Consider the following 288358-nt stretch of genomic DNA (forward strand, 5'->3'; position numbering starts at 1 on the left):
TACATCTTTAATGTTTTGAAAAACTACTCGTAAAGGCGATTTTCAAAGCTGAAAAATGAGGTTAAAAATTTTGAGCTTGTCGCATGTCGAAATTCCCTAATTTTAAAGCCTTTCCCATTTTAAAGGCTTATTAAGGATTTAATTATTTCACATATAGAATTTTCGATGTCTTCCAATTCATGGCTAATCGATTTTTATTAATTAAAAGATATAAATGTATAAAATATATTGATTTTTTCTGAATATTAATTTCGTATCTGATTTCCTTTGTAAATAAATTTTTGTATTGTATATTGTTAATAATGTAATACAAACCCCCCAAATCCCCCTTTCTCTAGCAGTTACTAATATTGCCTACTAAACATCTAGTTACTTAAGTTGATTATAACGTAACTATAAAAAAAAGTGTGTTAAAAATTTTCAGGTTAACTTCAACTAGTGTTTTGTGAAATATTCTAGAAAAAACAAGTGAAAACAAACAATCGACTGAGTTAATTGTTGAAATACCATGCATAATCAGTGTTGATTTATTTATCACATAACACATACATACATGTGAAACATAGATAACTGATATTCAAGTATATTACATACTAGAAAATGTCCGCCTTATTGGCGCCCTCACTGGTAAACAGTGATGTTTACGAAAAAATGTTTCAAACAAAAGTTGTTTATTTTTTTATAAGGAATATTTTTTACTTAACTGTTGTTCTATCTCTAACTGTTTACAAGATGGGTCCTACGGACCCAAGACCCAATTGACCTATGATGCTCATTTACGAACTTGACCTCACTTTTTACGTCCTGAGTACGCTGTAAAAATTTCAGCTCGATATCTTTTTCGTTTTTGAGTTATCGTGTCCACGGATGGACGGACGGACGGACAATGGGAAATGGACTAATTAGGTGATTTTATGAACACCTATGACAAAATTTTTTTCATAGCATCATTATTTTTAAGCGTTACAAACTTGGGACTAAACTTAATATACTATGTATATTTTATATATACATGGTATAACAAGCGAAAACAAACAATTGCCTGAGTTAATTGTTGAAATACCATGTATAGACAGACAGTGCTGATTACTCTGTCGCATTACACATACATTCATGTCACACATGCATAATTGATATTCCCATATAATATATACTATACAATTCCTAATTTGCGCCCTCACAGGTATACAGTGATATTTACGAAAAAATGTTTCAAACAAAAGTTGTTTATTTTTTGATAAGGAACATTTTTTACATTTAAACTTTGTTCTATCTCTAACGGTTTAAAACATGGCTCCTATGGACCCAAGACCCAATTGACCTATGCTGCTCATTTACGAACTCAACCTTACTTTTACACCCTGAGCACGCTATAAAAAGCAGCTTGATATGTTTCTTCGTACTAAACTTAGTATACCTTGTATACATATATACATGGTATAAAAAGGTATTATTGACTCCCCTGCTCGCTTTCTCACCTTTATTAAAATTAGCCACTTGAAAAAATTTATCGAATTCTTTATCAAAATTCGGTAGATTTATTTAACTAAATAATATATAATTAATTCTAATTGTTTCTCTATTTCAATTGTTACAGATGTCTACCCAACAATTCAACAACAACCAACATTATTACGTCAATAACGATTACCAACATAAAAATTATTAAATTAAATTATTATATTTGTGGAGAGGAATCTCGACACATTTCTTGTTTTGAGAGGTGAGTTTTCTCAATCTTGTGTATCAAATATTGTTTACTTAAAATATAGGGTGTCCTAAAAAGTCTCTACAATGCTCGGCCAGTAACAAATTTAAGGGGGGGGGATCAAATCATATTGTAAGGTCCTTCGACGCTTGTACGCAACTTTACGTAAATTTATGTCAAAATGAATTTATATTCAAAAATGTAGGCTTCAGTTTTGATGGTAGTTTTAATCTTCATTTTATTGGACTATATTGTACATGCACAGAAAATTGGATGTCACTTTTCATACCTAAAATATGAATATGAACATAGTGTCGTCCACAAGATGAAAGAAAAATGAAATAAGATTAAAAAAAATCTTATATTCAATGTTATTGAATTTTTAAGAAAAGTCATTTCACGATAGGGTATTCCACTATTTTTGAAAAAGTACTTCAAAATGTTGATTTTGCCAATAAAAAGCCACCAAAAATTTATTTCGGAAAAATACACACGCTTTCTTGCCATAAACTTAAATTAAATTTTAAACCTTTTTTAAACTGTAAAAAACGCGGGCATCCAATTTGATGGCGTAATATGGGTATCACTATACGAAATAACACAAATAAGTTTGACAGATATATTCATAGACATCTGATTATAATGAAAATAAAAACTTACTATCTATGTACATATTATACCCAACTGTCTACACTGAACTAACTGATGGTCTATGACTCATACCGCTATGACATCACAGCAGTGCTTACCACGTTTTAGGTCATGTGATATACAGTTTAAAAATTACGATTTTTAATTTTAATATTTTAAAAGAAAAATGTGCTTTTATGACTCGAAATCAGAATATTTAAGTATATTTTTACATAAATTTTAACTTTTTTCTAATTTAATGATTTATTTTTGACTTACGATAATACCCTATTCAACTGCCTTAATCAATATTATTGTTTCAATATACCCTTCAGACAATCAATGTATTGTTCAATATCGATATTGTCTCAATAATATTGAACGTGTGAGACTAACCTTATACAGTGTGTCCCATTTAAGATGAAAACACCTTCATATTTTCGTTATTTTTATAAAAAATAAACTATTAGTCAAAGTTGCTTAGAATATTTTTGTATACCCATCTACCGATTTTCATGACAAAATTCGTATTTTTAATTTTTTCATTATTTTGGTCCACAGTCATAATTATTTCAAGTTTATTGAAATATATATCTGAATACTAAAAATATCTTAACACTACTAAATTACCAATTTGTCCAGTTTTTTCATTCCATAGCCACAATAGTTATAAAATTAAAAAATTAACTTTTATAACTAGTTTTCTATGGAATGTAAAAACTGGACAAATGGATAATTAAGTAGGGTTAAGTTTTAAATATTTCAATAAACTGTAATAATAGTGAGTGTGAACCAAAATAATGAAAAATTAAAAAGGAGATGATTGTTGTCCTGAAAATCGGTATTTGGGTATAAAAAAAATTTCTAGGCAACTTTTTCTAATTTTTTTTTTCTTCGATATCTACAACTCTTTGACGCTAGGCAAAATCTTAAGAATGGATCCTACTTGTCAATTTGTGGTAGGCTGATTTTAAACTTCAGATTTCGGTTAAATATCTTAAAAAATGTGACCCATCACCCTGTATGACTGTGCCACATTTCAAATCGACATTCCTATAAATAAAGAAAATATGAGGGTGTCTTCATCTTAAATGCGACACACTGTATTACTTTTAAAATTATTATCAACAATAGTTCATATTTCTCAGTAATATAAAAGTTTCATTATCTCTTACCTTATTCCATTATTTCAAAATTAATTGATAAAAGCACTTATATAGATTTTTTTTTCTTCACATTTCTACGGTTTCTTCCTCACTTTTCAAGTACAAAATTTATTTATTTTAGAGAGAGCTTACTTTTATTATTTAATTTGTAATAATATTTTCTAATACACTGGTATTTTGTTATTAATTATTTTTTAGGATTGATACAATAATATTTGATCTAAGACCATTTTAGGATTTATTAACTTATCTTGAGCATTGTGTATTAATTTTGAAACAATATTTATTAATAATAATCAATGAGACCTGTTGAAAAACTAAATGTATAATTTTAGTAATAGGTTTATGGCTAAACAATGTTGTTTACAATCTTAAAAAAAATTCGTAGCGCAAAAGCTGCGTTAGCTAAGCGAATTCCCTCAGAGATTGGAAAAATAACACATTTTCCATAAAATCGAATATTAATTTTTTAAGAATTTTTATTTCGAAAACTAAGCGCCTTGCCTAAAACTGATCAAAAAATACAAAAATATTTTTTATTTTGAAAAAATTCAAAATTTTGTAGTTTGCGCCATAATGTCTCTAAAATTAACCCTAAAAGAGCTGTATTTTGTTTAGAAATTTGATTCTTCAAGCTAAGTAAAAATCATTTGATTTAAGATCAAATGGCAATTTTAAAAAATAAACAGTGTGTCCAAAAGTATGTTAATCCCTGAAAATATCTTGCCTCATAGTTTTTTTTTTGAAATCAAGTCTTTGACCATGGATCTAAGTAATATTTGGACGTAAAGTATTCTGCTCTTTCCAAATCCGCAATTAGAAATAGAGATTCTCATTTGAAAAAACCGATTTTTGGTTTGTTGTAGCTTTAAGGTTATGTTATAGGTCAAATCCAAAGTCACCATTTGATTTCCCTTAATGCATGTTCCCTTATTGATGTACGAGTTAGTTCCCAAAACTGCTACATCGCAACGCCTCTGGTATCGAATCCAAACCACTCTCATATTATTATTAATATTTTTTTATTAATAATTCTTTTTTATTTTAACAAATATTATTTTCAATTTATTAAAATTATTTATTAATTTATATAAAATTAAAACTTTATTTTCAATTTTCTACCAATACCGCTATTTGGATTCGACATATGTGGCGCTACCTAGTGTTTAATAATGCAACTAAAACATTTTCATTAAGAGACCCATGGTTTTGTCAAAATTTAAATGACTTGTAAATATTATATGACTGTTCACTATGAAGTATTACCTTAATACTGTGTCCAAATTATTGTATTGTATTGCCATCAATACTTCATAGTGAACTCTGTGATCGGTGGCTTGTTCAAAATATTTTGCAGCGTGCCATCAATACTTCATAGTGAAATTTGTTATCGATGGCGTGCCCAAAATATTGTGTCACAAAAGTATTGAACGTAAAATTCTGTATTTAATTCGAGACGCTTTGGGTATTGGGCTTCGGGGTATGAACGTACATGATATTATGAATATTTATAATCATCAATAATAAAACCTGGTTTAATCATTGAACTTGATTACTTAGAAATTAATTATAGATAATTTGGTTTTTATAAAGATCTGTATACACCTGTAGTCAGGTTTTACAGGATGTCCCAGTTAGGTACACACGTACTACACGAATTTATGTCCAAAATTTCCTTTGTAGTTTTTTGATTAAATACTAACGAGATATGACTTCGTTAATTATAATTTTGATAATTTCTTGATTAATATTACTCAAGTCAATTGTTTACCATATCATTTTGTTATTTTAGTGAATTTTTCGAAGGAAATGGAGCTATTGCTTTTGTACTGACAATGGAATTTTCAAAAAATTTCTTCAAATGTTCATCGACCCTAGCTAATAGATGTCAAAAATGACCATCGTTAAAATTTATTTAAAAAAAAAGATAAACAGGGGGGAGGGGGTGGTTTAATTCAAATTTTGAATTTTTTCAAAATAAAAAATTATGTTTGTATTTTTTGATCAGTTTTTAGCAAAAAAGTAAGTGATTTTTCTCTAGACGCTTTCAAAATAATAAAAATTCTTGAAAAATTAAAAATGCAATATTCGCTTTCCTGCGCTACAATTTTCATTCTATAAGGACGCACAACGAGCTCATGGCCGAAGACCGCATGATCTTGCAAGGGAATGAGAGTAAAGTTGATGTTTAGGAGGCGGGCTACGCGAGGGCAAGCGGGTTGAAGGATAGCATATAGGTCTTCAAGGTTTGCATTGGCTATGTTCTAAAAATGAATCAATGATTCACTACATGAATCATTTATGGAATACGTTAAGTTGCCTGATGTAGAATTTGCCATATTACCCATAAAAATGTATAACACTTGATACCGTTACAAAATTTGAAAGTGAAATTAAAATTAATTAAAAAACGAAGAAGTTATAAGCATTCAAAGATTGTTGCCCATCTCCTTTTAGCAAAATAAAGTTTAATATGTATTTTAAATGTATGCCTATGTTCATATCGAACAATGACGTCACTATAACCTATATCTTCCTCTTTGTTTAATTAAGAATTTTAAACGTTCATATTTTGCGTACTACTAAAGATTTTCAAAAACCAACTTCACTTTTCTGCCCGTGCAGTGAAAATTTTTCACCTGAAGTGATAAAAAAATTTTGTCATGAAGCCTCTCCATTGAAATGAATCATTTTCAAGAGCGGAGCCGTGGGCAAAAGCTAAACTATGGTAAAAAAAGTTTTACCATAAACATTGCTGGTTAGTGTTAACATACCTTTATAAATAATATGGCGTATGTTACTTTATTCCTGATAATTGATAAACAAATAAATTTTATTGATTATTACTGAAAATGATGATAAAATTTTCATCAACCATTTTTCATTACGATTTCAATTTTAATTCGAATCATACTACTCAAACTAAAGTAACCAATTTATTTTAATTTCAATTGAAAAATTTATAAAAGTGTAACAAGGAAAATTTGTGGGGTTTTTCCTATTTTTGTTTGTGGGTCATAATGTGTTTAGTGGTGGGTATGACAATTAAACAGAATTGTAATTTGTCATACGTGATACAATTTCGTCATTGGACTTAACGCTTAGACATAATGTTTGGCCTTCGTTATATTATCACTAGTGAGGGTCGTAAATATTTAGGACGGTATTTGTTTCGTACCATTGATAAACCACAAAATTTTAACAACGAGGAACGTCGTAATTCAACATTTATAGATTCGTATCGTCCTCGTTCACAATCGTTTGCCTGTGTGCGTGAATATAAACATGGTGTTTTATATCAATTGTTATCGAATGTAAGTAGTCGAGTTTTTTTTTTAATATTTAATCCGTTGTTAATTTTAATTACAGAAGAGTGGATGCGAAGACTTTTCAGTTGAATATGTGAAATAATTAATTTAAGGCTAATTGGACAGTACAGTCAAATTTATATACCCTGTATATATGAAATATATATCAGAGTATATTAAATTTAGTCTCAAATTTGTAACACTCAGAAATATTGATTTCAGTCAAATTTTTTTATAAGCATCTTTTTTACCCGCGAGTGTGCAAATTAGGACCCAACTTTGGTTTCCATTTTCTCTAAAACTATAAAACGAGTTGAAAATTTGCAAGTAGCTTGAACTAGTGGTCTTGTGAAACATTAATATTTCAACAATTAACTCAGTCAATTGTTTGTTTTTGTTTTTTCGACTTTTCCAAATAGCCGCCATACCGCTATAAATATTCCGTCTTGACGATGGTATGATGGCAATTTCGAACTGTTAGAAAAGTGTGATACGATGATTTTTGTGATTGAAGGGAGGAAAATGAATAGTTAACAAAAATTGGCCAGTAGCAAATTAATATCGCCTGTTTCTTCAGTCACCACACTGTAATTAGTCGCCATACAATAACAAAATGATTTGAAATCTTCTAACAGTGCTTCCAAGTCTAGGAAAAACATTTTCATATCTCCTCAAATTTTGGGTTTGAACGTTTCGAAGTATGTAGATTTTGAACGTAAAAAACATTTCCTGTCGGTGTACGCAAAAAAGTTTAATAACCAGAAGTTTTTTAAATAGTTAAAATGAAAAAAAAAGGAAAGCTTGTCGAAATGTTTTTTGAAATGTACGTGGTATAGCTATTTTAGTCGAAACCCAAAATCTGGGATAGAAATTTGTTTCTAATCATTTGAAGTGTTTTAAAAATAATACTCTTCGATTATTCTACACAAAATATCGAAAATTATATCTTGAAAAAATTGAAGTACTTTTTTAATCTAAACAATGCCTTCTTAATCCCCAAATTTCCCAATTATATATTTTTTATTTTATTCATTATTTTTTGACGTCATTTAAATCTGAGTTAAATCAGCGCTTGTGTGCTTAATATATTGTTTTAGGCTGATCCGTTAATTCTGTTTTTATACCATGCATATATGTAATATGCAAAGTATACTAAGTTTAGTCCCAAGTTTGTATCGCTTAAAAATATTGATGCTACGCACAAAATTTTGGTATAGGTGTTCTTAAAATAACTTAATTAGTCCATTTCCGGTTGCCCGTCCGTCCGCTCGTCTGTGGACACGATAACTCAAAAACGAAAAAAGATATCAAGCTAAAATTTTTACAGCGTATTCAGGACGTAAAAAGTGAGGTCGAGTTCGTAAATGAGCAGCATGGGTCAATTGGACCTTGAGTCCGTAGGACCCAACTTGTAAACCGTTAGAGATAGAACAAAAGTTTAAATGTAAACATCACTGTTTACCCGTGAGGGCGCAAATTAGGCATAAATTGTATATTATGGATTATATGGGAATATCAGTTATGTATGTGCGACATGTATGTATGTGTAATATGATAAAGTAATCAACACTGCTCATGCATGGTATTTCAACAGTTAACTCAGTCAACTGTTTGTTTTCCCTTGTTATTTTATGGGATTGTATTATTTTAACACGATTTTATCATACATTTTTCAATTTGTTTCATCTAGAATATATAAACAAAATTAACATTTTTTTAATATATTCTTTTTTTAAACTTTGAACGGTTATATAAGCTATTGTCATTAAATTTCTCAACTTTTTTTAAATATTAATTTTGGGTAAATTTAGTTATAATTAGTGTTAAAAAATTTATAATTTAATTATTAATATATTTTACCAAATTATGGACGATATTCAAATACAAGTATTTAACATAATAATTTAAACATTCTCTTTTTTTTTTGTCAAAATATAGGGTGATTGCAAAAAGAACTAATGTTAATTTACGGTAACTTATTTTCTGGAAAACTATAATATAATTGAGCTCAACTAATAATTTTTGGGCTATCTTATTAAAAATTTGATTGCAACTTGTTTAAGAACAATTTCTCAAAACTTTAAGTTAATGATTTTTTCTTTAGCGCCTTATAACCGCCTTAATCAAATGAATTCCCACGGTATAAAAATTTTTGCTATTTTTGACTAATTATTTTACACTTTATAAAAACATATAATAATTAGTAAGATAAGAAAAATTTCGTTCACAATGTATAAATCAAAATGATAATAATTGATAGAGGACATCCGGTACTTTTAGCTATGGTGTAATATAAAAACAATTAATTAAAGCACTAATTAAGAATGTTAATTATTCAAAACTAACATTATGAATTACAGAATATTACTGTTTATTTTTATTTGAAATAAACAACAAAAAAGTACTTCTTATTATTTTGAATTCACAAAATGAATTCTTTGTGTAGAATTTTTATTTTGGTCCGTTACTTTAAATCAAGAACCACAATTGGAGACATTTTAAGGAAGATAGAAATTCTAGTGTAAGATCCCTAGGATCTTAGGCTTTTGGATAATCCTATAATAATAAATTATATTAATGTCAGAACTACTTTTCCAAATTACCCTGATTATGAAGAGTTATTTAAAAAAAACTCAAAAGTTTCCCAGAAGAATCGTTTCCCAGCAGCTGAGTGATTTTTCATTTCGTTAACAATTTATTTATCGAAATTATTAACGTGGGTATAAAAAACTATTATATAAAAAAAAAACTTTTGCTGGGTTGGGTTTCGAACGCAGTTTTATTGGATGACAGTCTAGCAGCGATACCACTAATCCACCAGCAAGGTTTAATTCAGATTGCTTATTTAGCGGTTAGTTTCGTGATGATAGCGTGATGGTCACGAGAGTACAGTGCTTTTTCTCCATCACTAAAGAATTTTTCACTTTAAAAATCGAAATAAACCTACCTATGTTGCTAAAATTTAAATTAAATTCAGAAATTATAAGGTACTCCGAGAAAAAATTTTGTATTCAAAATTAAATGTCTACTTTTTTTTTAAAGTGAGGTTAATGGCTTTAAGTTGTGATGTTATCCCCAAAGAGTTACGCCAGGGCCCAAAATTTGCGATATGCGAAGTGAGAAGGGCCGCCAGTGAGTTCCTCTGTGTCCTTGTCCATTACACACTATGGTATTATCTTTACGTGTTATCCACTCTTAACTATGATTGTAACTAAGATGAACGGCTATGTTTTGCCACAGAAAAGCATTGGCATGTATTTATTACGGAAGCCTAAAAAATATAATGCTTTAATTGTTGATGTTTTTCTTTTGCACCTGCACATTTCTAATTTCTAACCTTTAAAAGTATTATTAAATTTTTATTATGACATTATAATTAGAAATCTGCGCATGACAAAATATCGACATCTTCAAAAAGGTTTGTTTCCATAATACCACAAGTTGTTACTTGTTGAAAGTGAACTAGTGGCTTTTAAATAGTTGGTTTTATACTTTTGGGTAGTACACATTTAAAAAAAGTGAAGCTAGTGTAGCGCCACTTTCTCATAAATTGATTGTGAGCCATTCAGGCTTCCGTAATTTATGCTTTAACACCAACACTCATAAATGCTTTCCTGTGGATTTTGCTCACCGTGTTCTCCGTAATCCTTTACAACATCATAGTTGCACACTTTGGTATAAAATATTTTTAATATGAAGAATCATAGTACACTCACAAAGTACAAAAAAAATAAAAAACTCTCATCATAATTACTATTCAAGCATGATAAACAAGCAAAGTTAGCATCCATAACGCGTTCAAAGATTCTTTTATGAATATTTTTTTTATAAAAAACTAACTAAACGGACTTGAATGACTAGCTAGCTGCTAGAGCTTCTAGCAACAAGTGTTATCTTTTGTTTATTTATATCAAAATGAAAATTGTGTATGGAAAATTGTTTATTTAGTAAATATTGTGTAGGTTTTCTAACCGTTTTAGTAAGTAATGTGTTAAGAGACTCACTCACTGACTGACTGACTATGTTTTTAGACCTTCTGGTGAATGTTTTGTTGTTATTACCTTGCTAAAAAGAGCATAAATTGTGTCTTTTGAGAGTAATATAATTTAAGTGTTTTGTGTATTACATAACTGTTTAACGTGTATGTGTTCAATTTTCTTGTCATGTTTTTCATTAATTGTGGGTGATTGTTTTACGTGCTAGGTATAATAATATTTTGTATTATTTTTAACATTTCCAACATTTTCCATTTCCTGATCATTCTTCACAAATATATCAACGGAGATTTTTGAAAATAAGACTATTTCTTCGACTGAGATTATTTTTGAAGGTTCTGTAGATCCGATGATAAACGAAATTCCTCTTAAACTTAACTCATTTGTTTTTTTAGTTAAAAAACCATTGACTGGCTGTTTCCTTTATTTTTATAGCATGTATATATGAAATATATCAAGGTATACTAAATTTAATCCCAAATTTGTAACGTTTAAAAATATTGATGTTACGAAAAAATTTTTGGTATAGGTGTTCATAAAATCACCAAATTAGTCTATTTCCGGTTGTCTGTCTGTCTGATTGTATGTTTGTCTGTCCGTATGCCTGTAAACACGATAATTCAAAAAACGTAAAAAGATATCAATCTGAAAGTTTTATCGCGTGGCCAGGATGAAAAAAGTGAGGTCAGGTTCGTAAATGCCATTACAGATAGAACAAAAGTTCACCTGCTTACCCTCGAGGACGCAGATTTGATTAGACCATTATATAGTATCTTATTACTTTGTGTGTAAGAGTGGCTCTCTATATTTTCTTAAATGACGCAAGAAACAAACGATTGTGTAATCAACACTGTTTATACATGGTATTTTAACAATTAACTCACTTGTCTTAAGTTCAATTTAGATCACTCGTTGAAAGATTGTATGCTTCTTGCAACAGCAAAAAATATCATAATATAGTTCTTATAACATCACAACTAACTTTTAAGAACCCAAATCAATAACCATAGCTCGTAGTTCCCTTACGAATTCTAATATAGTTCGTAGATTATTTTCGTTGTAAAATTTGCAAAATATACAAATATTTTTAGGATACTATGAGTTAAAAAATCTATCCTCTGTTATACTCGTTAAAAGTCTTGAACGGTGTTGATTTTCTTAAGAACCTTAGCTACGCTATTCGTAAAAGACTTAAATTGGTAAAACAAAACCATCGTGATCCAAGTACCCTTCTTTTTAAAATAAAGATTTTGGCATTTGGGCATAAAAAACGTAGTCCATACTTTACTCATCCATCCGTGCCATTTGCGATCATTTTTCTTGAGAAATTCCAACCACTCACTTCAAAAGAATTGATTTTTAATGTATAAAAATGAATATTATTTTTATAAAAATAATTTAATATAATTTTTACTCCAATCATATCCCTTACAATAAAAACAACATTTGCTATATTTTCTCACAAAAAAAAAATTAATGTTGCTTGGATCACTATGGTTATACCGTCCCAAAATTTATTTTTGTTTTTTACACCAAAAAATATCCACAAACCGTATCCGAATGTATAATTTCCATATTTTTAAGAAAAAAATTTTCTTTGTCATTTTAAGTTTTGGGGACGTATTTAAGCTGAATTGAGTTCAATCGACTAATTTCAAGTTATGAAACATAAATTTGTATAAATTATATAATTCTAACTTTGAAAAATGGAGCGTGGAATTAGCAATAATAAATAACATTTGTAATTCATTGAAAATCAATTTAAAATGTCTCTTATAATATTTATTCAACACGATAAACTTGTCAACAATCTTTAAACTAACAAATTTTTTTAATTATCGTTATACGTAAACTTTGTTTAAGTTCGTAGCAGGATTTGAAAAAATACGATATTGATAATAAATGTCGGATATTTATCGATTCTTGATTTATGGAAAGGTTAAAAAATTGATTAAGTTAGAACGTTGGTTAGCTTAATTGTACATGTTAATAAAAGAAAAATGATTAAGGTTGAGAGTTTAATAACAAAATCTGTACCTACAAAGCTGTTATTGATCACCGTGTGTTGTATATGGTCTCTTGGTTACTAAGGGACTTTTTCCTACGAGATCAACAATATAATAATTACATTATTATTTTCATAATTCCTGATAAAAATTTGATCGATTAGTTTTAATTTTTAATCGTAGAATTATTCATTGATATTTATCACTTAATATTTGTTGAGGTAGAAAAATCATGATATAATTATCGAAATTATTATCATTGATAATTATTATCGAACTCCGATTCGTAGCCAAATTGAGTAAATGAAAATTTGCTAACGTTTTGTCCATGATGTAAGTCTTGTTTTTATTTTTATTCTTTTAATTTGACCTCTGTGAAAAGGTTGTCGAAATAATAGTTCCCGTCTAGTAAAAATATATTCTATATGTTTAAAAAAACGTACTTCAAAACTTTTAAATGTCTCATTACACACTGTCAAAATCATTTAGACCTTCGCGATAAATTTACTTATTATATATTTAAAACGACTCACACATCAAGTACGTTTTTTAAAACTATTACAGTAAAACTTCAATAAGAAACCAAAATATTGTAACGAGTCTGAAATAATACTACAGGGTTTCGCATGGAAATGATTTATATGTAAAAGTGTAGTTATGTATACTGTAAAATAAGACAGTTGATATGGAGAGTCCAGTACGAACAATCGATTTGGAGAGTTCTCTAAGGACAGCCAATGTGGGTGGTTGATATTATAGTGCAGGGCTAATAGTAATTGTTGAATTACCTATTGCTAAATGTATTATTTGTGAATATATTTGGAAATCAATTGGTTTTGTGTGGAATAATTAATGGACATTTGCATTAAACATTAAAGTATAACAAAGTTTTCAAAGTGTTCACCTAGGGGTGTTTTTATTTTATCAAACTTACGGAGGATATCCCCGAACGTTGTAGCTCCAAAACGGAGAGGAAGAAATTTAGAGCATTCTTGAATCTTTAGTTAGCCGTAGAAATTTTGGATTTAGCATTGTAATTGTGAACTCGTTTTGTACATTATTGAAGATAGTTGAATATTTAAGTTTCCAGACTTAATATCCGTTAATATAATCCAAGAGTAATATCCGTTCCGATTGTTTATTTTGATTTTTGATTAGTTGATAAGCATTCAAAAGAAAGTTCATTTGAAAACTTGTTTAATCGAAATGGTTGATTGAATGTTAGATGAAAACCTGTAAATTTGAAAGATTATCGCATTTTTCCTAGTTATTGTTAACCCCCTTCTTAGTCCGGGGGCTTCCCAAATGCAAATTTCTGTTGCTGCAATTTTAATAGCAATTATCTGATAAACAGTGTAAAAAATCAACAATTTAATTTTTATTTTTTAATTTTTAAGTTTTGTAAATATCTTAATATTTGTTTTTTGTTTTACGAAAATTTCACTGTTTTATTTATTTTTATTATTGAATATGAATTATATAATAAAGTTAGCACATGACAAATGTACGCATTTTGTACGTTTGGCTGCTGAATATAACATGTTCGCTAGTCGCCAGTTCACCACTGGTTGGTTGACTGGTACTCATAATAGAGATCATCGCTTGATTTAGACTTTTCAATATAGATTTTTTTAAATAATTATGATTACATTCAAACATACAAAGCATACTTAACTGGTATTCAATTGAAATGAAATGTTTGAATGACGTCTTTGTAATGCTTCCATATTTAATATTATTACAATATCTGAACGTATAGGTGAAGTATGTACTTTTATTTGATTTTTTTTTAATGTGTGTTACCTCAGAACTTTTGCCTGGGTAAACCGATTTTGATGATTCTGTTAGTGTACTTTAAATTCACTAAAAAACACAAAATAAAAAAAAACTTTAAACAAAAAGAAAACCGACTTCAAAAGAAAAGCTTTTCCAAAATAAATAAATATACACTAAAAAGTAAAAAAATAACGACAATATAATGTAGTTAAAATTATTGTTATTTTTGGAGTCGTTGCCAGCCAAGATAATGTAGCAAACTGTTCTGTCAGAGTTGTTTCCTAGGCTGACACCTTAGATCATATATTTTAAATAGATAAGCCCAGTGTATACCAAGTATATATATTTTGGCGTCACAGAGTAGATTAACAAAGATGAAAATACAATATTCAAACAGCTGACAGAGAAACAACATTTTGGAGGCCTGGTATTCAATGCGCATGATCGTATAACCGGAATCAGCTGCTTCAATGATGTGTTTATATTTCAAATTCACATGTGCTTAAAATAAATAAATAAAATTTTATTTTGTTTTAACGTTCAAACGAGTAATATTGTTAGATAATTTTGTGTTAATTCTATGAAAAAAAATTTAAAAAATGGTAAAATGGTAATTTGTTCAAAATATACTGTTTTAACTTTATTTAAAAGTGGTATAATCTTATTTTAAATACGCGGCAGGATATTATGTTGTATATTAAGACATGCGTATTATGACCAGGCCTCGACATTTACTATCCTTGTCAATCTACTTTGAGACGTGGTTCTCACTCTGTTGGCGATTCCAGTAGTGAATTTTCAAAGGCTGACACCGACTCCAAAAATAACAATAATTTTAACTGCATTATATTATCGTTATTTTTTTACTTTTTAGTGCATATTAATTTATTTGGGAAAAGTTTTTCTTTTGAAGTCGGCTTTCTTTTTGTTAAAAGTTGTTTTATCTTCTAAAAAATATACCTTGATGGTCGATATCGATGAAGTTGTAGTTTAGTTTTTGATATCCAAGAACTCACGCTTGAACCATGTGATAAATATATATCGTATTTTAATCAAAAGCGTTTCAAACATTGCATCATAATAATTGTTATTGAATCTAACATAATAGTAATTACTGTTACATTTCTAGTTATTTATCATGATTTTTACTTTCATTCTTATGATGAGTATAGATATGATTGACGGAAATATATTTCAACGATTTATTTTCAAATAGCGGAAGTGATTAAATAACATTGTCTTGTTATAATGATGACATTATTTCATGCCTCCTACTATGATTTTCAATTAATTTTATTTTTTAAACATACTTATTTATTTTTAATATTTAAAATAAGACTTAGTATTGATAGCTTGAGTTGGTCTATGTAGACTCAACAGTTTCATTAGCACGTTGCCTCTTAAGGGTAACTTGATTGATTTGGTGTATAAACTCACGCTTAAGACATAAATCTAGTGTTTGAGTTTACATATGCCCAAATGTAGCTCTAACGTATTTATACCGTTATGATATTTATAAAGTTAGAAAAAAATTTAATATCTAAAATAGCAAATTTATTCTTGCTCATTAGCTCAGTTGGTTAAGGCGTAATCTTAAATTCCGTCTGCCGTATGCTTAGGGTAGCGGGTTCGATTCCCGCTGTCGCAACAAAATTGATTTTATTAATAGTTGTGATGGGCTGGTGTAGTGCATGGTATATGCATGAAGGAGGAGCACTCAGCCTCTGAAATTGAGGAGCTGATAAATGAAATTATCAGCGGAAAGGTGGTAAAACACATGTAAACCTAAACATCACACAAATTTCAACATCTCACAATTACTGTGTTCTGGTTTATCGAAAACAAAAACAAATTTCTTGTAAAATAACATTTATTGTCATTTAATCTCACAACTCCCAAATGTAACAAAAAATACAACGATTATTTTATAAATAGGCCGTTCAAAGTAACTGAAAATAAGCGATTTTATAAATTTATTCAAAGGCAAAAAAAAAAAAGTTTTAGCATCTAGTTTAAGACCCTTCTAACGCGCAATCAAGTGCTAGGGTTGCGTTAATTAACACTGTGTATACACAAAAAAATGATTTTTGGCCAATATCTCGGAAACCATCAATTTAATGAAAAACAGTTTAAAATAAAGAATCAAAAAAATTTTTTTTTTAAATTATGTATACATAGCGTTATTATGTATACATAGCGCAACCCTAGCACTTTTGAGATTGAACGTTAGTAGGGTTTTAAATTAGACGCTGAAACCTTCCTTTTTTTTAGTTTTTTTTTCTTTGAACTTTGAATAAATTCACGTTAAAACATTATTTTGAGCAGACCAAAACAAATATAATCAAACAGGTATAAATTAATTGTAAATAATATTAGATTCATTCAATTGGTAATGGTAGTAGGCAAGCAATATTAATTATTCTAGATGTATAAATTATGAATTATTTTTAAATAAACTTCTAATATAGAATCAATCAATTTCTTACAATACACTTGTGTTTGCTTTACATTCTCTATTTATCGTCTTATATAATTACAGTTTATTTTTAATTAACATTGTGTGTATATGTATATGTGTTGTAGCATCTATATTTAGTTATTTCATTAACACTTTATGTTTTATCTTTATTTAAAATAATGACAAATAAAACATAATATATTGATGTGACTAATTATAATTATTTTTTATGCAAACAATGTAATGTAATGTCTTACTTATTAATTAGTATTCGTATTTTTTTTACTTACTGATTATTCAAATTAATAAGCTAACACTAGCATGGTTTACTTTTCATGAGAAAATTTAGAATAATTCAAATTTGAAATATGTTCAATATGGATATAATTTGCATTTATAAGGAATTTGGACCAATTTGTTTATATAATCTTGTAAACGATCTTTTTTTATATGCTATTTTATCCCTATATATTATCAATGTGAAAGTAAGCATGTTTGTTTGTTTGTTTCTTCTTAGTTTGTTATGTTGGCGCTTTCACGCCAAAACTAGCGAATGGTTTTTAATGAAACTGTACAGCAATATACCTCATACATCAGAATAACATATTAGATTTAAATTATAAAGATAAAGATATTTAATTAAAATAATTAAAAATATTAAATTTAATCTGGCATTTACTATTTTAAATTTTTACAGATATCTTTAATTTACAACAGTAAATGTCAAACAAATCATGGCCACATTTTCTGATATACTCAATCAATTATGACTATTTTACAATTTAAAAAATTGAAAACTTTGCATATCTTTTAGCTGCGTAAAACAATCCCTTCAAGTGTTATGAAAGGGGGATACGTGCGACCAAGAGAGGTGGAGGCTATAAAGCGGTGGTTTTTACTTTTAAGTCCAGTGAAGCGGGAGGGTATCAAGCTAGTCTGGTATTATCATGTGGATTACACTAATATTTTAATTTAACCCTTCTGGTAGCTACAACAAGAATAATAAGTGTTTAACACTGAACTTATGGTTTTTAATTGTAACTTTTATTATCTCATTTTTCATTTCACTTGAAAGAAATATTAATAACAAAGTAAATTTAAAAAATCAAAATATCCAACTGCGTTAAATAAGAACCGAAAAGAATAAAACAAAGACAAAACGACTTTAACAGTCGGAATCCATTACCATTTTGACCGGTTTAAATCTTTCCAATTATGGGTTCCAACTGTTAAAGTCGCTATTTAAATTGTAAACTACTGGACTTGTTATTTTCTTTTCGGTTTTTATTTAACGCAGTCAGGTTTTTATACCATGTATATGAAAAATACCAAGGTATACTAAGTTTAGTCCCAAGTTTGTAACGCTTAAAAATATTGATCCTACGAAAAAAATTTTGGTATAGGTGTGCATAAAATCACCTATAATTAATCCATTTCTGGTTGTCAGTCTGTCGTCTGTCATCACGATTACTCAAAAACGAAAACAGATATCAAGCTGAATTTTTTTGTTGCGTGCTAAGGACGTAAAAAGTGAGGTCAAGTTCGCAAATGAGCAACATAGGTCAATTGGGTCTTGAGTGATGAGTCCTACTTGTAAACCGTTAGAGATAGAAAAAAAGTTTAAATATAAAAAATGTTCCTTATAAAAAATAAACAACTTTTGTTTGAAACATTTTTTCGTATACATCACTGTTTACCCGTGAGAGCGCAAATTTTATAGTATGTATTATATGTGAATATCAGTTATATGTGTGTGACATGTATGTATGTGCTATGTGACAGAGTAATCAACACTGTCTATACGTGGTATTTCAACAAACATGTATGTATGTGCTATGTGACAGAGTAATCAACACTGTCTATACATGGTATTTCAACAATTAACTCAGTAAATCGTTTGTTTTCACTTGTTTTTAAAATAGTTTAAATATAATTTTAACATGTTCGTAACCTTTCGAAAAAGAAAAGAAGAAGAAAAAATTTTCGGTGTTATTAAAAAATTTTTTTCCATGAATACTAAATTGACTTTATAATAAAATAACCCAATGAGTAATGAATGAATAGAGTGTACTGCGAACGTATCTACTGCAAATTATTATTTTTCCTCTTTAAAACAAAACAAGACTCAAGCATTTCCTGTTTTAATTAAATTAAAATAAAAATGTTTTTTTTACATGTAATTATTATAATATGAGATTAAACACAATATATTAATTATCTTTAATTAAAATTTAATGAAAATACATACATCGTACACCGTAATGAATAAAAATATTTATGAGATAAGGTACGAAGACCTTACAATGACCTTTGATAACCCATGTAGATGTGTACTAATGTGAATGAATCATTTCAACAATACTTTAAAAGTATAATCGAAATGCATAATGTATATCAGTTTTAGATTATGTAAAAATTGGCTCAAGTTTTTATCTTTTTTGGCAATGAATTATTTATTGTTTATGTAATTTGCATACCATCTTTTCGCACTCATCACAAAAAGTAAATCGATTTATTTATAGTTTTTTTTTTGTTCACAATTGAATCTCTGCTTGAATAAAATATATTATATTCAACCCAAATGTTACTGTAATATTAATCAAAATTTAACTATCATGGTTTCCACAAATGGCCCTAGGAGTGGTATAAGCGACTTACTAACACGAAACATCAAAAGTACGACCCAAAGTTAGTATGTTTCAAAAAAAATTTCATTCAAATCGAACAAAATTTGGCCAAGATATCCAAAAAATGAATTTTTATACTCTATGACGTCATTAAAATCCAAAAATATTTTGTTGTTCTATCACACCCAAATTTTATCTTATTAAAACAAATCAAGTATGTAATCCCGCTAATTTTGGCCCATACTTTTCAAATTTCTGGTCAAATTTAACGTTACTGCAATATTTATCAAAATTTAACTATCACGGTTTCCACATTTGGCCCAAGGAGTGGTATAAGCGACTTAATAACACAAAAAATGGAAAGTTCGACCCAAAATTAGTATGTTTCAAAAAAAATTTCATTCAAATCGAACAAAATTTGGCCAATCTATCAAAAAATTGATTTTTTATTCTTTATGACGTCATTAAAATCCAAAAAATTTGATTTTACTCTATCACACCCAAATTTTATCCCATTTAAATAAACCAAGTATGTAATCCCACTAATTTTGATCCATACTTTTCAAATTTCTGGTCAAATTTAACGTTACTGCAATATTTATCAAAAATTTAACTATCACGGTTTCCACATTTGGCCCAAAGAGTGGTATACGCGACTTAATAAGACAAAAAATGGAAAGTACGACCCAAAGTTAGTAGGTTTTAAAAAGATTTAGAATGTTTTAAAAGGTCAAAAAGGTTTAAACGGTAATGAACCCTAATTAATACATAATATGTATAAAATTGGTATACGTGACTTTTGAACAGTACCCAATACGTAATTTGCATTCAAACATTGAATTATATACGTTCACATTTCTTTTTTTATGATATATTTATTTTGTTAATAAATATAATTTTAATTAAATAAATAATTTTAACTCACACAAACTTTACCAACCTTGTTTCTCATTAAAAACAGAAATCTAGTTAAGTAGTATAGGATAGGTCTCTTCTCAAATCTCTTAATTATCATCTCCGGTAATTAATACAAATAGACACGTTTGTTTTAACTTTTTAGTGTTAAAATATTATTTTAGTGATGAAGACAATAAGTTTTCTTTTATTTTTTTTTACTTTAGATCTCTTGTGATGAAGTTTTGTGAAATTTTTATTTTGTAATGTGAACCAAATTTTGTTTGAATAAATTAAGTTTTGTAATGTGAATTTAAAAAAAAAATTTGATTAAAACAACAAAATGTGTCGAATTTGTTCTGAAATAAATAATTTGTCACGTTATGTAAAAACATGGAATAATACAATGCAGCAGGTATTCTTTTACTATTTTTTAATTTATTTTCTATTGAGATGTCAACTGTTGAAGGTTGTACTGTTATGTACAATTAGAGCAGGAGGTCAAACAACCTTGAAGTTTTACTTAGATAAAAATTATCAATTCATTTCTTTAAAACTTTTCTTTGTATCTTAAAAGTTGCAATGTGTACCAACGATTCATAATAACTTTGAAAGTTCAATTTCTTCATTTAAGTATGATCATGTTTTCAATAAGCGTGTGCTAACTTTTGAAAAAATAATTAATTTTAGAGAGCTTTACTTTGCGGAATAGGCTTGTTGGTTTTTGAAAATGTTTAGAATTACGCAAAATATGAATGTTTAAAATTCCTAATTAAACAAAGAGGAAGATAGGTTATTGACGTCGTTGTCCGATATCACCATATATATATATATATATATATATAAAATTTTGTTTTGCTAAGAGAAGATGGATCATATTGTTTCTTTATTTTTCCCAATCCAAATACTTATTTTTTTACACCATGTATATATGAAATATTTCAAGGTATACTAAAATAAGTTCCAGGTTTGTAACGATAAAAATATTGATGATACGAACGAAATTTTGGTGTAGTTGTTCATAAAATCATCCAAGGAGTCCATTTCCTGCTGACGGCGGTGTCTTTCACCACGGTCGTTTATATCGTGCTCAGAAGTTAAAAATTGAGTTTGAGTTCGTAAATGACGAACAGAAGTCAATTTGAACCTGGACCCATCTTGTAATAACAACAATAGTTTAAGTGTAAAAGTTATTCCTTATAAAAAAGTAAACCACTTTTGTTTGAAACATTTTTCCGTAAATATCATTGTTTACTCGTGAGGGTGGAAATTATCATTAAACTTTTATGTCCATTTTCTCCAAAACTATAAAAGATGGGGTGTTGAAATTTGCAGGTATCTTCAACTAGTGGTCTTGTGAAAGATTCTCGGTATAATTGCATAATTTGTTGGTTTTTACAACTTTTCTAATTTATTAAAAATATTGCAAGCACTGACAACACTTTCTATACACGATACTTCAACAATTAACTCAGTCAATTGTTTGTTTTCACTTGTTATATTAAAACTAAATTTTAGCTCCGAAAGATAGTTTTGATACTTACTCTGAACCTATCATAGGTTTGTTTCTACATAAATTTGTCAAAATGAAAGCACTTTAAAATTCGGTAAAATTGGCGCTAACCAGTCAAAATGAAAAACTGGACTGTTAACAAGGACTGTTATTAATATTGATCACCTTTTTGATCGACTCTTTCCTTAAAAATAAAAGGATATTTACGAATAATATCGCTTTTCCAAATTCAAATACCAAACTTTTTGTACTTACAATAGTCCTACATAAGTACAGATAAAATAACTGTGCTCAAATTTGATAAGGTAACGTCCTGTTCTATAATATGTACATGTCGTATTGTAGTACATATATTTCATTATAGACGTGAATAATCGTCTTAAATCGATTTTCATAAAGAATTTAATTTACCTATCTTGTAATGCAATAGGGAAATTCTTCGGAAACTATTGAACAATGAATTGAAAATTGTGGTACATTCATATTAACAGGATGAAAATCAATTTTATTCCTTATATTAAAAAAATTCGTAGCACAGGAGCTGCCTTAGCTAAGAGAATTCCCTGGGAGATGGATAAAAATAATGAGGCTGAAGCTAGCAGCTGGGTTAAAAAATACAGATATAACGATTTGAATGTCAATAACTCTGCTCTGCAACCTTAGATCTGATAAAAAATTTACAAACGCATTTATAATAACATTAAGAAATTCTTCAGATGAAAAACCCCACCCCCATCACTTGTTAAGGGTTGGTTAAATAATGGTAATGTTAATAACTCTGGACTGCAACATTACATTGTGTTAAAAAATTATAACAGCCTTTCAAAAAATATAAAAAAAACTGGGGAAACATTTTCATCCGGGATACCCACCCTTTCACCTATTAAGGGTTGAGTAAATAATGAAAATGGCTACAACACTGTCCTGCAACACTAGATTTGGTTGTATGCGTATACAAGGCTTTCTTATAACATCAATTAACAGGGAAAAATTTTTCACTCTTGATACCAACCCCTTACACATGCTAAGGGTTGATTAAATAATGCAATTTCTTATAACTCTAGTCTGCAACACTAGATTTTGTTAAAAATGTACACAAGGTTTTCTTATAACATCAATAAACTGCACATTATTCTTAAAATCGAATATAGTATTTTTAATTTTTCAAGAGTATTTATTTTGAAAACTATGCGCCTAGAAGAAAAAATCACAAGAGTACTTTTTTTGCTTAAAACTGGTCAAAAAATACAAAAATATTTTTTTTTTATTTTGAAAAATTCAAAATTTCGTACTTTGCGCGGGTCTACCTTCGAATTACCACCTCCCCCTTCGCTTTTCTGCTTTGTAAATTATGTAATCAATATTCAAATTCTTGCCTAATGAAGTTTCCACCATTTTATTTGTCTAAAAATAATAAATATAATTTTAAGTAAATTTTAGTAAATTTAATTTATCTTAGTCACTCCCTCCAAATTAAAATTGACCTTGCAGTTTGTTTTTTGTTTGGAAATAAATAGAAGCTCGTGCTGCAAATAATAATCCATGGTTAAATTCGTATCAAAATAATTAATTTTATTCTTAATAATTTTTTAATCTAAATTTTCACTTTTCACGGCTGTGTTATTATTATTCTTGTTATTATTACAATATGATGTTTAACACATCCCTTTCTAAAAATAGCTACGTAATTATAACGTACATTTGGAGGCGTAAAAACTTTTCTAATATACAATAATAATGTCGGTATGAGTTGTTATATTGTGTTTAAGCCCTTTGCTTATAAATTTTCACATAATAAATGTCCAATTGTCCACCAATCGAGTTAACAATAGGACAAAAAGACATTTTGTCTGGAAATTAATTTGACTATGCAGCAAAATTTGACCTTAATCAAATTACAAACATTACATTACTAACATTAACTAACACAAAAATTATCCAAATAATTTTATCAATCTTACAACTTTTATTTGTCGAATAAATAACATTATGAGATACAAATTGTTGATTTAAGAAAACTAAGAATAATCACTTTCCTGCTCGAGACAAAAATTATTTTTAGGACCTCTGAAAGTGGACTCTAAAGACCTGATTCATTGAATCTACACATCCACAGAATTTATTGATTATTAACAGATATTGAGGCAAATAGAATAATTCCGTGTTTTTTATTTAAGTAAGGCACTTTTGAAAATAGTCCGGGATTTTTGATATAATCACGGAGAAAAGTCAGGACATTCCATGAGACCAATTCGATAGTCACTCTGTGGTGAAATTATGAAATGTTTAAAAATTAAATAGAAAATTTAAAATAAACTGTCAATACCAATGTTCACAATTACCAGGAAATGAATTAACTAACTATTAAGTTAAAAAGCTTTATATGTCTGTGACTATACACATTTTTTTTAAATAAATTCATAAAATACTTACAATATTTAATTATTAATTAAACTTTTTTATATTAAATTTTCACTTTTTGAATCATTGATGGATGTATGCTATTCATTTCAAGTTTTTTTTAAATTTAATTGTTTTAAACAAAGATTATATTTTACAGGAAAACAATTAGTTTAAAAGGTATTTTCTTATGTTAGCTTTAAATTTATTAGGGAAAAAGTTTAGAATAAAATCCTTATAAATCGGGAAACTCATTTTAAATTTTCTTCCCGTTTTAATCTTAACTCGTTGATTTGCATAAAAGCGACAAAAAACTACAATTCTAGCATAAATTTTGAAACTATACTATAATAACTATTATTTAAGAAAACGATTTTCTCAACTTCAAAGACTTTTTGTGATATTAGACTTCTGCACCCTCGATGTGTTTATTAATGTGTGTGCTAGACTACAAGCCCATGCTAAAATTTTTCTGGTGGAATGACCCACCAGAAATCATGTTGAAAAAGATGCTTCTATATGTAAAAGTAAGTTGAAGCACCATGGCGTCAGTTTTGCGCGGTACACGTGAGTTCAGGTAAGAATATGAATGTCGCACCCCCTTGATGTCTCACCCCTGCACCAACAAATATGTACGCCGTTGCTGGATACTAACTCTTCAGAAGTATTTGAAGCGAATTACATAAATGTCGTACAGAAATAAATTCAGTAGCTTTGCTATCGGCAAAATTTGTGATCTCCCGTCAATTTTCAAAGACCTACGTGATTTATGTAATTCGCTTGGAATAAATATTCAGAGTTAGTATCCAGCAACGCCGTACATATTTGCTGATTCTCATCTCTACTCACGTGTACCGCGGAAAACTAACGCCATGGTGCTTAAACTTACTTTTATATATGGCAGCATCTTTTTCAACATAATTCCTGGTGGATTATTTCACCCGAAAAATTTTAGCACTGGCTTGTAGTCTATAACAAACGATTGAAGTTTGAAACAGATCAAACACTTTTGATTTGAACTGATACAATAATAAATTATACCCAAACAAATTAATAAAACATAACAAATGAACACAATCGAAATAAATTGAATTAATTGTAATCGTTTAAACTCTGACTCACTTACATCTACACTCATGGACAAAGAAATTGGAACACTTGATTCAAATAAATTTTTGATTATGGATAAATGGCGAAAAACATAATAACACAATAAGTGAACATGGTGTCCCAAAAGTGTGGAAACTCCGGGAGATCTCGCAGAGTTAGCGTTGAAAAAAATGAAAAATATCATGCCCAGCGTATTTTTTGACGGGAAATCCAATGGGGATCTTGAATTTGACCTTGAACATAACCTTAAAGCTACAACGAATCAAAAATCGATTTTTCAAATGGGAACCACTTTTTTATTGAGGATTTGGAAAAAGCAGAATATTTACGCCCAAATATGACTTTGACCATGACCTTCAAGGTAATTCCAAGGTCATAGATCTTATTTCCTAGGGAACTCTAAAGTAAGAGGGAAAATCCTGGCAATCCTTTTTTCCTGATGACTCTGCGAAATTTTCAGGGATTTCCACACTTTTGGGACACCCTGTATAAAATTTCAGACTCGAATTGGAAAAAAATTCACTAAAGCTGATAATTTTACTGGTTAAAACTAAACTGTTAATTTTTTAATAAATTTTAAAAGCTTTGATGATACAAAGTGATCCATTGTTCCATGTCAGCAAGTATTTTTATTTATACTATCATCTTTCAAAGCCGCATTTAAAATAATTGAGTACATGCATTGAACTGATGTTTCCGTAACGTTCGTCCGTGGCCGTAAAATATGTTATGGTTGTGCTCAATATGTAAAATAGTAACATGGAATTCTTTTATGAATGTAAAATTAATCATATGATATAAACAAACATATTTTAGTTAACTAGGTTCCGCCTGTTCGGTCCCCCTTACATATTAAAATATTAGGCGCACTAGCTAGTATGTACTTGTTCATTACATTCACTAAAAATAATGACCTATGTAACAATGTTTTATTGAGTACAACAATACGCGTTCTCAATAACAATAAAATTTTTTAATAAAAATACTTTTTAAAGTATAAGCTTTTATTTTACTAAAAAGTAAAAAATAATTATTTATATGGATAACTAAAAACATGTACAAGTAAAATTTACAAAAATTAGAAATTATCTTTTTCCTTAAAGGCTTTTCCAAACTGAGCTGATTTTGACGAACGCCAATTATTTTGTTTTTTCGGGTACGGTACCCTAAACTCGCACTTGCTAAGAGCACTACATAGCTAAGAACACTCTCCATTAAATTACCCTTCAAACGAAACAAAATAATCAAAATCGGTTCATCCGTTTTTCGCCACAGACAGACAGACACACACACACACACACACATACCAGTCAAACTTCGGTGGTTAAAAATCTGAAGACGCTCAATTTAAATATCAAGGACGAACAGCTTTCAAAATAAAGTAAGAATCCATCTGAGTTATGGATTTTCTAATTGACCAATCATTAAGATAACACCATTTTTTAATTTTTCCGGGTCAAAATTACCCAATACTTAAACAAAGTTTTTTTGAATAAGATAATTTTGCCCAAAACAAAAATTTTTAAAATCAGGTTCATATGATGATTGGTTGAGTTGTTTTTAATATACAGCTCAAATTCACATGCGAAGAGCAATTTCTTGAATCGATTATAGGCTATACTGATTTTGCAACAGCTTGTTCAGTTCAAGAACATCATTTTTATTTTTCAAAATTCGATTCTGAGCCGAAACATTACAAAACAAAAATACAAAAGCTCAAACAAAAAAATTCAGATTTGCATCATTACAAAGTACAAAATTGAGAATTTTCAATTTCCAATTGTTGTCAAACCTGCAATTTAAAAAAAAAAAGAGTTAAAATCCGATTATTTGTCTGAACTGTACGAGCTGTTTCAGAAAATTCCTTTTCCTCAAAATTTTTTATGATCATAAGTTACAGCTTTTACCAGAACTTCAACTTAATTCCTTCATTTTTCGAAAAGTTGAAAATATGATGTTACTGCGGTTTTCTTGATCTTTTGAAGTTATTTTTCTATGTTTAAGATTCTGTTGCTGCAAGGTCCATGAAGAAATTCTTAAAAAACGAAAACGTCACCAAAAAAAAAACAAACAATGTACAAATAAAACTGCGTGCAGAATATCGTGCGGATCGTTCCGAAACCGAAAAACTTCTTGTTTCTCTTTTTCACACCTATTTTTTTAAATTAGTCTTCTTCGAAAATTTTCCGAATTGATAATCATAATCCGATAGGTTTATCTTACTAAAAATAAAACCGATATTTCTGAAAAACTCAGAAAAATGAAAAAATTATTTTGAAGTATCGACTCTAACAATCTTTTTTCTTTGAATAATGATGCTTTGAAGTCGACGTCAATGAATCGAGGCGCTTCATTTAGCTAAGGATATAGTTAGCGTTGATTTCAAAAGCGAAATTTTCTCAGTATTTTTCATCGTTTCTATTGCAAACATTGCTTAATAATAAAAAAAAGCGACGGTACGGAATCCTAAATGCTTAAATCTTACTTTAATCTTGTAAATAATACAAGAAAAACAATCAAAGATGTTGTATAAACAAAAAGCTTCATATGGTTTATTATTATAAATTAATTCAATTTGTTTTGGTTATCTCGTTACAGGAAGGAGAGGCGTTACATAGTGTCGCCTCTGTGTCGAATAACAAGCTGGCAGCCATTGAGGATGTACAGGGTCGTGCGCGGCCTACGACGACCGCAACCGCTTCAACACAACAATCGCCTATCACCTCTACAACTTCGTCACCATCAAATAACACAACGGTGACACCCCCCACATATTTGGAGCTAGATTTAACATCACCAGCATCACGTAGTCGAAGTATTATAGCTAGTACAAGACGTCCTCCAGTATCTACGTCTAGACGTAGCTTACAATCACAAATATCTACACGTGACGCTGAAACTATTACTGGTCAGTATACATTTATTCTTATTTCATTTTTTCTCCAGTTTGTTGAACTTTTCTGGTTGATAATTATCATTTTCGTTAATAATGCGGCGTTGAAATTCCAGCCAGTTTATTCTTTTTATTTCATATAAAAAAATTAGGATTAATACTTGATGGTCTGGTTGGACTATGTCCAAAAAAAAAGTCACATATTATAATTCAAAAATCATATCTTTGACTTCCACAATTAAAAATATTAGACTCGTTCGTTATTGTAAACAATTTCTCTTATTCAAAAAAATTCCTTAAAATCGTTTAGTTGGAAAATTCCTAAAAAGCGTATATTAAAGTCCTCTCGAAATTTTTCTAACACATTCGTCCTTTTAAAACGTTTTGTATCATCACAATACAGTCAAAATCGCTTATAACGACTTGATCCCGACCGAATACTTATATACGGGATGTCTACTTAAGTTGACTATATATGGAAAACTTTTTTATTATAAGATTTACGAAAAAAGTTATAAAAATTAAAAGCTAAGTTTCCCAAAATTCTATTCTCGAAAAACAGAGCCCAAATAATGGCTAGTTACGGTATTTTTTTAAATAAAGGATCAGAATAGAGCAAATATTCGAGCATCTTGAATCAATGAACCTTTTGGTGAAAGACTCAATTACAGGCATTTCTTTGATAAAGGATGAATCTAAAACTGCACATCTAAATTTTCCTCGGAATTGCATTAAAGATTTTCCAAGTGCATTTCATATGGAAGTTTCTTGGAAGATTTACAACTAGTTTACTTAATATGTATTATTGCAGACATGAAACTTAAAACATATGTTCACAGTTGTGGCTTCAATAATTTTTAATATTTACTTAAGACAATAAAAAAAAACGTCAGTTTATTTGCAGCAAAAAGTAATTTTAGAATTTTCTATTTCCTTTTACACAGTTTTTTTCGATTCTGTATTAACTTCACTTTATATCCATTCACCAAAAAATATTATTACATATTTGAATCGATAAATTTTATAGTTCACACGAGTTCAATATACTTTTTACCATCAACTTTTATTTTTCGAGGTAGAAAATAAATAGTATGTCGATATTATGCGTACAATAAAATTATTATTATTTTTATATAAATTTTTAAGTATTTTATTGCGTGTTTTATTTTCAGTCGAAAAATTATTTGATTTGTTTAATTTTTTCGGAATCCATAAACAGTATGCGTTACAAAAAGTAAAAAAGTGTGTCTTCTGAATGTTATGATAAACATTCTACATAATTCGTAGAAAAAAGCAGTGGAAAGTTCGAAGAAAAACCTTCAACCTCTATTTTCTTGGCCAAATCATGCGATAATTTTTTTAATAAACAATATACCTCAAAAGCTTATTGAACCTTTTATTGTAGAAAATGTAATTTTCAATAATTTTATCTCCCTGCTTTTTTTGTTAAAATTCGTAGGGAACGGACTATAGCGGAAAAACTCCTTAAATTCAAGAGGGTGGTACGTTTCCTCAAAGGTTGCATCCCAAATTTTTGAATTTTAGTTCGCCAAAGGCCCCTTACCATTTGCCAAAATATCTTTCAAACACAAATTATTTTTTTTCTATATCGTTAATAGGGGATAATCTTGGTGTCGATTTGTCCATATTGCTCATAAAAATGTAAAACTAAACTTGACAAAATTTGAAAGTTAAATTAAAATTAATTAAAAAACGTTATAAGCAATCAAAGATTGCATTCAAAGGTTGCCCATCTCTTTTTAGAAAAACAAAGTTTTATATGTAATCTTTATGGTGATACCCATGTATGACGTCACTAGTCAGTATCTTCTTCTTTGTTTAATTAGGAATTTTAAACGTTTATATCTTGCATACTTGTAAAGATTTTTAAAAACCAACTTCACTTTTCTATGCGTGAAGTGAGAATTCTTCATTTGAAGTGTTAAAAGAAATTTAAACGTACTTAATGCCTGTATAATTAAAAAAAAAAATCTAAAATAAAATCGTCTTGAAATCAACTTTTTTGTGACGTTACCAACAGCTCTTATAGCATATTTTATTGAGCTAAAATTTGTGATTTTAATTTCAGTAACAAATAAAATCTTAAAATATCTAAATATCTAAAAGAAAAAAATTAATGCATCTTTGAAAATAAAATATCCACAGCTGTTTATTATGGTGTAAGCACATTGTAAAAAAAAGTTGACTTCTCACGGGCTTACTTAACCACCTTTTTGAAAGTATTTTCTGGAATTTTTTATAGAATGTTTCACAAAACCACTGGTTGAAGTTAACCTGAAAAAAATCAACACTTTTTCCTTAATTGCGCCCTAACAGGTAAACAGTGATGTTTACGAAAGAATAATTCAAATCATAGTTGTTAATTTTTTTATAAGGAATAACTTTTACATTTAAACTTGTTCTATCTCTAACTTTGATTGAATGAGCAAAAAAAATTCCATTTTAAATTTGGCATATCTCGATCAATTTTGAAGCTAGAAAGTCGAAAAAAAAATGAAAATGTGCAGAAATACTTCAGCTAGAACTGATTGATTGAACTTTTTTTTTGATGCATAGTTTTTTTGTAATTTGTAAAATACTGATTAAAATCCCCAACCACCCTCCAAAAAAGGAATGAAGTACGCCCCTGAGAAATAGACTTTTTTTTACAAAGTGCTTACAACCTAATAAACAAATGTGGAAAATTTCAAAGATGTAGTGTATATAGAGAATTTAAATTTCCTCAATTGCCTATTGAGTAACTGATTGGTAACCCCCCTCCCCTTCCTACAATAATCAATAATAAGGAAAAGAACTAATCTCCATCTCAAAAAGATAACAGTTTTTTTTATTATCAAATAATTTCTTATCTTTAGTGTACGATTAAAAAAATAATGAAGTTATTAAAGTTATTTCTTATTAAAAACGAAGATCATATGTTTAGTTTAAAAAAATGTGGCTACGAAATCCGTTAATTCGATTAGTGATATTAAGTTTAGTGCTTCAATTTACAAAATGTGCCAAAATTTTAATGGTTCTACCAACACCTTCGCCAAGTCATCATATATTCTACCGGCCAATAATCAAGGAACTATCAATACGTGGACACCAAGTGACATGCGTTACACCAAATCCAATTAACGATCCAACGTTAACCAACTTAACTGAAATTTCGACAAACAAAGCTGCCTATGAAATATTTAAAATTCATGATCTATTTATGGGCCAACAAAAATTACGACATATTCGTGCACTAGGAAAAAAACTTGTTGATTTAACTGAAAATCTTTTCCAAACCATGGAACCTATAATTACCGATCCAAATGTGAAATTTGATTTAGTAATTGTGGAATCTTTATCACTGGGTGGATTGTACATTTTTAAGGAACGTTTTAATTGCCCCCTGATTGGTTTACTTTCGGCGGAAACGCGTGTTGATGTTTTGGATGCAATGGGTATGCCACCAAATCCTAGCTATTATGCTGGATTTTATAAATGGGGTGGACATAACTTAACGTTTTGGCAACGTTTGGATAATTTATGGGAAATGATGGATTTTCGATACTATTATCATTTTGATTTGCTTCCAAAATATAATCAATTGACTCGAAAATATTTTGATGAGAACGTTACAGATTTATGGACCATGCAAAAATCTATGGATTTGCTAATAACGAATACAAATCCAGTGTGGCATATTCCACGTCCACGAGTTCCGAACTCAATTGAAATTGGAGGATTACATCGGGTCGAACGAAAACCGTTGCCACAAGTAGGTGATAAAATATTTTATCGAATATGTTCGATTGACGTACCAAAATCGAATATTTGCATTTTGTAGGATTTGCAGGAGTACTTGGATAATTCGAAACAAGGTGTAATTTATTTTAGTTTGGGCTCAAACATGAAAAGTAAAAATTTACCCAAATTCAAACGCGACGCAATCTTAGAAGTTTTTAAAAAATTACCCTTCAATATCTTATGGAAATGGGAGGATAGTACGTTACCTGATAAACCAGAAAATGTTTTAATCAAACAATGGTTACCGCAACAGGATATTTTGGATCATCCTAATGTAAAAGTGTTTATCACTCAGGGAGGATTACAATCTATTGAGGAAGCCATAAGTAGTGGAGTCCCAATGATTGGGATACCATTTGGAGGAGATCAAAAATTTAATGCTAATCGGATTGTGGCGTTAGGAATTGGACGTCAAATGTCGTATGATGAATTGTCTGTGGAAAGATTATTTGAGGCGATAATTGATGTTGCTAACAATCCAAGGTTAGTTATTGTTGTACATGAATAGTGTGATGCTATCGGTTTTAATTAAATTTTTGAGTGTGCCTAAAATATCTTAAAAACATTTTTTTCTTGTTTTATACAAAAGTTTATTCTAACAGTTTTTAAGTAAATTTGGGGATTGGCGCGAAATAACAAAACTGTCATGTTTGAGAATGGCCACAAACCGGGAAAACTGACATGTTATAAGATTAAATAACAGCAAATTATTTTGGAAATCAGAAGAATCTTCAGAATCTTTTGGATCTAAGAAGTATCTAAAATTCTTGAAAATTACTTAACAATGACACTGTTTTTGGGTTTTCACGAATTTTTCGATTTCTTCTAAGAAGTATGTAGAAAATTACAAAAAATCGGGGAAAAAAAATTTGTCTCCGATTTAGATAAAACTCAGTAGGTTCATAGAGTAATTTTGACCCAAAAGAAACAAAAATTGGGCGAGGAGTTTTCGAATTGAAAACTACTCGCCCAATCCTTAAATAAACCCGACTTTTGAATTTTTTAGATTAGAGTTTCAGATTATTATATTGTCAAACCGTCCAAATATCAAATATTTCGACATTTTCGTTTACCGTAGCACATAATGGTAATAACATTTTTCCAAACCGTTTTGGGTACAGATATCAAATATCGCCAATTTTTAAATACCTACTCGTAAGATGATTCTCTTCGACAAAACTGAGGTTATTTGCAAAATTATTTTTTAGTTATAAATTACAAGTTAAAAAACTTGGAAGTCAAATTTGGGATCAACAAACAAAACCATTGGATCGTGCAATATGGTGGATTGAATATGTAATTCGACATGGCGGCGCTCAACATTTACGCAGTCCAGCAGCGGATTTGTCTTGGTTTAAATTTTTGATGCTAGATGTGCTTGGATTTGTTTTAATCACTCTTATCATATTTATTACTTTTCTTATCAGTATAATTAAGTTTATTTTAAAGTTTCTATTGTTAAAGTTTAAGAGGCAACCAAAATTAAAAGTTAAATAAAAATTTTATAACTTTTATATTATTTCAAATTATTTGAAAGAAAATTTGCAGAATCCTATTTTGATCAATTTAATAATAAGATTATTAGTCATATTTCTACGAAAATATACATTGATAAGCTCTGCATCGAAAGTATGAAATAAATGACGAGGGGAGGGGGGAGATTATTAAGCCATATTGATTTATCACTATTTGAGCAACTCCTGCGACTTCTTTTATTCTTATCGGAAAAAAACTTCATGTTGATTTTTTAAGGATTTGCGCACTTCTAGAATCCCTCGAAATTGCAGAATGAAAGATTCCAAATTTATTCGTCAAGAAAGTGTCTATTGAAGGTCTCACTACCCAACCATTTTCCGCCTTTTTAACACGCTTTTATTAGCTTTTGGTATCTATGTAACGGAATCTTTGAATCTGATTTTCACCCACTTCAAAACGTCGGATTTAATTGAAGCTTCACACATTTATCAAAGACCGATTGCAATACAATAATGTAATAAGTCCGATTATTCTAATCAGGATTTTCAGGGTTAACGATTTTTTCCATATCTGAAATCACGAAAACTAAAAAGTAGAAAAAAAATACTACTTAGTTTAAAAAAAACACAAAAAACACCTAGCTGAACTAAAAAGTAGAAAATAATTTCTATAACTTCAAAAAAAAAGAGTGATTAAGATAAAAATCATTTTATCGTTAAAAAAAGTGGGGTGCTTTTTAAGGAATTTTATAATGAATTTTACTTTGACCAATATCTGTCAAAAAAATTATTTACAATAATTGAAAGCTTGAAATGATGTTTTTCTGAATCACTCCATTTTTTGTTTGAACTAATTGAAATTATTTTCTAGTTTTTAGTCCAGCCAGTTAGAAAAACATATTTTTTAGTTTTCTTAAACTATTATTTACTTGCGTTAAAATATAATTTTTTTCGCTATCTTTACCTTTGTGCACTTCTGCAGCCTCTCCGTATTCAGTTAGACGGGTTATCGAAAATTTTAATATGAAGGTGAGTTAATCTTACGATAGTGTCTTTTGCTCCAAAAGGTAGTGTTAACACACCTTGCAATTCTTATGAAGGGGGGAAATATTACTTTAGTGATAGAACTCTGATATTCAGTTATTTCTCCTTTCAATTGGAAATTAATGATCATAGAAAGAATGAAAATACTACTCGTGGACAATTTGGATGATCAAAAAATTTAGAATTATTTTCTACTATAACTTATTTTCCAAAATGCAACAATTACAAAAATAAACATTGAACTTCTAAATTAGTTTAAAACAAAACGATTTTGTATAAAATTCAATTTTTTTGGCAATTATCCAATCAAATAATCCTCTTGAACGTTATATTTAATAGACCATCGTTATTTTCGTCCACACGTACACTCATACAAAAATTTCCTTAATAAAAAAAATCGAGAAAAATACGTTAGAGTATTATTTCAACATCTTCTTCTAATAGACGCCGTCCGAGCAAAATGCATGTAAAATGCCATACGACTTCGATGTACAAACTAAAGCAGTACTGTTGAAAGTACGTGAAAGCAGAAAGTTCTTAGAAAAATCTTAAAATTGAAAATATCCGAAAAAATTAATCTGTCAGAAAGTGTTCTTACTTTGCCATTTAAAAATAATTGTTGCTTATTCGACTTAAGTCGTATCTCGAAAGCTAAGATTTGGGTTCAATTTACCATGAGCAAACGTGAATCAATTTAATTAAACCTGACAGTAATTGTCCTGTGGGCGATTGGCATTTTTTTATGCATTTAAACATGGCTAGAAATTTGGGAGGTTTTTGATATTGGAATGTTATTAACTAACTGCCATTTTTCTGGTCTGAAGACTAAGCTCACTAGCTCGATTCAGAAATGCCCTTTTCTGCAATGCTCCTGAAACTACTAGCGTCTGGTATTTTACCAGCCAAAAGTAAAATAATGTAAATTTTTCTACTGGTTTTCTTGGTATGTAATTGTTCCTTGAAGTGTACAGCAGAGATCCAGATGATTGGACAGACAGACTTGACCTTTAGAAAAGGTATTTAGCGGCTTGCTCTGAAGAAACCGGTACAAGTCGACATTTTAGCTTGTCAAGTTGATATGAATTCTTTTCTTCTGGTTTTTTCTAGCTTTCTTGGAATCAATTCTTTTATAGGAATGTACAGAAGAAGGCTGGGAGATTGGACAGGCGGGCTCGATCTTTGCAAAAGGCCTAAATTTTATTATTGTAAATAAATCGGGAAAAGTCGACTTTTCTGCCTCTCAAGTTAATGGAAATTTTTTCTTTTAGTTTTCTTGGTATGCAGTTGTTCTCCGAAGTGTACAGAAGAATTCTGGGTGATTGGACAGACGGGCTCGACTTTTAAAAAAAGTCTGGAGTATTTTCACCTTGAATAAACCGATTTAATTCAACTTTTCTGCCTTTCAAGTTAATTTTTTTCTGCTAATACTTATCTGTCGTATTTTCAGTACAATCCCCCTTACCAAAATTTTTTTTGCCAGGCCTAAATTGACCTAAGCTACTTCGGCTGGTAGCTTCGGGGACATTTATTCATCGACAGGATGGCAATCGACCTGAAAAATAAGAAATTGTTTGGAAATTTCGGAAAAAAAATAAGACAGTTTTAGTCCCAAAATTTTTGTTTTTGGTTTCAATTTTCGTTAATGCATGGTTTTTAATCAGAATGTGACGCAAGTAGAAATTTCTGAATTTTTTTTCATTGAAGAGTTGCAAGTTATGAAGTCCATTTTTGCTATAATCATGGAAAGTTTGGAAATTTCACAAGAACAATTCGATGTGTTGTCTCATGGTCTTGGACATGGAGGTACCATAATACATTTTAAAACGCATTCATTAATAGTGACTATGTATTTTAAATAATGTCATAACAGTTTTAGTTCACGGGCTTCTATCTCAAAGACAACTCTAGAAGCCTCTAAAACAATTCCAAAATGATGGATTTCATGTTTCCTATTTTATGTATTTATCATTTTCATAATTTACGTATTTGTTGATGAACCATAAAACTTCAAAAAAAATTGTTTATTACATAACCAATAAAAAAAAAAATTTTTTGTGACATAACTTTGAGAGTGTTAGTGTTTTGTTTTTGAAGTAATGTTTATGTGTGAATGAAAAAAGTGAAACTATTTTTGAATTGAAATGACTCAAAATAGAATTATAATGTATAAACAATGAATTACTTTAATCGATCTTCTCGGAATTCACGTAGAAGGTCCTCACAAGAAGTTGCGGCATCATCTTCGAAAGACGCTTCAGAATTGTCTGAGTTAAATGATGAGAAATATAGTGATATTTTAATGAAATGGCATCAGGGTGAGTTTGATTTTAAATAGACCGGCGGCGTCTTGACCAAATACTTACTATCCCGATTTGTTGCTACCAATATCCGTGGCACCCTGTAACCATGGCTAAAAATAACAACAAATTTGGTAGAAGGGTGCTTATTCGGGAATTATTTGGGAATAATTAATAAAAATTGGAAAAAACCACATATTTAACGTATAGTTTTCGAGATGTGGCTTGAAATTGGATTTATAATAATATCAAACCTCAGTATGATTTTAATTTATATGAATTTCTAACAACCAGGGAAATGTTTAATAGATTATACTGGAAAATCCAAAATAATCCGGTAATTCAGAAAAGTAATTCTCGTAGTCAGCCGGTTTTTTAAATTTTTTTCTTAGGATAACGTCTTGGTAGGGGCCATAACGCCCTTGATTATTTTATCATCTTGCAAAAAATTAAGAACCCTAAGGCACACTTACACTTAATCCGATAGCATTCGCGCTATGAGCATTTTGTTGACGCTTGATTTAAAACATAAATTTCTTTTATTTTTCAAATGACATATGTGCTTGAAACTTTTTTTATCTTCATAAAGTTTTATCCACTTTCGAATTAAGAATATTCAAGATTTTTCCAACCTATCCACAGTTTCTTTAAATATTTTTTTTTCAATTCCTTCAAAAATTGCGAGAATTTCTCTCATCACGAGAGCAAAGGTGCAAGCAAAAAAATATTAACTTCGGGAATTTTCGAGCTTGTTCGTTTACCTTCGTTACATTAATATAAGTCGTACTCAGTAAATTAAAAAAACTTGTAATGGAAATATAGTGAAATAAAGTAGTGCATTAAAATTATGTAGAGATTATGATTTACAAAGTTAAAGAATACTTAAGACGTGAAATATTTGGCCCATGTGCAGAACGCGTGAACGCTGTGTATTTTATCTATATAAGCTCTGAAATTAAATAATAAAACCGAATTAACTCGATTTGATTTTAAATTGGTGTGATTTGTCGGTTTGCAGATTAATTTTTATAAAGTTCAAAGGTCACATACCCTTAGATGAAAATATTATTTTAAATAATATGTTATACGAATTCTGTATAAACATGTATGATAGAAATCAAAGTAGTGGGGATAAGAATGGGGGAACATTTATATTATATCTCTGTTTCAGAAGATTATATAAAACTATCATCTTATTGATTTGATGAAATATTTTTATTAATATTTGATGTAACTGTTCTTTAAAAATGAATTGTCGAAACAACAAAATTTTTATCTCTGCACATGTAGGACTCGATAAATATTTAAGGTAGTTTGGCCATTATAGTCAAGTTCATAAGACAACCGACAAGTTACTGTACATAATGTTTAGACGCAGTGTATCAATATATACTCAATATAAAGATAAAACTGCATATTTTTAAGTTTTTTTTCTTTGCTTATCTTTTCAACAAATAGATTAAAAAGTATTTTCATTTCAAAATTTTCCTATTTCTTTGTTTTATAAAATACTAGCTGTGAACTACCCGCTTTGCTAGGCAACATTCCCACTTTCACCCCTCCCCCATATTCCATATCCTTTTCTAGGTTACTATCTATCACCTAACTAAATTTCATCAAAATCCGTTCAGCCGTTTAGGCATGATAGAGCAAAACTCCCAGCAAAAACCATAAAAAAATCACTAACTCAATTCAGTTTTCTGCCTACTTCCTACCCCCTAAGTACGATGACGTGATCATTTTGATCTTATATCCGTTTTTAGGTAACCATCTATTACCTTACTAAATTTCGTCAAAATCTGTTCAGCCGTTTAGACGTGAAAGAGCAAAAGTCCCAACAAAAACGACTAAAAATCACTAACTCAATTTAGTTATCTGCCTACTGCCTACCCCCTAAGAACGATAGCGTGATTATTTATAGCCTATGACCATTTCTAGGTTATCATCTATCACCATATCAAATTTCATCAAAATCCGTTCAGCCGTTTAGGCGTGAAAGAGTAACAGACAGACAGACAGACAGACAGAGCTACTTTCGCATTTATAATATTAGTATGGACTAGCAGCCAATCCCGGCGTTGCTTGGGTTTAAATACATCGCATGTTTAATGGTTTAAATAATATTTAAGGATCCATTTTTTAACGTAAATATTATAGACTGACTCAAGTCGCCTTGTTTTATACCATGAGGTTGTTCTAGAGACTTATGGTTAAAAGAATGCTCGAGAGAAGGGATTTATTCTATTGTATTAGCTTCTATTGCCCTTTTTCTTGTTAGAAAATCGTTTAATTTAATAAAATTTATATCCAGACAGAATATTTTTATATAAATAACTTACTTTTAACAATAAAACCCTTGAAAAAACACTAAACTTGGTTGAAATTTAAAGATTTAAATTTCGGAAGAAGGCCCAGAAAGTTCGTTTCCGGTTCGGGCTTGAAAGTTCTACTGATCGTACAGAGATGGCGCTAACAGCTCTCGGAGATCAGTCTAAAGTTGATCATGATTATAGTTGTCGGTCTAAACAAACTTTCTAGATAATTTCTAAAATTTTCTGGAAAATTTCGAATCGATTTTGATCGTTACACACATTTTGGAACTTTCTAGTTTATTTTTGAACTTTGTTCAGAAAATTTCCGAAAGTTCACATGAGTAAGAACCACAGATATATATTTTTTCATATTTTTGCCACCCACTTACACCCACCGCAATCAAACTCTCTTAATTTCACCAGGAGATCACTGAGTATATACCGCCCCAACGGGAAGTTGATGTGAGTTAGAGGTCATAGAGAAAACCCTGTCTTCACGTACTAACATTAGCATTATATATATATAAATATATCTTGTGTTCAATAAAATCAGGACAATGTTTAATAAAGTAATAAAGTCGAAAGGCACTTTCTTCTTAAAGCTTGTATAAAGAATACGCTCGCTATAGCTATATCCATCGAGTTACGATTATCACTCTGCATATTTGTTGATTGAAAAACGCACTCTTTTTTTAAAGTCCGTATTGACATCAAAATATCTAATATATAGGAACGTTTTTATTGAACGCAAGTATACATATTAACTGAAATCCATTCAATATCTTACTTGTGAAAATGTAATATGCTGAGAAAAAGATGGAAAATGATTTTCTTGTAAAAACATATTTGGTTTCTAGTTTAGACCTAGAAAAATCGGGTTCTGTTCATGAACGAATTAATGAAAGTCTTACAAAATATAAAAAAGTACCTATTTACTTACTTGTGCAAAAAATTATTTATCATTAAATATTAATTTGATGTCATAATTTTATCTGTTATCTGCAAAATAATTAAAAGATAACACGGCAATGTCTAATTTGTTATCACTTTTAGTACCTAGCAAAGTTCTTTCCGTTGGTAGCCAAACAAAAATGAGTCTTATCTTTATGCTAGAATGTAACGTACTTCTATAAATTATTAATATTTAACATAAATGAATTTTAAAACAAGAAATTGTAATGTTTCGATATTTTTGACCCCCTTAAAAAAATTACAAAAAATCGGAAAAAGTTCTGTCACCGATTTTGATCAAACTCAATACATAAGGTAATTTTGACCCAAAAGAAACAAAGATCATGCTCATTCAACGATTGAATTGAAATTTTTCGAGATAAAGTCGAAAATTGATCCGTGGTATCATTTTTCTCGGAAACTATTCGCCAAATCGTTAAATAAACGCGATTTTTTAATATTTTTGGATCAAATTTACCTTTAAAACCCATTTGTATCAAATTGCGAAGCAAAAAAGTAAGCAAGAACGGCGAAAAGTTATCCTTCTGACATTATGTCAGATTTTACATTTTCCTACAGTGCCATTGCATGTTGAATTGCATGTTTCCTGGAGGGGAAAGTGTACCTCCATATGAAGCAAAATATTGATAAAAATAATTTTTATTGATTTTTTTTTAGAAAAAATAAAAATTCATGTTTATTGACTTAAGGTAGTACGAGCGCCAACGCAAATTTAGAATTGTGGTTGAAATTATTTGTACCTTATTTTCAACTATGATGATATCTCTTTTCGTTTTTGAGTAATCGTGATGACAGACGGACAGACAGACGACAGACAGACAGGCAGCCGGAAATATACTAATTAGGTGATTTTATGAACTCTTATACCAAAATTTTGTTCATAGTATCAATATTTTTAAGCGTTACAAACTTGGGACTAAACTTAATATACTATGCATATTTCATTTATACATGGCTTAATAATAAACCCTTTTATCCCAAATTGCCCTGGCGCTCGTACATCCTTAAGCCTACTTATTTTATCTAAACAATATGTATACCTACTTAAATAAAACCATGCGCATATATTTATGAAATTAACCTTGCGGAAATTCATAATATGAACCTGATTCCGAGACAACAGTGAATATAATTATATGAAATGAAATGATTCAATAATAATTTGTTATCACCTTGAAAATTGAATACACAACCTTATAATAAAATCATTTTTAACATAAACATAACCTAAAAATAAGATTTCTTTTTGACGTACAGAAAAGTTTTTCATTAAGAAAAACAAAAAATGAATTTTCCTAATAATAACAAACGAATCTCATATTTAAACTTAAATGGCTAAACTCAAGGTTAATTTTAAATGGATTTATTTTAAAGTTTCACTTTTTGTGTGTGTGTTTTAACAATTTAACTGTGGTTTTACTAGTTAATTAGTGTTTTTTAAATTGTTTTTTTTCTGTTTTGTTTTTTTATAGAAGTGTGTAGTGGCGAAGAAATACCAGAAGTTGAAATAATTAGTTTATTGGAAGAACAAATACCTAAATATAAGTTACGTGCTGATACATTAACACAATTTACAGGTTGGTATTATTTTTTATTATTGCATTTGTTTTTGGTTTTTAAATTTTTATTTTTTAACTACATCCTCCTTTCCCCCGACTGTCATCGAATTCTCAATTAAATCTTTCTTCTAATTTTATGTTTGCTTTATTGCCCGATAACGAGATGATAAAATCTAAATTTATACACGGTGTCCCAGAAGAAATGGACGCCGTTGTTGCATCAGGTACAAAATAAAATTCTAAGACGAGAAGTCCTCTTCCATTTTTTGATCCGATGCATGGATAATTAGTTAGTACCTAGATGACCGAGCTTTGCTCGGTATTTTTTTAGTTAAAAAGACAAAAATTAAATCACTAATATAAGAATCGTTTAAAATGTCTCCACACAAATACCAATTTGAATGTCCTGGTAATATACTTTATTTCGTTAACTACGATATACGTAAATATCACACTAGCTACATATCAGTCAAAACTGACAAAGCCACACGGACTTCACACTATACAATACATACGAAGCGAACCATGTACTATGTATATACTCGCCAATAGATGTCAGAAGGAGTCATATGTTGCAGTTGATGTTTCAGTTTTTCCCGATAACAAGGATAAAACACCGTTTCTAAAAATGAAACTTAGCTAGATTATAAAACCCTGTACAATAAATTTCATGAAAATTGTTCGTTTAAATATCCTTTTATCTGTTTCTATACAGATATACGTGACCACTTTATCTGTCTGTCTATACTGCGATAACCATTCTGGCGGCGACTTTACAGCTCTATGTATGCTACATAGAGATACGGTAGCTCGGCAGCGTTTTCTGTCTTTCCTGGGGATACTCTCACGAGTGCTTACTCTATTCTTCTAATACAGGGTGCTCTTTTAAATTGACATTTGCAAAAAAATTAAAAAATAACTCAGATACAAAAAATTTTTTCAAACTAAAGTTTGTTGATTTGAAAGCATCGATCAATTCCAAATGTATATTTATTTTCAGGTGGATAGGTGCTGAATGGTGGTCAATTTCATTTTTTCAAATGAAACCCTAAATTTTTGTAGGGTATTATGGCACGCCATTTTACTATTTAATAGGCTAATTTTTATCGAGAAAAAAATTAATTAATTATTTTTTTTCAATCAGAAATTTTATATTTTATATTTTGTAAAATAAATCTTAGTAAAAGAGAAATTGATATAAGATAAGATGAGAAAAGAGAGATGAGAATTAAAATTATGATGATAACATAATAAAAATGTATTATTATTATTTTTATGATGATACATAATAATAAATCAGTTAATTTTATTTGAATTAGATAAAAAAAAAATGATTGAATTAAAATTATGTACATAATGGAAATAGAGAATTAAAATTATGTACATAATAAAAATGATTGTATTAAAATTATGTACATAATGGAAATAGAGAATTAAAATTATGTACATAATAAAAATGATTGAATTAAAATTATGTACATAATGGAAATATATGGCACGCCGTTTTACTATTTAATATGAATTAAAATTATGTACATAATAAAAATGATTGAATTAAAATTATGTACATAATAAAAATGATTGAATTAAAATTATGTACATAATGAAAATGATTATTATTATGATGATAACATAATAATAATGTATTATTATTACGATCATTTTTTTTCGGACATTAAATAGTAAAATGGCGTGCCATAGGGTATTCGTATCTTATAAGGGGAAAATGATAACGTATGCGAGAATTGTCTATTGTGTATTTAACCACGAAATCATTGAAATTTTGTTCAAATTTCTTGCATATGTTTTTTTGCAAATGTCAAGTTAAAAAAGAGACACCTGTATCACTATGGTTAAAATTGATATGAACTATTTAAAATGTCAAAGATTTTTTTCAACCTATTTTTTTATTATTTTTTGAATGTAATTTAAGTAAACTTAAAGGTTACTTTTGTTTACCATTTAAGTTAAAGTGTAATTTGGTATTACATCGAATTTCTATCGTATCAAATGAAAACATGTTGTCATACTAATTGAAGCATGTAACATCGTAGAGTTCAAATTACAATACGCTGCACACTTCATTATTATTACACAAAACTCATTCTATGGTATAATAGTAATAATAAACTGAACGTATGTTTAATTAAATACAAGGAGTCACACACATATATTACATAATGATTTAACTATAGTGAATTTAAAGTACGCCGCAAAATCTTAATGGAAAATGGCGCTCAGTCGTCTCTCAAAATACTACTCCAGTACTCCAGCATTCGTTCTTAGTCCAATAGGGGTTTAATTCAGTATTTACGGTTGTTTACTGTGCGGAACAATGTCAAGAAGCTGGGATAAATTTCAGTAATTTGCAGAGTTTTGATAGAAGTACCTTTTGATAGTTTCAATTTCTATTACTTCTCTTTTTTTATTTATCGAAATTTTACTATTTTTAAGGATTTTCCCCAATAAAAATTTTGTGATAGGGTTGACAATTACATAGAATCTGAGTGTTTTCTTGCTCTTTTATGCAGGTATTTCATTTTTCACAAACATGAAGTCATTACTACGAAGCACGTAATGAAGAATGCCTTTAGTGACCGAACTTCTTCAAGAAAATCGACTTATTAGTTTTATTCCGATGGAAGAAACTTCATAAAAAGATTTTGTAATATACCGCCATTGTAATGAAATATGGTATCTAATTTGATAAAAAATAGATATCTAGTAAATTGAAAAATAAGAAGAGATATTTAAAATCAACTTATTCGAATAAAATTTGTATTGTCCGAAACTTTAAATTATCTGTCTTAAATTGAAATCGAATGATATTATTCGGACACTCCTACTCAATATCAATCGACTTGACGGAAATAGAGAAGTTCCATGCTTTTTACTTCTTTTTTTTTCGAAAATTTACTAAAAACTACTAACAAAAATTAAAAAAAATTTTTTAATTGATTTTTCATGTAATTTTACAGTTGATAATGGTTTTTGTAAACTATAAATTCAAACGCGTAACTTCAATAATCGTACGGAGAAATGATAAAATAACATGCAGAATGATAAATTGTTTGGCTCTCAACTTGCTTTCACTATATTTTAACGTAATTTTCTATAGAATCAAGCTGAAAATGTGAATTTAGCATGATTCCGATTGTCTCACAACCTCAAAAATAAGTCGTTTTTTTAAAAAAAGTAATTATTTTTTATTAATAATTATTAAAAAAATGGAATTATTAATTTAAAAAGAATTATTAAATATGCTATATATGAATTATTCTGTCAATTATATATGATTATGTGGAAAAAAAATTAATACAAACTTCGTCGATTTCATTATTTCATTATAAAGGAAAGAGAGCTGTGTGACTCTTTGTACATTAATAATAATAATTAATTGAGAGAATTTGTCATTGATATTGTGAAATTTTATTATAAAAATTTTGCTATTTAAAATTTTTATATGAATTTAAAAAATGGAGAGTTCTATGTAAAAATTTACTAGTCAAGCGTCATATCTATAAATAAATATAATCCGCAATAAACACAATTCAACGAATAAATTAATTGATTTCATTTTTTAACTGACTTCAAAAAAAGGAGAGAACAAGGAGATAATATTCTCTGGTTAAGTTTTACTTAATTTTTTAAGTATACAGTTATTAAACATTTTAATTGTTTTTTTTTTTTAGGATACGAAAATCAAGATTGGTTTATTCCTAGTCCGGCCTTAAAAGTAGACGACGTTGATTTGAAATTATCTCCCGAACAAATACGGGAAACACTTAATTATTTTAGTAAGTACAAAAACTTTTTTATCACTTATTTTTTTATCTAATATTTAAACCATTTGTGTAATTTAGTTTATATGTTCTACCAACAGATGGCACAACTTTAAAAGAAAGTAAAGAGTTAGATATTTACAACAGTTGAGTTTGTTATTGATTAGTATTCTCTTTCTAGCGATTGTTGTACTATTTTACAGATTTCTAACAAGAAATATGTTTTAGTTATTCTGCCATCTGTTTAACTTGTTTATTACGATACTAGTTATTTATTATTGGTTTGTGTCTACGGTAGTCAACTTTGCGATTTTATTTAAAAGTTTATTAACCTTCCCTGAAATATTTTCAACAATTTTAATATATTTTCAAATTTTGATTACAATTATTGATTCAAATATTTATGCTTTTTTCTTGTTATCATTCTTAAAAAATAAATTTTGAAGCATGGGTTACATTACGATAATCGTACTATTTTTTGTCTTCAAACACACTAGAAATAATAATAAAACCTTCTGGGAAATTATTTGTAAAAGTTGGAAACTTGTTTTTGGGAAAAATCTCCAGAAATACTCTTCAAATGGGGTTTAATGAAAGAAATTTTTATTCCTCATTTTTATACAAAAAAAGAATCTTGTCTTTCATAAAATTGGCAGATGAAAACTTTGATCTTCGCGTATCTATTAAAGTTGAATTTTGTGGGATAGATCCTAAAAAATAAAATAACAATATCTCGACAAATTCTCTAATCAATGAATTGTTACCAAATAAATGCTACCGCAGACTTTATTTTTGTTTGTTTTTGAACTGTGATTCCTAAGTGGAAATAAAAAAACGAGTTTTACGATTTTATACTGCTGATATATCGAAGCTTTCTCCGAAATTCGATCTTAAACTATTGATACACCGAATTTATCTCTGACAATGTTTTTCTTCGAAGTTTTCTCCGAAATATGATCTTAAATTATTGATACACCGAATTTATCTCCTAAAAAGTTTTTCTATCAACTTTTTGTATGCTTTTTTGGTTTGTTTTAATGATTTCTTACATAATTGTGTTTTCAATAATACGTATTTATTAAAATTGATGTTTTCTTTTTTTAATTATGACAAAGAATTATTATATGTTAGGATATTTGACGTGTATTAACCTTTCAAAATGAACTTGAAACATTAGAATTATTAATAAATACTATTAGTTATAATTATATTATTTAGTAACATTAAGTTATTACATAATATCCTAGTTTTGGAATCATCAATGCCATCGTATATAGGAATATCACGCAACTTAGGATGCGTTTTTATAATCTGTATATATGAAATATATAGCAAAGTATATTATATTTTGTGCCAATTTTGTAACGCTTAGAAATATTGATGATACGAACAAACTTTTGGTATACGTGTTCATAAGATCACCTAATTATTCAATATCCGTCCGTCAATATGATAACTCAATAACAAAAAAAAATATCGAGCTGAAATTTTTATAGAGTGGTCAAGACGTAAAAAGTGAGTTTGAGTTCGTGAATGAACATCGTAGGTCAATTGGATTTTGGATCCGTAAGACTCATCTTGTAAACCGTAAGAGAATGAAAGTTTAAATATTAAAGTTACTGCTTAAAAAAAAAAGCAACTTTTGTTTGAAATATTTTTTGCAAATATCTTTCTTTTCCAGAGAAAGACGCAAATTAGGGAAAAACTTTTGTGTGTATTTTCTCCAAAACTATAAAAGATAGAGAGTTTAAAATTTGTATGTAGCTTCAACTAGTGAGTCTTGTGAAAGTTTTTTGAAAAACAACACAAAATTTTTAAGAAAATACTGACTTAATGTTTTACGAAAAGTAACACATATGACGGTTGAACCGCCATATTGATTTGGTTTTTGAAACTTTTCTAATTTATTAATAATAATGCAGGCAATAATTGATGAAAAACGCAAAACAGTTTTGACTGTCAAAATTATTCCATTAGGCTATGTAACAGTAAGAAAGACATCACTATAAACCCAAACCCAAGAAAATTTTTCCTTTAAGATATGTTTTTTAACCCTCGAACTAAAAAAGGTGTGTTATAAGTTTGATCGCTATGTGTGTGTGTGTGTCTGTTTGTCTGTGGCATAGTAGCGCCTAAACGTATGAATCGATTTTGATTTTGTTTGTTTCGTTTGAAAAGTAATTCAATGGAGAATGTTATTAGCTATGTTTCAAGTGCGAGTTTAGGGTTCCGTACCCGGAACAAAAAAAAAATTGGCGATGCTCTTCTAAATCGGTTCAGTTTGGAGAAGGCTCTAAAGGAAAAGGTAATTTAATGGAGAGTGTTCTTGGATATCTTTCATGTGCGAGTTTAGGGTCCCGTACTCGAAAAATTTGTCGGGTTATTTCTAATTTAATTATTACTTAATTCAATGAAGTCTCGTAAGAGTTTGGAACTTTATGAATACGAGGATGTGTCAGAAACACTGTCACAACTATTTAGTAATAGTAGGTAATATTGGTTTCTGTTAGGACAGGTCATTATACATAAGAACACAGTGCACAGAACATATAATACTGAATAAATACAAATTCAATGATGTAGCAGTAATTTAATATTCATATTAAATTGCATACATTGCATCGCATCCACTCATAATAAGTTAAGTCATCTAACTCTTCTAATTCTAATTCTAATGTGTGACTTTTTAAATAACTTTAACATGAAACTTGTTTCTTTCATTCTAGTAAAAAAATAAATATTAGTAATTTAATATGTCTAACAGAAGTATCACCTTTTATTTTATTAAAACGAGTAGTAAAGCCTGCAAGCTAAGCTAAGCTGAATAACAAACTAATAAAAAAAAATAAAATTCACTACCATATGTGAATGAACGATTAAAAAATATTTATTTAATATAATATACCTTAAAGGCTTTTTACATCCTTTGTGATCAAGAAAAATTTTTACTATTTATTTTTTACAAAGTTTAACAACATTCCTGACAATTTCTGACATTCAGTGTCAACCAATAAGTATAAGATAGAGGAGAAGGTCGCGTATGGTACTGGTTCGAATGCCATCTAGTATTTGGATCCTGTAAATACTACTTTACAACAGAGTCAGTATATGTTATTATGATATTATTACACGTAACAGAGTGGCGTAGTCATATCCTAGAGGTGTTTAGATCGAAACTACGCTCTGCTAATAGATTTTTTTAAATCAAAATTATGGAGATAAAGAGGGTTTATGAATGGACCCAATCCACTAGAGGCGTTGAAAGTATAATCTTTTTTAACATTCAGTCGCCCTATTAGCTAAGTTGGTTAAGGTGTAACCAGTTCCGTCCGCGGTATGCTTAGGGTAGCAGGTTCGATTCCCGCCGTCGCAACAAAATTAATTTAATAAATAGTTGTGCATGGTAATTGCATGAAGGAGGGGCACTCAGCCTCTGAAATTGAGGAGCTGATAAATGAAATGATCAGCGGAAAGGTGTTAAAACACATATATGGTATCACAATGGGCTCTATAGCCTAAGTGTGTCCTTCGTGGACAGCCAATATAACCTAACCTAACCTAACATAGCCTTTTTAATATTGCCAGTAATGAGAACTTTCTACTCTATCTTATACTCTTTGGTATCAACAGATGCTTTACTATCTTACGTCTCTTAGCCTTCTAGTATGAAGGGTAGAGATAAGGAGAGCCATCTCTGTTTCAAGTTTTCCATCACGTTTTTTCAATTATTCCTTTATACAAGATGGTTCTCTTTCCCTTTTATACCTTTCCCCATATCTTGTAGGGAATAATCACCAGCCATCAATGGTGTTGAAAAATGATTTTACTCTGTTGACACGGCAATGCAGATAAAAAGTGCCACCAAAAAGGTTAAAGATCTCTCAAAAATGGTCTCAAATTCTTGTACAATGAGTTCATTCCTTCACCTCTAGCTACTCCAACTGTGAAATTTCAAATGAAACCCCCTAATTTATCATACCTCATTTGAAAGGGCATAACCATGACAAAAAAATATAATGGATCGATTGGTTCTTAAGATAGACTACCCAGAATATGAAATTCATATCTTCCAGTAAGTTGGCGTATCTGGAGGTGAAGGGATGAAATCTAAATTTCTCTAGGTACTATTTTTGAACTTCCCCCCTCGATATCTAAATCGACTTGTTTTCAGTCAAAACAATAATCACATCAGGTCAAAAGTTATTAAGGGTGGATACTTTTGAAGACACTGTATAACAGAGACAGTAATACACTATCCACAAGAAATTCGATTGGAATACTTTAGTATTAAATGTTTTAGGACAGAAACCTGCGTTTTTTTTTTTGTGTATCGACATAAAAAAAAATTGTTAAGTCAAATAAAAAAATGGACATATGTTGTTATATTTTTTGTATTTACGGAAACCTAAAAAATAGTTGAACAAGTTAATATTCATTGTATTAAATTAAATTAAGTCATTTATATAAAAAAAAAAAAATGAATTAGATATAGAATTACGTACAAATAAAAATACATTCAGACGTAATATTTTATGTAATATTATCCTTCCTAATATGTAATACTAATAATATTAATAATCAGAGACGTATTTAGGTGTTTTGTCGTTCTAGAATGATGAGGGCCAGGTTAGTGCCAGGTTTCTTTCTATTTTCAGTTTAAAGAAACTAGTTTTTTTTTTCTATTTTTGTAAATTAGAAGTTATTTTTTCACTTTTTTTAGTCTTTCTTTTTTGTACAAATGATAACTTAATCTTTTGGTACTGTCACTCCTATAGTTTTGATACTATCAAATCGGAGAAATATACTTCTCCAGATTAAATGAACTCTTGTTTTAAACAACCAACAAATGAAATTTATAAAATTAAAAAAATCTCCGACAAATTTTTCGGGTACGAAACCCGAAACTCGCACTTGAAACATATCTAAGAACACTCTCCATTAAATTACTTTTTTCCTTAGATTATTCTCCAAACTGAAACGGCTTTAAAGATCATCGCCTATTTGTTAGTTGTTCCGGGTACGGAACCCTAAACTCCTACTTGAAACATAGCTAAGAACACTCTCCATTAAATTACCTTTAAATTGAAAAAAAATTCAAAATTGGTTCATCGTGCTATGATGCCACAGACAGACAGACACACACATAGCAAATAAACGTCTACCTTTTTTTGTTCGGGGTTAAAAAATCATTGAACAAGTGTGCCACTATTAGTTGTGTGTGTAGTCATGGTAGGGACAATAAAATCAATGCCAGCGCTTCCAGTGAAAAATTCTATAATTAAAGTAGTGTATCGTTACCATGGAAACGCCACCAATAAAACTCACCCACGGTGCGAATAAGCTAAAACCTACCCAGTTTGTACATAAATCCGCCACTGTTAATAATGTAAGTAACTTAGCTTATTATTGTTAAGTATTAACTGATAAATCAACATTTACAACCGCTAAATTAAATATAACTAAATACTATTTAAATATTTGTGGTTTCTTTTATCTATCTAGAAATTAACATCAACTAAAGCTAAACTGAAAGTTCTACAGTGGATATATAAAAAAAAAACTCTTGAGTAATAGACCTCCATCATTAGGGTTATATTTTACCCTCATTAGAAGCTTCTTAACGCAAGGTTTGAGTTTTAGAACCACTTAAATATGAACAGTTTTTAACATTTGTATTACCAGTTGCATAAGTAATTATTTTAAAGATGACTATTATTTTATATTCCAAAATTTTTTATCCCATGTTACTTTTATGATTTAAGTATCAAAATTCATGAAGACTAAAAATTTAACAAGTGAAAACAAACAATTGACTGAGTTAATTGATGAAATACCATGTATAAACAGTGTTGATGACGCAATCGTTTCTTTTTGAAGTCACGTAAATAAAAGGTATACACTTTTAAAGAACACACACACTGATATTCCCATATAAATACATATTATAAAATTTGAACATAATTAGCGCCCTCGTGGGTAAACAGTAATGTTTACAAATAAATGTTTTAAAGAAAAGTTGTTTATTTTTATCTCTAACGGTTAACAAGATGGATCCTACGGACCCAAGATTATCCTATATTGCTCATTTACGAACTCGATTTCTTAATACATATCTCTTTTCGTTTTTGAGTTATCGTGTTGACATACAGACAGACAGACAGACAACCGGAAATGGACTAATTAGATGATTCTATGAACACCTATACCAAAATTTTGTTCGTGGCATCAATATTTTTAGGCGTTCCAAATTTGGGACTAAATTTAATTTTCTATGTATATTTCATATATAACATGGTATAAAGATCAAATTTCAAATAATTCAAACTAAAATTTGTTCCGGTGATGGTGTTTATAATTTACTAAAAAATATATATTTTTAATATCTAATCCCGTTTTTTTGAACCTATTAAATGAAGGGTATGAAATCTATGATAATCGTCGGTTAAATTAAAAGTAATGTTTCGGTAATGTTTAAATTAATTTTAATAAAATGATGGTAATACTGTGAAGTTAAATAATTTTAATGTGAGAATAGCTCATTCGATATTGGTTCTGCCATAGTATTTTATACAAAATTGGTGAGAGCCTAAATGGCCGAGCGGTCTAAGGCGTCAGTCTAAAGCCGTTTGACTATTTAGACTTGAGTTGCGAGTTCAAATCCAGGCAGCGCAGTGTGAACAATTATAATTAATGGAGGTGCAAAATTGATCACATTGTCGTCGCTTGGATGATGTGGGTGGCCTCTGTGATAAGGCTTATGTCATAAAAACGGAGGTTAAACTCCATTATTATATTATTATTACAAAATTGGTTTGAGCATTTAGATTTTAAATATTATTGAAATAGAAACTTTGTATCTTTAAACCAAATGGCGATTGTTTTTTTGACTAAAGCACTACATTATTTTAAAGAATCTTTAAAAAAAGGAAATTGATAATTTAATAAAGACATTTTGATGATGTATTTATCAATTTTGAATGCATAATTATACGGAATTCTTAAAAAAAAAATTATAGAAAATATTAAACTTGAAGAACAGTTATTATTACATCACGTTACTTCTATCTTATTCGATAATTTTTTTGAAAAACCTATAACTATCGAACTTTAAAGATGTGTACGAGCACGGTAGTAGGGGCACTTTAAAAAATTGATATTTTCAATTTTGATTGTGAATTATGTTATAACTTGACGATATAAAACGAAAATTAAGAATACAATTTTTCGATATCTGGCGTATATTTCAAAATATCGAAAATTGAAAATTTTGTTTAATTATTCTGTTTTCGATATTTGGTAAACCAAGGCAGATATCGAAAAATTTTATTATTATCTTCGTCTACATTCATAAAGATATACTAAAATTAATCATCAAAGTTGAAAAAAGAATAAAAATAATTTCAACCCTAATTCTACCCTGCTCGTACATCTCTTATATGGGTGGGGATACTTAGTTTTTTTTCTTTTCTAAGTCATTGCTAATATGTTTTCACACTATGAACATTTCTTAGAAACTTTCTTGAGAGTGTTTTTACTGTTTGAGGCTTGATCACATTTACACAGTGACAGCTACTACCAGAAAAGACGAATGACTACGAAGTTACTAATTTTCCCATATTTAAAACGATTATGGAAGTGATATAGCACATCTGGTCAATGTATTGAATAAATTAAAATAAATTATTTAGTCTTTTTTATATTAAAAATAAATTTATTATAATAATTTGTCATAATTTCTTTTTTTACAATATCTACATTGCATTCTATTAATCTTATGCTTGCTAAAAAATTTCTCGTTCACATTATCTATGAATTATTAGAAATATTTCACCGTTATTGTCCAATTATTTTTTACAAATTAACTTACATAACTTGTTAGATAACATATTTACTTAAGAACGTTTTTATACCGAGCAATTTTTATTTTGTTAAACTTAGAAAACATTCTTTATTAATACAATCATGGTTTTACGATCCGATTCTTTCAATGACAATTAATTTAAAATCTTAATCTCACTTTGTAGCTCATCACAATTCAGACATTCATTAACTCAAGATTAACTTAAAGATCTCATAAGAGGTTCTGCTATAAGCAAATGAAACCACTAGATTCTATCGAGCCAGAAGCATACAGCTTCTCTTCTGGAATGGCTCCTAATATTATATAAGTGCATATGCATAGAGGTTTCAACCTCCCGTTCTCTCTACAAGCCCTATAAGTGAGATCTCTGATCCCCAAATCATGATGAAGATGAGATACGAATCCATACCCAGAATACTTTTTCAAAGAATAATTTTTAGAGAACAGTTTTTTTAAGCAAAAAACCCAAGAAAAATTCAAATTAAACAAGTGAAAACAAACAATTGATGGAGTAAATTGTTAAAATACCATGTATACACTGTGATGATTTCTCTATCACATTACACATACATATATGTCACACACATATAACTGATATACCCATTAAATACATACTATAAAATTTGCGCATAATTTGCGCTCTCGCGCGTAAACAGTGATGTTTACGAAAAAATGTTTCAAGCAAAAGTTGTTTATTTTTTATAAGGAACATTTTTAACATTTAAACTTTTGTTCTATCTCTAACGGTTTATAAGATGACAAGAAACAATTGACCTATGTTGCTCATTTACGAACTCGACCTCACTTTTTACGTCCTGAGAACGCTGTAAAAATTTCCACTTGATATCTTTTTTTTTTTGAGCTAGCGTGATGACAGACGGACAGACGACAGACAGACAACCGGCAATGGACTAATTAGGTGATTTTATGAACACCTATACTAAAATTTTGTTCATATCATCCATATTTTTAAGCGTTACAAACTGGGGACTAAACTTAGTATGCCTTGATATACTTCATATACATGGTATAAAAATGATTCCTTTGTATGTCTTTTTCCATAAACTCTAAAGTTTTCAGTATATATAGAGTATTTAAACAATTTCCTAGATAAGTTATTTTAAATAAATCTTTTTTATTATTATTAAAATTACGATAAAAAGTATTAAATATTAAAAAATCAATATGTATTTATTAAATATTATTTATTGCTTATTAAAATAAATAAATAAAAATAAATTGAAAGTAGTTTAACAAGTATTTATAATATTTATTAATTATAATTATTAATTAAATTTATTAATTATTAATAAATAGAGTATATCACATTAACACGATACCATTATACTACCATATTGTTCAGTAACTGTCTTTTATCATCTACTGATTGTGTGTTCAATCATTGGGTATAATCTATTCAAAATTTCTTTTTAATATTAACTGTAAATAAATAGTTGGGCTAAAAGTATCAACAAATTTTGGCAACTAACAAAATCGTTTTTGCATTTGAATTATCTTTATAGAAAATGTTTTTTTTTATCCAAAGAACAAACGGTTTATGATTTTTTGCTTTTACAAATATCTGATCTTTGGGATTTAATCCAAAGACTCAAAACTATACCAAGAAATTCCAAATTTTTTATTTTTGTATTTTTTAAACATACAGAGTGAAGAGAGCCACTACATACAAAAGTCCAGTCTTTTGACGAATAAATGAGCACCTATTTCGGAAAATTTCGTACGATAAAAAAAACTCGTTCATTAGTCAAATATACCTGATTTTTTTGTATTAAATTTCGAAGCAAATTGCAAGAAATCGAGAAAATTGTTTATTTATCTCGCATTTCTAGAAAATTGGTATCTTGCAATTTAAGATAATATAACCATGTGATTAATAACACATACTGTACATATCACACATGAAGTGATTAATATTATTCGGTGTAAATATTTAGGTATTTATAACTTCTAGGAAGAATAAAAACAGTTCCTGTAAAAAATAAAATTTCAACGCATGATTTGAAACCATTATTTAAAAAAAAAATCAAATATTTCCGTGTACAATTCTCAATTTTAGAACCTGATTTCAGAACTAATAGAAAACTATAAATATTATTGTTTTCTTGAAAAACTTTTTCTGAAAAACCGGAGAGATAAATTTTAAAGATAACAAGTGAAAACAAACAATTGACTGAGTTAATTGTTGAAATACCATGTATAGGCAGTGTTGATTACTCTTTCACATTACACATACATATACTCAATTGCACAAAAAATGCATCAGATTACATATAATATTATATGTAAAACGAGCATTTTTTGTGACATTAAGTCACACATATACCACTAGTTCGATTTACATTTAGGCATATAAATATCGCGAGTATGACAAAGTACATGCGTTAAGCAATGCATCTAAGTAAGAGATATTATAGATGTTATATGAAATTGCAAAAAAAGACTTGTATCGTGGCTTCGATGTCTTTTCAGCTATACAACAGTTCTTCTGTTGTGTGCCTGCATAGAGTGGGAGAGAACACATGTATATAATACTGCTCACTTAGATGCATTATATAAAAATTTCAGCTTGATATGTTTTTTCGTTTTTGAGTTATCGTGATGACAGATGGGCAGACGACAGACAGACCGAAAATGGACTAATTTAATGATTTTATGAACACCTATACCTAAATTTTGTTCATAGCATCAATATTTTTAAGCGTTACAAACTTGGGACAAAACTTAGTATACCTTGGTATATTTCATATACATAAACTAAAGTACATAAACAAAAAATCGAAAAAAATTTATGGTTTCTGATTTGAATGAAACTTAGTATATAGGGTAATTTTGACCCAAAAAATTCAAAAATCGTATTCATTTGATGATTGAAAGCATAGTTTTAGAAATATCACCCATTTTCTCATATTTTGGATCGATATCTCCGAAACTAGTTTCCTAATCGTGATATAAATACGATTTTTGTAAATTATGGGTCAAAATTACCTTATAAACAGAGTTTTATCGAAATCGGAGCCAACATTTTTTTTTCGATTTTTTCGATTTTTGTAAAGGGGTACCCCTTAAAAAAATTCCAAAAAATCGAAAAAAATTTATGGATTCGGATTTGAATGAAACGTAGTATATAAGGTAATTTTGACCCAAAAAATTCAAAAATCGTATTCATTTGATGATTGGAAGCATAGTTTTTGAAATATCACCCATTTTCTCATATTTTGGATCGATATCTCCGAAACTAGTTTCCTAATCGTTATATAAATACGATTTTTGTAAATTATGGGTCAAAATTACCTTATAAACAGAGTTTTATCGAAATCGGAGCCAACATTTTTTTTTCGATTTTTTCGATTTTTGTAAAGGGGTACCCCTTAAAAAAATTCCAAAAAATCGAAAAAAATTTATGGATTCTGATTTGAATGAAACGTAGTATATAAGGTAATTTTGACCCAAAAAATTCAAAAATCGTATTCATTTGATGATTGGAAGCATAGTTTTTGAAATATCACACATTATCCCATATTTTCTCTCGATATCTCCGAAACTAGTTGCCTAACCGTTATATTAATACGATTTTTGAATTTTTTGGGTCAAAATTACCTTATAAACAGAGTTTTATCAAAATCAGAGACAAAAAAATTTTCTCGATTTTTTCGATTTTTTATAAAGGGGTACCCCTTAAAAAAATTACAAAAAATCGAAAAAATCAATACTTGTAATTTTGGAATAATTAATAATTTTGAATGGAATACGCAAAGTAGAGCTGCCTATTCGTTTAAATAAATTTTAGTTATTTTTTTATTATTGAATAGTTTAAATATTTATGAATAAAAAAGTGAAAACAAACAATTGACTGAGTTAATTGTTGAAATACCATGCATAGACAGTGTTAATTACTCTATCACATTACACATACATACATGTTGATGCGCAATCGATTGTTTTTTTGACGTCACGTAAATAACAAAAGATACTCACTTTTAAATAGACACACACACAACTGATATTCCTATATTAATACATACTATAAAATTTGCACCTAATTAACGCCCTCGTGGGTAAACAGTGATGTTTACGAAAAAATGTTTCAAACAAAAGTTCTGAGTACTCTGTAAAAATTTCAGCTCGATATCTTTTTTCGTTTTTGAGTTATCGTGTCCACAGACGGACGGACGGACGGACAACCGGAAATGTACTAATTAGGTGATTTTATGAACACCTATGACAAAATTTTTTTCCTAGCATCAATATTTTTAAGCGTTACAAACTTGGGACTAAACTTAATATACTATGTATATTTCATATATACATGGTATAAAAACGAAGACTTTTATTCGGATCAAAGTTTAAGAATACTTTTGAGTTCGACCACCAGATGTCAATTTTCATTTACAATGTAATATTTCTTTTATTAAATGAGCTAAAGACCTTCAGTTTTTCAAGTAGATAATAAAAAATTCTATTTTCAAATAAAATATTCGCACTCACGTCATAAATATTTTTAGAATTATAATATAATATAAATATTTAAATTATCGTAGTTTTATAAATTAAATTTCATATTTTAAATATTTATTTATTATCAAGTGCATATTCTTCATTTTTCAAATTTTAATATTCAAATTTTACGATTTTTTCTTGAAAACTTTTCAAAAAACTAGCTGAATATTCATGTTTATGTTTCAACTTTTTTATTTTTTAAAAATAAAAAAAAAAATATATTAACCGTTTCATTGTTGAAATATAATAACAAAAACTTAAAACATTTTATCGTTGAACAGAAACAACTATAGTTAGAGTATTTTGGTTGAAAAGAAATAACTAACAGAAGTTTAAACAATTCATCGTACACTGTATTTTGTATGAGAAACAGTTAAGCGATAAAAATTATACCTTATTTCACTACAACTACAAGCCATATACCTTTACCGCGCATATAATCCAAGACTTTTTGACAATATTGTAACAAGACAACATCCTTAATCCTTATTTATATTATAAATGCGAAAATAACTATGTCTGTTTGTCTGTTACGAAATCACGCCTAAACTTCTGACCTGCGAAAGGACACCTTCTAAGGCAAAAAAGGGCTAAAATGTATGAAAATTTTACTCTAAAGGGAGTAAAGATAGGGGATACAAAAAGCTTACGTTTCAGAAGAAACTAAAAATATATAAGATATACAGAGAATTATGGAGTCGTTACAAAATGTGAAACTAAAATTAACGCAATGACGCAAAATAGGTGTTCATTTAGAATTTAGAGAGTACTAGGTACTTAACCGATTTGAAAAATTATTTCACGTATAGAAAGCTTCATTATCTGCGATTAACGTGGGCTGTTTTCAAAAAATTTGGGTTCCGTATCAAAATAATAAAATCGACGAAATTGAAATTGACGTGAACAAAAGGAGGATAACTGACGACATATGAAGTGAAGTTTATATATAACACAATAAACTTTGTATTTAAAATTGAAGTTGCCCAGCGAAGCGGATATATTACAGCTAGTCAGTAATAAACGCTGCTTGATTTTAGCTATTAGTTTTACTAGTACATTATTTTCGTACATATGTTTTATATGAAATTTTTTGCTAATATTGAGCGAAAGAACACGTACCTAAAATAGTGCCATGCAATTTTGAAACATCCAAGTTATTTAAAGTGCTAACTAACATTTGTTAGTATTTTAATTTTCTAAATTAGATTAGAATCGGTCCATTAGTTTTCCAACATGTTATTTAAATAATATACCTATGTAGTTCAATTAACCGTACTTATTTCACATGATCGATCGACCGCTACACCACGGTACATACTGCCTTAAAACACTTGTTGTTATCAACTTATAGAACAATTTGATTATAGGGGCTTGGTTCTTGTTTTAAATACAACTTCGATTAAGTGTACAATCGTTGGTGTAGAAAAAGATATAGTAGTCTCAAATTTTTGAATATATTTCTGGAAATATAACCGAAAAACTCTCCCAAACATAGCACTTAAATTAACATCATAGAAACTATTAGATAAATTATTTATGGAACCAATTTTTGTATTTTTTGGATTAACATTATTTATTTTATTAAAGGTAATTCTTTTCCGATGGTATTTTTGAATGTTTTGCCCTTATCATGTTTTCTATCAGAATGTACTGTACATCTGGCAAGAAAGAATTGCGATTTTATTGTGTTTTTAGGATCATAACAATGAATCATATTCGATGTATACAAGGTGGACCTTTTTAATCTATTATAGCTAAAACCTGGTCTTATAGTTATCAATGAAAAAATAACTTAAATAAAAGTTGCAGAGCTTGATGAAGGGCATCATGTTCTGACTGATTGGACCATATCTTCGGTTTGCTTTATATGTTAATTTAAAAAGATAGAATTTTATATATTTAAACGAGCAATTCTTGTATATATATAACAGGAATTACAGAAACGGCTTCAACGATTTTCATTAAATTTAGTATGCAGGGGGTATTTGGGACGAAAAATAGATCTAGCTAGGTTGAATTTTTAGAAAACATCGTTTTCTCTCGGAAAATTTAATCTCGGAAACCACTCCATTGATTTGGAGCCGTTTCCAAAAATTTCATGGAATATTTTGATTTTTATGAAATTTAGTATGCAGAGAGTTTCAGGGGCGAAAATACGATCTAGCTAGGTTTCATTTTTAGAAAACGTCGTCTTATCTCGGAAACTTTAATTCGGACACGGCTACAGCAATATTCTTTATATTTAGTATGCAAGGGCTTCGGGGTGGGGGGGAGGGGAGGAATCGATCTAGCTAGGTTTTATTTTTATAAAACGTCGATTTATCTAGGAATCTCGGATTTACAAAAAACAAAACATAACGAGCAAAACTTGGTCTTCCAGGTACTAACACTTTAGATGAAACAGTTGATTCTCATATAAAAAGTCTTACATTTTTGATTTAAAACATTTTTTCGAAAATCGTTAGCTTTCGGAGGAAATGTGACTTAAAAGTATGTCATTATGGCTTTTAATTGAAAAAAAAAAACGCTAGCTACAGCAAAATGCTTTCGCCTAAAGGTCAAGAGCAATAGAGGGCATTCGCCTGTGTCCATAACTTTGAAATTTTCGTTTCAAAGTCATTCGAACTTAACTTTGGTCGTTTCTGTTCAACAATAAAATGCATTAACTTTGAGTAATTATATCTCAGTAATTAAACGGACAATAGGATTTTTCTAGGATTAAAAAATTATCTTAACTTAAATTAAATTTATCTCGAGTTAGACACTAATCTTTTTCCATAGAAAATAAATGTTCATTCTTGATACAAAACCCTAAACCTAATCCACAAGATAAATCACCACATCACTTCGTAATGGTAATCCTATGAATGAGAATAATGACGTGACCACACATGACACCTATAAGTAACAAGTTACATAATCACAAAACTGTTTTTTTTTTATTACATTGTTTTTTTCTTCTTTATAGTAAAAACAAGTTATCAAGTCGTGTGATTAGGTGATTAATGTCTTTTTTTTATTGGCAAAAAATAGCTGTTTAATTGTCACATAATCTGCTAAGAGCTGTAGAGGTGAGATGTACCATGTTGTACTTGCTCGTGTATCATTTTTATTAGGTCAATTGGTCGAATCATATGTTTAGAAGTATTCTTATGATAATGATGGTATGTTATTATCATCAAACCTAGCTGGTTGCTTTGAAATCTGTTATTATTTATTTAAACACATGGTTGTGAATTTTTATATCGAATTTTTTACTTCCATTAATTTCTGACCAAAAAATCTTACATCGAAAATTTGTTTACCATGTCTCTTGGAAACATGGAACATTTTACCTCTTTTGGTATAAGGGTCTTGAAAAAATTGATTTCCAGGCGATTGGATCTTAGATATTTATTTTCTTATTGAAATTAGGTAGGGATGGAGTACGTAGTCTGATATCTGATTTTAAAGTCATCTTAAAATTTTTGATTGTATCTTAGAAGAAGTTCTCGAAAACATTCCAGCTCTCGTTCAATATTGACTAACTTAGGAAAAGGACGAGCGTATTCTTTCCTCGATGCGATAATCCTTAAGCATTTTCTACTTTGCATATTTTTCAATTTTCGAGTTTAAACATATGCCTTTATATTTCATCGCCTTCCATTTAAAAATGTATTTTCAGAAATTTTTGCGTTTGCTCAACGTTAAACACAGTCTGTCAGATACAATATCTTGCAGAGTTGCGAGTAAACTTGTGGTTATCGCTTGCCCTAAAAATGGAATAATAATCGTTCATTATTTACTTGTTGATTAACGGTTGATATCGAAATAGTTACACCGAAAAGTGTCTTTGAATATGCACTTTTGAAACTAAACAATTTTGAATGTATTTATTTCAAAAACTCACACTATGATTAAGAATTTAGATCTCTAAAGACTTTCCTTGCACGAATATTTTTGTTCCATCGTGCGTCCTCATTTTTTACAAATCCCCCTAACTTTTTTTTTTTAGAAGAATAGAAATTTCTAGTAGTTCTATAAATTTATTTAATTGTTTTTGAGGGCATGTAAAATCATTTCTTTGCTTTTATTTTTTAGTTCAAGCAAATAGGCATTCGGTTAGTGTATTTTCTTTAAATTCTGAAACGAGCAGTTTCTCTACATAAAGTTTTTAATTTTTAAAACGATTCAAATCCTATTTAAAAATAAAAAAACTTACAACTTTACATTAAAAAATTGCTCGTTTTAGAATTTAAGTAACCAAATTCCTAATTTACTTGGCCTATTGTACTGTTTCGTCTTTATATTGGGCCAAAATGTGTTTTGACTATGCGGGTATATAAATTCTACCTTGTTTGTTTTAAATTAAGAAATGTAATTGAAATATTGCTGCAATTTCGTAAATTCAATTTAATGGTAAAGTGGAAGTTATTGTCATAAGATGCAGTGCGGTGCGCTTATAATCAAATAATACTTACTTGTATATAATTTTCTTCTATAAAGATGGTTCGTGCATGACCTAGATAATGTAAACCACTGTAACCCATATAAATATAATACTTTATTAGAGATAATATACTGTTGCCGTGCCGTTCAAATACAAGGTGATACCAAAAAGCACAAACTAAACGAGAAAACACTTTCGGTGGATTCGAACAAAATCGACAGATTTTTAGAACTGGTGCTCCAATGGCCATCAAGATAAACGCCTAGTCACCAATCAAATGTGTAAGTTAAAAAATAGACATTAATAGACGTCTTCTGGAGCATGTTTTAGACGAAATAGTCCCGTGAGGAGACAGATGATAGAAAAACTGTTTTATTTTTAAAGCGATACTTCTTGACGTATTTTCTTCGCGATTGCAACCTCCTCTGTACAGTGGAACCTCTAACTCTAATCTCAAGGTAAATTGAAAAATTTTCGAACTAAGGATTTTTTGACTTGAAGAAGTTATATTTTACTAACTTCTACTTTTGAAATTCGAGTTACAGAGTATAAATATTTGTACTCTCAATGCATCGCAGGGAAATAACTTTTTGTTCGAGTTACAAAGTCTATATAATAGCACTTTAAATTAGAAAGTTGATCGTCATTAAAAAACTGACATCTATTATTTAAAACATATTTTCGAAAATCGTTAGCTTTCAAAGGAAATGCGACTTAAAAATATGTCATTATTACATTCAATCGAAAAAAAAACACGTTACCTTTAAAAAATTGTTTTAGGCAAAAATTATCAAGGACAATAAAGGTCAACTTTTAAATTTAGGTGAATTTTCATGATCATTTGAAAGTCAAGGTTAGATGACTTTGAAACTAGAATTGCAGGGATAGTCATAGACACAGACGAATATCTTCTATTGCCCTTGGCAACTTTTGGCTAAAGCATTTTTCTTTGAATTAAATGCAATATCGTGTTTTATTTCAATTGAATGAAATAATGACATATTTTTTAGTAGCATTTTTTCCGAAAACTTACGATTATGAAGATATTTTTATTAGAAATTTAAAGTGTCTTTATATCGTTCTTATGGTTTGGAGCTTTACATTATATCTATTGCCTTCGTTCAAGTTAAATTATGATTGGTTAGCTACAAAACGAGCTATTAACCATAATCGATTTAAATGGTTCACCCTGTATAATCTTACCGTGCATATAATTCAAAACTTTTTGACAATATTGTAGCGAAGCAACATCCTTAATCGGTACAAAAAATATTTTTGAAATGAAATTAGGTGAAGATACTTCTTTTTCTCGTAGTTCATTGAGTAGGATTTTTTATTAAACATCCTGTATAAATTTAAATGCTGATTATATTAAGACTTCAACATTGTTATTATACGGTGTGACTAAATTGAACAGAGCGCCTGTGCCCTTGTTTCACAAGGCATACAACCATATTCTATATATACTTCGATTGTGGGTCGTATAAGTACGACTAACGACTGTAAACAATACCCATACAGCCACTCAAACACACTTACACACATATATATACTGGCATTTTCCTAGATTTCATCGATTTTCACGTTTTATATGTATATATATATAATTGGAAAATATAATATCAAATACAGGCTAAATGTATTGTGCATGTATTCGCGTGTGTCAATGACTGATTAACTGACTGCAATGCGTTTTTATTGGTTTATAAAAATTAATTTTCCAAATTTGAACATTAAGACAGTTCAACCGTGAAATAACTTTTCTTAGAAATTCAATAAAATTTAAGTATTCCTATATATTATAAATGTGAAAGTAAAGTTGTTTGTTTGTTACGCTTTCAAGCAAAAACTATAGAATGGATTTGAATGAAACTGTACAATAACCTAGCTCACAAATCAGACTAACGCTTGAGCTATAATCTATAAAGATATGTATATAAAAAAATTAAATTTAGTCTATGAAATTTTACTACACCATCTATGAACACCATTTTGATCAATAAATTAAAGATCTGTAAAAATGGTGAACGAGATACAATTCATGGTCATCTGTTCTGATACACTCAATGAATCAAGACTGTATAACATTTAAAAAAAATTGAAATCTGTAAAAACATCCCTACCTCTATTTCGAGTCTTAAGGAAGGGGAATAAGTCTTTACTTTGGAGCCCAGCGAAGCGTACGAGTATCAAGATCTTTTCTCAATCTTTTCTGCTAAGATTTTGGCAAAAACTTAACGACAAATAATGATAAGTCACCTTTTTTTTGGAGGATAAATATTGTATTATTAGGGTTCTATTTCGAATAACAAATAAAAATTTGTAATCTTGATTGGGAATTATTTATTTTATCTGTAGTCAGAAGAGCAATCAATATTCATGACCACTCGACAATAATTTTCGAAAAAATAAGACAATCGAAAGCCTTTTCGTGTTTTGGGATTTTGAAATCTGTAAGAGCTTTCTTTTATAATACGTGGCGTTGAAAAAGGACTTTTTGTGAAATAGATAATCTAAAATTATTATATGGGTCAATGGAGAAGTGTTAAAGTTTGCCACTAAATAGATTATAATTTATTATTAACGAAACAAATTCGCTCTAATGATTATATTAACTATGCCTTTCCCATAAATGTGGGTTTACATTTGTTTTATTCTAATTAAATTAAATTTTATTTATAGCATTTTATAAATATTTATCATTGTACCCTACAGGGTTTAGAAAAATGCATTTGCAGAAATTTTTAATAGATATTTTTATATTCTTTATATTTAGAGTATTTTTATATTTAGAGTATTGGTAGATTGAGCTAGAAATTCTTCATAATTTAAGATTTATGGTTATCAATTATGAAATTCAGGGTCGATATATGAGTGCGTCATTACCCCGTTTCGGCAAAGAAATCTCCAGCGCCAATGAATTTAATACAAATACAAAAATGTTATGCTTTGTCCCATGTTTAGGGCATTGTGTGACATATTTGTAATTTTTCTGATAAGCATCTAATTTGTGAAATATTTTAAATATTTTTTTTAAATACCATTTAATGAAATCATCCTGCTGTTTCCAATTGGGTCGTCCCTGTTTTATTAAATTATATTTATAATTATTTTTTAAATATATTTTCCTGGAAAAACAGTATATCAATTAACGTTACGTTTGGTGAAGACTCTGCCCCTTTTTTACGAGGTTTTATTAACTTACAATGTGTATGTATGTAACTATGTTTGTTCGGGTGGAATTTTGTAACTCAATTTTAAAGCAATCAAAATCATTGCATGCATATGTAAATCAAATGACAATGCATTTTTATTGTAACATAACCTTTTTCCCATCGCTTCCACCATATTTTATATGCATATTATAAAATTTTGGTATAGGTGTTCATAAAATCACCTAATTAGTCCATTTCCGATTGTCTGCCTGTCCCTCTGGAAGCGAGGATAAGTTAAAAACGAAAAGAGATATTGAGTTCGCAAATGAGTAACAGCGGTCACTTGGATCTTGTATAACTTGTGTCCTACGGATCCATGTTGTAAACCCTTAGGGATAGAACATAAGTTTAAATGTAAAAAATCCCTAAAAAAAACCTTTTGTTTGAAACATTTTTTCGTAATTATCACTGTTGATCCGTGAGGGCGCAAATTAGGTTTGAACATTATATGTACATGACTTGTATTAAATTGTATCAATTATACATTTATTGTATGGATGTGGAGCAAACGATTGTGCTATCAACACTGTCTGTACATGATATTTCAACAGTTAACTCAGTTAATTGTTTGTTTTCATTTGCCTTTTTTTTTTAGATTTATATTAAAAATTTTAATAAAAACATAATTTTCACTCATACACGAGTATTTATAAAAGCTTGAGGCACTCCAATTCATTCTTTATATTTTAAATTGCTTTCAACTTTTACAAATAGTCGTGTATGGAGTGACTCAGAGAAAAAATTATTTTCTACTTTTGAGTACAATAAAAGCTTGTCTTTTAAAAAGTATTTTTTTTAAATTTATTATTTTTTTTAATAAAATTTTTATTCACTTAGACTATCTTAAGTGTATAGAATTAAGTATAGAAACTACAATAACTCTTTTTAAATGAATTTTTAATGAAAAATTTTTGAACTCCTGTCATGGTAGCGTGACGTGTTAAATCAATAACATTAAAATTTAATGATATTGAAAGGTGAATGTATTATATCTCCATTACGTTTACTCAACCCTAGTGATGTTAACCATTATAGTAACAGCACGATAACAAATCGATACCAGTAGGTATTACCCCAGTTATGTCACCAAAATTTTAGTTAAAATTTCACTATATTTGGTTTATTAACCTATTTATAAATATGATTCAATTCTCTATTCAATACTATAATGTATAAGCATCGAATGTACAGAATGGTTGGTAAGAAATGACCAAATGTAATGTAACAGAATTTCAGGGTTAAAAAAAAAAAGAAAAATTGTTATGAATGCAATTCTTCGTTTTTTAAATATGAACGAAGAAAGAAAATTCTTGAAAATTACTTTATTACTAATAAGAGTTAGTTTGATTTGATTCATTTTAATTATTGATTACTCTCTCTTGACAGACTTGTCTTCCATTTTTAATGTCTAAATACATCCACTGTATTTTTATCTGTACCAGATATTTTATCCCCGAATATAATTTTTTAATATTTATGCCATCTTATGTGCAATCCTGCTGTTACTGCTTGGATGTCCCTGTTTTATAAAATTATGTTTATAATTATTATACCATGCATATATGTAATATACAAGGTATATTAAGTCCCAAGTTTGTAACGCTTAAAATATTGATTTACGAATGAAATATTGAACGCTTAAAATTTTGGTATAGGTATCCGTCCGTCCGTTCGTCCGACCGTCTTTGAGCACGATAACTCAAAAACGAAAAAAGATAACAAGCTGAAATTTTTACAGCGTACTCAGGACGTAAAAAGTGAGGTCGACTTCGTAAATAAGCAACATATTTCAATTGGGTCTTGGGTCCGTAGGACCCATTTTTTAAACCGTTAGAGATAGAACAAAAGTTCAAAAGTAAAAAATGTTCCTTATCAAAAAATAAACAACGTTTGTTTGAAATATTTTTTCGTAAACCTCACTGTTTACCCGTGAGGTGCAAATTAGGCATAAATTGTATAGTATGTATTATATGGAAATATCAGTTATGTATGTGTGACATGTATGTATGAGTAATGTGAAAGAGTAATTAACACTGTCTGTGCATAGTATTTCAACAATTAACTCAGTCAATTGTTTGTTTTCACTTGTTTTTAAATAATTTTTCCTGGAGTATATCAATTAACGTCACGTTTGGTAAAGACCGTGCCTTTTTTTACGAGCTTTTATTTAACTTGCATTATGTAACTATATTTGTTTGGTTGAAATCTTGCAATTTTGAAGCAGATATATTCAATCGATTAAGCAAAAATTTTGAATGCGTATGTAAATCTTATGAGAATACAGTTTTATGGTAAATATAACCTAATTTTCTCAATGCTTCCACCATATTTTATATACATATTTTTGTAAACCATGTACAGAATGTACTCTCTTGATACATTCTGTACATGGTTTATTTCATTTTATGAGCATTTCAATGACATATTTTCCCACAGATAAATCAAATAAATTTTATTAATGGAAAATATTGATTATTTTTAAAATAATATTATTTTGGTTATTATGATAATTTAAGTATATAATTTTTTTTCTGTTTTATTATTAAATTGGGGTGGGTTATATCATGAAATTTTTTCTTTTTTTTGCCAAATTGAGTATTTGCCAAAACAAATATTACATTTTAATTTGCAACATGATTAATTATCTTGAAATTTTGTAGTTGCAATTTTTGTCTCCTGTATGCCAGACTAATATATGCTGAATTTTTAGTTTTTCGAGGTTGGGAGTATTTGATCAAAATTAGAAAATAATTTTTCTTGAATCTTTTTAATTCCAGAATAATAATTTATTATTTTTATTCTCAAAAAAACTACCCTCTTATAAAGGTTTCTCACTTATGAGCACTAATGCGAATTTGATGTGTAATACGGATTATTCTTTATCGGTCATTCGATTTTATCTGTTCGATTGAAACTAAGTTTATATTACCTGCAACAATGTTCGTACATTATACACGGTAAGAAATGCACGGCGTTTACTACAATGCTGGTATGGTATAGAGACAGATACATATAGTATCTATGTTAGCAGAAGTATTGAATATAGAACCATCCACCAGAAGTACTGTGAATATTGTAAACCAATATGAACCTGACGTCCATATACTGCATTGACTCGCCCGCCATAACTATTGCTAATGTTACTATTCACTCATAAGCGGGAAGCCCGTGACAGTAAACGGTACTTACACTGATTTCGAAATTTCGCATACGAATCAATGCTATTTAACGCTAGGTACAATATGGACTAAGTGTGCCAGGGTTTATCCTGGCAGAAATATTTTAAATAATTACAAGTATTTTGCACTTTCATGGGAATTAATTTGTAAGAGATCATTTTAAATTCTACCTTTTTTCGGGAAAATTTGGTGTGACAGCTCTTATCGCGACAGAAAGGTCTGTCACACCGATATTTAATATATAAAGCCAATAAAATTTTAGCCTTATCGCAGAATAATTTTTTTTTTTTTTAATTTGTTCGTTTTGAGTTCTACTTTCGAAATATCTTGATGTGATAGCTCAAAACTTGACCAAAATATCTGTCACAGAAGTAAAAAAAAAAAAATCCTGGCAAAAAATATTTCCGCCAGGATAAATCCTGACAAACCTAGTCCATATTGTACCAATCGTTAGATAGTATTGATTCATAAACGAAATTTCGAAAACCGTGTAAGTGTAGTTTTACTGTCACGGGCTCCAGGACTATCAAAGGTCAAATCACTATGACGATACTGACATATTGATAGCCACAAAAAATTTCTTACCTTGTGTACTCTACAACTTGTTGGGGAAAAACCACAGTTTCATATTTCTAAATATTATGTTTACCCTCAGTACATCTGTACTGAAAACATACCCTCTTAACAACATCGAATAACACCCTTAATACATATGGACTCGTCGAATTATATACACTTGGAATGAACAATCGACGGTAGAAGAGCACACATTGAGACCGACCGTATACCGGTTCGGCGTTAGAATATCGACGAATATACATTATACCTATTCAACTGTTCTTCGTCAACTAACGCTGAACTGAGTTTATGTTTAGTTGTTGTACATCGAACAGCTGACGAAGTCGACATTGAAAACATTTATTTTATTAGTCCAAAACATTCACAATATTTATATTATGGTAGTGAATGGTTAAGTTTACTCTTCAGTTCAAAGATGACTTCTAAGAAATGTGTTTAAAAAACATTGAACCCGTGACTATGTAAACTCATAAGTGTAGTTTAGAAATAAATTTTTCGATGAAAATACATATTTAAAAAAAATAATAATAACTTTTTATAATCTATTTTTGCACTAAAATTTTTCGCACGCGCACATTAACATTTTCACACAAATTTTTATCATACCGGTTAAATTATATTAATTAAAATTAAGTGTTAATTAAAAAGTTTAATTATTAAATTATTGGTCCAAATTTAATATATACATAAAACTTAATATTTTTTATATGAAAAATATTTTAATTAAAAAGGTAAAAAATAGTAATTTTAAGTTACCTTCTAAAGTCATACGATCACGTATATAAGATTTAGGTTTGATTTTTTCAAATAATTTAATTACCGGCTTTATTTGTGATATTATGTCCTGATGAAATAGAATCCTTAGGGTCCAATTTCATGTTTTCGACACTCGAAAATTCGAATCTTTAATTAATTTTACCTTTCATTCCCGGCAAATTTCGATAACAACTATTTAAAAAAAATGTTTTTCCCAATTTTCTACACTTATAACAAAAATATATTTTCCAATTGGAAAATAAACTTTTCATGTTTTTTATCGGCATTTGTTATAGATGTAGGATAACAAAAACTACAAATTCGAGTCTCCGAGTATTGAAAACACAATATTAGTGTCTCTGGTATCTAAAGATTTTATTTCAGTAGAATTTTGGAGTAGTCTATTATCGCAAACAAAATATTTTCAAAATTGTCATTATAAAATAGAAATAAAAATCATGAAATTGGGGTTGCCATTGAAGGGAATAAAAATTTAATTATTTTTTGTTTTGTTGAATATTTTAAAAAATCTTTCAAATTGAATTTTATAAGCAGGGAGCCCGTGACAGTAAAACAGTAATTACACGGATTACGAAATTTCGCATATGATTCAATGCATTTAACGATAGGTGCACGTAGTCCATATTGTACGGACTAGGTGTGTCAGGATATATCTTGGCAGAAATATTTTTTATATTTTTAATAATTACAAGTATTTTTCACTTTCATGGAAATTAATTTGTAAGACTCCATTTTATTTTATCTATTTTCAGGAAAATTTGGTGTGACAGCTCTTATTGTGGCAGAAAGGTCTGCCTCACTGATTTTTAATATATAAAGCCAATAATATTACCCTTATCGCGGAATTACTTTTTTTCTTTAAATATGTTGGTTTGAATTCTATTCTCGAAATATCTCGATGTGACACCTCAAAACTTGACCAAAATATCTGTCACATCAGTAAAAAATAAAAAAATCGTAGCAAAAAATATTTCTGCCAGGATAAAGCCTGGCAAACCTAGTTCATATTGTACCTATCGTTAAATAGATTGATTCATATGCGAAATTTCGAAATCCGTTTAAGTGCAGTTTTACTGTCTCGGGCTCCAGGGCTATTATGCGTTGGAAAATATTTTGATTAAAATTTTCGATGCTATTTGATTATTTCATAATATTCGCAAACGTGATACAATGGTCATGTTTTAATTAAAAAAAAAAAAATTAATAATGTTGCTTATTTTTGTTTAATTTTACATTTTATAATAAAATTGCCGCACCTTCGTGCACGATCAAATTTCCAATAGAATCGTGATGGTAATTATTTATTAAGATTTTCTTATTAAGGAGATAAAAATATGGATGTTAGTTTTCAAATAATTGGAACTATAAATCATTTTCACACAAACAAACCATTTCAATCGTTGAATGAAAATAAATTTTTATATTTTTTGAATGCTAGCTACAACTTTTTTAGAAATAAGCTGGGTTAAGTTAACACGAATTGATTTTTTTTGGCAACTCGTATTATAATCTATCTCATATTACAATTAGGCAACGATTTACGACCTATGTATTACAAGGTGGTTCAATTGTAATGCAGATTAATCTTTCATAGAATACCAAGAAAAGACGACTTCGCGAGATTTATCTTAAAAATATTTAATTCGAATGGTCATATTATTTAAAAATTAGTAAATAAGAGTTAAATATACCCAAAAATTTTTCGATGTACAGCCTTAAAAACTTAGTTTGTTTTTCGGTGATACGCTTAATTATTAATTATTATTAAATAACGAGAAATTGATGACTTTCTGATTTTTTAAATTGTTTTTTTCGAACCGAATATATCTGTCTCAGGGTATTATTATGTTTATATAATATTAAAAGTTAACCTTACTTTTCCAAAAAAGCCAAGACAGTTATTGCAGATTGCAGAATAATATAATAAATTACAATAATAGTTTTTTATAAAAAATGTATTATTATTTTATAATAATACTAATATTAATATAATATTATAATTTATATTTTGTAGAATGATGAATGAATTGTGAAGATGAGATATTCGCTATTTTATTTATATTACTTTCAAATTCACACGCGATCATAATCATTATATTATTATAATATTATTATCTTGAAAATACGATGTGCTATACCTAAAAATCTTTTATACTACACTGAAAAATAAAATTAAAGTAATGACAACCTCATCTCGAAGTCAGCCGTTTCATAGTGAAATAAAGTTAGAATACTTTCAAACAATTTCCTAATTATTGGAACAAGTACAGCTAAATATTTGTATTTACAATAGAATGGATAAATTTAAAATATGAATTCACTGATACAAAATCATTGAAGTTAAATAAACTAAATCATCAAACTACTTCTATGAAAGTGATTGATTTTAGTTCAAAGTTATGCATTTTATTGATGGGAAATAAAATTGTACTTAGTTGGAATATATACTCATGTAAATAAAGCGAATAGACGAATTAAAAGAACATTCTTTTGCGTTTGCTTTAAATATTGGATTTGGTTACTACGAGCACATACCTTTCATGCCCAGGCTATATGTGGTTGTGTCAATTGCATGAAGATTGTTTGTTACTAATTTACAGAGAGTTTGAAATAAACTTATTGATCATTTTTATAATATATAAAATATTTTTATACATATATAACAAGCATCGGTAGCGCAGTTGGTTCAGCGGCGCACTTAAAACACTAAAATATATATTAATTCATAGGTAGCTGGTTGAAGTCCGACTCGAAGAAATCTAATTTTTGAGGCTGTGACAATCACATCAACATTTTGTTATAATATTTTTAAGTGGTAGAATCAATCTAAAAAAGTATGTATATTGTTTAAAACTATGTTGTATTTCAAAACAACAGTATTTGAAATTTGTTAGACAATATATTATTTTCATACTAACAACTCATGCGTTTGTGTCATTTCACCACTCAACCCCGTAAGATAGTTGTATTACATTCGTGGTCCCATTCGTCATATTTGCTCTCACAATGACGTTGAGACATCCTCATATCGGTTGATATTAGGAATTTTTTTCAATGTATTTGAAAGCGTAATAGACAATTCCGCACTAGTTGTACGCTACTTTTTTTCGAAAGGGGGTTTAAGTACTTCTTTTTGCACGATTTTTACCGTTGATTAATTCAACGGGTTATTCATATCCCGTATATAATATGATATTCTAATTAAAGTCTTAAAAAAACAATAAAAAATAGTTTAAGTAATTTTAAATTCCAAATTGTTAATATAAATTGAAACATTATGATATATGTAATTATTTTTTTGTTTTATTCTACAAAACACAAGTTCTTGGTTAAAAAACTAATTTAAACTTCTTAACTACAACTGTAATATTACCTTAATGCAGATATATAGGTTGTGTATTTAATAATTAGGCTATAGTAACAAATTAGTTATTTGGTTAATATATGGTTTTGTTTAGTTCCGATGGTTTTCTGAATTTTTGTCGTAAATAGAGTATAATTTATATACAAAAGTTTTGGATATTTTCCAAAATTGTAACTAGAGAATTAAATCAATATTTTAGTATATCAAAATTCATGGTCATAACTCAGTGGTTCATTTATAGTTGCCAAAAAATTTGGAAACAAATGAAAAACTCATTTCCTATATGTATCGAATATTAATTCGATACATATAAGTATGTATCGGGGGAGAAAATATACCCACCTTAATCCTTCATCAATTTGATGGGTGTGGTGTCATACGAAAACGATTGAAGATAATTTTCACCATTTAGGGTAAAAAATAATAAAAAATTATTGTTTTCGTAATATTTAAAAAATTACACGAGATCTATTAATATTGGCTTCTTTTAATATATTTAAGTCGAAAAATGGCCTATATACAGTATGTCGCATTTAAGATGAAGACACCCTCTTATTTTTGTTATTTATAGGAATATTGATTTGAAATTTTGCATAGTCATAAAGGATAATGGGTCACATTTTTTAAGATATTTAACCGAAATCAGAACCTTAAACTCAGCGTACTACAATTAACAAATAGGGCCGATTCTATAAATAACGAAAATATGAGGGTATCTTCATCCTAAATGTAAAATTGTATCACACTGTATGTAAAATTCGTGAAGGTCGGATACCTACTTAAAGGAGAGGAAATTTCAACAACAAAAATTGATGGTTTTTTAATCGTAAAACTAAAAAAATTTGGATCATTGAAAAACAAATTTAATATCTCAGTTTATCATGCTCAAGTTTTAGTTACACAACCGGTATATTATGATTATATGTAAAATAAATCTATAATTAATATTCGATTTCAAAATGAAAAGATGAGATATCTATATTTATTTATTATGAATTTTTTAGACCAAAAAAAAAAAAAAAATAAATAATAAAAATTTAATTATTTTTTTATTTAAAAAATTACTTTCAATTTTCACTTTTAATATTTTTAGCTGGTCGTATTTAAATGTGCGTATTTAAATTACGAAAGTGAATTTGTAAGTAGCCAAATTATTCCAAAATTGTTTGAATTTCAAGTTATGTAGATTTTGGAAAATGAATGTTTAACATATGTATTTTAAAATTTTTTATGCGTATGTATGAGTACAATGTCATTAATTTTGTAAGCAAATCTATAAAGTTAATTTACATCCACTTCTACACTGAAAAAATTAAAATATTGTTAACCTCATTCCGAAGTTGGCAGTTTCATATTGAAATAAAGTAAAAATACTTTCAAACAATTTCCTAATTATTGGAACAAGTACAGCTAAGTATTTGTATTTACAATAGAATGGGATTGAATTTAAAATATGAATTCATTGATACAAAATCACTGAAGTTAAATAAACAAAATCATTATTTCCATGAAAGATATTGATTTTAGTTTAAAATAATGCATTTTATTGATGGAAAATAAAATGTACTTAGCTGGAATATATAATCGTGTAAATAAAGCGAATCGATGAATTAAATTTCTTTTCGTTTGCTTTAAATATAGGATTTGGTTATTACGAACACATAGCTATCATGTCTAGTCCAGATGTGATTGTGTCAACTACATTAAAATTGTTACAACTATATACAGTGAGTTTGAAATAAACTTGATCATTTTTATAATATATAGCATATTTGTGTAAATTTAACACACTAAAATGAATAGCAATCGATATACCAAGGACCAAAAATATACATTGAATCGTTAAAAATATAAAATCGAATAGCTTTTTAAATAATAAAAAAAAGAGAATGTGTTGTCCGGAAGTATGGTATTTTTGTCGCACTTTATGGGCGTAAATCGAAAATGTAGATGTTAGCTACTATAAAAATCAACTGACGCGTAGTTAGACTGTTTTTCCGGCTTTATTTCCTACCTTAATATCGAATAAACACTTTGGTTTTCCGATCCAATACATTTCTGCAACTAAGTATACAACCAATTAAATATGTTAGTTGTTTGTTTGAATCACGCTTTATTCCATAATCACAATAATTATGATTTTATAATACTAATAACGTATATAGTAAATGCAATGCAATGCAATAAATCGTGCAAGACAGTCAGAACAAAATTGATATTTATGTAAAAAAAAATTTCATCTTTAATAATAATAATGATTATTACAAAATTTACTTACTTTAGTACAATTACAATAGTACTTGCACATATTTTATTGTGAATAAAATAACTGTTATTCCACTATATATATTTTTTTTTGTATAAATATTATATTATTTATTTAATAATAATAAATATAAGTAAAATATTTATAATTATTATTATTATTATTATTACTTAAACTTAGAGTAATTCAAAATCACATCGATTCATTGAAATTATTATTTTGTATTCATGAATGATTATTCCAAGTAATGAAAAATTATTGAATTCACGAACAATTTGTCCACAAATTCAGAAAATGATCAAGAAAAAGATAAGTTCTCAAAAAAATGAGTGTATATTTGAAACTTGCGTTACAAATTTTGTAGCAAACTTACGTTACAAAAAATAAGACGGAACTTAAGAGTAAAATTTTTCGATATATGGTAGAGATGGAACGGATATCAGGTATTCGGCCGGATACCGGATAGTAATTCAGTATCCGCTCAATTCCGGATACTAAATTCAAAAATTCCCAATGTTTTATACAAGTTTATTCTAATAATCGTACATAAAAAATGTTTTTTATTAATTATTTTAATAATCAAAATTAACAAGTGGCAATTGTGGTGAATGAATACCAAGTTAGCCGTATTTGTTGGTAAGAGGCGATTCCGCTTGGCTTCAGAAAGATAAATTCTAGCAAATCTTGACAACTGATTCAAATTAATTGACCACCAAATGTATGGGAGATTGCGATCGATTCGAGATGTCTTGATCTTGATCAATCACTACTTATCCTTTGCCACTTCATTGAAATGCTCCCAAAAAGTGTCATGAGCTTCACGTGTGAGCAGGTGTTAAAGACTGCGATGATCTGTTACTGCCAGAAGAAGAATCCTATTTAGAGTTTTATATATACTCGATCATGATTTTCTGTCGGACTTTTTCAATTTCAAGAACTCGTAAATAGTCTGACTTGAACCACTATAACAAGTGAAATAAAGTGAATCTACCGGGCTGAATATTCGAATCTGCGGCCTCATAATTTGCCGAATATCCGTTATTTGGTATCCGGGCAAAAAACCATCCGTTTCATCTCTAATATATACCATAGTTTTTGAAATATTGATGTCTAAAGATTTAAAGAAAATCACTTATAGAAAAAATAGCACACAAATGCCATTCATTTCATTACTTAAAATGCATTCTATGGAGTGTCATTTATTATAATTATCTTTGTAGGAAAATGTTGGTCATGCTTTTAAATAATCAATATTACTTTTCCAAATAAATCTTAAGAAAATTATCCTTGATACATAATAAAAGATACCTTTTAAAACATTTCGATATGTATAGGATTTATATGTTAAAACGCTCAGATACTTTAAGAGCTCAGATCTATAAATTTACTACCTTAAAGGCTATTAAAAATTTTACTTGCTTAATAATGGGAATTCATGAGATTTCGTATACACGATTGAAAGATAATTCTAAGAAAACCTTATTTTTTTGTAAACGTTAGTTGTCCAGACGTACATACTTCATCCCTACTTAATTTTAATAAGAAATATTCAAAATTTAGTCAAGTTAAGGAAGGTCCCTCGGCAATAATAGAAAAAATAAATTAGTAGATAAGGATCCGAATTACTGGATCCGAATTTAATATTACTGTATAAAACAAAAATTTGGGTATCTTACCGTTCAATTAAGAGAGTTTTTATTAATTAAAAATAAACTACATAACATACCATCCTCATAACAGCTGTTATGTTATTTAGTGTATTTTTAATTAATAGAAAAACTCTCTTAATTGAACGGTAAGATACCCAAATTTTTGTTTTATACAATAATATATTTCATTAACTATAACATACTAAAAATTCGGATCATTATCTACTAATTTATTTTTTTCTATTACTGGCGAGTCACCCTCCTTAACAACTTTTTCGTGTTATTACTGAAAACGAATTTTAGCATCTTTGAACACTTTGTAAACACATAAAAATTTTCTATTATTTGAATGTTGATAATGAATGGCTTGATAGTCATTAGAAAGGTTTCATCTGTCATCATTTAGATTTAGAATGTGTAAGTTTTAAGGTTTAGTAAGGTGTCATTTTTAATAATTTATATAAATTGTTTTTAAATATTATTTTAATTTACAGTTTTAAGTTTTATAAAAATATGATGATTTTATTGAATTTATTAAACCTGTAATTACTTTAATTTTATCGTGTCAATGATATATCGATCATCATTAACGTTTTATGAAAGTTTTATTTAACAATGACTGCTAATGAATATGCTGATGATAATGACTTAATGACCTGCCTCTACCATTCAAGAACTTTTAATCGAAAGTAACGGGATTATTTGCGTATTATCTTTGCTTCACCATCTTATTAAATACCAAGTCGGCATAATATAGAAGTTCATAAATATTTCGGACGATAAGGCTATAATCGCCAAATAAACTTCATCAGTATATAAACATACCGAGTTTTATCGAATTTCGAAACAAAGTTCTTTGTGATTTTTGTGATTTTTTCAAAGATCTCTTTTTAGAATATTGCAAAAAATCGAGAGTAATTGCTTCTCAATTTCAATAAAAACTCAGTACCTTCGACAATTTTGACCCAAAATGTCAAACAAGAGAAATTTACTAAATTTAAAAAAACTCCCGAGAAATTTTTTAGGTACAGAACCCTAAAATCGCGCTTGCAACGTATCTAAGGGCACTCTCCATGAAATTAATCTTTTTCCTTAGAGCCTTCTGATGCGCTATGATGCCACAGACACACACAGTGGTCAAACTTATAAACCCCACTTTATTTGGTTCGGGGGTTAAAAATAAAGTTCATTTGATGATGATAAGTTAAATAAATTTTGAGATATCTTCCAAAATTCCATTAAGAACGATTTCTCCGATGGATTCTAGGCAATTCTTTCTTATCGACATAAGCTTACCAATCAAATCGATAGAGTAATCATTTTAGAAAACTTTTTTTTATTATTATAACTAGCTCTAAAAATAGAATGTTTATATTGAAAATGTTCAACTTTTTTCGTATTAACAGTCCATCAAATAAAAATTGATAATGTATCAATATTGTACCAAGCACCATTGTAATTACTTGGTTTCCCAACTAACCTTGAAAAATTTAATGTTATTAATTATTTATTATTGATTTTATTTTTTATTACAAATTTTATGATGTTAATTTTCACGCCTTTTGAATCCTTTTAATTATTTTATAGTTCAGACGGCAAATTGATACAATCAAAATTTGAATTATGAATTTTTTAACTTTTTTCAACCTATCTACAGTTAAAAAAATTTTTTTTTTTCAAGTCCCTCACAATCTGTGAGAATTTCTCTCATGACGAGAGAAAAGGTGTAAGCAAAAAAAAAAATTATTTTCGAAAATTTCCTAGCCTGTTCGTGCACTTTCGTTAATTTAATATAAGTCGTACTCAGTAAATTAAAAGAACTTTTCATAGAAATATGATGAAATTAGATGAAGTGAATGTAATTACTTAGATTATTTGTTTCCTCTAATATTTTCATTTTCAAACATCATTCAATAATCACCTAATCAAACTATTTTTAATTAGCTAGTGCTTTAAAAAATAAATTTTAAAAAAATTATGTAGAGGTTATGATTTAAAAAGGTAATATATTTAACGCATATTTCACGCGTAAAATATTTAACGCATGTGCAGAACGCGTGCGAAAATTTCTCATTACGCAACTAAAGATTACCGAATGGTTTGCACGAGTGCTAACGGGTTTAAACAAAATTTAGTTTACTCTTGCGATGTACTGTATGATCAATCTTAAAAAAAGTAATATATTTCATTACTACCCTTACTTCACTAGCATGACTGTAGTATGTTACAAAGTGAACCCTCCAAATAAACAAATTTTTCTAAATAATTATTGTCACGTGGCAGTTTCGAAGCAGCCCTTTTAAACACAAATGAATTATTGCATTATAAAAAATATGTTAATCGTTACAGTTTAGTAACTTAAAACAAATACGACCATTTATGATCTTGGCACCTGTTTAATGTTTTTTTTTTATAAATAAAATGACGTATTAACTAGCTATGTCAAAAAGGGGAACAAAAGAGCGTATCGACATACGTAAGCCACGTGTCATACCATGCATGTTTTGAAATGATTTGTTTATACACAGTATCTATATGTTTTTAAAAATAGTCTGGTAATATGTTTTTAGTTAAAGTCGAGACGACATTCTTTTTGGATAATTGTCATTTTGTCAAAAAGAATTAGATGTTACTTTTTTATGAAGGATACATATAGTTCAAATAGATCATGGTGTACAACTTCAAATCACTTCCGTTAAAGTTTCGATGCTATGGAATTCAAAATACTTAGAAAAGCAGCATTAAGGTTATTTTCGAGAAAACTGTGTAAGAGAATATGATTTTTGTGAGCTTATATAAGAAATAACTGGATTTATACTGGCTTTAGCCGGGGGGGGGGGGAATAGTTGTGGATTGAGCCAAGACTAACTCAGGTGAGATTTAACTTCGGCTGATAACATCGTGCCAACATTATTGTGAGGTCTTGGCCAAGCTTGCATGTTAAATCTTGGCCCAAACCGTGATATCTAATTTTTCACCAAATTTAGGTGCAAATAAAAAGAACTTGATTCACCTGTTGATAATCTGAAACGCTACGATCTGGGTTCTAATAATGTAACTCACATTTTGCTAAATATCGATATTTCGCAACGCAACCATTGTCAGTAGCTTCATTTATTTATATTAAAAACATATAACAGACTTGTTTTTTGATAAATATCGATATTTCGATTGCAACGCAAGCATTGTCAAGAGCTAAATTTATTCAAATTAAAAGCGTGCAACAGACTAGCATTTTCACTAAGTATCAATATTTCGATTGCAACGCAACCGTCAACAGTAACTTAGTTTACTCATAATATGTTATATGAATAAATTTAGCTACTGACCATGTAAATCTGTTTTATGTTCTTTTTTTTTTTAATTATATTTTTTAAACACAATTTCCCTAGTCAAGTTATAAATTCTAAAGTCAAGTTTGGAATGCCTTATTTGAACGGTTGTTCAAGGCATTTTTTTTTTTGAAAGCTTACAGATATGATTGAAATAGTGTAACTATGGAAGTAAAAAATAAGATTGTCTTGTATAAAAAACTGTATAACTTTTGATTGTACATATTTTTAAACATCCGGTGGTCATATTACAAATTTTTTTTAAACAATTCCAGTTATAAACGATTAATGATTATGAATATACCATAATGTCGAATCAAAAAAAACATTTCGATTACCAAAATAAGTGCTATAATATTGTTCAAGTTTTTTGTTTAAATTATTATAACAATAATAAATATTACAGTACAATGATATCGCTTTTTATAGTATTTTAAAAATTACATAAGGCTCATTAAGTTTTAAAAATGTATTTTATGTTTCATTTTTTTTTTATAAAATAACATTAATTGTATAAATTTCAATTCATTTATTTTTTATATTCAGATTGCCTCGTAATGATCACATTTGGGCAATAAATTTTAAATTGAAAAAAGTTTTCATTCAAAGTTGTTTTCGTTTTCTTTAGTGATGTACGAGCACAAGAGCAATTTTGGATATAAGGTTTAATTTTTTAAACTATGAAATTGGGCTAAGTCTAAATCTAATCTAATTTTAGAGGGGTTGCCCGATTACATTAATTGTATAAATTACAATTATTTATTCTTTATATTTAGATTGCGTAGTAAGGATCATATTTGGACAATCAATTTTAAATCGAAAAAAGTTTTCATTCAAAGTTGTTTGTTTTCGTTTTCTATAAGGATGTACGAGCACCAGAGCAATTTTGGATAAAAGGCTTGATATTTTAAAATATGAAATTGGACTAAGTCTAAATCAATTCTAAAAAATTTAGGGGGGTTGCCCGATTATTTAAATAAATATATGACTTACAATTGTAGGCATATTTAACATTGGTTTTATGGTAAAACGGTAGATGGATGATATGCTTTCATACATTTCTCCAAAACTGGCCGGTGGAAATTAAAAAAAAAAAAAAAAAACAAGTGAAAATAAACAATATCATGTATGGACATGATATTGTTATGGACATGATATATGGACACATCACATATACATGCATGCCACTCGTATATAACTGATATTCCCATATAATACATACCATACAATTTACGCCTAATTTGCGCGCTCACGGAAAAACAGTGATACACAGTTTACGAAAAAATGTTGATTTATTTGTTTATAAGGAACATTTTTTACATTTAAACTTTTGTTTTATCTCTAACGGTTTACAAGATGGAACCACTTGACCTATATTATTCATTTACGAACTCGATCTCACTTTTTACGTCCTAAGGCTATAAAAATTTCTCTTGATATCTGTTTTCGTTTTATAGGTATAGTAATGACAGACGGACAGACAGACAGTCAGACGACAGACAACAGGACAACCGCAAATGGACTAATTAGGTGATTTTATGAACACCAATATAAAAATTTTGTTGATATTATCAATATTTTTAAGCGTTACAAACTTGGGACTAACGCTCATATATACATGGTATAAAAAAGTATTTACATTAAAGTTAAGATCTTAATGAATGATTGAAAACAAAAAAAAACCCATTGTGCCCGACTAATTAAGAATGTATAAGCACGGTTGTGGGACACAAATAAAAAAATTTATATTTTCAGATTTGATGATGAATTATGTAATAACTTGACACTATAAGACGAAAAGTAAGAATTCAATTTTTCGATATCTGAAGTAATTTTCAAAATATCGAAAATTTTGTTTAATTATTTAGCTTTTAAATATTTCGAAAACCAAGGTAGATATCGAAAAATTGTATTCTTATTTTTCGTCTACATTCATGAAGTAACATAATTCATAACAAAATTCATCATCAAAGTTGAAAATAAGGTACAAATAATTTGAACCAGTAGTCTAAACTTGCCCTGGAGCTCGTACTACCTTAAAACTAGCATTTTTTTTATATTTAAACTTCTTCTATATTTTACGTTTTAATAAGATGATGAAGATGAACATTAAATTTTGTTAATATTTCTAAGCGTTACAAATTGTTTTAAAACTATTATTTTATGAATTTTTGAAAAATAAATTATATACATTATTATTTTTGAAATGATTTGGCATTGAAAGTCATGCAATAGAAAATTGACTACGTATTTGAAAAAATACATTTATTGATTATTTATTGACCAATAATCAATTATTTCCTGATAACAGTTTAATAAATGTATGCCTATGTACGCTTCATGTAAGTTATTTGAATACGTATTTTGATAAAATATTGTGTTTTTTAAGGCATAAATATTTATTTACTTCGTATGAAAAACTTGATAGATTACATTAAAGTATGTAATACAATGCAATTTTGTTAGTTTTTTTTTTAAAGTATCTGTTATCAAAGTAAATTGCTTTATTTATAAATAATCATTCGAGATATGATAACATTCATTGCCATTTTTGTCTATTCGGAATGAGTCGACATTAAACGAAAGTGGAAAATTTTTTAGTAGAATTCCTTGTCATTTATCTCCTCTGGCGAATCACGTAAGGTTCTATGGAGATTATTGTCTGGTTTAATAATAGTAAATTAAGATACAAGTGGAATAACAGAATTATTAACGTACGCATGCGAAATTTGCACAACGAGGGCGAGTTCCACATTTTCCTCTACGCTTCTACACTTATAGTTCTTATTACACTCAGATTCAGCGTAAATCTCGGCGTCTTTTTCAATAAAATGTGACAGAAAACAATATTCGTACAAGAGGGATGAAATTCGAAAGAAAGTCAGGTTGGAATAGCCATATCTTCGTCAATTTTTAACCGAAAAAAACTTTTATACCAACATTTTAAAGGAAAGTTAATTTACTTTATTTTGTCTGTAGCAAAGCTTATACCTATCTATGCTCAAAAAAAATATTCTGACAAAAAACAAATACAAAAAAAACGACATTTTGGCTTTTTTTCCCTGTTTGTTTCAACTGTTTTGGCATGAATTTTTTTTTTTTTTAATTTTTGAAATAGTTTATATGATGGGAAATTTAATTTTCTACTTAAGGTTTCATATAAAATGTATCGAAATTTTGCTTTGTTTACGAGATATTTTAAAAAAAGCCAAAATCTTCGATTTCCACCCTCCAATTTTATATCACTCTGGGATTTTTTCTTCTTTAATAACCCATTGAACGATTCTTATACACAAAAAAACATCGCGAACGTCTTAGTTCCTTTCCATATGACATAACCAATAGCATAATAGACATTATAAGCAAAATTACAGCATCACGCATCTATCAAATTTCAGACTTTCATGAAGGAAATGCACTGCATTTCTAAAAATATGTTTCCCTCGTTGTAAATTTTAAATAATTGTAATTCTTATCTTATGTTAATCGCGAAACATAAACAATTTAAGAGATGTAATAAACATATTAAAAGTATATGGTGGAGTCGCGCGCACAATAACTGACGTATCATGTGAGAAATACAATTAATGTTTATATTATTAAAACAATTAACAATACAATTAACAAATTATTACAAACAAGAATTCATTATACTTTCATGCAATAAATTTAAATAGAAAATATTATCTTAAAAATAAAAATGACATTGAGTTTTTATAACTGTAATAACTTCCAACTACAAACGACTTGATGATTGGTGACAGATACATTGGGCTTGTCAAAATCTAAAAATTTTATTTCAATTTTTAAAAAATTAACTAACATGGTTTCCATATTTGTCCCAAGGAGTGGTATAAGCGACTTACAAGAAAAATGGAAAAAACGACCCAAAGTTCGTATATTTCAAAAAAAATTTCATTCAAATCCAACAAAATTTGGATACGATATCCAAAAATTGTTTTTTTATACTCTATGACGTCATTAAAATCCAAAAAATTTGATTTAGCTCGATCACACCCAAATTTTATCCTATTTTAATCAACCAAATATGTAATCTCACTAATTTTGGGCCAAACTTTTTATATTTCTATTCAAATTTAATGTTGCTGCAATATTTTTCAAAATTTATCTAGAATGGTTTCCACATATGGCCCAAGCAGTGGTAAAAGCGACTTACTAACACGACTTTTTTATCGCATTTTTTAACCAAATATGAAAATATCGTAAAATAGATGATAAAAAGTGGAATTAAAATTAAAATTGAAATACCGATCCAGAAATACCGATTATAAATTTATTTTAAACTACTAAATACACAGATATTAGACAGAGAAATCGGACATAGTATTTGACGTCATAAACCGTTATAGAGATAGAACAGAAGTTTAAATGTAAAAAAATGAATTCCTAATAAGAAAAATAAACAATTTTTGTTTGAAACAGTTTTTCGTAAACATCACTGTTCACCCGCGGGGTGCAAATTAGGTTAGAACATTATATAGTATGTATACAGGTATTATGTATTTATTTTAAATTTATACGTTATATAAAATATGAATATGTTTGTTTGTTTATACTATATTCATATACTATATCCACTGAGGAAGTGAGAAGAAAGCTACTCTATTTACTTTGTGTGTAAGAGTGGCTATCTTTCTTTGCTCGCATGACGTAAAAAAAAAAAAATTGAGTAATTGACACTGTTTTTACATAATATTTCAACAATTAACTCAATCAATTGTTTGTTTTACTTATTATTATTTCTTTTTTTCTATAAGTGATACGAACCACTCCTTTGCTTAGTTCGTAGTCTCTGTCATTGTATATAAATAATGGAAGTTAAATGCGATGTAATTAAATATAAAAAAACACAAATTCACATATGTTGACATTGTATGCATTGCAGCCAACATTACAATAATTGTTTATTATTTTAATTGTATTTTTTAAAATAATAAATGTATGTGAAAATTTAACATTTATTTCTCAAAATAAAAACTTAATCATTTAAACTACTTTTTATATTACAAAATTCACCGACAAAAAATTCAAAATACCAACCACTTGTTACAAAATGAACTGTTATTTATCTTCTTTTTTTTTTTTGGTTTAGTTTAATTGAGATGTGTGAAAAAAAGTTTAAATAAATTACCTATACAAAACACTTTCTCGCTTAAGTGAGTTTTTTATCTATTTTTTTTTCTCTTCCAAACGGAAAGTTCTTCTGAAAGTTTTGAAAGAAAAAAAAAGATTATTAAAAGATGATATCTATAATTTATTTATTACGTATTTTTATGATTTAACAATAAAAAACTGAATGATATTTATTTTAGATTTATAGTTGATACGTAATTTTAATATATTTGCTAAGAACATTAAAGATATTGATTACCTCTATATACTAGAAACGTTGTTAAAATCAACGCTGCGCCCCCCGAAGGACGTTTCAAAAAAATCGCATTTTCTTAGGATTATCTTTAAATCGTGTATATCACATTCTCATTAATGACCTTTATAAGCAGGTAAATTTTTGTTACTTCGGTGTTAAATTTATGAATTGGAGCTGTTAAAGTTTGCGTTTTTAACATGTAAATCCTATATTGAAGGGTTTTTAAAGGTATGCTTTATTATGTAAGAAATTTTCTTAGGAATAATTTCTAAAACTTATATTCATTCGTTAAAAGCATGACAAATATTTTCCTATAAAGAAAATTATAACAAGCCGCACTCTTTTTTCCGTAAAACGCTTTAGGCATCAATATTTCAAAAACTATGGTATGTATCGAAAAATTTTACCCTGAATTTTCACCTACTTTTGTCAAGTTGTAAGAGAAATCGACCCTAACAATTTGAAACGTATGTCTCAAATAATTTCATACACGCATTTTTTTTGGGAACGTCCTTAAAATAAAATTTGGTTATTTGTTTTTTATATTTTCATCTCGTTTTCCATGAAATATTTTGCTTGTTTTAAAAATGATAGCCAAAACCTGATAATTTGGTAATTTTGACAATTCCAAAATTTTTGAAATTAAGAAATTCATTACATTTAAATTATTAATTTTTTTTCAAAACAATTCATCGAAAAACATTTGATTTAGGAAAAATTGGACCGAAAAAAATTTCTCTAATAGTGTTCCATATTTGAACGCGATGGCTAAAAGCTTCAGAACTCAGCCAACTTCTCTATATAGTCGACAAACTCAAGTCAACCAACTTGTAATTACAAAGATATTCCGGATTTATAAAGTTTTGGTCTATTTTTTCTTGATCTATTATTTCGGTTCTATTTTTTTCGATTACCTCAATGATTTAGACAGATATGCATTGGTATTGGTTATAATAATACTTGGTCATACATAGAAAAAAATCGACTTATTTCTCTGTAAAAAATAATGCTTCACTTATTTTATATGCTTTTTAGATAAAGATGTTCCTTTACATAGAAGTTGTGTGAGTATTTGACACCGATTTGTTGCGATTTGTAATTAAAAACTAAATCCCTCCTATGTTGTAACAAAATGCTATTTCATTTTGCAAATAGACAGTGGTTACAAATTTATTTATTTTTAAAACAGACAATTATTCTGAGACGAAATTTACTATTTTGAATGCTTGTTTATCTAGAAACGTTGAGCTTTGACAAATTGGCGCTAAAAATATGTATTTGCCTTTAATCAAAATTGAAAATTTACTTCGCATATTACAAGGTGTTTGAAAATTGTTTAATTAGTCTTTTTTTAGTCTTTTTCGAATTTTAAACCAATGAACTTTTAATTAATTATAAAATGAAATTCAAAACTTAATATATAATATTCATTTAAGAGTGACGTGACGATTTGAAGCCTTTGGCTTCTGAATAAAACCTTGTAGCATCCCAATTTCCATGATTTGGGAAACAAATAAAATATGATTATAAACCTATCTTTGTATTACTACCCACTTGTTAATCTCGTTTATTTTTCTTTGCTACCATTCTTTGCCAGCTCTAATCGATCCATCAATTGATGAACGATTATCTTAAAATTTGTACATTGTAACGGAACCCTAAAGAATATACACTTTTTTCAAATGAAATTCAACAAAGTCGTTAATTAAATTAACCATTGTTTTGATAATATTTACAAAAGTGATTATTATCTCATTAAATTTATTTTGATAAATAAACTTTCTTGAAAAAAATTCAATTCAATTAAATTGATTTATTTTTAAGAAAAATAAATTTTCAATTAATTAGCTAAGAATATTATTTACAGAATTATAGCGATTAAGTATACTTAAAAATATCATCATTAGTTTTTAAAGAATTATTTTGTTACCTTTAAAACTATTTATTTTATGCTCCAATGGTCTTTTTATTGAAACTAATTGGGTGTTATTTGTATAGTAAGAGTAATATTATCCTAATTAGTTGGTTAGTTTGGTAATGGTACCCGTAGCTTCATTCGATTCTGGTATATAAATAAATCGTATCCAATGTATCTCCCCCTGAATTAGCATCCAGCGTGTGACGTTCTGTATATAGTTGAGGAAATTAGACATTTAACTCCTCCCAAGTAGCTTTTTATTTGAGCTATTGGAAAATGTTTATCTGAGGGTTCTTAACAAAATCGTATTCATGCGAGCTTGTGTTTTTTTTTCGATTTATGCCCATAAAGTGGAACAGATATACCCTTATATATCGCTTATATAAGCTTATATATATATATATATATATATATATATATATATATATATATATATATATATATATATATATATATATATATATATATATACCGAAAACAGTGAGGCTAAGTAAAAAATGTCAAGGTCAAAAGTGTTTAAAATGGTCTAAAATAATAATATCATACGGTTTTCAAATCAAATTTTTGATCAGAACTCCCAAATTTAATAATATTTTCGTCAGTGATGAATTTTCGGCAAAATCCGTATTTTTCTTTAAATGCTTCTTCAAATATCAAAAAGAATGAGATTTGGTGTAAATTATTATTAGTCAAAAAATGCTTAAAATCGTTTAAAATGGTTATCAAATTAAATTTTTGACGGCAATCACAAAATAAACTTTATTCTCGTCAATATAGAGTTTTCGTCGAAAATCCACTTTTTTTTCAAAAGGTTATATATCTTCACAACGGTAAGGTTAAATGAAAAGGGTCAAGGATCTTGATTTGACAAGGATGTTTAGAATCGTTCAAAATCCAATATTTTTTTAAAAGGTTAAATAAACAGAATGTGTTGTCAACCCTAGTTCTTTCTCATTTTATGGACGTAAATCGAAAAATCAGTATTTCACACGAATATATCTATATTGGCACTCAGACCGGCTTTTCAACCGGCTCCCATAAAAATCAAGCCAATCAATTCCTGTGTCAGACTGTATTTTGATTTCCTCGATTAATTAGTATGTTTACTAATTGCTTCCAGCTTATGCCTACATGTACAACAGAATTTGTGTTCGAATTGCATTTACCTTATCAATAAAATGACTAATAATGTTAATTATTACTCATGATTAAATTACAATACTTTTTAAGCATGCATAGCAAGCAAACTTGATATAACATAACTGACAGTCAATGTAATAACAGGATTGCCAACTTTGAATAAAATGTAATCAATAAATTCGTACATATTTGGTATTAATGTATTATCTCACGGATATAATAAGAATGGAGTGTCTGTATTATACTCAATCGAAATATACCGTAATTAATGATACGTACAAGATTTTGGTAGTTATAGGTGCTCATATAATCACCTAATTAGTTCATTTCCGTTTACCCATCCGTCTGTCTGTAAACACGATACGTCAAAAATGAAGAGATATCACGATGAAGTTTTTATAGCGTGTTCAGGGCGTTAAAAGTGAGATTGAGTTAGTAAATTTGCTACATAGGTTAATTAAGCCTTCGAATCCCTATAACCCATCTTGTAAACCGTTAGAGATAGAACAATGGTTTAAATGTAAGAAACGTTCCTTATAAAAAAATAAACTTTTTTTGTTTGAAACATTTTTTCGTAAACGTCATTAATTATCCCTGATTACGTCATTAATTATCCCACAGATTACGCACACTCTCCCTACCACGAGTTAGTTGAATAAAATAATTAAGGTTAGCTTTTAAGCCCTGAACTTTTTATTCGATTTTCTTCCTTTTATTAAACTACAAAATCATTACGAATTTTCAACAACTTTTTTTTATTATAATTTTTAAAATTTGCTGTTTATACAAAAAATATTTGTCAAGTATACTTTAATAAACATGAAAGCACAAAGCTCTTCACTTATGTTTTTGTGTGTATTTATGAGTTTGGGACGGGTCCTTAAAAATAATATTATTTTACAAGTAGTCCTGTTGGAAAAAAATTAATTAATCTGTATATTATTATAAAAAATATGTTTAAAACAAGTGAAAACAAACAATTGACTGAGTTAACTGTTGAAATACCATGTAAAGGCAGTGGTGATGACGCAATCGTTTGTTTTTTGACGTCATGTAAGTAAAGAAAGATAGTCACTCTTAGATAGCCACACATTCATAACTGATATTCCCATATAATTCATACTATAAAATTTGCACCTAATTTGCGCTCTCGTGGGTAAACAGTGATGATTACTTTCGTTCTATCTTTAATGGTTTACGAGATGGGTACCCAAGACCCAATTGACCTATATGTTGCTCATTTACGAGCTCGACCTCACTTTTAACGTTCTGAACACGCTGTATAAATTTCGACTTGATAGCTTTTTTCGTTTTTGAATTATCGTGATGACAGACAGACAGAAAGACAACCAGAAATGGATTAATTAGGTGATTTTATAAACACCTATACAAAAATTTTGTTGGTAGCATCAATATTTTTTCGCGTTACAAACTTGGGACTAAACTTAGTCTACTTTAATATATTTCATATGTACATGGTATAAAAAATTAATTTTATATCAAAAGACAAATATAATTCTTTTATAACAAACTTAATATTTATATGTGTACTCAAGTAATATACTTATACAATGTTTATTGTGTCTTGTATACTAGCAGAACCTTACTGGAGCAAAAATATTGTTATTAAAAATTAGTATATAATAATTAGCATTATTTAGAATGTATGTTACGTCCTATAGGATGTTATTGTTTGTACCGAAAAGTGAAAATTATAAGTAATTTATACATACATATTAATTTTTCAAGGTAAATTAAATTTATTTTATGGCGAAATGGCAAAATTTCGTTTGATTACATTTAGGTCAAAAGCAATTGTCAGAAAACCTCTGAAAAAGAACTAAAAGTCGAATTTATTGAATTTGATTAGTAAATACCTAAAAATTACTAAAAGTGTTGCAGTTTAGAAATGATTTTTGGTTAAAATATATTCAAAATAATCATTTATCGAAAGTCATTTCGATAAGTGCTTATTTGAAAATCAGAACTTTCGGTAAAATTCGTAGAGGGAATGTATTGATCATGAAACAAAAAGCGGTCTGTCCCGCGATATATTAGCAGGTAGCAATCTCAGTTATAAAGACTCACGAGGTAAAACAGGGAAAAACTGTTTTTCTTCTAGAGGTTCTTGTTTCTAGTGCAGTTAATAAGCCGGGATGCTTTGCAAAACTTGGAAAACAACACTGATTTTATTAAAACCTTGCAAGGTGTTTATAGGACCCCAAGGAACATTCAGCCAACTTAATCTAGTCACAAGGGCCCAGGGTAGGGGCATATGTAGCAAAAAAAAAAATTGAAATGCTTATAATAAATAGTAAAATAGGTATTTTTGATCGCAAAATCGATGACAAATTGTATGTCAGATTACGCGGTCATTTTTGACGAAAAATTCCTTTTTTTTTTATACAAAAACGGCAAATTAAGTATTCATCATCCACACTCTCCTCGAGGGGATATTATAGGTTGCTGATTACGAATTCGATATCAGATCGACACTTCCGGCTTATTCACTGTATTATTTTCACTTATTGAGGCTTTAAAAGGATAAGACGGTGGTATATCGAAGGTAATCTCACTTTTCGAGTTTTCTCGCTTATCCAGGTATCAGTCACCTACCATTGACTGTCCTTGTATTTTACAGTTTCTTTTCTTTATGAGTATATCTCCATCCAATGTGTAAAAGAACTGGTTTAGCTAGGGTACTTGGCACATACTTTATAAATACCATATACAAAGTTTATAAAATAAAATAGTGGGGAATTTGTACAAATAATTCCATTCATTCATGTTATGATATTTCGTATAGTTTGTGTTAGCAGATACTAAATGTCTGAGTCTGACTCTCTTTCATACTCACTAAGTGGAATTCAACGATTTAACCGTGTTCGCGCCGCAACGTATTAGTCAACTTGCGAGTTCAAGTCACGCGCGTTTATTTTAACACTTCTTAAGAAACAATTATTTATACGGCTGTTTTAACGAAGCTATGTGAAGTATTTTTTCAAGAAAAAAAATTTGCTTATTTCAGTGTTGTTCAGTTTCGATTGTGTTTTGTTTGTTTTTTAATCAAATTTTTATATAATCATGTGACGGTTGAAGGTTATGTTCATTATTTTTTATCAAAAAAAGTGTGATTTATCCAAATAAAAATATCTGAATTTTTTTAGTGTTGACTGTGTAACGTTTTCCAAGTGTAATGTTTTTATTTATTTTTATAAAAATTGTTTGTGTGATATTTTGAATTTTGAAATCTCCTGAGGGAATAAAATTTAATTCCCAATTTATGTTTGGTATATATACATTTATGACGTCATAGTTTATTGTCATATGTGTATTAATTTTTATATGAATAATATTTAATTAAAAACGTTATTTGAATATTAAAATTAATTTTAATTAAAGTATTAGTCAGTATAATATAAAAAGAATTAAATTTGACTGATATGTTTTGACTTTTGAAACTATCGATTGTATTTATTTAGTTTTTAATATAACAAATAACGGTTAAAATTTGAAGATAAAATGTAGCCATATTGATATTTACGGAACATGAAAGGACCGCGAAAACAAGCATAATAAAAGTCATTCATACAGAACAATAGATCTAGTATTGAACAGTTTTAAAGTCCTTATTAAAATTCGATGGTTTTTAAAAATTGGTCAATGTCCCTTATTTTTACGTGTAGCTTTAAACAAAAGACTGGGAGAGATAGATTTAAATTTTTCACGTATCTTACTTAAATGTCAAAAAAGTAAATGCAATTTCACCTCATTTGTAAAACATAGCTTAAAAAGCATTCTTACGATATCGTAAATATCGAAAATTTTTACTCTTAATTTTCATCTAGTTTTTCCAAGTTCTAACATAATTCATCCTCAAAATTTGAAAAGTAAATCTCAAATATTTTCATACACTCATTTTGTAGGAACGTCCTTAAACTATTTTATAGTGTTTTAAACAATTTCTTGTCAAATGAGTCATTAAAAAATATTTTGCATTGTTTTAAAATTGATTTGTTAATATGGTTATGAAATGTTAAATTTTTATTTTCAGTAAAGGCAAGTTTATTTTCTTTTGCGATAAATTCAATTGGTTTTACGCTTTGCGTTTTGCTCATGTATTCGGTTAGCTAATTAAACTTGAGTAAAATAAAAGAAGTAATAATTAACGAATAAGGAATAAATTGGAATTGGACTGTCTCCCGAATACTTTTAAAGCATAATTCGTATAGCGCATGAATTTACCTGCTTTGTAATTCATCTTGGGCCCGCAAAGGACATAGGGGACTTACCTAAAGTCTTCTTTGATTAAAGAACGTTGAACTCTCTCTCGAAATATGTAACCACTCATCATAAAAGGCACGATATGTGAATCATATTATATATGAAATTTTTATGTCTATGCGGTGTTAAAGTTGTTTAACCGAAATTTCAGGCCTTATGCTATCATTCCCTATTGTATCACTCGTAGATTATTCCTTTTCGAACCTATTACTTCGCTACAGTCGAGAATCATGTCTGGATTAACTTTCTAATAACTGAAGAATAGCTTTCCTCTAGTTTGTTAAAAATTGCACTATAAATAATTTATTTATAATCATTTTGATCTCCTTAGGGGATTACGCAGAAAATAAGATGTTTTCTATTACCAAGATATGATCATGCAATTTTATAAGAAATAGGAGATAAAAAACGTATCTAAAATTCGATCAATATCTTTGTGATACTGTCATTATAGAAAGATTTCTGTAGCGATACTTACAATCATAATTTTATAAAACTGGTTTTATGTGCAGAAAAAAACGGTATACCGGGTGTTACTTATTTTAAAAGTTTGCAAATGTCAAATAATAAAAATATTTTAACTTAACATGATATACTCGAAATTTTGGTTTGGCAAAATTAACGCAGTTTCGAGATTCGGTCTGAATTGGCGTCCCAAGTAGGCAGCAGTTTGGAAGTCACATTTGTTGGTGGTAGCCCAAACTCGGTTTCCTTTCTAATTTGCAGTTCGAAAGCGACACTAGCAGATGATAACCCAAACCTAGCATGGTCTAAATTTGGTTTCCTCCTTAGATTACACATCCGAAACGTCATTTACTGGAAACAACCTAAACATAGTTTGGTTTTTTAGGTACGATTTAAGCTTGCCTTGGTTAGATAATCCAAATTCGCCCGAAACTGATTTTTCGGCATGCCTCACTACAATTTCTAGTCGAGTAGATTAAAAAAGTTGAAGGATTTACCATTCAAAAAATGTTAAGGCTTAATTTCTTGTTCAAAAATAAAGAAAAAAAAATGGTCCTATGGTCTTTTCACTTTCAAGATAAAATAACAATGGTCAAGTTTCGAACAAAAATAGTAAATAATTTTTTTTTGGATTGCATCTGAGATTCTTTTAAGTATTAGGTTGGAACTTTTTTCCAAATTTGGATCTGAGTCCTAATTTGAGAGGTACGGGTATGGCAAAAATTGATAAATTTGTTCATTCACTGACTATCATTCGATAACCACTAGCCAATGATAATCAGTAGATAATAGTAAATTTCAGTTAATAATCCATTATTAAGTATCTCTCAAATTAGGACTCAGATCCAAATTTGGAAAAGAGTTTTTTTATTGCTCTTGATGAGCTTATTTTGGTAAGCTAGGTTTTTGCAGTCAATAACAGAACACGTTGTATATTGATAACAAAAATTATTACAACATTTGTTGGTTGTTTGTGATAAAAATGAAACGCCTTTGGCCGCATGTTTAAACGAACTCTTTCCAAAAGTAATCTTAAATCGAAACAAAGCAACCTATTTTTGTTCTATAGATATTATCATTGTTTATCTCGAAAACGAAAAGCCTTTAAGGAAAGCTTTTAAGGTGAAGAAGACCTTAATTTTTTTTTACAATATCAATGAACACCCTGTATATTCAAGGTGCATTACGATTGAACGTCCTTAAATTGGATTAAGGTACCATTTAAATTTTTTAAAGAAGTAATTGATTTTTAAATCCATTAAAACGTTATTCAATTTTCAATTTGTTTGAGGCTTGCTGTAGTATAGAAGCGGTTTCAACAAAGGCATTTTATGAACCTTCTATACATTTTTTTTTGAAAAATAAAAATCCATCCTCGGAGTACTTTGTAGCTTTTGTATGTATAAAAAAAATAAAGACTGATTTACATTTTTTAATTGAATTTACTTGAGAGAACAATGTCTTGTCGTTAACGTTATTATATCGTATACGACAAAAACTAGTAACTACTAACGACATCTTCAACTTCAAATATTATGCGACGGCATGTTTGTGTTTTGTTTAAAACTACCGCTCATACAACTTTTTTTTACATTGTTCTTAATTAACCTGTTTTTTTTACTATCCTTAAGGAATTTTATTATTTTTACGTCGTGTGGTAAGTGCGGTTAGATAGTTTGGATATTTTTATTCATGAGAAATTCTAAACGAAAATTTCTACGAACGAACGCACACACATGTGTACACACAGACATTATTCTAAGAGTGGTGCTACTAAATTGTTCTGTCTATGAAACATAAAGATATTGTAAAGTTCTATCAACCAAATTTTTTTGAAAATTTTGCTATATTTTAATGTTTAATAGGTACACAGGAACATTAATTATTTTGTAACACTGCACTGTTGTATCAACTATCCACAATGCCTGTCCGTAGATAACTCTTCAGTTAAACTGTTCATACTAAACTCAGAACTCTCTATATCAACTGATTTGTTATTTTACAGTACCCACAATTACACTTTTACATTTAAGCCGTTTCCATAGAGACCTTTTACTATTTTTGCTATTCGTACCGCCACCATTGATGTCAGGCTTAACTATTCTTCTAGAAACGAGCTTCACAGCCTTCTACCGCGCCACAATATGTTAAAAATACTCGTTACAATTTGTTAAAAAGGTTTTTTTCAATAGGGGATCGGACTAAATTTTTTTATCACTTTAGATGAAGAATTCTCACTTGTTTTTACTTGTTTTTATTTTAAAATAAAAACCAACTTCATGGTCTTTGAAATTGAGGTATATTCATTTATTTTTGAGGAAATATAAACTTCGAATTTTTTAACAACTCCTTAATTAATTTTCTCAAAATAAGAATTGATAAAAAAAATGTAGAGAATTTTTTGTACCTATATTAAATCAAGAAAAAACCTTGTAAAATGCATCACATTGTTTAAAAATATATCAGTCATAAAAAAACTAATAAATATTTTAATATAGTTTAATTAATAAAAAAAAATTGATTAGGTAGACTATTTATTTATTATTGCAAAGTTGATTGGACTTTTTGTTATTAAAATGGAAAGTTGATACACAACTTACTTTTATACTCTTAAGTTTTTATACCTAATACTATAATTAATTTATTGTGATTAGCTTGTGTCTTGTGTTGATAATATACTAACTATTTAGGTAAAACTTTTTATTGTGTAGGATCGTGTAATCTAACATATGATCGGTCGGTCAATGCAATGAGATTACATCTTTTGATACAAATCATGAATTATTTATTTAATATAGAACTGGTTTTTTTAAGCAATAAGATATTTAATTGAATTGCCGCTGTGTATGCGTCAGATGTTAAAAAATAACTCAACGTGAAAACATTCTCAAATATACAAATGTGCACTATTTATGACAACAGTTATGTTAGTGTACGTAATACTTAGACATAGTATACTAGAAAAAAAATTCTTAATATCAATCGATAAGAGGTTGTCTGATCCTCGTCGCGAGATCAAATATAGCGAATGGGGCCACGAATGTGATACAACTACCGTATGGGGTTGATTGGTGAAGTTGACACAAATGCATGAGTTGTTTGTATGAAAGTAATATACTGTCTAACAAATTTCAAATATTGTTGTTTTGAAATGCAACATAGTTTTAAACAATCTTTTTTTGATTGATTCTACCACTTAAAAATATTATAACAAAATAGTGATGTGATTGTTACAACCACATGAGTAGGTTTATTAGGTTTATTTTTTAAAAAAATTATATTTCTTCGAGTCGGATGTGAACAAGCGACATATGCATTGCTTTTGGTTTAAGTCTCTAAGTCCACTGCTGTACCGACTGCGCTACTGATGGTTGTATATGGTATATGATGATTATATATCTTCACACAAATTTGCTATATATTATAAAAATGATAGTTTATCAATAAAAATGATCAATAAGTCAAACTCTTTGTAAATTAGTAACAAAAATCTTCATGTACCTAGTTGACACAGTCACATATAGACTAGAAATGATAGATGTGTGTTCATAATCACCAAATTCTTTGACGCAAAGAAATTTTCTTTTAATTCATCGATTCGCTTTATTTAAATGCTATTCCATCAATAAAATGCATGACTTTAAACTAAAATCAATCTCTTTCAAAGAAGTAATAATTTTTGTTTATTTAACTTCAGTGATTTTGTATCAATGAATTCATATTTTAAATTCAATCCTATTCTAGTGTAAATACAAATATTTAGCTGTACTTGTTCAATCATTAGGAACGTGTTATAAAGTATTTTTAATTTATTTCAATATGAAACGGCCAACTTCGGGGGTGAGGTTGTCATTATTTTAATTTTTTTTTCAATGTGGGTTTGAAATTTTCAACAGGTTTTCTGTTTTTAAAAATAGACAAAACAAATTTTCTAATGTTAGTTAATCTACCGTATGATTAGAAATAAATACATCAGTCACAGATAGAACAGATACCTGTATAGATAAGACTGTTAGTATTTACAAACAGGAATACCTTGGACTCTTAAAAAGCACGCAATCTATTGTAATATGTGGTGTACCACATGTAGACACAACAATATTTTCAATATAAATACAATAGTAGTTAATTATGATTCATTTTGTTTACAAAATTTATGAAACTTTGAGACATATAATTTTCAATCATTGTTTTGAGAATATCAATGGATTAATTAAGTTGATGAATCAACTTCTAATCAATAAAATTAAACTGCTGGATATAGATTTTATTAATTGTGTATTTTGATCACAAGCAGAGTTTCATATTATGCGTCTGAAAATTGACATTAATACAAATAAATGTCCTTAATTTTAATTTATTATAAACAAGTGAAAACAAACAATTATTTGAGTTAATTGTTGAAATACCATGTATAGACAGTGTTGATAACGCAATCATAAGTTTTTGACGTAACGTAAGTAAAGAAATATATCCACTCTTAGATATCCACACATTCATAAATGATATTTCCATATAATACATACTATAACATGTTCACCTAATTTGTTCCCTCGTCGGTAAACAGTGATGATTACACAAAAAGTTTTCAAGTTCATATTGACTGTGTAAGTTAGGTCTGATTAAGAAACTGATTTTATATTATTTTTTTTTTTACATTCTTAAATATTTAAATATAATTTGATATTGAAATGATTTAAGTGTGTTGTTTGTACGTAAAACTGGTACAAGTTAAATATGATATTGTTAGTAAAAAAAGTCAATATACTTATAAAAGTCAGTATAATTAATATTTATATTTTATCATAATATATTATCTATCAATTCATTTATTGACCTTTTCTTTCTAAATTTAAAAGTAACTTTAAAACAGGTCTTGCATTTTATTTCATAATTTTTCAAGTTTAGACCATGTTAGGAAAAATAAGTAGCTTTTCTGGTAGGATTTCGCTCAAAATTCTGCTGCAAAAAGCTTCTTTTAGGAGAACAAACGATAATTCTACAATCGATCTCGTTCTCCTACAACAACTAAATCGATCAAAGCGCAGTCATTTAAAAAAATTTACAATAAATCATGCGTTTTATATAAAATATCACTAATTTTCATTTGTTTAGTAGTAAATGGTTTTAAATTTAAATTAACATAATTAGTAATTACTTATTAAAATTTGTAGAAAATAGTATTAAATTTTCAATGTAAAGCATATATGCGATACAATAGACTTATAAGTACATCCATACAATTATATTAATAAATTAGCTTGTTGAAACTATGGTAACTTCATGAAATAAAAATCATACACGGAGCGAATATTCCTAATGAAATATCTGAGGTTTGAAATGAAAAAAACTATTTTAGCCGAGTTGAGCGACTTTATTATAATAGTTTCTTAGTAGGGGGTAAATGGTGGTTTCCATGATTTTAATCGTCACCTCGGGAGCGATATGCATATCACGTGACAGAATACCACCGACCGTGAAAACATCGATTCACGATCGATCACTTAAGATGGGAACAGTCAGTTCTTGGATGGAATCCCGCCTGAGAACATTGTGTGTTTTTTTATTATTATATTATATTTTTGCCTTTTTATTATTTAAAGTTTTTTTATATCCATTGTTTATTATTAAATAATTTAAAAAAACATATTTCGAAGTTTTAAATTTTCATTTTTGCCGATAGGTTCTTTTTTATCTTAGTACATAGACTGTCTCAGATAACTATGAATGCCATTATACAATTATTTTGTACTGTTTGGTTTATAATGCATGATTTTTTTTTGTTCTGTTAAATATGATTTTAAAATCATAAATATCAGTCAGTAGGTAATAAAGTAAGATGTAATATATGTTCTTGTTTGTTTATTCATTTGAATTGAAATAATAAAGTGCAGTGCACTAAATTAGTAACCACCAGCATAAGCACTTTAACTTACAATTTGATACAACTGAGTAACCACATAAAATTTACATTCTTTTCATTAAAAATAATACTAACCAACATCAAGCTACCATATTTTTAAATCGGATTGTTCAAAAAAAGTTTACCATGAAAAGTTTACATTCAATGAGACACATTTTGTCCAAAAAAACTTAAATTTGGAAGATGGATTCTTATTTTTAAATCCCCGAACCAAAAAAAGGGTATTATACGTTTGACTGCAAAGCCTGTCTGCCTCTGGCTTCGTAGCGCCTAAACGGATTGACCGATTTTGGTTTTTTTTTGTTTCCTTAAAAAGGTAATTTAATGGGGAGTGTTTTTAGTTATGTTTCAAGTGCGAATTTAGTATTCCGTATCCGGAACAATTAAAAAATAGGCCAAGATTCTCAAAATCGGTTCAGTTTGAAGAAGGCTCTAAGAAAAGAGATAATTTAGTGAAGAATATTCTTAAATATGTTTCAAGTGCGAGCTTAGAGTTCCGTTCGTAAAATTTGTCGGGGTTTTTTTTTTTTAATTTTACTTTTAAGAACATTATATAAGAGTCATATTTTATTAAGGATATTTTTTAGAGGTTTTCGTCTTTGAGTTAGGAAAATTATTTTGTTTGATAACGGATTGGTAAGTAATGAGTCTCTATACATTCCATAATGTATAGAGACTCCCGCCAGAACAACCGTAAATTGTAAACATTTTTTAGTCAAAAAATGTTTCTGTTACGCCACACGACTGAAATCATGTTCAAACATTAATGACATAAAATTATCTTTCCAATAAAGCTAGTTTCATTGAAATTAAAAATATTTTTCTTTATGTTATTTTATTTTAAGGTTATGAATCTCTAAAAAACGCAAAGATTTATTTGTCAAAAATTTGTTAAAATACAAGGTTCCCCCACTTTAATGGAAATATGCTTTTGGACTATGTGTCTTTCTCATTTAAGTAGCAACATCGTTTTGGACAAAATTTTTCACATTTAAGTGGTGAAATCTTATTGAACAACTCAGTTTTTTATTTTTGTTGAAGTGTAATGTAATAACGTATGTATTTTTAATACCTGCTCGTATGTTCTATATTTTTCTTTTTAATAATTAGTATATTATTTAATTATTAAGATAAGTGAATGATTTTATTTCCTTAAGTAATTTAATTTAATTTACTTTGTTATTTAATCATTAATTAAACTCAAAATACTACTTGAATTACATTTATTTTTTGTTTTTATTATAAAATTATTGTATAGTTTCAAAACTAAATCAGGATAATTAGAGGAGACTTATTTTGAAACCTGGAAACTATTCACTAGTAAAAGATTTTTATGTTATAATGGGTTTTAATTGCTTGAGACTATAAATTTTGTCGCAAATCATAATGAATCTCGGTTTTAGGAATATTAAAGACACAAAAGCCCAAATATATTTTAGTTAATTTAACACGCAGATGCGGTAATTCTTAAGAAAACGCCTAAAGTTTCTCCATAATGTTGATTTTCATTTAGGATTTTGGGCGATATGCTTAGAAAATACACGAGTAAACGAGTTCATCAAATTACGAATCAAAAAGATGTTTGCTACTTTTTCTATTTTTTCATCAAAAAAATTTCAAAAGAATCGAGAAAATTTAACAAAATACGAAAGTCGAATTTATTAAATGATTTTTTATGCATAGCTTCTGAGATATTATCCAAAATTCCATGATAGTAGTCTCCGATCGATTTTAGACAATTTCTTAAAAAATATTTGTCTAAAAGTCAAATGTTCTATAAAATCCAAAAACCAGTGCAAAAAATTTTTGAAATGTTAACAATCTTATCGGTTAATTTACAAAAATTTATTAGTTGAATAAATCTATCGGATTTTAATAAAGAAAAAAAAATTTCATAAAGAAAATAAAGTTAGCATTACGCCAGTTTATGTTGATTTTAAATTTATTGGTATTTTGATTAAAATTAAAACGTAAGAGAAAACTCATTGGAAATTGAAAATTTGACATTTATTTTACACACATCAGTAAGAGATTAAATAAAATCATTATTCACGATCATATTTTTTTATATAGAGGAAATTTTCAAAGGAAAATCCATTATCATCATGTTTCTACATAAATGATTTTGGACCGATAGCTAACATCATTTTAAACTATGTCATAAAAAACTAATGTCTGTCATAGAAACATAAACTGTATCTATGCCAGACATAAGTTTATAAGACAATTCAAAGTGTTTTTAGCTGCAGGTCCGTATTTTATAAATATAAATGATCAAATAAAAACCACATAAAAGAGTATAAGTACCTAATATTTATAATGTACAATTAATATTCATTACTCAAACATGAAATTATGAATTTGTTTTTTTGTTTGTCTAACAAAAAAAAATTATTTATTAATAATTTATGTAACACAAGTGAATTAATTTTAAGTAGAAAGTTATGTGCTACACGTCTAGTAATTTTAATCATGCTTAAATCTACTAACACGAAATTATAGCCAATACAATACCTATTTTTTGTCTACAAAAAAATTGTGTATCAGTCCAACCCTGTTATTTCTTGAAAATGTAGATTGAAAGCTATAGTTTCACATAAAAATTATCTGGCTATCTTAGAAGTTAAGTTGGTACCCTAAAAAGCATTAAAAAAATTTTTTTAATAAAAAATGCTTTTTAAGGGAAAAGCTTTTATTGTACTAAAAAGTAGAAAATAACTTTATCTTTAAGTCACTCATACCCGACTATTTGTAAAAACTTTAGGCGGCTTATTTAAAATATTAAAAATGAATCGGAACTCCTCATCTACTCCACATGCCTAATTACTTTTCGATTCATCCTTGATATTAAGCGCCTCAAGCTTTTACAAAGCGAGTCGGGTATGAGTGATTTATAGATAAAGTTATTTTCTACTTTTTAGTACAATAAAAGCTTTCCTCTTAAAAAGTATTTTTATTAAAATTTTTAATTTAAGACATATAAAATATGGTGGAAGCAAACTAAATGTGTATCCAAAATTTCAGCTCAATCGGTTGAAGATATCTACTTCAAAATTGAGCTCAAAGGATCCACCGTAACATCTTTACATACATTACAAGTTAAATAAAAGCTTTTAAAAACAAAGGTTCCCATATTTGATCGACAAATTGACCTGGGAACTTATTATTTCTTGAAAAGGTAGATTGATAGCTATAATTTCCCGTGAAAATTATCCGGTTACCTTATGGGTCAAATTTTGATGTTCCAATTCTGCATTGCAAATTACTCCTTCCTTCATTTTTGCAACCGGTCTCATAAAGTTGTTATAGCCCATTGTTTTTACGAATTTCGGAAAAAAGGAATCCGAAAAAAATTTCTGTTATATTATCCCATTTTTGAACGCAAGGGCTAAAAACTTCAGAACCCAACCAAGGCCTCTATATGGTCAACAAACTCAACTCAACCAATTCTTAATTACAACAATACTCCGGATCTATAAAATTTTCGGTATATTTTTCCGGATTACCGTTTTTACGGGTTTGATTGCCTCTTTATTACAAAGTTTTAGCTTGTTACCAATGAGTCAAGTGATTTTACGATCCGCTCCCATTATATGAGGTTAATTTTGTGCATATTCTTATTGAGTTTATTATGGCCCGTAAGTATCCCCAATTTCAAACGCTCTGAAGCCTAATGCCATAAAAAGTCTTTTATAAGATTTTTGCAGGGTTTTGATATGATCATGTTTGCCCAAGAGGGGCTGGATTCTTGTACCATTCAAGCAAAAATGGTGTAGGAAGTTTGTATTCTATACTCAAGGATAAAAGCGTCTCAGAAATAGCCCTAAACCAAAATGATTCGCTTCTGTTTACCTATAATATATGTATACACCTAATCCATACAATTCTTAATAAAATAAAATTTTCTAAGAAATATGTTATTTTCTTGATATTTATTGTTTTTTTATTTACAAATGAATTAACTTTAGTTTGTAAAGTTAAAATTAACCTTGAATCAAATTACCTTGTATGGTTTACAGGTAAAATAAAGTAATATCAGTCAGTCAAAGTAAAGTTATGTTATTCAATCAAACACAACTGTTTCATATTCCATACTTGATTTTAAATCGATCATTGATACAAACATAAGGTAAGCCGTATATGCATTATACTAAGTTTACAACCGATCTGACCCAATCTGATCCGCATTTGAATCTGATCAGATATCTAACTTAACTTCATGGTAATTCCAATTAAAATTCCATGTATAATATAACTGCATTTTTAAGAATACAAAATTTATATGGCTATATTAAATGACACTTGATTAAACACGGATATAAAATATATAATTTAATAGGAGGACAGAGCAATTTTTTTAATTCTGGCGAGCTTCAATTTTATTTACAAGATATTTTTCTAAAAATTTAAAGTGTTAATTTTAGAAAGCAAATATCTGTTTGTTTTATTCTTTAAGTCTACTTTGGAGTTATTAGTCAACCCAATATGTGCGTAATTTACATTGGGTTTGATCAGGATATTAATAATGACATGACATAAAATTTCCTTGTACTTTAAATTATCGCTATTATCTTTAATTTCTAATAATTCACTTTTACAACTCATTTTTAAATGAAAAAACATAAAATTTTGACAAAAAGTACGAATTGGTTAATTATAAAAATATTTTTGTATATTCTCAAAATTCATGGCACGCTGAATCGAGTTTACTAGGTGAAAGTGTTCGGTTTTTGCGGTCGTATTTACAATTTTTTTTTTGGTTTTCCCTCCCAATCCGCAAACAAATCACGATAGCGTTAAGGAACATAGTTCCAATATTCAAAATATTTATTTATTGGGAGATTTATTTTAATATCGAGAATCGGGAGAAACTACACGATATCTGGGACTTCCCGATCAAATCTAGAGACTTAGCAACCCTATCGAGAATTCGCTGTTTTCTTATGTTTTCTTATGATTTCGAATTTTTTTATTCAATTACGTACTCTTGGAACATGAACTGAAAAAAAATTTCCTGGCTATGAATATTTTCCACTGATGAAAAATTGGCCTGGCCCTGATTGTTATAGACTTTTGATTTAAATTTGCATGGTAGGTACTCTCCGTATCAGCTCTGACGAATACTCATTAACAACCCATATTTAGTGCAATGGAACTTTTCACAAAATAATGACAAATTAATATAGCGTGTTTTTTTTTTACAAAAAATTTATTTTAAAGATGAGACAGTTAATTGACGAAATTATAATTACGATTTAATAATTAACACACTTTTTTTTGGAGAAATTATTTTTAAAAAAAGTATTGGAACCAGGCTAATTTTTTATAATGTCTCAATTTTTAAAAGTTTCGATTTACCGTTTTACTTTGATATTAGGGTCTCGTCGGTATTTTGAATTTGTTAAGGTGTTGTGAAAAAAAACCACAAAAATAAATTGAAGAACGTTCTATAAAAATTTGTTGATTATTTCTGTTACATAAAATTAATGTCTTTTTTAAAATTTCTTAAGCCACAAAAAGCAATTTCATTTAAATATTGATTGCATAGAATTATGTGTTTTAGTAAAATAGCTTCAGCGTTATGGAAAAGGGTGTTATGTTAAAAATTAAGAATGAGATGACAAATTTCTGACCATCAAATATCAAAAATACAATAATTTTGCCTACGATTTGTAGTTACATATTCTAAAAAACTGCTGTTGACAAACTCCACTTTAGAAATAGGCTAAGACCTACATAACTTTATGGAACGGGTAAATTTTTAATATTCAAATACCAAAAATACAATAACTTTGGCTACGATTTCCGATTGCGAGCGAAATGTAAAACTATTGTTGTTGTATTTTTATATAAGCAACCTTGTTACGTGTATAAAAGAACATTTGACAAATAATGAATCGTAACATGCAAAAAATTAATCTACACCATCTTTGAGCGTTTCGAAATGCGAACCGCGAATATTTTTTCAATTCTTTAATATCAAATTTTTATAAATATTTTATTTTTTTTTTTTTAAATACCGGTAAATTGTAAAATTTACATACGAGGTTGACTTATTCAAATATTCAAGGCAACAATTCTTATTTAACCATTTTAATTTTAATGTAAAGATACCGTACCGAGTTTAAAGATTTCAAATATTTGCTTGTATCTCTTTCTCGCAAAACAGAATTTAGCATCAAGTTCTTGTGGCAAACATTGTATATGACGTCGAATACTATATATTCGATCTCTCTGTCTAATATTTTTCTAATTAGTAGTTTAAAATGCTTATGTCATCAGTATTTCTTGGTCAATTTTAAATTTAATTTCACGTTTTGTCATCTCTTACGGTATTTTTGTATTTTGTTAAGAAACTGATTCCGAATATATTGAGAGCCTTCGACTGTATCTTACCATTTAAAAAGATCAAGGAGTGTCGTGGGACACCCGGTAGGAACTATTTTCATTTCGTACCTTGGTACCTTTTTTATTTAGAAGATATTTTTCTGAAAATTTAAGGCATTAATTTTAGAAGTCAAATACTTGTTTGATTCTTTAAATTATTTAATTTTATAGCAACTTTTAATTTTTACTGTAAAAAATAATTGTATTATTATTTTAAAAAGGCATACTTATGAGTTAGTAGCCAACCCAATATGTGCGTACATTACGTTTGGTTTGATCAGGATAATAATAAAAAGATTTTTGCATTGTCTCAAAAAACGTGGCCACCTGATTGCAACCCGATTGAAAAAGTTTTAGTTTCCTAGGTAACTTAGATGTTGGTTTTTGGTGTCTGTTGCTGTTTTTTTGGTTTTAACTCCCAACTAGCAAACAAATATCGTGAATTCGTACCGTTGCGGTAATTTTAGATGAGGTGTTTCCATGGTAACGATACAACACTATTAATATAATTGTATGGATTGAATTTATGGCTTACATTTAAAATCTAATATTATCGTCTAACAAATTTAAATAAGTAATTTAATTTACATTTAAAAAATAATATCTATGCAATTTGGTCTCTTATTTTCACAAATTTGCAAATGCAACAAGTTGAATTAGTTATTATTTTCAAGAATTTAAATTTAACTACATGAAAAGAATTGCAAATTAGTCATAACAGCCATCCTTTAACGCCAAAATTATCCACTGGATGCGCTAGCATCGATTTTATTGTCCCTACCATGACTGCGTACACAACGAATAATTTACTTTTCGTTTGACTCATGTGCGCATGTTTTCAATACAAATACAAAGTGGTGTCATTTGATTTAAAAGTGTTACCGAATCCCTCTTATTCTTATTTTGAAATCAAAAGAAACAAACAAGGTTGTTTTGTGTGATACTTTTAATTATTAGTATTATTCATTCACCTTCTTTAAACTAAGTACCTACATATTATAAATATAAAAAAGAACAATTAATGATGAGTGGTGTTAAAATTTATAAAAAAAATACAAATATATTTAATTAATTAATAGTAATTAGATTTAATTAATATTTATAGGTCTTGTACTCTATTAAATAAGCAGGTACAAGCACTGACTGACTGATTTTATTGTAGAATATTGGTGGTGATATATTTATATGAATTATGATACCACTGACACAAAATAATAAATCTGAATATTTAATAAATGAATTTATTAAAATATATTTTTATTTTATATAATTATAATTATTAGTTAGAAATTTACGCAATATTGAACAGTTTGTTGAGTGAATTTTATTGTAACAACAAGAAATAATAGATACCATACAAATACTTAGTTTATGGTAATTGGTTCTATTTAAATTGATAAAAAAAATATAGTTATGATCTATTCATGTTGTAATTTATGAAATAAAATGAACATAAAATTAGAATAAATCACTTAAGATATTTCGATACGAAAAAAATCAAAATTATCTAAAAACTTTGAAATTTTATTTATAAATTAATCCTTTTAGACGTTTTTTGTAAAAAAATTCATATCGATTCTTTGTACGATTTTGGAGAAATTAAGTATCAAAGTCACTGTTCCTATCAAATAAAGTTTTTCATTTTTATGCACAGTTCTTAATTTTGATATGTTTTAAAACTTAAAACTTGGGGAATATTGATAAAAGTTTTTTATGTAAATGGTAAAATATTTTTAAAAGCACTTATTGACTAAAAAACCAACATTTATTCGGACTTCTTCATATACCACCATGTAAAAAACGCTTTTTAAAATCATTAATTTTCCGTAAACCGTATAGAGAATCCACTTGAAATTTATACAGAAGGCGTATTAAATACTCATTGAGACACAAAATTTCAGTTTGGTACCACTTTCGTTTTGGTATCGAAACACCGTAAGTATCATGTCTCTAGCCGGGTCTGTTGATCCGTGAGCTCGTCCTTGTTCCTTTATCAAATTCCCTGATTTACTCCTGATTGTAAAGCTTACCTTGTCGGCTAATAATGAAAAATAGACCCATGGTCTTAAAATGTACTGCACTAATTTAGTCCGCAATTCGGAATCCTTAAAGGGTCGACTATTTTATAACATAAACAATATTTTTTTCGTACATAATTATAGTAATTATCGAAGGAAACTTTTTTGCCGGACTGTTTATTTATATCTGTTGATAAATTACAACTCAGAAGTAAACCAGTCTATCATAGTTCTATTTCCTGACGTTTTTCGTTAGACCATTTTACAACATTAATACAAACAAAATACAATATGACTACAAAGTTATCTCAAAACGATGCTTATTTTTTTTTCGTACTTCCAATTTACAGAATATTTCACTAAAAAAAATTCAAATTTAGCTAGTACAAACAAATTCAATTAAATTAAACCGTCTTTATATTTAAAAACAAAAAAGTGATTTTATAAATAAAAAATATTTATTAAAAATTGTGCCAAACAAAAATTAAAACTATGACTGAAAGTTAACAAGATGTGATAAATGGTGTCATGAATACGTTTAACACAACATCGAAATATACAAAAGATTTATTAAAACAAAATTATGACACCAGTGAAGTCATTGATGATCATTCAATTGAATTACAATATCCTGGTTACACAGCATTAGTGACATCAACGCCAATACGTAATTATGAACTTAAAAGATCACCAAGTACAATTGATGAGCAAGACGAAGACGAGCTTTGTGGTGGTACGTCTTCGTCGCAGGACTCGAATTCGAATACCTCATCATCATCCATAAATAAAAAAACTTATGCAAGTGTGAGTTGTGATTTAGTGGATGAGTATGAAGTGATTGAAGCGTTGGGTGAATATCCAGATTTTTTATATCATATTGCTAGGAACAAACATGGATTGGTGTATTTTCGGGTTCTCAGGAGTTTACTCCTTGATAAAGGTAAACATTTTGTTTTATATTTTCTTAACTTAATATACAGTGTATCGAATAATTTAAGATGAGACACCCTCATGTTTTCGTTATTTATAGGAATATCGATTTGAAATTTTGCACAGTCATACAGGGTGATAAGACCCATTTTTTAAAATACTTAACCAAAATCAGAACCTTAAACTCAGCCTACTACAAATTGATAAAGTGGGCCGATTGTTAATGTTTTGCCTAACGTCAGAGATGGTTAGAGCAGACATGGGCAAATGTGACTCAGAGAAGTCCCTAACACTTCCGTAACTAAATAACGAGCAAGACAGCGACAACCTAACCAGCGTCAACCAATAATACGAGTAAGACAGAGAGAGACAACATTTTTTCCTACCTATCTCATTATTTTTAGAGAAACTGAGATAGGTAGAAGAGTCGTATACCCGTCTCGCTTCCTCCTCTATGAGCAATGCGGACTTGCATAAAGAGACACACAATCAAGTTCATGGCACTCAATAGAGTTATAACAATGGTGACTTTAAAATAACTCGCCCAAGCCTTCGTTAGAGATATCGAAAAAAACTATTAGATAAAGTTGCTTAGAACATATTTTTAAACCCATCTACCGATTTTCATGACAAAATTAACATTTTTAATTTTGTCATTATTTTGGTCCACACTCGTAATTATTACAAGTTTATTGAAATATTTGAGTACATAATAACAGTATTAAATTATCAATTTGTCCAGTTTTTACATACCCCGTAGCACACTATGAAATTCAGTTTACGAATATTGAATATTATGAAATTATATATTTTTAAAAAAAATTTTACAAGTGTCCAGTGTTGATCCCAGGACTTTGCATGTTTATCCACCAAGCTACATATCTTTATTATAAACAAAATAATTAATATTTACTGGAAAGTTGATAATGTGGATCATAGGGGTCTCATTCATACTTGCACAGCTTGTTATTTTTTATTCGTGACTACATCTATTGATTATAATGGTAGTTTAATATTTTGTACATTAAATATTTATTTTTCTTTTCTTACTTATTTTTGTTGAAAACATTAAATTTAATATGTTTAAAAGTAATAATTATTTGTTAGTTTTTATTTTTTCTTTTTGTAAATGACCTTGGAAATGATTTTTCACTGTCATCTTCGCTTTATATTAATGTTTCGTTTACGTAAGTTAAATTAGACAAATAATAAAAATAATATTTACAAATAAAATATAATAAAATTTAATTAGCATTCTACCATTATTTTTGACGGAAAATACATTATTGATTGAGAAATTACTTGGAAAATAAAGTTTTATTCTGTTTTCTTTGAATCATACATAATGATGAAAAAAATAATTTTCACAAGGTTGAGAATTTATGTAAAAATTTAACCAAGATGCCATTTAATTACGGAAGCCTGAAAGTCTCACTGCCAATTTATGAGAAAGTGGCGTTACACTAGCATGTTTTTTAAATTTGTACTACCCACAATTATAAAACCAACTTTTAAGCAGTGCACTTGTGACTTGTGGCATTATGGAAACAAACCTCTTTGAAGATGTCGGTATTTTGTCATGTGCAGATTTCTAATTAAACGTCATAATTAACACTTAATAATACTTTTAAAGGTTAGAAATTAGGAATGTGTAGATGCAAAAGAAAAACATCAACGATTAAGGCATTATATTTTTAAATTAAGAAAATTTTTAACCAACTACATAAGAAAAATTATAAACATTATTATATTATTATTAAATCTGAACATACAATTATTAGTAATTACAGACAATTTCGGTACTGTCTAATTAAAGGATAGTCATCACCGACTGACATCTTCAAAAAGGTTCGTTTCCATAATGCCACAAGTCACAAGTCCATTTATTAAAAGTTGGTTTTATACTTGTGGGTAGTACACATTTAAAAAATATGCTAGAGTGCGCCAATTTCTCATAATTGACAGTGAGACTTTCAGGCTTCCGTATTTAATTCGTTATTTTAAGAAATAAAATGTCAGATGTCGAATTGATATTCATTTAATAATAGTAACAAATAGAAGGCAGTTATTTAAGCAATTTTTTTTTTAAATGAGTCGAAAATATTTCGAATTGTGTTCTTACAATGTGTCGCATTTAAGATGAAGACATCCTCATATTTTTTATATTTATATTATAATATTAAGATACTTAACTGAAATCTGAACTTCAAACTCAGCTCACTACAAATTAATAAATAAGGTTGATTCTTAATATTTTGCCTAGCGCCAAGAATGGTTAGAAATATCGAAAAAAATCATTTGAAAAGTTACTTAGGATGTCTTTTTATGTCCATATACCAATTTTTATGGCAAATTATTTTGGTTCACACTCATAATTAATTATTACAAGTTTATTGAAATATTTGAGTACATAACGGTATTAAATTATCAATTTATCCAGTTTTTACATTCCATAGCGCACTGTAAAATTAAAATTAAACTTTTTTAACTAGTGTGCTATAGAATGTAAAAGCGAAAAATGTTGATTGCGTAGTTGAACATCTTACACAGACGTTAAACTTGACTTAGGTTTCAAGTTAAATGAAAAGGTCATTCTACTCCATAACTGGTAATCGATAGATGAACACTTTAAATTAGAAAGTTGTTATTGATTAAAAATATTAACATTTTGTGTTCGAAATATTTTTCCGCAAACCGTACAGCTTAGGCAAAAGCGAACTGAAAATTTTCACCCAAAATTGTTTTTTCGTATCAAAATTGTTATTTCATATAATTGTTTCTACGAAATCTAGACACTCATCGAAAAATGTTTGCAATAAATCCAATAAAAGTGGTTTGTTTCTCTATAAAGATAATTTTTGTTCAAATTGAATGAACAAACGCGCTAGCTAGAAGATACAAGATAGGTTTACAAAGAAATGATTCAAAGACAAAATATTAGCGTATTTATAAAGAACAACTTTGTAATTTAAAGCGTTCATCTAATGTTTGTCTGTTATGAATCAGATTGAGGTTTAATTTAACCTGAAAACTTAAATTCGTTGCTGGTATAAGGTCATTGGATAGACTGTTTTTTCGGCTTAATTACCTCAATTTGAAAGACTAATGTGGTTTTTTACATGAGGTTAAGGTCACATGATCGTGTTGGTTACTTAATTAAATAACCATCAAAAAATAAATAAAAAGAGCCCATAAAAACCTTTCACAAACACAGGTAACTAGATTAACCCAGATTAAATGGAATTAAAAAATTAAATATTTACTCTATGGTTTTATTATCCCTAAGGAATACAAGTTCCCCTGTAATCCTTGTTTTCAATGGTACAAACCACATCGTTTGTATTCGAACTAAAACGACTCTTAGTGAGTAAATTATTTACTACATATAAATTCGAGATGATGTATTTCTATTTAGCTTCCAGTGTTACAAATATTTAGTTTCAATGAAATACACATAGATGTCTCTCGCATGACATTTAACATGCTTAACAATACACTCCCACGCGATTCATTCTATAGACATAACAATAGATTCATCATTCATTTTATAGTATTGTGTACTTTATCTGGTTATACAAAGTGATTTAAAACAAGTGTAACTGTAGAAGCTTTTTCTTGACACCAAAATATTGTTCATATGAACAAGGGCCAGAAATCGAATACTGCCTCGAAAAGTTATACGATATCTCTAACAGTCTTGTTAAACAGGAGGAAATTGTTCGAAAACTACTAGAAATAGAGGAAATTTTTAGAAAACAAAAATATTTCTCATAAAAATACCAACAGTTTTTGTTCGAAACAGTCGGTATGTAAGCATTGAATAACTTTGAAAAAAGCAGCCGATTACTGTATATGAGATATTTTTATTCAATTTGGTCCTCAGAAAATTATTTGGACAAGTTTTGAATACAACATCAATCAAGTGGCCGCCCATATAAGACAAATCAAACTGTGTCCTTTTTGCTGCGTTTTGGCACAACCAGTCAATTTTTAGGTATGCAATGCGTTTCATGAATCTCGTATGGATTCTCCGTTTCCCGAATGTGTTAATTTTGCTTATTAACGCCGCCATAGAGTGTAAAATGGACCTCGCCGGTCATCAAAATTTGCTTCCGAAAATCATGTACTAGAAATAGAGGAAATCTTTAGAAAACAAAAATATTTCTTTTAAAAATACCAACAGTTTTTGTTCGAAACCTTTTTTCGGATACGAAGTATCCGAAATATTGGGTAAAATTTTTTAGGGCTGTAGCCTTGCAGGGAGCTATTTTCGGAATCACATTTATGTTAACTTTTTTTAAATATTTTCTTGTAGAAAAAAAGCTCCCTACAATTCCAGAGACTAGTCCCGGATAAGATAGTTAATATATGTTTTCTTTCTAAAAAATTAGGAAACCCTGAATAAAAGCGTGCGCGTTTACATTCGTTTTCTGCTGGAAAGAGTACATGTATACTGCCAGCTATGTTTGTATAATTCCCATCAAAAGTTGATAACAGTTGCAAAGCCTACGAATTTATGAACTCCATATAATTCGATAATTCCATCATATCGAATTTTTTAGTGAGTAAGCAGTCCATGTACAATACATCCATGATCCATTCATTAATTTTTGATCTGCCAACCAAAGTAAACTATTCTAAACTGTTCCCTTCCCCATTATTGGTACGTGACAAGCATTTGTTTAGAACTAATGTATTTATGTGTAGTATTGTTACTGTTTATCCGCTTGTATGAATGACTCGACTCGCCTCGACTCGATTTATATTGTTACAAATTTTTTTTTAGTTGATCAGCACATTTAGTTTAGTAATTGTGTATTTCATAGCGGTAACATTTGTTCAGTGATGATGCGAGTCGAGTACACATCGTGTGTGAGCTGCATAAATTGCTCCTTTTTTACCTCTCCATTTTCCTTTTACTCTCTCTGTAAATTTATCTAAAGGTTCATCTACACATCCAACTTTGACATTTGTCAATCGATTGAGTTGATTAGATATGTTTTTGAAACGTCAATTCCATACAATTTTAACCATGAATCGCTTCACATCGAAATAACGCGCCGAAATAATACCGCTGTACATCGAAAATATTCTTTCAATTGTGTACTCAACGTGCATATTTTGACGTTGACAACCTATTGCTCGTTTGTTGTCAAATTTTCGTTTATCAACGACCAAAGCGTTCCAATGAATTGATGTTAGCGGACAGGATGAGCGTGCCCAGAACTCAAAAGTGTCGTATCGTCATCTAAAACAGTTGCTCGAATGGTTAACACTGAATCTCATTTTTAGAAGCAAATTCTGATGAACGTGTGATGTTCGCCATTTCACACCCTCTGGCTTTGGTAATTAGCAAAATTGCCGTTTTTTGTTAACGTAGAATCCACACGAGATCCACATAAAACTGTTCGGACCAAGGGCATATTTTGTTTTGGCCAATAAAGGTGGCCACTAGATTGATATTGTATTCAAAGACTAGTCCAAATAAATTGTAAAGGATCAAATTGAGTAAAAATAGCTCATAACACAGAAATCGGTTGTTTTTTTCAATATTTATAGTTATTCATTGTTTACATACAAGTTATTCAATGTTTTCATATCGACTTAAAATATAATAAAAATCAGAAACACCCTATAATAAAAATCAGAAAATTCGAAATCCTGTTTTTTACTATGATTATTTTCTCATTGAGAATATCTTGGAGCTTAGTGAAGGTGTTGTGTATTTGAACCTTTAACATAAAGAACATTTTATTCATAATACACCCCGCAGTCTCACTAAGAATTGATTAAATTTCCAAGCCCCACCAAAATACATTTCTGTACAATCGTATACACAGTATATACAATTGTGCAAAACAGAGATGGTACAATACTACATGCTACATGCATTTAATAAGCTCGTTACCTCTTTGTTTGTGCTAATCGTGAGCAGGAAAACACTGTGATACATCCATAAAGCACAACGAAAGAAAGTATTCACATTGCTTGTGCTGCTCTCAGGCAACGTATTGTTAAGTTATTGTGTTTCGTTTTTAGCGATCCTTTTAAAAACATGCTTTCAGTATTAACAAAACCTCCCTTTAAAAGCATCCTGTTATAACGTGACGAATTATGCCGGGTCGGAACTGTTTTTAAAATTGAAATTAATTGTGATATTTTGCAAAACATATCAAAATTGTGCTTTAGGAACTTTTTAAAAGCTTTTTTCTCATTAAGATGATAAGTGTGTGAATATTTTCTGTAAAAATCGGTTTTATTTGCTTATATATTTTCGAAGGTAAAAAATATTTCATCTCATTTTCATTTTTCATTGCTTTGTTGCAATTTTGTTTTTGTGCTTTGTGTAAAAAGCTCGTGCTACTTTTAAGATTTGTTTATGATAGAGAGTTCATTGTATTTTTTCTTGTTTTTGGTAATGCGCCAAATATGATGCGGTGGGGTTTGATTGATAATTGCATTTATATAGATAAGAAAATGTGTATTTTGGGTATAATTTGATTTAAATGGAACATTTTAAGAATAATTTTCAAATATATTCTTTTGTAATATTGATTCGCAATTTATCATGGATTATTAATGATAAATCGTTTATTTTTGACAACCAACAAATTTCATCGTTATTACCGTCGTTATAAGCGATATGTATATTTTTATTATAGTGAAAGTATGTGTACACATTTCGGTATTATTGCTGATTAATTCTAATACCGATTGGTAGCTATAACTGATATTCGAATAATAAGGTCCAAAATAAAGTTTATAATATTCAAAATATATATATACCCCTCCCCCCCTCGCGTGGGAAATTATGATTTATACTTCTTTTTTTTTTATTATTACCTATCAGATCAAGAATTCAATTGCTTGCCCATTTTAAATTACAGCATATTCCAGAAAATAAATTTTTGTGTTTTTCTGGGATACGCTGTAATTTGAAAGTGGCAAACATCTAAAACCTTAGGATTTAAAAAACATAAGAACCGAAAAAAAATTCTGTTATTATGTCCCATTTTTAAACACAAGGGAAAAATTATGTTATTATGTCCCATTTTTGAACGCAAGGGTTAAAAACTTCAGAACCCAACCAACTCGTCTATTCTTCTTGGTCTATTTTTTCCGATTACCAAAACATGTCAATACAATCAAAAAAATTATGTATCGGAAATTCCCACAGGGGTAGACACCAGTCCCCGCTCGGAGGCCCTCCTGAAACCGTTTTCAAGATTGTTTCATCCCAAATGAGGAAAGGTATCGGATTAATGGACCTGTCGAACTACTGAATATTCGGATAACTGAAATTCTACTCTTTTGATACGAATATATATAATATAAACGTTTTTCCCTTTAAAAAATAAAAGGAAAATTAAAAAATTAAATGAAATGGGTGATCCCGTATGTGAATGACACGACATTTGACTCAAAAAGCGCTTTATTTTGCTCCATTATAAATACTATAAAAAATACTATAATACCACTTAAATAATTATTTAACACTTTATATTTATAAATATTGACCCCACGTTAAGGTACGTATTAACTGAGCGCTCGTTCTTCTGCCCCCTGTATTTCAAAAACGGTCCAACGTTCTTGTAAGCATAAATAATGAAATTTTAATGATAACATTTGCGAAGAAAAAATATTATTTAAATACTTAAGATAATGAATGCTAAAAACAGTAATATTTTTTCCATTCATGGTATACTTTCTCATGGAATCACCCAATTGGTAAAGAAAATATTTCGTATTTGATAAGAATTTTTGTAGGATCGAAAACTTAAAATACATGTTTTGTAAGTGTGAGTTATATGAAAAGTTGTATAATAATTTTTGATATTATATTACATATAACAATAACAAAACCTTGAACTAACTCCATGAAAATAGAACATTTCGTGTGTTGTATGATCATGTATTCAAGATATTTTCAAATATCCTATTTTTAATCTATATTCAAACTTTTACTTACCTTTCATGTTATTTATTATGTAATCACTTTATACTGTCTTCTTCATTGAAAAACTTTTATTATGGCGTTCGATTATTATATTTTATTGCCAAGTTTCAAAATTTTTTGCAATACTTCTGATAAAACTTTAAAGCAGGCATGGGCTAGTTATTTTAAGTCGAAGTCACCATTGTTATAACTTTTTCGTGTCTCTTTATCCAAGTTCGCATTGCTCATAGAGGTGGAAGCCAGACGGGTATACGACTCTTCTACCTATCTCAGTTTCTTTTATAGTAATGAGATAGGTAGTAAAAAAATGTTGTCTCTCTGTCTTACTCGTATTTTTGGTTGTCACTGGTTAGGTTGTCACTGTCTTACTCGTATTTTAGATACAGAAGTATGAGAGACTTCTCTAAGCCACATTTGCCCATGCCTGCTTTAAAGGTCTTATTTTTTACTTTTGATTGTATTGCTTCAATATCGTTGTATACCTTCAGAATATTGGAAATCAGAATGACGTAAAAATTTGCGAAATATGCTCTCAGTTAATGAAATATAATTCCTTACACAAGTTTTTTTTAAATCGATAAAAATTTTCTTGTGATAGAGAAAACTGAAATTTTTGGAAATCCGATGACGTCACCGAGTCAAACCAAAAATTATTTGTTTGGTAAATATATCTTCATCTTGGAATTTCGCCAAACACCGGCTTTTTTGTTAAGGGGTAATTCTGGTCTAGAAGCCTAAATTGTAGGCATTTTTCCAACTAGGACTATAAAAAAATGAAAAACATTTATATAGCCATTTTTTCATATGATATTTATTAATTGTAACAAAAAAATTAAAATTCTTCGAATTACAGACCGGGTAAAGTGGGGGCTACAAAAAAAAGCACGGCATTCTGGTTGACACGATTCCAGCTCTTGTAGTGACCTGAAAAAAGAAGGACAATTTGAAAAATTGTTAATTAGTAAAGATTTCGCTATCGTCTGGACTTATTCCAAAAAAAAAAGAAAAATAAAATAAAAATTCACAAATTGCGCCAAAATGGAAAAAAAAATTTTGTTTTGACCCCTTTTTTACAAAGATTAAAGATATTTACAAAGAAGATTTCCACTAAATTTAAAACGAATCACTCGAAGGGAGAGATTTATTAAGAAGTTTTCCTCTAAATTTCAAACGAATCGGTCAAATAGAATTGGAGATATTAGGTCAACGTCCCCGAAAAATGTAGTTTCAAGAAAATTGCGTATATTAGTTTGAGAGACAATTCCGGCAGAGTAATTCGGATTAATATTACTCACTTTCGGTTAATCGAGGCTTCCAGCTTCATATCCATATAATGTCATGCAAAGTTATTTCTGATAACTTTCGCTATTTTGCTAAGCTTCGTTACCAGAAAATCCGCTGTATCTCCGAAATTAATTCGAATTTTGAAAAATTCGTCTAAGGATATATTCTTAAGGGTCTAACTTTTAAAAATATGTACAAAAGAAAACGATTTCTTCAAATTTCTAAACTAGAATGAATACTGCCTTAAACCTTAAACAATTTAAGTTGAGTGAAATAATGAAATAAAACACTTTGTAAATTTATTTTGCAATTACATGGAGGTATGAACAAAGGACCACACAAATTCTGTTGACAAAAGCTAATTACAGAAATATACTCTCAATATCAAAAAAATTTAAACCAACTTTATTCAGAAATGATTAACTCTTTCTATCTCATTGAAATGAACATGCGCTTTTAAAAGAGGAATTTGTGATTCAACTTTGTCGATGTTGAGTATACATTAATGCTATTTTCAAATATATGAGTTGTTTTTTTTCTATTTTTCCTGTTTTTCAAAGGTAACTTTTCATTAACTGATTCTGTTCATTTAAAGAGAGATATTTCTTTTGGCGTTGGTTCAAAAATGTTTCTCTATACAAGTTATTGAATTAAAATGTCACTACGTTATTTTTCTCTTTTTTTTTGGGTGGAAATGCAGTAGACTAATACTAATGCAGTTTATATAAATCATGACGCAGTATTACAAGGGGTGGATTTATAATTATTTTTAGATGAATTATTTCTCATCATTTAAGAAAACGAACAAAGTTTACCATCTTTTGAATATTGGCATGGACGTTTACATGGCATTAATTTTAAGGCAGAATACGTTTCAAATCTTTTTGATTCCGCAAATCGTCAAAAATGAGCCTTGATGATCGAGTAATAAGTAAATTCAATTGCAGACAATTTGCCGGGAAATGGTAGAACACTTTCGCATCGGAGCTCCAATTAATAATTTCTTTGTGAGAAATTATGCTTTTAAGATGACGCTAATTTTCGCTCAACCCTCATACGTAATAAAAAAGAGTCACTTAAATGCATTAGTCCATAGCTTTAAAATTACTGAACCGATTTTGATGAAAAAATTATGGGACCACCTGGAGAATATTCCCTATCAAACAGTCAGTCGAATATAGGAGTTTTGGGTCAGTTAAAAAGACGTGTATTTAGCCACTGGAAATAATTGAGGAGTTTAAATAATCTGCCGAACTTGCCCTTCAGCTTATCTACGTACTTGATATAATTTTAGTAAAGCTAAAGCAAACTGGTTGACCCTGATAGGGATGATATATTACATATAAACCGGGAATATGTAGTTGCATCTTACTATTTTAAAACTACTAATTACCTTGAAACTTTTACTACATCCAGTTTTTATTTCTATTTTCTGTATGTAATTTCATAAAAGTCATTTGAAATACAGAGTGATTTTAAATAATTGAAACCATAAAAAATGATTCAAAAATTTATTAAAAGTTATTTACCTTTTTTTTAAAATGAATCATTATTCATATCTGGTTTTTTAGTACCAAAGTACCAAATATTCCCAATACTGAAATGAAATCGTTCATATAATTTTTGCTATATTAAGACGCTGAGAAATGTCAATTTTAAAAGCAAAGATTATATCCCACACTTCCTTTGTTTTGACTTACGTCCCCCCTTTTTTTGTTCACAATTTCATGGGTTTTATTATTTTGATACGGAACCATAATTTTTTGAAAATTAAATAGTCTATGTTACTTGCTGATAATGTAGCATTCTATAGGTTAAATAATTTTTAAAATCGGTTTAGTAGAAGATCCAAAATGACAGATTTTTTTTCCCTTTTTACCACCTTAGGAGTTAAATTTTCAAAAATCCGATCGACATGGCGAAATGAGTAACTGTGGTAAATTTCCAGTCAATCGGTTTTAGATACAGGGTGGACCAAAAAATAACAAACAAAAGTTGCAAAGTTTGATGGGGAGCATCATGTTCTGACATCAGATTTTATCTAGTTTTCCAGGTTGATGTTAGTTTTTTGATGAGGATTAATTCTTTAAGGTGTAATTCTATCCCTTCATTTGGGATGTAAATGAACTATTAAAGCAACCTGGGGAACTTGATCTAATCTGATTTCAGAATATGATCCCCATCAAACTTTGTAGCTTTTATTTAATTTATTTTTTGATTGGTTAACTACAAAAAGAGCTATTCTCCATGATTGACTAAAATGATCCAGCCTGTATATATTTAGATTGTTATTATATATTATCATTTCATAATTAGGCAATACTGTACTCTCAATGGGGATTAAACAAGTGAAAACAAACAATTGACTAAGTTAATTGTTGAATTACCATGTATAGACAGTGTTGATTACTATCACATAACACATATACCTATACATGTCATACATACATAACTGATTATCCCATATTAATACATACTATAAAATTTGCATCTAATGTGTGCTCTCGTGAGTAAACAGTGATGTTTACAAAAAAATGTTTCAAACAAAAGTTAATCGTTTATTTTTTTATAAGGAACCTTTTTTACATTTAAGGTAGTACCTACACGAAAGTGATATTTCAAGAATTTCTCAAAACTCAGAATATAAAATATTTAATTCATAATACACATGCTGTTAAAATTAGAAGATGATTTACCATGTCATACATGAGATATTAGCAATTAAAAGTGACGCAATTTGTACGTGTACATGGGAGAAGCGTATAAAAATACACAAATTTACAAATATTATATTTATTTATCAATGAATGACGTTCACCATCTCTATGAAAAACTAATATAATGTAGAATACTATATTTAGAAAATATATAAAAAAAAATAAAAATTATTTACCATATAGTTTCGATAAAAAACTTAAATAAATTACTCGTTTTAGCGATGTTTTTTTGTTTAGAGGATATAAAAACTAATGTTAAAGGTATATATCATAGTGTGTGTGTGTATACGTATAGGAGATATAATGGTGAGTAACTACAGTCTTGTGAAAATAATATATGGTATATGTATAATAGTCATAGCACAGTTAATGCGCTGAATGATAGTATTAGTCCAAAACTTTTTGACTGGACTGTCGCGGAGGAACTACCTTAAACTTTCGTTCTATCTCTAACGGTTTACAAGATGAGTCCTACGGACCCAAGATCCAATTGACTAATGTTGATCATTTACGAAGACCTCACTTTTTACGTCCTGAGTGCGCTGTAAAAATTTCAGCTTGATATATTTTTTCGTTTTGGAGTTATCGTGTTCACAGACGGACGGACGGACAACTGAAAATGGACTAATTAGATGATTCTATTAACACCTATACCAAAATTTTGTTCGTAGCATCAATATTTTTAAGCATTACAAACTTGGGACTAAACTTAACATACTATGTATATTTCATATATACATGGTATAAAAAAATAGAAAGAAGCGAAAAAACTACAAACTTCGAGATAAAATTGTTTTAACTTTACTCAAAAAAGCTCATAAAAAGTTCATATGGCTGTCTCAAAAAAAAATTTTTTTTAAATAACTTCGTACAATTTTTAATAACAAATGTTATTGTAATTTTTATAATAATTGCATGGCATGATAATAATTCTCGTGTGTTATAAAAATTTGTAACTTCACTATCGTAAACTAGTATATACAATGCAATTGTAAGTAATTTATTTTGTATGAGTCATTTTAAATAGTTATTAATATTAATTCATAAATAGGGGAGTACAAGACTTGTCTGATAGAAATGCTTTTAAATACTCTTTATATTTGTTCTTTTTAAAAAAAATACTCTATTTAACTTTATAATATTATTGTTACATGATTAAATAAACTACCGATTAAAATATTAAGGGCTTAGAGGTACAAGGCGCCATTTATAAATCATACAAGTCACGATATATATATATACAATGTCTTAGGAAAAAGTTATTGAGGTGATTGTTTTATCAATTCATAAATCGATGAAAAGTTGTACATTTGGAAAAGATTCGATTATTATTATTATTATTATTATTAACTATTATAAAAACTCTTTTTGTTGTTTAAAATTTATTAAGGATGTATAAGCACGGTAGTGGGGATACAAATTAAAAAATTTATATTTTCAATTTTGATAGTGAATTATGTTATAACTTGACAATATAAGACGAAAAGTAAGAATTAAAATTTTCGATATCTGGCGTAATTTTCAAAATATTGAAAATAGAAAATTTTCTTTAATATGGAATATTCATATGGAAGTAACAGATAAAATCTTAAATTAATCTCAAAATACCAAGTAAAAGAGTACCATCGAATTTCCACAGCATGTTCCAGCATATTCCAATAAAAATTTCAATAAGAACACATCCTATAAATAAATAGCAGTTATTATTTTTTGAATTTTGTTTTAAGTTTCACCCTTTAATCATCAAATATAAATTAAATTTTATATTAACTTTTTGAATTTCGTTTAGATTCGATGGAAAGAACAAATCGACTCCCTCCAAAACAAAAAACCTGAATATATCTTAATATTTGTAAACTGAATCCTAAAAAAGATAAAACACTTAAGAATTTCAAGTGAATGTCATATTAATTAATACTTAAATCGTGCTTATTATCATGTGTTTTGCAAATAATAAATCATGATAAGTGTTCTCCAAAACTGCGAGAGGGTAGGGCGGAACAGAAGAAGGGAATTTGATAAAAATGTTTAAAAAATTTTTATTATAAAATTATGATGGATTAACCCAAATATATTACCTTGTCACGTTTTAATGCCATGTTTTTTTCATAAAAATTTAGATCATGATTTCAATATAAGAAAAAGATTAATTAATTTATATTTTGTTATTTTGTATATTATTTTCCCATGAGAAAAGTACAATTTTTTTAAGTGGTCAAACCCTTACGATTAAGCGCATTTACTTAACTTGTTTTAAAATGAATGTTCAATCTTGAAAAACTAATTATACTTTCGAGCAATTAATATCACCAGTTTGCAACTTTTAGTTTATTTATATTAATTTTTATTAATTGAATTTATATTAGGTTTTTGGAAGTACATACTATCTATATTATAATACATAATTAAAATAATAAAAAATAATTTTATTATTAGTGTATGAGTTTTTTATTCGATCTCAAAATTTTTCGATCTTACGTTCTTTCTCAAGGCATTCAATCTTAATTAATTTTTATTTAAAGCGTTCCCAAAATATTTTTTTAAAAAAGCTCAAAAAAGAATTTAAAAATTTTTCCTGAATCTATTTTGAGTATTCTGGTACATAACGAACATAACTCGTTCTAAGTTGGAGAGCTTGCTTTTTTAGTCTCAAATATAAAGGATGTTTCTTTTTCGATTTAAATTGACATGTAACAAAATATTTGCTATTTGTGTCAGAATAATCTCTCGTAAAGCAGATGCTGCTACTTAATCTCCTAGATGATGCGAAACGCATGTTTACTTTTTTCTTTTAAATATTTGAAGGCAAAGATCTACGGTAATGATTTTCAAAGAAAAAGTTTCCGTCTTAGATCGTCAAGGTACAATAATAAATAATAATAATGGGGTTTAACCTCCGTTTCCCTGACATATTCGCCTATAACAAAGCCCACCCACATCATTATTTGTTAATCTTTATTTATTTTAACTTCATACATGTTTACAATTACAATTTGATGTGGGTGGATTCGGTTGCTTCGTTCTTATCCAAGCGACGACAATGTGATCAATTCTACCGCCCCCATGATTATTATTATTTTAATTGTTCACACTGCCGCTGCCTGTGTGCACGCAACCTAAGTCTAAATAGACGACCGGTCTAAGTCTAAGGCCTTAGACCGCTCGGCTATTTAGGCTCGTCAAGGTACAACATAATTCACAATCAAAATTTAATATACATTTTTTTTTTAATTCGTGACTTTTACTGAAGTTTGTTGCTATTGCTCTTACATCATCCTTAAGATGTTATTTTTAATTCAAAATAAAAATCCTAAATTGAAAACCCTTCATTCACAAACGTCGAATTATTTTTACTTGTCAAGCCCTTGTTCACAATACACCTACCATTATATTCGGATTTATTTGTGTAATCTTCGAAAAATTTTAAATTAGTACTTATTACAGTTTATAACGCATCTGACCCGTACATCATAACAAAACAAACAGTACTCTACTCTCATATTTAATTATTCATGATAAAATTTTAATGTATGTATGTAACCTTGTTATGAAAAATCAATACAAGAAGTCAATTTTAAACTATGTATTGTATTTATTTCGTGTGGGTATTTAAATAGAACAACGACGTTCATTTTATACTTTATAAAACCTATCTATCGTCTAGGTCTACATGCACTTCTACTTCACATCATCAAATCACACGAGTCTTAAATAATAATTACAGACATTTTACATTTCTAAGCCGTATCAAATTGCATATTTTCTTGTTTGAAAAATTTATTTATAAAATATTTTCTACATGAAAAGCCGTTATGATTCACATAAATATTTATATACATAATTATGTAAATATGGAAAAATTTAATGCTTAAGGTAGTACGAGCACCACGGCAATTTTAGATTTAGGGTTGAAATTATTTTATCTTATTTTCAACGTTGTTGATGAATTTTGTTATAACTTCATGAATGTAGACAAAAAATAAGAATACAATTCGAAATATCGAAAGCTAAATAACAAAACAAAATTTTAACATTCGATATTTTGAAAATTACTGCAGATATCGATAAATTCCCCACCACCGTGCTCATACATCATTAATTATTCAGGCACAACGGGTTTGTTTGTTTTCAATAATTTATTTAGATTTTAACTTTAATTTAAATAGTTTCTTTTTTATTTCCATTATCTAGTTTTGGATAAATCTCTGAAAACATCATCCTTCTACCGTTTTAACATAAAACCAATATTAAGGGATCCCCCCCCCACCTGAAAATTTTCAGAATAGATTTAGACTTAATCCAACTTCATATAAAAAAAGCAAGCTTTTTATTTAAAATTTCCTGGGTGCTCGTTCATCCTTAACAGAAATTTTATCACTTGAATTTTTTTCCAAAAGTAATGTCAATATTAGAAATTTTTGAAATGAAAATTTCTGTACCCGACTCTTCACGCCCCTCTAGCTGCGCCCGCTTAATAATCAATATTCAAAAATATGCAGCATTTATTTTGTACAATAATCTTGTTTACAAATCATTATTGGTATCTATTTTTAAATAAACAATTTAAAATTTTAATAATAGAATATAATTAAACGATCAAACGAACTTACCTGTACGTGAAGTTCGATCGTAATTATACGATATTTTCGCCGAAATGATTACATGAGTAGTGACATCTCTTGTTGCTACTTATAACCACGTTTTTTAGAGTTCAAGTTTTGAACTTGGCGCCTTCCTTAGAGGTAGCGGCCTTTTACTGTAACTATCTTCATAACTTTCAAAGCCTAAAAAATTGTTCGAGAAAATTATGGGAAAGGATATTCTTTAAGAATTTCCTAGGGATTTAGTGTATGGGTGGGACTGTAATCATTTCGGCGAAAATATCGTATAATTACGATCGAACTTCACGTACAGGTAAGTTCGTTTGATCGTTTAATTATACTGCAATTTTCGCCTCATGATTACATGAGTAGATGTTCAGAGCCTGAGAACAATTTTTTTTTTTTTTTTTTTTTTTTTTTTTTTTTTTTTTTTTTTTTTTCAATTTACTCTAATTGTCAATCTGATTTTATAATTATTAAATAAGTGACTATTTCGATATGTTTTCATTGGAAGAGTTAAGAAGAACTGCTTCCGCAAAGTGATTAAATCGACTTGTTATTGGTATTTCGTAAAATCTGGCAAACTCCTGCGATCTCTCGGATTATCCTGCTGTTTTTCGTATGAGATCTAGATTTCTGCTTTTGATGTGGATGCATGTCGATTACTATTGGCATACAATTTTTCATGTACTCCACACTCTGTTAAATAAGCCTTTATGCAACGACTTAATGTTTGAGATGAACCAGCATTGTGTAACGAATAGATATGAATAGTCTTTTTTCATCGGCTCTTATAAATTTTGTGACAAGGGATCTGAGTAGCGTGCTCGCCACGCAGAGTTCTGGTTTATCCGCGAAGAACGGGATATGTAAAATCGGTTGCAAAGCTCCTGATCTAGAAGTTTTTATGATAGCTGGAATTTTATTCGAACGCTGTCTTCGTATTGTGGGATATTGTCTATTGAGATTAAGGCAAAGGTTTGCATTCTATGTCCTGTTCCTAAAGCCAGCAGGATTATCAATTTTACCGTTAATTGCTGTAAAGATAATTGGGTTAACGGGTACAAATTGGCTGTTTTACTTAGAACTGGTTCTGTGTCCCAGGTTGAATCATATTTTGGCTTTATGGGTCTAAGTTTGAAAATTCCTTTGAAAAAACGCTAAATGTATGGATCATAAACAATATTTTTGTTGATATTATCGAAAAAGCAGATCTTGCAGTGTTCAGCGTCCCATATGTTGCACCATTTTTAAATTTTTGTGATAAAAATTCCAGAACTGCGTTTGGATCAATATTGAAAGAATCACGTCCGTTTCCTATAGAAAATATCCATCAATTTTTTAATGCGCTATTGCATTGCTTTAATGTTGAGTCCGCTAGGGACGCTGTTAAAATATCTATTACTGGTTCTGGTAGGTTTTTTCTCAAGAACGCTTCCCTGATAACCTGGCGGCCGCCAGGATAAGTGTTTGGGCCATTGGATGATGGTGATGATTGCTAAGCGGAGAAGTTAAAAGATATTTATTAGGTTTGAATATTACAATAACACCTGAAGCCTTGTCGTTGATTATTTTTTGAAGTACTCGTGTTATTAAGGCAAAAAGTTGAAAGGCATAAAAATAATGACTTTCCCAGTTAATTGTAAAAACATCTATAGCAATAGCATCTGGATCACGCTTGAAGGCGCAATATTTTTTACATTTAGATTTTACTCGTGACGCAAATAAATCAATTGAAATATGATTTGTTCTAATTGTTTTATGATTTGTTTACATGAGTAATCTGCCAAACTCCATTCCATGTCTATATTTTTTATGCGAGATTGTTTATCTGCTTCTTTATTGTCTTTTGATGCAGTATAAGAGGCATAAAGCCAAATTTTGCGCTCTTCGCACCACTCCTAAATTTCTTTGGCAAGTAAGTGTAAGTGTAGGTATTGTGATCCACCCATTTTATTTATATATGCTTTTGCTGTTGAATTATCAACTCTGATCAAAATTTCGCAATGGAAGAGATCAGCTGCGAAACATTTTAATGCTAGGAAGGTAGCTCGAAGTTCCAGGTTATTAATATGTAACCCTTTTTCTTCTGATTTCCACCAACCATGAGCTTGCTTGCCATCACAATATGCTCCCCATCCGGTTAGCGAAGCGTCTGAGAAAAATTTTTTTTTTTTTTTTTTTTTTTTTTTTTTTTTTTTTAAATAGCCATTCTAATCTTTCGTGACGTTTTGGGTTTATTTTCCTTCCACCATCTTAATCATCTAAGATATAATTTGGTAGCTTCATACTTTTATCGAAATCTTCTTTGTTATGCGCAAGAGCTTCTGGTTTAGCTTTTTCTAATAGCTTACAATGCAAAATACCGTATTCAACTGTTGGACATGCAGCTATCAATGAACCGATTATTTGAGCAAATAATCTTATTTTACAAGATCATTTCGTCATCAAGGTATTTATTTGGTTTAAGATAAGCTCTCGTTTTTTATCGCTTAGCTCCAAACAGAATTTTTCTGTGTCAACATAGAACCCCAAATCAATCATGTGCTAGGTTTTAAATTACTTTTATCCCAATTGATAATGAACCCAAGAGAAGTTAGTAATTCTGTCATTGCTCTTAATTTCTTTATGCAAGAATTGTCATATAAGGCTACGCAGAGGAAATCATCAAGATATACTACGGATAAAAACCCTTTCTCTCTAAGAATATTAATAACTGGTTTTAACATTTTGGTAAATACAAAGGGCGCGTTGGCAATGCCAAACGCTAAGCACTCAAATTCATAAACCACACCCTGATAAATAAATATTTTCTACATGACTTATGCCCTGAATCAAAAAATAGGCGTCCTTAAGATCAATAGTTCCCATACAAATTCTTGGTGCTATTAACTTACAGACGGTTCTCATGTCTTCCATTTTAAAATGGTCTATAGCAATGTATTGATTGATATTTTTAAGGTTTAGTATAAACTTGTTGAATCCATCAGATTTTGGAACTATAAAGAAGGGTGAAATAAATTGATCCTCAACTGGGACTTTTTTTTTTTTTTTTTTTTTTTTGATTGCACCTAGATTTAATAACCTTTGAATCTCTAACTTTAATGCAAGAGTTTCAGGTTTTGTCCATTTACGCTCCGGTGATGGTTCCGATAATATGGTTTCGTTATAAAAGGTATTTTGTAGCCCTTAACGCATTGCAATATAAAAGGGTCTGATGTTATTGTAGCCCATCTATTGAGGAACGAGCTTAATCTCCCTGCGATTTTTACCTCAGATTCCTCAGTTAGTGTCGACGAATTCTTGTTGGCTTGAATTGTCTTGATTTCGTGATTTTGGACTCAAGGAATACAAGCTTTTCTAGCTACAGTTTGTCCCCGATACAAGTCAATTAAAATTTGTGATGTATCCCACAATTGTAATAGCATTATTTTAAAACCAATTTCCTCTTTATTCTTTTTCAAAAGAGGTTCTATAACAAGACTTAATTCTGATAATACGGAGAAAGCTAAATTTTTAGTGTATGAAAAATATTTGTCCCTTTTTAGGGAGCCATCATTGAGTGAGGCGAATAATTCTGGGTTTAATTTTGGGTATTTTCGGAGAAGAAATTCTTTTATCTCTTTTGTTCGTCCTGTTTTCAACCAAGCTTTCTACCGAGTTGAAATATGCTTGGATAACTTTAATTCTTGCGGTTCTGCTGACGGTGTTTCCCCGATAATTTTTAATATTTCTGGGTCTAATTCGTTATTTGTCGACAATGCCTCTTGATTAGATTCTAGATCTACGATTTCTAATATGTCGTCTGTCTGGCCTTGTACCATCTTTGTGAGAAGAGAAGGAAATAATTTATTTGGTTATGCCTTACCTCTCGTGTAAGTTCAACCATATGTTTTCGGCTATGTCTTATCTCTCGTATAAGCTCAGCCGTGTGTATTTCCGTATTGTGTTATGTCTCGCATAACCTCAACGGTATTGTTTATTTATTGACAGTTTTATACATAATGGCGACATATCAGAATCTGGTGTTACTAATTTAACTTAAATGATTTATTTGGTTATGCCTTACCTCTCGTGTAAGTTCAACCATATGTCTTCGGCTATGTCTTATCTCTCGTATAAGCTCAGCCGTGTGTATTTCCGTATTGTGTTATGTCTCGCATAACCTCAACGGTATTGTTTATTTATAGACAGTTTTATACATAATGGCGACATATCAGAATCAGGGGTTACTAATTTAAATTAAATGATTTTTTTTTTTTTTTTTTTTTTTGTAAATCTATGGTAAAATATTTTGAACGTCTATAGTTATATATTTCATACGTCTATGACTAAATATTTTGTATATCTATGATTAATTATTTAATACGTCTATAATTTCATATTTATTATGTCTATGTGTTATTATTTTAGAAGGAATAACTTATTTTGCTTGGTTCTTGGAAATGCATGACATACGTAAAATAATTTAATAAAATATATTATGATTGAATATATTATATAAATAAACTAAATTTATTATTTTCCGACTGGATCTCAAAATTATTTAATATTGTTTATTTTACGCACCACTTATAACATGCAATATTTTTAATTAAATAATAGATAATTCCGATATGCACTTGCCTTGATCTATTGAACGATTCAGAGGAGTTGTTTCTTCTAAATTTTCTTTATCGGCACTGAAACTATCTTATATTTTTCAATTTGCGTTTCATTCTTCGAAGTCGTTTTTCCCATTTTTCATATTTGCCGTGGTCGGAGTGTTTTCTCTTGTGACCACCCATTTTTATATATAAGTAATATATAAATACACTGTTATACTTAGTTATTTTACTATCCACAGTTAATATAAAAAATTTTTAATTATAAATTTATCACAGTAACATTAAACACGTGAGTTATGTTCGCACGAAAAAATGTTATGAAGATAGTTACAGTAAAAGGCCGCTACCTCTAAGGAAGGCGCCAAGTTCAAAACTTGAACTCTAAAAAACGTGGTTATAAGTAGCAACAAGAGATGTCACTACTCATGTAATCATGAGGCGAAAATTGCAGTATAACTTGTTATGTTTTTTGTTTAAGTATGATATGGTAGGAGTAGTCGGGTATGAAGAGGGAGGGAGGTGTTGTTATAGAAGTGAAGTTTTAATATTTGGTGATAATATAAAGTGATTGTACTTAAATACAAAATAAACAAAGGTTGAAAAAGATAATTGTTTTGAATATTATTAAAAGCTTCAGTGGTTCTGAAGTTTTCTAATACTTTCTTCAAATTTCGAACCATCGTTGAACGGGGCGAGGGTGTGAAAAGAAATCTCTATTTAGAATTCAGGTATATAGAAATGTTAAAATCCGTAACTTTAAATTTATGATATTACTTTTATTAAAAAGAACACTACTTCTAGAAGGAGTTTCTGCTTCCCTGGAGAAGGTGTATTTAGTATTATTTTCTTATATCAGGATTTATTCGAGAGGAGATCCATGCTCAATAAAACGAGTTTCTTTCAAGAGCAATACTGTAAAATGTAAATCTAACAGTCTATATACTAATATCAGTTTCAATTAAACATTTTTTTTTCGTGTATATTCGAAAATAAAGTGGTTGGATCAAACTTATGCAAATTTTCAATCTCACAAAAAATTAATTTCTGCCTGTATAAATTACTGTAAAATTGATTGGTTACTGCGATTTTGATGTTATAATGAACTACCAATAGTTTATCTTATATATTATTACTCTAACAAGTTTTTTTCTGTCCATACCTTATCATCCTTATTCTTTTATCAAATTCCATGAATCGCTCCTCATTTTCAAGCTTATTATACCATGTATATATGAAATATATCATAGTATATTTTTAAGTTTAGTCCCAAGATTGTAACGCTTAAAAATATTGTTGCTGCGAAAAAAATTTTGGTATAGGTGTTCATAAAATCACTTCATTAGTCCATTTCCGTCTGTCATCACGATTACTCAAAAACGAAAAGAGATATCAAGCTGAATTTTTTATAGCGGCTTAGGACGTAAAAAGTGAGGTTCGTAAATGAGCAACATAGGGCAATTGGGTCTTGGGTCCGTAGGACCCATCTTGTAAACCGTTAGAGATAGAACAAAAGATAGAAAAATGTTCCTTATGAAATAATAAACAACTTTTGTTTGAAACATTTTTTTGTAAACGTCACTGTTTACCCACGGGTACTACTAATTAGGTGCAAATTTTATAGTATGTATTAATATGGGAATATCAGCTATGTGTGTGTGGCTATTTAAGAGTGGATATATTTCTTTATTTGTATGACGTCAAAAAACAAACGATTGCGTCATCAACACTGTCTATACATGGTATTTCAACAATTAACTCAGTCTATTGTATGTTTTCACTTGTTATGTCTAGGTTTGACGAAAAATTTACTCACAATCTAAAAATGTACCTCTTAGGAAAAAACTTGCAAATAATTTGAACGAAAATATATCATAAGTTTATTAGGTTAACATGTTAGTTTATACAGATGCTCTCCTAGTACTCTAGACATATAATTTTAAATACATGTTCTCCTAATATTCATTTAAAAACTTTTGATTCTTCTCACCCCTGTTCTAGGAAATTTGTTGTTTTTGGCCACGGGTTACAGTAATTACGGGAGCGAAATTCCATACGGGTCGAGCTAGTAATTGTTTAATAGTTAAACAATTTATTATTTAAATATCATTAGATAAAATATTTAACAAACTACGTATAAACAATTTCTATTTATTTATTTATTTTGTAGATGGGAAAATAAATGTTTATATATTTTTTTTGCATAAAAATTTTAAATAAATACAAAATACATTTTGCTTGTGAAATTAATTTAATTATTAAATTTTATACTAAATTGTAATATCCAAAGAATATGTAGCCAAAAATCAATAACCATTAAAATATTTTACGATTTTTATTTCGTTTTGGAAAATAAAGAATTGAAGAATTCTCACTTCAAGAATAGAACAGGGGAGTTCATTTTTGAAAATCTTTAGAAATAAGCAAAATATGGATGTTTAATACTCCTAGTTAAACAAAGAGGAAAATTTCTTCAATGCACTGTATCGCCATTGAGATTACAGTATTATAACAAATTTAGACAAAGTACCTTTTATTTGGCAATTAAAAAAAAATTGTTTTAGTCATATTCGTCTTCAAACCCAATTACTTTACCGTTCAAAAAGAGGCACATAATCAAAAATCTTTGAGTTTGATAAATTTAATGAAAAAAATTACCCTTTTTAACAGCAAATATGAATCATAAAGATTTAATTATATTAGTAGTAATTATCTTAATTGCACTAACATACACAGTAGACGTAAATTGAATGGTACGGTAAATCGAGAGCAACAACAATAATAACATGCATTCGTATGAGCAGATAGATTGCGGCTTACAAAACAGACGAGGGGGGTAGGTTTAAGTAACTCAAGTGACCTGTTTGTGGCGGAGTGGTTATCTAACTACCCTAAAAACAACTTTCAATTTTCAATGCAAAACAAAAAAGTTGAGTTTTCTGACTTTTGTCCGGAAATTTGGTATAAATACTCCACTATGCGTTATACTCAGGCTTTTGATAAAATAAAACGAAAAAAATTATAGCAGAAACTTGTTCTGAATGTCAACACAGTCAAAAAGCTAACTAAACTAAACATTTTTTTGTTAGAAAATAAACATAAAGTCGAGATGAATAAACTTTGTACAAAAAAATTACATGTAAACATTTGGGAGTTTGATATCATATTTTTTATCATCTAAAGTGGTTGTATTCGGCGCACGTAGACACTTTCATTTGACAGTACATATAAATTTTAAAATAATAAATTATTCGAGATAAAGTTACTTAGTTTTTTTTCGAAACGTAAATATATCGATCGTGGGTTGTTGAATTATACATACGAGAAAACACAAACCTCGAATTATCAAGCTATTTTTTATTTTAAAGGTTAAAATAATATTGCGATAAAGGATTCAAACTTCAGGATTTTGTACAATAATGTTTTTTGGTATTATCTATATAACTTCAATAATATTATCTAGAAATACTAATAGTAACTTCAACGATCAGAAAATAAATAGGAAATAAAAGTTTAAAAAACTGAAAATACACGCATATAAAATTATTATTTACACTGACAAATTCTTAATATCAACCGATATGAGGTTGTTTCAACCTCGTCGCGAAAGCAAATATGGCGAATGAGGCCATGAATGTGATACAATTACCGTACGGAGTTGAATGGTGAAGTTGACACAACCGCATGAGTTGTTTATATGAAAGTAATATACTGTCTAACAAATTTTAAATATTTTTGTTTTGAAATGCAACATTTGTTTCAAACTCTCTTTAAATTAGCAACAACAATCTTCATGAAGTTAAGACAACCCCATATTGGCTAGACATGACAGGTATGTGTTCGTAGTAACCAAATCTTATATTTAAAGCAAACGCTAAGAAATGTTCTCTTAATTCGACGTCGATCTGCTTTATTTACAAGATTATATATCCCAACTAAGTATTATATTATATTTTATTTTCCATCAATGAAACGTCCAACTTCAGGATGAGGTTGTCATTATTTTAATTTTGTTTTTCAGTGTACTTTTTAGTGCAATAAAGCTCGTTTTTTTTAACTATAATTTATTGGTATTCTAATAAGATCTACTGTCCAACAAGTAGGAAACTGATTTTTCTGACACTTTAAAAAACAGTATGCCTATCGTGTGACAAATAAAAAATTTCAAATTTCAGCGTGTCGGCTCACACTTTGTGCCACGTAACTCCACTTTTCGAACCCTGTATAATGTAATCATTATTCACACTTGATCAAGAAAAATATATTTTGTGTGCACCGTTAAATGACAGAAATTTTTATTTCCTTTTGGTTTATGAGTTTAGTTCAAAACAATGGAAGAAATATGTTATCATTTTTTTTTCAATTTGTTTTTTTTTTTCTATTCACATCAAAATAAAAATATGCAACATTTCATATGTCAGACAGACCGACACACGGACTGTCTTAGTCACGACAAACATTCATACAAATCACTTGTTTGTAAAAACCATTGTTTATTATTTTACTAAGAACAACATAAATTTTCTTAAGCTTACATTTCCGAAAAACGTAAATCATTTACGAATGAATATTTTTATCACATAATTTTATATTCATAGTATTTTTGACTCAAAAGACCACCCGCTATTCTTGAGATTTTACACGATAATTCGTTGTGTTCTATAAATTTGAGCAAATAATCTTATATATTATTTCTCTAGCAAATTTTTTCTGTCCTACCCTTATCTTCCTTATTCTTTTATCAAATTTCATGATTAACTCCTCATTTTCAAGCCTATTAAGTCTAGGTTTGACAAAAAATATACTCACATTCTAAAAATATACCGCTTAGGAAAAAACACGCTAGACAAATAATTTGAACGAAAAAATATCATACAATTTTCAAAATTGATTTGGACTTCATATAAAAAACTTGTATTTACTTAAAAAGCAAATTGTGTCTTACATAGAGTGGTGTTAAAATTTTTGGGCCTAAACTGTCATATTTATCTAAAACAATGGACAATCAAATATTAATAATTAAAGTCCTATTTCTTTGTTTTAAAATAGCTGTAAAAGAAAGTGCTAAAATTTTTATTAAAAACACATCGTTAAAACAAATTATGCGACCATTTTTAATTACTTGAACTAATAATTAACACTACACTGTATGCAAATTTTTTGGTGATCTTAGAAGGTATAAAATGATTTTCTCTCACGTAACAAATGTCATGTCCGCTGTGTTTAAGTAATAAAAAACATATAAGAGGTTGTATGCGGAAAATGTATTATGTCAAATTAAAACGAGATCATAAAAATAATGAACATTAGATCTAATGATAAAGTAATAACATAACAATTTTAATATTTGTTATTATTTTTAATATATTCATAATGCATTTTATACCGGATGTTTCAGGATAAACTACACTGAAAAAAAATTGAAATAATGACGACCTCATCCCGAAGTTGACCGTTTCATATTGAAATAAAGTAAATATACTTTCAAACAACTTCTTAATGATTGGAACAAGTACATCTAAATATTTGTATTTACAATAGAATGTGATTGAATTTAAAATATGAATTTATTGATACAAAATCACTGAAGTTAAATAAACTAAATCATTACTTTTATGAAAGAGATTGATTTTAGTTTAAAATCTTTAAATATAGGATTTGGTTAGTACAAACACATACCTGTTATGTCTATTCAACTGTGGGGTTGAGCCAACCACATGAAGATTGTTGTTACTAATAGACAGTGAATATATATTATATTTTTACGTATTGTGGATATTTGTACATCTGTGGACTTAAGGCACTAAAATCAATAGTAATCCATATGTCGCTGGTTCAAATTCGACTCGAAGAAATAAATTTTTTTTAAATAAATAAATAAACCTAATCAACCTGCTCATGTGGTTGTGGCAATCACATAAGTATTTTTTATAATATTTATAAGTGATAGAACCAATCCAAAAAAAAAATTGTTAAAATCTATGTTTGCATTTCAAAACAACAATATTTTAAATTTGTTAGACAGTATATTACTTCCAGACAAAAAATTCATTCGTTTGTGTCAACTTCACTCAACCCCGTACGGAAGTTGTATCACATTCGTGGCTACATCTCGCGATGAGGTTGAAACAACATCATATCGGTTGATATTAAGCATTTTTTTCAGTGTACCCACATCGAGTTTTTTCTTGTAAACGGTCTACGAGTGTTACATTTTAAATTTCTTTTGACGATTTAAAAGAAAATTTCAAGCTTTAAGAAAAAAAAAAGTTTAAACAAAAATTTTTAAATTGGGGGATCATGTATTAGTGAAATGATTTTCTTACGCGTTATTTTAGATTACATTGAGATGAGGAGAATGTTATCGGCAAAGTGAATGCTAAAAAGTTATCAGCAAAGTAAATGCAGTTGTATTCAAGTGATGTTAATCTTGTAACACCCGGTATATTGTATGTAACGTGTACTAAGATTATAGATAATGAATTATAATTAAGTGTATTCATCTGAAAATGTAATTAGATACAGATTTTTAAAAGTTAATGTCAATTTACTTAGAATTGTAATTGTTGAGGAAGACAATTGTTTTGAGTATAGGAACTTAACTTTAAGTATACTTAACTGTATAATAATTAACTAGATTAATGAACTAAGTTATTAAATTATATTCAGATTTAAAGTTTACGTTAGATTATTTAATTGCAGTTAAAGTTAACTTTTTGTTAAAATGTATTAAAGTATGCTGTTACTTGCCTCTCAAAATATAAATTTATTACGTTGAAAACTATTATTATAATCCATTGCTGGTAAACCGAAAGTTTAATTCTTTTTTAACCCAACCTTTGTATTTTCAAAATCGTGCCATTTCTGGTCAAGAATTATACTTTTTTGGCACAAAAACGGCAAACTAAGTATCTATCGTCCAAATTGTGCTCTAGAGGATATGTTTTTTCGAAAATCGTGCTATTTTTAAAAGTAACTAAAAATTAATATTTTTTCCCGTGTCTCTTGAAATTACTAATACTTTGATATAATTGTGTAAATGTAAAATGTTGTATTTCCAACGTCAATATTTGTGATAAAAAAATATTATGTTTTTTTTTTGTGTCGATTTTGTGCCAAAAAACTAAAATTCTTCCAAAAATCGCACGGAATTTCGGAATACGTGACACAGTCCGTGTAATCTGATTGGGTTCGTATTCAGCAGCCAAAAATAACTACTAAATAACAATTTTAAGCCAAAATAAACATTATCCGCTAGGAAACCAAAATAATCATTACCCGCTAGGGGTATGCCCCTTATAAAAGGTTATGTTGCTTGAAAATTCTTTGTGGTCCTAATACCGTTAAAAAAAGTTTCATTAAAATTGGCGCTGTTTCTCAACTTTTCCATTATCGATACTTTTTTCCGACTTTTTCACTAGATTTATTATAATAACTCTCTAAGAACAAATCTTTTTATACCATGCATATGAAATATACCAAGGTATACTAAGTTTAGTCTCAAGTTTGTAACGCCATTATTCCATTAATAATTAGTCCATTTTCGGTTGTCTGTCTGTCGTCTGTCTGTCCGTCTGTCATCACGATTATTCAAAAAAAGAAAAGAGATATCAATTTTTATAGCGTGCTTAAGACGTAAAAAGTGAAGTCGAGTACGTAAATGAGCAACAAAGGTCAATTGCGTCTTAGGTCCGTAGGACCCATCTTGTAAACCGTTAGAGATAGAACAAAAGTTTATAACATCACTGTTTACCCGTGAGAGCGCAAATTATGCGCAAATTGTATAGCATGTATTATATGGGTATATCAATTATATATATGTGACACGTATGTTTTTGTAATGTGGCAGAGTAATCAACACTGTCTGTACATGGTATTTCAACAATTAACTCAGTCAATTGTTTATTTTCACTTGTTTTTTTAATTATTAAATTAACGTTAATTTTCCTCCATTTTTTTCAAATTACAGAAAGGTAATGGTCAGATTCAAATTACAGAAATTTATTCCTTTTTTTTTATTAAATTAGCGTTAATTTTCCTCCATTTATTTTCTCAGAAGATATGAACTTCATTTACAATATCTGTTTTTTCTCACCCTTAATGACCACACCATATTTAAGCCTTTCTTTTATCTCATTAAGCTAATGCGTCTCTGATTATAATCTACGAACAACAATACTAAGATTAACTTACTTTAACTGCACATAAAATAAATACCTGGCGCATACCATAATTAAAAAACTAGATTAAGTAATTTATTTAAATTACCTCGCCCTTACCTCTCGTCACTAATCAAGAGAAACAAAGACAAAACATATTTTTTTACCGGATATCTTAACTAAGTTACTTGACTGATATTAACGCTTTGATAAGATTACCACTTTTTGTACTCAAAGAAGATTAATTAGTTAATAATAGTGGGGGACGATTCAAGGGGGCACAAATTTTTTACATATCTGAAACATGTTCAGTTTATGAAAAATCTTTGTCCTAAAAGTAACGAATTGTATCTTGCCAAAAGAATGTATCAGAAAAAAATTACATCACGTAGTAAAAAGAAACTTTAAATGTATTTGTGTGTTTTTAATCGATCGATTACCCGTTTAAGGGCTTGCTCTAGTGTTTTGTAAAAAAAGCTCCAATCATAATATTTTGCTAGTGTTTTTTCGCACAATTTTGTTTTTAAATCGCTACACGCTACGTTTTTGTTTTGTTTTTCGTAATTTTTCCATTTTTGTATACAACCATGACGTCACTTAGCAGTAGCAGTTCCTTATCATCACCGTATTACGATGAGGACGATGTAAATGATTTTGATTGGTGGATTGTGTCGAAAAGGCATCGTAACTTACGTAAATTTCAAAGTTATCAAGAAAGTGATTTTCAATATTCAAGTGATATTAATCATTGGCTCGAACTGGCGAATCCCGATTTAAAATTATCATTAAAAAATAATTGTGATCCGCAAGAACATCAAACGTCACAATCGTTTCATCATATACATCGACGATTTTTAACCGCATCATCTGCTTCGGAGTTATTTGGTGCTAATACCAGTTTGGCAAGTAGTGTGTTGGATCAATCGGAATTAGATAGTGTTGGTGGTACGAAAATTGATACGGAAACGGAAGTTGATGACGATTTTGAGGATGTTAGTGAATTCGATGATCCTTATGAGTATGATGAAGAGATTTCAACGGATTACAGTGTGGCATCATCATCTGCTAAGCCAAAATCATTGGATGAAGAAATCCTTTTGGAAGGTAAAATCATCAATTTGGTTCTGGATTTTTTTAAATAATTTTTATTTTATCTCCGTATAAATACCACATATATGGAATATCCCGTAATGACCATATCCCATTTGGCCAATACTGAAATAATTAAGATTATATGAAAAAGAACCCTCAGAACTTTTTCGACCCTTATTGTAATTAACGAAAATTTATTTCACTCGAATCGAAAAAATAGATTCCTTCGAAAAATTATTCTTATTGGCGTTACCTTTAATGATTTCACTAAAATTCTCTTTAAAATGCTTATAACGAAAAACGCCAAAAGAGAAACTCCTTCATCACAAAACATATACAGGGTGTCTTAAGTTGACATATGCTTGAAACTCGAAAAATAAATTTCATCGAGGAAAATACTTCAAACGTAAACTGTTAGTTTCAAAGGCACACGTCTTATACCGACATCGAATTCGATCTAAGTTTTCAGATTCAATTAAAACCCCACTCTGATTCATAACTGACTAACATTAGATGAACGCTTTAAATTACAAAGTTGTTCTTTATAAATACGCAAACATTTTTTCTTCTTTTTGTAAATTGAATAGTTTAGACAGTAATTGATAACAAAAATATAGGTTTTTGTGTATTTGTTCAATTTGAACAAAAAAGGTCTTAGGAAAACAAACCACTTCTATTGAATTTATTGAAAATTTTTTTTCGAAGAATGGGATTTTGTAGAAACATTTATACGAAAAAACAATTTTGGATAAAACTTTTCAGTCCGTTTTTCCCTAAACTCTGTACCGTTTGCGGAAAATTGTCCAAACAAAAAATGTTACTTTTTTTAATCAATAACTTAAAGTGTTCATATATCGATAAGCAGTTATAGAGTAGAGTGAACTTTTCGTTGAGCTTCAATACTTAGGTCAAGTTTCATGTCTACATAAGATGTGCACTTACACACCCAACATTTTTCGCTTGAAGCATTTTTATCGATAAAAATTATTTTTCAAGTTTCAAGCACGCGTCAACTTAAAAAAGCACTCTGTTACATGAAATTCTGTTAATATTCTTTTCATTATTTGAATAAAAAATATTTTCTGGAAAATTTTTTAAATTTTGGTTATGTAACTATTTGTAATCATTGATTTTTGACGAATGATGACTAAAAATTATTTTATCAAAAAACGTGTGTACGTTATTTGGTGGCTATCTCGATTTTTTGTTATTGATTATTTATAATTGAAAAATTTTAATCAAAGGATTTGATTAATTTTTCAATGAAAATTTAAAAGTATTTTTTTGGATAATCGCACATAGGCTACCTTTTTGTACATTGTCCTTTAGAAAGTCATTTTTATGAATTTATTTCGCGAGATAATTGTGTTTCATTGAAAACACCTTTTTCGGGTTCCCATTTTATTTATAATTGATTAAATTCGAAAAAGTAGCAGAAAAAAATGCTTACAGACAATAGTATTATTTTTATACCCTGTATATACGAGATATATATCAAGGTATACTAAGATTAGTCCCAAGTTTATAACGCTCAAAAATATTGATGAATAAAAATTTGGTATAGGTGTTCGTTAAATGACCTAATTAGTTCGCTTCCGATTATCTTCTCGTCCGTCTGTCTTTCCGTGATCACGATAACTCAAAAACGAAAAGAGATATCAAGCGTGCTCAGGGCGTAAAAAATGAATTTAAATTCGTAAATGAGCAACATGGGCCATTGCATCTTGGATCCGTCTTGTAAACCGTTAGATAGAATTTAAAAGTTTCAGTGTAAAAAATGTTATATAAACAAAGTTCATTTTCTCCAAACCTATAAAAGATAGGCTGTTGAAAATTTGCAAGCAACTTCAACTAGTGATCTTGTGAAAGATTCTCGAAAAACGAAAAAAAATTCTAGAAAATACTTTCGAAAGGGCGGCCGATAATTATATTGGTTGACATTCAACACTTTCTATACAGGGCATTTCAACAATTAACTCAGTCAATTGTTTGTTTTCTCTGTATTTAGTTATTAATAAAATTTAAATAGATAAAACTTAGACATAAAAAAAAAATTTTAAGTTTATATAAATGGGTTCAATTGTCTAGAATGACGGTGTTTAACCTCTGCTTAGAGGTCAATGTAAGTTTCATTAACACCTTTAAATTGATATGAGTTCGAAAATGTCGTTAAACCAATTTTGTGTGAAATATCTATAAACTTTGTGAATATAATTTCTGTCTGTTTATGAAGAAATGAGAACATTTCTATTCTCTAGCTTCCTCTCATACTATTCATCTAGCTTGTGGCGTAAAAACCAATTTTATCCTCTTCGAAAAATAGTATCACAAATTTCACATGATTTCTCAATGTATCTAGCTAGGGAATATTTCAATAAATTTGTGAATCTTAAAAAGATTGGTTTCACTTTCATCAAGTCAATTATTTAGTTATTACTAATTAATTAATATAAAAGGTAAATAAATAAATAATTATATCAATAAATAAAAACAATAATGACACTTTTTTTTTATAAACTGAAGAATGACACTTTCTTCGTATGTAACTCTTTTAGAGCTGGGAAAAATCAACTTTTTATATTCAGTTTTACTTTCCATCACAATCAGCAAATTTTTACTTGAAATCAATAAACAAATCCTTTTGTAAATAAATAAATATACAAGATGTTTCAGAATATGGTGCAAAAAGTTTAACGCTACATGAGTATTTTTCAATATGTATTAACAAAATATTCATAGAATTTCGGATGATAGCATTAAAATTTTTCGGCTTATCTTCAAATTGTCCCCATTTTTTTTTGGGGGGGGGGGAGGTAAAATTTATCTATGTACCGAGTTTTAATCAAGATCAAACAAAAATAGTATTTAATTTTGTCTTTTTTTTTCAAGAAAAAATACCGTTTAAGGTATAGTTTTAAGGTATAATGTCCAATATGCGCTCTATTATCTGAACTACTAAGTTTGACAATTCGTTCTGTGCGTAGTCATGGTAGGGACAATAAAATCGATGCCAGCGCTTCCAGTGAAAAATTTTGGCGTTAAAGGAGGCTGTTATGACTAATTTGCAAATCCTTACATGTTAATGTTATCGAAAATGTCAAATTAAAATTATTGAATGTAAGCCATAAATGCAATCCATACAATTATATATGCATCCATACAATTCTATAATTAAAATAGTATATCGTTACTATGGAAACGCCTCCAATAAAACTCACACACGTGCGAATAAGAAGTGTTCTACCGGATCAATGTGACAAAAAACATCAAATTTTGTTGACCAGTATTATTTGTTTAAAATTTTTGCACAATATTTTGTGATCATCCTATAAATTACAGTAAACTGCAATACAGAAGTTACAAAGTAATAACATATCTATTTTATGGGATTGGTTAAGACACAAAAAAATTACGATTTATGTTAATAAATATTGAAAGAGAAAACTTAGTAGACGACCTGCTATGACTTATGTGTGTGACCTCCATACACTTTCAAATTAATAACGGTGGACTTGATGATACGAATGAACTTGTTAGGAAATTTTTCGGATTAAATGTTGCTTTAGTTCCTTTCGAGAGTTCATTGTTTATTTACGAAGATTTCGTTTAGTATTTTTGTGTTATTTAATCTCTCAATTTACTGTGCAAACGACCGTTTCTTTATTACATCGCATCTTCCAAACGGCTTAATGGATTTCGACATTTAAGGTATCGTTATATTCGTCTTAAAAGCCTAAGTGTCCTAGGTAGTTGTAGTTGTTTGAAAGAAAACAAAGTGGCGAATTTTTGACGCAAAACTGTAATACGTTAATAAAAAAAAGGTCATTGATTACAAAAATATATGTAAGTTGTATGTTTACATTTAATTAGAAATAAAAAATTGGTTTAAAAAATTTTAATATAGTATAATGAGAGGATTTTTTTAGTACCGTGACACTAAAAAGTCTAAAATAAAATAAATTTAAAAAAATCTGAAAAGAGAGAAACAAGTCCAGTTCATTATTGAGAAGATTTGAGCCAGTCTAGATATTAATGAGCTCCGACTATTTAAAGTCGCTAAGTAAGCTACTGAACTTTCTTTCAGATTTTATTTAACGCAGCCGGATTTCGGAGATTCTTTTAATTATTTATTTTATTTGAAACTTGTATGTTGCTTCTTTATATTATATCTCACGAAAAATTAGATAAATCTTTTCTGTTCCTCTTATAAGTCATATGACGGAACCCTTTTATGCGTGTACTATACTGACGCACTTGGCCCATTTTTAAATGATTGACAAACCTTATTTAATTGAATAAAAAAAAATAAAAATTATAATAATTAATTGAATTTAAACATTATAATTTAGGTGTGTAGTATAGGTTAGTTATAGTCACTAGTCATTACTTTTGTTTAGTTTGAGATGATTTGATTGATTGCGTAAAATAAAAATAATACCGTGTATCTTAAAATTGTATATTAAGGTGTATGTCTCCGTACAATATTGTAAAAATGTTTTGTTATACAATGCAGAGTAAATAGTATACATGCTTAGTATACATTCATCAAATAATGTGTTATTTTTAACTTTAATGGAAATGCAGAGATATTTTCGTAATAAATAATGTGTATTCTCGTAATAAAGTATAGATATCTCTCTTCAACTAATTATACTCTAACTATAGTCGTTTCTGTTCAACAATAAAATTGATTAACTTTGAGTATCAATAATGAATTCGACAATAAATTCGATTATTTTTAATATAAGAAGATTAGTTTTTTTCTAGAATTAAAAAACGATAAAAACACAACCTCTCTAAAGCTCTCCATGTCAATTATCCGAACTTTTATTAAATTCATCTCGAGTTAAAAAGGGTCAATCGATTTCAAATTTATGGTATTTGACTAATTGCATTGTAGTATCCTTAGTATGTTAGAATTTGCTGACTCTTTGTCCATAGCGAGATAACAGTCTTAAGATTAAATTCTCTGCCTTAAATTATAATTTGCTGAAAAGTCATGGAGGCAATTTCAAAAAAAGTGAACTAATTTTAGTTCAAAAACTATTTAACAAAACTATATATTGATCAAAAATAATAAATTATGAATCTTTAGTCCCTGTGTAGCAATGAATTACTAAAATAATATAGGAAATACTAGACGGTACACATCTCCTTGTAATCACTGAGCTTACCATCAAGTAGGCAACCGAAAATGCCGTTAAAATTCTAAATAACTTCAAATTTTTTTAAATATAGGCAATTTTTTTACACATGTTAAAATTAACAAGTAAAAAGTTTCTATGAAAAATTTAATTATAATTTAACTATTTTTCACATTCATTAAAATTTATGAAAAACAAAAACTTTTGAAATACTTTGTTGTAAATAATACACTTTTTAAGCATTCATTTTAATTCACAAACTCCATATTAAATGTATTTTTGAAATGTGAAAGCATTGTAAATTTTATTCATAAATAAAAAAAAAAATGTTTATTAAACTGAATTATAACAAATATAAACTAAACTAAACAAATGTTTAACTAGTAAGTGTGACCACGCCTTTATACTGTTTTTTTAGATTTATTCAATTTTAATTCAATAAACAATCCATTTTGGTCATCAATTTATTGTTAACTTTTTAAAATATAGTCCTATTTCTAAGGTGTTTTCCTTTTTCCGATTCTAGCATTTTTTTTTTTGCACAAAACATTCATGTAAGACGTCGTAAATCTTAGCACTAAAGCTAGAAAAATCTTTATAAAAATTAATATTCTGTATCTTATTGAAAATGGCGCCTTTCTGTATTGGTGCTAGCGTGTATGAGGACTAATAGACGAATACACCAAAAAACAGAATGGTAGGTATGATGCGATTTTTACATCAATTTCGATTTCTTTGCTGATTATAACCACGAAATGAAATGTTACGGTCCACAAGTTTCAATTTAGTAAGTTCAGAAAACCAGAATTGTTCGAGAATATTAAATAAATATTTTTGTACCAATTTATAAAATTAATCCTTCTTATCATAAAATACTTTGGCATTTTAGCAAATATTTTCATATACTGCGTTTTTCTGTTGTAATTACAAAATTAATAAGAACAAATTTTTGTGATAAGATAGTAAATTATAGAATATTTACCGTTCGCCATTATTGTGAATATTTAAATTGACAAAACAATAAAATACTTAAAATCAAAAAATTTTTTTTTTGTAATCGATCATTTAAGTGTACAGATTAATATTTATATGAATGAGGCCCATTTTATCAACAAAGTAAGCAATTAATAACATGCGAACTATGAAAAAAGTCACTGTACACTTACAGAGATTGAACCCATAACCTCTGCCTTGCAAAGCCTACGCTCTATTATCTAAACTACTAAGTTTGACAATAGCAAGCCAGAGAGATTTTAATGGCATATTTTTAAGTCAGGTTTCCTCCGGAAGCTAAGGATTTTCGAAAAGTTGTGTTTAATAAAGAACATTAGCTTTTTTTATGAGGATCAGCTTTCTAATTTAAAGTGTTATTCTATCTCTTATCTTTTAGAATCTTAATTGACTATTAAAGCAACCTGAAGATCTAGGTCTAATCTCACCACATAGTTTCAATAAAAAATTAAAAATAATTACACATTTAGACGAAAATGTTACACGAGGGGATACGAAAAGAATTGTGCTGTCAAGACAACTATAGTAGAGTATTGTGGTTGTAATAAAAACAATTATAGCTTAGTATATTGTAAACAACTAATCTTACTATTTTTAATCCTCAAAAAGGGGTGTTATAAGTTTGACCGCTATGTGTGTCTGTCTGTCTGTGGATTTTTTAAGTGCTTGTTTAGAATTCCGTACCCAGAATAACTAAAAAATAGACCATGTTCCTCAAATTGGTTCAGTTTGGAAAGGAAATTTCAGTTTTATCACTAAGGAAAAAGATAATTTAATGAAAAGTGTTCTTAGATACGTTTCAAGTGCGAGTTTAGGGTCCCTTACTAAAAAGTTTCTCGTTTGTTTTTTAAATTTTGAAAATTTCACTTGGTAGACAAACTATTAGACAAAAATTATACCTCATTTCACTACAAGCTCATATACTCTTATCGTGCATATATAATCCATCACTTTTTGAAAATATTGTAACGGTGCAACATCCTTAAACCTATTTCAAATCAAACAAATGAGTATCCTTTACAAACTTGCATGTTATAAAATGATGTCACGTATTATTCAACAGACGTACATTAACAAATCTCCCTTCGATCGTCACAGATTGTCACGACACAATATGTAAACACCCAATTAGCCCCCTTTACTCTTTTTATTTTTGCATAAACTTCGTGATTAGTTAGAGAACAAAGCTTTATTTAGTAATAAATCATGATTTGATTTTAAAAAATTTGCATGAATAAACTAAAAATTAAAATAATTTTTTACTTATTATTTTATTATTGATGATAGATAGACTAGGGAAAGTAGATTTTGATAAATAATTTATTCATAACGGATTTGGATATGAATCACTTTTACTATCACGATTCATAAACTAAAGTTACTCTAGACCAGACTACAATAGATTCTTTAACTAGATAGACCATATAAATAATTATGGACTCTATCTAAATACTTTCTTATAAAACAGTAAGTTTTTCTAAGGTCTATTTTACATATTTCATTAATTATTTCATCTTCTTTTTAAACAAAAAACTTCTTTTTTTTTAAATAGTGTATATAAGAGTAATATTTTTTTATTTCAAATGTATTTTCTATTCAAAAGATTTATCAAAGAAAATTCTTTGAGTTGATGACGTCAAATGTACGTCATATTCGTATCTGTTCAGAAAAATCTATTCAAAAGGTGACGGTTTTACTAAAATTTAAAGCTTTCGGTGACTATGAAGACAAAAAATATGTAATTACAAATATCATAAGTAAATTTTTCTGAAAAATATTTTTACTCAGAACATATTTGAAAATGTTAGCAAGCAATTACCAACAAAATTTTTCTCCTATTAGAATAATACAAATTTTTCGAAAAAGAAATTACTTTTAATAAGAATCGTTTATCCATGAGGTCTGCAGTCACTTACGTGTATGGTAGTCGATGATAGTCTTATTTAGAACACGTGGATGCTCCCACAACCTCGAAAATTGTCTAAATACCTGCTAGTTGCTCAGTTTTTTTACTCCCTATAAATTTGATAATCTACAGCTCAACAGCTGTTTATAAACAGGACATAATTTTTTTCCAATTTCCATTACACAATGAATGAAATGACCTATTTCAATTGATTGAATTTTTTCTAAATATACAATTTTCCAGATGCGTTCATCTAAATTGATGAATAAAACGCAATTGTTTTAAAAATAAATAAAAACTGTTGAAGTTTATTTAATATCAAACATATAATAACAAATACAAATAATTTTTATAAGCACGCACGCAGGTTAGCTCATTCAGCCCCAGCTTCAGTCATATTACATTTATTCTGTTTGTTATTTATTGTGTTAATTTTATTTTACAATTGATTTTGAACAAAACATTTCTTGGATATCAATTCTATTCCAAGTCAATTATTTTTTAAATTATGTTACCACCATTCGAATTCATTTTAGATTTATTTTGATTTGATATATACGATTAGTTTTGTAAAATTAAATAAACTGTTTTCAAGCACGAAGTCAGTATTGGGTAAATCATTAATGACATCAAGCAGATAGTATGGCAGAAATCAGCAGGCTTGAGGGCGCTCTCAAAAAAATCTGGTTGGATTAGAATGTCCTTTATAAGCAGGTAAATTTTTTAATACCCCTTACGGCAGGCATGGTCGTGTTATTTTAAGTCGAAGTCACCATTATTATAACTTTATTGTGTGCTATAAACTTTATTGTGTGTCTCTTTATCCAAGTCCGCATTGCTCATAGAGGAGGAAGCGAAAAGGGCTATACGACTCTTCTTCCTATCTCAGTTTCTCTAATAGTAATGAGATAGTTTTACATCGAACATTCAACAAATATGATGACATTGTGATAGACATTGCCTATATGTAACAATAATAATCGATAAAATCGTGTTCAATATCACAACGCCGTAGTTATACAATGAGGGTATAAAATAAATTGATTATATAAATAATAATGAAATTCAGTCATGAAAGAAACTTAATCAGACTATGAAATAAATTGCAAATTTTATTTAAATATATTCAAAAGACACAGCACAATCAAACGAGGAGCTAACATTTTGCATATGGGGTCGATTCTCGTCTAAACATCTAACGTCTATTGGCTGAAAGCTTTTCCTATAAACCATATAATAAAATATTCTTTTGCATTTAAAATTTTGTGAATAAGTTTTCCCAACTACGACGTAACTTCTATATGCATATATTATAATTTTCTTCAATATCCAATGTGATGTCGCAAGTATCATGTCTCAAATCGTATATGAAGGGCACAGGGAAAGAAAACAGGCATTGAACCTAGATAATTGCAAAAAAAGTTACTTTTGATTATAAATTTTTCTTTTTTTTTTTAAATATATTTGGTAATATATGTAGGTCGTTACCCCTTATTTTCAAGCTTATCATGGTGGCTGCTGGCGAAAAATAAACTCACGGTCTAAAAATGTACCCGCTTAGGAGAAAAAAACAGGCTAGACAAATTAATTTTAACAAAAAAATAAATCAGTTTAAATTAGACAAACATGTTTCGAATATACGGTTTTATAAATGTTCTCCTAATACTGAAAACATCATTAAGAAGTAAGAACAGATATTTCAAAACTATTAAGCTATGTTTAAATCATGGTCTCTTAATACTAATTTAAGCAAAATATTTGATTTTTTTCGAAATTTATAGTTGTTTTTAACCACGAGTAGCGGACAGCCACGGTGCGAAATTCCGAACGGGCCTAGCTAGTATTTCATAAAAAAAAACTTTTTTTTTTTGACATGTAAAAAGTTATTTTTTTAGAAATGTAGAAATACTATAATGAAAGTTGTTAATAAGGAAAAGAATACCCCTAATATTTCCATGGGTTTTCCTCCGCCTTGTATGTATGAATGTACATGGTAAGAAGTTTTCCACTGAATCATCTTAAGAGTTTCATGAATCATCGAATTTTACAGGAGTATTCGAGATTATCAATAAAAGCTTTTTGAAAAATATCGTTTCTATTCTCTTGAAGAATGTGCAAAATTTCAACGTTTTCGTTCAACTTGGTTTTGAGTAATTTCGTTTAAAGTTTTCGAAAAAGTTAAATGATTCGAAGACAATTTTACGATTAAAAAATTTAACAAATGCCACATCACACAAAAAAGGGCGTTATCTTTCCAATACATCATCTTCTCCTTGCATTTCCCCTAAATGCGAAAAATTGAGTGATCGCCCACTGTTATTTCAGTCGTCGCCTAAGAAATTCACTTGAAAAATTTAAGGGATGTAGTGATTATCTAATTCAATGGTATATGCATTAAGAGATAGGATACCGTTAATCCAAGAAAAAACATATATCGAAGGTTTTTTAAGCGTGGCCTTAAAATCTTTAAATAAGACCATATTTTCTAATGAAACCTGTAAATTTTCTACGTTTTGGAGGTATTCTAATCCAAAGAAAAGATTAAGGATTTAATAAATAAGAGCCAGCTATGACATCTTAGAATAGGGTACTTTCGGTAGTGAAAAATAAATTATGAAATTTAATAAAAATTAAAATTGTATATATAAATTTACTTAATTATTTTGATTTTGAGTCGTAAAAGAATATTATTGTTTTATTACATTAAAATTAAGAGTCATAATTTTTAATCTGTATATCTTGTAATCTAAAACACGAGTCGCCATAATGTGACATCATATAGGCAAAAATATTATGCCTTACTTACTAATTTATTAATGGCTTTAATAATTATTGTAGGTTATGTTACCATCAACTTTATTTATACATATAAAAATTACATCCACGACTGTTGTTTTTACCAATATTACGTCACCAAAATGGCTGACAGGGTTTTTGTGAGAATAAAAAAGTTTTAAAATTTTATAAAAAGAAAGCTTGTTTATTTGGCCGAAATATATATATTTTTTTTGTGACTTTTTATTTATTTGATTGAATCACCCTGTAAACATATTTAGTAAACACACCCCTTTTGTGTTCGTTCATTGTACGTACATGCACACCCAAACATGTAGATACAGATACATATACGGATACGTAATAGCGTAGGATCTCTAGCTAGCGTCACAAAATCGACGCCACTACCACATTTGTCGACGTCCAACTCAACGACCAATAACATCTCACACACAATCGTCCCTTTTCTTTCTATTTCACACGCAGTCATAATGATAAGAGAATGATGACAAAGAAAATCAATACGACGCGACATAAACGATACCGCAGCAATTTCAAAATTCACTTCATTTTACGAAGATCATGTTGAAATGCATTTGATGCTCCCATATTTTTAGTGATGCGCCCGTTAAGTGATTAAATAATTGTTAATCACTGCAATTATTATAATGATAATCTAATTAAGTGGGTTGGTAACACTGATTTAATGGTTACATATTTTTTTTAATGTTTTTTTCTTTATCATATGAACTATGATATTGTCGAATCATGCGCACCAATGTGCAAAGTATGCATATGTGTATGTAGATTGTATATATCTGTTATTTTTAAATTATTTATGATAATGTAACCTAGAAAAAGAATCGAAAAGATTCGATCAAGTTTACACATTGACTATAAATTCGACTTCCGTAATCTGCATGATTAAATGAAAAAATAAATTCGACCTTCGCCAACCTTTCAAAAACTTTTTTAATCATTTTATTCCGAATTCCTATCACGGTTGTCGTGAAAAAAAATTTTATATTTTCTACCGAGTGTTCTTACTTAAATGGGCATAATACAAAGAGTATGTGGAGTACGTCGAGAAAATTATTTTGATATGTGGAAAAACGCAACGCAATTCGAATCTAACGCAACCCATAGGTAGTCATAATGATAAGAAGGAACCCCAAACTGCGTTTTAACGTAGTTATCGTCTTCAGAAACATATTCTTTATCCTAATATGCTTGTTTTGACGAACCTTTCTATCGCCTCGAATTTTATCTATTTATTTAAAAATACACCCTATCCGTTTGCTGATCATTCGGAATAATATACTCACAATTGCTAACTGCGGTTTTTCAAGATTTTGGTTGATAAACCAAACAATTTTTGCTCTCTTCACAAATACTTTTTCTGTTTAATCGAACAAGAATGGAATAGAATGCCAATTGTAACTGAAACTCCGGCAAACAAATTGAACGACTTAGCTCGATAATTTTAGCAGCTTTTGTTTTCTTCAAAGATGTTTTTATATAAGATGTCGAATATTTACAGAAAGAGGAGTGATCAAGGAAATTTTGATAACATTAAAAATGCTAGAAAATTTTGTGATTCTGGAAAAGTGAGACAAAGGAAGAAAATATTCTTCAAATTCTGGAACAGTCAGATTTGTAATTTTTCATTATATGTGGACGTTTTTTTGTCAGAATCTGATAAAATTTTCATCATTAATTTCGATCATAAAACCAATTCGTCTTGTCAGGACAATTCGGGAATATCATATCATTTCTACCATCACCCTAATGAGATCATCAAGGAAGCTAATATTTGAATTTTCTGAGACCACAAATCAGCCTTTAAGATATTTCTTTCCAGCGTGGCATTTGCAGTTACTATGGTAAAACCCACTTTTCGACTATTTAATAATTTTTTTTTAATTTAACGAAATTTTGTTTCTCAGTCTAAGAATAGGACTTAGTATTAAATCCCAAAGTTACAGGAATTTTGACCATTTAAAACACGAGATAATTAATGTCTAAATTCCCAATTTAGAGCAAATTACGTCAAAATTAATATCTCGAAAACAAAACGACATGGAGCTATTTTTTTCTTTCGAGAGAATTTTTAATATCGTAAAAAATAGTGAGGAGGACAGTGCGCTTTACATGCTTTGACTCTCGAAATCGTGAACTTATCTCGCGATCTAAACGACAAAAAGTTCTACAATTTCGGGATCTCACACTTAACATTATTTTGAACCTTTGAAAAAATAAAATAGGCCAAATCTGTCGACAAGTGCTTTAATGCTGGAAATACCTTAACTTTAATGTACTGGAATAATGAAATTTTTATCTACTTGCATAAACCAGTATTTCTAAAAACAAATTTTATTTATTTGAAAAATAATAAAATAAATAAATTTTTGTGAAATAAAATTAAAACTTGGATTAAAATTACTAACAAAAGTACTATTTAGTTTTTTTGCTCCTTTTATGGATAACAAAAAACTAGATATTTAAAAACAATTTTTCTACGCTATAAATAATAAAAAAATTAACTTAAAAAATTAATGAAGCAACTATACACAAATTTACGTGTAGGTACCATACTTTTTAAATACTCGGTCTATAAAAAGTATTATAATATGTATAAAAAAAAAGTATTTTACCAATTTCAAATTGAAAGGGATGCTGTCTATGTCGTACTCTGAATCTAAAACAGTATATTCTGTATTCATCTCAGTATTGTACTAACTACTAACAGTGCTAAACTAGCTTCCTAGTAGGAGGCTACATATTTTCTTAGTAGCAAGCAATACACATCTAGATATTTGTAATGTGCTCTTCTCATCTATTCTAACTATAAAAATACATAGTTGCTACGAACTTGAGCTTCTTGTGTCCTTAGCAGCTAAACTTTACTAACAATACTAAAATGGCTGATTTTATTAACATGACAATAAATGTCATTGCGTCATCATGACGACGACCACCGACGCTAAACGTCGATTTGTTTATTTATTAAAAAAATATTGTGTTATTATTAAGTTTAATGTTCTATTTCTAATTGATTAATATCAAAGTGTTAAGTTGTTGTTTTTTTTTATATAAAGTTTGTGCTTTTTGAAAGCTTTTTACACACATGTGGTCAAAAGCGTTTACACTTGTTCAAAAAACATTTAAACAATCCAAAAATAATATTGATTTTGGTGTTGGAAACAGTGATTATGTTATTTTTGGAACACCAGAATTTTTGGATTTTACCACAAATCATATTAATCAAGGTATGGGTAATCCTTTTTGGGGAAAATAATCTTGAAAAGTTTTCATATTTTCTGGAACAAAATAGTGTTTTTTTATTTGATACAAGGTTTTTATTTGATAAAATGTGATTTTTTTTTTGGACGAATTTTGAATTTTATTACAATTTTTGTGGAAATTTTTGCGTTTTTAAATGCAAATGCAATGTTTCTTAAAGACTTGAAAATTATTTTTTAAACTTTTCTTTCTATTTTTTATGTTAAAAATGAATGTAAAAAACTATTTTGGGTTTATAAAAGTTAGGTGTTAAAATATTGTGATCAACCCCAGATGTATAAGTAACAGAATTAATGTTGCAAAATGATTTTCCTTGTACATTAGAAATCGAAAACAATCATTTAAACAAATAATCAAACAAAGGCTTCTTATTTTCGAAAAATTTTAAACCATAAATATTAAAATTATCGAAAAGTTTCTGGCTATAACTATGTTTATATGATTTTTTTTTTTTTTTTTGCATAGTATCCCACATTAATTTTTTGCAATATTAATTATAACCCTTTTTTTAAATTAAGTGATTTTCTTGAAGAGGTAAATTTTGAAATCTTAATCTGTTTGTGAATATAGCAATTTTAACAATCATTTATTTTTAAAGTTGTGTTAGATATGATCCTTAGAAGTAAGACCAATAACTCTAATAATTTCTTGATCAACCATTAAATAAATTATCATATTCGTTGATAAATTGTAGAAAAGTGTTATTTTCTTCAATTCTGCTACATTTTTTTTTTTTTTTTTGCAAAATGTATAAGAACCTTAATACTGTAAGAGAGAACATAAGGTCGATCTTCACCCATCTGATAACTCGATGAGACATATTTTTTATGAAATTTTATTGATTTTTAAATTAATTTTAATCAAAATTTTCCATGAACGGTTTTCCATTTTCGTAATTAAATTATCTTTCTTCTGATACCAATTTCGATTGGTTAACAAATCGGTGTAGTTACCTATATTTGACTATAGTATGAACAGATCTACACCGATCTGTTAACCAATCGAAATTGATAATTTAATTACGAAAAAAAAGGTAATTTAATTACGAAAATAATGGTATAGGCTTGCCTACAAAAAACTGTTCATGGAAAAAATTGATTAAGATTAATTTAATTAAAAATAACCATGAACATTTTTCGGTAGAAAAACTATGATAGGCATAAATCAATAAAATTTCGCAAAAGTTCTCATTAGATGGGTGAAGTTCGGTCTTGTAGATATCAGTAAAATTTATTTCGGGGTGAATACAATTTACCTATCAAGAAATGTATCAACAAAATTGTGTCTTCTGTTGGTTTCTTGGCCTGCATATTTTAATTTTACTACAATAAAATTAATCTAGCAGGTAATGTCATAAAAAAGAATCCCTTTCAAATTTCTTATTAAATGACTTTATTTAATTGTATTTTATTTTGAATTGTTACAGTTCTATGCAGTAATCGGGTGAGCCAAATGACCAAAACCTACAATGATATAGAAGCAGTAACACGGCTTCTGGAAGAAGTAAGTTCTAACTTTTAATTTCCTTATTTTATAAATCATTTTTATTTAAAGACTTTCTATTTTTTTTTTTTACTAAATACAATAATTATGATTTTTTTAATTTATAATTGAAATTGAATTTTGCAATTTATTACATTAAAATGATTTTTATATACGTGAGAAAAAAATTTTTTTTTAATTTTTCATTTTCCATAATGAATTTTCTTTGTGAATTTCAATTTTCATTGAAATCTGATTCCATGGTACTAATTTTTAATAACAGTACTTATTTATGAAATACAAATTTAGAAAAATAATAAATAGCCATTTTATACTTGGAAGTACAGCTTTTCAAAAATTTAATAAAAATAATTTGAAACAGTAAGAAAAAAATTAGTCTTCATAAAAAAAACCTAGTTAAATATCCTAGAAATCAATTGAAAAAACAAGCTGTTCATATGAGTGCGTCCTTTATGATTCACATCATCCAACTTCCTAGATGATAAAAATAACTTTCTATAACGGCCTTAAGCACTGCAATATTAATAATTTTGTTATAATGTCACTTGCAAAAACATTTTGAAGTGAAAACTTCTTTAGTGTTGGGCACTTTTGGGATGGAGTAAAAGTACGAAAGTAAACGCTAAAAATTCAGTCCGAATTCTGGTGGATCAGTGATATCAGTGCTGGATTGTTATTCACAAAATTCTGAAAAAACGATTTTTTCTATATCTGAAAGCAAGGAAACTAAAAAGTAGAAAATACATAATAGTTTAAAAAAACTAAAAAACCCGCTTTCCTAACTAGCTGAACTAAAAAGTAGAAAATAATTAAGTTAAAAAAAATAAAGTGATAAAAAAAATCTTTTTATCGTAAAAAAGCGTGGGGTGCTTTTTAAGATATTTTTAATAACTTTACTTAGTGTTGAGTGTTTAAAAATCAATAAAATTTCATAAAAAATATGATGTACGAGCTAGTTATCAGATTCGTGAAAATCGGCCTTATACCGTCTCTTGTACTAAAATATTCAAAAAATTGTTTTCAATCCAAAAATTTTAATTACATACAGAGCACTTTTCAAAATTGACTGGCTAAAAATACATAAGAAAATCGATCGATATATTTTCGATAAAAGAATTCTTCATCGGCTACGAAAACATACCTGACGCCTAGTAAGATTATTAGTACACAAGTGAAGCCAAGTCGCGCAATTAGTACTAAATAAACAAGAAATCACAGAAGTAAAAAATAATAATTACCTACAAACCTCCTTAATTAAAAAACAGCAAATTAATTACAAATTTCATTTTTTGTGTGATTTGAAAACATTTTAACAAAATTTTATTAAATTTTATTTTACAGAAAGAAAGAGACCTTGAATTAACCGCACGTATTGGCAAAGAACTATTACAAACAAATACAAAATTAGAAAATAATGTTGTTACACTGGAAACGGAATTACGTGGTGCACAAGAGAAAATTACACAATTATCACATGAGCTGGTCAAAAAAACAGAACTTATACAAGTACTTACAAACGATATGGATGAGTCCAGTTCTGAGGGTGGTACACCGACCGGTCTGCGAAGTATTAATTTGGAGCTTATGCAGAAACGTATCGGTAATTTGGAAGAAGAGAATCGTTCATTACGTACCGAATTCCAAAAATTGGCTAGTGATACCGACGATGTTGAAGAACAGGAGGCTAGACTTGTTAAAGATATTGCAATGCAGTTAGGTAAGTGCTTTTATCGAAAAATATTGTAAGTTTTTTTTACGAAAAAGGGATGTTATGAAATTGAGTTTTTTTTGCTATTACGCGCTTTTTTTTAAATTATTGTTTTGTTAAACACCTCACACGCTTAATTTTACAATTATTTCTACAATGAAACTCTTGAGGAAGTCCTAATAAAACCTCGTACATTTCTAAATTATGCTCCTCAATTTTGACGTGAAGCACATTTTCCAAATTTTTTTTAACGATAAATCATTTACAGTGGAATCTCGGTAACTCGAACATCGTTATGTCAAAAAAAAGTCGTTCCCTTCCGCTAAACCCTTAAATACTTTTGAAAGAGGCGGTTTAGAGAGGAGGCTAATCTACGAACTTCTCTTTCCCAAAACTCGAAATTAGAAACAGATTTTCAATATACTCCCCCCTTCTGGGATAATTAACCCCACTGGTCTCAAATAGCAATGTGCTGCAAATATTCAACAAAATGGAGAAAAAAAGTTTACTCGGAGGTTTTTGGGGTCGCTGATCACAATTCCAAAATTAGAACGTGGATATACCCCCCCCTCTTGGAGTAATTCGTCCCGCTGGTCCAAAATAGCAATATGCTGTAAATATTCAACAAAATGGACAAAGAAAGTATATTCGGTTGTTTTTGGAGTCGCTGATCACGGTTCCGAAGTTAGAACGTGGATATACCCCCTCCCCGTCTCTTGAGGCAAATTCACCCCCTGCCGATCCAACACAGCCATATACTGTAAATATTTAACAAAGTGGAACAAAAGTATACACGGGGATTTTTGGGGTCGTTGATCACAATACCGAAGTTGGAGTGTGGACATACTCATCCCCCTTCCCCTGGAGTAATTCGCCTCTCGCTTGCCCGATACAGCAATATTCTATAAATATTGACATTATCTTTACAAGAAGCACACTATAAAGATTATTCAATTTGACAAAATACACTTTCTTACCAAGTAGCACAATCTTGAAATGATATAATTTCATAACAAGCGAGATTAACAAAATTAAATTAATCCCCCGTCAAGTGCGGTTTTTTCCTTGTAGCTTTCTCCAAACTGAACCAAGTTTCTTGAAACATAGCTAAGAACACTCTCCATTAAATTATCTTTCGAGCAAACCAAAAAAATCAAAAGCGGTTTATCCGTTATGATGCTACATTCAGCCATAAGCACACACATAGCGGTCAAATCTATAAAACACCCCTCTTTTTGCGACGGGAGTTAAAAAACCGATGTTTATCAATATTAGTTTTTATTTACGCCACTTAGCTCCAAGATTTTTAAATTTTACTACGGAAACTTAATAATTTCTTACAAGGGTTTTCGAAGAGATTCATAGTTTGTCTATTTTAGAACACTTTTCTAGAGTTTCTTGCAATCCACCTTTCAATTTCTACATATTAGTGCTAGATAAAGACACATAGTTTTCCCCATTCCATTCCAAACACTTTATACAGCACCTAAATTTTTGTTTATATTATTTCTAATTGATGGTTAAAAATATTATTATTATGTATTTTAAAAACATCGATCGATTGACCCGTCGCCCGCTGGCTTGAGGCAAGGTGGCCTTGCAGTGTGTTGTCGTTAAATAATCGCACCCTGTCAGACCATACTTGCTTTACGTCAGTTTTAAAACCACCTATAATATTAAAAAGTTCATTCTTGTTGCTCATCAGGGTAAATATTTATATGTATTTTTTATCTTGTGAATGTTTAGACACCTTCAGAAACACTGATTGTTTAGTAAATGATTAATCTTTTTAATCAATCAAATTACAAAAATGATCTGTGTTTTTGAGTGCCTTCTTTGTTGAAATGTATCTTGTCTTTCTTTATTAGTTGTGTTAAGGTTTTATCCACGATACTTGACTTCGAATCAAATTCAGAAAGGCTTCTTGGCAAAAAAAATAAATTTAGATTAGTTTGTCTGGTCTCAGTGAACAAAGTTATACGCAGTTTGACATCAAAACCCTAGTAGTAGTTTAAGAGCTAGTAGTCACGAAAAAGTTGATTTCAAGACGGCTGGATTTTGAATATTTTGTATGTTGAAAATAGATAGGAATAAAATATGTCTGGTATCCAAGAGCGGTTGTGTTCACTGCGGTTTTTAGAGTGCATTACCGAAAAAATAGATTAATTTGCAAAATTTAAAATTATTTTAAGAAAATTTTTATCAAATTATTTTCATGCCCTTGTAGCAATATAAATTATGATGCAAGACATTTTTACTGTTGCCAACACCGCGCCAGATATTATTATAATAATTACCAAAAATCATACTTAAATCATTTTAATGGCGCTGTAGTTTTAACATGTCGTTAAAGAATGTAAATTTATTTCCCGGTCAGAAATTAGATTGTTTTACTAGCGGGAATCCATCGTTAATTAACGCAATCGCTATCAGATAAAAGACGTACTTCATCCCTTCCTTATTTCAAAAAGGAAAGAAATATTCAAAATTCAGTCATCCGAAAATAAACTCTTGAAAACATTACCAGCTCTCGTACCATAGAACGCATCTACAATGGGAGAAATCTCAGTAAAGAAGCCATGGGTGTTCTATGTCTATACTGGCCACCCTCCTCTGTTTCCAATGAAATTAATCACCTTTTCTAGATGCTTAAGTTTAGCAGAAGCTGCAGCCTCATTTACGTCCAAAGTTATCACCAAGGGGGGTTGCTGATCCTCTAGAAGACTAAAAATGTAAAGAAAGTACTAGTGGTTCGAATTTTTCTGAAAATTTACTCCGAAGTCCAGCATCTCAAAATAATTGAGGAGCTGATAAATGAAATTATCAGGAAAAAGGTGATAAAACACATATATGATATCACAGTGGACCCTATGGCCTAAGTGTGTCTCTCGTGGACAGCCACTATAACCTAACCTAACCTATTCCGAAGTTGAGTATCGTAGTGACAAATCTTTATATGTGCATGCTTGATACAAATTTTTGCTGTTCCATTCAATAAAATTGAGATCATCCTTAAATCAGTTAAGGATGAATAATATTTATAAAATAATTGAGGTTATTTGCCAATGCAAAACATGTACTATTCGCTTTTTAAAGAAACTTGATAAAATTATATTTTATCAAGAAGTTCCAAGTTCAGTTTTTTTTTTATAAAATAAATTTTTAACGGATCATTTCATTGAAAAAGTAACAATGACGGTACAGAATGTCCCCCTCTTCGCGTTACGTACAAGAAGTAAGAAAATTGTCACATAAATTTTAAATTTTATTTTCCAAACAGAAAAATTAATTCATCACATTCCATATAGAAAAATAAATAAAATTTGTAAAAATTTTTTCAATAAATTTGAATACAGGCCAAAGCTGTAGTTTCCATTTTCTCCAAAACTGTACAAGATAGAAAGCTGAAAATTTGTAGTTAGATTCAAACAGTGAGTCCAAATCCATCGAATAATATAATTTAAAAAATAAAAATTCTTCTGCGTTTATTGAAAATGAAAAGAAAAAAACAAGTCTTGTAGTTTACATAGCAATTCTTACAGTGGGTATTATATTATTGGGAAAATTTAAGTCGGTGCAGATTTTAATGGATCCCGGCTAGCCGAAGTCGCTATGTAAACTATTAGGCTTGTTTCTTTCTTTTCTGTTTTATTTACTTCGAAAGACTTTCGAAATTTTGAAATCTACATAAACATTTTTGTGTTTAAACTTATCAAATTTATAAAAACTAAGCAGGAATATTTCACTGTCTAGGGTATATCAACAATTAATCAGTTGTTTATTTTCATGTTTATCAACAATGATTGATATGTGCGACACCCTGTATTTTATCTTTCGTTTTGATATGTGTACTGAATTTTCAATTTTACTAATCAACAATAAAACTATTTCTTATCAAATTCTTGTCAAGAGAACACCAACCCAACCTCCAAGATGATAATTTAAAATAAAAAAATCCGAACTTGGAAACTTTTTGTTAAAATATTTTTAAATATATAAATGTTGCAAAATTTTTGTTACGATATTTTGAAAATTTTTTAATGTGGAAACAATTTTCTGTGTTGTGTTTAGCTAATGCCAACATGGATGTGGATACAATGGCCGAAGAACTGGATCGTATGAAAGATGAGAATCGACTGCAGCATGAACAAATTATGAGTTTAACTGCAAAATTGACTGACGCTGAAATGAGATTACATAAGGTAAGCATACAATTTAAGGGTAATACTATCACTTTTTCGTGATGTGTTATTTGATTTATTCATGACATTATGAAAGTTTTCGAACGGTCTTGGACGAAGATAAATTCTAGGTAATGACAACCCGGTGCTACTATCTAGGAAATTGTTTTCGTCATTGGTCAGCATTGTCATCACAAAAAAACAACAAAAGATATCAAAAAAAATTTAAAAAAAAAACTTTTTTGCAGTCAGAGAGAAAATATTTCCTCATAAAACTCACAGACTTGAAATCATTCAGATCAGCCGGGTATTAGCTAGTATTTTATAAGTTTCCAGTTTTATGAGTACGGTATACACTCATTTTTGAAAAGTGTTTCAATTAGATTCTACAGCACTAATAAACCACCAAAAGAAAACACCAAATTTGTATTCATTCGATAAGTGCCATAAAAGTGCATTTAAACTTTTCAAATTTCGCGCGTAATTAACGAAAACCCTGGACGCAGTGGACGCCATATTGCTCGGTAGTCATGACGTCAGTTGGCTGTGTAAACAAATACGCTAATATTTTATATGATAATTGTTTATAATTTGAACTTTTTAGTTTACACAGCCGTATGACGTAATAACATGGCGGCTACTTTAATTAATATTTACTTTGTTATTTTATGAACTAAAGCTAACATTTTCCGACTGCTTTTTGCCTAAGCTATCTCAGTAATAAATTTTTAGATTTTTTCTCATATAGAGTAAAATACCCTATTAATGAAAAATTAATAATTATTTTCAGTTCACAATGGAAAACGATGAGATGACGTCATTATTACATATAACAAAAGAAACACAAACGTCATTAGCTACAGAATTAGTTGAGTATAAGGAGCGTTATGCTGAAGTATTGGGCTTGTTACGTGATACACAAGAACAGTTACGCCGACAACGTCGCCGGGGAATGCCTACAGCACGCGGTGGCTCACTGTATCCATCGTTATGTAGCAATCAAATACAACCAGACAGTTTACAATCAGAATTGGAATCGTCATTATATTCGGAATCCAGTTTGGATTCGGGTATTGCTGGCTCTGATCGAGTGTAAGTAGAGATTAATTATATTTTATGGTTTATGTGGGAATTTTTCACTACTTTTCATTTATAAAAAGTGGAATATGCCTTGACCTCTTGTGGAAATCACTTTTTTTGAAATTATTCATTGATTTGGAATCAGGATCCGATTAATCATTAGGCGAACTAGGAAACTTGCCCCGTGCCCCACGGGGAAAGGTCAAAAAGAAAAGAAGACAAATTTGTACGAGAAGGGCGTCACATTGATTTAAGAAGACAAAAAAAATTGGGAGGAAAGACAAATTTTAATAGAGTTTGGGGTTCCTCTGATTAACAAAGATTTTTAAAAAATTGTGAAGGAAAAGAAATTTCTATGAGAAGGGTTCAAGTTGATTTACGAAGCTTAAGTTATACAATAAATTAATCAGAAAATTAATGATTTAGTCCCTAAATGGTACATTCAAGACTTGTTTGAACTATGGAATCCTCCGGTTATATTCCTACTAAATACTTAATTTCTTTACAGGCCACCTTATAAGAGAGTATTTGAAACAGTCCGATGTTCCTCACGTGCATCGAATAGCAGCTTTGATGGTGGCAGCACATTAGGTGGACCCACAGGTATTGGTGGTGCTGGTTTATTCCCTCGCGGTGGTCCACTTCCGTTATCAACACAAACGCACATGACTTCATCAATTACATCCCAACAGCCGCGTATGAGCACCTTCATGCAAGGATCGCGTTACAGCAGCATGTCATTTGGTAGCAGTTCACTGGGTTATCCAAGTATAGATTCAACTGGTCAAAGTGATTCGGAATCATTACATACTGACACCTCATCGGAATATCCGTAAGTAAATCCATCCTATACCTTGTCAAAGAGGGAAAATTTTCATTCTTTTTTTTCTAATATAATAAAATGCAAATTTTTGATCTTACAGTGGCGGTACTCAACCTGGAATACCAGGTATACCTGGTGCTGCTGATTTAGAGGCAGCTGTTAGACGTTTAACACCTGCTGAAGTACTTGCACGCCGTGCTACACTTAGCTCAGGTCAAACTTATGGCGGCTATGATAATGACAGTGGCGTTCAATCACCCCCTTCACAATTCCTACCATTCGGCTATCGTACCCCAGATAGTATTATGTCAACTGGATCGAATCGGGAACAACATCACCATTTGCTACATTCGAACAGTACATGGAAGCTTCCAGAAAAATTACAAATTGTTAAGCCAATGGAAGGATCACAAACCTTACATCATTGGTCCAAATTAGCGACGCCAACACTTGGAGGTTTATTAGATGAACGACCTGGTGTTAAAATACGGGGAGAACGTGCTTTGGAGGATATTGGCTTAGAAACGTATACACTTAGTGATTTGGAAGAAGATGAAGAGTACTCAAATCCTGGTAAACAATTTGAAAATTCTGGCTGTGTTTACACGTACACTATGAGTACGGTCTTGCATCCCGATGAAGTAGCAAGTGTTACGGATAGTGTAAGAGGAAGTCGTGTGGCTAGTGTATGTCCAAGTGAGCATGGAAGTCCTCCATCAACTCCACGGATTTTAAGTCGACGAAATTCTACGTCAACGTTTTCAACGACACTTGGATTAGCGAAAATATTGAATGAACGTGGAATTAAGGCTGTGACACCATCATGTTTGAATACACCGAATGCTATCAATAGTTTTACACCAACGGCAACACCTTGCAATAGTCCAGATGGTACCCCACCTCCATCTCGCTCGGCATCTCCACCACCATATTTGGGTATTCTAAGTTCAGGGGTTGAGTTAATACGACGTACGTTTGGCGGTGTTGATCCTGCTGCGGTACGTGCTTCACGCCGTTCGAAACGCTCATCAAAATTAGCTCTGTCTAGGACAGACAGAAAGGTAATACAAATTTGTTTATATATGGGAAAGCGTCCTATAATGATCCCCCTAAGAAAAAAGTAATTTATAGCCATGTATAATGTCGAAACATTTTTGGTTTCTTTGTTCAAGTGTTGCAATCGGTGTTGCAATTTCTTTTGATTTATTCAAATTTTTAGAACTATTCAATAATTCTCAAATGGGATCGTTTCACTGTCCTTGTCAGAATAGGTAGGTAAAATGATCCCAACAAGATAGTTTTTTTTTTTTTCAGTTATTCAATCAAAGTAGTCTAGTTATTCATAGTTTTGAAGAAAATGAACACCAAAGTTTCTTCCTTAGTTGCGCCCTCACGGGTAAACAGTGGTGTTTACGGAAGAATGCTTCAAACAAAAGTTATTAATTTTTTATGAGGAATAACTTTTACATTTAAATTTTTGTTCTATCTCTAACGGTTTACAAGATGGGTATTTTTCATTTGATTGAATGAGCAAAAAAATTTTCTTTTAAAAGTGGCATATTTCGGTCGATTTTGAAGCTAGAAAGTCGAAAAAAAACGAAAATGTGCACAAATACTTTAACTAGAACTTTTTAATTGAACTTTTTTTTTGAGGCATAGTTTTTTTATAATTTATAAAAAACGGATTCTATATGTAGCTTATACATCGCCATAAGTCTTTGTAGAACGATTAATTTAATCACGTGGAAGCCATCTATCGATAAATATACTAGATGGCTTTATTAATGGTTTACTTAAAACAACGAGGGATCATTATATAACACTACCCCTTAATGAAAATTGATTACCCTCAAAAAGCTAAAACTTTCAATTAAAACTTCTTACAGGCATTGTCTGGTATACGTATTGTGGAAAAAATTGAACGGATTGGTTTGGAAAGTATTTTAGCAAGTACAGCGCAAACAACATCACCAACATTTATGAACTCAATTTACACACAACGACCTGCTAATACACAACTTGCACAATTATCTACAATTAAAGGTTCAATCAGTTCTACGTCAGCCAGTTCCGAGTATTCCGATAGTAGCAGCAGTTCCGATTTATTAAAAGAAAAACCACCGTTACATGGAAGTAGTACGAGTTCGAATAAGGTAAATTCAAATGAGTTTCAAAAATTACACTCTGTGCCTAGAACTTTTATGCCCGAACTGGCTAAGGCGCTCGACATGAATCCAAGAGTTCCGGGTTCGACTTCTGGTGCGAGTGTTCTTTTTTTAATTCTCTTTATTTTCGAAAAAATAGACTCATAAGAACCCGATATTATTTGTTTCTTTAAAAATACACAATATTTGCAGGTAAGTAACTTTGTTAGCTTTGTTAACAGTTTTGGATTCTACCAGGGCTCATTGTAAGGGCAAAAAATTTTAGATAGGATATTTTACGTTCTTTAAATAAGTTTTAGCCAACTTTTTTTTTCGTATTTTACATATTTTCGAAAATATTTCAATTTTAGGCCATATTTAATAACCTCTTACAAAATCGCTCATAACAACGAAAAATTGTATGGCTATGAAACGCATATTAAATTGGAGGGGGAAATAGGACTCTCTAAAGAGTATAACAGTTTTCATAAAAGCCGTCGGGACAAATAATGAATTTTTCTTTCTTTTTCAAATGGTCTTAAATTTGTCTTAAAATAATATGGTCTTAAATAAGCATCAGCCATTTCGATAGCCTCGCTAAGATCCTGAAATAATCTGAAAGGATATTATCGACCTCAAAATATGCATGAATATATAGTTCTTAATGTGGAGAAATTCTCAATACAACTTTTGTTTTTCTTTTGCAGTCATCGTCAACTTCATCACAAACAAATCGTGAACGTATGTCATTATCACGTGAACGCACCCCATTATCAGCACTTGGTCTACCAGCAAAACCAGGCAGTGGTCAATTACAACGACGTTTAGAACAGTTAAATGCCAGACAAGCTCGGCGTCAAGCTGGTGGGTTAACAAGGCCAGATTTAGGTACTGTTGGTCCACCAAACGGTCCGAAATCGTCAACATCGTCACGACAAGATCAACAAAATCGACAACAACAACCACAACAGTCATTAGGAACCTTAGGAACAATTAATTCATTATTATTTGGTAGAAAGGGTGGTTTGCTTTAAAAACATTTAGTAATTTTTTTTTTAGTAATGTTGTAGCTCAATACAAACTTAAAGCAATGCTGGTCCGTGGTTTTTTACTGGCTGTTTCATACTGCTTTAAGAAAGTTTTTATGAAAATTTGTTTTTAAAACCAGGCCCTCAAGGTAATTAGACTGATTATTAAATAAACCGTGTTTGGTATGAAACAGCCTTTACAATTTTAATTTTGTATATTGACAGTTTATTTATATTAATATCCACAAAAGAAAACCATTTGGATTGGCCACTATAAACATCGAATTTGGTGGAACTGTAAAAATTTTACAGTTTGTTATTTTTAATTTTCATGGAAATTTTAAATAATAACTCCCCCTCATCTCCTTCCTTTGTTGGTTAAAAATTATTTAAAAAAGGAAAATAGAAAATTTTTAATTTAAATAAATAATATGACTGTTTAAATATTGAAAAAAAGTCACATGAGTCTTCTGAAAATAATCTTCGTTACGGTGGAAACGTGTTTATTTCAAAGATGTTTATACTAAACCTAGAGTATATGAATCCAGCTGGAGATCACAATTTACAACGAATACCCAACCCAAATCGTATATATTTAAGCGAGCAATTTTTGTATATATATATATAACGTCGTTTTATCCGTGTTTTCAGAAAAAACTGAAACATAAAATGAAAAATATGACTTTTACTGGCATCTATTGGCAAATACCTTTACCAACACTGCAACACTAAAGCTAGGTTTCAGTAGATGACGTTGTAAAGCAACACACGATTTACCAAAAAAAAATATCGAGCAAGCTCGGTCATCCCGGTACTGAAATCTTTATCCTTGGAACGGAAGATAAAAAACTGGGGAAAAATTAGAGAATATTGCTCTGTTTAAGTATAAACATCCATGAATATTTTTAAAATACTCCTTCGAACGAATTTTCCTCTCAAACAAAAAACTTTTGTGTACAAATATTGAATTGTTTCCGAAATATTAAAAGCGACCCAGATGAGGCCCGAATATTTTGTAAATAAGATGGACAATATAAAAGTATAAAAAAACGATATTTTTTTAGTATTATTAATTAAAAGGCCAAAATACATTTAGGGCCAATCACAAAGTAAATGAAATTTTTCTTTTTTACGATAGTATATTGTTTGTTTTTTCTTTTCGTTGCGATTTTGGCCCCTTCCCTCCTTGTCTTTAGTTATAGTAGTTTGTAAAGAAAATTTTTGATAGTGGAAAAAATTGAAGAAAAACTCCTCAGTATTTGTTTTGATTTTTAATAGTGTGCTATTTTTTACCGAAAATATATTTTTCAAAGTAGTTTTAATGCAATTACTTGGATGATTTTTTTATTAAAATTATTCAAGTTATTTAAAGTATGCATATAAAATATCCTGAAATAAGAAATTTAAAAAAACAGAAACATGTGTTTCAATCATTAATTTCTTCCAAATTTATTTGGATTTTGTTTATACGAAGCGTATCCCATTCCTGTTCCAACGTCTGATTTTGATATACACTTAAAAAAACCGCCCCTTTAAAAAATTCAAATTCGTAAATATTTGAATTTTTAAAAGAAGCGTTTTTTATGATGTGATTACAAGAATTGCGCTTCGTATAAATTAGAATAAAAAAGAATCCCAGAAAAAAATGACTTTTGGATAGTTAGAAAGAAAATCGTGATTAAAAAAACAATTTAAATATTTTTTAAAATGGAAATAAAAATCACCATTTTTAAACTACACAATTTTTGGTGCTACGCCTTTCATTGTAAATACAAAATTTTTTGGTTTTTTTTAAAAACAATTTGTTAGTTTGTTTTGGTTAATATTGTTGTCAATCTGTCATAACAGATTGTACATTCAGTATTTTATTGTTTTGTTAAAAAAAATTCAAAATTTTTGCCATTTTTTTGCGAAAATAAGACATTTATTATTTCTCGTTTATTTAATTATTCGTTAATAATTTATTTATTTAAAAAAAATTACTTAATTGTCGACTTGGATTTAAATCATGAAAAAATTTGATGACTGATGACGAACTCTTGGAAAAAATCTAGACGAAATAAATCAATCAATTTTCTTTTTTACGATTTATAATATAATCGTACAATATCGATTCCATCCAAAATTTACATAATCAACATTTACACATCTCTTTTTTTGCTAATCGCTAAATCAATCTTCCTCCAAAAGAATAAATAACCTGCAGTTAGAAATTTTTCTGAGATTGAAAATAACCATGGAAAAGGCTGTACAAGTTCGAGAAAATAACATCGAGTGAATGTTATCAGTTATCAACACATCAATGTACACACAGATCTATATACAAAACTTAGATAGCTAATTTTCTGTTGCAGCTATTAAGAAATTCGTTCAAGTTTGCTAATCTAAGGACTAAAAATCGTAGTTGTATCAAAAGTCATAAAAGAAAATTTCCATCCGTCCGGAATTTTAAATATCCTTAATATCTATACAAAAGTTATATTAATCATGTAATATTTATTGCATAAACTATAATCGAAAAAAAATGATTCGGATATTTTGGAATGTTTTCTACGCCAATCGAACTCGCAATCTAGTGAATCATAAAACTTTAGATTTAGTATATAGATCTATGTGGCTTATCATCAATGACTCTAAAAATAACTTAATTTTAATTTTGTTATTTAATTTTTCAGTATTTTTAACAAAAATTTTTATCAATAATGCGGCAATAGATTTCAGTATTTAAAAAAATTAGCCCGACCGGTTTCAAACGCGATAATTAGGAGAAAAATAGTATTGGAGAGTATTGGAAGTTATTTAAAAAAATCGTAAAAGTACGAAAAACCAATTTTTTGCAAATAAAAAACAGAAAATTTGATAACAAAAAGAAAAAAATAGACAGTACTAGCGCTAAACAAAGCGTAATAAATGAAACTAAGTCAAATTCGTTCATAACTTTACGAGAAAACGCAAATTTACAAACTGGTTTTCCTGCGAGTTATATAAGTCGTAGAAATAAATAGCGAAAAACACGATTTTTTCGCGATAAAGCCGTATTTACTCGTTTTTTTAAAGCTACAAACTCCTATTTTTATTTTTTTTTTATTAAAATGCTTTTTCCTTCTTTTTCTTTTTTTTTTTTTGCAAAATAAAAAAAAATTTATCGCAGCTTTCCGATTTTTTTTACATAATACCCTACACTCCGATGGTTTCCAAAGTGTTTTTTCTTAAAAACTATTGTTTTTCTCAATTAATCATCGAGTTGAAAAACCGAACAGGTTAATTTTTTTTTAATATAAAAATTTGGTTCATATTTTGTTTATATTAAACATATGTAAACCATTTTTTTAAAACTTCTGACCGATTTATTACATTTTAAGGGCGAATTTATACTGAACGATATGGTCGCTATCGTTTCGAAGAAAAATTCAAATTTAATTTGTTTGATTCTAATAATAAAGACGAAGGCATCCGTATCGTACCCAATCAAATCCTACTATTTGTGGGTTCTTGTCGAATAATTGTTGCCATGGCAGTTTATTAATTCCCATTGAATTGAAAAAACAGGTCTAAAAAATACTGAAAATTAAAAAATAAAAACCAAATATGTATATATTTTTTATATAAAGATTAAAATAAATATCAAGATTTATTAATTTAAATTCAAAATTAATTTTGTAAAAATTGCCACTGATAATAAGTTAGGGCCAGGTATAATATTTAACTAACCCTTCAAAACAGCTGAAAATTTGAGGGTCAAGGATGTATCCAACAGCTTTTTCCTGTGCAAAAGTTTTTATAGTCGCATACTTTTTTTCAGGGAAACTGGAAAATGTTTAATTATACAGTCCAACCATTTTGAAATAATTGTCAAATATTACACTTGGCCGTAAACCTATTAATTTTGTAAAAATAATACCACAGAATTTTCATAAAAACAATTTTGAAATAATAAAACTTTAATTAAAATTAGAAACAACTCGTAGAAAATAATGTGATGGTGACTTAAATAAAAAAATATCTTAAATAAACAAACAAAGAAAAACTTAAGTTGATTTAGTTTTGTTTCTTTTTTCTCTTCTTTTTCTCCGTAGAAAGTATAAAAGCAAATGTATCCATTATTGCATTTAATTTTGCAAATTTAAGTTTTTAATTTATTTTTTTCTTTTGTGAATAAGGGCGTTTAAAAAATAGAATAATAAATTTATTTACTGTTGTTATCCCTGTGTGTGTATGGACTCGAATAATAAGAGTTCTGTAAACACAGGTGAAATTTATTTCAGTAAACTATTAAAAAATAAATTATTTCAAAAATTATATTTTTTTGTTTTAATATCACATAACCTAAGAGGCAACCTTACTAAAAATGGATGCATAGATTGAGTTTACAAAAGCAATGAAATTTTTATATAAGAGGTAATTCAACTTCAGTTTCCCGAATTTTGTTTACAAAAACCTATGCATTTACTAATTTTATTTCAGTAATAACTGGGTGAATCTAACGGGTTTTGAACCTCGCTTTTATGAAAAACAAACATAACAAAACAAAAATGCAAAAAACTCAAAAATTCTGATTTGCATCATTACAAGGTACAACAATTGAAAGTTTCCAATTTATTTCAGAGTTCGATAGTAGGCAAGATGGAGGAGAGTCGATGCAGAAATTCTTAACAAACAATTCTTTTTTTTTTTTCGTTTCAATCCGATCAATAGAAGCAGAGGTATTCAAAAAAACATCACCAAAGAAAATAATGTAGTGATAAAAATCGCGTGTTGTTGGTCGTGCGGATCGTTCCGGAACCGGAAAACTCCTTTTCCCTGTTTTTACAGCGAAAGGAATTTATTGAAAAATTTAACCATTTCCCAAAATTTTAAGATTATTATCAAAATCCGGTAGATTTACCTAGAGTTATAAACTATTTTTCAGTGAAACCTCTCATCATCTCCTAGTCTATCATCAATGAATATTGGTTTCTATAGTTACTTCTTCATTGATTTTACCCAAAATATTATGGAATATTTGAAATGTGAGACGAATTTTGATAATGAATGAACAATTTTCGAAAACCATTCTTTATGGAGATGCGATTACATCACGTGTTTTAAAACACAGAATTAATAAATTAACAAGAAATCTTTTACGAAAATCGAAAAAAAATCAGATCCTTGTGAGTTTAATGCTAATTTTATCGAAATACTATTTACTGTAGCCTAACTGAATTTTTTTAGCATAAACAAAATGGAACTCTTGAAATTTGGAATCAGAAAACTTTTGGAAATACAAAATTAAAACATAAAAAACCTATTCCATTAATTAAAGAAGATACTGTTAATATGCAAATTTTATCGGGAACTTCTTTACCAAATTCAGTGTTTCGTAAGAAAATAAAAGAAGAAATTCCACCAACTCCCGCCCCAAACAACATTTCCACAATTGATTTATATTATGAGAAGATGCATACAATTGAAGAGGTGATTTAAATTAGTCACCAAAAAAGTGACTATGTAGGCAATAATTTCAGAAATTGGTTGCGTATTTCGTATACGTATTACGCTGCCTCTTTTAGAAGAAAAAGGAGATTGACGCGTAGCAAGTAGTTAGGCAATCAATTTCTGGGTAGCGCCATAGTAAATTCACACACAAAGCGGTGATAGGCGATTACCGACCGGCATGTTGCGATGAGCGAATCTAAGGAATTATTAACTAGCTGCGCCCCGCGGTGTTAACCGCGCTAATCACAAGTCACTCCTATTCGTCGTAAATCACTTTCTTTGTGAATTCATCAAGATATGTTGCAATTGCATTTTCATAAATAAAAACGGCTTCATTGTAACAATTATTATTTGTTCTTTAGCTAATGGCCAAGGCCGATAAAATTATAGAGCAACACGAAGAGATAAAAAGAAAAGAAATAATTCGGTTGAATTTTGGTTCGAGTTCATATTCGAAATTTTAATGATCTATTTCTGTAAATAATTAAGTTAGTTAATGGCAGATCATTTCTCTGACATACATTGTGTTTGTAATAATGCGATCAATATAATAAACATTTTTTTAAAACCATTCATCAGCGAATCATAATTTTATTTCGAGAGAAACCTGATCAACTTGCTGCAAAAAAACAAGCTGTGGGTAAGATCTGGTGCGACTCTTGAGATCTACACGAATAACTTCCCAGCATAATAAATAGTAATAAAAAAAACTCGATCAACTCGACCAAATGTTATGAAATTCCTTTCTGATCATACTGCCGTTAATACACTTCGATCAACACCTCAACGAAATCCATATCATTTTTTGTTCACGCGATATCTATCACGAAAAAATTTTTTTAAAAAATTTCCCCGCCTCTAAACGACTCGACCGAATGTAACTAAATTTCTTTCGGATCATATGTCTGTTAATGCGCTTCGATCGACGCCTCAACGAAGTCGGTATCACTTTTTGTTCGCGTGATATCGATGACGAAAAAAAATGATCACGAACGTACGTACACACACACACACACACCCATATTTCTTCTCCAAATTGGTGTTAAAGATTCGTCCTAACCAATAAACATAAAGATATGTTGAAAATTTCGATTTCGAGAATCGAACCCATTACAATTATAACTTCCTATAGTGGAAAGTTAAAACACATTCTTGGTAAAAGTTGTTAAAATTGGTAGAATTAATACAAAATTTTGGATTCCATTACCTGCCTATAAAATCAGATAATATTGAATATTGTATAAAACTTGTCATTGCGATCATTTTACAGTTACAAAGTGCTGTGAATTCATCAAGAATTTATCCTTAATCATGTAATCATTCATAGTCGCCCTTTACAATATCGCCCATTTTATTTTAATCCTGAATTTATGTTGAGTGCTCTGTTTTATTTTTCCCCACGTGGTATTTTGAAGTATACATCGTAAACAAAAAAAAATTGGGGTTAGGTATTTTCACATGCTGTAAATTTTAAAAAATGTCTGTATTAAAATTTGAGGACGTGTTGAAAAGTTCTAATGAAAATAAAATAGAAAATAATTCAATCAAAACAGATAAAAAAGTTAAGCCAAAAGTTGAAAAACTTGAAATTCCTAAAGGTAAACCAAAATCAGGACGAATATGGAAAAATCAAAAAACAAGGTAACATTAGATACAAATTTAATAAAATTGAATTATTACTGTAAGTTTTAAATTTTCTAGATTTAAGGCAAATATCAAATCAAAAGGTTTAAAAAAACCATACGAGAAAAAAGAAAAATTACGTGAAGAATTAAAACGAGCCAAAGAAGCATCACGTGCGGTATTAGAACGGCGTAAACAAGAAAAAGAAGCTAAACGTTTACGAACGGAAGAAAATAAAAAACGTCAAGAGGAAAATCGTAAACGTAGTGAAATTGTTCAAGTGATTAAAAATACAGCCAAATTAAAGAAAATGAAGAAGAAACATCTTAGATTTATTGAAAAGCGTGATACTACAAATATGTAATATAAATTTTCTTTTATTAAAAAATGTAAATTATATATAATGTATATTTTGTGATGGTCAATTTGACCCTCTTTTTATTTTTAAGGATATTTTATTTATTCTCAATTTTTAACAGTCAAGTCGAATTATTATTCTTAGAAATGTTTTTTTTTATTTCTTTTTTAATTGGGTGGATGTTGGCAGATATTATGCGTTCAGGTTCGGCAAATGAACAAATTATGGCTAAAAGAAAGCCACAAATTACCAGCATTTTATATCAAGAAATTGTCGCCAGTCGTCTAAGGGTTTACGATTTCGCAAAATTTAAAAATGTAACTTTGAGAAACACGCTTTTCAAGTTTTTATTCTAGTCTGGATATTTAATTATTGTAATTTAGACTAAAAATTTTTACTACATACTTTTGAATATGTTCGTTATTTTCTAAAATAACGTAATGCGACTAAATATAGTCACACGATGACGATAAAATTATATTTCGATTATTACCACCAATTTTCTATACAGGGTGATTTTTTAGGTTGACATATGCTTGAAACTCGATAAATAAATTTAATCGAGGAAAATGTTTCAAACAAAAAATGTTAGTTTGAAAGGCACACATCTGATAACGGCATCGAATTATATCTAGTTTTCAGGTTCAATTAAAATCTCATTTTGATTCATAACTGACAAACATTAGATGAACATTTTAAATTCGAAAGTTGTTCTTTATAAATACGCAAACATTTTTTGTTTGAAACATTTGTAAATTGTAATCCGAATAGTTGAGACAATAATTGATAGCAAAAATCTACTTTTTTGTGCGTTTGTTTATTCAATTTGGACAAAAATTGTCTTTGTAGAAAAATAAACCACTTATTGGAAATTTTTTTTCGAATAGTACCTAGATTTCGGAGAAATAATTATACCAAATAACAACTTTGATACGAAAAAACAATTTTGGATAACACTTTTCAGTCCGCTTTTTGCCTAAACTGTACGGTTTGCGGAAACATGTTTTGAAAAAAGAAAAGTTACATTATCAATAACAACTTTCTAATTTAAAATCTTCATCTATCGATTACCAGTTATTTAATATCTGCATAAGATGTGCGACTACACCTTCAACATTTTTTAAGCATTTTCATCGATATAAAACTTATTTGTCGAGTTTCAAACATGAGGCAATTTAAAAAAGCTAGCCTTTATATTTTTAAAATATTTTTCGAAATTTTGCATACGCATCTTTAAAAGGATCAAATTCCTTTAACGGAACTAATCCAATTAAATTTTTTAAGGCAATTAATTCCCCATATTCTCGAATACTATCTGTTTTTAATTGTATCATAAATTTTTGTGTTTCAAATAAAATTTTCGCATGTTTCTGACCAGTTGCCAACAAATCTTTTTCAACACGATGCAATTGATCATTCCCAAAAACCATTAGATCAAAATAATTTGAATATTTTTTAGAGAGATTTGGTAGATTGGACATTGATAAAAATGTCACTGTAAAATGGTTTTTAGGCATCAAAGGGGTTGCATCGATAGGATCATATTTTTTTGCATCAAAATCTTTATATAAATCGGTTCTTAGATCCTTCGAGTATGTGTTATAATCACATGGTTTATCGTAAATAATTTGATGGAACATTTGGAACAAATTATATTCCGTGATATCAGTGGATCGTTTAATAAATACACCATTCGATTTTTCAAACATTTTTTTATCGTCACATTCAATTCCGTAAGCGATATGTGGTCCAGTTACAATGTCGCCCGAATATCCATGATAAAGTAATTTTAAACCACTTCCTAGAAAATAGTGATAGTACAATAAAATTATTTTAAAAATTAAGTAATAAGAAAAAAATTGTTGTATTTTTGAAATTTTGCAAAGTTGTTTATTTGGTTGTAAAAACTTCGTACAGAAAAATCGACTATTCCGGTGGTGAGCGGTTTAAACTCTGTTTTTGGGGGTTACAAAAATCAATTTTTTATAAAATACAACTATGCAAGATTTAAAAAAATTCAAACAAAAAAAGTTGCGATTAGTCGGTGAAGTCAGAAAGGAGTTCCTCACCTAAAACCCCTGTACCACATGTTAGATTTGGTTTAGATTCACCTAATTCAGACCATTTAAATGCTATACCAGATTCCCGCCAACTCATATACTCACATGCGGATATAATTTTTAAATCTTGCTCACATAATCGCGTACGATAATCAAAATCAAATACTTCATTACGACATTCAAAACGTTGACCTAACGCTTTACGAACACGAAAATCCCATGCTGCTTGTATACCAAATTGTGAATCAGGACGTTTCCAAAATTTAAACACATTCTCCATGTAATCACGATCTTTGGTATTTAATTGGCTAAAATTAAATATTGGCATTTTTTTCGATAAATAAGTTGAATCAGTGATGGCTTCAACTAAATCGGCGGATTTTTTATATAAATAACGTGCAACTGATGGTCGAATTTTTATATTTCCATATAATTCCATAAAAATTCGAACTTTGTCATATATACCAAGTGATGAATCCTGGTCTAGGATTATACTTAAGAATAATAATTGACGGGCAATTTGTTCCGTCCATGTTTCAGCGATGTAAAAGTTATATTTAATATTTTTATGTTTATAAGATTCCGCAAGGGTTTTTATTACATGTCTTCCATCTGCTGTGCCCAACAGCAAAATATTAACAGTTTGATTTGCTGTCGATATATCCAATTCTTTATTTAAATCAAGTGCTGGAGTGTATCCCCAAAACATTTTTAAGGTAAATAAAATTTGGACAATAATGAATCAGAAAATTGCCTTGGATACATAAATTATAATTTCCGCACAGAGGCGTAGCAATATTCGGGATAACGTTTTCAAATTAATATAAATAAATAAATATCGTTATATATTTTAAATTTTGTTTTATTTTATTCTATCCCATTTTTCCTTTCAGAACAAAATTATTAATTAACTAATTAATTTTTTTTTAGTAAAGGTACAAACAAATTCTTATAAAATATAGGTGAGATAAAGAAGTTGGATTGTAAATACGTAATATTCTTTTTGGATTTTCATTTTATTTTTGTGTGGTATTTGGTTTGTAAAAAAAAAAGTTGATGCAAAAAAATTTTTTTAAGATGAAATTAATTATATGGAATTATGTGCAAGTAATTCGTAAATAGTTTTTATGTATTTTGATTTCATTTAAATAAAGTTGAAAACTCAAACCCTGTTTTTATTTTATTTTTCCCCATCTCTCTGTAGCTATACAATATTATTTCAGTTAAAAATAGGTGAGTATTTCGAACTTCACGATAGGTAAGTATTTCAAACTTCGTTTGCCATTTTTTTTTGTAATAATACTACTCAAAATTTTCCGAAAATGAGTTTTACTTTTTGTTATAATTTAAGAAAGTCGAAAATATGAATATAATTAATTAAAGAGAATTGAAAAAAATACACTCGAAATGTGAACAACAATAATAAGTAATAATGAATATAATTATTTATTAATACGAATAACAGAGCCCTAATGGTATAATGGTTAGCGTATCTGACTTCGAATAACTAGTCCCTTGGTTCGAAACTAGGTGAGGACATATATTAAAAAAAAGTTCATTAAATCTTTTAAGCCAAATCTGATTTTTATTTTCATTTTTTTTCAAATTTCCACCACAGCATGTTTGCCTAGTAAATGATGAAAAAATTAGTTTTTTTTCGTTCAAAAACTTCAATTTTTTTCACATTTCTACTAGGAGAACATCAAGGACGGACGGAATAAGTAGTGCCTGATAGCAAGGTAATTGTTGTCACCTCGTAAGTCAGAAAGTAAGTGGTCTGCACACCCGTGTTTGGTGAGTGTGACCTCTAGTGGGCAGACCAATAACTTTCTGCCAAAATAAAATTTTAGACTTTCGGGGTGAAAACACTTACTCACCTTTCTCCTTATCAGGAACTACTAATTCCCACTTATGTTCTCCTAGTACAAATGTTTATTTGAATATAATTAAACTGACCAATTATTTATATTAGCTGACCAATTATCAGCGAATGCTTCCCGATCGCGCATAGGTGGAGTTTTTTCAATCTTTAATAAAAAATTTTCTGATGCTGACCAATTAATGAGACCAACTGACCTTTTATGACCAATTTCTGACCTTTCAGATGGTATAATTGGTCAATCGAAATTCCGCACATGAGGTGCTAAGATCGCGGAGCTAAATGGTGACAAAAATCAGTTCTTAAATTAATAATAGGAGAACATGTATTAAAAATAGTAATTATATTTCTAGAGTATTAGTAGAGCATCTGTAAAAACTAACATATTTGCCTAATGATTTTTTCAGTAATATATGTATAGAGTATTAGAAGAACATCTGTAAAAACTAACATGTTTACCTAATAAACTTATTATTTAAATTCATTTATTAAATTTATGATATTTTTTCGTTCAAATTATTTGAATAGCGTATTTTTTCCTAGGCGGTACATTAGACCGTGAATATATGTTTCGTCAAACCTAGACATAATAAGCTTGAAGGCAGAAAAAAACTTGCTAGAGTAATAATATATAAGATATTTACTTATTTCTAACGTAAACAAAAATTTGACAAAATGCTTTTAATTTCGCTTTCGCGTTTTTAAAGCTGGCAAGATGAATTTTGTTTTTGAAATCTTGCATACGCATCTTTTGCAGGATCGAATTCATTTAATAAAACTAATCCACAATCATTGGATTTTTCCAAAATTTTTTCACCATATTGTCGAATATCATCTCGTGTAAATTGTATCATAAATTTTCGTGTTTCAAATAAAATTTTCGCACAATCTTTACCAATTTTAAATAAATCTTTGTTAATATTATCCAATTGATCGTTTGCAAATACCATCAAATCGAAATAATTTTGAAATTTTTCTTTTTGATGAAGTAACGAAAGATTCGTTTTTGATAAAAATGTCACTGTAAGATTATTTAGGCGTACTAATGGAATCGCATTATTTGGATCATATTTTTTCGGCTCAAAATCGTTATATAAATCAATTTGTAAATCTGGATACACAATATATGCACATTTTTGTTCCGTTCCCAAGGTATTAAATTGATCTGTATACGGTTCTTGATTACAGATTTGATGGAACATATGGACTAAATTATATTCTGTGATATCAGTGGATCGTTTTTTATATTCACGATTCGATTGTTCAAACATTTTTTCGTTGTCACATTCAATTCCGTATGCAATATGAGGTCCAATTACAATATCACCCAAATAGCCTGGTATAAAAAAATGAATCAGTTCAGAGAAAGTGTGCGATTTTAAAAACGCTGTAAAACAAAAATCATTAAATTTTTTCAAATTATTTTTGTATCATAATAAAGTTTATAAAAAAGGATTTTAGAAAATTTCACAAATTATATTTCCAAACAGCTTGGCTCTTTGACAATTAGTTTTTGCTGCTTCTTTTATTGTGGTTTTTGCTACTCCTTCCATAAACCTTCCAAAGTTCAGTAAATAAAGAGATTTTTTTGATTATTTGTTTGATATTCAGGTAAATTAGGTAAATTTGGAAGCTTCCTTTTTAAATTATTTGTAGGATATATGGGCCTACGCTGGACCTCCCCCTTTGTTCTTTTTTATCCCCCCCCCCTCATTCATAACATTCGAAATATATGTAACTTTTTATAAAGAAACCAAATTATTTTGCTTTTAAAATTGAAATCATCCAAGGAAACGGGCGAGTAACTGCTAGTATCTTCATGAATTATAATCCTATGTGCTATTCTGATATATGATTTCATTGAAATCCATTCAGTAGTTTTTGCTTGAGAGTAACAAACATCCATACATCCGCACAAACTTTCGCATTTATAATATTAATATTATTCTACATTTATCCCTCTGTAGTAAGGAATGGCATCATAAAACTTTATAATATAATATTTATTTGACAAAACGCAATGAAAAGTTAAAAGTACTACAGACTTTCTATAGTTTATTTCTTGACTTCATGAATTCCCAGAACTTTGAGGTTACAACTCTACATTTTATTTATGGAACTAACCATGATGATGTAATTTCAAACCATTACCCAATATTCCTGCACCATAGGTTAAATTTGGTTTGGATCCATCGGTTTCCAACCATGTAAATGCAATACCAGATTCACGCCAATTTATATACTCGCGTGAAAATATAATTTTTGCATCCAACTCACATAATCGCATATGATAATCCCAATCAAATATACCGTTACGGTAATCGTAACGTTGACCTAAATATTTACGAACTCGAAAGTCCCAAGCTTTTTTTATATCAAATTGTGAATCAGGTCGTTTCCAAAATTTAAACACATTCTCCATATAATCACGTTCTTTAAATTTTAACTGATCAAAATTAAATATTGGCATTATTTTCGTTAAATAAGTTGAATCAGTGATGGCTTCAACTAATTCAGCGGATTTTTTATATAAGTATCGTGAAACTGGCGGTCGTATTATTGTATTTCCATACAATTCCATAAAAATACGAACTTTTTCAAATAAACCTAATGATGTTTCAGGTTCTAGGATTATATTTAAGAATAATACTTGACGTGCAATTTGCTCCATCCATGTTTCGGCGATATAAAAATTGTATTTAATATTTGGATATTTATAAGATTCCGCAAGAGTTTTTATTACATGTCTTCCATCCGCTGTGCCCAACAGCAAAATATTAACAGTTTGATTTTCTGACGATATACCCAATTCTTTATTTAAATCAAGGGCTGGAGTATATCCCCAAAACATTTTATTTTTCGAAAAATTAACAAATTTTTGGAAGTTGTAAACAAAACTTTTTATTAGTAAACAATATTTAACTGAATAATTAATTCAATAAACTCTTTTGTTGCCTTGGTAACCTGGATGTACGATAGACAGAGTTGGATTTTTTTATAATTCTCTAATTTTTAAGCTTTAAAAGCGTCAGTTAACTCTTCAACACTCCCATTATGAACTTTTTTGCATTCACTGTGGTTGAAACTATTTCTATCTTCATATAATTTTACCTATTTTCGAATTATGAATTTTCAGATTTTTCAACCTATATCTACATTTTTTAGAAAATATATTTCTTCAAGCCCTTCAGAAATTGTGAGAATTTTTTTTCCAAGTGTTTATATATTAAATAAAAATCTACCATTCCTTTAAAATGGGGTAAAAAAGTGATACAATTTATTTTTCATATATTCAATAAACCTTAAGGAAAATTTGATGTGCAAATATAAATTCTGTTGAAAATTGATATCAGCAGAAAAAAACATCTGACGTGAACGCCACACTACTTCTATATACGAATAAAATATACTCTCCAAATGCCAAATATATATGCCGACTTAATCTAGGCTTGAACCATGGATCTATGATATTTTTTAGAATTTTCATTCCCTTCAAAAAACAAAATTGTGGACTTTAATTTATCAAATTGGAATCCCAAAAAGACACTGTTAATGAAATATATAAAAAAAACTGCAAATGTACAACTTGTATTTTTGAAATAAATTTTTTTTCGCATGGACCTCGAAAATCGCATAAGGTCTTCTAGAAACACCTTAAGTGAGGTCGCCCTTGACCGCCGGGAAGGTCAGAGCGACTGACCCTCCTTGGGTATGGTTACCACAGATTTTGTTGCCTAAGTTTGTTGAATTTATATAACAGACTATGTTGAATTTATGAAATTTTTTGGCAAAAAATTTCTGATTTGTAAATGCTTGCATAGGGGATCGGTCTAAATTTTTTTTTCACTTCAGGTGAAGAATTCTCACTTGATGTGCAGAAAAGTGAAGTTAGTTTTTAAAAATCTTTACTAGTATGCAACATATGAACGTTTAAAATTCTTAATTAAACAAAGAGAAAGATATCCACTAGTGACGTTATACGTGAGTATCGCCATAGAGATTACATATAAAACTTTGTTTTGCTAAAAGGAGATGGAAAAATTTTGAATGCAATCTTTGATTGCTTATAACTTCTAACTTTTATAACTAACGTTTTATTTTAATCAATTTTAATTTCACTTTCAAATTTTGTCATGGTATCGAGTCTAGTTTTACATTTTTATGGGTAATATGGCCAATTGGATATCAGGATTAACATCTATAATCTATTCTATACCTACATAAGCTAGAGAGTTGAAATTTTGTATATGAAATGAGTTAATGTTAAAAAAGTCCCTTTTGAGGGTCAACTTCCCAATCCCCTACCCGCATTTTTATATACATTTAATATTTTCAAAATAATGAAAATATAAAAATCGATTTTCAAAACAAAAAAAAAAGTTTAAAAAGGGGAAAACATGTTTTCGACCTTTTTTAATTATATGTACTACTGTTCATGCTCTATATTAAATTAAAATGACTCTTAATTTTGATATCATTAATAGATAGAAGTAATAATTATTCATGATGCTGTAATAATGTAATGATTCACATATTCATAAAATGGTAAACCGTAAAAGGGTTTTTCTGTGCATTTTATTCATATGTGAGAGTCGAGGACAGGTGCATTTTACTACGTAGTGCTAAGTGCAGGGCAAAGTGTGTTCAAGCTGAAGACGCACAACATTTATAAAAAGTGACATATAAACCTAACCAATAAAATATAATAATATAAATTTAAAAAAATAATAAATAATGTAATTAAAATTAAAATATTATAATGAACTTAACATATTTTATAATTACAATATTTTTAGTACTTAATTCAATATCATGTTTTCAAAATTATCAAAAACGTAAGTTGTAAAAATTACTTTTTTTTGTAATCTTTGATTATTTATTGTTCAAATTTTTTACTAATATTGGTCAGTACTTGACAAAAAAATGATTTTTAAATTTATTGATTATCAGTTTTTGATAATTCAAACAAAAAGATTACGTCATGAAGACATGAACGGTTATCTCTGAGTTTGCTTTGTTGTATTTGATTTGGGTCCAGTTTGGTACAATTATTTAAATTTTACACCTAAAGAAGGGCAGTTAATAAATATTAATTTATCATTCATTTAAAAAAAAAAGAGAAATGCATAGAATTTTATGAAAATTAAAATTTTGTCAATTTTTATCTATATAAATTTCGTAGGAAATTACGCCTCTGTTAAATTTTTTTTTTCGTCAATTATTTAGTGCAAGCAAATAATTTTTTTTTTGTATTTTTGATTCAAGTGCTGACCATACTTAACTCTATATAAACATTATAATATGGATTTACTTAGAATGGGATGAGGCAACGCTGGTCGTAATAAGAAGTGCCCGCAAAACTATGAGACAACCAAAGTAATGTATAGGATGAAATTCTAAGAAGAAATTTCATTTACAGTTTCTAAATCCGATAAACTACTAATCGAGTTAGTTTGTAATTTTGAGAATTTATAGTTTAATTTTTTGCAAATTGAAATTTTTATAATAATCAAAGTTGTGGAAAATAAGTTTATTGCAAATTTTTTTTTTAAGTCAATTACAATATAAAAGAAATTTTTAATGTTCTAGTTATACAATATAAACTTTAGGTATCTATTATCTTTTATGATTAATTATCAGTTTATTATTTAAATATGGTTTGTAAGAATTTTTACCAATGTTTATATATTTAATTATAATTATCATGCGAGGAAAAAATCAATAAAACTTTTTGTGTTACTTCAAATATTTGTAAATATTTTGAGCTTCCATACAGTTCCTTCATTTGCGTACTAAACAGGGTGGGCCATTTTAATCCATAATGGCTCATAGCTCGGTTTGTAGTTAACCAATCAAAAAATAACTTAGACATAAATTTTAGAGTTTGTTTGGGGACATCTAGCCAATAGCCAATTTAGATTCTAAATGGAAAGGTGGGCCATTTTAATCTATAATGGCTCATAGCTCGGTTTGTAGTTAACCAATCAAAAAATAACTTAGACATAAATTTTAGAGTTTGTTTGGGGACATCTAGCCAATAGCCAATTTAGATTCTAAATGGTAAGAGATACTTTAAATGAAAAGTTGATCATCATAAATTTTTGTTTAAGACATATTTTGACATATTTTTAAGTCGCATTTCCTCCGAAAGCTAATGTTTCGAAAAAATGTTTTAAACAAAAATTGATAGTTTTTTTATAAGAATCAACTTTCTAATTTAAGTGTTATTTTATCTCTTACCGTTTAGAATCAAAATTGGCTATTACAGAAACCCGAAGAACTAGGTTCAATCTGATGTCAGAACATGATGTCCCCCACCAAATTCTTCAACTTTTGTTAAAGCTATTTTTTGTTTGATTAACTACAAAACGAGCTATTAGTCATTATAGATTAAAATGGTCCACCCTGAATATATTTTTTAATGAATGGGAATGATTTTTTATACAGTATGAAGTTGCTAAATTTGTTGCCTTTGGAAGCCAACTAGTAATTGAAAATTGTACTAAAATAATGGACAGGTCCGTATTAAAAAAATTATGTTTTTTCTAGGTACACTCGAAGATGACAGTTTTTGTTCACTTTTGGTTAAACGTAAAACTTCGTTAAGCGATGATGCTGATGAAGGTTTAATCGTTACATCCAATCGATTAAAAGAACATTCAACCGATTGGAATTACGATCATGCGTGTAAATTTCAAATACGTATCGGTAGAGATTTCACCGATCTTCTTACACTTCAGAAACCATCAAATATTGGTTTAATTGCTGTTATCCAGAAATTATCGCTACGACAGAATAAAACGACAGGGGAATGTATCGATTGGATACAATTTGGACATAAAAAAAATATAAATTCGAAACGATATTGTGGTGAATTATCGTACGATAATGAAAGTGGTAATATGTTTTATTTTCCAGTTGATACGTTTACGGATAAAATTGATACAACAGTTTTTATTAATCGTAAGCGATTAGAATCAGATGAATATTTCGATTTGTTAATTGTTTATACACCTATTATCAGTAAGTATGGACCATTCTTTTTAAGGTTGTTATGAAAATGGAAGGGAATTTCATTGCTCCTCTGAGATCGTGTTTTAGATCACGTGGCATACAAATTAAAAATTACGACTTTTAATTTTAATATAATAAAATAATAATATGCTTTTATGATTCAAAATCAGAGTATTTAAGTATATTTCTACATAAATTATAATTTTTTCGAAAGTACTCTATACAATGTAATAACCCGTTTTAAACTCATCAGTTTAACATAATTTTTCACGAAAACCAAGAACCTTTGACTGGATTTTCCTTATTATGTGAATAATTGACTGTCTATTGGAAAACCTGTGATTAAATAGCATTTTCTACATAACAAACTTAAACATTAGTTTTCAAACAAATTAAATATTATTTAAACACTTAATTCAGTTGTTTTATATTAACTTGTTTTGCTTGTTATAGTGTGTCGAGATGCATATTCTTCATATTTGAAATGTTCAAAAGATGATGATATAAAAGCAATATGTATACGAAATGTTTTTAAAAATGACTCATATTTAAATTGCCCGAATTGTTTGGATGAAGGTGATAGTTGCCGTATAAAAACAAAACATAGTTCTGGTGTTGGTACAGTTGCAACAATTGGTGCCATATTATCATTAATTATTAGTTTTATATTCTTTTTATCATGTGTATGGATATGTAAACGATTTAATTTATTCTGTTGGTCTCATACATTTGCAGCTGGAACTAATCGATCGGTATGTACAAAGGTTTAAATATTTATAATAGGCATAAGAAAAACTAGCTTCAATAATGAATCCAATTTGATTTGGATTAACTGCGTAAATTCTAAAAAGGTCATAAACAATTCAGTTATTTTTTTTATAAAGTGTCGTTATCCATATAAAGTACATGAAGTAAGAAGTTTTGGAGAAATCTATGAAAAACTGTCATCCATCTAGCGTTTCACCATAAATCCAATGTTAAAACTGCCTACTTTTGAAGTTATTTATTATATTAACCCCCCCCCCCCCCCCTTAAAATTTTCAGAATTAATTCAGACTTATTCGAACTTCATTTTATAAAAAAATCAACCTTTTTATTTAAAATTGTCTTGGTGTGCGTTCATCTTTAATGCAAATGTTTTTTTAAATTTTAGACGCAACATAGTAATGTTGAAATGAATCTCCAAGGAAGTACACCAACACCAAATATTCCAACAGTACCGTCAGCTCCTCCAGTGTCAGCTGATAAGGATTTACCACCACCGTATGAAAGTCTATTTCCCGAACGAGCTGGTGATAGATAAAATCAATTCATCAAATCTTAGGTCTAATATAGATCCCATACATGATTATAGCACATTTTATTTGCAACAATACATTTTAGTATGAGATTCTAATACCAATAATTGACGAATTACCAATCCAGGGTGTCTTTTTTAAGTTGACATATGCTTGAAACTGGAAAAATAACTTTTTTCGATAAAAATGGTTCAAGCGAAAAAAAATTGATAATCGATAGGTGAACACTTTAAATTAGAAAGTTGTTGTTGATTAAAAAAGTAACATTTTTTGTTTGAAACATTTTTCCGCAAATCAATCAGTTTAGGCAAAAACGGACTGAAAATGTTTATCCAAAATTGTTTTTTCGTCACTCTATAAAAAAAATTTTCCAATAAACCCAATAAAAGTGGTTTGTTTTTTTATAAAGACTATTTTTGTTCAAATTGAATGAACAAACGCGCAGTTTATGTATTTATAAAGAACAACTTTCAAATTAAAACGTTAGGTTTTAATTGAATCTAAAAATTTAGATCGAATTCGATGCCGTAATAAAATGTGTACCTTTGAAACTAACATTTTTCGATTGAAGCATTTTTTTTGATTAAATTTTTTTATCGAGTTTCAAGCAAATGCCAACTAAAAAAAGGACACTGTGTACATTTCAATTCCTCTCTAATATTCAAAGATTTGGACAAATACGATTGATACGCAAAAAATTCTAAGCAATTTATTTTAAATGGTTGTGTAACCATCCAAATCATATGTACAGTCAAATAGTTTGCATAGCTGTAGCGCAAGTTGTTGAAATAATGTATGGGGTAATATTTTACTCGAATTCGAAACGCACAAATGATTGTGGTATTTTCTAGAATAAAAATTATGTGGCCAATTTTTTTGTTTATTTGTTTGAATGTGTAGCTATTTTTGATGAATCTTAAAAAGATTTTTTAAATAAAAAACAATATACACAAAATGTATTTTTTATATAAATATCTTTTTTGTAGGTTAAGTTTGTATTTTTTAAACATAAAATTTGTAAATATCATTTTATATTTTGTAATCGTGTAATATATATATTAATATATTTATATATAACTTATTGAAAATATTATCTATTTGTTTTTTTATCTACCTTTGTTCAACGATTTAACAATTTTCTTATCGGGAGTCTCGCAGGGATATATTAACCCGATCATCTTAGTCAAAAAATGTGGTCAACTTGAACGTAAAACTGCCTGTATATATTAAAAATCGATATGACAGACTTTTCTGCCACGATAAGAGCTGTCACGCCAAATTTTCCTTAAAATAGATAAAATTTGCAATAAAATGGTCTCTTACAAATTAATTTCTATGAAAGTGCAAAATACTTGTAATTATTAAAAATATAAAAATTTATAAAAAATATTTTTGCCGGGATAAACCCTGATACACCTAGTCCATTTTTTACCTATGATTAGAGAGCATCATATGCGAGTTTTACTGTCACGGGCTCTCTGCTTATTTATTTTGATAGCACAAATGTTGTTTCAAAAGTCACTAATGGTCACGTGTGCTCGTTCTTAGATATTTTAGATCAAAGGTCGCGAAAATCAGTTTTTTGAGAATATCTCGTTTGCTTTGCCTTATATCGTATTAACATTTATTATAAAAGTTGTAGAAGATAATTGTCTATTGTCTACAAATTTTGCATTTTTTTTATTCGTTGGATCGTTTCTGATATAGAGGGCGCAGAAGATGGAGCGCTCAGCCTTATGTACCTTAGTACAGGGTCAATATTTATAAATATACAGTTTTAAAAAATTATGAATAATTATTTAATACCTTATATTTATAAATAGTGTAAAAGTTCAATTATTAATGTTATCAAGTGGTCATAGTGTCCGACAAATTCTCTGCTGCATTTTTTCAGACCGATATCTTAAATATGACGTTATCGCGCTCATTTGAGAGCGCAGCACTTTCGAAAAAAGTTGTAGAAAGAAGTTAGACTCTAGACTAGAGTTTAATAGATTCGTCATAAGGAAGTCCCACTCACGAAGTTTCAAGTATGTATTAAACACTTTACAAAGATCTCTTTCTGTCCCACGGTGTACTACTACCGTTCGGAAAAAAGTTTGTTAATTATTATGAGGATAAAACTTTCTAATTTAAAGTATTATTCTATCTCCTACTGTTAAGGATCTGAGTTAACTATTAAAGGATCCAAACGACGCAGATCAAATCTGACGCTAGAATATGATGTCCCACTTTAATATGAATAATTTTTGTGCGAAACATTTTTTTGTAGTGTAAGTATTTTAGAAGATATTTGGGTCCATCGATTTAAATATGTTACCCTGTGTACCATGAAGGTTATAAAGAAGGAGAACGATCGCAATAGAAAATATTGTCCCCAATATTTTGAAAAAATAAGTGAGGCGCTGGGATCGCTAAGTTGTATCATTAAATGCGGGCTGTTGTGCGCTAATATACTACTTACCGACGACAGCGTGGCTGGTGGCTGAAAACGAACTATAAATTCTACAAATTTTCAGGGACAGGTGCGCTAATGCTTTAGTACATAGCGATCGTTCTCCTTCTTTATAACCTTCATGCTGTGTACTGTACAGGTACAGGTATAAAAATTTCATATTTATTGATTACAGTATTCTAGAGACATCAGTATGCAGGCTATGGAACTAAAATATTTACTAACAAATAAGACAGAAATCTTTCTTTTTTTTTATTTTATTAAAACTGAGACAGCAATCTTTGCTAAAAGTAAATGTAGATACCTAATATTATTTTTAAAGTGAACCATAGAGGTAGCTCACAGAAAGATAGATAGCATGAAGCATATAGGCAGGAGAACGATCGCTATAGAAAATATTGTCCCCGAAATATGGATAAAATAAGTGAGGCGCTGCGATCAATACGTAGTATCAATAAAAGCGGGCTGTTGTGCGCTAATTTCAAATGATATATCAATTTGTACATTATGCTAACAACAACAGCTAACTTCACAGATACTACTTCTTGATGACAGCGCGGCTGGTGGCTTAAAAATGAACTATAAATTCTACAACATGTTTTAATTATCAATAATGTAATACACATACCTTTTACTCACCTATTTTAAGTAAACTTGTTTTCTTAAACTTAGTTTTTATTTTCTTTTACTAACCTTTTTTATTAAAATTATCCATTCCGTATTTCTTTTTACTTATCTTTTATCAATAAACTTACCTATAAATGAATAATTGTAGTAATATTTTGTTAAAAATGTAGGTTCTGTTTGATATTCCTGAAATCGATGTAAAGGATAAAAGATAAAGGTAGGTATAATATTGAATATTAATAATTAAACCAGAAATATTGATAAAACGTTATTTTATTATTATATATATATTAGTACATATTTCATCAAAAATAAATATGAATGAATAAAAATGGCATTTTTATACAGTATAAAATCAATTTTCCGGATTACGTTTTCATTTTTTCTAAATTAATATAAATAAATAAAAATCTTTATAAATTTTAAATTTTGTTTTTATTTTTTAAATTTTCTATCCTATTTTTTATTTCAGAAAAATTATCAATTTTGTTATCACACAATTACAATCACAAAATTATCAAAATTATAAATAATTTAGTAAAGGTAAGTATAGATAATTATAAAATAACACTTAATCCAGTTAGCTGTGTGGATATAGCACTTGCCTATGAAGCCAGAGTAACCTGGTTCGTATCCTGGTGTATATAATATATTTACTTTTAAATAATTGAATTTTTACAGTTGTTTAAATTTTCCACTCTTTTTATAGTTAAACCCGCCCTCTTGTCATAAATCATGTCAATTATATATATGTCATAAATCACTATTATTTCAGGGGGTGGGAACTTAAATAATCATAAATATTCTTTAAAATCATAAATCATTTTTGAATAGGAAAACATGTAACAAGGTTTATCTCACTCATATTCTCCTATTACAAAATATTAAAATTGTAGTACTAAAATTAAAAAATAGCTTGCTTACGCTAAAATTTGAAACTTTTAAATAGGAGAACATGTCATATAGCTAACCTCCATCATATTCTCCTATTACAAAATATTAAAAAAATACTTATTTTGCTTGCTTTTTGTTGTTTGTTAAAATTCTTGCTAAATGAAATTTTAGAAGATTTTGTAATAGGAGAACATGATATTTCACAAAAAAAAAGGAATTAGTTTAGTCCCACTTTCTTAATTATATCATAACTCACTCTTCTGTCAGGGGTGGGAATTAAAATAATATAAATCTTACTTATTTGTCGCTTATGGATCATCACAACAATTATCTAAAAAAGTGACAATTTATTTGTATAACTTATTTAATTAAAAATTTATTCGACACAATTATTATGCTAACCACTACCCCATCTTATACAAATCAATAATGTTATTATATAAAACTTTTACTCACCTTTTTCTAATAAACTTATTTTCTTAAACTATTACCTATGAATAATTAATTGTTATTTCATAAAATAAGAAAAAAAGTAATTATGTTAGTCCCACCTTCCTACTTATGTCATAAATCAATCTTCTGTCAAGGGGTGGGAATTAAAATAACATAAAATATACTCTCTTATTTAATTAATAAAAAAAATTTCGGGGCAAAGCTAGATACGAACCGACGTGCTTTGTAACCGGAGACGACTGAGCTAGCCACTACTCCACTTTGGTCATATTAAGTTAATCAATAACGTACTATAAATAACTTTTACTCAACTTTTTACTATAAACTTATTTCCTTTCACTGACCTTTTTTCATTTAACTCATATTAAACTTACCCATCATGAATTTCTTTTTACTTACCTTTTCTTCAATAAACTTACCTATAAATGAATAATTGTAGTAATATTTTGTTAAAAATGTAGGTTCTGTTTGATATTCCTGAAATCAATGTAAAGGATGAAAGATAAAGGTAGGTATAATATTGAATAATAATAATTAAACCAGAAAAATTGATAAAAACAATAATTGATTATATATATTTATTTGTACATTCCTTGTAGAAATAAATCTGTTCTGGAAGTCAGAATATTTAATTTGAAATTCAGAAAAAGAATATGTAAAGTAAAACTATCTCTGAAAATATCAAATAAATTATTAATCAATCATTTAATGACAGTAAATGGTAATTGATTGAGATTCTTTCGGAAGAAATATTCTGACTTCCAGAACATATTTATATTGCACAAGGGATATTTCACCCAAAATAAATATGAATGAATAATAATGGTTATTTTAAACAGTATAAAATTATTTTTCGGGATAACGTTCTCATTTTTTCTAAATTTTCAATAATTTTATCCTGAATTTTTTTAACAGTTCTTTGTTAAATTTTATTTTGAATTTCCTTGGTGGAAAAAATATTTGAAAAAAAGATAAGTCTTAGGAAACTCTGAAAAAGTCTTAGAAACTTTAAAAAAATATTAGGAACTCTGAATTAGACTAGTACGAAAACGTTGAGAAATTCAAAGTTCCTAAGACTTTTTCATAATTTCTTATTCTTTCTTCAAATATTTTTTCCACCAGGGTTTGTTGAACATGTTCTCCTAATATAAATATTTAAAAAAAAATCATGAATAATTTTATAACATTTTGCAATAAGAGCATTAATTAAATAACGGCGATGTTATTTTTTTACAAATTTGTTTCTACTTTTTATCGATTGTGAATACGTTTATGTTTAACTAATTCACCTTTCTCATTAAATGTTTTATTACAAACATCACATGAAAATGGTTTCTCTCCGGTGTGAATACGTTTATGTTCAACTAAATGATGTTGTTGAGTAAATGATTTATTACAAACATCACATGAAAATGGTTTCTCTCCGGTGTGAATACGTTTATGTTTAACTAAATTACTTTTTTCATTAAATCTTTTATTACAAACATCACATGAAAATGGTTTCTCTCCGCTGTGAATACGTTTATGTTTAACTAATTCACCTTTCTCATTAAATGTTTTATTACAAACATCACATGAAAATGGTTTCTCTCCGGTGTGAATACGTTTATGTTCAACTAAATGATGTTGTTGAGTAAATGATTTATTACAAACATCACATGAAAATGGTTTCTCTCCGGTGTGAATACGTTTATGTTTAACTAAATTACTTTTTTCATTAAATCTTTTATTACAAACATCACATGAAAATGGTTTCTCTCCGGTGTGAATACGTTTATGTTTAACTAATTCAACTTTCTGAGTAAATGTTTTATTACAAACATCGCATGAAAATGGTTTCTCTCCGGTGTGAATACGTTTATGTTTAACTAAATTACTTTTCTGAGTAAATGTTTTATTACAAACATCACATGAAAATGGTTTCTCTCCGCTGTGAATACGTTTATGTCTAACTAATTCACCTTTCTGAGTAAATGTTTTATTACAAACATCACATGAAAATGGTTTTTCTCCGGTGTGAATACGTTTATGTTTAACTAAATTACTTTTCTGAGTAAATATTTTATTACAAACATCACATACAAATGATTTTTCTTCTAAAACAGTTTCATCTTTAATAATTAGTTCTGTATGTAATTTTTGTTCAAGTTTAATGTTTTCATAATTAATTGTGTACAATTGTTTATCATTTTCATCACTAACAGGTTCATGTTTTACACTCACAACACTATCACTATCATTGCTGCCTTCTTCTTCATTTGTAATGTGTCCACCTTCCATTAAAATAGTTTCATCTAATATTTCACTTTTAATAATTAGTTCTGTATGTAATTCTTTTTCAACTTTAATATTATCTTTATTAATAAACAAATAATTATTTGCCATTTTGTTTAATATTTAATATTATTATCACGAAAACTTATTTATCAAAAGGTTCAAGCGTTAATTCACAACTCCAGTAAACATAACCTACAATGACAGCCTGAACCATGAAGAATGTAGAACAGGAGAACGATCGCTATAGAAAATATTGTCCCCAAAATATGTATAAAATAAGTGAGGCGCTGCGATCAATATGTAGTATCAATAAAAGCGGGCTGTTGTGCGCTAATTTCAAATGATATATCAATTTGTACATTATGCTAACAACAACAGCTAACTTCACAGATACTACTTCTTGTTGACAGCGCGACTGGTGGCTGAAAAATGAACTATAAATTCTACAAATTTTTAGGGACAGGTACGCTAATGCTTTAGTACATAGCGATCTTTCTCCTGTTCTACATTCTTCATGGCCTGAACAGACTATAAACCACGTGAAGCATATAGACGCTAATTTCAAATGATATATCAATTTGTACATTATGCTAACAACAACAGCTAACTTCACAGATACTACTTCTTGATGACAGCGCGGCTGGTGGCTTAAAAATGAACTATAAATTCTACAAATTTTTAGGGACAGGTACGCTAATGCTTTAGTACATAGCGATCTTTCTCCTGTTCTATAACCTTCATGATAGATAGTGGAATGAACTAAAAAAGCTTCAATCAAGATGTTACCAGCAGATAGAACGTATCATGTCTCACATCCGCTTCAGAAACGTCAAAAAAAGAAGTTTTTGTATGTTTTCTTTTTGGAAAGAGCTGTAAGGTAATGTAATTTTTTGCATAAACAGAATCTGTGATAAGTTTTCTTCTTGATGGAAACTTGTTTGAAGATCAATCACCGATTAATTTTTCTATAGTTAACATTATTGTGAGTTCTTCCGTAAAGTGTGTGAAAAATCACAATTTAAAAAATGACATAATTCACAATTTTGCCTCGCAAAAGGCCCAAAAATGTGTTTATTGTGATCAAGGAAAGATTAGACATATAAGCTTGAAAATGAGGGGTGAATCATGGAAAGAAGACAAGGGTAGGACAGGAAAAAACTTGCTAGAGTAATAATATATAAGAGAATATTTTTTATATTGTTATTTTTCTCAATTCATACAAAAGTTTATCTATCAATAAATCAATCAAACATTTATATATCAATAATATTATTGATTGATAGTTTTATTGATTACGGTTAAATAAACGATTGTTTATCCATCTTTTTATGTTAAATATTATAGTTTAATCTTCAATATTAATTAACACAACGTGTTCAAAATATGATAATTAATTCGGCAGTTGAACAATAATAATTTGTACTATTGTATAAAGTGTGGTTTTTCCGATTTGATGTAAATATTATGAATAAGAAAAACCTAACGTGTTGCGAATTCTAATATGATAATATTAAAATTGTTCCACCAGCGCACATTAGGAGTATTTATACCAAATTTCCGGACAAAAGTCAGAAAAATCAACTCCTTTGTATCAAACAGGTCAGTTAAGTTACCTTAACCTATCGCCACCCGCTTGTTTTGTAAGCCGAACTACCCGCTCTTACGGATGCATTTTATTATTGTTGTTGCTCGATTTACCGTGTCATTCAGTTTACGTTTGCTGTGTTTTTTGGCCATCTTTTCTGATATACTCAATGAATAATTACGACTATAATACATTTAAAAAAAAAGAAAACCATACATATATTTTACCTGTGTAAAACAATCCTTACCATTATTTCGAAAGGGGATAAGCGAGAGCAACCTTTATCAATCTTTACTTTTAAACCCAGCGAAGCGGGTGGGTATCATTCTAGTTTGGTATAAATACGTTGATCGCCGATAGCTCGAAAACTGTTCATTAAAAAGTTTTGTGGCCATGAGAGTTTTTGATCAGAACAATCTGAAGAACATTTTACAGAAAGCCATCTTTCTTCTGATATTGCGGGAACGAAATTTTAACAGTGATCATTTTATTTATCAATGTCTCATTATATGAATTTTTAAAACATTGGTGTTATTTTGAAGATCGATAACGAACCTCCTTAATAAAAGAACGCAAGCTAGCCCTTCTTCACAATAAATGTTAACTGACTCATGCTCATGCTGCATTGAGTTGCCATCTTCCCTTGAATCTAATCTTGATACTTTGCTTACTTACTTACCCGCTTCGCCCCGGATTTAACGTTGCACCGGTTTCCCCTACAAGATTGTCAACTAGAATTTTTTTTAAATTTCCTAGTTTAACATTTACGTAATTTGTAAATTGTAACATAAATATTATTATCACGTTGTTATAATAAACTTGGAGTTTTTTTTGAATGGACTTTGAAACAATGTCTACTCTGTTATTCAAAAAGAAAATAATTAACAAAACGTTAATATTTACCTGTTTTTTTTTCTTACCTGTGACTGTGATACGCATCACGTCTTCATTGTTTTAGAAAATAACATGTTTGTTTTTCATCATTTATCACATATACTTAGTTTTTGTTTTGCTAATCTAGAATTTTTTTTTTTTGTAAAAAAAGTTTCATGTTTTATGGCATGTGATACAGTAAAACCTGAGTTTATTAGTTTGTGATTCCATCTGCAGTACAGTAAATAAAGATATTTTATTTAAAAACAAGTGAAAATAAACAATTGATTGAGTTAATTATTGAAATGCCATGTATAGACAGTGTTGATGACGCAATCGTTGGAATTTGACGTCACGCAAGAAAAGATAGATATCCACTCTTAAATAGCCACACATACATAACTGATATTCCCATATTTATACATACTATAAAATTTGCACCTAATTAGCGCCCTCGTGAATAAACAATGATGTTTGCAAAAAAATGTTTCAAACAAAAGTTGTTTATTTTTCTATAAAGAACATTTTTTACATTTAAACTTTTGTTCTATCTTTAACGATTTACAAGATGAGTCCTACGGACCCAAGACCCAATTGAGCTTTTTAAGCGTTACAAACTTGGGACTAAACTTAATATACTATGATATATGTCATATATACATGGTATAAAAATACTTAATGAAATCTTTAGGTGTTTGGGGATATGTCCGGAGTCTAAAACCGAGTTTTCGAATTCGTGGTGGTGGTGAGTTGGTTTTTATTAGATATCTTTGTTGCTATTGCATGTACATGCAATAGCATGCAAAGTTCTCAGTAAAGTTCTTTATATCAATTTTTTGGAATTTTGATTATCTATCGAATGGTAAAAATCAAGGTAAATCGCAAGCCAATAAGGTTAATGATAATGGCCGGTCAAAGGTCAAATGTGAGAGGTAGTTTTCGTTTATGGATAAATAGTGAATAACTGACATGTTTTTTCATCATAAATTTATTCTAGTTTTATATAAATAATCCATAATTGATAGTGTCCAATATGACAGTGTCAAAATCAAATTATTCTATAAAGTTATTTGTACGGAATTGCCCGAGACTTGCGTCTAATTCCGTACTTTGTTCGTCTTATTTCGTACATAATTTTAAGACCCTAAAAAGCCTGAAAAGACCCTAAAAATTAACTGTGGGTATTCTTTTATTTATTCACAAAATACACAGATATAATCGTCCGAATTAGCCGCTGTACGGTATTAGCCTCCGCTCCCCTATTCCGTTAGTACCAAAGAAATCGTTAGATTTGTAATTTATATTTATTAAAATCAAAGTTCTAGATTGTAAATTTTACTAGAATTTATTGTATGATTTGTAGAGAATGATCTATTTCTAGAAATAATTGAGAACTTCCTCCTTTTTTAAAGTCGATCAATCCAACAATATAATAATATTTTTATTGCTAATTAGATAATCATTTTATTATAATCCTATTTCAAATGAAATATTGTGCAACATTTAAAGATTTGTCTAAATTATCAGTTCGCGTCGTCATTAATAAAAAAACGCAATGATTCATTTCATTGGTAAAATTATTACCTCTTGCTATTTTTTTTTAAAATCCAGACAAATTGATTTATCTATTTCAAGGTCATTTTGAATTACATGTGCAAAATAGGAAACTTCTAGTCGTATTATAATTATCTAATATTAAAATATTATCAGCTAAGTTTATCATGCGTATTTAAATATGAACATCACTCCTTGATGTTACTATGCACAGTGGAGTATTTAACCTAAATTTCCGGACAAAGTACAATGAAAGTATTTTTATGCTCAAATTTGATTCAAAAGTATCTTTAAGTTTCTACGTAAGGTGTTTTCAGAATTATCAGTAAGAAAAGAAAAGGCAAAAGTTCGCGCATGATTTTTTTTTCATAAACGTATACTTAAACTCTGCCCTGTTACAAAAAATTTTTCCGAGCAAAAAAGGGCCACATAAACAAAAAGCTTTGAGTTAGATAAATTTAATTAAAACAAGTGAAAACAAACAATTGACTGAGTTAATTGTTGAAATACCAAGCATAGACAGTGTTGATTACTCTATCACATTACACATACATACATGTCACACATACATAATTGATATTCTCATATATTACATACTGTACAATTTACGCATAATTTGCGCCCTCACGCGTAAAAAGTGATGTTTACGAAAAAATGTTTTGAACAAAAGTTGGTTATTTTTTTTATAAGGAACATTTTTTACATTTAAACTTTTATTATATCTCTAACGGTTTACATGATGGGTTCTACGGATCCAAGACCCAATTGACCTATGTTGCTCATTTACGAACTCGACCTCATTTTTTACGTCCTGAGTACGCTGTAAAAATTTCAGCTTGATATCTTTTTATTTGGTTTAATTGTTTAGCTTTTGATATTTCGAAAGCCAAGGCAGATATCGAATAATTGTATTCTTAGCATTTAGGATACATTTTTACCCAGCGAAATTGACTTTACGGAGATCGAACTAGCAGGGAACAATTGAACAATTACTTTGTATTTTTTAAGACGCAAAATTTTTTTAAAACTTTGCGATACCAATTAAGGGTTAAACAATATACAAGGGTTAAACAGTATAATTATATTACAATTATGTCTTAGTAGTAAACACCTTACTATTCAATTATTTATACAAACTGTTCTTAGTACATATGATTTTCCATACAAACGTGCTTCATAGCATTATTTAAATTTTCCTAGAAAGAGTCCAACAGTTCATGTTTTTATATTAATGGAGAAACCATAAACTTTGAATCAATGGGAGGAACTAATATAAAGTTAAGTATGGCATAATAAATTTAGGTCATACTTTTAAAATTTGTGGTAAAAATTAACCTAGCTATAATAGGTTTCAAGAGTATAAGGTCATGGTTCCGCTATTTAGCTATATTCACGCGGTATAAATGGTGAATGTTTGCGAAAAACTAATATCTCAAATGATAAGTTTGACCCAAAATCAGTGGGTTTCAAAAAAAATTTCAATAAGAACGGATCAAATTTGCTTGAGTTATGAAAAAAATCGATTTTTGGAACTTAATGACGTCATCAAAATCATAAATATTTAATATCGCACTATCACATCCATATTTTATCCAATTTTGATCGATAATGTATGGAACTCTACTAAATTTGGCTCATAATTTTCAAATTTGTGGTCAAAATTAACCTATTTATAATAGGTTTCAAGAATGTGGGATCCTGGTTCCGGTATTTAGCAAAGTGGTGAATGCTAGGGAAATACGAATAGAAAGTTTGATCCAAAATTAATGGGTTTCAAAAAAAATATCAATAAAATCGGAACAAATTTTCTTGTGTTATGAAAAAAATCGATTTTTGGAACTTAATGACGTCATCAAAATCATACAAATTTAATATCGCACTATCACATCCAAATTTTATCCAATTTTGGTCGAAAAAGTATGAAATTCTACTAAATTTGGGCCATAATTTTCAAATTTGTGGTCAAATTTAATATATCAATTGTAGATTTCAAGATAGTGGAAACCTGGTCCCGATATTTTACAATGGTGAATGATAGCGAAAAAGTAACATCATAGATGAAAAGCGTAGGCCAAAATTAGTGGGTTTCAAGAAAAATTCCATTCAAATCGGATAAAATTTGGGTGTATTATGACAAAAATTGATTTTTTGAACTTAATGACGTCATTGTCTTTTGAATGAATCTAAATTTTCTAGTTTGGAGTTAAATAATGCATAAATTTTGAATTTTAGTTCTTGAATTTTTAGCCATCTCCTTTCGAGCTATGAATACATGGAAGCCTTCGACTGCATTTAAGGATTTACTATTTGAGATTTATAAAGTAATAAGGTTTTCTTTATTATTTTTAATATACGTAGCAATTCTTTATTATCTCAAACACAAACGTCATTTTCTTTTCATTTTCACGTCAGCCGTACGTTTGTGGATGTGAATGAACTAAGTTTTAAATTACATAAAATGACATAACCTTTTTAAAACTACGTCACACCGTTAACTAACATAAAGAGAGATACTATTATACATTTTTATATTATAATCCATCTTTATTTCTAATATAAAGTAACAGATTCTACCTTGGTATGACGTCACAATTTTTATAGTCTAATAAAATTTACATCAGACTATTAATATTTGTATGTTTAATAAACCTTTCTGTTTTTCATCAGACAAGATATTCAGTCTTGAACTTATATTAATATTTGTCTGGTAATTTTTAAATCAAATATATAATTAATTAATTGCTAATTAATCTGAAATCCGAACATAATAATCAGTTTTAATAAATAGTAATAAAATGACGTAATTAAAATATAAAAAAATTATTCCAATGTTTATTTAAAATCTATTTTAAATTTAAAAAAAAAATGTTCTCGATAAATTACAATTATCGATTATATGAGAAAATGATTTTTATTATTTATTAACTTATTTTTGTAGTCAATAAATGAAATATTATTCTAAAAATAAATGTAAAAATCATTTTGTTTTCAACGTCTTAAAAAACAATACAAAAAAATAGAACTTACATCAAAAAATACTCGATAAAGTAAATATTATCCCTATAAAATACAAATGTGAAAGTAACTTTATTTGTTACGCTTTCACTCAAAAACTATTCAATGGATTTTAATGAAACTTTACAATAATTTAGCTAATACAACAGAATGGTTTTTAATGAAACTGTACAGTAATATAGCTCATACATCAGAATAACACATGAGCTATAATTTATAAAGATATATTTAAAAAAAAAATAAAATTTAAGTATTATTCTGTGAACGAGATACAATTTATTTGTTTAACAGGTCAGTAAAAACAATTGAAAACCTCCTAATTTTCTTTAAGTTGGTTAGAAATCATTTTGTTTTCAACGAAATTTAATTGAGATTAAAATTATTTTAGTAAAAAAGAAAAATATATAATTGATAACCTCCTACATTACAGAGACGACTTATAAAACCACGTAAAATTATTTTAATTGGGGTATTGGAGTGAGTAACCGATTACTCTGGTAGAACATTCACGTGGTAATATCACGTTTAACCTTGAACGAGGAAAAACTTGCTTTATACAGTTGACATTTTAATGATCTATTTGTGCAAATATTTGAACCATTGTTTTTTCAACCAATTATTATCTCCTTTTCTTTTATATTCATTTGAACCGAAAAAGATAGAGACATTCACAATCAAACTTTTTTCTTCTTCTCCTGTAAACATATTTGCTGAATGCTCTTTGACTTCTATGTAGATACTACAATCGCCGCCAGTCTTTTCCAGTTTTCAATTCAAGCTATTTACATTTTGCTAGGATAAATTAGTCTGCTACCATATTTGCGAAATATGTTTACTTCAGAATTATTAACTTCAAACTTAAATTCTTTGCGAAATTATGAATAATCTTGCTATTTTCTACCAAAAAATTGAAAATTATGTACATTTGGAGAAATTGGCATTTATAGAAATTCGCACTGAAAGGTTTGGTAGTGTTAGAATGAGTTAAGGAAATTTACTATACGGCGATTTAAAACATTAATTGCACACGGTAAGAAGTGTATGGTGTTTATTACAATGTTGATATGGTAAAGGGGCAGGTACTCAAAAAGTATCTGATAATTAACAGTCAGTAATTGCGTAAAACCCACACTGACATCAGCTCATGCGTCCTAAACGTTGCTATGTACCGTGTACTTTCTTGTTTCTCCATCGAGCAATCGCAACTTGGCGATCTTATTCCAAAATTGATTTCGATGGAAAAGAATTACATTTAATTCAAAGAATGGTTCCCGTAACTAAGGATGATTCACAATGGATGGTGAACCATTCGGCCCAAAGTACACCACCCTGATTAATCTCTCTTTTTCCGATATTTCATGTACTCTCAATCAGATGCCTTAGCGTTGACATACTTTTTTCAGACTATTATTCTCTCAAATTATCTGTTATGGTTTACGATTTAAAAAAATTCTTCCGAGCTCACTGTTGACTGTAAGAAAAATATTTTTTTACTGTTCACCTTTCCGATAAATGTTCCCAGTCTAAAACTGGAAAGTTGGCAACTATAGCGAGACAAGGACCAGGCAAATGACATTTTCCCCAAGAAATTATCGTAGCATCAGAAGATTTGTATGAATATTCGGAAGTAATTGGGTAGGTAAGTGGAAGATCCATTTAGTCAGCATCGGTTGCAGTTTCTTCGTCGGCCCTCTTCAAAACATTTTCTTCTTAAATGTACAAAATTAAAAGGTAGAATTTTAAAATAATAAAAAATTGAGAATGCTGGTTTTTCCTCTACAGATTCAGATACAGTAAAACATAATTATACATTATGATAATGAAAATAATATTTTTCTTAAAATATATAATGGGAATCTCCAATCAACATTCACACACACACAGTCTTAAAATAATAAAGCCACCGGTTAATTTTACACTTGACACGAACAAAACAATCAACTGTTCGCGGGGTCACGGGGGGAAGTGGATCGCGGAGACGGTTAGAATTGCCGCGCCGCGCCGGACGGTTAGATTGGATGATGGAATACTATATCAACACGATGCAATACAAATAAAATCGTCATTATTAAATTCAAAAGTATACAAATACATAATATTTTATTTATTCTGTTCGTGTTGAAGAGTGGGGAGTTGAATAAAAATAAGTTTTAAATATATATCTCTGAGTTTTATAATCAACATTTTAAAATTATAATCATAACAGCATACAAGATAATAACCGCTAATCAACTGAATTAAACTATTAAAGTACTTTGTTACGTGTTTTTTTTTTATTTCATGAGTTTGAAAAACAAAATAACTGTTTTTAATTATTTTTTGTTGATTAAAAAGTGTGTTAATTACGAAACACTTACAGTGTTTTTATATGAAAATTTTGTGGAAACAATCCGTCCAATAATTAAAATGAATTCCAAAAATAATTTATTGACTATAATAATTAATTTATTAATTATTTGTGAATTATTTAGTGTTGTTATTTGTGATCGAGATAAAAATTTGGGTATGTTTTAAACGATTATTATTATTTGATTTTGAACATTTCTTCTTCAACTGAATCAATTTTATAACCTTCTTCTCTTCATACGATTCTTCGTTGTTTTTTATTGGTGAACATAAACGAAATTCGTTTGGTACGTAAACTTTTTCGTTTGAAATCGTTTATCAAAAAATTATTACCGATTTTTTTTAAATATATTTATATTTGTGTTAATAAAATGATCAAATATTTACACTTGCAGTTTGCACAATATTAAATTTAGACCGTTACATGTTGATGTTGACGCAATTGACTGTTAAAAACGGTATTATTACGACAATATTTAAAAGTATAATTAGTAGATATGTTAGTTATATTAAATTAGGAAATTAAAATTAATTAGATCATTAAAAATAAATCATATACCTTTAGAGGTATTTAAACATTATACATATTTTAATTTTGAAATACATAATTACTTTAAAAATTGATTGTAAAATATTTGTAAGTAACTATATTTTGTGTTGGTTAGGTTATGTTTTATAGAAGACATTTTTTTTTAGTTAAATTTAGTGTAGATAAGGTTAGGTTTATTAAAGGCATTATTATTTTTTAATTACTTTAAAAAGAAATCGTCCAAAGAATCAAAGAACTGTTAGATTGTATTTTTAATATTTAGAAATTTTAAATTTGCTTAAAAATCTTAATAATAAAAGAGGTGTGTCACTTGTCGTTTCAAGGATAAGCTATAAAAGAAAAATTTTCCAAAATTTAAATAACAAATTCCTTGTTCACACTTATATCAAAAACGTTGTATTAACGAATTAGCCAGATGAGTGGACCTTTGGATTATATAGAGCACAAAATAGCTATTTGTTGCTTTTAATTTCCTAGACGTAATCTTTTTTAAAAGACTTAGAGAACTTAGTGAAAAGGCTTTTCAGCTACTAGATTCCCTAAATTTTTTAGTTTCCCCTATCCACTCCTCTTCTTAAGTACTTAATCGACAATAGTCAGTGATGCTAATTTACTGGATACAAATAAATAATTAAAAGGCTAATGTCCTCTAAAATATTATATGGTTCCGGGTAGAATATGTAGATAGTTAAGGTAATTCGGACACGGTTTTTGTTAGGGATGGACGAATAAGTTGATAACAGCCCAGTTAGACTAGAAAAATAATACAAAATTTTTTTTAAATTTTAATCGCTCATAAAATCATTCAAATTAAATTTAATACAACGATTAATATAACGATGGGCAGAGATTATTGGTAAAATATATTCTATAAATACAAGCATTTATAACCAAATTTGTGTAATTCAAATCATCAAATTGGACCTAGTTTTTGGGGGTCTTTAATAGCCAATTTAGATCTTAAACGGTACCAGATAGAATATCACTTAAATATTAGAAAGTTAATTAATAAAAAAAAAACTAACAAATTTTGTTTAAAACATTTTTTCGAAAAACGTTAGCTTTAGTAGGAAATGCGACTTAAAAATATGTCATTATTTTATTGAATCGAAAGAAAACACGCTACCTACGGAAAAATCCTTTAGTCAAAACTTGTCAAGGACAATAGAGGACATTCGCCTGTGTCTATGACTTTGACCTACAATTATCGATAAACTTTAAGCGTATTAGTACTCCCAAAAGCTAACGTTTTTCGAAAGAATGTTTTAAACAAAGATTTTTATTTTATTTTTATGAGGATCAACTTTATAATTTAAAGTGTTATTATAGATCTTTTACCGTTTAGGATTTAAAATTGGCTATTAAAGAAACCCGAAGAACTGGGTCCAATCTCATGTCAGAATATGTTGTCCCCCTTCAAACTCTGCAATATTTGTTATTTTTTGATTGCTTATAACTACAACACGAAATATTTGGATGTATTATATATCATGCCTTATATTTTTGTATAGTTTCGGTGATCGAACTTCTTTTAATATTTTTATTGTAAATATTTTATTTTTAAAACAATTATAAATTTTTGGCTTTCATTTATAAATTACGTTCCAACTAGACGCGAATTATTTTCATAAACACATTACTTGTTTATGATACAAATTGCCAACAGCAATTTTATGGTTTTTCTAAACTGTAATTTATTATTTATTTTAAACGATTTCTTTATAAAATACACAACATTCTTTTTCCTTAAAAATCTATTACTTTGTCTTCATTCATAAAAATTCTATTAATTTTAGTATTTGAAATTTTTATTTTTATATGTTTATTTTCATTTTCAAAATAGTTTTCCTTGTAAAAAAATACTGGAATAAATAAACCATTTGTCAACGATTATGTTTATTAGTTGAATATATAATTACGTAATTCGAGAAAAAAATTGTTTATGATAATTTTTATAAAAATTAACAAGAAAACTTTGTCATTGAAATGAAAAAAAAAAACGTAATAGTCAAGAATATCCGATGGGTGTTGTCCCATGAGGTCATGATTTATCTATACCGGATAGTGAATAATATCATCGAACGTATAGGTGTCGGTCGGTAAATCTGTTTTTAACCCCCGAACCAAAAAAAAGGGTGCTATAACTTTGACTGTCTATGTGTCTGCTTTTGACATCGTAGCGCCTGAACCGATTTTGATATTTTTTGTTTCGTTTAAAAGGTAATACAATGGGGACTGTTCTTAGCTATGTTTCAAGTGCGTGTTTAGGATTCCGTACCCGGAACAACTAAAAAATAATCGAAATTGGTTCAGTTTAGAGAAGGCTTTAAAGAAAATTAATGAAGAGTTCTCGGTGGTTTTTTAAATGTTGTTAATTTTAATTTGTGCAAAGCATTTTGTATAAACTGAGGAAAATAGTGGCAGACGAAACTTTATAGTAAATCGGTTTTTTTTAAGTAAACCGGAAAAAATTGTGAATCTTAACCGGATAAACGCAAGTGCGATTTTCTTGTTACAACATTAACTTTATCGGAGAGGGGTGGGGATCAAGTGGCAGACATCGCAAACTGGCACTATCACGGTAATTTGAAATCAAGCATGAAAGTCTCGAAAACTGCTGTAAAACAAAGTTAGTAAAAAATGAAAAAAATTTCGGCCGCTTGTCAAATATGCTTTCATAACGATTGCACAAACCTTACACAATACAGGCCGACATTTCCCTTCGCCTCTACCACCCCAAAATGAGTAGCAGTGGTTCGTTTGCTAGTGGTAAAGGGGAGAAGTGAAATGTCTACCAGTTTTGTGTGAGGTTCGTACGTTATAGAAGCTATTTGTCAAGCGACATTTACTTATTTCTGTTTTTACTTACTTTGTTTTACTGCAGTTATCGGAACTTCTTCTACGCTGCTATAAAGAATCCGCTAAGAAGATTAACCTGCCACAATTTTTCCCGGTTTATAAAAAATGGATGCTTTGACTTACCGTTGTTTCCAGACTTCCGAGGTCCACTTTCTTCCCAGATTTCTACACGCCCTTCGATCTCGAAAATGGCCGTTCTGGAATATATATATCCTATGATAGAAAATGGTCCACATCGATTCAGGATTTTATTTACGTGCCATATGTTAGAGTAAAACTGAAAATGTTTCGTAAAGAAAAAATTTGAATCTTGAATAACAATAGGTAACGGTTGAAAAGGGGCCCTGTAAATTGCATTCCTAGGGGGCATTGCACAATTTTTAATGTCTGGACCTTATATTTTTTTATCAATGCATCGAAATGTTCTTCCTCCTTTTACAGTGATTAATTGTTTTACAATTCGTGATTTAGTGGAAGAAAAGTTTTAGCATGACGTATAGGTAATCGACAGTCCATTAAGTAAGGCTAGAATTTCTTTCAAAAATCCCTGGGTTAACCGTTTTTATATGTCTGCATATATTCTTGACGCATTAAATTAAATAAAACAAGAAATTATAATTCACTTAATAATAAATTAATTTATTTTTAGATATATTAATCATCAAAATAATGTGCTTTGGTATTAATTAGTAATATGATTCTGTGAAAATATATATTTGTGACGTAATATTTCCGTAGGTATAACCATGAGTGCTAAAGCTAGGCACATATTGTACCTTGTACGTCAGTTTTATGATACCCACTAATTACAATTTAATTTTGTTTTTATTGGAATCTCCGTTCTTTGTTGATCCAATTATTGCGGTGATTCAGTTGAATTCGTTTTATGTATATAATCTCTTTCATGGAAACCAACGTACATATGTGTAGCATTAACCTTGTGTGATTGTGGCTGGGTCAAAAAACTTTGTTTAATTGTAAAATTGCACAATATTTTATAAAATTATATTATTATTAAAATATATCCCGTTCAGGACTCACAATACAATTATTTAGTTAGATTTATAAAATTATTATTAATTAACGAGACCGGTTTCGATTGCTTAGCAATCCTTTTCAGTACCATTACTTAAATCCTTAAAAATATATATAAAATAAAAATAAAATTACCAAAATAAGATAAAAATTAAAAAAAGTAGACCACGTACGGAATTGGTTACGCTTTTACCAATTGAGCTACTAGGGTTGACGTCGATTTATTTGAGGGTGTACTTATTTTTATACTTTTATATAAGTAATAAATATCAAGATATACTAAGTTTAGTCTCAAGTTTGTAACTCCTAATAATATTGATGCCACGAACAAAATTTTAGTATAGGTGTTCATAAAATCACCTAATTTGCCCATTTCCGGCTGTCCGCATGTAAACACGGTAACTTAAAAACGAAAAGAGATATCAATCTGAAATATATAAAGCGTGCTGAGGACGTAAAAAGTGAGGTCGAGTTCGTAAATGAAAAACATAGGTCAATTGGATCTTGAGTCCGTAGGACCCATCTTGCAAACCACTGGAAATAGAACAAAAGTTTAAATGAAAATATATCCCTCATAAAAAATTATACAACTTTAGTTTGATACATTTTTTCGTAAACGTCACTGTTTATCCGTGAGGTCGCAAATTAGAACAAAATTTTGGTGTCCTTTTTCTCCAAAACTATAAAAGATAGAGAGTTGAAAATTTGCAAATATCTTATCGTGGTCTTGTGAAACATTCTCGAAATACAAAAATCAAAATTTTACAAAATACTTTCGAAAATTTTCGAAAACTCAATAAATGGCGGTAGAAAGGCCAACATAATTGTGTTGGTTTTTTAATAATCTTTTCTAATTTATAAAAAAATAACGCAAGCACTGATCAACATTTTCTATACAAGGTATACAAGATATTTCAAAAATTAACTCCGTCAATTGTTTGTTTTCACTTGTTAATTTTAACTTTCTTTTACGTAATTGAAAGTTTGACCAAAATAAGATTAATTTTCCGACTTGTAATTTTTTGCGTAAACTTCCTTTTCCTTTTTTTTTTTAAATTCTGGAATTTTTATTAATAATATTAATTTTTTAAATCTTTTTTTTTTTTTTTTTTTTGAACAAACCGAATTGGATGAAGATTAGCTTTTTTTGAAAGGTGCATGCCACTATTTAAGTACCTAACCTATTTAAGTAACTACATATAAAAATTAAAATAAATCTAAGTAAACAACAAAATCAAAAATAATTTCATTAAAGTGACTTCATTTAATAAATTATACTTTTTAAAATTGATGTCTTTTTAACAATATGAATAATAATAATAATAATAACATAAAATAGAAGACAACTATAAACTTTAATATTATTGAAATATTTGAAACATTTATTAAGAATATCATGATTTCAATAAATGATTTTATTTATATTTTAATTGAAATCATTTTTGTTCATGATTGAAGTCAATTAATGACATAATAAAAATTTATTTAAAACATATATTTAATAATTTATTTAACAATGTAGACAAAAATATATAGAAAAAGTTATTTAATATTAATTTAAAGGAAAGAAAAGAATTAGTTTATTAATTATAAATAATACGTCTAAATCTACTAGAATTTGTATTGACCCAGTCGAGATTACAAATGTATTAATTTATTTAAAAATATAGAAATAAAAATTGGTTTAAATTATTTGAGGTTTGACATTAGAGGTTATGTTAGTTGAATATAGAGGCGCTAACTAGTTGTAGGAAGATGAAGTTTTTATGTCAAATAATCTGTGACGCATGAAGGTTATAAAGAAGGAGAAAGATCGCTATGTACTAAAGCATTAGCGCACCTGTCTGACCTGTCCCTGAAAATTTGTAGAATTTATAGTTCATTTTTAAGCCACCAGCCGCGCTGTCATCAAGAAGTAGTATCTGCGAAGTTAGCTGTTTATGAGTACAAGTAGATGAAGTTAGTTGCATAATGTACAAATTGATATATCATTTCAAATTAGCGCACAACAGCCCGCTTTTATTGATACTACTTAGCGGTCGCAGCGCCTCACTTATTTTATCTATATTTCGGGGACAATATTTTCTATAGCGATCGTTCTCCTTCTTATAAGCTTTATACTGTGACGAAAAAAAAAATCTTCATGACATCTAGTGACGAAAATGTAAAACAAAATTAGAGTGCAAGTATAATTTCACTATGCAATTAAATTATTTTTCAATTATGTTGCAATTGCTTGAAGCCTTTTTTCATTTGAATTAAATGCAAATAAATTAAATTTTCATAACCATTTTCATTCAAGATTCTGAATCATACTTTCATTTTCAAGCGTAATTCCAAACATTTTTTTTAATTATTAAAACCACAGATAAAAATTTATCATTTTGTATTTATGATTCATTTAAACCATGCTGAGTATCCACATTTGAATTAATGATAAAATTATGAAATTAAATTATTCTAAAAAATCCTACATACAAATTTTGTCAAACCTTAAACGGAATTTCATGTCATTAAATGTTTTAATTAATATTATAAACGGAAAAACCTTATTTGAAAAAAATTCTTTAAATACCTAATTAAATTAAGCCAACGCCAACTAAACCGATTTTGATGATTCTTTTTTTAGTGACAAATTACTTAGTGAACTTCAGATCACAAAAAATCACAAAAAATGTTTAACAAAAAGAAAACCGACTTCAAAAGAAAAACTTTTCCAAAACAAATTAATAGGCACTAAAAAGTAACAACATAACGATAATATAATGTAGTTAAAATTATTGTTATTTTTGGAGTCGATGTCAGCCAAGGAAACAACTCTGACAGAATAGTTTGCTACGTTAGCTTGGCTGACACCGACTTCAAAAATAACAATAATTTTAACTACATTATATTATCGTTATGTTTTTACTTTTTAGTGCATATTAATTTGTTTTGGAAAAGTTTTTCTTTTGAAGTCTATGGCACGCCATTTTACTATTTAATAGACTAATTTTTATCGAGAAAAAAATTAATTAATTATTTTTTTTCAATCAGAAATTTTATATTTTATATTTTATATTTTGTAAAATAAATCCTAGTAAAAGAGAGATTGATATAAGATAAGATGAGAAAAGAGAGATGAGAATTAAAATTATGATGATAACATAATAAAAATGTATTATTATTATGTATCATCATAATAATAATGTATTATTATTATGATGATACATAATAATAATACATTTTTATTATGTTATCATCATAATAAAAATGTATTATTATTATGATGATACATAATAATAAATCAGTTAATTTTATTTGAATTAGATTAAAAAAAATGATTGAATTAAAATTATGTACATAATGGAAATAGAGAATTAAAATTATGTACATAATAAAAATGATTGAATTAAAATTATGTACATAATGGAAATAGAGAATTAAAATTATGTACATAATAAAAATGATTGAATTAAAATTATGTACATAATGGAAATATAGCGCACGCCGTTTTACTATTTAATATGAATTAAAATTATGTACATAATAAAAATGATTGAATTAAAATTATGTACATAATAAAAATGATTGAATTAAAATTATGTACATAATGAAAATGATTATTATTATGATGTTAACATAATAATAATGTATTATTATTACGATCATTTTTTTTCGGACATTAAATAGTAAAATGGCGTGCCATAGAAGTCGGTTTTCTTTTTGTTAAAAGTTTTTTTTTTCTTTTTGAAAGAGATGAAAAAATCTCGAGTTAATCATATTAGTATAATATTTTAATTGCTCTTATCAAATTTTCTTATCATAATTGTGAACGCTATGTCATCAATATAAATATAATAATGTGTATACCTACCTACATCAATTAATTATTCTTATCAATAATTAATATTAATAATGTTATTAACAATTATTGAGGTAATTTTGTGTTAATATTTCCAATTTCGTCATAAAAAAATTTTTTTTACTCGTCTGTACTTTGTTTAAGCATTCTGCACATGCGTTAAATATTCTTTAACTTTGTAAATCATAACCTCTACATAACTTGATATTTTATTTTCTAGTGAACTTGAGAGTGAAAATATTAGAGCAGAGAAAAAATCTAAACAATTTAAATTCATTTTAATTAATTTCACCAAATTTCGATCACAATTTTTTTTTATTGCGTACACTAACGAAAGTATTCGAGCAGAGCCGAAAGTGAATATTTTTTGAATACGCTTTTACTCTCGTGATGAGAGAAATTCTTACAATTTTGGAAGGACTTGAACAAATATATCTAAAAGAACTGAAGATAGGTTGAAATAATCTGAAAAATTCGTAATTCGAAAATAGATAAAATTATATGCAGATAGAAAAAGTTTTAACCACATGAAAAATAAGAGTTATTTATGTTTTAAAACGAGCGTGAGCAAAATGCTCATAACGCGAGTGCTGACGGGTTAAATTTAAAAAGTATAATCCTATCAAAATAATTTTAAATGATGCTATTCTTCAGTATGCGAAACACGAACTAAATGGCGATTCTCAAAACATGAAAAGGATTGTTTTTTTCTTTACCTTGATTTCTTCCTCCATGGTTCTCCATTAAGAGCGCTTGTACTTCAAAATTAAACAAATAATAAGTCTTGTATAAGAGACCAGAAAAATTGGCTTAAATTAATTTATTCAGAAAAATTGGCTAAATTAATTTAGAACTCCGATGTTTCTACCATTTCTGGTAGACGTTGTTTTTGTGATCCTCCATTTTTTTGAGTCTTGCCTGCACAGTTTCCTGCTGTTACTCCAGTGGTTATATAAATCCTCCATAGGTTCTTCTTATGATTCCTTGATTTGCGAGACATTTTTCTATCGACTTTGTTGTGTCTAATTTTATACGTCTTATAATTTTTATCTTCGTTTAATGTGAATGTCAAGAGAATCTTTTATCATTGTTATTGCAACCCGAGGTCATTTTAAATCATATTCCCCCCAGCTGCCAGATATCATGTTTGTGTATTTTCAAAACACACATCGCAATAATGTTTCAACGCATTAGACACAGACACTGAATAAAATCATGACCTATTATGGCAACACAAATGTAGGTGCGGTAAAACTTTTAGGTTATGTTTACCAAACAAACTGACAAAAACAATTTTTTTTAATGAAATGACAACGTAATAGTATTTTTTTGTTTATGAGATAATCTTTCTCATGCAAACGCGTGCCATAAATTTTTTGTGATAATCTTAAGTGTGCTTATAAAAATATTTGTATACATTTTTTAAAATTATAAATACATTTAGGTCTAGTGCCTAGCCTAGTATTTGTCAGTCATTTCAGAACGGTAGGGATTTTGGGGGGAACGAATGTCTTGATCATGTCTAATAGAGTTGCCATCTCATAGTTGCGGGTAGTCGCGAGATAAATCAGTCGAGAAACACCTTTAACGTTATATATGTTATTGGCTTTCTTCTCAGCACCTTTCGTTTGATACCCATATCCTTACGTGAATGTAGTTCACCATCTTGGATGGTCCGCCATATTGAATTTAGAATGAAGTCTCTTAGCTAACCATGTATTGTCATTCAAACCAAATGTGTATGCGAAAATTTCAGCCCAATCGGTTGAGGATAACTGTTTTAAAATTCAGCTGCCAGATTTAATCCGAACAAACATACATATAGTGCAGTTAAAGATGTTACAAATAAAAGAAAATGAAAGAATCCACTCGCATTTTACTAAAACCTCATAGAATGTGTTTTTAGATGTCAAATATTATTAGTAACGCATGAGTAAGAGGTGCAAATGGTTCTATTTGTTAATAAACAATAAATTGTTAATTCAATGAAACGGTTAATGTTAAAGTTGACTAACAAAATTAATAAATAGACAACTTGAATTACGTATAACTTTATATAGATAATAGTTTTCGAGTATTTGACAAACACTTAACATTTACGTCACACAAGTTGCCTATTTACTAATTTTTTTAATGAACTTTAACATTGATCGTTTCATTGAATTAAAAACATTTGCGCCACTAACTTATGCCTTACTAATGATATTTGACACTTAAGAAACACATTTCATGAGGTTTTTACAAAATGCTAGCGGTTTCTTTTATTTTCCTTTATTAGCCGATTTTTGCAACTTTTACTAGCTTGTGTAAAAATAATCCAAATTCTATTAGTTTACGGATATCTTGCTTATATCTTCTGATTTGAATATCGTCATGATCAAAATTTTTTCCAGCTGCTTAAGTACCTCGTTTGGTTCTTGTCATACATTTTTCTCGTTTCAATAATTATATTTTGTTTGTTTATTTGTTTTTTTGTTTTTTTTTCATATAAATAATAATAAGACAATAAATTGGTTAATAAAAAAAAAAAGAAAACAACATTTTGTAATTTTTCCTGGGCTTGTTTATTTGTTTTGATGATGAATTGATGGAAATTAAATAATAATAATAATAATTTACCTTTTTCTGTGCATAGATATAATTATGTTATTGTTTTGCCTTACAAAAATAAAATTATATAATAATGTTTTTAGAGACTTTATTTGAATACAAAAATAGATAAACAATTATATTTTATTAATGTAAAAGGGATGTTATCACTAATTGTAAATTCATGTAAAATTATATTAATCGTAGTACAGACGTCATTTTAGCCAGGTTCATGAAAACATGCTCATATACATGTACACAATTTGTAACAATAGTCGTGTTATTGTACATAATACTTAGGCGTAGTGTGTATACTTCTGACTACAGAGAATTTTTTTTTCTGCATTAAATTACAGGAGTTATTCTTTTATTTAAATAGGTTCAGTATCACGTACTGAATGTAAATGCACAAAATCCTTACAAAAATAGGCGGGGGAAGTGCCTCCATTTTAAGGAAAACCGTTTTAGGCTATATCTCCATAACCGTGCACTTTAGATCAAAAATGATAAGCTTTTACTGTAGATAATTAAATTGCCTACCTTTTTTATAAACTAATTTTTTTTGTATCGCTAACCGTTTATTACTTATACGATTTTGACGATTTACTTATTGACTATTTGACCGATATGCCCTCTAATATTTGTTTAAACATGAAAATGATAATAACTGAACTTTTAAATCTAAAAATCTCCTAAAACATTTACTTTAAAATGGTTGAATTTACCTTTATATGAAACAAATAATGAAAAAATCAGTTCTTGTATTGAATTCTGGAGGAATTAGGAAGTTGATATGAAAATAGACGATATTTTGTTTACTATTTTCGATGTTTGATAACAGCAAGAATTTTATTTTATAAATTTTTATTATTTTTTTATTGAAATTTCTCATTGTCCCTTTTTCATAATTTAATATTGATGTTTTGTTATTCAGTTAAAAAAAATCCTGTATAAAATTATATACAAGGCCATTCAACTAGAAAAAACTACAAAATGCGCTTAAATATTTACACATGTTTAAAATTTTTTTTTCTTTGTACTATCCCATATTCTTTAGTTGAGCAAACAATCAATAATTCACCTTATCGCACATTAATTCAAGGATTTTAGCTATGTTTCTTGGGTAAAAGTTTTCCTCCACAACTTGTTATACTAACTGGTGCCTAATTTGAAGAACGCAAGACCCCCCTAAAGCAGGGGTGGCGAACCTTTAGATATATATCACTAAACTAATAATAATAAACTTTAAAATAAAACGAAAGTTCGTAGGATCACTCGCATTCGCTCGTAATATAATACTTCATACTGAACTTTGTGATCGGTGGCGTGCCCAAAATGCTCAATGGCAAACGTGCCACAGGTTCGCCATCCCTGCCTAAGGTATTGGCAAGGTCCTTAATATAAAGAACGCATTCTCTAGGTTTTTAACCTTTTGTTTTCGACTTGCTTTGATTTTCGACATCCACATTTTTGCAAAATTCGGTAAACAAGTGAAATATACAAAATTAAAAAAGCCCTCGATAAATTTTTCGGGTATGAAACCCTAAATTCGTATTTGAAACATATCTTAGAATACTTCCCACTATTTTCCTTAGAGCCTTCTTCAAACTGAACAGATTTTGAGGATCATGGCCTATTTTTTAGTTGTTCCGGGTACGGAACCCTATACTCGCCCTAGAAACATAGCTAAGGACACTCTTCATTATACTATCTTTTAAACGAAACAAAAAAATCAAAATCGGTTTATCCGTTTAGGCTCTACGATGCCACAAACAGACAGACAGACACACACACATAGCGGTCAATGAAATTCACTAAAAATTGTTGTATTTAAGATAAAACAATGTAAATTACTGTTAATATTATCACATTTGTTTTTTATCAAAATAATAAATTGGATTATTTATTTAAGGGGGGAATAATTTAATGAGGTCAGTAAATTCGTTGTAGGTCAGTAACACTTTATGACCTGGACTTCACATTTTTTAGGGGGGAATCGTTGATGCAATAATTAAATCTATGTATAGGTCAGTTACATTTCGATGTCGCGCCTGTTTGTTATTTGGATAAACAAATTATTTATGATAATTGATGTATTCCTTATTAAAAAATTGTGGATGGTTTTCTGTCATAGTGAATGATCAGTAGACGATGTAAATGTTTCAACAAAATGCAATATAATTAAAGCGTATATGTTTTGAATTCATTCATTAAACGTTTTCTGACGCTTCGTTTCGCTTGAGTTCTTTTACAGTCAAAGATGATACTTGAAAATTGATAATGAATGGTTATTTGTTGCGTGTCTTGGTAAGATAAAATCTTAACATTATTCCGCGACCTATCAAGAAAAACAAGCACTTCATTCTAAACTAATATAGTACGAAATGGATTTTTGCCAATCTGGAAAATGTCCTTGTTTGTCGGTTTAAAGGTCAAAATTTGATCTTTGATCATATTTCTAGAACAAAAACAATGTGTTTCATAAGTCAAATACCCTAAATATCATAGTTAAACAAAACATTATCATTTTTACAATAAAGTAATAAATTTTCATTACGAAAGAAAAAAAATTGATAAGAAAAATGAAATAATAAAGACCACACATTAATTATTAAATATTTACATAAAAATTTTCCATTTATTGTGAAAATATCGTACAAATATTTTTAAAAATATTTAAAATAATGTAGAAATTTTTTGTAACAAATATGCATTTTATTTATCTAAGAAAAATATTTACAAAACTATAATTTATATATTATTATTATATAATTTTAAATATGAACAGGAAAATACCGGAAAATTGTATATATTATAAATGTGAAAGTAAGCATGTTTGTTTGTTTGTTTGTTTGTTACGCTTTCACGCTAAAACTAGCGAGAGGTTTTTAATGAAACTGTACAGCAATATAGCTGATATATCAGAATAACACATGAGATATAATTTATAAAGATATATTAATAAAAAATTAAAAATTAATTTAATTTAACATTACCATAAATTACAGATTTCTGTAAAAATAGTCAATATAAAATATTTCACGGCCATCTTTTCTGATATACTCAATGAATAAATACGACTATTATACATTTAAAAAAATAGAAAACCATACATATATTTTACTTGTGTAAAACAATCCTTACCATTATTTCGAGTGTTATAGAAAGGGGATAAGCGAGAGCAATCTTTATCAATCTTTACTTTTAAACCCAGCGAAGTGGGTGGGTATCACTCTTATTAATAATTCTACACTATAGTCGTGTGTTTTTACTATAGAATATAATAGGTAATAGGTACTATTATAACACAACCAAAAAAGTAGTGAACCATAGCTAAATTTTCCAAGGTTTTCCCATATTCAATTGAAATGCAATGATACATTGTTTTCAAGTAGTAGGGTTTTTCCGTTATTAATCAGATGTTTTAAATTTTTTATGTTTACTATTTATTGTAAATTGTAGTAAATTTTATAAATAATTATTTGATCATGGAGAAAGTGCCAACGTTTCGATAATTTAATTGTATTTTTTCAAGCTCCTTAGCGAAGAACCAATCTCATGATCAAGTGATTATTGAAACAAGTGAAAACAAACAGTTGACTGAGTTAATTGTTAAAATACCTTGTATAGAGAGTGCTGAATGTCAATGTTTGCATTATTTTTAATAAATTAGAAAAGTTTAAAAAACCAGTAACACTAATTTTCGCTCTCATGGGTAATCAGTGATGCTTACAAAAAAATGTTCCAAACAAAAGTTGTTAATTTTTTATAAGGAACATTTTTTACATCAAATTTTCTCTCAATACATCAAATTTACTGTCTATCCTGGTATATGAGTGTATGATGTCATCAATTTGGTGGCAGTATTTTAATAGTTAAGTTTAAATTTTGATTCTTTCCCCCTTGGCAACTGCATAAAATGTCTAAATTGCATCAAAAGTTCATTAACAAATATACGCACATCTGAATCTCTTTCTAATAAATTGAAAATCATTTATGTCCTTGCTATAATAAATTATGAATTATGTATAGAATATTATTTTTAGCGAATCCCCGAAGCAATTGTAGCTATTGCTTTTGTACTGATGATAAAAATTTGAAAAATTTCTTCAAATGTTCATCGATCCCACCTAATAGATGTCAAAAAAGACCATCGTTAAAATTTATATTTATGTATGTATGTGTATACCATAGGTAAAATCTTTGGTGTATACATATGTATCTATACGTTAATGTCTCTGTAAACTCTAGCGGTCGCAATTTAAGTCCGATGTGAATAAAATTTGGTATCAAGAAGGGTTTTGGTATTTGAAAGGCCAAGTTCGTTTATGAGAAAAATCTACAGATAAATAAGGGGTGGGAGGGGGTTTGCGCAAAGTACAAAATTTTGAATTATTTCAAAATATTTTTGTATTTTTTGAACAGATTTAAGCAAAAAAGTAATTTTTTTTCTAAACGTATAGTTTTCGAAATAAAAATTCTTGGAAAACTAAAAATGCAATATTCGATTTTAAGAAAAATGTGTATTTTTTTTTTTTTCAATAATTGAGGGAATTCGCTTAGCTAACGCAGCTCCTGCGCTACGAATTTTTTTTATTAATAATTAAATAATAAATATTTAAAAAAATTAGGTTATCTATGTTTCATTAACAAACACATTTCCTCTTAAATTAAATATAATATTCTTGATGACTACGCAATAAAAAGTCAGCAACTCAGTTTGTTTCAGCTGACAACAGTTTCTTTTTCATCATGATCTTACGCACGTAGTCACTTTTTATTCTTGTTAAATAAATCTTTTAATACCTCCTTTCTTCAATGATCAAATTAATTTATTACGGAGTGATTTTAAATTGAAATAAATGAAGAATTTCTTTAATATTAAATGTATACATATTAATATCCCACCAAAAACATTCTGTAAAAAACTAGCCAAGTCTCGATGGAGCTGCTTGTTTATCTCTAAAAAGTAATGAAATCTAGACAAAGTCGTGCCAAGTCTAAGGTTCCTTATTGCGATTTCCTTATTATTATAGTTAATGTTGTGTGACTTGGCTGTGGACGCACTAAGGAACCTTAGACTTGGCACGACTTTGTCTAGATTTTATTACTTTTTAGAGATAAACAAGCAGCTCCACCGAGACTTGGCTAGTTTTTTACAGAATGTTTTAGGGGGATTTCACTTTTTTTGTAGAAACGTGGGCATATTGATTTATTTTTTAGGGTTACTTGGTACTCCAGGTCTTCGATTATCCTAGTTTTTATAGTATTCCCTTTATGTGGCCATTAAACCCTAACTCTGTACCAAATTTCAGCTCTCTGAGTTTATGGGAAGTACTAGTTCTATTTTGATGATCATGAGTGAGTGAGTGTCATAAATGCGAAACTTTGCTTTCGCTTAACCTCGGAACTAAATGACCTACAGACTTGAAATTTTGAATTTTAAGAATGTGATTATAGCTTACTGGATGACGGAAATTTCTGTGTTCTGGTTTTATCCAGAGATTCTCAAATAGGGGCTTGAAAATGCGGCGAAATAGTTCCAATAAAGGATGGTACGGCTTTGTTTGCTTCGCGCTCGACTTGGCGGAGGTACTACACAAGATAGGAACTTCTTAATCATTTTAAGTATACAAAAATGTACTAAAATGCTATTTTTTTAGTATAATTAATAAAAATGAAAAAGCCACTTATAAAATTTAAAATATTTGGGATTTTAACGTTCTTATTAAATTAAAATAAATTATGAAATTTTAATGAAAACTTAATATTTACGAATTTATGAAGAAAAAATATTACCTTTAAGATACTGAAAGCTAAGACTAGTGTTGGCATCATACTCTAGTATTTTTATCATCAAAAACAGTCAAATTTTTTTCCATCCCACCATATATCATCATTGTTTTCAAACCTCTCTGTACCTATAAGCTAACCAACTGTTACTTTCAATTTTTTTTTTAGTGCTGACCTAGAGATAATTACTTAATTCTTTGGAGAATAAAACTTAATTATACGAAATTTCCCATAAACCTCTCATCGGATATTGGCCTTAATTATTTTTTCAAAGAAAACGATAATGCATTTTTATATTTTGATCTTGAGTCAGTTTTTATTTTTTCCATGTAGAGATAAATTGTTTAAAATGATTTCTCGGAATCATTTCTGTTTTTTGATAATATGTAGAGTTGTCAGGCGGCAAAGTTCCGTATATAAACTAAAACTGATGGTTTCGATACAAAAATGATAGTTTTTAAAAAAAACTGAAATTAATTGAGTGTCAATTAATGAGTATTTAATTTTTTACATAAAAAACTTTTATCAATATTCCTGAAATTTTAAGCTTTAAAATCATAACCAAAATTTAGAACTTTACATAAAAATGAAAAATTTTTTTTAGTAAAACATTGACTTTGATACGTAATTTCTCCTAAATCGTACCGAAAATCGATATGAATTTTTCACAAAAGGCATATAAGATTAAAATTTCAAAATTTTGCGAGCATTTTCAGTTTTTCGGTATCGAAATATCTTAAACAAATTTTCCGTTTTCACAATTTTCATCTCGAGAAGTAAAATGTTCAAAAAACCCATTTTATTAAATATTTTGCAACGGTTGTTAAATTTTGTAAAGTCGACATTCGACTAAAAAATTCATGCTTAAAAGTTCAGAATGATTGAGAACAAGTTTTTGGTCAAAAGTCCATTGTAATGTTGATCGTTGGAGACCTATTGTCGCTAAAATTATCAACCATCTAAAAAAGTAATTAGTTTCATTTTGTAAAAAAGAATAGTTTGAAAAATAGTATTATTTGATAATATATTATGCTTATCAGTTTTACGTAATAGTAATTATTTTACAATAATGTTTACAGGTTGTGTGGTACATTATTTAAACATATTTTTTATTTATCATAATTATGTAAATATGATAAATATAAAAATATTATCGACCTTTAAAATCATTAAAATGCAAAAAGATAATAAATATTTTAAAAAAAGCAATAGTACAGAATGGGACAGAGGATAGTGGCGTAGCGAGGGGTGAACAGGGGAATGCATCATGCCTCGGGCGCCACAGGGTCCGCAAAACAAAAAATTGATGAATAATTTTTATTTTTATTATAATTGATTTTTGGAAAATATATTTTTAGTTTAGTGTCTGTGTAATATAATAAATCTTACTTCATAAACAAAAAGGAACACTACTGTAATAATATATTAATAATAGAAATTTCACATCTTTTCTACTGGCAGGGCTGATTCGACCTGTGTCTGTCAGCACTTCTTTATGGCATCTACGCTTTGTGGTTACATAAATTATCGCTTTTCTATGATAAAATAATATGTTAGAAATGATCTTGAATCTTTAGCGTCTGAACTAGCCGAAATTCGAGACAAGCTCGAACAAGCGAAGTCTCTTTATGAAAAATGGGATATTGATACAACCATACGTGTAAGAAGACGCCGCAAAATGCCCAACGAATTGGTTAGAGATAAATTATAGGTATCTTTTGAACTAATTCTAGATTAATTCTAGATGATCATATATCTAGAGAAAATATATAATAAATTTTTTGATATCTGGAGTAATTTTCAAAATATCGAAAATTTTGTTTAGATATTTAGCTTTCGATATTTCGAAAACCAAGGCAGATATCGAAAAATTTGATTCTTATTTTTAGTCTAAATTTAAGAAGTTATAACAAAATTCATCAATACAAATAATTTCAACTGCAAATCTAAACTTGCCTTGGCGCTTGAACTATTTTTTAAAAATTCAATATAAAAAAAATATCACTCTTAATGAAGGACTCTATATCTGTATTTATTTTTAAATTATTGATTAATTATTATTATGTTTATTATTATATAAATATTATAAAATGACGTTTTACAAGGACTGTTTTACAATTAAAACCAAAGGTATACGAGGTTAAAAACTTTGTACTACTAAGTAAAGTGGTTAAGGATGTACGAGCGCCAGGTTAATTTTGGATAAAAGGCTTGTTTTTTTTTATTTGAACTAGGACTAAGTCTAAATTCATTTTGAAAATTTTAGGTGGCTTGCCCGATTATTTAAATAAATAAATCACTTCAAAAGTTGGCATATTTAAAAATGGTTTTATTTTAAAACGGTGGATGGATGATATACTTTCATAGATTTCTCCAAAACTAGTCGGTGAAAATTAAAAAAAAAAATTATCTTAATTAAATTTAAAACCTTAATAAATTATTGAAAACAAAAAACCCGTTCTGCCAGACTAATTAAGGATGTATGAGCACGGTAGTGGAGACACAAATTTAAAAAAAAAAATATTTTTTCAATTTTAATGGTGAATTATGTTATAACTTGTCAATATAAGACAAAAAGTAAGAATAAAATTTTTCGATATCTGTAATAATTTTCAAAATATCAAAATATTTAATTATTTAGCTTTCGATATTTCGAAAACCAAGGCAGATATCGAAAAATTTTAGTCTTATTTTTCGTCTACATTTATGAAGTTATAACAAAATTCATCATCAAAATTGAAAATAAAGTACAAATAATTTCAACCACAAGTCTATATTTGCCTTGGCGCTCATACTACCTTAAATACCGTATGCACAGAAAAAACTTTGTCATGCAGCAAGCTGCATAAACAAAGTGCATTTCCTTTTAAGAATAATTGAAAAATAAATTTACACCTAGTGGGAAATCTAACTCAGGAATTTGGCTTGGGATCGGACATCAATCGCTCTATTTGAGAGCCAAATATCATAACTAACAATTAATTTTTTTAATTTTAGTATAAGTAAAAAATTTATTGGCGTGGATGAGTTTTCAACTTATAATGTTCCACATGAGGAGCGGTCACCGTAACCATAAGACCACGACCTCATTGAGAATACTGTTAATATTTCTAGATAATAAACTATAAAAAAAAGTGTCGATCGGCGATGTCGGACGCTTTTTGTGTCTAGCCCCAATCCGCCGAACGCGCAATAAAGAACTTTAAAACCGATTAAATTCACGCCCAGGCAAAAAAATGCCTACGATTTATAGTTTAAAAATAGATTTGTTGTTTTCATAAAAACAGTATTATTGTATAGGTTAGGCATGTGATGTGCTATTAAAAATTCATAAAAATTTTACCTTCAGTAATCATAATTGATTACTAATTTATTTTAGCTGTGTATATTCACACGCTAGCAGCTGAACAATGATGCAAATAAATAAATCCATAATTGCAATACATACTGAAACACTTTGAGGCTTTAAAAATATTTTTTTAAGGTAATACGAGCGCCAAGGTATTTTTATACTTGTGGTTGAAATTATTTTGTTATTTTGTATTTAACTTCATGAATGTAGGCGAAAAATAAACTAAATAATTAAACAAAATTTTGAAAATTACTTCGGTTATCGAAAAATTTGCTTTTTCCTTTTCGTCTTATATTTCATATTTTATTTTCTTCTCCTCTCATCTCAAGGCCCCAATTTCACGCCTTTATTTTTGTCAACCTTTCAGCACTTCATGTTGTTATAGTATAAAATTGCGTTATATGCTACCAGTGGCGCTTTGTGTTCTGTACACAACGAATATATCATAGAAATATTCTACGCGGTGATTTTAGCGTGTATTTAATTTTATTTACGCTTTAGCTTGTAAAAAACTATTTAAAAAATTCGGTAAGAAATACTTAACCACATGAAGACAAAAAACAAATTAATTTTACTATATTCAGGGAAAAAATGATTTTATTTTATAATAAAATTTATTTGATACAGGCGAATAACTCAGATTCAGTTTGCACGTGGAAATACACATGTGCATTAGTTGTTTTTTAAAATACAAAGATTACGTAATTTACAGGTTCTAATAAATGTTGAAAATTCATTAATTTTAATAAGCATTCTCTTTAATTCATAAAACTTGAGTAATTATCATAATAATTATGTTTATAAAACGTGGAATCACATGTGGGTAAATAGAAGTAGTAGACCGGGAGATAAACGCTATTATCTTGATAAAAACCATTCTATTAAGATACAAATTAACAATATCATTGAATAATATTAATTAATATTATATAGAATTAATTAAAAATAAATTTATGACGAAAGAGATGCGTAAACTAATGACTGAAAGAAAATTATCACCTGTTGACTTATTATAAAAATTAAATGTTATAATTAACGCATAATTCTTACGGTAATAATAATACATAAGAGGGTTATCACAAATGGATCCCTAGTACCTAAATCTGGGCCCTCTGTACCCTCTTTGAATTGGGAATAACCTGTCACCCGAAGGTGGGACATTTCCAGGTAACAGATGAAATTTTAATCAGATGAAGCTATAGGAATAAGATTCTGTCCTCCTTAGGCCCTTCAAGTGGGATCACCAGAGATTCCCATGTAATGAAAGCGGTAGTTCAATAGATAGTGTCCTGTCAAGAGTCTCACCGCTCATTTCAACTGTTACCAAGTGAGTTTTAGGTGAGCACCGTCGAATGGAAGACGGGCTTGTCGTACCCATTCCATAATTCGGTAAATTACAGAGCATCTTGCCATAGGAATGACAGGCTCAGGTGAAAAGCGCGTTTGAGACGATCCATCTCGTAACAACTAATTCGCTGCTTCATTCTTTTTAACGTCATTTAGAGTCAGGGGATTTAGTTTCTCATAGCATTCATAGACTATCCTCGATTGGAATCTTGAACACTCAAGGGCCCGAAGAGAGGACTGACTATCATGCTGCACCAATTCTAATGCGACAAAAATTTCAATGCTTGTTATAGCGCCTTTATTAAACTTTTGTAATTTGTACGAAAATTTTCCTATTATTCACATTTTGAAGAAATTTATTCAAAATTTTCCATTTATTTTAGAAAATAATATTTCGAAACAAAATTTTTAATTTTTACTAACGTTTGTTTTTTTCTTTGTTACAGAAGATCTTTATAAAACTTGGGACGACAAGGCAGATTTTGAGAAGAAATTAAATTTTTTATTGGGCAATAATTCTGGTGCATCATTGGATTTTTTACTCAATTTTAATCATGAAATACCAATCCGAGAGGCCATTTTACCACCATACTCGAATAACCACCATAATATGGGAATAGAACCAGAAGGTAATTATTTTATTTTTATTTTTTTATGGATGTACAGTATTTCAATTTTAATCGAATCTTTTCGGTTTTCGAAATAATGCTTTTAATTTTCCACATTGTTCTATTTCTGGAATTGGGAAATGGGTATCGAAACAGAAAGTTAGATTTCTATAGGATTTTTCTCAATGCGCTTTTCTTAAAAGGTTCCTGTATATTTTTCGGCTTAGTTTTGCCTCTTTTGAGTTTGGAGCTCTTTTTAAAAGGGGAACTTTCGTGTTAAGCCTTCCTGAGAGAAGCTACTAGGTGGTTCAAACTTTTGTTCATCATAGTAAGTCATAAAGTCATTAAAGTTGTTGGAAAAGTGACCAGAATTTTATAAAATATTGCGATAATTCAAAAATCATATTCTGTAAATGTGGTTGACACCAATTCGATATACAGATGTGGATTGTGATCGAGACATAATCTTCAACTAAATTAGTCTGTTCATTCGAGCATTGAGTCTGTTTTGAGGCGGACTTTGGCTTCCGCTTCCATGCCGTATTCATCGCAAATTTTGAAAAAAGCGACGAATATCAACAGTCTCAAGATCAAAAATCAAAAAATGTAGAAATATTTCAGTGGAAATTTAGCTAGCTAGTCAGTGGAAATGCGTTTCATAAATAGCAGCATTTACAGGACTATATCGTTAGCCTAGATTTATGTGGAGAGATCCTCAATGGTTGACCCTCAACAAACCCCCTTCGTGCGCACGGGCCTGACTAGAGTATGTAATCGAATTGGAGACTACAACCGTTTTAGATATTCATAAAAAATACTTATTTTCCCTTCTATTTGTTTCAGATACCGTTGTGAAAGCCAATCGACACTTTGACCCATGGTCTATTGTATGGTATGTTGGATCATTTGGTGGCTTGGTTATATTTTTCCTTGTCGTATCCTGTTCAGAATGGTGTTGTCGACGTGATACCGTTGCCAATAGTTCATTAAATAATCGTCGACAACGATGTCGATTACATGAAGATTATCAATCACAATCGCAACATGTCCCAGAAACACCGCCACCAGCGTATCATCTTTTTGCACCTCCAGCATACGAGAGTGTTTATAAAGATTGTGTCTACAAGGATCCAAATCCAGATGGTGTTTTTGTTGTGCCTGTACATCATGGCGTTATCAAACAAAATAATAATTCAAATGTTAAAAATTCATCATCAACGATTATAAATATTGATAATTCATCAACAATCGTGCCAAGATAACATAATATTTGCCATATTTGATTACCGTTCAATGGAGTTCCTGTAAATCGGCAAATCGTGCACAAGTGTTTGCATCTGAAAAATTTTTCTGTTACGAAAACTAAGTGAACAAAAGTGGGGTGCTTCTATTTTAATTTCTAAGCTATTTATAATACATTATAGAACGCGATATAATTGGTAAATCAATGCAGTGATGTCAAAAGATATGGCTTAGTGAATTTGGCGCAAATTTTGAAAAGTCATAATACCAGGTGTACTATTTTAAACAATCCGATAGAGTTATCTGCAACTTACGGAATGAAGTCATCTTTAAAACAAAAATATAAATTAATTAATTACTCATTTTAAAAGTTCCCTTTTTAAAATGGGACTATGGGCATTTAATTCAACTACAGCTTACAAGTGTGATTTGTGTTAAAAAAGAAGTGTTCGCATTCTCTATCCGTTAGATATCGAAAACGTACATTGTTAGAGTTGCAAGCTCAAAGTTTTGAGAAGTCTGAAGATAAATCAGAATAATGAAACTGTAAGATATTTTCGAATTTATGCGAGTATGAAACAAATAATAAAAAAACAACTTTATTTACTGAACTATGGAGGATTTATGTTGAGATCGAAAGTAGATTGAAACTACACGATTTCTGGAGTATTGAGTAAAATCTGGAGAGCTGGCAACTCGTAATCCAAACTTGTTGAATTGCCGATTAAATATTGTAAAGCGTGATTTAATCGAATCACTCGCTTAGGAATTTAGATTATTCGTTTTTTTTTGTATTTAAAAAAATTAAATTGTGTGATTTTAACAGAAAAAAATTGAATGACAGAATACAGTTTGTCATTTTGAAAATCAAATCCGCTATATTTATTAACTTTACGGAAAAGTGTTTCGATCAAAAGTTATTTCTTCTTTTATGAAGAATAACGTTTGAATACGTCAGTGACGTATCATTAGAGAGTAAGGGTGTAAAGATTTTAAATAATATGTAGTTTTCATTTTACCAAACAGAAGCGAAGTGAACTTCTTGCACATTGTATTGATCGCAAGTATCGACATATCAAAACTATGTAAAATACAAATAATTGAAAAGCAAATATTTAAATCAGAATATAATATTAGAAATAAAATCGATAAAAATCTATTTTTATAGAATTAAAAAACGTGTTAAGAGTCAATATCTCGATTAATATTTATATTAAGAAATTTATTTTTATTTCAAAATAGGTACTAAGAATATTTTAGGAAAAATCCCTAGCTACGGCAATGTAATATAAATTTAGATTTTGCGTTAAAAACTATATGTGTTTTGAATATTCAAAATAGCAAACTTTTTCTATACCATTTTTTCTGTTGAAATCGCCCGATGTTAATATCGATAATTTATACGTTTGAATGAATTTTCGACTGTGATATTAGTTTGTAAAAATTAAATATTATACAAAATATGTGAGATTATTAATTATTATTATTATTATTATTATTATTTTTTATATATCGAAAATTTGTAAATATATTATTTATAATTCATTACGCTCATTAAATTAATTAAATGATTCTTTTTTTAATAAATTTTGTTTTTTTTCTTTAATCCAAACCTTTTCAGCGTCCAGAAGCGTCCATTATCGGCGTTCAAAACCTTTTGGACGCCGATAATTGTAATTGAGTTTTACACTACTGACTACCATGGAAAATTTAAAAGAATTGCAATTTTGGAAAATTAATACTCAAGGTAATTAAGGTAAAATGCGTACTATAATTTCGCCATCTGTGATTAAATTAAGCGAAGTTATCAGAAATCTTAGTCGGTAATGTAGGGTAAAATAAATGTCTATATGGATATACAGGGTGTCTAGCTAAGTTGGCAACATATGGAAACCTTTTTATTATAAGGTTTACGAAAATTTTTGTTCTTTTTTAAATTTTATTCTTTGCTTTCAAAAATGTTAACAATAACTTCACTGTTGATAAAGAATGTATAAGAGTGTCCTCAAATTGAGTAAGTTCGATAGAAATATTAATGGTCGTTTTGAAATGTAAACCATTTTGAACAGATAATAAGGGAAACGGTTCAAGAAATCACTCCTGAGATATGTAAGAGTCCCGTGATATTTTGTAAAAGAACAATTACATGCTCGGAACGTGAAGTTGGATACGTTGAGGTAAAACGAACCGAAAATAACTATTTTTACTTACGTAAACAATATTAATTGTAACGTAATGAATGAAAAATAAATGTTCTGTATTAATTATTTTGTTAAAAATGTTTCAAATTCGCAAATATACATTTTAATTACGATGACTGATTCATTTTAGTAACAGATAACGTGTTTTATAAGTAGGATTTGCAAAATTTAATTAAAAATTGAAGTGGTCAAAACATTCTCATTATTAACCATTCATTCCTAAACATTTATCTTCAGTTCGTTTTTGCCTCAACGTACCCACCTTCGTGTTCCATTCATGTAATTGGACTGTTACAAAATTTTTTAAATACACTCACACAAAAAGGCTTATTATTAATGTATTTTATTATTCATTTATAGGTAAGTTATGGGTTTTAAAGATATTATTAGTATTAGGAATAAGATCCGTAAATCGCTACTTCGATTTACGCGATTTCTAAATTTTCTATTTTATAATGTACCTCATACAACGATGTATAGGACAACATATATCTCGACGTACGCGAATTCTATTTTACAATGAAAACGATTGTTGATTGAAGTATACAGTTTTTTAACAATGAAAACGATTGTTGTTCCTTATTTTGGTGATTTGTCCACCCAATCTCACGCTAGAGATATCTATGATTGAAGTGGAAACTAACATTTTTTCTTGAACCAATTCGCGACTCCAAGAAGATGGCGCTATAAAGGCGGTTGAAGAAGGTATAAATATCTAATAACTCAATTAGTAGAAATTATTGATTCATGCCATTTAATTATGTGTTCTAATATATGTATGATATCTGTGGTTCTAAGATAATGCTGTGCATATTTATATTCTTTGATAATTGTGTTTATCTGTAGTCTTTGTTACACCCTCTTTGCCGTTTCGTGTATAAATCACTAGAGGTCAGCTCAGTATTTTGCAGTCACGAATAAACTCAATTGTTCTTAGAGTTCAGGCTAGAGACATCTATGACGAGAGCACAAATTTTATTCAATTAAAAATGGTTTGTTGGAAGAATATTTCAATGTTGGCTATACCAATAGATGGATCTCGTTGTTCTTTGTTCCATACACTTTCACTAGTAATATTTCCCCCGAAAATATAGACTTATATATTGTATCGCGCTTCAATGGAGAGGGATCGCGATTTGTTATAAATCCGTTTCATGATTAGACAAGTATGATAGTTTGTCGCTACTTTTGAGCATCCCCAGTATTTCCAAATTCGATTTATTGGGTTGAATACTTTGCAGATCGATGTTATACAAGCGGGAGCTCATTTCAGCAACGAAAGAAAATACTTGTAAATTCCGCTTATGATGACTATCGCTTATAACGACTATAATAGGCCTTTGTCATATAAATTTTTATTGCTTCAAAGAACGTTCCTTATCGAGCCAAAACATCGTGTGAAATCAATTTTTGTATAACATCAATAACTACGAAAATATGAAGGATTTAAACGTAGCGCCATTGAGACTAAATATCAAAAGTTGTTTTGCAAGAATAAGATAGAAAAAATTTAATTGCATATATCTTTTATGTTTGATAATCGATTTTATTTTTGACTAGAGTGATACCCACCCGCTTCGCTGGGTTTAGAAGTAAGATTGATAAAAATTGCTCTCGCTTATCCCTTTCCTATAAAACTTGAAATAATGGTAAGGATTGTTTTACACAAGTAAAATAAATGCATGGTTTTCAATTTTTTTTTAAATGTATAATAGTCGTAATTATTCATTGGGTATATCCGAAAAGATGGCCGTGAAATATTTTATATTGACTATTTTTACAGAAATCTCTGAGTTATGGTACTGTCAAATAAAATTAATTTTTTATTTTTAATTATTTTTTGTTTGTTTATTAATTTATCTTTATAAATTATACCTCATGCGTTATTCTGAAGTATGAGCTATATTGATGTACAGTTTCATTAAAAGCCATTAGCTAGTTTTAGCGTGAAAGCGTAACAAACAAAAAAACAAACATGCTTACTTTCGCATTTATAATCTATAGAGATATAGAGATTTCAGATCTTTAGTCATCTATTATTGTACATTTTCAAATTTTGACGAAAGATACCTTAAAATCGACATCAGGACAAAGGTCTATTGTTGGTCTCTTAAGTATCGTTATAATCGATTTTAACTGTACTTGCTACACCTACAGCATATTTTTTTATAAAACGATGTAAATCTTGTAATCTTCTAGTGGTAAATTTAATTTGTTTTTCCCATAAACTTTTTTTTACTTATTATGTAGGTATTTAATACAGTTTAATATAAGTATTTAATTAATTTAGTTTAGTGGTTCAGTGAATTAAATTAATAATAATAATTTAATTTAATTATTTTAACAATAATTATTTTATTATTAAAAGTTTATAACATGTAATTAAGTACTCATATAAGTGTATATAGCAACAATGAAGGGCATTATGAATTATGGTTAAATTATTTATTTAAAAGCGATTTATTTTATCAGATTTTATAATAATTTAAAAAAAAACTTGTGAGTAACCGAGATCTATCACTAAAGTAATATTTCTCCCTTATTTAATATTTCTTACTGTTAGTTATTTTTTATTTACATAAAACAACACTAAAAGATTTTTAACCGAATTTGGAAAAGCTGTGCTGAAGTTGCAAGCCGAAAAAAATATCAAAAATGCTGAAAAAGTTCCGAAAAGTGTCGGAAAAGTGTTCTTTCTCTGAGAATCCCTTCGAATTGAGCTAAAATGAGCCACCGATAACAACGGATTGCCTAGTAACCAGACGCCTATATGGGGGATATCAGTTCATTTGAACTGAAGGGAATCATCATTGAGGATATCCAAAAGATTAGTCTAGAAAAGACTAGATCATTAGTCTATCTTTTTGGGGAAAATATAATTAAAAAACAATAAAATTCTCTCACTGGATAAATAGAGACGGAACTGTATTTACTGTGTTATATTTCACCTGAAATTTTATGATTTTTGTATGTAGGTATTTCCGGTTCAAATAATGCAAGTGAAATTTGAACTTTTTTTATTATTGAAACGGTATAATTTTTAAATCAAATATGATAACAGTGCCGGATTTTATTTTCAAAGACCCATAGGTGGAGTTTTTGTGGGGGCCTAATTGAGACAAAAAAATTTCATAGAAAATGGAAAATCAACAGATTTTTAGTTGAAAATTTATTTTGTTTACTAATCAATGAAATGACCGATAGTTCAAGTTGATTAAAAGTATACAAAATATTATTTTTAAATCATTTTCCGACTCTTCTTTTGCTCAGCAAAACTATCAATAATGTCATCAAAATTTAATTCTCTCCGTAGATCAGATTCCATTCTCATGACCGACAAACTCGTTAATTTATCTTGTGCAAATAGAAATTTTTTCATTTTGCCCATAGGTACCAGATTGTCCGTCTATATAGTAAATTCGGCAGTGTTAATGATAAGCTGTGATGGATATGATTTTTGAGAGTTGGTTACGTAGAATTTTCGTCTAAATTGCAATAATAATTAAGTGTAGATCCCGAAAAGGTCTATTAACTCTCCAAAAAGTAAGATATCAAATTAGTATAATCATTTTCTATAGAAGTAATTTGATCTAAAAAATAAAAAATTTGAGCGAAGGTTTCTAAGATAACGATAAAAAAAAACAATGGTATATTTTCGCAGTGCCAGTGATATTCTAGTCGTAAGCTCAGAATCATGTTACTAAGTCGATAAATCGTATACCTAAAATACATAAAAACGCACCTCATTTGACGAAGATATGAGTATTTTTCCAGATATCTTTAGAATATTTCTGATAAGTTTTTCGTACTGGAGTGTGACTGAAGAGGGTACTGCATACAATGAAATTCGAAAGTGTCGAAAATCTGGAAACTCCTCCCTCCCCCTAAAATTTTTTGATTTAGAATTAGCTCAACTTCATATAAAAAAAATCAAGTTTAAAAAGTTTAAAAAGGTCGATAGTGTCCAATTTGCAAATGCATAAGTTATCGAATGTAAGTAATGGATTTCTTGTAAAATAGTTTGTGCATCCCGTGTATATATTCAAAGTTCCTAGAAAATTATAAGATAGCTTTTTCATTCTATCAAACATTGATTCAAAGCGGTAGAGAATGATACAAAATTTCAGCATCGATATTAGATCCCGATTAAACTATTTTACTTGAAGATACTGTGTATCTAAAATTAAAAATTTGTCCGATTTAAAAAGAACATTTTTTCTTTTAGAAACTTGATTTTTTTTAAATTGATCAATCATTTCTCTAAATCACTTAGATCAATCAAATGATTAATATTTTTATTTATTTATTTATTTATTATTTTCATTCAAAAAAGTGTAAGTCAATCATTTAATCAAGTCAAATAAAAAATTGTATTAACAATAACTTTTTTACTTCTATTTGTTAATAAATTTCTTTAATGTAAATTATATCCGGCATTTTTGTTAATAAATATTATACGTACTAAATAACCTCTATATTCAGCATGTATTATTTTGATATTCGTTCAAGAGGTTTTACGAACGATTTTCCTAGTGCAAATCTAGAAAATTTTCAGGGTGGGGCAGAGAAGTTAGCAAACTTTGTTTACGTAAAATAAAATTCCATTAATTTTTTCCATCTTAAAATACATATAATAGCATTTCAGAAAATTACACTAATTTTATTTCTAATTGAATTATAAATTGTATATTTAACTAATTTAAGTATGACTAGCTCGACCCGTGGGGTCTAAACTGTTAATTTACATAAAAAACGTTCTAGAAAAATAATTAAATTTAATTCATTTGAAAAAATAATTCCAGCAGGCGAAGTCCATTCTGTCGTTGATATTCTTCAAAACGTCCAAATAATTCATCAAATTCCCCAGGTTCGAGCCCATGGATAAAATATCAAAAGCTTATTTAATTTTTTTTCATGCTATAAAAAATGAAATTGTTCTGAATGGTTTCCGAAAATATTCAATTTGAATGTACGTCGGAATCTTCATTCCCTAACGCCCATGATAGCACCTTAGGTGTTAAAATTTTTAATTGAAATCGTTCATTACACAGAAGTTTTGTGGATCTCAAAAAAACAAATTGTTTAAAATTTTTATTTCCTTTTATTTTGTTTTTATAATATTATTTATTTTTATAATTAATTATTCTTAATGATCTACTTTTTAGTGTTTATTATTATGATTAATTATTTAAATTATTTTCTTTTATTATTATTATTATTTATTTATTTTTTTTTTTAAATAAATAAATATAACAAGACAGTTAACTTTAGTAATAATAGTAATAAAAACCTGTGTAAATTTAATAATTTTTAAATCTTTACACAAGCTATTAATAAAATAATACACAATATATTTTTTATTTTTAATTTTTTATTTCTTCACATAATTATTCATTTGTTAAAAATAATATTATTAATTAACTATTTTTAAGTTTATTATTATTATTTTTTTAATAAATTAATTAATTCACTGTTTAGGAATTATGCGGAAAATAATTTTCGCATTTTCCTAGATATTTTATGTTTTGGGGACTCCTGATGAAATTTTTCTGTTTAAGAGGTAATTATGGAAGGGCCAAAAAAATTCGTTGAATTTACTAGAGCTAATTATTTAAGAATTGGTTATAGTAGTTGTGTACACACACATACTGCGGTCACTCAAGCGAACTATAGAACAGGGGTCAGATATATGCTATCGAAACGGTGCAGTTTTACGTAGTACTAAAATAAATTTAATAAAGCTGAAAATTGTTACAGATTATATATTGCATATAAATAACAGTTATGATTGTCAGTCAGTTAGGTGTTAGAACAGGGCTGGTCAGTCAGCCCATATTTATGGACTGAATTAAGTTATTCCTTAAAAAGGGAAATCGTTTAGTTTTCGAAGCTTCTGCTTAGTGAATAAAAATTCTATACTGTATTATTATTTCATCAAGGTTAAAAAAAAAATTTTTCTTAAACTATGTCAAATAGAATAAAATAAGTAATGATAATAATAAATATGTAAAGAAATAACATAGTACTCATTACTTGAATGAAAATAATTATGATAATAAAAACTGATTAGATATAAGTGTGCATAAATATATTAAATCTTAAAAAAATAGAACTAGAAAAATATGATAGGGGAAGAAATAGTGCCTAGAATCAAAATTTAGGAAAAAAAAGACGGAAAAAAATTTCTGTAATAGAGTCCCATTTTTAAACGCAACGACTAAGAACCCAACCAACTCCTCTATAGTCGAAGAACTCAATCAACTCATAATTACAACAAAACCTACTCCGGATATATAAAATTTTCGGTCTATTTTTTCCGGGTCTACTTTTCCAGGTCTATTTTCTCCGATTACCAATTTTCAAAGCCACACATTAAAATACCACAATGAAAATTGTTCATAGCCCCGTAATTCCTTCACAATATGTATTTTTTGTTTTTGAGAATTTAAATATTAAATAACTATATCGATAAAAATGTGTAAACTATGGTGCATGATGTGTGAACCATGGTACATAATCATATGTACCATGGTTCACGCCATAATGTACCTATATACACTCAACTCAATCGATTGTATCTGAAGGTCCTGTCTTCTCCAATCAATCGTTACAATTCACTCTAGGAAACAACATCATAAAAAATACACGTGATTAACATAGAAAACCCTAAACGTTTTTCTTACCTAACCTAACCTAATCTACTTCGAATGAATGAGACTTCTTTTTCGCTTACTTATACTCGAACTTATACTTCGCTTACTTATACTCGAAAACCCATAAAACATACGATAACAGTTTTATTTTTTAATGCATACATTTTAGCATTTTAATTTTTTCGGAAAGAAAACTACATTGACAATCATTCTTCAGTCTACTTATATTGTCATAATATTGCCCCATTACAAGACATAGTAAGACAGAGCAATATCTATCGAGAAAGTACAGAAGATTCATGTTTCGTATGACTCCAGGTACTACACCGAACCCTACAAAAAAAAGTGTGAATTATATTTTTTAGTTTGATTTTTTTATCTTTTATATATAAGTGTTGTTCCGAATCACGAGATATCTAAAATGTAACATAAATAAATGATTTTATCTCGAGCAAAATCATATATAAAAACTAAGCTGTCCATGTGTGTGCCTTATTGATAAATGGTAAGTAGCCTGGTAGTCTAAATTTCAACTACTGAAAACGGGTCCACTTCCTGTGTTAATTAGTACGAATTACTGTCTTCAGTTGGCGGGATTGGAATTTGAATATTTTGATTAGCCCTTATAATGGTAAGTCTAAATTGGAACTAATGAAAACGGGTCCACACTTTGTAAAGGTGGTATGTCGATCTCTAATAATTTGGTTGGGCTCTTGTGTTTTCTAATCAGGGTCTCCAGGTACTCCAGATCTTCGATTATCCAAGTTTTTACAGTTTTCCCTTTATGTGGTCATTAAACCCTAACTCTGTACCAAATTAGCTCTCTTAGTTTATGGGAAGTACTAGTTCTATTCTGATGATCATGAGTGAGTGAGTGTCATAAATGCGAAAATTTGCTTTCGCTTAACTTAGGAACTAAATGACCTACAGACTTGAAATTTTGGATTTTAAGTAAATGATTATAGCTTACTGGATGACGTTCTTTCTCCGTTCGGGTCTTATCCAGAGATTCTCAAATAAGGGCCTGAAAATGCGGCGAAATGGTTCCAGTAAAGGATGGTACAGCAGTGTTTGCTTCGCGCTAAACTTGGCGGGGGCACTACGGATTTCAAGTTATATTTTTCTTTGAATCCTTGCGATAAGTATCCGATTTTTCTATTCGTAACATCACTACTATACGCATTATACTATGTACTTAAAAAGTATATCTTCTATTGTAAAATTTATAATTTAGCGTGTATAAATAATAATTTTTTTTTATATCTTCATAGATATTTTCAGATGTATTTATTTAGATAAAAATTTTTTTTTCTTTTAGATACTTTGATTATTTCTCTTTAATATTAATTTATTTTGTCAGTGAAAGCACTTTCGTATTTTATTGTATTATTATGATTTGTTTTTTTTAAATATTTAATATTATTTATATATTTATTAATATATTTATAGATTATTTGTGTAGGGTGGACACAATCGTAGATACAGCTCAAACTTTAAAGTTGAAAGAAATACGTTTTTCCTTAACTTTTATAAAAATAAAAAACGTGAATAGAACATTTCTTATAGTTTTTTGGAGGTTTTTGGACTTCTTTTCAGTCACGGAATTTCTCTACTAAATACAGTTTTTGGAAAATTGTTATCAAATAAAAAAACTTTTAACAAAAAAAAAACAGACTTAAAAAAAAAACAATTCAAAATCAAATTAATATGCACTAAAAAGTAAAAAATAACGAAAATATAATGTAGTTACAATTATTGTTATTTTTGGAATCGGTGTCAGCCAAGGAAACAACTGTGACAGAACAGTTTTCTACATTAACTTGGCTGACACCGATTTCAAAAATAACAATAATTGTAACTACATTATATTTTCGTTATTTTTTACTTTTTAGTGCATATTAATTTGATTTTGAATTGTTTTTTTTTTTATAAGTCGGTTTTTTTTTGTTAAAAGTTTTTTATGATTTTTAATGAATCTGAGGTACACTAACTAATTTGTCACTAAAAAAAGAATAATCGAAATATGAGTTATTTGTTCATTTGTCGCGCACATACTTAATGCAAATTTAAGACTTATATGGTATTCTCATGGAAGCCGTTGTCAGAATTGGACCAAATTGAAATGGGACTACTCGGGATGCACCAGCTATCATATAGATAAAGAATCAGCAAAATCGGTTCACCCAGTCAAAAGTTCTGAGGTAACACACATTAAAAAAAAAAAATACAGTCGAATTGATAACCTCCTCCTTTTTGTTTGAAGTCGGTTAAAATAAGGAAAAAACCAATTTCGGTTATATTTAAAATCATGTAACATCCTTGTGTAGTACCTATTTTTCTCATATGGAAATTTGAAACCTGCCTTTTCCTTCCCTATTCTTTTAAAATACTTTATGAATCTTTCCGGTGCCCCTTTTTCTCTTCGAGCAATCATATGATATTTATTATAGTTAAGGATGTAGGAGCACCAAGGCAAATGACTTCAAAAGTAGGCATATTTAACATTGGTTTTATGGTAAAACGGTAGATGGGTGATATGTTTTCATATATTTCTCAAAAACTAGTCGGTGGAAATTAAAGAAAAAAACTATTTAAATTAAAGTTAAAACTTTAATAAATTATTGAAAACAAAAAAAAAACACGTTGTGTTCGAATAATTAAGGATGTATGAGCACGGTAGTGGGGAGACAAATTACAAAAATATATATTTTCATTTTTGATTGTGAATTATGTTATACCTTGGCAATATAAGACGAAATGTAACAAGAAAATGTTTCGAAATCTGGAGACATTTTCAAAATATCGGAAATTGAAAATTTTGTTTAATTAATTATTTAGCTTTCGGTATTTCGAAAACCAGGGATATCGAAAAATTTTATTATAATTTCTCGTCTACATTCATAAAAATACATATAACAAAATTCATCATCAAAGTTGAAAATAAGGTACAAATAATTTCAACCATAAGTCTTGCCTTGGCGCTCGTACTACCTTAATTTATTCTACTTATATGGTATTATGGTATTTTTTGATGGCATAAATTTTTTTGCGAGAAAAAATTATTCATTGGTGAAACTTCGAATTTACGGGGAAAACAAGTTTTTTTTCCAAATTAGGGGACTAGTATCTCGAAAATAAGGCGAACTGAAGCAATTTTTCTTTCAACAAGTAAACTAATGCTTCTGTTACAAAATTTATGCTGTCCAGGGCAATTTTTTATTTGAATAAAATCATATTCGCATAAAATAATTGAAAATTATAAAAAATTTTCGAAAAAAAAAACAATTTTATATAAATTACAGTAACTTATTGCAATTGACGTCACCATAAATTTGGACAAATTTTTTTATAAATTTATAAATATAATAATTATATTTTTATTTGAATTAAAAAAACCATTTTAAGTGCATTTTTCTATTTTTAGTGTGTTAAAGTAGAACATTTATATTAAAATCAAATAGATCTCATAATTATTTTCTTTCTCTAAAAAAAATAATGGAAAATATAAAAAAAATTATAATTTTGTTTATATTTATTTAGGTCTAAACTTTTTAATAATTTGCTTGTGTTAAAAAATTAACTAAAGGTGCAATAATATTTATATATATTTTTTTCAAATAATTATCTTAAATAAATATTCCAAAAATAATTAAAAAATATACAAAAAAAAAATTGATTTTAATATAAGTGTAATTAAAATTAAAAATAATTCAAAATTTCATTAAAATAAAAATACATACAAATTTTAATATATTATTTAATTACCTATGTAAAGTTAATATTATTACGAGGAAATTTTGAAAATTTTTGGAACTATGATCCTTATCGCACGTTATAAATTGTTTGCTGGTTGGGAGATAAAATCAAAAAATGTGCAACAATTTAAAACGACCCCAAAATCCCAAAATAATTTACAATCTGTCAATTTATATATTTTGTAAAATGTTTTTCATTAAAAAAAATGAGTTTTGAGTTATCAGGAGGTGTTTAACATAATAGAGATAATTTAAAGTAAGAACAAGGAAATTTTATGCTATGTCATAATAAATATCTTGAGCAATCCAAATGAAGGTTGTGCGCACATATTGGGTTGACTACTAAATCAGAAGTTTCTGTATACAATAAAACAAGTATTTGACTTCTTAAATGAATACTATAAATTTTCAAAATTACCAATGCACAGATATGCAAACAGTCTCGTGAGAGAAAAAATGAAAAAAAAAAATTAAACCTAAAATTATCAATGCACAGAAACGAAACAGTGTTGTAAGAGAAAGAAAACCTTGTGGTTTATTTTTCATTTTTCGTACTTGTGTGTTTTTTTTAATAGCAACTCGACTATATATTTGAGCAGACTGGATATTTTAAAATATAGACAGAGAAAAAAGCACAAACTGATCTTACAAAATTGAACATGTGCATAATCAATCATTCAAACCAGCAAAAAAAAAAAACAAAGCAAATCTGATTAAAAAAGTAAGCGCTACATTTATAATATACAAATATATGATAGGACCATGGTTCCGACCGGTTGTCCCACGACAATTCTCGTTATCTCGACAGAATTGAAAAAATTAAGAGAGTTAAAGGTGAGAATATGAACCCTTGGCGTCTCATCCCTGCACCAGCAAATATGTACAGCGTTGCTGGATACAAACTATCAAGTATTCTCATCTGTACTCACCTGTGCTCAAAACTGACGGCATGGTGCTTAAACTTACTTTTACACTTACTTTTTTTAGGAGTATCTTTTTCAAAATGATGCCTGGTGAATCATTTCACCCGAAAAACTGTAGCATTGGCTTGTAGTCTATTAATATGGTAAAAAATTAATATAGAAAATTGAGGAATTTTTATTGAAGCAATGATATTAGCATTAAGAAAGTAAAGATAAATTAAATTAAAGAATATTTAATGTGGAACTTTACTGGCTTGACCATCTTGAATAAAATATTTGTGGTTTTGCTATCAAACGGTTTTTGAATATTTAGGTTGAGAATTAATCAAAAAAATAATATACAACATTTGATGTATACCTATCTAGAAATATATACCGCATGTTTTATGAAAAATTCTCCATAAAATGTCTTTAGTGTAGCCATCTGTTAATTTTACCTGTAAAGTTTTCCAGGAGTTTTGAAAATGGGTGGTTTTATAGATTTTGAGATGCTCTTTCCGAATTTTGAAAAATGGCGTCGAAAAGCAGTTTTTTGACAATGTCTCCTCTTCGTGTCATTTTACGAGGAAAATATATGCACACAAAATTAAACCTCACAAAAATTCCTACAATTTATGTCTTAACAATATTTTTCGTAAATCAATAGTTTCGGCGTACGAGCGCCTCAAAGTGAAAGATTGTATATATTGATTCGAGTATTCAACGTTAAATAACTGGAAAAATTGACGTTTTTGAAAAAAGTATATCATGCACTTTTAAAAGTAGCAGAAAAACCTTGAAAATGAAAAAAGTTTCAAGTCATTTGCAATTAACGGAGCTATAACGAAAAGAAAGTTTCTCGTGTTATTCAGCACAAAACCTGATGAATTTACCACAGTTACTAAAATTAATGCTTGTCGCCTTCCAATTTACTTTATTTAGGTACTGACAACATGCTCAAAAAGTTTTAACAGTTTCGGGTACAGAGTTTTCGAAATATTTCAATTTAAATTTAAGATTATTTAGCTCTTTTTTTCACAGAATATTTAACCCCAAAACTTTTTCTTGTAACTTATTTTTCGAATTATTTAACGATAAAGACATTTTTTTTTTGAAAAATTTCCATTTAAATTCCAATATTTCAAAATATATATATCCGAAACTGCTAGAACATTTTGAGCATGTTGCCATTTTCAACATATAGATTTCTACCCCCTAGGAGGGGTTTTTACACATTGCGGCGCTCTTATGCCGAAACTATTTAATTTATGAAAAAAAAGGTCAAGGCATAAATTGCTAGAAATTTTTTCTAGTTTTATTTTGTATCCAGATTTTGTCCTCGTAAAATGACTCGAAAAGGAGATATCGTCAAAAAACTGATTTTCGACACCATTTTTCCAGTATGGCGGAGCTAGCGGCAAAGATACGAGGTAGCAAAGTGAAAATTCGAAAAGAGCACCTCAAAATCTAATAAATCACTCATTTTCAAAACTCCCGAAAAACTTTCCAAGTAACCTCTTTCTTTGAACCAAATGATTAGAATACTTTTATTATATAGATTTCAATCTATACAAAAGTATTACAAAAAAAATCCCAAAAATGGTGTGTACATACCGAGATAGAGGAAGAGGCCATTTCGGGATGTCTATTTTCCCTCGAATCGTTCTCTTTTTTTATACCAAAACTTAAATAAAACAGTAAATACAGGTAAATCTACCGGATTTTGATTATCAATTCGGAAAATTTTAGAAGGAAGCAAATTTTTTTTAAATAAGCTTCTTTCGTTGTAAAAAACAGAGAAAAGGAGTTTCCTGAAAGGTTCCGGAACGACCCACACGACCTTCTGCACGTGGCTTTGGGATAATTTATGTCTACATATATTTTGGTGACGTTTTGAAAATAATTGAAAATTTCCAATATTTTTCAGGTTTCGAAAAAAAATCCGTATCTATTCAAAACCCGAAAAAAATTGGAAATTTTCAATTGTTGTACCTTCTAATGATACATATCAGGATTTTGTCGAGTTTTTTGCATTTTTTTTAAGTAAGTACTTTTATAATTATCTTTAAAAAAACATTGATCGGTATTTTATTTTGGGGCTTCGCCCGGGAGATTGATTGAAATAAATGTATGAAAGAACGTATAGAAACGCACGTAGCCATCCATCATCAAGAAGATATATTTTATATGAATTTAATGTCTTTTCAAAATTCATTCCACATATGCATCCGTGAAACCTGTGTGGCATTTCCTTCAAAAATATATACAGAAAGATCAGAAATGAATGACGTTGTAAGCTAATTTAGTTTTCAATCTTTTATTTAACTTACAATAGTATGTTGGTCCGAGTTAAATCTTCTAATTGAATTTTAATGCAGTTATCCTCAACCCATTGAGCTAAAATTTTACATAAACGTTTAGTGAGGTCATCGAGTATGACGGGCAAGATGATGAACTAGTTATTTTTTATATACTCTCATGATATGCTTATCAAATGAAATGGTTTGCTGAGAGGTATGCGAATAACATATGTAAATCGGATGACAATCTATTTTTATAGTAAGCAGGATCTGATTTACCCATTGCTGCCACTATTTTTGAAATGCATAACTTATTTAATTTTAAATTTAAATAAAAAATACTTTTTAAAGGACAAGCTCTTAATAATTATTTCTATGAGTCACTCATACATGACTATTTTTAAAAGCTTGAGGCGATCCGTATCCTCCTAGTTATTTTAAATTGGTAGCGATCGCCTTTTACAAATAGTCCTATATGAACGGCTCATAGAAATAATAGGGTATTCTACTTTGTTTGAAAAAGTACCCCAAAATAAAAAGCCAACTAAAATATAATTAATTAAAATTAATAAAATATAAATTTTAAACTTTTTTATTCTTGCAAAAACGCTGTCATCCATTTTGATGACGTAATATTAGTAAAAACAACTGTCGTGTATGTAATTATTATATGTATAAATAAAGTTGAGGGTAACATAACTTACAAATAATATGAAAGCCATCAAAAAATTAGTAATTAATGCATATTATTTTTGCCTATATGATGTCACAGATTAAAAATCACCACTTTTAATTTTAATATAATAAAAGAATAATGTGCTTTTATGACTGAAAATCAGAACATTTAAGTATATTTCTACATAAATGTTAATTTTTTATCAAATTTCATTTTTTTTTCACTACCAATAGTATCCTATTATGTATTTTCTAAATTATTATTTATTTAAAGTTTTTTTTTCTCATAAAGACTTCATGTATAATAGCATCAATCAGCTAAAATCATCTTGTTTAACCAAAAATTAAAAAAACATGATTAATTGTTTATAATCAATTATTACTTGCAGTCAGTAGTTGCTACCAAATAATTGAATTTGGGTTCAAAAACCCAAAAAAAAAAAAAAAAAATACAAATTTGTAGTTTTAATCTGGTTTTAAGTAGTTTAACGTAATTATATATATTATGTTCTGAAAGGGTATAATTTTAGTTGATACCAAGAATTATAAATGTTTAAGAAATTCACTGAGTAATTATTTTTCATTATGTACATGCCTATAAATGTTTAAAAGAGGGTCAAGGCATCTATTGAATTTAAAGCTGCAGCAGTTAATTCATGTATAAATACCCTAGCGTAGATCTATAAAAATTTCCCGAATATTTTTTGAGTTATTCATAATTTTTTACTTTTCATACTGTTAATTTTGTTTCATTGCATTGGGATAATTTATTCTGTGCTTTACTTGCAAAAAAGGCGCACATTTGGTTTATTTAGCTACTGAACGACAAATTTCTGAGATATAAACTGAACTTACTCCCGAAAATAATCTCTCGTAGTAGTCATGTAAACTATTCGTTCAATTGTCTAAGTAACTTAATTTTTGTACTTTATGTATGGGTCGCTATTACTCGAAAAAAAAGACGATTATTTCTATTTCTTGTAATTGAATACATATATCTGATTATAGGTGCTATCTAAAATTAAATAATTAATTTAAATATTAAAATTTTTAATTCTTTAATCATTTTATACTGACTTGCGGGGTAGGTACTGCCCAATCAACCTTAATGTTAGATGCATTTTCCAAATCATTTTTGATAATTTTTTTTTTTTGCATGAATGATCTTGAGGAGCAAGATTGGGGAAAATTATCATTGGGTTATCTCTTATAGGTACGATTAATTGAAACTTTGAAAAGAAATATTTTGTGGACCAAAATACCTATTTAACCGGACATCAAATTTTGATTATTTCAATTTAAATAAAAATTACATGATTCTCTCAAATTTAAAGACAATTAATTCAATTTGGAACAGTCTGTAAATTTTTTGGAAAGTATTTCAAATAAAAAATAACCAAAATGATGCATTTTATAAAAAAAAATAAACCTTTCTCAATTAATTTTAACATATCAATAAAAATAAATAAATTGAATTTAATTGAATGCTGTAAGTGTTTTAATTTAATTACGAACTACTCAACGTGGGATACGGCACGGCGCAGAGCGGCGATATGCTAGTAATATTCGTTAATTATCTATACGCAATGCGTTTGTGTTTGGGAAAGGAGTTAAAAAGTGTGTTAATTAACTTACGACTATTTTTTTTCTAATATATAATAATAAAAAAAAATATATTAATAAAATAAAAATGTTTTGACCATTAGTGATGAGATTTTAAAAACTATTTTATTGGTTAGAGAGCTGGTGGTCAAAAATGTAGGTAACAGGGAATATTCATGTATTTTTTTATATTTTTAATTCATTGTTTACACCGTTATAATAAAGTAAAAAATATAAATACTGCTTAAAAATGTTGTATTTAAGTGTAAAAAAATATTTAAAATACATCATAATTTTGAGATATTTAAACGCAGTTTTTTAGCGCTCTCTGTTGATGACGAATAAGTACGTGATCTGTCAATTGGTAATAGTTCAATGTATAATTAACACTTTAAAAAAATGAATTTACAACACAGAATTTACACGCGTTATCATTAAGTTTTCTAATAAAAAGCCGTAGAATAATAGAAATTAATATAATATCATACCAAATGTATAAGTAATTAATTAATGCCATACAGTATGTCAACAAATTTGACAAGCCAGTACTGAATTTGTACTTTTATTAATTAATTTTAAGCAATTAAAAAGTAATTAATTACTTAAATAATTGTTTTAATTGAATTGTCCAGCCAATAAAGTTACGGAAAAAAATATTTGAACCAAATTTAAATTTCATGAATATTCCCTACTGTTTAAATAGGCGGCTGAAGTTGAGTAGCCCAAAGCAGTTTTTTCATCAAAAAGTTTCCAAGCTCCTCGAAAAAATATTAAAAGTGTAGAAGGAATATCTGTTTGTATATTCGTTCATCGTAGTTCGACAAGTTTTTTGTTTCTCGTGATTATGGTGGAAGCGCCATGAATAATGTAATTTCTACTGATCTGTAAACTTATTTCTCGTGGTATCTGAGCATATTCCTCGGAATTAATTTCTTTAAATAATTTTAGATTTTTCTCAATATTTCTTGTTTTTTTTTTGGACCCCTAATCAATTATTTTACTTTCAGATGTAGAAAATATTCATCTTGTAAAAAGTATATATTTGGAGTTTTCGCAAAATATTACTCAAATTACATGATTTACCCTTCCTTTTCAAGCTTATTATGTCTAGGTTTGAAGGAAAATAAACTCTCGGGGTAAAATTGTACCGCTTAGGAAAAACACACTAGAAAAACAAGTGAAAACAAGCAATTGATTGAGTTAATTGTTGAAATACCATGCATAAATAGTGTTGATTACTATATCACATTGCACATACGTATCCAATTTATATAATACATACTATACAATTTACGCCTAATTTGCGCCCTCACGGGTAAACAGTGATGTTTACGAAAAATTTTTGCATACAAAAGTTGTTTATTTTTTGACGAGGAACTTTTTTTACATTTAAACTTTTGTTCTATCTCTAATGGTTTACAATATGGGTCTTACGGACCCATAGGTCAAGACCCAATTGACCTATGTTGCTCATTTAGAACTCGACTCGAACTTTTTACGTCCTGAGTACGCTGTAAAAATTTCAGCTTGATATCTTTTTTCGTTTTTGAGTTATCGTGCCCACGGACGGACGGACGGACAGCCGGAAATAGACTAATTAGGTTATTTTATGAACACCTATACCAAAATTTTTTTCGTAGCATCAATATTTTTAAGCGTTACAAACTTGGGACTAAACTTAGTATACCTTGTATATTACATATATGCATGGTATAATAATTTGAACGAAAAACTATAATAAATTTAAATAATAAGTTAATTAGTTTAGTGTAGCCCGTTCTAATTTTTTTCATCAAAGTCCTCTTAAAATGTAAAAACAAAAACAAATTACATTACTAGAAAATATTTTTTATAACATTTATTTATAAATAATTTTTTTTTTTTAAATAAATAAATTAATGGTTGTGGTATTTCTTCTTCGTGGCTTGCAGTAATGTTAGCTAGAAGTGTGAAAAGTATTTTTTTTTTTTTAACTTTAATAAAGTGAATTAAAATGTTATTTTATTTATGTAGTTAAATTAGTGTTCTGCATTTAAATTAAATAGAGCAAAAAAATGCATTATTTTCTTACACACTTAAAATTTATTATTATACTTTTATTATTAAATTGTTTATAAATTATATTGAAGATTTTTTCTTATAGTCCAAGAGATGACTGAGTCAGGAGAACTGCCTTGAGTCAGCAATGCCCGCTTAATAGAGGCATAAAGTCAATTTTTAATTTTTACATATTTATTGGACTAACGACACAGTCATACAGAGTTATGGGTCACATTTTTAACCCCCGAACTAAAAAAAGGGGTGTTATAAGTTTGATCAATATGTGTGTGTGTCTTTGTGCTTGTCTGTAGCATTGTAGTGCCTAGTGCCTAAAAATTTAACTTTAATTTTTCAATTGGTGTGTGTAGATCCCCCTTCAGATTTTTTGAACTTATTTGCCTGTAAAAAAATATCTGAAAACATTTAATAATTGAAAATTCTTTTATAAAATTCTTCACTACTTTGGTTATTGTATAGTAATATATGAAAGTAGCCACAGACACATTTTGAGATTTTAAAAAATATTGATCGATTGTCTCTTGGACTATTTACAATATCGCATATTTACTTTCCTTTTACACTAAATCTCAGTTCAAGTAAATAAGGTTCGAGAAGAGAGGAGATATTATATCTTGTACAATTATTATTTAGTTTGTCTTAGAGCGAAGATTAAAAAAAATTCTTCATGCATCTTGCGTTTTAAAAAATATCGTCACAGAAAAAATGAACTCTACTAGAAATTCTGCCATTGGCAGAAATTCTTACAAGAAAATCTGATTGCGCAACAAATTTTTATCCGATAAAATTAAACTAAAAAATTGGAGTGAAACTCATCTAAAACCAGTTGGGTATTACAACTTTACCAATAGTTATATCTCAGAAACGGTGCCTCTTAGGAAAAAAGTACTGAGACATTTTTTATATTTAAGTATCTGATGTACAATTTCGCCTGAACTAACTTTATGATAAAATTTTTTTCGTGAAAATCGTGAAAACCCTGTTTTTGTGACCTTAGATCCTTTTGGGGCCATCCATAAATTACGTCACACCTTGAAGGGGGGGGAGGGTATCATTCGAATGTGACATTGAGTGACAAGGGGCAGGGGGGGCAAAAAGCTTTGTGACATCACATTTCAAAATTTGTGATGTCCATACGCGAAATTTATCGGTAAGCAAAAAATAGCTAAATAGTTACGTAAATAGCATAATTAATTTGAATATTTAACTAAAAGTTGATTATATTAAAGATCATTCAATAACTATAAGAATAAATGGATTTAACTGTTTTTTTTTCTCGATAAAATTGGAAAATATGTGAAGTCACGTCAGGGGAGAGGGTTTTTTTTAAAATGTGACAACTTGTGGCAAGGACGGGGGTAGGATTTAAAAAGTCCTGAAATTTCTGTGACGTAATTTATGAATGGCCCCTTTCCAAATATTGGTTCGATTAGGACTTTTTAGATTTCATTTATAACGGTAATCCTACTACCTCTGCGTGGTGCGAATTGTTGAAGAGATAATTTTTAAAACGTGTGCTCTTTCTGAAACTATACTCAATATAAAAGGAAAGTAGCTAAAATATATCCAATGCAACGTAGAAATTCTTTAAAATACAAAATAAAAAACCACATTCAAATTATCTTTAAAAGGTAAAGTAATTCTTTTTTAATATAACGTTTAAAAAAAATTGCCATTTTTTGAAAGTGCATTGAAGCATTACTTGACCAGGAATTTATATATTTTTCCCATTATTATTTTTAAATCGAAATTTTCTATATAAAAAAACAATACTTTCACATTTTTATCATTCAAAATTGCATTTCAGAGTTCTAAAAATAAATCAAATGGAAGTCTACAATTATTTGTGTATCCGCTGGTTGCATAGTCATGGTAGGGACAATCAAATCGATGCGAGCGCTTCATCTCAGTAGATAATTATGGCGTAAAAGACGGCTGTTTGACTAATTTTTAATTTTTTCATGTAAATTGTAAAGCAAATGTCAAATTAAAATTATTGAAAAATAATAATTCATTAAACTTGATTAAACATAATTACTTATTTAAATTTGATAGAAAATATTATTAAATTTTCAATGTAAACCGTATACACAAACCATATAATTATATTTTCATCCATACAATTATATTAATAAAGTAGTGTATCGTTTCCATGGAAAACGCCACCAAGAAAACTCATGCACGATACGAATAAGTGAAATTTATAAGTAACCCCCGATGAAAAACAGCAGTTCTTTAAAAAGTGGGTAACATTGACAAATGTTGATAAAGGAAAAAGTTTGATGGAGTATGGTATACAAAAAACCACAGAAAAAATTTCAAAAATAATTTTTTTAAATCGTTCATTTGGTCGAAGAAAGATCTTGTGGTTAAAGATACTAATATATCCATCGGGGCTGATATGAATATTCCAAGATATTCCAATAATTTACGAGACAACATCGAGTCGTAATTGTCGCTTATAAATGAAGTTATTAACATAATTATTTTTAATAGTTAAAATTTTTAGTGAATTTCTTTTTGAGGAATGGAAAAGAAAGTTATTGGTTTTGAGCTAAAGATGATGTTTTGAAAATTTGTTCAAGTATCTACCGTATTTGCTTGGTAAACTTTATCCAGCGAATATACGACCACAGTAGAGAATATTGATGATTTTTCTTTCGTCAAAATATGAAAATACCGTAAAAGGAAGACAAAAAATGAAATGAAAATTCAAATCGGCTAAGAAATTTGAATGATTTATAAGCATTTTAAACAACTAGTTAGACAGATATTAGACAGACATATCGGACAGAGATATTTGATGTCATATACTATGTTTGCCATAAGAACTGCGTGCTAAATACTGTTTTGTTAGAAAGAGAAACAAACAAATCTTTGATTATCTTTATCTTGGCGGTTTTAATACTTGTTTCAAAAATCATTTTTCTCTGCTATTTCTGAATGGGCTTTTATTTAAGCAAAAAACAAATCACCAATATTCCTTATTATTGTGACGTGACCTTTAATCTCCTAATCTCTCATTCCTAATTCATCTATTGATCCCATTACTTTGAGCTTTGACCTCAGAGCATGTATTCAGAAGAAAACAATGATAGATTATAGCGAAAAAATGTTGGATGATCCATCAATTTTATTAATATAAAATTTAATTCAGTAAGTATAATCGCAATTTTTTTAATATTTCATCAAAATTGGTTCGATCGTTTTGCCGAGAAAGACAAGCATGACAGGAAGAGTTATTTCCTTACGCATATATAAATATTATTAATAACGATAGTTCTTTAAAGGGAATTCGCTTAGTTTACAAAGAACCTACATTACGAATTTTTACGTTGTTGCATGTTAATATCAAATTTGTAAGGCGTTAAAATTATTTTCTAAAAAAAAAAAACATCCAATAAAAAAAAAAACTAAATAACGACAAATTAAAAGTTAGAGAAATGGACAACCCACTAATCATCACCAAAGCTAAAAGAATCTTTTTTTTATGATTATATAACCTGTAGGTATGATTATTGAAGACTTGCATGTCTAATTTAATTCTTTTTTTTTTTTTGAGGCAATTACTTAGATGGACATAAACCCATCAATTTTTATATACTTATATAAAGTTTGTTTGGACTTTTAATGATAATTAAACATTTTTATACAAAAAAAATCTAGGATGAATGCTCCACACAGCCTCTATATATTAACTGAGACTCGGTTGAGAAAATCGAGGCAAAAAAGGCTTTGATTAATTATTAAGCTGTTGAAGAATGAAATTTAACTTCATGTAGTTTATAATATTTACAGAAGGGAATTCTACTTATTCTTCCCACAATCAGTATGTTGGGAATTATTCTTTATAAATCGAAAATATTTTTTTATTCTTCTGTTTGTAAAAGGAAGTTTAAGCACAAATCGTCAGTTTTGCGCGGTACAGGTAATATGAATGTACTACACTCCTTGGTATCACAGCAAATATGTACGGCATTGGTTTATACTAACTCAGCATAAGTATTCGAAGCTAATTACATAAATGCCGCACAGAAATAAATCACGTAGGGCTTCGGAGATTGACGAGAGATTCTTTATTTATTTCTGTACGTCCTTTATGTAATTTGCTTACTTTTACATAGAGGATCATCTTTTTCAACATGATTCCTGATGGGTCATTTCACTTAAAAATTTTGTATCGGCTTATAGTCTATTTACCCGCAAATTAGGATAATACTTTGGGGCCCATTTACTCCGAAACTATGAAAGGTAGGGAATTGAGAGGTATTGAATTTCCATGTAGCTGCTACGGGTGCACTTGTGAAACAATTTCGAAAAACGAAAATATATTCTAGAAAATACTTTTCCGTAAATGAAATGAAACTCATTTTTAATTTATTAAAATTAATGCCACCACTGGCATTCAACACTTTCTTAATAGGTTATTTCAACCATTAACTCTGTCAATTTTTTGTCGGTTTTTACAGAAAAACATCTAGATGACAATTTAGCAATCAGGGGATTTGAAAATGAGATTCAAATGGGATAAAATTACCTAGCTTCTTCTTAACGCTACATATCTGTATGGAAGTTAATAATTATAAAATTAACCATTAAAAATTTCTCATAAAATCAAAGTGATTGATTGATTTTAGATTATTTAGAAATTAATACTCTTTAATAAATTAAACGATTTGATAAATTATCGTGTTAAAAGGAAATTACAGATTAATTAAGAATTATAAAAATATTTATTTAATATCAATCAAATGTTCAATTGATTTGAAATAAAAAATTTCCTGTTTGTGTAATATTATATTGCCAGAGAAGGAAACACATTTTAAGATTTTATAAATACGTATTTCGTCTACAATGTAGCAACCATCAGACTGTTTCACGTGAAACAGTTACCAAATTAGTGACGAGTAACATCTCTCAGGTGAGAACAAATAGGTACGATTAGTTAATTCGTACTGATGATGACTTCATTGTAATCGAAAAATGTATTTATAATATAAAAATTGATCTTGGTATTGGGGCGAATCTGAAAATTTATTTCAAATAACTAGAGTTCTCATAAATTATCTTTTATAATTTTACATTTATAATCAAAATTTTGTTGTTAAGGATGTACGAGCGCCAGGGCAATTTTGGATAAAAGGCTTAATTTTTTTAAAAATATAATAGTAAGTCTTAATAGTGAGTCTTAATAGTAAGTAAGTCTTAATAAATTGTGAAAATTTTAGCAGGGGTTGCCCCATTATTTAAATAAATAAATGACTTCAAAGTAGGTAGATTTCATAGATTTCTCCAAAACTACTCCGTGGAAATTAAAAAAAAAATTTAATTAAAGTAAAAACTTTAATAAATTATTAAAAACAAAAAAACACCCGTTGTACCCGGCTAATTAAGGATGTATGAGCACGGTAGTGGGGAGACAAATTAAAAGAAATCTATATTTGAAATTTTGATGGTGAATTATGTTAATATAACTTGAAAATATAAGACGAAAAGTAGGAATACAATTTTTCGATACCTGGAGTAATTTTCAAAATATCGAAAATTGAAAATTTTGTTTAATTATTTAGCTTTCGATAGTTCGAAAACCAAGGCAGATATCGAAAATTTTATTCTTATTTTCATCTACGTTCATGAAGTTATAACAAAATTTAGCCACAAGTCTAAACTTGCCTTGGCGTTCGTAATATCTTAAGCATGTGATTTTGTCAATATGGCATATTAATTTTTTGCAAAAAACTTCTGGTTCCTGTTTGCATCCTTCAAACCCCTCTGGGTCCAAGTTTGGGTACGCTTAGGATCAGGGATGATAGAGTTGGTACATATACACTATGTGAACTATTATTTATTATTACTTGAACATAGTACCTATACATAAAATATGTAATATAATTAACAATAAATATTTTATAATTATATTTATTTATTTTTTTAATTTCTGGCACGAACCACTTTTGCTAAATATTTTTTTATTAACTTATCTCAACAGACGAAGAAATTAAAAAATAAAGTATGTACCGTTTTTTATTTCTGAAACAAAAATAAATTATACTTATATATAAATAAATATGTCTGTATCTAAAAATAAAAATTTATAAAATAAAAAATATAAAACATATTTTTGAAATAATAATAATTATAATAATAATAGTTTAGGATAAATTGGCGTGCGGGTCCCGAAAAATATTTTATCTAAACTGTTCAGTAATTTAAACAATTAAATTGCTAATAACTTTTGTTTGCACCACTTAAGGTAGCATGAGCGCCAAGGCAAGTTTAGACTTGTGGTTGAAATTATTTGTTCCTTTTATTAGAGGGGGAAGCCCTCTAAAATTTTTCAAACTTGATTAAGATTTAGTCCAATTTCATATAAAAAAATCAAAATTGCCTTGGCGCTCGTACATTCTTAATAACTTTTTTTTTATACCTAAAATACTTTCAGAAAACACCAGGTCTACTGATCTCGATTTTACTTCCTACGAATCCCCCCATTCCACTAAAGGGCAGCCTTACATTCAATAAAAATTGTAGCTTAATATTTTTCGATATTCTTGTGTCGTGTAGATACTAGTCTAGAAATATAGTAATAATAAATACGTAGGTATATAAAAATTAAAAATAATTTTTAATATTTCACTTCAAACATATTTATATTTATAAATATTTTACTGTTTTACTAGGACAACCAATAATACACGTTGTACAAATTATCAAGATGTAGATGAGGTCTGTCTGTACTTCTGTAAGGTAGGTATGTAATTATTATTTCTGATTTACAGATACAGGTTAATATTACACAAATAAAAATATCATATGCTATATATTTTTTTTATATCAGCTCAGCATTTTTTGAAATTATAATAATGTATGGATGAGTAATGTTTTAATTCTAAGTATGAATATGACTGAAATATACAGGGTTCGTATATTCATTACTCGTTGATTATCCTAACAATAACTAACTAACAATAAAGGATCTTACAAGGATCTTAGATAATAAGTTAAGAGAATAAATGGCCGAGCGGTCTGAGGCGTTAGTCTTTGACCGTTCGACTTCTTAGACTTATCACATTGTTGTCGCTTGGATAAGAACGAAGTAACCGATACCACCCACATCATGAATGTAATTGTAAAAATTAATGTAATTTAATAAATAAAGATTAACAAATAATGATGTAGGTGGCCTCTGTGATAAGGCGTATGTCAGAAAAATGGAGGTTAAACCCCATTATTGTTATTATTAAATAGTTGGCTTTCTGTGAAAATTTTTCTAAACCTTCCTAAAATGTTCTTTGAATCATTCTCATCAAGAATTCTCACGACCACAAAAATTTTTAACGAGTAGTTTTCGAGCTACGGCTGATCTAATCTTCCCATAAATTTTCTTCCCATTATTTTATTTATAGTATCTGCATCTGTTATAGGGTGAATCAAACTTTCGATACCGAGAAATTGGTTGTTATGCACCTCCAGAAAATTATTTCCAAATATGTGCCCTTAATGTTAATAGGATGGTCCTCCACATCATAGTTTTTCATTGACACATATTTTTGTAGGAAATCTAACTATTTAAGGTAGTACAGGCAACAAGGCAATTTTAAATTTAGGGTTAAAATTATTTGAAAAATGAGAATACAATTTATTCGATATCTTGCTTGGTTTCCGAAATATCGAAAGCTAAATTAATTTAAACAAAATTATCAATTTTCGATATTTTGAAAATTACACCAGATATCAAAAAATTTTATTCATACTTTTCGTTTTATATTGTCAAGTTATAACATAATTCATCGTCGAAATTAAAAATGCAATTTTATTTAAATTTGTGTTCCCACTACCGTGCTCATATATTCCTAAGTAGTTGGGCACAACAGGTTTTTTAATTTTTATTATAATATTAAAAATTATAAAATGAGCAACGCATATTTATGTAGAATATATATTGATTCAATGTTACGTTTCTCATATAAAAACAAGTAAATACTAACAATTGACTGAGTTAATTGTTGAAATACCATGTATAGACAGTGTTGATGACTCCATCACATTACACATACATTGATGTCACACATAAGAACTGATATTCCCATAATTAATACATACTATAAAATTTGCATCTAATGTGTGCCCTCGTGAATAAACAGTGATGTTTACAAAAAAAAGTTTCAAACAAAAGTTGTTTATTTTTTGTTTACGAACATTTTTTACACCAGAACTTTCGTTCTATCTCTAACGGTTTACAAGATGGGACCTACGGACCCAAGACCCAATTGACTTATGTTGCTCATTTACTAACTCGACCTCACTTTTCACGTCCTGAGTGCGCTGTAAAAATTTCAACTTGATATCTTTTTTGTTTTTAGGATCAATGTCTTTAAGCGTTACAAACTTGGGACTAAACTTAATATATTAGGCATATTTCATATATACACGAGTATAAAAAGCCATTTATTAATTCTAAAAATAATTATGCCTTTTTTTTTAGAAAAACTCGATCAAATACGGAACCCTTGTCCCTTATAATATATTTAAGTTTGAATTATATTATGTGAGATATAAAAAAATGAAGAATACGTTATTACAATACAACTAAGAACAAAATAGTAAGATGGAAATAAAAGATGATTATTTTATTATTATTTTTAAATATTTAAATGATATGCATAATAATCAACATATGACCTAAAAATTAGAACATATATATCAAAAATTTTATTTATTGCAATTAAAAGCAATGATTTTTGTAAAAATTATATTTATATATTTTGCTTGAAAAATGGAAATAAATTATATATTGCATTTCGCATATATGAATGGGGTTTATAATTAATGCCAAATTGTTGATTAATTAAAGCAAAATTTGGTTCCTGTAATGCTATAGGAAACAAATGTTATGGATAAATATTTTAATTTCATTTTTTAGTTTTTTTAAACTATTATTTATTTTGTGTTTTTTAGACATTTATCGGAGGCACGGCAGTGCCCCCGCCAAGTCGAGCGCGAAGCAAACACTGCCGTACACTCCTTTACTGGAACCATTTCGCCGTATTTTCAGACCCCTATTTGAGAATCTCTGGATAAGACCAGAACGCAGAAATCGTCATCTAGTAGGCTATAATTACATACTTAAAATCCAAAATTTCAAGTCTGTAAGCCATTTAGTTCCTAAGTTAAGAGCAAGAAAAGTTTCGCATTTATGACACTCACTGATTCACTCATGATCATCAGAATAGTACTAGTACTTCCCATAAACTCAGAGAGGCGAAATTTGGTACAGAGTTGGGGTTTAATGGTCACATAAAGGGAAAACTGTAAAAACTAGGATAATCGAAGATCTGGAGTATTTGGTGACCCTGAAAAAACTAAATCAATATGCCCACGTTTCTACAAAAAGAAGTGAAATCCCACCAAAAACAATCTGTAAAAAACTAGCCAAGTCTCGATGGAGCTGCTTGTTTATCTCTCAAAAGTAATGAAATCTAGACAAAGTCGTGTCAAGTCTAAGGTTCCTTACTGCGATTTCTTTATTATTATAGTTAATGTTGTGTGAGTTGGCCGTGGACGTTGACGTTTTCTTAGATTGGTGCAATGGTGTCATGGAGCACCTGGTTTTGTACCCTTGTGTACCCTTCAACGGCCACACAACGTTAACTATAATAATAAAGAAATCGCGGTAAGGAACCTTAGACTTGGCACGACTTTGTCTAGATTTCATTACTTTTTAGAGATAAACAAGCACCTCCACCGAGACTTGGCTAGTTTTTATAGAATGTTTGTGGTGGGATATATTTATCGAAAATTCAGTATAAATATGATGGGAGCACAAATAAATGTATATATTTTCAAATATGGAAATCGTTATTCCAGAAAATCCTGGTCAGGATAATCAAATAAACTTATTAAATTATTGTTTTGTCATCGGTCCTTGATAAGTATGCCAAATTTCGAGTTAATCAAACGTTTTGAGGGGGGTCAAAATCATGGTCAAAGTTTCCGTTACATAGATACTAACATACGTATGAAGCTGTAATAAATAAATATTAATAAAACGTATTAATAAAAAACTAAAACGTTTTTGATTTTTTAATTACCCATCGCACACCGCTTGTATAGAACTTTCAAATTAAAAATTGACCTATGATTCATTTGGCCCAAAACAAATATAAAATAAGTGAAATTAAAATGATGATTTCATTAAATATTGACAGGTTTTATTTATTTATTTTTTTCTGGTTATTTATAAAAAATTAGTGCATAACGTTTGGAAAAAAATGTAAATAATTCTCGTGTATCTAATTTTGTTAAAAAAAAAACAATAATACTTTTCTTTTAAAACTATAACCGACTTCAAAAATACATTTTTAATATAAGCAAAAAAAAAAAAAGATCATTGAAAATCGATATAAAATACATTGAAAACAGGAAAACCCAAGTTTTTCATCCGTTTAAGGGATGTACGAGTAGGGTAGTTTTTGGGCTATAATTTTTTATATCTCATTTTCAACTTTGATGATGCATTTTTTTTATAACTTCAAGAATGTAGACGAAAAATAAGGATAAAATTGTCCGATATTTGCCTTGACTTTCGAATTAACGAAAGCTGAATAATTAAAGACAATTTTTAATTGCCAATATTTTAAAAATTCCGCTAGATGTCGAAAAATGTTATTCTTACTTTTCGTTTTCTATCGTCAAATTATAACATAATTAACTATCAAAATTGAAAAATATATATTTTTTAATTTGTTTACATCCAAAACTGTCTGGCAATTATAATTTATATTGCTTAAAGAATATGAAGATTGATTAATAGAAATAGTCTTAAAATGATTTTAAAATAAGCAATTTTCCCAGCTTTTTTCGGACATGTGCGTTATAAATGCAGTAAAAGTAATCGCTTTTAGATGTCAGACTTCATCCCTCATTTCAATAAGAAAAGACAAATAAAAAAATTAAGCGTTCATCTTTTATCATAATATACTTAATAAGGGATAATCTTGAAGTCAAATTGAAAATATGACAAAATTTGAAACTGAAATTAAAATTAGTTGAAAAACGAAGAAGTAATAAGCAATCAAAAATTTCATTCTAAGTTTGCTCATCTTCTTTTATCAAAACAAATTTTTATATGTAATCTCTATGTCGTTAACCACATATGACGTCACTGTTGGGTATCTTCTTCTTTGTTTAATTAGGAATTTTAAACGATCATACCTTAATAGTAAAGATTTAGTAAAACCAACTTCACTTTTCTATTCGTGAATTGAGAATTATTCATTTCCAGTGATTTTAGAAACTGCTTTTGTTTTTGAAAACGGTTAATAAAAAGTAAGTTATCATTGCTCATAAAGTAAGTATATAAGTACTTGTTGCATGCATTGTATGTAAATTTATTAAATTAAACTTTTTATTTTTAAAATTATTTTTCTAAATATCTACAAATAATATTATTGTAGTTTTATGAATGCTTAAGTACAGTAAATTACAGTGATTAATGCACAAGATATCTCACTTAAGTACTTTGTTTCTTTGGTACCTATATATTTAAAAAAATTAAAAGAGAATTTGGTGTTTTGTAAAGTAAAAGCGTGCTAGTTTTGTTTTTTGTTTTTATTAGCTAAAAGAACAGGGTGGATCATTTTATTCTATTATGGCTAATAGCTCACAAAAGTTGCAGAGTTTGATGGGGGGCATCATGTTCTGATATCAGATTGGACTGAGCTCCCCGGGTTGCTATAATAGTCAATTTAGATCCTAAATCGTAAGAGACAGAATAACACTTTAAGAAAGTTGATCCTCATAAAAAACTAACATTTTTTATTTAAAACTTAAACATATGACATTATTATGCAATTAATCGAAAGAACACGTATCTACGCTAATTGCAGAAGGATGCTGTAATTAAAAGTTGTCAATGGCAATATAGGGAATTTGCTTGTGTCCATAATATTGACCTGCAATTCTAGTTTCAAGGTCATTTGACCTTGACTTTGAAAATTTACCTCGGATTAAAAGTATTAATACAGACGAATGGCCTGTATTGTCCTTAATAAATTTTGACTAAAAATTTTTTATAAAGCTATAGTGTATTTTCTTTCTATTAAAAGTATCTAATAATGCCATATTTTTACTTTTAATAGAAAAAGAAAATGTTTTTTTAATGATGATCAACTTTCTAAGTTAAAGTGTGATTCCATCTCTTAGCTTTTAGAATCTAAGTTGATTATTAAAGCAACATCAAAGTCTGCAACTTTTCTAAAGTAATTTTTTGATTGATTAACTATAAAACGAGCTATTAACCATTATAGATTATAATGGTCCACTCTGTATAGGGTCTTGACTTTCATGCTCAAGAGAAATAGGCAGAAATATTAACATAAGAATTTTAGTCCCATTTTAATTTTTGGGCTGAAAAATTAGTTTGTTTGTTTAAATCCTGTTATAAAAATTAAATTAAAAAAAATTAACTGTGAGAAATTACCCTTTGAGGTCTATGTTATAACCATATCTTAAGCCAAATTGGTATCGGTACTTTTCTTTTTTAACACGCTTTTATTAGCTTCATACGTATGTTAGTATGTAACGGAAACTTTGAACATGATTTTGAACTCCTGCTGCGTCTGAATAACTCGAAATTTATACATACCTATCATGGACCGATGATAATTAAATTATTTAAAAAGTTTTTTTGATTATCCTGACCAGGATTTTCAGGAATAACGATTTCCATATTTGAAAATATATACATTTATTTGCGCTCCCACCATATTTATACTGAATTTTTTTTTATAAGTAAATAATAGTCTAAAAAACTAAAAAACACAAAATGAAGAATAGTTTAAAAAAACTAAAAAACACGCTTTTGTAACTAGCTGAACTAAAAGGTAGAAAATAATTTCTTTAAATTCAAAAAATCATTTCATCGTAAAAAACGTGAGGTGCTTTTTAAGATATTTCCAATTTATAAAAGCGAGATTTTTACTATTATTTTTTGTACATTTTCATTTTTTGAAAACAATATATTTTTTTTTAATACTTTCGAAACAATGTATAAATCTCATAACATTAAAATGTCTCGTTTTGTGATTTTTAGAATGAAAACAATTATCTTCTAGCAAGAAAGTATGCTTTTTCCTTTAGCTAGATAGGTTTATGTATATTTTTCCGATCGTTAATTTTTAAATATAAATGAATTATTTTCATTTTATAAGCATGAAAACATAAAGTTTCATGTTGTGTAAATAAATAATAATGATTGACAGCCGGGTTACGCTAAATGCTCACAATGTTAAAATATAATGAAAGACATATTTTTAACATAATTGATATTTATTATTACAATTAAATTAAATTAATTATACAAATGTAAACATGAATAATTGAAATTTTTAATTAATTATGAATTAAAAGAAAGTATAAATTATAATAATTTATAAATTAATCAACATGATTTAAACATTAAAAAAAAAAACTTAAAAAAAATTTAGTACCTATACAGAAAGACTCAAAACACCCATTTAATACCTTCTATATATATATATAAGCGATTTACCACTGACTGACTCATCACAAAATCTCCGGTCAGATTAACTTCAAATTTCTCATAATCTCTTTCGTGACATAGACTTCCACTAAGAACGTCGACGGATTTTACGGAATTTCTATCCCAATGAATTTTCTGTAGTTTATAAGTCTGTAGATACAGTCATAGAGGTAGAAGATACTGTTCACTATCCTGTCGAATTTCTACACACACTCAACCTTCCGGAAATACCACCTCATATTCTTCATCTAAAAATTTCTGCACCAATAATGTTGTTGCGTAATATAAATCCCCCAAAATTGTGTAATGGCACCAGACTACGAGTAAATACCATGCAAAGAAACGTTATCGAAGCAACAATTTTTACAGGAGAGTATGAGGGTGAAAGTGTATTCATTCCAAGAATCTCTCAGATTCCATCAGACCGTCATTTTGAATTTAAGCGTTTGCAGTTTCAAATAAAATGTTGCGATGACTATCAATAAAGCGATGACTATCAAAATTTTATCAGAGTTTAAAATTAGCTGGTGTAGACTTATGAAGTGACTGCTCATGGTCAATTTTATGTGGCGTGTTCAAGAATGTTGTTTACAGGAAAGTTTTGTAAATTTAAGTAAAGTATTTTACTGGCTTATATGTCTTTATCCATTATTTCATGTACATGAAATGTTATTAAATGTTAAAATTAAGAGAAATAAATAAATGTGATGAAAAATGGAAATGTAATTGTTATTTATAAAAATTGTCATACATAAAAAATAAAGGACGTAAAAATATAATTGATTACAAAATTTAATTTAATAGATTTAAAAAATGTTTAGGCCAACTGAGGACCCCGCCACAATAACTAACGGGAACGCATCCCAATACACAGTACCTCATCGGTGATGTGGACATCTGCGTATTCACTGACTGGCACTATATTTTCCTATTTGGAAAATTTAAAATTAATATCAAATCGAAATTAAACATTTCGTTGATAAAAGAAGTAAAGATTCATATCCAAATGGTTAATATGCCCAGCGAAGCGGGCGGGAATCAGCTAGTTAGTTATAAAATCTTATGGAAGAAAAAATATTCTTATAAAAATGTAGATTCATTTTTATTCAATATTTCCATCTACTCTCTTGTTGTCTATTTGGAGAAAAATAGAGCATTAGCATAAGCATTTTAAAGAGTTTTCTGTAAGTATCATATTTAAGTATAGTTAAGTTTGCAACTTATGTTTGAGATACCATAAAAATGTTATGGAAATTTTTATATTTACACCGATTTAAATTTTTGTGACCGAAAGATAACATTATTGATAGTTTTGCTGAGCAGAAGAATTGGAAAATGATTTAAAAATAATATTTTGTAAACTTTAAATCAACATGAAGTATCGGTCATTTCTAAATCCGGTACTGACTGGTAGATAATAAAAAACTCGTGTTTTGGAAGATCTTGTAAAATCTGATATAATTATTTATGTTAATTAATTTATATTATTTGTCTATGTACGTGCATTTAGAAAAAATTATTTAAAAAAAAATGTTGATATGGGTTAAAGACTGGAACGAAACATTCTAATTTTTAATTCATTGAATAAATTTAAAGAAAAAAAAGCCTAAATATATTTATAATTCTGACCTAAATATTTTATATCTTTTCAATGATATATGGACTGGAATTTTTTTTGTATTAGACATAATTTTCCGCTACAAACAATTATTCTATTAGTATAAGTTCGAAGTACAGGCTATGTGGATGCATTTACCAATTATACCATCTGAAAGGCCAGAAATTAGGCATAAAAGGTCAGTTGGTCTTTTTAATTAGTCAGCGTTAGAAATTTTTTTATTAAGGGTTAAAGTTTTTCAATGTTAAGAAATTTTAGCATCTCATGTGCTGAATTTCGATGGACTAATTATACCACCTGAAAGGTCAGAAATTGGTCATAAAAGGTTAGTAGGTCTTTTTAATTGGTCAGCGTTAGAAAAATTTTTATTAAGGGTTTAAGTTTTTCAAGGTCATTAAGAAATCGAAATTCCACACATGAGGTGTTAAAATTTCTTAATAAACTTTAAAAACTTTAATCATTAATAAAAAATTTTCTAACACTGACCAATTAAAAAAACAAACTGACCTTTTATGACCAATTTCTGACTTTTCATATGGTATAATTGGTAAATCGAAATTCCGCACATGAGGTGCTAAGATGGCGGAGCACAAAAACTGGTGTGAAACAAAGTAAGTTAAAACTGAAAAAAATCTGCCGCTCGCCATATAACTTCCATAGCAACGGTACAAACCTGACTCAATAATGGCAGACATTTTTCTCCTCACTCTGGAGGGGCCGGTCTGTGAGATATGTCTACTAGGGAAGAATTGCTCCTGGTAGGATAGTTGTATAATTCTTTTCGAAAGAAAAGAAAACGGATTTAACATAAATAATTAATATAATTTTTATAAATCATAATAAATTACTAATTATGGGTATGTTCTATTCTTACTTTCAAAATTACATATACGCATCATGTTAAATATATTTTTACAAAAAATAATATTACAGTGCAACCTTAATATAACGAACCTCAATATAACGAATTCCTCGATTTAACGAATTTTTCGCAATCCCCTTGAATTGTCCATAAGAGTCAATATAAAATATACCTCTACATTACGAATATTTTTTGCGAACAGCCTCTATATAACGAATTTTCAACTACATAAAAAATTTAAATACCTCTATATAACGAAATTCGTCAATTCAAAACCTTTATATAACGTATAAAGTCCCACCAATATATGACAGTTAGTATACTCCATAGTATGTAATTCATGTCGCGAGAGGTTCCGACACTTTTTTCCTCTTTATAACGAATTTTAGACCAACTTAACCTCAATATAACAAACCTCAGTTTAACGAATTACTTGATATAACGAATATTTACTGGTTCCCTTCAGATTCGTTATATCGAGGTTGCACTGTATTAATAATAATTCAAAAAAAAATATTACAATTCAAAATAGAAATTGAATTTAGTACTTTCCATTTTAATGTTTATACTTAAATTTATTATTCTGTACATCGATACAAATAATAAATAAATTTAAGCAACGAATAATTTTGAAATTGAAAGAATAATAAAAAAATATAAAAACTATAAAACAAAAAGATTTGATTACTAGCTTGAAGCCAGTAATTTAAATTTTTAATTATGTTTAATCATCATATTTAAAAGCATTTTATTGTTTTTGAGATGATTTCTGGATCAATTAAATTTATTCAGGTATAGACCGGTTGCTAGGCTGAAAAATACGTTGGAATCATGAGGCGTTGCCAGAGGAGGCAAGTAGGGCCAGCTGCCCCTTATAGGGTTTCACAAAAATCGTTCAAAGCACCCACGAATTTTTTAACATAATCTTTTCCCCCGAAAGTCGACCCCTTTAACCCCCTTAATATTATCGATTGGGTTTAGTAGGAAATTAGAATCAATGAAGTTACTAAACATATTTGATAGTTTTTGATAAAACGGAAACTAAATTTTTGCCCTAATTTAGACCCTCATTTTGAACTTAAACTCACTTTGTGGGTCCTGTGCAAAAATTTCAGGTCGACATCTCTTTGTTTTCGAGTTATTGTGTTGATGGACAGACAAACGAAAATAACAAATTAGGTTAATTTTACTATTACCTATATCAAAATTTTGTTTTTAGCATCGATATTTCTAAGCATCACAACTCCGTTTCTGATATATTTCATATATAGGGTACCAAAACTAAATAAAATCATTTTTAACAAGTTTTTAGGAAAAAGGGCTGTCATAAGGTGGAAGGGAAAAAGATACGGCTTCAGTTTCTGGGAAACATTTATTTATCATAATTTTTTTATTAGTCAAATGATATATCTGATTGTCTAGAACATTCAGGGTAGATCGGAATGACAATTCATTTTTGAAACTAGCCACCGTTCTAAAAGATACGCATCTTTTGGTAACATTTCTTTTTTTTTGTATTCTTTCAATTTTTAATCAATGATTTTTGTTTCAATAAAAAAAAAAAATTCTTAATTTAATCATGAGTATGCAAAATACCTTTTTAAAATAGCCTCTCATTGACTCAAAATAATACTGAAAACAATCACATGACTGTTAATTTTCATAAAATTCAATTATATTCTAAATAACTTTGTAGTCGCCCTATTTATTAGCTTAGTTGGTTAAGGCGTAACCAATCCCGTCCGCGGTATGCTTAGGGTAGCGGGTTCGAAAAGTGACACTCTGGTCGTCACTATGGTGTATATAGTCACCTTGGATAAGACTAGCATACCACGTGGGTATAGTCAGTACTTGCTATTGCCTTTTTATTATTTATAATAGTTTTTGAAGTGGAAACTTCTTTTGACACGTTGAGCACTTTTTTGGATGAACAAAAATCATGGAACTTGCGTCTACAGTGTTTGAATTGAAACGGATGGACCGTTTTTGATGAAATTTTGTGTGTGTGTTCAAGTCGGTCGAATACAAAATGTTTTTGAGGGTTCCGCATCAAAAATTTAAAACGCATGAAATAAACAGTGGAAACACACAAATAATATATTATCTTATTATTTAAATGTATTCATTATCTAGAATTGTGAACAGCTCTTTGAATAGTATCGAGGTATTATTTATTATCATTCAGGTATTATGAATAGGTATATTTTAGAGGTATATGCAAGCGCAGTGAGCCTCACTGTTGAAGGCTCCAGCCACAACAAAGGCCAGTTATTCCAAAGTTTTAAGTTTTCATTTCTGACGACCGTTTCCATGACTATCTTTTTTTTTATGCATTGCATATCTTATTTTTCGAAAAAATGTTTTAAATAACAAGTGAAAACAAACAATTGACTGAGTTAATTGTTGAAATACCATGTATAGTCAGTGTTGATTTTTTTATCACATAACACATACATGTGACACATACATAACTGATAATCAAGTATAGTACATATTATAAAATTTCCGCCTAATTAGCGCCCTCACGGGTAAACAGTGATGTTTACGAAAAAATGTTTCAAACAAAAGTTGTTTAATTTTTGATAAGAAACATTTTTTACATTTAAACTTTTGTTCTATCTCAAACGGTTTACAAGATGGGTCCTACGGACCCAAGACCCAATTGATTGATTTCAGCTCGATACCTTCTTTCGTTTTTGAGTTATCGTGTCCACAGATGGACGGACGGGCGGACAACTGGAAATGGACTAATTAGGTGATTTTATGAACACCTATGACAAATTTTTTTTCCTAGCATCATTATTTTTAAGCGTTACAAACTTGGGACTAAACTTAATATACTATGTATATTTCATATATACATGGTATAAAAAATGTTAGTTTTTTTATGAGGATCAACTTTTAAATTTAAAGTGTTATTCTATCTCTCACCTTTTAGGATCTAAATTGACGATTAAAGCAACCCAGAGAACTATTTCCAATCTGATGTCAGAACATGATGTCCTCTATCAAGCTCTGCAACTTCTGTTTAAGTTACTTTTTGATTGGCTTACTAAAAACCTGTATAATATAAATATTTATAATAAGCATAGTTTTAGAAAATAAATTTTAATACAATTTACAGAGAATATCCACTTTTAACGTACTATATTTATTAATTTGGTTAATATATTTAAAATATGCATATCATTGAAAGAAATTTATTTTATCTCAGTTTTCAATCGAGAATAATTTTTCAAACAAATTATAATATTTTCTAGAACGATTTAGAAAATTAATAATCAAATTCAAAGAAAATTAAAATTAAAATTCTTACACACAAAATTAAATAGATGAATGAAAAAGATTTTTAATTCAAAGCTTTCAGGTGTGTAATTTCATTCTATTATGCATTTTGTTGGTAATTCAGGTAACAAATTATTTAACTGCTCTTTTTAAAAAATTATAAAACTTATAGATCGTTAAACATGAGAAATTAATATCATTGCTACAGTACAATCCATTCAAATAAATAAAGGCACTTGCGAGTAAAGAAACTGGATTAACTACATTTTCTGTTACAGGTATATAATTTTGTTATCCTAGGTTCCGTGTACATAGTCGTAGAAACAAAGCAATGAAGTTCGAAAAACTTGAACAATAAGTCGGATTTGAATGCGGTTTTCGGCATTCGATTCGTTAGAGCGTCAGGAGGCTAAAAACAAATATCGGGCTAGTATTGATATCCGCAGTACCTTGGAGTGCCCGATTCCAGCCCCAAATAACGAGTTTGGACCGATTATATAACGAATTTGTCGAAAACTCCAAGAGACAAGGGAGATACCGTTTACCTTTCGCACCAGATATGTCAGAGACCAATTCTGACTGTACACAGGGTATTCAGAAAATGGACACCAAAAGTTTGTTTTGCAGAAAATGGACACCAAAAGTTTGTCTTAATTTCTTAATTTGTGCCCTCACCGATAAACAGGAATGTTTAAGAAATAATGTTTCAAACAGAAATTGATAATTTTTTTTATAAGGAACTTAATTGACCAATTGACAATTGACCTATGTTGCTGATGTAGGTACTCAAACTCATTTTTTACGTCCGTTATAAAAATTTCAGCTTGATATTTCTTCGTGAAATAAACATTCATAATTCTTGGTTGAAAATTCAAAACAAAGTAATTCAATTTCTTTACCAGTTTGTGTGTAAATCATTTACATTAAAAAATGATTTGAGTTCATAATTGAGTGAATATTATAATTTGCATGTTATGATAATTTTTAATACTTATTTTAACAAGTAATTAAACCTTAATTAAATTAAATTATTAATATGTGTGTAAAGTGTAAGTTTTTTTTTTTTTATATTTATTTTACAATTTAAATTAATTTTCTTTGAAATATCTTTTCTATGTTATTTTAAAATATTTGCATTTACAGTTTTAATATGTATAAGAAATCTTTCCGCTATTTTGAAGATGTGCGATTATTCAGATAAATTCAATTTGATAAGGATTTATATGTTTGATAAAAATCTGTTGTTGAGAAATCTTTCCAAATGATGGTACAATATTTTTTGAAAACGGTTTTCTTTTTGACCTTCTTTTAATAGTGTGTAAAATATATATTTTTAAATAAATATTTTGAGAATATTCTTTTTTTGAACATAATTAAATTCGAATTCAAGCTGTTTTTATGACAAACCTTTCACTCAAACGAAAGATGATACCTTATTAACGTTTTATTATTTTTATTATTAAAAAAATATCAAATTAATTGTCACTTTATTAAAAATACAAATATTTAAAATATATAAATTATTGAATTTATTAATATGAAAACAAATAAATTATTAATAAATATTTCAATTTCTCGCGTTACTTTCATATATTTACCTATTAAAATCATTGCAGCGATTTTATAAATAATTAAACGAAAATTTATTAATTCAAAGTAATAGGTGGGTAATTTCAAATATGCTCGGGCATGGATTGATTCATTACATGAAAAGAATTAAATTATTTTTGTAAATTTTGTGCAAGGAATTTTGCTCAAAGACTTTCCATTTATAAAGAAACATTCTTAACCTACTGTTTGTGATATTTATATTTGCCTGCAAAATAATTTACATGGGATTTCCATTGTACAAAATTTCATTTCGAATGTAGCATCTTAGAGATAAAATTTTGGAAAATCTCATAATTAAAACAATTTATCTTCAGAATTTCACGTTTCTATCTACAACTGTTTGGCTTAGGGAATGATTCTAAATATATTTTTAATTAAAATTGTTCTGGCGAATAAAATTCAAATTTTTGGAATAAGTATTTGTTTTAAAAATTAACTATATATTTTATTAATTTGGTTAAATGAAATCGATAGTTAGATATTATTAAATTAATAGCTATTTTTTTTATATTTATTTGGAATTAAAATTATTATTATAAGTTATTTATTAATATAAATAGTTCATAAATTAAAAAGAAAAAAAATGTAATTTAAATAATTAGGTTTATGGTTTGACGCCAAATTTAATTTAATTTATATAGAAAGTAAATTTAAAAAAAATAAAATAAAAATAATATTTAAGGCATAATAAAAACTAATAAAAGTTATTCAAAAAAATAATATATTAAATTAGTATATTAAGAAAAAGGTTTGCAAAAAAAGTATGTAAGTAGAAATTTATGTTGTGAAAAAAAATAGCTAAAAATATACATAATATTAATCAGTTTTTGTCTTTTTTTTTTGAAAAATTAAAAATGAAGTTAATTTCTTTAATTAGAATAATTTTTGATAATTAATGAACTTTCTGATTAATTAGGGTTGAAAATAATTTGGTTTCTAATTTTAAGGTATAATAAAAGTTTAAAAAGAAATTTAAATTTAAACTGGTCAGCAAATGGATCTAAAGGTATAATAAAATATAATAATGGGGTGTAACCTCCGTTTTTCTGACATATGCCTATAGCAGAGGGGTTGGACATATTCACTACCTAAAGCGGATATTTGTCGGTATACAATTAATATGCAAGAAAGATTGAGAGAAGTTAATCAGAACCAAAAAACTTCTTTCTATTGAATCAAAATCAATAAAATTAATTATGTCAGATTTGCAAATTTTTTTCATTTGTCGGCGTAGCGGTTAAAATACTTTATTTAATAGAATTAAATTGTGTAAATATTATATATTTTTTTTTATAAAAACTTTAATATTGTGTAATTAATTCTATTTTGATTCCATATGGTGTAGAAATTAAATAATAAAAATAATTTTTTGCTGTTAAATAAAATAATAAAAATTTTCATAAAATATTTCTTTCAACTTTACCGTTAGAAAAATTGCAAAATTTGCAAAACAATATTAATTTTTACAAATTGAAATCAGGTGATAAATGTAAATTCCGGTAAGATGTGTATAAATTGTTTCCGATTCGTAATTTCGGAAACCTAATAATTTACTTTAAAATTAAAAAAATGTAATAAAAATTGACCATTTATGTGAATCGATATATTTAACAGAAAACAAATAATGTATAAAAATAGAGTTGTAATTTGAAAATAAAATGATTGGCCCACATTTTTATAACACCGTGAAATTGATAAATCAATAATTATCTATCATCAACTATTTGGAGATACTGTTTATTTATTTATCTTAAAATAAAATCGGATATGAAATATTTTACATGCAACTTCCATGTATAGGTTGTTAGAGATGAGGTGATTACTTTAGCTGATCTGTATGAAAAGCTAACATATCCTAGCACAGGTAGATGTTGGTGATAAAATGAGAAAAAACAATGTTGAACAATACAAATGGTTTTATTCGTTAACAAATAAATGTATTCAAAGTGTATTGTTCGAATAATCAATGTTCAAACACAAATTGCTTAATTACTGAAACACGTAATTTAATGAAACAAAATGATAATAATTAGTCCAACTATAATTAATACACATATATATTTAATATGCTCAACTGTTTTTCAATACACAAAAACGCGTGGAATTCACTTCAAAATTAATGTCCACAGCACACGTTTATAAACGAAATATTCACTGATGAAAAGTAACGATACACAAATATATCCGATTGTTCACAGCAAAACATAAAAATATTGCCAAACACTAATACACAGATTAACTACCAATTTTGATGAGCGATGATTCGATGGATAACTTAACTGATGATATTGATAACTGAAGATTTATAATTGCACGTGGCGATCACTTCGATTGAATGTTCACTCAATGGAGTCGCTTTTCAAAGCTTTTTGCTCTACGCACATTTGTTTTTGTAGAACGAGGAGGATCACTTTCATTGGCTCTGCCATTTTGAAATAAATTGAAGATCAGCGCATTGATTGTTCTACTAATCAAAAGTAAAAACGAAGCGGAAAAATGATATCTGACCTTAGTCAGATTCGAACCCAGGACCTCCGGTATGGAAGTCCGATGTGGTGACCCGCTGCCACCACAGTTGTTGATAAAACGATTGTAGTTATCATACGGCTCAGATCTGTTTCAAACAAGGTGTACGATATCAAAAAACCCCTGCATACTACTTTTGATGAAAATCGTTGGAACCATTTCCAAGATCGTTGATATATATAAAAATATATACAAGAATTGCTCGTTTAAAATAATAAGATAAAAAAGAAACATTTAAAAAAAATCATCAAAATCGAGGCTACTATTGAGACTTTCACGTCTATTTTATGAAATTATTCTTAAACAAAAAGGGTTATAATCTAATATCTAAATTTTTAAATAATCATATTGAATAAGCAAATAGTCTCCTGAACTCACTATATACCTATCCTGTACATGGAGGTAAAAATTTATAGAATACTTAGCCAATTATTAAATTGTAAGTGTTAAAAAATGTTAAAAAAATTGTTATTATATTAAGAAATACTTTCCAAAAAAAGTACAATTATTTGTTATTTTTCATTCCATTGTGTCATATTCTTTTTTGAGAGACGGGAAAAATGTAAAAAAAAACTATCACTTTATACTAAATATTTACCAAAAAGTACAATTGAATTTCCAAAAAATTGATCAACAATTACAAAATTATAATCAAAATCTCTTGGATACCTCTAAATAATTAATTCTGGTATGAAAGCTGAAACGTCTAAATTTCGGACAGTTCTTTACTTATTATTTATGCGTGATTAGTAAAATTTGTATTCAAATTTTAAACATCAAAGTCTTTTGATTATAATTGACGCTTTTTAATAATTTTATTTCCCCTTTATTAATTTTATTTTTATTTTTTATTAATTTAGCGTTCACACCGTTCACACCGATACTGACATAGAGATATCCACAAAAAATTTCTTAACGCGTAAATATCTACTCGTTTTCTTATCTTTAAAAAGAGCATTTATATAAATTCATTTTAAAATAAAGATACCATGAGTCAATGTCAAAAATTAAAAAGAAATGTTCATATATTGATATCGCATACCGTTTTGCTTTTATTTCAAATTAAAAATGTATAAACTCAGTTTAGTTACTCTAGAATTTGTTATTTTTCATAGTATTGTTAATTTTATTTCGAAAATTGAAATTCAATTTTTTAATATTTTGATTTAGTTTGATTTGAGTTTTTATGAACACGATTGTGTCGATATCCAATCGATATAAAAATTTATGTTAAATATTTTATTTTTGTTATTTATAAATATTTAACTAATTATTCAAGCATTAAATCGATTTTTCACATAATTGTTATGTTTTCTTGTATAAATATAATAATTTTATAGCGAGGTTTCTCAAACTATTTGACGCGCTAACAAATTTCTTAATTTTTGATAGAACAAATATAATATGTTACGTTATTTGGTTTTTTTTTTGTTTTCGAAAATTATCGAAAGTATTTTCTAGATTTTTTTTTCGTTTGTCAAAAATGTTTCACAAGACCACTAGTTGAACCCACCTACAAATTTTCAATTTTCTATGTCTTTTAGTTTTGGAGAAAATGGACATCAAAGTTTTGTTCAAATTTCCAGCTACTTTAAGTTTATAATGTGCGTCCTACAAACTCAAACTCATACTTTACGTCCTGAGCACGCTGTTAAAATTTCAATTTGATTTCTCTATTCGTTTTTAAGTTATCGTGTCAAGAACATAAATAAACCTCACTAAGTAAAAATTGAACCCTTAAAAACTCCTTAACTTTAACCCTTAGTAAATTAAAAGTTTTAACCAATAGTAGCCCTTATTTAATATAAATTATTTTTTACTTTTCCCTTGGTTTTTAACTAGCTGAGATTCTACTGTATATGGCAAAGTAAAAATATTTTACAGATACATTAATCGTAAACGCCATATTAATTAAATAAAAATAAAATTAATAATTATATATAATCTTAGAAATATTAAATAGATTATTAGAAGAAATATATTATACCTATAAATATTATATATTGAATAGTAAATAATATATAAATATAAATTGATCATCAGTGCGATCGGTGATCGGTGATCGGAAGCATTGAACGAACTATAATTTAATATTAATTATTAGTTATAAAAAATAAATCAATATTCATTTATGAATAATTATTAATAATAATCTATAAGTTATAATTTATATTAAAATACCGACACATAATATTAAAAAGGTATTATAATTTAGTATAATTTATTAATAATTTAATTTTTTTTCGTGTCAATCGATACAAGGGTTAAATAATTTTCGTCTATTCGGTAACAAAAAATCTGAATAACATCTGATCTGAAAGAAACAAATTTTTTTAATTGCTTACTTCCAACTGATCTCAAAATTTGAAAAATCCAATCAAAATTTGAAATTTTATACCACGTATATATGAAATATATCAAGGTATACTTAGTTTAGTACCAAGTTTGTAACGCTTACAAATATTGATGCTACGAACAAAATATTTATATAGGTATTCATAAAATCACTTAATTAGTCAATTTCCACCTGTCCGTCTATTTGTCTGTTTGTCAGTCAACAAGAAAACTCAAAAACGAAAAAATATATCAAGCTGAAATTTTTATGGTGTGCGTGGGTCGCAAAAGGTGAGATTGAGTACGTAAATCAGCAACGTAGGTCAAACCGTTAGAGATAGAACATCGTTTGAAAATTTAAATATAACTGTTTACCCGAGAAGACGCAAATTAGGTTAGGAAAATATAGTATGTATACACGTATTGTATTTGTGTGTAACAGGAGTGGATATCTTTCTCTACTTAAAGAAATAAACGATTGCATAATCAACACTGTCTATATCTATACATGATATTTCAACAATTAACTCAGTCAATTGTTTGTTTTCACTTTTGAGTTTTAAGTTTTAGTTTCATAATACAGTGGAACCTGGTTTATTGGGCTCTGGATATGGGAAAAACCTACTAATAATTACAATGAGGACCAGATATTTTGACTTGTGGTGATTTTAACATCTTGATGATGATTTTTAAATCTTGTAGCCTCAATCTGCAATTAGAATAATATTTTTGATAAAAAGAAATCTCAAAACGTAAAAGATCAGCTGAAAAATTATTCTCGAATGTTAAAATTTCAAACCTCAACGATTATGAATTTTTTTTACATTGCAAAAAATTTAATATATAGTGGCAATTTGGCAATTATACTAGAAGCGTTATTATTTATATATAGTTGCCTAGAGGCAACAATAAAATGATTTAAAATTAGCTAATAAATATTTATTGTATGGTTAGCAAATTTTAAACTATAAATAAATGTTGTAAAATCACAAATCTTTCTTGTTTATATGCTTTAATTTAATATAATTATTTTAGTGTTTTTATCTTAACAAAAAAAAACTTTGCTTACCAATTATTATTAGAGATGAACCTGGATGACTGGGATCTCAACGGACCTATGATATTTTAAAACTTACGGACGTTCGTCTAGAAGGACCAAAAAATTTCGTTTGCCTATACGAAAATAAGTTTTATATATATAATAAGAAGATAAATTTTTTAATACTAATCTTATACGGTGTTAAATTTATAAATTTGGGCTGTTAAAGTTTGCGTTGACCTGTTAAAAGATTAATTTTCTTTAAAAAAATTTTGAAAACTAATATTCATTTGTCAAAAGCATGACAAATATTTTCCTATAAAGAAAATAATAACAAGAGGCACTCGTTTTTCTATATATTAATTAAATTTAAAGTGATACAAGTGAAAACAAACAATTGACTGAGTTAATTGTTTAAATACCATGTATAGATAGTTTTAATGACGCAATCGTTTGTTTTTTGACGTCACGTAAATAAAGAAAGATTTCCACTCTTAAATAGCCACACACACAAAACTGATATTCCCATATTAATTCATACTACAAAATTTTCACCTAATTAGCGCCCTTGTGGGTAAACAGTGATGTTTACAAGAAAATGTTTCAAACAAAAGTTGTTTATTTTTTTATAAGGAACATTTTTTATATTTAAACATTTGTTCTATCTCTAACGGTTTACAAGATGGGTCCTACGAATCTAAGATCCTATTGACCTATGTTGCTCATTTACGAATTCGACCTCACTTTTTACGTCCTAAGCACACTATAAAAATTTCAGCTTGATATCTCTTTTCGTTTTTGAGTAATCGTAATGACAGGCGGACAGACGACAGACGGCAGACGACAGACAGACAGACATACGGAAATGGACTAATTAGGTGATTCTATGAACACCTAAACCAAAATTTTTTTCGTAGCATCAATATTTTTAGCGTTACAAACTTGCGACTAAATTTAATATACTATGTATATTTCATATACATGATATAAAAATGAATGGCATTTGTGTTAATAAAATAAGTACTTATGACTTCTATAATCGATTTTCTATAAATTTTAAAAAAACTATGGTACCTATATATATATACTTACAGTGGCTTTAAGTTCTTAGACTTAGCCTCAAAATTTGAAACACAAGTTTCAAATATTTTCATCAACATCATCATTTTTTTGGGAAGTTTCTTAAAATTAAATACTTTGTGAAATATACTCAACGCACACATGGTACTTGTAAAGTGCATGCTGAATTTTTAATTATTTTACTGTACTTACATTATATTTTTTTATAGTTTTTGTAAGAATTGTAATCAAAATATAATAAAACAATACCTACATTATTCTATAAAGTTAAACATACCTTTGCAAATTGGTGGGAATTTCTTTATATTTCTTTCCTACTTACCATCATCTTCCATAGAAATGGAATCTATGCCCATCCTGGTTCTAATTTTATGAAAATCATTAATAATTAGAGACTTATAGTAAGTATATACTTGCGGTGGAAAGTAAATTAAGCATTATTTATCTGTATCAAATTAATACAGATAAATTGCATGTAAATTGGACACTTTTTTTCGATAAAAATTCGGACAATTTTCATTTTTAATCTCCGACCCAAAAAGAGGGATGTTACAAATTTGAATGCTATGTGTGTCTGTCCGTGAGAACCCTGTATGACTATGCAAAATTTCTAATCAGTATTCCTATAAATAACGAAAATATGAGGGTGTCTTCTTCTTAAAGGCGACACACTGTATATGTTCTCTATCATTGGCAGACTGTAAAAAATTTATTATACTGTCTTTCTCGGTAATTCGAACCTCGTTGAGTCATAATCCCCAGTAAGTCGAAAAAAATGTCATTTCCTTCCGTTGAAATGTTGTTTCCATGCGAGATATTGATTGTACATATTTATACTCTGTAACTCAAATTTCAAAAAGTAGACTCCGTAAGTCGTAGTTGGTAAAATAGAAACGCGGCTCTCTGAGTCGAAATTTAGAAATTAAATCCTTTGTATATCTCGAACTATTTCTTAAGTCGGTAACTCATTAACTCGAAATTTTTGCACTTCCCTTTTGTTTCGAGTTATCTAGGTTCATTGTGTTATTATAATTGCTGTTTTTAACACCGCACCAGATATTATTCTAATAATTAACCAAAAACTTTTTCAAATTATTTAAGTGTGACTGTAACTTTAACATGGGTTACTTTTTTCATTAAAGTATGTAATTTTAATTTAGCCGAGACAGAAATAAGGTTGCAAAACTAGCGGGCATCCCGCTTTAATAAGCCGCTTACAAATAAAAGACGTACTTCATTAATAAAAGAAATATCCGAAATTCAGGCGTATTCGAATAAACTCTCTAAAACGTCACCAATTCTCGTACTATAATAAAATTTTCAAGTTCAAGTCTAAACTAATAAAACTTAATCGTTTGATTGATCTTCAATCGTATAAATCCATCAAGAACTTTAATAAACTAATATAATACCATCTCTACTTTCAAACTATCATATTCAACGTATGGTCATCATCTTCAATATGACATGGTGAAGTGATTGTTGATGTTAATAAAAGTCAGTTAGTGGAGTTCTTCATTTCACATAACTTTATGTATTGAAGAAGAGAGTGGTATTTTATAACCAATATAAACTTGCTACTGTTATAACGAAACATTATTAACCATTCAGTTTACTTCCGATCCAATACTATATACATAATACATACGACTCATGTGAACTCGTCTCTCACGTCGTGCGATTGTTTAACTCTCTTCGAAAAAAACAAAAAATGATTTGTTAAATTTCTTGGATTAAAAATTTTGTGTGATTTTTTTGAATTTTCTTTTTTTTTATTTTTATTTTGGTTACATTTCGTTTTTGTGATAGTGTGAAAATTTTGTGCAAAATTTTTTTGAAAATTTTTTATAATAAAATTATTTTCTATATAAAAAAAATTGTGGAATAAGAATTAGTATTTTGTTGTTAAATAACTATTTTAATTGTTTTTTTTAAAGGTAATTTTTTTAATTTATTTTTAATTATTTATTTTTAGAATTTTTTTATTTTCATGGTCGTATAGATTGATTAGGGAATGTTTTTATAAATTAATGAGTATTCAAAATTATACTTTGAAAATTATTGTGATTAATCGAAATCAAGATTATTCATAAGAATAAGTCATTATATAAATGAATTACACATTTTTGGCGATAATTGTAAAAAAAAAATGATTGGACTAGTGGACATAACATCCACCCGGTAAGTGAAAGATCCTGGGTTCGATTCCCAGTATCAACTGCATGGGATTTTTTTTAGTCTATGCTGTTTTAATTAAATAATAATAAGAGTCTATTAAAACAAGTAAATTATGAATCCTTGTAATTTTGGTTTGTTAAAAAATCTTATCCGCGGATAAAATAGAAGTTTCGAATATATATTTTTTGAAATGTTTCAATTTAAATGCAAAAAATTTTTCGAAAAAAACAAAAATTATTTAAAAATGCCCTTGTGTTTAAATAACTCGAAAAATAATAAAATTACAAAAAAAGTTTAGATGGCAAAATTTGAATTTATAATTAATAAAATAATTTTGGTAATAAAACTTTTGGATTGAAAACGATTGATTAAAAAAAAATAACCTACAGAATTTTCGTTCATAATGAAGCATGTTACTGCCCTCTTGGAGAAAACCAATGGATAGGATTTAAGTCTCTTTTTTTTATTTCTAAACCTTTAAACAAAAAATATCAAAATTAATATATCAATTTTTAAAATACTTATTAAGGTAGTACTATCGGTAATAGACTTTGCATTCAGAATTTAATGAAACTTGGCATAGTTGTCCATTATTATATCATAATTAACCAGTTAAATTTTTAGGGGCCTTCAGAGAACTGAAAAAAAGATATTTTAACATTGATCCTTATAGGAAATCACAGGTTTTATTTTATTTCATAAAACTGGACGTTCAGATTTTCAGTTCTCTGAAGGCCCCTAAAAATTTAACTGGTTAATTATGATATAATAATGGACAACTATACCAAGTTTCATTAAATTTTGAATGCAAAGTCTATTACCGATAGTACTACCTTAAATCTACTTAAATTAATTCTAAAATTTATGGCCGTTTAAATATATTCGATTTGATAAGAAAAGTAATAATTTTTCAACCAACTTTTCAACTTAGTTTTTCTGGTGTTTATTATTTAAAAAAACGGCAAACATAGGTATAACATGAAGTAACGAAAAAAAAAATTATAGCAAGTAACTGTCGAAAATCTCGAAAGGATTGAAAAATGGTTTTGTTTTTTAAACATTTGAAATCGAAAGTTCCAAGAAGAAACAAGAAAATTCACTCCATGGGGCAACGGTTTATCATTATTTTTTACCTGTATGAAGTTTAAACTTTCCATTGCTTCCATCGTTTAATCTATTACCGCAAGGAAGTAATATATCTATAAATTGAGAAATAAGATAAAATTTTTATTTATATATTAACAAATTATCTAAAAAAAAATTCTTTTGTAACCAAAAAAAATAAACACTTCATTAGATTGAGCCATCGTGATTTTTTTTTATTGATCCAAAAAAAAAACCGTAATTAACGTTATCCAAATTATTGTTAATCTCTAAACAATGGTATACAATGCTCTTTTTGTATATATATTTTCAACATTTTTTTTTTTTTACAACAATAATAAATAAATTTTGTACAAATAATTGTTGAACATTATTGTATAAATTAATTGACGTTATCTAATAGGTATATAACAATAATGTATGTTTTTTTGTATGCATTAATTAATCAGTCATACTTCATTATCCTGAAATTTCATTTTCAGTATATATTCAGAACTAGCGTTTTTTTTAATATAAAAATAAATCCATGAAGGTTATCGTCAGTTATTACATTATTCGTATAAATTAAATCTTATAATGATTTAATGTGTATATTTGTATAATATAGAGTGTGTCAATTTTGTAAGGCGTAATTAAATTATAATTAAACCAAAAAAAAAATGTACGCTATGCTTAAGGGTATGCAAAAAATGTCGGTCAACTTTTTAATCTAGCAAACTAAGAACTTTGGAGATAAATGATCAAAAAGTAAAAATTTGTCGATTCAAAGAAACGAACCAATGAGCGCATTGGTGGATTACAATAAACTTTGTTAGGTTTTTTTATGAAGTGCAATATTCTAATTTGTATTTAAAGATAAAATGCTTAAGACACAAAAATATTATACTCCAACCATCTTAGGATTTCACCTCGGAATTAAATGGAATAAACTGAACTTTTGTACGATAGTACAAAAGTACGATAGTTTTGTTGATTTTTTTTTTTCTTTTTTCTATTTTATTTTTTTTCTTTACCTTTATAGGTAAAGATAGGACAAATCGTGATTCCCAGTCTATTATGTGCTTTTTTTTTACTTAATTATTTTTTAATACATAAATAATTATTTAATACCTTATATTTATAAATATTCCTCCTTTTAAAAAACGGTTCAACGTAAAAAAAGTTCTCAGGCAAAATTTGTAGAAAATTTTATCCTCCACAACTTTTATAGTAAATGTTAATACGATGGAAGACAAAGGAAACGAGATATTTTCAAAAAACTGATTTTGCAACCTTTGACCTTGAATATCGAAGCGAACACGTGATCACATGTGACTTTTGAGACCACATTTGTACCGTAAAAGCTTATCATCAGCTTATTCCGTTAGACTCCGAGGTTGACCACTTTTTTGACGAAGATTATTAGCATTTTTACGGGATAAATTTCTAATTTTTAATGAAGTTAAATTTAATGAAATTCCATTCTTCCATAATATGCTGTCTGTTAAATCCATAGAATAATATTAATAAATATTATTCTATGAAATATTTTACTGGATAAAGCTTGTCGTCTTTCGTTAAGGAAATATTATGTAGTGAGTAAATTACTTTCATCGCCCGTTTTTTATTGTATAAAGTTAGACCAGATGATGAAAATGTCCAATCAATAAAGAAAAATAAATAACTGAGTAAAAAAAAGACGGAAATTACCTAATTAGTCTCCTGCACCATTTCATTTACTTTTAAATGCTAGTGCTTTGATATCCTTTTTAGACTCTTCAGGAACTTAAGGATATTAATCATTTTCTTACGATAATTATATAGGTTCGTTTTGGTACTGTTAAATCGCGACCCATATGTTAAAAAAGCTGGTATCTAATTTTTTTGCTTTCAGGTTACATTATAAACTAGATTTTGAATTGACACACTGTAACATATTCATGTTTAATTCTTTAGCACATATTTTTAAAAGAAATATACGGATATTGTCAAGGCGTTACTTGGTTAACGAACCATAACTGAACACTTTATATATGTTATTTAGTTTTTTTTTACAAAAATAAATAAAAAACTAAATACATAACACATTAGTTTTGTTAATTTTGACCGGTAGTGTAGTTGTTATGTTTTTAATTAAAATAATTAAATTCTATGTGTGATTCATAACAACTGATTATTTTAAAATGAAATAGTTTGTAAATTCTTGATTTTTGTACTTGAATCTTATCTGAATCCTCTGAGTTCCGTTCTTTGTATGGTGTAAGATGTGCTTGAAAAAAAGCAGAGGTGTCCGCCCATTATGCTTCGATAATTTGATGATGCCATTTATGTCAGTAAAAAACAAAATCGAAACTTGATAAAAATGAGGAGAAAATCTATTTAAAAAGGGATGATAATTTTTATATAAATAAACTTTTGCTTAAGGATGTACGAGTCTGAACTAAGTCTAAATCAATTCTGAAAAATTAGGCAGGGTTGCCCAATTATTTAAATAAATAAATTACTTTAAAAGTAGGCATATTTAACATTGGTTTTATTCCAAAACGGTAGATGGATGATATGCATTCATAGATTTCTCCAAAACTAATCAGTGGAAATTAAAAAACAAAACTATTTAAATTAAAACCTTAATAAATTATTAAAAACAAAAAAAAAATCCGTTGTGCCCGATTAATTAAGGGTGTATGAGCACGGTAGTGGGGACACAAATTAAAAAACATATATTTTTAAAATTTTGATGGTAAATTATGTTATAACTTGATAATATAAGACGAAAAGTAAGAATACAATTTTTCGATATCAAGAGTAATTTTCAAAATATCGAAAATTTTGTTTAATTATTTAGATTTGGATATTTCGAAAACCAAGGCAGACATCGACAAATTTTATTTTTCGTGTACATTCATAAAATTATAACAAAATTTATCATCAAAGTGGAAAATAAGGTACAAATAATTTCAACCCTAAATCTAAAATTGCTTTGGTGCTCGTAGGTACTACCTTAATAGGCTGTCTCGCTTTAAAATATGTAAAAATAATGACGACCGTTATCAGTTTTGCATCTTTTATCAATAGTATTGTAACACAATACCCCTCGTAGGTTCGATACATGTATTTTAAACACTACTAGATGAATTCCTTAAAAACTTTGATATCTTTTACTGTTTAATACAAAGCTATATTCTTAACTCTTACAAATAAAATCAATTAACAATTTTAAGATTTCCAAATACATTTACAGCCAATATATTCACAATGACTGTCCGGAGAGAACTTTCGTATACACTGCCCATACTTAACTCCAATTTTACAGTGCATATAACTAAATTTTTAAATATAAAGCATTTTCATGGTAACCTCGCACCATATTTGTCATCCACAGGTACTTTAAATCCAGAATAAACCACTATTTGTATTCTTCTAGAAACGTCCTTCACAGCAACCCACGTAACTAGAGAAGAGTATAAATGATATACGCCATTTATACACTCTTACCGAAAAATTTGATTGAGAATTATCGGAGAAAGCTATATAAATGTTTTTGGAGGTATTCTAAACCTTAATGTCAGTGGCTGCGCGATACCATAAAGACGGAAAATTATGTTCAATACTGTACTCAGATTTATTTTAAATAAAAATTTTTACGTTTTTAAAAGCAATAAAATTTTCAATTTTTGTTATACTAAACATTTAAATATCTCCTGCGGAGATCTGCTAAATGTCAACCTGTTATAGCTTTTTAGAAGCAATTCTTTCCAGGGATTAAAATTTCTAATTAATAATTATATCTGAATACCCATAATCTTTCCAATTTGAAATCGTTACAACTTTTCAAGTAACATGCATGTACATATTAGGATTATATTAGTTATCATTTAATTTAATTTAGATAATCATTTCAAATGTAATTAAATTCCCGCTGTGATAAAATAAATCATACCTGTTAACTTACTGCCAGTATTCTTTATTTTATTTTTATTACATTAATAAGATATCATTCATTCTTTATACAAGTTAGTTCAAAAATCAATGTATTACATAGGTAAATCAGTATAATAGAAATTAATAATTAACATATCAAAAATAAAAGTATCACCTTAATTAACTCAAAATCTCGGAAATACACATTTAGAGTGAACAAGAAATACCGGAGCTGTTGGATTTTAAAAACGTCAAATTTAAAAGGACAGCTCGAAATTTAGTTTGCTTGAATTTTGAAACAGAAACTTTTATTTACTTTTTCCGATCGCCTCTAAGTCAGTTGAAATTTAAAATCACTGTCACATATTTTATTAACTCTAAAGGTAATACGAGGGCCAAGGCAAGTTCAGACTATACTTTATTTTCAACTCTGATGATGAATTTTGTAATAACTTCATGAATGTAGGCGAAAAATAAGAATACAATTTTTCAATATCAGCCGTGGTTTTCGAAATATCGACAGCTGCATAATTAAACAAAATTTTCAATTTTCGATTTCTTGAAAATTTTTTAGATATCGAAAAATTTTATTTTTACTTTTCGTCTTATATTGTCAAGTTAAAACATAATTCACCATCAATAATTTATTAAGATTTAACTTTAATTTAATATTTTTTTTTAATTTCCACCAACTAGTTTTGGAGAAATATATGAAAACATATCATCCATCCACTGTTTTCCCGTAAGACCAATGTTTAATAAGCCGACTTTGAAGTCATTTATTTAATTAAATAATCGGACTTAGTCCAACATCGTATAAAAAAAATCAAAAATTGTCCTACATATCCGTTTTAACTCCACCCGTTGAGACATCCTCGAAATACGAAAAATTGAAATGTTTTATTATCGTATTGTTGAACTGTTTCTTGACTTCTAAATATCTACAATCTCTAAATTGACTTTTAATAGTCATTTAGACTTTTAAATTGTCATTGCAGTCGGAAAATCTCCTAGAATAGAAACTGGTCTACAGAACGGTCCCCCGACTGCAATGACAATTTTATTTACCTCCTTAATCAGAGCGAGTAAATGAGTTTAACTAATGCGACTTTTTACTTTTTGATTAATTTTTTGGTTGGACTGTTTTATTTTTTAATTTTTTTTTAAATTATTTATTTTTACTAAAGATCAGTTTCTGTATTTATAAAATTCATATCTTTGTATATGTACTAGCAGTTACACAGCTTGTTATGTTTACATAATACTTAGACTTGTGAGCAACTTTGTATATGTTGATAGTATTATAATGTAATGTAGATCAATTTTTATATATAATGTAATGATAATAATAAATAGTGCAATATTTCATTTTAAATCTTTTAATATAAATTCTTTTTTTTTTTTTTTCATTATATATTTTTTTTAAATGTACTTAATCAGAAAAATAAAGTTTACACTACTTACTTACTGTACGTATGACATACTTAAATAAATTTAGTTTACTTAAATCAGAATATTTTTATATTTAATATAAAAAAAACTGGTATGTTTCTGCCAACTAACCTCTGTATACACATTTCAAGTTAAGATATGCATAAAACACTTACATGCGCTTTCACTAAAGTGAAGATCCACAATATCTAGAGAATATTTTATCAAAAATATAGTCAGTAATCGTTCGAATGAAACCGTATCTTTAAAAATTGCATGTATAGATCGATTGAGTTATATGATAGAAGTCGTATTCAAACATTAATGGCATAAAATTATCTTTCCAATAGAGCCAGTTTCATTGGTACTAAAATATTTTTTGTTTTAATTTAAGGATGTATTTAAGGAGTGCCAAGAAAATTTTGGATAAAAGGCTTGATTTTTTTAAAATATAAAGTTAGACTGCGTCTAAATCAATTCTGGAAATTTTAAGGGAGATTGCCCGATTATTAAAATAAATAAATGACTTAATAGGCATGTTTAACATTGGTCTAATGAAAAAACGGTAGATGGATGATAAGTTTTCATAGATTTCTCCAAAACTAGTCGATGGAAATTAAAAAACTATTTAAATTAAAGTTAAAACCTTAATAAATTATTGAAAACAAAAAAAAAAAAACATTGTGGGAAGACAATTTAAAAAAATATATATTTTTTCAATTTTGACTGTGAATAATTATGTTATAACTTGACAATATAGGACGAAAAGTAAGAATACAATTTTTCTATATCTGCAGTAATTTTCAAAATATGGAAAATTGAAAATTTTGTTTAATTATTTAGCTTTCGATATTTTGAAAACAAAGGCAAATATCGAAAAATATTATTCGTATTTTTCATCTACATTCATGAACCTATAACAAAATTCATCATCAAAGTTGAAAATAAGGTACAAATAATTTCAACCACAAGTTTAAACTTACCTTGGCGCTCGTACTACCTCAAAAATTTTTTATTTAAATATAAAGCTGAACCTTTGAACAAAACATCCTTCAGTTAATACGATTCATTTCTACATGTTTTCTTTTTTTCGTCATGTGTCATTTTTCCTGCCGATTCGTAAATATTTCGAGCACAAGTCTACTGTCTTTCGTTTCAATCTATATTTCTAACCAATTTTAACGTTATTTTAAACTAAAATTATATTCTAAAATGATCTTGAAAATCGATTTCAAAGTGAAATCATTATGATTTCAAAGTGAAATCATTATAGTACGAAAATTATAAAACTTTTAGTCGAAATTTTGTTACTGGATAGAGATCGTCTTAGTAGTAAACCCAAATTGGATTTTGAATTATTTTAATACATGGAGGTCAAAGAGTCTTGTTACTATTTGAAATAAAATGACAAATTTAACCCAATAAAAATGAATTAATTTTTATCAAATATACTTGATTGATTTCTGTATCAATTACTTTTGATTTGGTTTTTATTAAGCATCAAAAAATTATACTTATTTATTTTTAAACCACAAAAATCACACTTTTAAAATTTATATACGTAAAGGTGTGATGGAATTTAATATAAATTAATTTAAATTATTTTAATTAAATTTTTAAATATTTAATATTGTGGTTAATTATTTTATTAAATATAATAATATATAATTTTGTTTATTTTTTAATTACCGTTAGATATTAAAATACTCAAGCCTATTGGCCTTGTGAATTGGATTAGCCATAATTTTTACAGCAAACTGTAATTTTGTTTAATGGAAAAAATGTATATTCGTGGGAAATTTTATCACGTGAAAATTACAATTAAATGAAATATTTGGAAAATAAATTAAATATCTAAATTTATGTCAGATAATAAAAAATATTATACAAACCTTATAAAATATTACTAAAATGTTTTTAATACAATAATAATAAAATAAATAAAATGCAGTCCGCCACCAAATTAGCAAAGAGTAACATTCATAATAAGAGTAATCACTAGCTAATTCTTACTGATGATGACTACTTGGTAGTCGAAAATACGTATTTTAAAAATACAAAAAACTGATCTAGGGAATTGGGGCAAAAATCGAAATTTAAAACCAATAAAGCAAATATGTATGCACACAAAATTAATCCCAATTTAATAATAACTTATTATTCAAACATTTTCTGAAAGAAGAGGCCTTGACGAAAAGATATGGTGGGATGAGGAAAAATAAAATTTTGTTAGTAATCATCATTAAATATTAATACACCTCCGAACAAAAAAAAAAGAAGGGTGTTATAAGTTTGACCGCCAAGTGTGTGTCTGTGTTTTGGTTTCATTTGAAAGGTAATTTAACACAGAGTGGTTTCAAGTCTATGTTTCAAGTGCGACCTTAGGGTTACATACCCGAAAAAAACTCAAAAATTGGCGATGATCTTCAAAATCAATTCAGTTTGGAAAAGGCATGACATAATTTTAACATATAAATAATTACTATGGATATGAATGGTCAAATAAACCTGGCTTAATTCATTTTGAAAAGTGAAATGGTAAAATAATTAGGTAATTCAAAACAATAATTCAAAAGAACAAAGTCAACTCAAATATTTCAATTTTAATTAAAATATTTTCAAAAATTGGTCCCAAAAAATGATAGCTCTCTAAGTAGCCTTTTCATCTCACCTGATCTCCTTGACCACCACTTTGATATTGATTTAAGAAGGAGTGTTATAAGTTTAAAGTGTTTATCTGTGCGTCTATGTGTTTCTCAGTGGCCCCTAAACGGTCGAATCGACTTGATTGAGAGCATTTTATAGTTTCCAAAAATCGGTTTACAAGAATTAAATCGCATTTGTCGGGGGTTTTTTAAATTTTGTAAATTTCACCTGTTATTTATATATCAAAAAGTTAATGTTTGTGTTCTATGCATTCCTAATCCATGATATATGATAGATAACTGTGATAAAACTCAAGAATTTCTCTCCGAAAAAAATCCACATCAAAAAATCTGAAGGGAGGAGACTAGGTACACTCGAATAAACTATACATTCATGACCATTGCAAAATTAAATACTAAGAAAGATTATTATAATAAAATTTTGGAAAATTAAATTAATTATGTAGATTTAATTTGAAAAATCCATGTTTAAATTTGAAAAATCTCACATATAGGCATCTGTATAAGGTTTTTTCACGCATTGAGAAACCGTTTCGCTTATTCGTGTACTAGGAGGAAAAGAAACAGAATATACAATCAAACTTTACAGTATTTTATGTGGCATTGCAAACGCATGCCAGCCAGGTACAGCTAGTTATGTATCTATATAAAAAAAAGTTAAATAAATCTCATTAATTTAGTACAAGATTGATGTAAAATAAAATTAATGAGGCTATGTTACATCATAAATCATAGATAATTTATCTCTCATAAGTTTATAGATTACTTATTAAAATTTTACACTTTATACTGCACTATAATATATAAAAGACATCATCTGTTTAATCTGATTAATCATTAAATCATCCTAAATAGGATGATTGAAATTGATTGTGTATAAGAACAAATGGTTTTTATGCACTGCAGTTTTCTTTAAAACGATCATCGATTAAAATGCATCATAAAAAAAAGGAGCATTTTTGCAACCGGTTTCAATAACTCCGGTATTTATACATCATTGATCTCCAAGATCAAAAATGACAATAAACACAAATTTTATGTTTCGAAAGTTTTCAGCAACTCAGTATTGATACTTTTTAGGAAACCTTTTTAAAACGGTTTTTAAAAAATTTAGAAAACCTTTTATGAAATACTCTCAAATAGTAAAATAATTATTATTCGATTATCCTAACAGCTAAATACCTAAAAATGTCCAAATAGATTACCGACCATGAGAAAACCGACCGGTACGCAATAAACTACTCTCCCCTATTCGTTACCTAATAATACAGTTCAGTTGGAAACTGACATATTTTTAAAAAAAGCAAAAAAATTATTTGTTTTAAGTTTATTCAATAGATTTAATCAATTTAAATGTAAGACTTTTGTCGAAATTTCTTATTCAAAATAGTCAAAAAAAGATTATAGTACCTATAATTCATGGTACAATTAGACAAAGTATGTTCTTGTGCAGATTCTCTCTCTCACTCTTGGTTGTTCTCTCTCGTGCTCTTCTAACCACCTTCCACCATATTGGTTAAAACTGTTTGTTGATCTGTCAGTAGGAATTTCTATTTTCTAATTTGACTATGGTATAATTAAAATCAAAACCAAGTGAAACTCTTCATTTTGATAATTGCGGTTTTTTCACAAAGGGCGGCCTTTGGACAATGGCAAAAATAGTTGCCCTAAGTTCTTCAGCTAGTTCTGATACAATAAAATAAATTGAAATACAGAAAAATTCTACGAAAATCTTTTTTATCATTGCTATATGTTTAAGAATTCGTTATTATTTCAGAAAGCATATGAATCAGGATTTAAAAATTATCCGCTTAGTGGAGAATATGTTTGAGAGATTCAAAAGTATAAAATTTGTCCAAAATCACAAATATTGTGTTTTCTTATGATTTAGTTTAGCAGTTTATGAATTAGACAAAAAGAATCGTGGAAAATGAAGAACCTCATAACACATAACACAACCTGTACTTATTTAGAAATCATGAGATTAAACAATATAAAATTTTTTAACTATGTGTAATCAACTATTGTAGTAATATCTTCAGTCAAAATCCATAGTTTTAAAATAATGATCGTTAAACTGTCTAACCATAACTAATTTGTAAATATTAATATTTTTAGTAAAAATCGCTTTCACACTCTTCGAAGAAATAATTGGGAGAAGGTGTTTAAATAAAAAATGATCTTAATGAAATGAAAAATGATATTTTACTCCAAGTTAAAATGTTAGTTCAGAAAACAAGATCATAATTTATAGGGAATTAATATCCTTTTCAACAAATTTATAGGGAAAAAGATATTAGAGGCATCGCCAGGCAATAGACTATAAAGGGCCAATCTGAAAAATAGTGTATTTGAATTATAAGAAAAAATTTTTAAAAGATCCTGATTGCTAAAAAAGATTAAAAGAATTTTTGCACTTTTCTAACGCATTTGACAGATTTTGAGATGATAAATTTTGCTTTCATATGAATTTCGATTGGTTAATAGATCTTTACCGATCTGTTTACCAATCAAAATTGGTATCAGAAGAAAGGTAATTTAATTACGAAAACAATGGTATAGGCTGGCCTTCAAAAAAATCGCTATAAAGAAAATTTAATAAAATTAATTTAATTAAAAATAACCTTTTCAATAGACAAGCTATCTATCATAGGACTACGTTATAAACTTGGGACTCAACTTAGTATATTACATATATACATGGTATAAATATGTCTCATCTCGTTATCAAATGGGTGAAGGTCGGTTTATACCGTCCCTTAAAATACTGTGCCCAAAAAATAAGGTGATATTGTATTTATTTTGAAAATTTTTTATTTATTCTTCCAAATCAAATTCATCCCCTTCAAAGTAATCCCCTCCCGATGCAATGCACTTATGCCAACGGATTTTCAAATCTTCGAAACATTGATTGTAGTCACTTTCCGGGATTGCCTTCATTTCCGTCTTCGCTGCGGCTTGAATCTCCTCTATCGTGTCAAAACGGTGTCCCCGAAGCGGTATTTTGAGCTTGCTGAACAGCCAGAAGTCGCACGGCGCCATATCATGTGAATACGGTGGTTGCGGAACGATATTGGTTGAGTTTTTGACGAAATGATCACAAATTATGAGTGCAGTTTGGGATGGTACATTATCGTGGTGTAAAAATCATGATTTATTTTTCCACAATTCCGGCCTTTTTAGGCGGATAGCGCTACGCAAATGATTCATAACGTTCAAATCATATTCCTTGTTGACTGTTTGGCCGGGAAGGGATTTATAATGCACAACAAACGCGCGCAGTTTAAATTCAAATGTTACCTTATTTTTTGGACACAGTATTATATAATTTTAAATTCGGAAATACAGATTAACTGGAACTCTGGGATTAGTAATTTTGCAATTTTTATTTCATTTGGTTTTGTATTTTCTATTTCTACAAAATATTTAAAAGTAAAAACTAAAAGAAAAGTAAAAACTGTTTTTTGTAATGGTTTCATCAAAATATAAAACAAAAAATTGAAAATAAATTTCGTTCAGATTGGTTTTTGCCATATTTGAATACAAAGAATTTTAAATATTCTTTCAATAAGTTCAATATGGTTATTATACGTTTGTTTTTTGTTAATATTTTTACTTAATTATAGATAATTTACGTTTGTTAAGTAACATAATTAAGCTA

General features: G+C 28.5%; 7 protein-coding genes across 11 annotated transcripts; 5 read left to right on the forward strand and 2 right to left on the reverse strand.

The window, feature by feature from the left end:
• The first annotated feature begins 6523 nt into the window (after positions 1-6523).
• On the forward strand, positions 6524-167610 carry LOC123296607 (trafficking kinesin-binding protein milt). Of its 5 annotated transcripts, XM_044878148.1 has the most exons (12): positions 6524-6818; positions 28190-28499; positions 41858-41962; positions 45637-45741; positions 155329-155405; positions 156747-157122; positions 161185-161315; positions 162085-162386; positions 162883-163206; positions 163298-164258; positions 165084-165350; positions 166049-167610. In XM_044878148.1, the coding sequence occupies exons 1-12, from the start codon at positions 6615-6617 to the stop codon at positions 166373-166375; spliced, it is 3489 nt and encodes a 1162-aa protein (XP_044734083.1). In that variant the 5' UTR covers positions 6524-6614; the 3' UTR covers positions 166376-167610. The 5 variants fall into 5 exon arrangements, with proteins under 5 accessions (XP_044734083.1, XP_044734086.1, XP_044734085.1 ...); XM_044878151.1 differs by lacking the exons at positions 6524-6818; positions 28190-28499 and adding an exon at positions 36915-37119; XM_044878150.1 differs by lacking the exons at positions 6524-6818; positions 28190-28499; positions 41858-41962; positions 45637-45741 and adding an exon at positions 108906-109359.
• A 3786-nt stretch (positions 167611-171396) lies between these two features.
• Positions 171397-172308, forward strand: LOC123296262. Its single transcript, XM_044877724.1, has 3 exons — positions 171397-171519; positions 171581-171823; positions 172207-172308. The coding sequence occupies exons 1-3, from the start codon at positions 171397-171399 to the stop codon at positions 172306-172308; spliced, it is 468 nt and encodes a 155-aa protein (XP_044733659.1).
• Positions 172309-173321: 1013 nt separating this feature from the next.
• Positions 173322-173850, forward strand: LOC123296263 (coiled-coil domain-containing protein 86). The gene is made up of 2 exons (XM_044877725.1): positions 173322-173485; positions 173546-173850. The coding sequence occupies exons 1-2, from the start codon at positions 173322-173324 to the stop codon at positions 173829-173831; spliced, it is 450 nt and encodes a 149-aa protein (XP_044733660.1). The 3' UTR covers positions 173832-173850.
• Positions 173851-174985: 1135 nt separating this feature from the next.
• LOC123296264 (dynein axonemal assembly factor 3-like) lies at positions 174986-176594 on the reverse strand. Its single transcript, XM_044877726.1, has 2 exons — positions 175895-176594; positions 174986-175626 (listed from the first exon to the last, which is right to left on the reverse strand). Exons 1-2 carry the CDS (start codon positions 176592-176594, stop codon positions 175025-175027), a joined length of 1302 nt encoding a protein of 433 aa, XP_044733661.1. The 3' UTR covers positions 174986-175024.
• A 1871-nt stretch (positions 176595-178465) lies between these two features.
• Positions 178466-180615, reverse strand: LOC123296266 (dynein axonemal assembly factor 3-like). The gene is made up of 2 exons (XM_044877727.1): positions 179889-180615; positions 178466-179100 (listed from the first exon to the last, which is right to left on the reverse strand). The coding sequence occupies exons 1-2, from the start codon at positions 180613-180615 to the stop codon at positions 178466-178468; spliced, it is 1362 nt and encodes a 453-aa protein (XP_044733662.1).
• Positions 180616-182306: 1691 nt separating this feature from the next.
• Positions 182307-186234, forward strand: LOC123296267. Its single transcript, XM_044877728.1, has 5 exons — positions 182307-182316; positions 182561-182599; positions 184314-184787; positions 185232-185530; positions 185932-186234. The coding sequence occupies exons 1-5, from the start codon at positions 182307-182309 to the stop codon at positions 186079-186081; spliced, it is 972 nt and encodes a 323-aa protein (XP_044733663.1). The 3' UTR covers positions 186082-186234.
• A 15793-nt stretch (positions 186235-202027) lies between these two features.
• Positions 202028-226501, forward strand: LOC123294841. The gene is made up of 3 exons (XM_044876014.1): positions 202028-202312; positions 223971-224153; positions 224976-226501. Exons 1-3 carry the CDS (start codon positions 202090-202092, stop codon positions 225392-225394), a joined length of 825 nt encoding a protein of 274 aa, XP_044731949.1. The 5' UTR covers positions 202028-202089; the 3' UTR covers positions 225395-226501.
• Positions 226502-288358: the final 61857 nt, after the last annotated feature.

This window comes from Chrysoperla carnea, chromosome 3 (genome assembly GCF_905475395.1).
Source record: "Chrysoperla carnea chromosome 3, inChrCarn1.1, whole genome shotgun sequence".
NCBI classification, from domain to species: Eukaryota; Metazoa; Arthropoda; class Insecta; order Neuroptera; family Chrysopidae; genus Chrysoperla; species Chrysoperla carnea.

Bases quoted from the DNA above. Each gene is read 5' to 3' on its own strand.
- LOC123296267 (XM_044877728.1), top strand. The intron at 182,600-184,313 runs GTAAGTTGTAAA...TGTTTTTTCTAG, and splicing joins TTTTCAAAATTATCAAAAAC to GTACACTCGAAGATGACAGT. The intron at 185,531-185,931 runs GTATGTACAAAG...TTTAAATTTTAG, and splicing joins CAGCTGGAACTAATCGATCG to ACGCAACATAGTAATGTTGA.
- LOC123296266 (XM_044877727.1), bottom strand. From the start codon at position 180,615: ATGTTTTGGGGATATACTCCAGCCCTTGATTTAAATAAAGAATTGGGT. The intron at 179,101-179,888 runs GTTAGTTCCATA...TTTTTATACCAG, and splicing joins TTTGAAATTACATCATCATG to GCTATTTGGGTGATATTGTA.
- LOC123296264 (XM_044877726.1), bottom strand. From the start codon at position 176,594: ATGTTTTGGGGATACACTCCAGCACTTGATTTAAATAAAGAATTGGAT. The intron at 175,627-175,894 runs GTGAGGAACTCC...ACTATTTTCTAG, and splicing joins ATGTGGTACAGGGGTTTTAG to GAAGTGGTTTAAAATTACTT.
- LOC123296263 (XM_044877725.1), top strand. From the start codon at position 173,322: ATGTCTGTATTAAAATTTGAGGACGTGTTGAAAAGTTCTAATGAAAAT. The intron at 173,486-173,545 runs GTAACATTAGAT...TAAATTTTCTAG, and splicing joins TGGAAAAATCAAAAAACAAG to ATTTAAGGCAAATATCAAAT.
- LOC123294841 (XM_044876014.1), top strand. From the start codon at position 202,090: ATGAGTTTGAAAAACAAAATAACTGTTTTTAATTATTTTTTGTTGATT. The intron at 202,313-223,970 runs GTATGTTTTAAA...TCTTTGTTACAG, and splicing joins TGATCGAGATAAAAATTTGG to AAGATCTTTATAAAACTTGG. The intron at 224,154-224,975 runs GTAATTATTTTA...TATTTGTTTCAG, and splicing joins TATGGGAATAGAACCAGAAG to ATACCGTTGTGAAAGCCAAT.
- LOC123296607 (XM_044878148.1), top strand. From the start codon at position 6,615: ATGTTTGGCCTTCGTTATATTATCACTAGTGAGGGTCGTAAATATTTA. The intron at 45,742-155,328 runs GTAAGTACAAAA...GAATTGTTACAG, and splicing joins GGAAACACTTAATTATTTTA to TTCTATGCAGTAATCGGGTG. The intron at 162,387-162,882 runs GTAAGTAGAGAT...ATTTCTTTACAG, and splicing joins ATTGCTGGCTCTGATCGAGT to GCCACCTTATAAGAGAGTAT.
- LOC123296262 (XM_044877724.1), top strand. From the start codon at position 171,397: ATGAATGAACAATTTTCGAAAACCATTCTTTATGGAGATGCGATTACA. The intron at 171,520-171,580 runs GTGAGTTTAATG...GAATTTTTTTAG, and splicing joins CGAAAAAAAATCAGATCCTT to CATAAACAAAATGGAACTCT. The intron at 171,824-172,206 runs GTGATTTAAATT...TTTGTTCTTTAG, and splicing joins AGATGCATACAATTGAAGAG to CTAATGGCCAAGGCCGATAA.